We start from the raw sequence: 246644 nt of genomic DNA, 5'->3' as shown, positions 1-246644 counted from the left end.
AAAGACAAGGCTACACAATTTGAAACCATCTTTAGTCAAATATGCCAAGTGGATGATCCATCTCCGCCTCCTGCTGAGGACCCCAGCATCACAGAAGACTGTCTACAGCCAGTTCAATTAATTCCATGTGATATTAAGAAACAGCTGAAGGCACTGGATACAGCAAATGCTACTGGCCCTGTCAGCATCCTGGCTGTAGTGATGAAGACTTGTGGTCCAGACTAGCTGCGTCCCTAACAATGTTGAAAATTGCCCAGGTATGTCCTGTCCACAAAAGCAGGAAAAATCCAATCTGGCCAATTACCACCCCCTAAGTCTAATCTCAATCATCAGCAAAGTGATAGAAGGTGTCATTGACAGTGTTATCAACCAGCACTTGCTCAACAATAACCTGCTCACCAATGCTCAGTTTGGATTCCACAGGGTCACTCGGTTCTAGATCTCATTACAGCCTTGTTCCACACATGGACAAAAGAGCTGAATTCCAGGGGATTGACTTCCCTTGACTTTAGTGTAGCATCAAGGAGCTCTAGGAAAATTGGAGTCAATGGGAATTGGGGAAAACTGATTGTGGTTGTTGGAGGCCAATCATCTCAGCCCCAGGATATTGCTGCAGGAGTTCCTCAGGGCTGTTTCCTAGGTGCAACCATCTTTAGTTGCTTCATCAATGACCTTCCCGCCATTATAAGGTCAGAAGGGGAAATGTTCACAGATGATTGGAAAGTGTTCAGTCCCATTCGTAACTTCTGAGATAATATAGCAGTCTGTGCCTGTTTGCAGCATGACCTGGACAACATTCAGGCTTGGAATGATAGCGGCAAGTAACATTTGCGCTGCACAAGTGCCAGGCAATGACCATCTCCAACAAGAGTCTAACTACCTCCCTTTGACATTCAACAGCATTACCATCACGGATAACAATCAGAGACACCAGCAGCAGCGGCAGAGGATAAAAGAGAGAGAGAAGTGCAGGGGAACACTGCAGATCTAATCAGAGATGCCAGCAGTGGTGACAGAGGATACAAGAGGTAGAGAGAGAGAGTGGGGAAACAGTGCAAACCTGATCAGAGACATCAGCAGCAGCGGTGGGAAATAAAAGAGAGAGCAGGGGAACAGCGCAAACCTGATTGGTATATTTCCAAAAAAGCAAAGAGTGATGTCAGAGGACAGCAGGTAGATAATTGGTTGATGTATATTAAATATTGCTTCAAACTAGGGCAGTGGTTTAGACTAGGACCAGGAAACTATAAAGTACTGTATTAAATGTATAGCTTAAATAGTTAAATTAATGTTACGCCCGACTGGTCCAGTCAAAACCCCCAATCAAAATATACGATTCTGATTGTGGTGGGAGAAACGCACTGATAATTCAATCCCGTCGCTCCACAGATCGCCTAACATATCATTTTAAACTTTCCAAATTAAAGATCCAACCAAATTGTACCATCGAATGAGGGTAACCAAACCAGGTGACTTTAAATCAACAAATTAACTGTTTAATTAGAAAAACTTCACAAGTTGCACCTCACAGGACTGGGACCAATGTCCTGATAGGGAGGTTCATTAGTTTGGTTGGGGAGGGTTTAAACTAAATTGGCAGGGGGATGGGCACCAGTATATAGAAGTAGAAAAGAGGAATAAGGTGCATTAAGAAGTGAGACTGTTAGATAATACTAGAGACAAAAGTAGTACATTTAAGACAGAGGCAGACTAAGAAGGACTGCTGGAATACAAAGACATGTATGTAAGTGTGCAAAGCATGGTGAATAAGGTTGGTGAGCTACAAGCACAAATTGCCGAGTGGAAATATGATGTAGTAGCAATAATGGAAAGGTGGCTTAAAAATGGTGATGACTGGACACTTAATATTCAAAGATACAAAAAGTGTTCAGAAAAGATAGGGAAGGAAAAAAGATAGGTGGGGTGGCAGTACTGTTTAGGGAAGACATTGTATTGTTGGAAAGGGAGGGCGTCCTTGAGGGGTCAAAGACGGAATCTTTTTGGTGAGAGTTGAGAAGCAAAACGGGTATGAACATGCTACTGGGGGTATTCTATAGGCCTGCAAATAGTGAGACAGAGATAGAGGAGCAAATCTACATGGAAGTGACAGAGATACGCAAGAACTATAGAGCGGTAATATTGGGGGACTTTAATTACCCAAATATCGATTGGGATAATTTTAGAGTAAAGGGAAAGGAGGGGAGGAATTTCTGAATTGTGTTCAGAAGAACTAACTTGACCAGTACGTTCTCAGCCCAGCTAGAAAGGAGGCATTGCTGGATTTGGTGCTGGGGAATGAGGTGGGCCAAGTGTCTGTGGGAGAACACTTGGATAAGAGTGATCAGGTTTAGATTAGAAATGAAGAAGAGCAAGGCAAAATCTAAAGCAGAACTAAATTGGAAGAGGGCTATCTTCAATGAGATGAAAGGGGATATAGCCAGTGTAAAATGGAACCAAAGATTGACAGAAAAAACTGTAACGGAACAATGGGTGATCTTTAAGGAGGAGATGTTTCAGGTCTCGGCTAGGTACATTCTAACAAGGTGAAAGGTAAGGGAACCAAAGCCAGTGCTCCTTGGATGACGAAGGAGATAGAGAAAATGATGAAACAAAAAAAGGGAATATGATACATGTCAGTAAAAGCCTGCTCAGGTTGGGAAAAAGAACCTGACCCGAACCCAACCTATTCACAGCAGACCCGAGACAGACCCGGCCCGAACCCCTCCAATTTCGCCCTGAGCCCGACCTGACCATCCCTTGATTTACCTTCCGACTGCTGGGAAGCTCCATGAAGCTGCAGCGCATGTGACGTCACTCACTCACTGCACAGACTCAGTTTTGTCCCAGACTCCCAGCTTAGGTAAGTTTTTTATTTTTAATACTTACCGGCAGAGCACATACTGTGTGTGTCCGGCCCGACCCGACCTGAACCTGGACCAACCCGAGCTCAGAAGCCGGACCTGGAAGACCGTCAGGTCCCATCGGGTTCAGGTTGGGTAGCAGGACTTTGCATGTCAGGTGGATTCTTCAAGTGAGAATCAGGCCAGATACAATAAGTTGAGAGGGGAAGTGAAGAGGAAAATAAGACTGGCAGAGAAAGAGAATATGAGAAAAGAATGGCTGTTAACATACAAGGGAACCCAAAAATCTTCTACCGGCATGTAAATAGTGGGTTTTAAGAGGCCGGATGGGGCCTATTAGGGACAAATATATACTTAGAGGCATGGGGCAAGGCTAGAATACTTAAATAGTACTTTGTATTGGTGTTTACCTGTACCTGTAGAAGTGGAGATGTTAGAGGTAATGGATGGGGTGAAAATTGATAGGCAGTATGAAATGGAAAGGCTGGCTATGCTTAGAATGGATAAGTTGCCTGGTCCAGATGGCTTGCATCCCAGGTTGCTACGGGAAGTGGAGTGGAGATGGTGGAAGAGCTTGCCATAATCTTCCAATCTTCCCTAGATATGGGGGAGATGCCAGAGGATTGGAGAGCAGCAAATGTGGCACCCTTAATCAAGCAAGGGTGCAAGGACATTCTTAGTAATTACAGGCTGATCAGTTTAAGATCAGTGTTGGGTAAGGTTTTGGGCCGCACAGTGGCGCAGTGGTTAGCACCGCAGCCTCACAGCTCCAGAGACCCGGGTTCAATTATGGGTACTGCCTGTGTGGAGTTTGCAAGTTCTCCCTGTGTCTGCGTGGGTTTCCTCCGGGTGCTCCGGTTTCCTCCCACATGCCAAAGACTTGCAGGTTGATAGGTTAATTGGCCATTATAAATTGCCCCTAGTATAGGTAGGTGGTAGGGAAATGTGGGGATGTGGTAGGGATGTAGGATTAGTATAAATGGGTGGTTGATGGTCGGCACAGACTCATTGGGCCGAAGGGCCTGTTTCAGTGCTGTATCTCTAAACTAAACTAAGCTAATCAGAAAAAAAAAAACAACAGGCACTTGGAGAGGTTTGAGTTAATTAAGGAGAGCCAGCACAGATTTGTAAGAGGCAGATTGTGCTTGATTAATCTAATTGAATTTTTTGATGAAGTAACAGAGAAGGTTGATGAAGGGAAAGCAATGGATGTTCTCTGTATGGATTTTAAGAAAGGGTTTGACAAAGTACCATATAAAAGCTAGTTAACAAAATTGAGGCTCATGGAACAGGACGGTCAGTGTCAGTTTGGATAAAACATTGGCTTAAGGACAGAAAACAGCGAGTTGTGGTAAATGGTTGTTTTTCAGACTGGAGGATGGTAGACAGTGGTGTTCCCCAAGGGTCAGTGCTAGGACCACTGCTTTTCTTGATATACATAAATGAATTGGATATTGGAATACAGAGTAAAATTTCAAAATTTGCCAAGATACCAAACTTGGAGGTGTGGCAGTGAGGAGGGTACTAATCAATTGCAATAGGACATTGATAGGCTAGCTGAAAGGACAGACAAGTGACAGATGGAATTTAATACAGAGAAGTGTGAGGTAATGTATTTTGGCAGAAAGGATAGGGAGAGGCAATATAGACTTAATGGGACAATTCTAAAGAGTGTGTAGGAAGAGAGGGACCTGGGGGTTATGTGCATAGATCTTTGAAGGTGGCAGGACATATTGAGAGAGTAGTTAGCAAAGCATATGGGATTTTGGGCTTCATAAATAGAGGTATCAAGTACAAAAGCAAGAAAGTTATGCTGAACCTTTATAAAACTCTGGTTAGGCCACAACTGGAGTATTGCATCCAGTTCTTGTCACCACACTTTAGGAAAGATGTGAGGGTCCTTGAGAGGGTACAGAGGAGATTTACCTGAATGGTTCCAGGGATGAGGGATTTTAGCTCCAAGGTTAGGTTGGAGAAGCTGAGGTTGTTCTCCTTGGTAGATTGAGGGGAGATTTAATAAAGGTGTACAAGATTATGGCAGGTTTAGATAAGGTAAACAAAGAAAAGCTGTTCCCATTAGCTGATGGTACAAGAACTAGGAGACACAGATGTAAGGTTTTGGACAAGAAATGCGGTGGGGATGTGAGGAAGAACTTTTTACAGAGTGAGTGGTAATGACCTGGAACTTACTGCCTATGAGGGTGGTGGAAGTGGAGATGATGAATGATTTCAAAAGGAATTTGGATGGGCATTTGAGGAAATAAACTTGCGGGGATGGAGCAGGGGAATGGGACTAATTGGATTGCTCGACAGAGAGTCAGCATGGCCTCGATAAGCCAAATGGCCTCCTTCTGTGCCATAATAACTCTATGAATCTCTGAGGCTATGAAGTCCCCATCATCAATACCCTGGGGTTACCAATGAACAGAAACATAACTGGACCAGCCACAGAAATACAACAACTACAACAGGTCAAAGGTTTGAAATTCTACAGTGAGTAACTCACCTCCTAACTCCCCAAAGCCTGTCCACCATCTACGAGGCACAAGTCAGGAGTGTGATGGAATACTCCCCACTTACCTGGCTGAGTGCTGCTCCAACAACACTCAAGAAGCTTGACAGTATCCAGGACAAATCTGCCCACTTGATCGACATCCCATCCACCACCTTAAATGTTCACTTCCTTATGACCAGCACACAGTGGCAGCAATGTATGCCATCTATAAGATGCACCACAGCAACTCGCCAAGGCTCATTCGACAGCACCTTTCAAACCTGTGACCTCTACCAGCTAGAAGAACAAGGGCAGCAGGCACATGGGAACACCACCATCCTGACTTAGAAATATATTTCCATTTTTTTTCACTGTCGCTGGATCAAAATCCTGGAACTCCCTTCCTAACAGCACTGTGGGTGTACCTACCCCACATGGACTGCAGCGGTTGAAGAAGACAACTCACCACCATCTTCTTAAGGATAATTAGGGATGGGCAATAAATGCTGGCCTGGCCAGCGATGCCCACATCCCACAAACAAGTAAATAAATTGTTAAATATTAAGGACTAAATAAGTGAAATAACTTTTATGAACTAAAAGAAAACTTCCAACATTTTGTGTTTCCACTGCCTCCAGTATTCTTTCCTCTCCTGAAGGATACAGTTCCACTAGCATTGACAACCACCGACAGGTCACCTAAGTGGTTAGTCTTCCTGTGCAAGCCTGGACAAACTATTCAATCACAATCCGGAAGGGAGGTTATCGCAATTGAGTTCAATTTTGACAAACACCAGCACCCAAGCAGGGTACCTTGTCACATCCTTAGGAAGTCTCAAAGCATTTCACAACCAGTGAATTACTTTAGATATAGTCTCTTGTCACATAGGTGAACAATGACAGCCAATTTAGTACACAGCAAGATCACACAAACAGCAATGAGATGAATAACCAGTTAATTTGTTTTGGTGGTGGTAATTAAAAGATAAATGTTTTCTAGGACACAGAAAGAGCCCCTATTGTACTTAAAATGCCATGGGGTCTCTTACAACCACCTCAATCGGCATATGGGACATAGTTTAAAGTCTCATCCAAAAGATGGCACCTCAGACAATGCAGCACTCCATCATTACTACAATGGAGTATCAGAATAGATTATGCAATTGTTGGAGGTGTATTGAAGCTGCAGTACCACATAATTACACTTTCTTCATTTATGGGTAGGCAACAAATAGTTTAAACAATTAATATTTTTGTTCTCCACACTACTACTCTGTTGGAAGAACAAACAGTATAAGCAATGCATGGTTTGTACACATCTTCTGCCTGCCATTAAACCTTCTTGCTTACTGCCATTTAAAGTCAGAACAAAGCCAAATGTATAAGCATATGAATTATATGCTCGTGATTTTGATTTCCCACTGCAAAAACATAAATATGTATTTTTTCTCCAAGTAAGCTACTTAACCTTTAAGTGATACATAAAAAACATTTAAACTATGGGGGACTATAGGTTGAAAACACTATAAAACTACTTTTTATCAAAGAGTAACTTTATTTTCCACTTGTACTACATTTCATTCCCTGCCCTCTTCTGTTATGTACCATCTGCTATTCCCTACCCTCCACTATTCTTTATCCTCCCTTCCACTGCCCAAATTTATAGTCCTGATGTTGTGAAACTCTGGCAGTGGAATGGATGCCTTGTCGGCAGCAGGTTTGAAAATTTGGTTCGATACCTTCCTCAAGCAGTGCTCACCACACCTAATTTTTCAATGGGCGAGTTTGGAAGGTGAGAGGAGGCTGTGGTCCTGCCATGTAAGGGCTTGCTTTAACTGACTAATATATTCAAGACAATTCCAATGCCAAATTTCACGAGTTCAGACGAGGTTCTGCCCACAGTGTTAGCCCCATCCATAGAAGCTGAGTCCATGCGTGCTGAGTAAGAAGGCTGCTTAATACTGCTTCTAAAAGGCAGATTGCTTTCATTTAACGTACAATTTTTCTTTGTTGCCTGCAAGCATTTTGCAACTTGTGCATTGAATGTTTGGAAAGATTGTTTTGCTTCCTTAATGGTACCTTTTTACACAGTCATTAAAGTGACAAATAGCTGAAGCAACATAGGTCACCGAAGAAGGTTCTGAGAATGAGGCTCACTCTGTGAACTCCCATACTATTGCATGATCTGAATGAGGAGGAGCACTTCATGATGGAAAATCATCTATGGTTGCAAAGACACAGGCAGTATGGATGTTTCCCATTTTCTATGTTTACAGGACATACCTGTCCTATCACCATATGTCCAAGGAGACCTGTGGTTATCACCTCTGCTTCAGGGCAGGTGCAGTGACAAAGCTAAGCAATCGACTGCAGCCTGACTTACAGATGACATTAAGGACTGGAGCAGCTCTTCCTGCTCCAGTTAAAGTTTCTATAGCATTATGCTTTTATATCAGGCCATTAGAGGGGACATGCGAAAGTTAAGCTGCTCTGCAGTCCAATCCTGCATAAAGAAAATACCAGATGCCATGGTAAACACCTCTATAGGTTGCCCAGTGGAAAGGACACAGTAAATGAAGGTAAGATTGCCAACTCTAGTTTGACGTATTCCTGGAGGTCTGATCAGGAGACATCTTGCCGCAGTTTTTAAATGTTATTGCATTATTGTCCCACAGTTCTTAAAGCAAACTATACAAGTAGATGATGCATATAATTTATTAAACTTGGATTGTAGATTAATCCTTGCTTCTGATTTCAAAACTTAGACATTGATTGCACACGAGAGAAAATACTTGGAGTCTAGCAACTGAGATAATAAAATTGCTTTTCAAAATCAGACAAACAATTTTGTCAGTTAACCATGCTATGCAATTTCAATACTATGTATAATTTATTTCCTGAAATAAAAGCAGGATTAACATTCTTGGACATTACTTTAATAGTTATGTGAACCATCAGACCAAATACATGTGAGTCCTGATTTGCTAGATATCTGGTGCTAAGACTGCTAGGAGACATGAGTAAGAAAGGATTACTAACTTCAGCAAGTTAAGATAGACAGAAAAGCTCCCTCTGTGCCGAAACTAGAGAGAAGGAGAAAGACTGTATTCATTAAAAGTAAGGCTCTGAAACCTCATTTACACTGAGAAAGAACACAGCTTGGCAGTAGAGATATAGCGAAGTTGAGAACAGAATAATGGAAATTAAGTCATCTTCATCCATGTCAATTAATAGTATAACTTTACCCAATGGTTTTACAAACATCTTGTAATTCAAAGCAGTAGTTGCGTAGCTTATAAGAACATTTAGATTAGTAATTTGTCGATCACAAAGGTATAAAAAGTGACAAATTGTAATGGGACTTTCAATTTGACCTGCAGCCGCAGGCCAGTTTCCTTTAAAATGAATAGAGCTTATTCCAGTCTCCAGTACATTGTGGGTAGGGACATCTGCCATTAACCCCCAGAATTACAAAATAGACCAACTTGCATTTACATAGCTCCTTTAATGTTGTAAAATGTTCCATGGTGCTTCACAGGAGTGTTAACAGACAACATTTGACACTGAGCCACATAAGGAAATTGAACAGGTAACCAAAAGCTTGGCCAAAGACATAGGTTTTAAGGAGTGTCTTAAAGGAGGAGAGAGGTGGTAAAGTATAGGGAGGGAATTCCAGGCCTTAGGGCCTAGACAGCTGAAGGCATGACCACAAGTGGTGGTGTGAAGGAATCAGGGTGCACAAGAGGCCAGAATTGGAGAATGTAAAGTTTTCAGAGGGTCGCAAGGCCTGAGGAAGTTACAGAGGGAGAGTGTGGCGGAAAGGTGAGGGGGAGATTGGAAATGCCAAGAGAGGAGATTGGAAAGGGCGGACAGAGGGGTGATCGAAAAGGTGGGGGAGGAGATTGTAAAGCCCAGAGTGAGGAGAGGGCTAGAAAGGCTGGGGGTTTGGTGGGGTGGATATCGGAAAGGCCAGGGGTAGATCAGAAAGGCAGGATGAGGGGGAGACTAGAAGGGTCAGGGAGACATTGTAGTTCAGGATCCAATCATGTTTGGGGGGGGGGGGGTGGTGATGTCAGCAGATCAAGGGCGTGGTTTACGGGTAAACTTGGGGGGCCATGGGGAAGCACTGCTGCTCCTCCTGGAGTGCTGGAAAGGTACTTAGCTGCTGGTTCCAACAGTTTTCGACTACCTTTAGCTGCCAGTTTACCGAAACTCGGGAAACCCGGCCAGTTAGGGTTAAATATAAAGTAGAGAAAAAACATGAGGCACGCAGCCTCATTAAAATATTTAAAATAGCCACCCGAATGAGGAGGAATAATACACCATGGTCACAGTCACATAGCATGTAATTTGTGACTTTGATAAGGACTGTTTCAGTGCTGTGGCAGGGATGGAAACCCGATTGGAGAAGTTCAAACATGGAGTTGTAGGAAAACTGGGTAGGGATTTCAGAGGCAATAACACATTCAAGGATTCATTTAATTGACAACAGGAGCAGGGTTAAGGCCTGCAAAAGGAAAGCATCAGGTATGCATCATCTTTTTAATGGAGTATCAGGAGATTGACTAGTTCCAAATGATACAGAATCAAAGACAGAGTTAAGATTAATGGATTCATTTGGGGGAACAGCAGTTATATGTAACAGAAGTGAAACTATTGATACATTAACAATGTATGGTAGTTACAACCATTCTTATTAACCCAACAGAAAAACAGCTCAATAATAAGTAAACTATTTTATTAAATAACATTTTTGATAAGTGAGTTCAATTAAATTATCTTTGTGTAACTTTTGTATAATCATGTAATGTAGAAACATATGGATTGTCACATATAAAAGGAGCGACAGAAATGCATAAAATGTGGCAGTTTATACAGATATCTTGGATTCGAGAAAGGTCTGATCAGCCTGCATGCTAAGCTCAGATCTGTAATGCCTTTAAGTCCTCAACCTATCCATGCCCTCCTATGGTTGTAAGTATTACCTGTGAAGTGTATGTTAAGGGTTATTGCATGTACTGTATGCTTAATAAACCATAAAATGCTGGTGTAAAACAGCAAAGAAACCTTATTGATTTAAGAGTAGATTGAACAACTAATCATAAATAAAAATCTTCCACTACCAGTAGTGTAAAAGTCATGGTTGTCATCATCAAACTGGTCAGATTTTACCCAGAATACTGTTACCAAAGCAAAATACTGTGGATCTGGAAATCTGAAATAGAAACAGAAAATACTTAACAGGTCTGGCAGCATCTGTGGAGAAAGAAACAGTTAATGTTTTAGGTCAATGACCTTTCATTAGAACTGGAAAAGGTTAGAGATGTAACACGTTTTAAGCAAGTATAGAGGCAGGGAAAGTGGGGGTAGGGGAAGAACAGAAGGGAAAGTCTATGATAGAGTCGAAGGCAGGGGCAGTTAAATAGCAAAAGAGATGATCTTGCAAGGCAACAGGGGATTGTAATGGGACAAGTAAAGAAACAAAAGATGGGTCTAGAGGAGATGTAAATGTAAGAGCATTACCAACAGCTGCTGTGTGAAAAAATGGGGAATGGTGATTATGATCTGAAATTTGTTGAACACAATATTGAGTCCAGAAGGCTGTAAAGTGCCTAATCAAAAGATGAAATGCTAGTCCTCAAGCTTCCGTTGAGCTTTATTAGAACAGTGTAGGAGACTAAGGGCAGAGAGATCAGAGTGGGAGTGGGACGAAGATTTAAAACTACAAGACCAGAAGCTCAGGTTCACACTTGCGAACTGAACAGTGGTTTCCACAAATGCTGACCCAATCTGAGTTTGGTCTTCCCAGTGTAGAGGAGACTGCATATTGTGAGTAGTGAATACAGTATGCTAAATTGAAAGAAGTATACATAAGTTGCTGTTTCATTTCACCAAAACACTGTGTCCAGTTCTGGTCACTGAGACACAACAGAGATATTCAAGTGTTGGAAGTAGTACAGAGGACAGCCACAAGGCTGCTCCTTGGTGTGAAAGGTCTGAGTTAGAAGAAAGGCTGGTCAGCTGAGATTTTCAGCCATGAAAGGAAGTGATTGTATAGTGATACTTAAAATAGTTATTATAATAAAGATAAAACTGGAAAAATATTTTAAATTAAACTGCAATAGGATCAAGGGCCACAGGTTCATGCTACTAAATAGCAAATTTAAGATGGGCATAATGAAGCACATTCTCACACAGAGTGATTCATACACAGAATAAACTCCTAGATAGAGTGGTGAAAGCAAAACTGCACATTCATTTAAGCAATAATTGGATGCTGCAATGGGGAATTTGTTTTTTTTTTGCTGGATGGATACACTAATATGAGTTGAATGGCCTTCCAAATTATAATTACAATTGCACTCTCACCTCAGACTTGCTGTATGCTATAGCACAGGAGATTAAAAAATATTCAAAGTCTGTATTAGCATATCTATCGCACAAGTAAATTCTAGGTTAGACTTTCACCTGTCTGGCTCAAACGTCATTCATTAAAAAAATCAACAAATCATGATTGAACAGATGAGGAGCCCACTAATGAACAAGTGGTATCTTTAAAAAAAAAAGCCAGTAACCTCCTGCTGCTTATCTTCAAAGGATAGAACTGGGGATTTACAAGAAACTTCTAATCTAGACTAACATCTTTTAGCAACAACAATTAGCCTCTGCCTCAGGATGTGCCTATTTACAGCAGACAACTTTCATTATGGCAGTCTCTTTATGCCTACAAGGAAGAGGTTAGCCAGATGTAAATCACTTCCCTGATCACTATAGAATAATGAGTTAATCTTCCTTGGCATTGTAGACAAGGAGTCAATATTAAGTGTAGCATTCAGGTCAAGCAAGATTAGAAGGCAAGGTGAATAATTGGACCAATTTAAGCAGATGAGTGAGGGAGTATATAAAGGGAAAAATAAGTGAAGCCAGGGGGAGAAAGGGAGTAAAGAAATAAGGGTAGTGATAAGGGGAAGGGGAAAGGAAAGTGAGGAGAGCAGAAACAGAAAAGGAAGGTGAAAGGGAGAGGGGAAATAAAATGCGAAAGGAGAGGAATACAGAGAAGCAGAAGGGGGCGGGGCGGGGGGGGGCGGGGTTGAGAGAGAGAGAGAGAGGAAGAAATCCTACATTAATCTCTCCCACCATTTAAACTCCTCAACCAATATTCACGGCCACCCTCTCAACCTTGCCATCTCACGTCGCCTCTCAACCCCTTCATGTCAATCACAGATAAGACCATCCCTGATCACTTCCATGTATCACTCTTTGCCCACATGCCCCTTCCCCCTCCCAACCCCGCTTCTTTCTGTGTCTTGGGAAAAAAAACTCTCCCCCAAGGCATTTACAACTGCACGTGCAAATTCTCATTTGTCTAGCCTTTGGCCCTCCAATTACCACAACATTCTGCAAATAGCAACTGATCAATTACTTCACTTCACCTTTGATGCCCTTGTCCCCATTATTATTACTTTCTCTTATTCTGGTCATTCTTCCAGTACGGCCCTCATATACTCGCTTAAATCCAAGAGACGCAGACTTGATCATTTCTGGCAGGCAACTGGTTTAGCCAGATCTGACTTGATCACAAAAAGCACTATCGGGTCCTGCTATCCTCTGCCAAAACTGAACACAATTCCAGGATCACTCTGGAATACAAAGTTAAACCCTGTCTTCTTAAACTCCTCATTCCTCAGCTGTAACAACTGTAAGGAGTTCATGGATTTTTTTGTCACTAAGATTGTGACCAACCATTAATTTGTTACGATTGACCCCCGAATGAGGCTAACCAAACCAGGTGTCTTTAAATTAACAAATTAACTATTTAATTAGAAAACCTAAATTATTAAACACTACTAAGAGATAAACAACATTTAAAATAGCAAAAATTAGAGTCCTTGCAGATTTATGCTCCTGCCGGATGTGGAACAGTGCAAGGTTGTTTGAAGTCCTCACAGCCGTCCAATGGGGGAAAAATGGTTCTTCAACAGTAGAACAGTCCATAGTCTAATCCAGAAGTCGAAATTGTTGCTTTCCTTCTCCAGCAATGAATTTCAACAATTAACAACTTGCAAAGACTTTTTAATGAATCAATTTGGCTTTAGAATTTTTGAGGGACAACAGATTGTCACAGTCTAACTTCCCTTCCTTCTGTTTAAATTATCAGAGATCTCTGTTTTGCCTTGACTTTTTAGAATTTTGAAAGAGAATAATAAACAGACTAAATTCTCTTCCTTCAGTTTAAATGGTCTGAGAGGTCTCGTTTCAGGTGCTAACACACAGCTGTCTGTCTGTTTCCTCTGTTAGAACAGGCTGTTTTCCACTATAAGTCAGTTCAAATTAAATTGTAACAAATGTATCTCTCGATGCTCAGTCTGAGTGGCTGTATCCAGGGTAACAAGAATGCACCCTTTGAATCGCAGTCTCCAAATGGCTGTATCCTGGGGCAAAGAAAATGCATTCTTTGACTCAGCTTCTGGAGCCTGCTGCCTTAAAGCAGTATGGTTCCTTTTCCCAGCCTTAAAGGCACACCGCATTCTTCCCGAAAAAAAAACTACAGGGTCATAACAGCATCCAATCAACTGCCTCTGTCTTCCTTTCTTCAACCCAAATGGGCCAAATTTCCACTTAACGTTCCCCTACCCTAGCCTTGAACTTTCATCATTCTCTGACTTCTCTCCTGTCTCTCCATATGCCCTCTCTGAGCTCATCTTGTCCACGTGACCCATTTCCTGCTTCCCTTGACCCTATTCCCACTAAACTGCTGACCACCCAACATCCCTTCCTTGCTCTCATGTTTGTTAACAATTCCCTCTGCTCAGGTAGTGTCCGCCTCCAGTTCAAATCTGCCGTTATCGCCCCTCTCTTCAAAAAAAACCCTTGACCCCTCTATCCTTGCAAACTACCACCCATCTCCAATCCCCCTTTTCACTCCAAGGACCTTGAACATGTTGCCTCCCAAATCCATTTCCAACTTTCCTAGAACTCCATGTTTGAATCCTTCCAATCAGGCTTCAGCCCCTGCCACAGTCCTGAAACAGCCTTTATCAAAGTCAGAAATGACATCCTATGTGGCTGTGACCCTGGTAAACTATCCCTCATCCTTCTTGACCTGTGTGCAGCCTTTGACATGGTTGACTACACCATCCTCCTCCAATGTCTCTCCTCTGTCCTCCAGCTGGATAGGTCTGCACTCCCCCTTGCACCCATTTCTATTCTTATCTTCCCATTTGTAGCTAGAGAATCACCTGCAATGGCTTCTCTTCCCGCACTGTTACCTTGAGTCCCACAAGGATTGATCCTTGGCTCCTTATTTCTCATCTACATGCTGCACCTTGGACGCATCATCTGTAAACACACCAGGTTCCACATGTACGTTCACGGCACCCAGCTCTACCTCACCACCACCTCTCTTGACCCCGACGTCATTTTGATTTGTCACATTGCTTATCTGACATCCAGCACTGGAGGAGCAGAAATTTGCTCTAACTAAATATCGAGATAAAAGATATTGTCTTCAATCCCTGCCATAAAAACCATTCCCTAATCACCGACTCCATCCCTCTCCCTGGCCACTGCCTGAGGCTGAACCAGATTGTTTGCAACCTTGGTGTCATAGTTGATCCCGAGATGAGCTTTCAACCACATATCCACTCCAGCACCAAAAACACCTACTTCCACCTCCATAACATTGCTCTACTCCACTCTTGCCTCAGCTCATCTGTTGCTGAAACACTCATGGATGAATTTGTTACCTCTGGATTTGACTATTCCAATGATTTCCTGGTCAGCCTCCCATCTTCCACTCTCCACAAACCTGAGCTCATCCAAAACTCTGCTGCATGTATCCTAACTTGCACCAAGTCTCATTCACCTGTCACCCCTATGTTTGCTAACCTACTCCTGGTCCAGCAATTCCTAAATTTTAAAATCATCATCCTTGTTTTCAAATCTCTTCTCTCTTTGTAACTTCCTGCAACTCTGCAACCTCAAAGATATTTGCACTCCTTCAATTCTGGCCTCTTACATAGTCTCGATTTAATCATTTCTCCATTGGTGGTTATGCTTTCAGATGCCTCGGCCCTAAGCTCTGAAATTCCCTGCCGAAACCTCTCCACCTCCTTCACAATGCTCCTTAAGACCCACGTCTTTGACTAAGCTTTTGGTCACCTGTCCAAACATCTCATGTGGCTTAGTGTTAAATTTTGATATTGCTCCTCCGAAAAGCTTGGAATGTTTCACTACGTTAAAGGCACTTAAGCTGTTGTTGTTGAAAGGGAAAAATGAGGAGCACAGAAAAGGGCTTAGTTATAAAGATAAAATGACTTTAAATAGTTCCACCAAGGCCCACAAAAATTATGCCTGCAATTGGTTTGGCTGCTTATTTCCTTTTTAGATACTTACTGGACCTGTTCTGTTATAAAAATGGGACTGTATTAGATCTAGTGTTTGGGAGCCTATCGTGTAACATTAAGAAGCAATGTGTCGGCAGAAAACCATAGTACACTGGAATTCTTTATCACACCACCATCTACAGGCATAACAGGTACTGCAGGTAGATGTTGATTCTTTGAAATGCACTTTTCCATAAACAGAACTTGACTTAATATTCAATGCATTTCAAAATGGAATCTTGCAACTCACTCAGCAATTTAAATATATAATCAATATTAAGCATTACAAAACAGCATATCCTACAACTTCCCTGTTTTGTTTTTTTCTCTTTTTCCCTTTCTTATTTCCTTTGCTTGGACATCAGTGATTCAGCATCCTGCCATTCACACCGCCTCCAGACACACCGTTTGCTTCTTGTCCCATTACCTTCCCATCCTCATCTTCCCTTTGGCCTTGCACCATGAAAACCTTTTGTTATTTCATCTCTCCTGCCCTCCATCCTATCACAGACCGATCCTTTTATTCTTTTTCTCACCCTTCCCCTGCTCAAGATCGATTACATTTCTAACTTTTCCTAGTTCTGATGATAGGTCATTTTCTGTTTCTATTTCAGATTTCCAATATCCGCAGTATTTTGATTTTGTATCCTACAACTAACTGTGACCAATACAATGAGAGACTCACCAATGAATTACTTTTTTCAGAGACAACAATTAACATCTGCAGATAGTAAACCTGGTAACATTATATAAACACAAATACTAAAAAAATGCAGAAAATGCTGGAAATATTCAGCAGGTCGGAGAGCATCTGTAAAGAGAGAAATAGAGTTAATGTTTCAGGTTGATGATCGTCCATCAGAACAGGGAAAAGTTAGAAATGTAATAGGTTTTAAAGCAGGTGAAATGGGGTGCCAGTGGCACTGCCGATACTGCTGAGCTGCCGGCCCTATGGTTGGCCGGCAGCTCTTGGGGCTGGAATCCCCTTCCCTATTAGGTCTTTACAGGGATGGGATCCCGCCTTCTTAAACTTTGACAGCAAAAGACTGGAGGATCACTCGTGGGGTGGGGTGGGGGGGGGAGGGGGTGCTGAAAAAATGCTGAGGCGGGGTTCTCCCCGCCTTTTTGGCCCAGTGCTGGGAGTCCTGCCTCCTGCACAAAATCCAGCCCGGTGTGTGTAAATTTTGGTGCAGAAATTAAATCTCTATAAGATTGTAATGATACTGTTAATAAAACAAAACATACAGATGAAGGTTCTTGAACTAATTTATTGTAAAACACACAAGCAGTTTTTCACTGTTTAAAGAATTTTGTTGTATGAAATATTTTGTTTCCTGCACCCACTTTAACAGAACACACACCTAAATTAATTTAAAATTCAATTTAACTGCACAGAAAGGAATCAAACCATGTAAAAATCAAAACAAAGCGTTATATTCAGAGGAAGAGCACACTAGGAAGGGGGCATCTCATTTCTTTACACAAAGCAGATATATGAATAACAATAATTAACAGTCACAGATGTATAGAATATAGTTTGCAACAATTAAGACTGTATTCTTTTCCTAGACCAGCTAGAATATTTTACTAAAATAATCCAAAATGAGCTTATAACAACAGTTTAAAGCTATTTTCAAATAAATAGTTTCAACAGTTCTGAAGTCTTGTCTGTGATTGATTATAAAAACCTGCCAGTTTTCGCATAACTGGTACATGGTCAGAGTAATGGAAGCAGATTTCCTCTACTGGATATGAAATGAAATTTATTTTAAGAAAATAAGTATTTATTACACAGTGGAGTTTTAAAATAATTGTCATACAGTATTCATAGTGCATATTTACAAAATATACATTATTGCTTTATTTTAATAGCTTATACTGAAAAAACTACTTTTACCCAGTTTACTTAAATAGATTTCAACATCTATATAATTAAATCCTTGCATCTAGCGCATGTCCTTAGCAGTAACCCTTTCAAAGGTGTCACATCTGAAAATGTAGCCTTTGAAGCGTTAGACCTCAAAGCGTCACACATCTGTTAATTTTGTAATTGGCTCAGATAACCACTTATCTGATTAAATTACCAATAAAGTAAATGTGATTAAATTGAAAGTAGGACAAAGGAATGAGTAAACAGGAAAAAATGAGCAATGAGGTCCTTCAAATTTTCATCAAAACTACCATTCATAAACAAAGTATTACAAAAACAGACCAATAAAATTACTGAAACAATTCTTTGCATTCCTTTAACAGCTACATTATTGCCTGAGCCACCAACAGAATAACCCTAAAAAATACAATTTATAACTAAAGACATAAAAACTGAAACACACAAAAAAGAAATTTTCACCTGCTCCATAAAGTCACCCATATTCTGTTGGAAATCTGTTCAGTATGTTTTGCTCCATGAGGTCTATCCACTTTCAGCTGTCTTCAGTTCTATCCCCTTTTCACAGTAACTATATTTTCTGTGGGCTGTCTATCCTGAATTTCTTCGGCTTTGAACATTTGGAAAGTCTACACACTAATTCTCAGCATTGCTTCCCTACAAAGAACACCACAAAAGATTCATTCATATAATTGGTTTATAATATCCATGTCATCACACAGACTATTCTGAAGCCAATTATATTCTCATCCAACACTACAATGTATGCACAGCTCCATCTCAGCCCATCAATCTCAGCCCATGCCTTATTTTCTCAAATTCAAGAACAGGTTTGACACACAGAAGACTTTTTCCAGTCATGACTGCATGACTCAATCCATTTGCTTTCTGATATGGTTAAACCAGCTCCTCACCCCTCAACGTTTCCAGGCCTGGGGCAACTCACTTGCTTCCTGCCAGACCCATCTGCTTTACAGCAACATTATAGTGAAGCCTGGCGCAAGCCAAAAACATCAGAAATTAAACTGCCATTTGGTGTGTGGCCTCTTCCAGGGAATCGGTTTGCAAAATGCGACATCATTGTGCACCTACAAGCTGCCCTTTTTCATGGTTGCTACTTTTCCTCCATTCTGGAAACCCCATCCATGGTACCATCATGGTCCTATAAAGTCATGGTTTGGCAGGTATCAGGTAATTTATTTTTTCGTGATTGGGCTGTAATATTTTCAACAATTCTACACTCTAAAGTAACAGCCTTTGAAACATCATATTGATGATGTTAATTTGAAAAATTGTTAAAAACATATCAGGCACACTCAGATACTCATATTTCATAAATAACTCACCCTGTTCCTCCACAACTACCAAGTGGTGCCCATCTGCTCACCTCAACCCTCCTCTAATTATCTCTTAGTCCCAACCCTCAAATTTGCTTACCCTCCCATACCTCACCGAACAGGAAGTCTTCAAGTTGGGATATGATTATGCCACCGAAGATGTTTATAGGAAAAATGTTCTATTCTATGTCTTTAGTCCATCTCTTCAATAGGTCAGACATCCAAACTCCCTACCAATGTCAAATTGTGAGATAGATATTGCACCCAGGCAAAACAGGAATCAGTTACACATAATACAAGCTTGAAATGATTCACCTACACAAGAGAAACACACCACAGAATCCGCCACCTCTTCACCATTAGGCTCTTTACTTCTTGACTGAGCTACTCGTCGTCATTCAAATTTACATAATAAAGCTGTTCTTTTTGCATCAAAAAACATACTTTATCCTTTAGGTAATGTATGAAAATGCTTTATCATGCTTTCAAACTAAATTGAAGAGTGAAATTTTTGTTAATTTCTTAAACCCTTTTTAAAAGTCATTAAAAAGACTAGATACAATCAACAGCTTGCATTTATAGTGCTTTTGATGTCGAAAAATGTCCCAAGTGCTTCACAGAGGTGCAAGGGAAAACAGACTCTGACCAAAAGGAGGAAAGACTAAAGAGGGGAGACTGAAAGCTTGGTGGAAGAGGTGGGTTTAAAGGAGGCCCTTAATGGAGGAAAGGAGGGGTTGACTGGATGAGAGAGGTGACAGGGAGGTGCAAGTGGAGAGGGTGAGGGAGAGGGGAAGGTGGAGGATCAGAGGGGTTCAGGGAGGGAATTCCACAGTGTGGGGCCTAGGTGGACTAAGGTACAGCTGCCAATCAATCTTGAAAAGGAATAAATACTTAAAGATTTTTATTACATAAGCTAGACTGAAGTATCATTGAAACTGCTATTCAAGGTTTCAGAAAACTGGAAGACACACACTGGTTTTTTGCCGGTAAAGGAACTTGGACGATGCATATAGGAGATGTTCTTCCATGAGACTGGGATGAGGAAGAAACTGAGCTTTCACTAGAGCTGCTCCGAGTCTCTGTACTTGTGCTACTTTTCTTCATCTTTCGCCTTTTTGCCAAAGGAGCGTTTTCAACACTTTGGAGGAAAAATCCTTCTCTCTTGCACTTATGAAAGGCCTAAATAAGAAAGTAACATTTTTCAAAAATGCTATCAATACAAGAAGCATAACATAGTATAAGTTAATTTGTAAAGGCTTCCTAGCTAAATGCATTTGAGAACTGTTGGGTGATGGCATTAAGTTAATTTATTTCATTAATAGCACTAACTGTTCACAATACGGAAAACGTTATCTTGTCCAACTTTGATAATATTTTCAAGGACTAACATGGTTAGGTCAATCAATACAGTTCTGCTATTACATGGTTGGTTGGAAACAGGTTCCAACTACAGCTTCATTCCAGGTGTCAATTTTTCCAAAGATACTCCCATCTCTAAAAAAAAAGAAACACAGAAAGCAAGCTAATTAAAATGTCTCAAACATTTATTTTTGCCTTGCCGATTTCCTCCCCTTTCCTCCTGAAGGTCTTCAACTTTATCCTGGAGTACAGTCTGAAAGGTGCCAATCACCCTAGTCATGGAACTGTTTTATTTCTCCTCAGTTTAAAAACAGTGTGCCTGTAAAATCTAAAGGGCACAGTGTGCCAGCAGCTGCACTCATTTCCTCGGCAACAGCAGAAGAGAGAGGAGATCACATGTTGTATCACAACTTTTGACTGTGTGTAAAGACTGGCTTTAACCGGTTTGAACTGGAAACAGCAAAGCATGCTTACTGAAGGAAGGAAACCTCTCTCCTAGCAGAAAAATCGACTTTGGTCTACGGCTGTGTATTGTCTAAGGAAGGAAAAAAACTCTGGAAAAGAACATTGCATTGTTGGAGGCAGTAAATACGTTTTTTACTTCCAAACTCTAAGAAGTCTCTGCTTCAGGAGTGACTCTCTGTTGTCTGTTTGTCTTTGCTGGATTCCTCAGTAAAGTTTCTACTGAAAGACTACCAATTTCAAAATCCAAATAGACTTGTTGCTATATTCCTCATTGAAAGGACTGTGTGACACCTGCTGCAACCGAAGTGCTTTGAATGCCTATCGCTTAAAGTCTGTTCGTTGAATTCGCTGGTGACTTCAAGTAGCATCTGATTATTCTACTCTGGGACCTCTCACCAAACCAGGAACATAACCCACAAAGACTTACAATCCAGTGATTTATTTATTCCTAAGAAGCAACTCTAATTTTATTGAAATAAAAACAAGAAATGCTGGAAATACTCAGCAGGTCTGGCAGCATCTGTGGAGAGAGAAGCAGAGTTAACATTTCAGGTCAGTGACCCTTCTTCAGAACTAACAGATATTAGAAATGTGAAAGGTTTTAAGCAAGTAAAGCAGGGGTGGGGAAAGAGATAACAAAGGAGAAGGTGTAGATAGGACAAGGTCACAGAGAATAACCGACCAGAAGGTCATGGAGCAAAGGCAAACAATATGTTAATGGTGTGTTGAAAGACAAAGGGTGTTAACAGACTGAAAACTGAACAGCCACAAGTACAAACATGAAAAGAGTGAGTAGGCAAACTGAACAAACTAAGATAAAATAAAATAAACACAAAAAAAAAAGAAAAAAAGTAAAAAGAAAAATAACTAAAAATAAAAGTAAAATGGGGGGCCCGTCATGCTCTGAAATTATTGAATTCGATGTTCAGTCCAGCAGGCTGTAGTGTGCCTATTCGGTAAATGAGATGCTGTTCCTCGAGCTTGTGTAGATGTTCACTGGAACACTGCAGCAATCCCAGGACAGAGATGTGAGCATGAGAGCAGGGGGAAGTGTTGAAATGGTAAGCAACCGGAAGCTCGGGGTCAAGCTTTCGGACTGAGTGGAGGTGTTCCGCAAAGCGGTCACTCAGTCTGCGTTTGGTCTCCCCAATGTAGAGGAGACCACATTGTGAGCAGCGAATACAGTATACTACATTGAAAGAAGTACAAGTAAATCGCTGCTTCACCTGAAAGGAGTGTTTGGGGCCTGGGATAGTGAGGACAGAGGTGGTAAATGGGCAGGTATTACACCTCCTGCGATTGCAGGGAAAGGTGCCATGGGAAGGGGACGAGGTGGTGGGGGTAATGGAGGAGTGGATTAGGGGGTCGCAGAGGGAACGATCCCTTTGGAATGCTGACAGGGGAAGGGAGGGGAAGATGCGTTTGGTAGTGGCATCACGCTGGAGGTGGCGGAAATGGCGGAGGACGATCCTTTGGATATGGAGGCTGATGGGGTGGAAAGTGAGGACAAGGGGAACCCTGTTGCAGTTCTAGGAGGGAGGGGAAGGGGTGAGGGTAGAGGTGGGGGAAATGGGCCGGACACGGTTGAGGGCCCTGTCTACCACAGTGGGGGGAAATCCTCGGTTGAGGAAAAAGGAAGACATATCAGGAGCACGGTCATGGAAGGTACCATCATCAGAGCAGATGTGTTGGAGACGGAGAAACTGGGAGAATGGAATAGTAATGGAATGGAATAATTTTATTGAAGCTGGTTAATGGTTGTTTTTTTTTAAATGTATGTGTGTGTGCATGAAGGTTAGGAAATAAGAAGTTATAAGGTCTTTAGACATAGATTTATCTCAATAGTGTTTAAGATTTAGTTTATTAATAACTGTGTAACAGCCCTGACAAACAAATCTTTCTGCAGCACCTGTGGAAGAGCCTGTCACTCTAGAATTGGCCTTTATAGCCACTCCAGGCACTGCTCCACACACCACTGACCACCTCCAGGCGCTTACCCATTGTCTCTCGAGATAAGGAGGACAAAGAATAAGAATTTATTAATAAATAGTTAATTTGTTGTTGTTTAAAAGATACCTGGTTTGGTCTGTTCTGGGGGATTAATAAAGTGTTTAGGCTAATTTCCAGTAGGTGGGAAAACTTTAATAATATGCTATGACCTGTGGAATAGTGGGACTGAATTGACAGTGCATTACTCCCGCCTCGGTCGTAACACCCTCCAGTTCCTCATCCAAGTAGCTATTATTCATGAACAAATCTAGTTTATCCACAGCCAAATCCAATTGACTCCTTACCCGGTATTTATACATACACTTCTAGCAGGTCAATCTTCCCGACTCTAATCCAGGGCACCTACACCATAAATTTTCCACACGGAGGCGGGAAACAGGAGACAACTTTTTTTTCGGGTTCTGAAACTTCCTCCGGTGGGAAACTGATTAACGACACGATTTTCACGTGGGTGGGCCCTTAATTGATAGGGAGACAGGTTCCCTGTATAATTTATGCTGGTGTAAGCGGGAACAGAGGCGAGACAGATGAAGTGCAGGCCTGATTTAGACTCCCCACGGCAGCCATTACTGAGGCTGCTGGTTGTCTTAAAGGAGAAATCTACCAATTGTGCCAAAGCCTTCCATAGCACCAGAGGAAGCAAAATATCACAGGAGAGTTGGAGGCCTGGCACCCGGGAAGGGCTGCCCCTCGCTTCATCGATGCCAACCTGAATGTAATGTTGGAGGCCGTAAGAGAGAGGTCCTTTTTCAGGAGGAGGCCACCAGCCCAAACTAACGAGGCCTGGGTGCAGATAGCTGCAGCCGTCAGCAGCAGAAGCGAGACTAGAACAACCTGGATTCAGTGCCATAAAATATTCAACGACCTCATATGTTCTGGCAAGGTAAGTGCAACCCCCAACCCTCCGGACAGATCTCAGGGCTTGCACCCTCCAGCAGACACACCAGTTGAGGAGTCTCAGGGTGCATGCTGCTCCTGAACATGGGAAATGTGTGGTCCAGGGCAGTTACTGACCCCTCAGAATGGCTCAGAACACAATGCTGCCGAGGACCTATCACCACTGAGACATACAGCTCCTAATGGATAGGGGCATATGACAGTGGACACTGGGACAGCAGTGCCTTATAGAGTCATAGAGTTATACAGCACAGAAACAGGCCCTTTGGCCCATCATGTCTGTGCCGGCCATCAAGCACCTAACGATTCTAATCCCATTTTCCAGCACTTGGCCCATAGCCTTATATGCTACGGCATTTCAAGTGCTCATCTAAATACTTCTTAAATGTTGTGATCTCGCTATCTTTTGTCCTTGCAGGAGAAATGGTCATACAATGTCCGGGAGAGGGCCCAGATGGGAGGAGGGTGACGTTCTTCTACCCCATCACCCAATGGAGCAGGAAGTGATGTAAATAGTGAAAGAGGAGGCAGTCTGCCCTGGCAAACAGGAGCTCATGGTGCATCTGGTGATTACAGAGGGCAATGTGGTCCGATAGCATGTCACACACTGAGTAGCATTGGGTAGCCTCAGCGCTGTGGCGACTTCTACTCTCCTAGGATAGCTCTCAAAATCTCTTCATGTCTCCAACAGTTGCAGGTGTACAACCCACAGCACATTCACTCCTCCCTCTGCAGGTCCAGCGATGCAAGGAGGTGATGAAGAAACAGTCATACCTTACGAGTGTACCGCCCACCAGCGCAGATACACTCACCTCTGTGGGTCCACAGGATGCATGAGACACTCTGGCAAAGAGGGCATCAGTGACCTGTGAGATGCAGCGTTGTGAGATGCCACTAAGGTAATCCTTGGAAGGAGCCAGAATAAGTTCAAGACCACAGTGACTTTGACAGCTATTGGTGGGGCATGATGACCATTCCTGTGAGGTCTTCAGCGATGAGGTCACTGATGTCTGTAACCATCTGCCTGGAGAGTTGCAGTCTCTTGTGGCACTGGATCTCAGTCAATGCCAGGTAGCTCCGTCTTTGATGGTAGATCCTGTGTTGGGAGAATAGTCACCGTTGCCTTCGTGCCCCTCTTTCCTCTCCCATGTTCTCCTGCTGCTCGGGATTCCGCCCAGCTGCGGAGGGTGTTGCCCCTCTTTGCCACAGGGCCCAAAATCTGAGAGTTATGCCCTCATTGCCAGCTGCAGCCTTCTTTGTGGACAGGTGGCCAACCTGTTGTGACTGGCAGCCTTGCCCCTGGTCTTCTGCCCACAAGATGCCAGGGTGGTGACCCCGTTTAATGCCCAAGCGCTAAGTGCCCACTCTCCCAGCCCCTGCGCAGCACCGAGCACAGCCTTTCCATAAGCTGAGACCCCTCTGCCACTCTTATGGAACCGGGATAATTCCCTGGGGCAGCCATGACTGGCTCCCCACTCTATACCAGCTTCCCTTCAGCTGGTCAGAAATACACAGCGTGTGCAACCCATACACCCATGAAAATTTCAACCTCCCCTTTTAATGAGCTCATAATGAGCTCTTTAATAACTTCAATTGGCCTTAATTGAGAGGTGGATAGGAATGCCTTCCCGCCTTCCCCTGCCCTGGTGAACATTGCCGGTGCCGGGAATGGCATCTCAAAACTGACACGCCGGCTGACACGATTATTTTTGGGCCCTGCTAGCCTCTGTTTCTGCCCATGGCGGGTTCTGAAAATTCAGCCGGATATTTAGAACCCCTATTGCTGTTCTAGCTAACAGCTACATCAGTATGGACTGAGGATAAAACCTCAGACTTTCCTGATCTGCCGGAACCATGGGCAATTTTACCAGCGTCGGCTAATTATGAGGCTGCCGCCAGGACTGCCGTCCAATTAATGGCAGCTACCTGCCTCTCAGACAGAGGTAGCTACTGCTGAGGCAGCAGGGAGGAGAGGGTGCCTCCATATTGAGGTGCCCTTGAAGGATAGGTAAGCAATTTTTTTAATGTGCCCGGGCAGGCAAGCAGTCAGGCCTCGGTGATCAGAGGGGCGAACCCTGCAGTGGCGGCATCATTGGAGCGGTGGGGGGGGGGGGTGGGGTGTGCCCCCTGTGGGCCATGAAGTGGCCAGAAAGGAAGGTCCCCTCCCCTAGCCCCAGGAAGCTGCCTTGATGTATCTGGCGGCCTCCCCACGTGGTAGGGGCTGTTCCGACGCCTCTAAAATGTTGGCAGGGGCGTAAAGTAGCCGTTAACTGGATTAATTGGCTGCCCACCTCTGGTTGGCAGGTGGCCGAGCCACTGCTGTTCCCGTTTCTGGGAATATCCCATGGCAGCGAGAAGACATCGAGCTTCCCTCCTTACGCCTTCCACCGCCATTTAACAAGCCCTCCCACCTCCCAGCCCATCTCCAGAGGGCTGGTAAAATTCTGACTAAAGTTTCAAGTTAATGTTGACATTTGGGTAGCTTTATTACTGTGATATTGGTGTTTACTTCGTTATCAACAGTAGATGACATTTGAAAACCTTCAAAAGTGCTTTGATTAAAAAAAACTTTGGTTTGGAGTAAATTGACAATCTAATACCAACACATTACTGTAAAATTGTAACGTCAGTTTAAATTGGCCAGCGTTTCTGATTTCAGATGCAAGTTCTTACCATAAAAGTAGCCTTGAAGTAGCTGTTGGCAGAAGATTCAAGAATGTTTGGAGATGTCAGTGGATTAGAGGACAAGCAGTGGCTTTTTAGAAACCAGTTGTTGAATCTTGAGCTGGATAACTTCAGACGAGAGTTTGGGTCCACAGTAAGCAAACCTTTAGAGTTGGGGAGTTATATATAGCGTCATTCTAATATTACTTTGAAGCTTCCAAATAAACACATTTTAAAAAAAAACTGTTCCCTAGTTTATGTTTGTATATAAATAATACATGAGCTATATATTATTAACTTACATAAATGTGGTTTGTTACAGCACTACCTGAGCAATTTATTTGCCTTGAATAGTAAAAGTTGATAAGCACGTTACCTTGTACAAGTTCCTTAGCTTCTTGTGAAACACTTTTCCAGGCTTCCCCAGCGAGCGAAAAGTTTCCCTCCTTTATTGTTCTTGTTATTTCATCAGTAGTTGATATCACAGTTCTCTGCATACTTTGGAAAGGAATCTTGCCTGACAACATTGTATACTAGAATACAGCAAAATACACATGCATTATAAAGGGCTACATTTTAAGCAGAAGAGCATGCAGTAAAATATTTGGGTGATTAGGAGGAAGACACAAGCCAGTGTTAAACACAAGTTTTGCCAATTCTTGGTCAGACGACTCTATCCTGTAAACATTTAACAGAACATTAAATCTGCCACTTCTTATCCCTTCTCCATTTGTAAACCTTGCAGTGACAAATTCATCCTAGGGTGTTAAAAAAAAAAGTGGCTAGTGAGATAGTTGATGCATTAGTTTTAATTTTCCACAGCAAATCTAACTCCTTAATTCAAAAAGGGAGGGAGAGAGAAAGCAGGAAACTACAGGCCAGCTTAACATCTGTCTGAGGGAAAATGTTGGAAGCTATTATTAAAAACGGTATAGCAGGGCATTTGGAAAAATTCAAGGTAATCAGGCAGAGTCAACATGGGTTTGTGAAAGGGAAATCATGTTTAACCAATTTATTGGAGTTCTTTGAGGGAGTTACATGTGCTGCGGATAAAGGGGAACCGGCGGATGTATTGTACTTAGATTTCCAGAAGGCATTTGATAAGTTGCCACATCAAAGGTTATTGCAGAAAATAAAAGCTCATGGTGTAGGGGTAACATATTAGCATGGATAGAAGATTGGCTAGCTAACAGGAAACAGAGAGTAGGCATAAATGGGTCATTTTCTGGTTGGCTAGATGTAACAAGTGGTGTGCCACAGGGATCTGTGCTGGGGCCTCAACTTTTTACAATTTATATAAATGACTTGGATGAAGGGACCGAAGGTATGGTTGCTAAATTTGCTGATGACACAAAGATAGGTAGGAAAGTAACTTGTGAAGAGGACATAAGGGGACCGCAAAGGGATATAGGTAGGTTAAGTGAGTGGGCAAAGACCTGGCAAATGGAGTTTACTGTGAGAAAGTGTGAAACATAAGAATAAAAAAGCCTATTATCTAAATGGTGAGAGATTGTAGAGCTCTGAGATGCAGAGGGATGTGGGTGTCCTAGTGCATGAATCGCAAAAGGTTAGTATGCATGTACAACACGTAATTAGGAAAGCTATAGAATGTTATCATTTATCGCGAGGGGAATTGAATACAAAAGTAGGGAGGTTATGCTTCAGCTATACAGGTCATCAGTGAGACCACATCTGGAGTACTATGTACAGTACTGGTCTCCTTATTTAAGGAAGGATGTAAATGCGTAGGAGGCAGTACAGAGAAGGTTTACTAGACTAATACCTGGAATGGGCAGGCTGTCTTACGAGGAAAGATTGGACAGGCTAGGCTTGTATCTGCTGGAATTTAGAAGAGTAAGAGGCGACTTGACAGAAATATACAAGATATTGAGGGGTCTTGACAGGGTGGATGTGGAAAGGATGTTTCCCCTTCTGGGAGAACCTAGAACCAGGGGTCACTGTTTAAAAATAAGGAGTCGCCCATTTAAGACAGAGATGAGGAGAAATTTTTTTCTCTGAGGGTAATGAGTCTTTGGAATTCTCTTCCTCAAAAGGCAGTTGAAGCAGAGTCTTTGAATATTTTTAAGACAGAGGTAGATAGATTCTTGATAAGCAATGGGGTGGAAGGTTATCAGGGGTAGGTGGAAATGTGGAGTAATGAGTTCAGCCATGAACTTATTGACTGGTGGAGCAGAATCGAAGGGCTGAGTGGCCTACTCCTGCTCCTAATTCGTATGTTCGTACGTTTGTAAATTAGTCTGGATGGCCAAGGGTTGGAATGTAACTAATGTTGTCTACATAATCAAAACTCAAACCATTCAAGCTGTTGCCTAACTAATCTGTTACAGTGGAGCACCTCCCTTTTGTAAGGGGCTAAATTTCTAAGAATGAGAATGGAAAAATGGATCAGGACAGGTGAAGAAAAGAGCTGAGGTTGTTTTTCCCCCATCATTTTCCAAATGCATTTATCAAGAGCCAATCATTAACACTAGCAGTGATCTTGGAGCAACTTGTAACTCAGACCACTTTAGCCTCATGTCTAAAATTTGGGTACATTAAGTAGTAGTAATGTTACTGAACTAGTAATCCATAGGCATGGACTAATAATCCAAAGAATATAAGTTCAAATCCCACCATGGTAGTTTGAGAATTTGAATTCAGTTTTAAAAGTCTGGAAATAAAAATTTAGTATCAGTAAAAGTGACTGTGAAACTGTTGGATTGTTGTAAAAACCCAACTGGTTCACTAATGTTCTGTAGAGAAGAAAACTTACTGTCCTTACCCACTCCCGCCTATATAATGACTCCAGTCCCACACCAACATGGCTGACTCTTAACTGCATTCTGTAGCGGCCTTGCAATCCACTCAGTTGCATCAAACCACAACAAAGAATTCACTGTAACAGTTCAAGACACAGGCCTACTACCTTCTCAGGGCAACTAGGGATGGGCAATAAATGTTGTCAGTGACATCCACATTGTAAGGATTAATTTTAAAAATGGCTAAAGCAGTCAGTTAATGAACAGTAATTTCTGCAAGAAAATACAAAGGAATGAATCAGGACAACATTAGTATATCAGGATGAGGTATATATTAGTCTCTGGACCAGCCTACTCTAAAACTTCCACTCCAATGCTCTACAAAAGCTGCAGCAGCAAGCCAGTACTGCAGTAAATACAATAGAATAAATTAATTAATCTGATGCTGCTAGGAGGAAGTCACACTCAAAATGAGTGTGTGAATCAGAGATGGGGTACACAAATATACAAATTATTTTTTGAATTCTCTGACACACTTTTTGAGCTTGGGTTCCGACTGGGAGCATGGGTTTGATGAATTTACCCATATATCTGCTGGAATGCAAATTTTTAATAAGATGCAAGATAAAAATAATATACTGGAATCACATACACAATTTACATTACATTTCTTCACTGATCATATCAAAGCACCTTTCAGAGGACAAATTTGATGAAGCATCTTGCATAACTCTTTTGTAGGGTATTGTGCCCCACTAAACAAATGATCAAATTTTCTTTAAGGTAAATTTTCTGCTCACCAAGGTGAGGGCTCTTAGTCCTGGGAAATTAACACCTTTTCCCATATTCACCTTTAGGAGTTATATTGGGCTAAATTTTGTAAATTATCTATTCTTCACGGCCTCTCCAGGCATAATTACAACCCTGTGTTAATTTCTGATGTAGAATTACATTTAAGATGATGGATTTAGAATCCCCTAAAGTATTTTAGGACTTGGATTTCAATTCTACCTAGATTGATGTGAAAGGACAATCACATTACACACTGCAATACCAATTCTCCCTTCAAAAATGGAGCACAGTGTGATTGGGGAACAGAGTGCTTCATTTAACTGAGTGCTAAAGTCAGGAATTTGGTGCAAGTGGGAATTCGGTGCAGAGGGCAAAGAAAGTGCTGCTTTTTATTTATTTTGTTTTACTTCCAGTCGCTGGTGAGTGTTCTTCATTTGTCTCCAAGATAGGAGACTGTAACTTGCTATTACTTTACTAAATTCTGTTAATTAATCAAATAAATAGATAAGGTTACATCGACATGGCAGGGCAGGCGGTGTGCAGTAACTGTAACATGTGGGAGTTTGTGAAAGCACTGCATTCATGGACAACCAAATCTGTATCTGCAGCTTGAACAACTTTGGCTCAGAATTGCTGAGCTGGAGTCAGAGCTGGAGACATTGTCGGGCATCAGGGTGGAGGTGAGTGACCTAGACACTTTGTTCCAGAAGCCAGTCACACCCCTTTGGTTAAGCAGAACTTTACAGTTGGTCAATGGTCAGGGACAGGAGGTTGTGACTGTGTCAGGCAGGTATGGGGATCCTGCATGCAGTGATGGAGTTTGGCCCTTGACTTTGACCGACGGGTACGAGATACTTGTTACCTGTGTGGATGAGAACAAGGACTGCAGGGTGGATGGGCAAACTGACTGTATCACCATGATGCAGGATGCCATTCAAGTGGGGGGAGTGAAAAGGAATGTGGTGTGATAGGGGACAGTACAGTCAGGGGGGATAGATACTGTTCTCTGCAGCCACGGCTGGCAGTTCCGAAGGTTGTGTTGCCTGCCCAGTGCCGGATTAAAGACATCTCTTTGCGGCTAGTGACGGACTTGGAGTGGGAGAGGGAGGATCCAGTTTTCATGGTCCATGTAGGAATCAACGACATAGACAGAACTAGGAATGATGTTCTGCTGCTGAGAGAATTTGAGGAGTTTGGGTACAAATTAAAACAGAAGGGGGTTTCAATTCATAGGGCACTGGCAACAGTACTGGGGTAAGAGGGAGCTGTTCCATTGGGATAGGCTCCACTTAAACTGAGCTTGTATCAGTGCTCTGGTGAATTGTTTAACTAGGGCTGTGGATCAGACTTTAAACTAAAAGGGTGGGGGGGTGGGTGGGGAAGGGCTCAGGTGAAGGGAGATTTAGAAATCTAAAGACAAACATCGAGGCAATACAGAAGTTTTGTGACTTGAGTAAAGACAAGCAGAGTGGGACAGAAAGGGACTGAGTTTAACGGTATTGTGAATAAGGTCCATGTAAAGAATTCTTTTGGGCCTCCTTATCTCGAGAGACAATGGATACGCGCCTGGAGGTGGTCAGTGGTTTGTGAAGCAGCGCCTGGAGTGGCTATAAAGGCCAATTCTGGAGTGACAGGCTCTTCCACAGGTGCTGCAGAGAAATTTGTTTGTTGGGGCTGTTGCACAGTTGGCTCTCCCCTTGCGCCTCTGTCTTTTTTCCTGCCAACTACTAAGTCTCTTCGACTCGCCACAATTTAGCCCTGTCTTTATGGCTGCCCGCCAGCTCTGGCGAATGCTGGCAACTGACTCCCACGACTTGTGATCAATGTCACACGATTTCATGTCGCGTTTGCAGACGTCTTTATAACGGAGACATGGACGGCCGGTGGGTCTGATACCAGTGGCGAGCTCGCTGTACAATGTGTCTTTGGGGATCCTGCAAAGAATAGTGGTTAAAAAAAGGCTCTTTATCTGAATGTGTGAAGCATTTGCAATAAGACAGATGAACTAGTGGTACAAATAGAGATAAATAGTTTAGATTTAATTGCCATTATAGAGACACGGTTGCGAGATGACCGAGGTTGAGAAATAAATATTGCAGGTGCACAACATTTCAAAAAGACAGAATGGAAAAGGAACAGTAATCCTGATAGTAAAGGATGACATAAGGGCAATAGTGAGAAAGGATCTTGGCTCAGATCAGGCTCTTGATCAGGAAGTAGAATCAGTACGAGTGCAGATTAAGAATAAAAAAGATCAGAGAAAGCTGGTGGGAGTAGTTTATAGGCCCCCTAAAAGTAGTTATACTGCTGGACAGAGCATTAAGCAAGAAATAATTGGAGCTTGTAGCGAAGGCAATGTAATAATTGTGGGGGAATTTAATCTTCAGATAGACTGGACAAATCAAATTGGCAAAGGTAGTCTGGAAGGTGAATTTGTAGAATGCTTTCGTGATAGTTTCCTGGAACAATACATTGTGGAACCAATTAGGGATAAAGTTATTTGAGATCTAGTATTGTGCAATGAGGAAGGTTTAATTAGTAATCTCATAGTAAAAGATGCTCTGGAAAAAGTGATCATAAGACAACTAAATTCTATATTAGTTTGAAAGCGATATACTCCTGTCCAAACAAAACTCTTAAACTTAACAAAGTCAATTACATAGGTATGAGGGGAGATTGGGTAAATAGACTAAATGGTATGGCAGTAAATAAACACGGTCAGAAACATTTAAAGAAACAATTCAAAACGTTCAACAAAAATACATTCCATTAAAAAACAAAAAAAACTCAGCAAGAAACATCTATCTGTGTCTTACTAGGGAAGTTAAGGATATTATTAGATTAAAAGAAGAGACTTATAATGTTGCAAAGAATAGTAGTTAGTAAGCCTGAGGATTGGGAGTGTTTTAGAAACCAGCAAAGGGTGACCAAAAAGTTGATTAAAAAGGGGAAAAAAATAGATTGAGAGAAAACTAACCAGGAATATAAAAACAGACTGTAAGTGCTTTTACAAGTATCTAAAAAAGCTTTTGTTGAAATCTGAAACAAAAACAAAAAATGCTGGAAATACTCAGTAGGTCAGGCAGCATCTGTGGAAAGTAAAGCAGTTTACATTTCAGATTAGTTCTACTGAAGCTACCTGACCTGCTGAGTATTTCCAGCATTTTCTGTTTTTGTTTCAGATTTCAACAAAAGCTTTTTTAGATACTTGTAAAAGCACTTACAGTCTGTTTTTATATTCCTGGTTAGTTTTCTCTCAATCTAGTTTTCCCCCCTTTTTAATCAACTTTTTGGTCACCCTTTGCTGGTTTCTAAAACACTCCCAATCCTCAGGCTTACTAACTACTATTCTTTGCAACATTATAAGTCTCTTCTCAGTAGGTCAGGCAGTATCTGTGGAAAGTAAAGCAGTTTACATTTCAGATTAGTTCTACTGAAGCTACCTGACCTGCTGAGTATTTCCAGCATTTTCTGTTTTTGTAACTAAAATAAACGTTGGTCCCTTAGAGACAGAGATAGGAGATATTATCATGGGGAACAAGGAAATGGCAGAGATGTTGAACAAATATTTTGTGTCAGCCTTCACAGTAGACAACACAAATTACATACCAGAAATAGAGTATAACCTAGGGGCTAATAAGACTGAGGAACTTAAGGTAATTAACATCAGCAGAGATGTATTAAGGGATTCAAAGCCAACAAATCCCCAGGATGCTAGGGTTCTAAAAGAGGTAGCTGCAGGGATAGTGGACGCACTGGTTCTGATTTTCCAAAATTTACTAGATTCAAACAGTCCCAGTGGATTAGAAGTAAACAAATGTAACACCGATCAGACAAATGATCAGACAGAGTCAACATAGTTTTTAAAAAAAGGAAATCACGTTTGATAAATTTATTAGAGTATTTTTGCAGATGTAACAAGTAGGGTAGATAAAGGGGAACCAATACATGTAGTATACTTGGAATTCCAAAAGAAATTTGATAAGGTGCCACACAAAAGGCTAATACGCAAGGTATGTGGATTTGGGAGTAATATATTAGCGTGGATAGAGGGTTGGTTAATGGACAGGAAGCAGACAGTCAGGATTAGCAGGGCATTTTCAAGTTGGCAAGCTGTAACTAGTAAAGTGCTGCAAGGATCAGTGCTGGGGCTTCAGCTGTTTACAATCTATATTGATAACTTAGATGAAGAGCCCGTGAGTAATGTATCTAAGTTTGCTGATGATAAAAAGCTAGGCGGGAACGTAAGCTTTGAGGAGGACACAGACAGGCTACAAAGAGATATAGACAAGTTAAGTGAATAGGCAACAAGGTGGCAGATGGAGTATAATGTGCAGAAGTGTGAGGTTATTGGCTTAGGTACTAACAACAGAAAGGCAGAATATTTTTTAAAAGGTGTGAAACTTGTAAATGTTGATGTTCAGAGACTTGGGTATACTCGTACAAGGACCACAGAAAGTTAGCATGCAGCTACAGCAAGCAATTAAGAAGGCAAATTGCATGTTGGCCTTTCTTGCAAGGGGATTGGAGTACAAGAATAAGGAAGTCTTGCAATAATTGTGCAGGGATTTGATGAGACCACACCTGGAGTACTGTACACATTTTAGGTCTCCAGAGATTGGTTCCTGGGATGGGAAGGTTGTCCTATGATGACAGGCTGAGTAAATTGGGCCTATACTCTCTGGAGTTTAGAAGAATGAAAGGTGATCTCATAGAAACATATCAAATTCTGAAGGGGCTTGACAGGGTAGACACTGAGAAGTTGTTTCCCCTGGCTCTAAAATATAGAATACAGGGGCACAGTCTCAGGATAACGGGTCGATCATTTAGGACTGAGATGAGGAGAAACTTCTGGGATGGCGGGACTGACGTCTGAGGAGGGATTGAGTCGGTTCGGATTATTTTCGCTGGAGTTCAGAAGAGTGAGGAGGGATCTCATAGAAACCTATAAAATTCTAACAGGACTTGACAGGGTAGATGCAGGAAGGATGTTCCTGATGGTGGGGGAGTCCAGAACCAGGGGGTCATTGTCTAAGGATACGGAGTAAACCTTTCAGGACTGAGATGAGGAGAAATTACTTCACCCAGAGAGTGGTGAGCCTGTGGAATTCGCTACCACAGAAAGCAGTTGAGGCCAAAACATTGTATGTTTTCAAGAAGGAGTTAGATATAGCTCTTGGGGCAAAAGGGATCAAAGGATATGGGGGGAAAGCAGGAACAGGTTACTGAGTTGGATGATTAGCCATGATCATAATGAATGGCGGAGCAGGCCCGAAGGGCCGAATGGCCTACTCCTGCTCCTATTTTCTATGTTTCTACACTCAAAGTGTTGTGGATCTTTGGAATTCTCTATCTCAGATGGTTGTAGATGCTCCGTCGTTGAGTATATTTAAGTCTGAGATAGATTTTTGGGCTCTCAGGGAATCAAGGGATATGAGGAGTGGGCGGGAAAGTGAAGTTGAGGCATTAAATCAGCCATGATCATATTGGATAGTGAAGCAGGCTTGACCCGCCTTATGGTCTACTCCTGCTCCTATTGCTTATGTTTTTAATTTACAGGCATTTTATGTACTCACTAATATTACTCCAAGACTCCAGAGGTCACAAGACTCGTCATAACCATTTTGTTTGAAAATCTCAGGAGCTGCATATTGTAAAGTGAAGCATGGAGTCTTCAATGGCTGGTTGTCAGAAGGCTTCACTCTTGCAAACCCAAAATCTACTATTTTGATTGTTGCACCATCATTCTGGCCAGCAAATAAAATATTCTGTTTATAAAAAAAAAAGTAAACATATTTTCTTGCATCAGGTAATCCTTTAAACATTTGACCACAATCTATGAAAATCAAATTGTTAATGTGAAGATTTATTAATTAAAGTTCTGAAGCATTTCTGGCATAGACTATGTACAATTGTTTAACTGTGTCAGTGCTGACCTTTAGTTTCCTTACAGTACATTCAAAATATAGTGAAAACTAGTCATACACATATCGTATGCATTTCATTATGACAAAACACCATATTTTAAAGTATTTAGCAATTGAATCATAATTTTTTTTAATTAGCTGGGATGTACTGTACAAAACTAAATAAAACTGTTGAACCCTTTTAAGAATTTTAAATATGGGAATTGGTTAATTATAGTGATAGTACGTTGGCCTCTCAATTCAGGTTCAACTAGATTTCTCTTGGTAGGCAATTTGGATGAGTGCTTAGCTGTGCTTACAGACATCAAGCACTATGTGAGTGCAGAAACTAGCAGAACTACTCTCAACTGATACAAAATGCACACTAATTATGTTACTTGCTCATCTAAAAATCTATTAGTGGTCAAAGAAAACGAACTTTTTAATTATTTGATGTCATGCTAATGTGATTATTAAAGTGTTGAGATGCACTATAAACATAGGGACATTGCACGTAATAGGCTGAATTTTATTAGTGCGCCGCAAATTGCGGCGGTGCGCTTTGAAGTTGGCAGCCTTCAGGCACGGAAGCACCGCTGCTGAGCCCCTGCGATATTTTGCGCGGGGACTCATTTAAATGGAGGGGGTGGAGTGGCCCAATGACGTAGAGGGGGCAGCTGCTCCGTCCCACAACGGCATTTGGTGCCACCATTTTCAAACAGCTTCAAGCCCTTAGCAAAGATTTGACTTTTTAATGTTATATCATTGTTGATTTTCGTTAAACAAATAATTAAAAGCAGGCGGCCCTTTCCCAACACCCCGCCAATGGTTTTACTAATGGCCTATATGTCGAAAAATTATTTTAGTCCCAACCCGAACTTTCCGCCCCAACCTCTTCACATTTGCCCTTCAACACCTTCACACCATCCCCACAGTCAATAAAAAAGTGTTTCCCTACTCCTCCCCGCCCTGATAATTTCACTCCTCCCCCCTCCCCACCAGTGTTTCGCCTCGGAACTCCGAAGGGAGTTCTGAAGGCACGCAAGTTGCCAGACGGCCTCCAGGACAGGTAAGTTGATTTGCATGTTTAATTAATTGTAAAAGTTAAATGAAGGCCCCGCCGGCAAGCGGTAGGGTGCCGCAGCGAGACCTCGCCACTATTGGTAAAATGCGGCGGGACCTTCTTGGCATCGGGGGTTGTGGCGGGCCATTCTGCAAATATTTTACAAGCCCCCACCATGACCACTGACGTCGAGAGGCTGGTAAAATTCAGCCCAATTGGCATTAACGTTCCGGTCCTGCAGGAGCAGGCTTGAAGGTGGGACTGGGAGGAAAGTCACAAAATTTGGCATCAGATGCAGTCCCAGCTCCAGGCGATCTACCTGGAGGCAGGCCATCACTGGCAGTGACTACCCACCTGGCAGCAGCGGGTGGCCAATCTGCACAACTGATGGTGCATTTGGCACAGTGGGCCAAACTTCCACTAAAGCTCCCTCCTGCTCGAGACTTGAACTTGCATCTTTCTCTAGTTTCTCTCCTATCTCCCCTCATGCCCTCTGCGAGCTCATCTTGTCCATGAGACCCACTTCATGCTCCCTTGACTCACCCAACCTCCCCTCCTGGTCCCCACATTAGTTGATATTGTAAACAGTTCTCTCTCTTCAGGTGTTGTCCCTCTCTCTTCAGGTGTTGTCCCTCTCTCCTTTAAATCTGCCGTCATCACCCCCTCCTCAAAAAAACAACCCTTGACCCCACCATCCATGGAAATTACCATCCTGTCTCCAACCTCCCTTTCCTCTCCAAAGTCCTTGAACATGCTAACACCTCCCAAATCCATGTCCATCTTTCCCAGAACTCCATATTTGAATCCCTTCAATCTGCTTTCCGCCCCTGCCATAATATCGAAATAGCTCTTACTAAAGTCACAAATGACATCCTACATGACTGTGACAAAGGTAAACGTTCCCTCCTTGCCCTTCCCACCCTCTTTGTAGCCTTTGACACGGGTGACCACACCATCCTTCTCCAATGCCTATCCACGAACATCCCACTGGGTGGGGCTGCTCTCATCTGGTTCCATTCTTATCTTATATCACTTGCAATGGCTTCTCTTCCTGCTCCCACATCAGTACTTCTGGCGTCCCCCAAGGATCTATCCTTGGCCTCCTCCTTTTACTCATCTACTATTGCCACTTGGGGGATTCATCCGAAAGCACAGTGTTAATTTTCACATGTACGTTGATAACACCCAGTTCTACCCACCATCACGCCTCTTGACTGCTCCGCTTTTGTTAAATCATCAGGCTACTTATGACATTTTGTACTGGGAGAGCAAAAATTTCCTCCAATTAAATATAGGGAAGACTGAAGCCATTGTTTTCAGTGCCTGCTCCAACTCATTTCCCCAGCTACCAACTCCATTCCTCTCCCTGGCAACTATCTGAAATTAAGCCAGTCTGTTCACAACCTCGATGTCATTCTTGACCCCGAGATGAGCTTCTGACCAGATATTCGCATCTTCACTAAGACCGCCTGTTTCCATCTTTGTAACGTCGCCCGACTTCACCCGTCTCAGTTCATCTGCTGCTGAAACCCTCATTCATGCGCTTCTTACCTCTCGACTTGACTAGTCCAACACGCTCCTGGCTGGTCATCCACATTCTACTCTCCGTAAACTGGACATCATCCAAAACTCTGCTGCCCATGTCTTAACATAGAAAATCCTGTTCATCTATCACCCCTGTGCTCGTTGATCTGGCTCCTGGCCAAGCAATGTCTTGATTTGAAAATTCTCAACCTTGTTTTCAAATCCCTCCATGGCCTCATGCCTCCCGATCTCTGTAATCTTTTCCAGTCCCACAACCCTTTGAGACATCTGCGTTCATATAATTCTGGCCTCTTGAGCATCCCTGATTTTAATAGTGCTCCAAGTGTAATCTAACCAAGGTTCTGGGTAACTTTAGCATAACTTTTCTGCTTTCGCATTTTATCACTTAGAAATGAACCCAGTGATTTGTTTGCATTTTTTATGGTCTTGCTAACCTGTGTGGCTACATTTAATGATTTTTGAATCTGTATCTTAGATCTCTTTGTTCCTCTACCCCATTTAGACTCTTATTTTCCAAGGAATATGTGGCCTTCCTAGTCCTCCTATCTTCTGTCCTATAAGATTCTATGATCTGTGCTCAACTAGAAGGGGAATGTGTTATTTGGGGTGTTCCAGAAACTGCTCATGCTGTGGAAAATTAACTTGTATTGAATGTTTTAATCATGAGTAAATTAACATTTATTTGATGGTGTAAGTTTTCCACCGATGTCACTATTGGGCTCATTGGGAAGTATATCCATTGGCAAATGTGAAATTCTGCACAGCTTTTACTTCTACATGTCATTTAGGAATCATTTAATTTCATAGATTAGTACCAGCTGATAAAAGTATTGGGTTGGTACTAGTTTCCAAAATTACAACGAGATAACAGGACTATTTGAAATAGTGTTCATGAATATACCTCTGGTTTTAAATCTCGATGCACAATTCCACAATCATGCATATAACGAACTGCAGATACAATCACGCTCATAATTCTGCTGGTTTCAGATTCACTAAAGTGCTTCCTTTTTTTAATGTGTTCCAGCAGTTCACCTCCTTTCAACAACTCCATAACCAAGTACGTATGCAACTGGGGAAAGAACAAAACTGAATCATTATTGAAGCAGAAATCGATAATGACATCATCACACGTATCAGACAAAGTTTTGGTTTTTAATTTTTACTGGTTTTATCACTGAGGTATAAGAATTTAAACTGGAATTTACAAATGCAGGAAGTTAAGAATCTGTACTAATTCATACAGGAAAATTTTTAATATTCAAATATTAATTGCATATAGTGGAATATGTAATAATCACAAATCAGTTGATGCAACAGTTGACCAATTCATATACCACCTGATGTACATGTTAACAGTATACTCGGCAACAATTTTGTGACCTTTACCTAACTTTAAAAAGTATAGCTTTGGGAATTTGTGGCTTGTAAACCAGATACTCCAGCTCAAACGGCTGCAAATTCCCAACCTCAAATAAGGCAATTTAAACAATAGATTTTATATGACAATGCATCTTTAAAACTGATCAAAAGATTATTATTGTCACCACAGCTGGGAGGATGCATGGTGGTTATCTTTGATAATATCAAAGTCAACTGTTTCTAGGGATTTGTTTCTGGCAGACCAGAAATTTGAAAGATAATATTGTTTTAAGACAGAAATTGTCAGAGGGAACAAATGCCAAACCCAAAAAGATACATAAAAAAAAATCAAATCAGATTAAGCTTGTAATGGTTAACAAATTAGTTAATTGTTACTCTTCGCACCGTTGAGGTTTTAGATTTACTTGCATCTGTCGCGTTTTTAATGTACCTGATCGTGGTAAACTTCATATAATTTAACAATGTTGGGATGGGCCCCCAAGAGCTTCAGTGCTGTCATCTCCCTCTGTGTACAGGCTTCCATTCTAAAAAAAAACATGAAATGTTCGAAGGATTCATATTTGACAACTGCATGGAAGACACATCATAAGAGAGTTTATTATTCAGAAATAGAAACAGTTCCAAGCATCCACTATCACCTTGTTCAAGTTACCAGTATTCACTTATGATCCTCAATATTGAATGTCAGGCCTTATAAGGAGTATCACAGCCAAGCTGGAGCCCAAGTTTGTCCTCACTGGATATCCACTACACATACAAACTTTCAGCAGGAGTGTCACTTGATAGCGAATAACAGCAAGTTTCCTATCTGATTTCTCCTCACTAACCCAGCCCTCTGAGACCATTTGGTAGATTGCACCCTCATCACTAGCCTGGATGAGAGTGGGTAATTCTGTGAAGATTAAATCTGGGATTGTCCTCACCTATTTTCTGTTTCTATAATGAGTCATCGGAGGAGCTTGGCCTGTCTATTTACATCAGTTGTTTGGAAAATTAAAATATAAAAATAAGCAATAAAATAATAAATTTTAATTAATTTTAAATCAATCTTAATTAGTTGCCTGATGAAATGATATTTTCAGTTTGATAAACCTATTAGTTATTACCGTCTACTGACGATTTTGACACAGTATTCCTCCCCAGTCCTTTTATGTCGGCACTTCCTACAAACAGAAAAACTTCCTTCACCAAGTGGCTTCTCTTCCATGTTCAATTCATAGTTCTGGTAAAAGAGGGAATCCTAGAGATACACAAATTAAAATTCAAGTTTGTCCATGTGGCAAAATAGCTACAAAATGAAAGTATGAACTACTTAAGTATGGTTAGTGCCCACTCCTAAAAGCATTCCATTTTACTGGTATAAATATATACTGTTTAAAAATTTGTTCATGGGATGTGGGCGTCGCTGGCTACAACAGCATTAATAGCTCATCCCTAATTGCCCTTCAGAAGGTGGTGGTGAGCTGCCTTCTTGAACTGCTGCAGTCCATGTGGGGTAGGTACACCCACAGTGCTGTTAGGAAGGGAGTTCCAGCATGTTGACCCAGCGACAGTGAAGGAACAGCGATATAGTTCCAAGTCAAGATGGTGTGTGGCTTGGAGAGGAACTTGCAGGTGGTGGTATTCCCATGCATCTGCTGCCCTTGTCCTTCTAGGTGGTAGAGGTCGCGGGTTTGGAAGATGCTGTCAAAGGAGCCTTGGTGCGTTGCTGCAGTGAATCGTGTAGATAGTACACACTATTGCTACTGTACGTCGGTGGTGGAGGGAGTAAATGTTTGTGGATGGGGTGCCAATCAAGCGGGCTGCTTTGTCCTGGATGGTGTCGAGCTTCTTGAGTGTTGTTGGAGCTGCACCCATCCAGGCAAGTGGAGAGTATTCCATCACACCCCTGACTGGTGCGTTGTAGATGGTGGACAGGCTTTGGGGAGTCGGGAGGTGAGTTACTCGCCACAGGATTCCTAGCCTCTGACCTGCTCTTGTAGCCCTGGTATTTATATAGCTAAAAGCAAAATACTGCGGATGCTGGAAATCTGAAACAAAAACAAGAAATGCTGGATTCACTCAGCAGGTCTGGCAGCATCTGTGGAAAGAGAAGCAGAGTTAACGTTTCGGGTCAGTGACCCTTCTTCGGAACAGGGTCACTGACCCGAAACGTTAACTCTGCTTCTCTTTCCACAGATGCTGCCAGACCTGCTGAGTGAATCCAGCATTTCTTGTTTTTATTTATATAGCTACTCCAGTTCAGTTTCTGGTCAATGGTAACCCCCAGAATGTTGATAGGGGGGAGGGATTCAGCAATCGCAATGCCATTGAATGTCAAGGGGAGATGGTTAGATTCTCTCTTTTTGAGACAGTCATTGTCTGGCGCAAATGTTACTTGCCACTAAAGCCTGGCTACCCGACCAGAACCCGACCAAACCCAACTACATGTATTGGGTTCGGGTCGGGTCTGTATTTGGCATCCAGCATTCGGGCTTGGGTCAGGTCGGGCTGGACTGTACGGTTTTGTTTTGTATTGTTTTTGTTTTAGTCTATGACCTTTTCTGTTTCAAAAATATGTTAGTTATTTTCAGGTCAGGTCGGGCATTTAAAAAAATTAAAGGACTCGGGCCCGGGTGGGTTCAGGTTGGCTGTTGTCGGGTTGGGCCCGCGTCGGGTTTTAATTTTATACCCGAGCCGGGCTTTACTTGCCACTTATCAGCCCAAGCCTGGATGTTGTCCAAGTCTTGCTGCATTTCTACACGGACTGCTTCAGTAACTGAGGAGTCACGAATGGTGAACATTGTGCAATCATCAGCAAACATCCCCACTTCCGACCTTATGATTGAAGGAAGGTGAGGCAGTTGAAGATGGTTGGGCCTCGGACATTACCCTTAGGAACTCCTGCAGCGATGTCCTGGAGCTGAGATGATTGACCTCCAACAACACAACCATCTTCCTTTGTGCTAGGTATGACTCCAACCAGTGGAGAGATTTCCCCCGATTCCCATTGACTCCAGTTTTGCTCCTTGATGCCATACTTGGTCAAATGCTTGATTTCAAGGGCAGTCACTCTCACCTCACCTCTTGACTTCAGCTCTTTTGTCTATGTTTGAATGAAGGCTGTCATATATACTGTAGGGCTTTTCAATATTTTAGCAATGATTTAATACCTTTTAACTCATTTGTTCACATATATAAATCTGTAATGATTACCAAAGGAATGTGCTGTTGTGCGAAATTAAATGGAATATCCTACAGAAATTGTAAGCACTCCAACCTTTGTCATAGCACTGCGTGCAACTGTACTGTTGTCTGGTCGTTCAATGGTCATCTGCAGATCATAGTTGCATGCACGATTCATTATGGCATTTCGATTAAAGAGTATAGAAGGTGCCACAAATGAGTAACCCTGTGGGCAAGAGGAGTAGCAGCAACATCAATATAATATTAACAAATTGGATTCTTTATTAGTTAATTCAGGCACCAAGCTCAATTCATAATCATTTTAGAACCCTTAACTTATACTTAATGTGCTATTTCCCATCCCCCTCAAATATAAATTCTTCAGTCTTTCCTCCCTAAGCTATGGAACATAACAGCAGTAACTGGTGAATGTGGCAACTTAATCCTAGGTCTCTGCTAATACAATCGAATCTGCCTAATGTTATTCTCGTCAGGCCAAACAAAATTATAGCATTACACGTACTATAACAATAGGAGAACATTTCTTACAAACACTTGCAAATACAGACCATTTTGAAGGCCGTTAAAATTTCAAGGATGCAAAAAAAGTATAAGCAATATTTTACTTTAATTTGGTTGTAATATTATTTAATAAAATCAGTTATTTTAGACTGTTTTATCTTCAAAACTGAATCACAAGTAATTATTTCTTCAAATTCAAGAAATCACTAGATGACCTTTGCACATATGTTACAGACAGAATTGAGGGAGAACTGAAACCCCAGTTCTTTTCCCTTTACTGTTCGTAATCAGTGTTTTTTGGACAAGGAAGATGTGTGTGTTTATTAAAACCCGAGTGTCTGGCCAATTTGAATAACCAGCAGCATGCTTTTCGTGGGTTTAAATAAAGAGGATTATTTTTATTCACACGTTCAACCCAAAAGTGTCTCACACACGCACACTCGAGAAAGAAAGTTTTAAGGATCGTGCACTTTTACAAATTGCAAACAAAGGAATAGTTCTTAAGTCATGTGATTTGGTTTGTCTTGGGGAAAATGCATGCGTTGCAGGCCCGCTGAAGAAGGCGTTTTCACTCCTAAAATGTAGCTAGGTGGATTCGATAGCTGGAGTCACGTACTGAAGCCGTTGCAGATTCTCTCGAAGAGGTGGATTTTCAGCAGGTCATGCTTGTAGTCTCATTACTAGGAGGTTGGTTTTCTGTACTGGTGGGCTTGAAAAGGAACAGGCTTGGAAACCTTAAGATATTACAGCCTCCAGTTCTTTTAAGGCATGATGGTACTGCCTTGTCTGCTTGCTGATTTTTCCTGCAGTCTGTATTTTAAAAGATTTTTTAAAAGGAGACCAACATGGCTGCCCCACCATTTGACTTCTCACAGTTCCTTTTCCAAATATGGTGGCGGGGGGGGGGGGGTGTCTAGGTTGATTAGTCCCATCTTGGTTTATTGTTGATTATTGTTTTAGGAGAAACCCGTTCAATTCAGGAATGTCTCCTGATGGTTTTAGGATGGGTGTTGATGACACCTCTTAGTCTGGAAGGTATCCCTTTGTCCTCTCGACACAAGTCAGTTTGTCAATACACAGATCAGGTCAGCTGACCTTTGGTGGCCATCTTTGCAGCCCATGTCCACTTTTAGTGTCCACTGTGGTTCATTTAAAACAAAAGGAAAATACAGTTCCAGAAGATTCTATGCTGGATACAGTCCATGTTAAAATTATGAATGGGACATGTCTTTACTGTGGCAGTCCTCTCAAAGGCAGTGCTCCCAAGTGTATTAGCACTAATCAAGCAAAGGCAGCTTTGGTGGATTGGACACGTCCGCAGGATGGAAGACAGTCACATACCCAAGGATCTTCCGTATGGTGAAGTAGCAAGGGTCAGATGAGCAGTGGGATGCCCAAAGCTCCGCTTCAAGGATGCTTGCAAGCGTGACATGAAGGCCCTAAATGTCGACTATCACACCTGGGAGTCACTAGCTGGCGAAAGAGGGAAATGGCCACACATCCTGTGGACTGGTGTGCACTACCATGACGACCAGTTGCTACAGCAGCTTGGCAACAGGCACCAACATGAAAAACAACAACTTACAGCGTCACTTGGCAGCTTCATATGCAGCACTTGTGGCAGAACTTGCCTCTCAAGGATTGGCCTTCACAGCCATCAACAAAGGTGCGCCAAGAGAAGACACCTCACCTAAATGGATTGTTTGCTGCATGTCCACCATCTTTCGTAGATGGAAGAATGCCAACCACTGGACATGACAACATAATATTAAATAAGTATTCTTCAGTATTCTCCCTCCACCTGACCCCAACCCCCCGATCTCTTACCCTCTGGATCTTTTCATTGAGAACTGCCGGTGTGACATCGGCTGTCTCCGATTTCGCTGCTCCCTTCACTCTAACCTGTCTCCCTCTGGATTTGCTGCACTCTGTTCTCTCAGGTCCAATCCTAACATTGTCATCAAACCTGCTGACAAGGGTGGTGCTGATTTTGTCCAGTGAACTGACTTCTACCTAGCAGAGGCCAACACTCCTACCTCCCCCTGGACCATGACCCCAGAACCAAACATCAAGCCATTGTTTCCAGGACTGTCACTGAGTTCATCTCCTCTGGAGATCTTCCCTCCACGGCCTCCAACCTCATGGTTCCCCAAACCCGAACAGCCTACTGCTTGCTACCTTCTTCCCAAGATCTACAACAGGACTCCCCTGGTAGACCTATTGTTTCAGCCTGCTTACGCCCCACTGAACTAATTTCTCCCTACCTTGATTCTATTTTTTCTCCCCTTGTCCAGTCTCTTCCCAACTACATCAGTGACTCTTCCAGCGCCCTCCATCACTTTAACAGTTTCCGATTTCCTGGTCCTAACCATCTCCTCATCACTATGGTCATCCAATCTCTCTACACCTCCATGTCTCACCAGGATGGTCTTAGGGTTCTCCGTTGCTTCCTTGAAAGGAGGCCCAACCAGTCTCCATTCAGCACCACCCTCCCCTGCCTGGCTGAACCAGTTCTCATTTTGAACAACTTTTCCTTTAACTCAACTCACTTCCTCCAAATCAAAGGTGTTGCTATGGGTACCCGCATGGGTTGTGGCTATGCCTGCCCTTTTTGAGGGATATGTGAAACATTCCTTGTTCCAGTCCTACTCAGAGCCCCCTTCCCTCACTTCTTTTCCCAGTACATTGATGACTGTATTGGTGCTGTTTCCTGCTTGCACCCTGAACTGGAAAACTTAATCAACTTTGCTTCTAATTTCCACAATTCTCTCACCTTAACATGGTCCATCGCTGACTCTTCCCTTCCCTTTCCTTCCTCGACTTCTCGGTCTCCATTTCTGGTGATTGGCTATCAACAAATATTCACGAATAGCCCACTGACTCCCACAGCTACATCCACTACACTTCCTCACACCCATAAAGACTCCATTGCATTCTCCCAGATTCTCCGTCACATCTGCTCTCATGATGCAATCTTCCATACCAGCGCTTTGGAATTGTCTTCCTTTTTCCTCAATGGAGGACCCCCCACCCCCACCATGTTTTACAGGGCTCGCGACCATGTTAACCACATTTCCTACACTTCTGCTCCTCCCCCTTCCCAAAACCAAGTTAGGGTTCCCCTCGTCCTCACCTACCACCCCACCAGCCCTGTATTCAACGGATCATCCTCCACCATATCCGCCACCTTCAGCGTGATGCCACTACCAAACACATCCTCCCCTCCCTCCCCTTGCTGCGTTCTGAAGGGACCGTTCCCTCCTTAACACCCTGGTCCACACTTCAATCACCCCCGACTCCCCCGACTCCCCCTCCCCTTCCCATGGCATGTTTCCATGCAAATGCAGGAGATGCAACATCTGCCCTTTTACCTCCTCTCTCCTCACCATCCAAGGCCCCAAACATTCCTTCCAAATGAAAGTGATTTATGTGCAAATCTTTCAATTTAGTATACTGTATTCGCTGCTCACAACGTAGTCTTCTTTACACTGGGGAGACCAAACGCAGATTGGGTGACCGCTTTGTGGAACACCTCCGTTCAGTCCACAAGCATGACCCCAACTTCCAATTGCCTGTCATTTTAATTCTGCACTTTGCTCTCACGCTGGTCTCTCTGTCCTTGACCTGTTGTAGTGTTCCAATGAAGCTCAACATAAGCCTGAGGAACAGTACCTCATTTTCTGATTAGACACTTTACAGTCTTCTGGACTGAACACAGAGTTCAACAATTTCAGACCGTAATCTCTGCTCCCATTTTGTTTCCTTTTCTTTGCACAGTCTTACTCATTTTTCCTCTTGTTTTTGTTTTGGACGGCAACTGTTCATCATTCTGCCATTCACATCTCCTCTAGACATGTCTTTTGTTTCTTTACTTGTCCCATTATCACTCCCTTTGGCCCTGCACCACCAACTCTTTTGTCTTTCAATCTGTCCTGTCTTCCATCCTATCACAGACCTTCCCTTTTGTTCTTTTCCCACCCTTCCTCATTTCACCTGCGTAAAACCTATTACATTTCTAACTTTTCCCAGTTCTGATGAAAGGTAATTGACCTGAAACATTAAAGCTGTTTCTCTGTCCACCAAAGCTGCCTGACCTGCTGAGTATTTCCAGCATTTTCTGTTTTTATAGCAAATAAGAGAGCACGCATCTTGAAACAGGCAACTGGAGCCAAAAGATCTATCCTCATTAATTTCATTATTTAATTCTGGCGGGGTCAGCTTATAGCTTCAATGGAATTCAGATGATCAGAGAGTCACAAACTGTGATGTAGTGAAACTGAGAACATCAGCAGAGATCAGTTGCTGAAGTTGCTCCCAAACTCTAATTCAGCTTCAATTTCTTCAAGCTCCCAATTCTCTTCTGTATTGACCACACTTACATGGTGAAAGCAGTTTACAACGTTACTCTGAGTCACAAAATGCTAACTTTTAACAATGAAATTCATGGTATCCAGCAAACTGATCAAGAATTTACTCTTGGCCAAGCATCCACAACTGAAGCTTAGAAGTGATATCCTTTGGAATATGGCCCAGGGTAACTTTCATTAGGTTAGAAAGTTCAGGATGTGCAGGGCTGTTAACCATAATGGCAAACACGCTTCTCTCCATAGCTTAAAATTTTCTGCACAGGGATTGAATGTACTCCTCAAAAATTGTAGACGCTATCCAAGATTGCTTAATGAAATAGTAAATAATGCTTCCAGGGAAGCGCAGAACACCTTTGAAACATCTTGGCCACTCACATTTATATGACAAAGCTGTTCAGATCTGGGCAAACAGGCGCTCAGAAGAGGAGTCACATGCACCTTGCTCCATTTCCCACCAACAAGCTTTCTGTCACAGAATTTGAGAAGCTCCCAGCAGAAGCTTCACTGAGGTTGAACATCACATCCAGCACATAAAGTTATGCAGACAAATCTGATGAAAGTCAACCCTGTTGTCATTTCCGGGATCTCGTCATTGGCAATTCCAACAGTTTTATGAGGAATGGCAAGGTATTTTTTTTCCATCTCTTGATCCATCCCAAATTAATTTTAGAGAGATAGTTAAACCGGATTGCTTCTGCAATTTTTTAATGGATTTTCCTAATAACATTTGTTCTGAAATTCTGGGGAGGTTGCATGATGCCTTGAAACTTCTTGATCAGTTCTGAAATCTCTGCTTCTGACCCATTTCAAGACAGAATCCCATGGTATGTAAATTTTGCTGACAGTTGTCTGAGGGATACCATGTTATTTAGTCTTTTGTGGCTAAATTGGACAGCCCCCCAAAACAGGCACAGAGCTTTCAATGCTCAATTATTCTGCACCGACTCAATGCGGGCAGCATGCCAACTTAGTGCTGCCTGTTCACTACAATGATTGTAACATGCTGTCAACGCTAATCACGCTGTTGAATGGCTGCATGGCTCAGCAGGGGGCCCAAAATCATGAGAGGCTAGCACAAGTTAAAGCTAGCCTGCACTACTTAAAGGGGAAGTGCATTGTGCCGGAGCAGGTGCTGAAAGTCCTTGTACAAGACACACTGATGTGAAAAACTGAATAATGGCACCACATGGGAGAGAGTATGCTCCAAGGTCCTCGGATGTTGCACTGGAGACTTTGGTGGAAGAGGCACAAAGAAGGCGAGAAGTATTGTATCCACAGGGCCAAGGAGGCCCTCCAGACAAACGATCAGAAGACAGTGGGACCATTTAGCCACGGGGTCAATACCATGAGTCAAGCCCCGAGGACATGGATGCAGTGCTACAAAAGTTCAATAACCTCACAAGAGTGGTCAAAGTCAGTGAATTCATTTTCAAATGTGTATCCCACCAAATGCACCACAAGCCTCAGACACCGCTCAATGTAACACACCCTCATCACTCAACTATGAACAATCTTGATCAATCAGGACTTTGCTTAACATTCATAGCCGCAACTCACTCTCACTTAGCACTGCTGCAAGCCTCACATCCACATCTCGCAGCTTGCACATGCTGTCGGCGATTCAACCATAAAAGCTACATCATCCAAACAGATTGTGCCACACTCACTGACACACTTCCCTCTCTCTTGCAGGACAAGGAGGCGCACAACCGGAGGCAGCAGGAGCTAATCAAAGGGAGACAGACATGCCTGTATGTCCTCACCCCCCCTGTAGGAAAGGGTGCTCACCATCATTGGAGTGACCATTGCTGAGACCATGGCCAGTGGCAGGGCTGAAACCACAGAAGGCATTGATATCTTCATACCTTCTCACATCCCAGTTCTTCCTCATCCCAAAATTTATTTTCATTTACAAGTGGCAGATGGCATAAGCATGAACCTCATGCTTCTCCACCCTCCTCTCACCACAATCTCATCCGTGTGTCTTTTTCCTTTCAGATACCAAAGAACTGCCAACTGGCCAGACAGTGGTGGGAGAGCATCAGGTGGAAGAGCAACAAGTCACTGATGAAGAAACACCATTACTTGATTTAACACTCAAAGCTACCAGTTCAGATCGTGATACTGTACATTATTTAGTACACAGGTTCTCAACTGGGAAGCTGTGGTCTCCTTTTACAGGGGTCCGTGGGTTGGTCTGTCAACAGTCTCCCGTGAGTTAGTTGTCTCATCAGCAGTCTCCCCTGTATATTGAGTGGAATAGTCTGAGCTATAAAAAAAAGACTGTGCATTGTCACAGACTTGTATCTTATTTCTCCTCAGATTAAAACAGTGTGTGCCTTTAAGACTCTGTTAAAAACAGTGCACCTTTAAGGGTGAGAAAGATCTTAAATTTCTAAGGCAGTGTGCCAGCAGCTGCACTTGTTACCCTAGGTGACAGCAAGTGAGAGAGGTCACATGGTTCAATGTTTCAATACGGCAAAAAAACAGTCTGAACCAGTTAGTTTTGAGAGTCTCTCCAATGAGGCGTGCTACTGAAGAGAAGAAAGCAGTCATTTTTCTCTCAGCAAAAATTCTACAGGGAGCTATGGGCCAAGTTAATTGCCTGAAGAAAAAAATCCTTTTTTTGAACAGTTTGTATTGCTGAAGGAACTGTTGATGCCTACTACAGCTGAAGAGTTTGAATGCCTATTAGGAACAGACTACTGTATCAAATCCACGTGAAGACTTCGAGTGGCCTTTGGCTATTTCCACATTAGAATACCTCATTCATCAGGAATGTAACCCACAAAAACTTATTTATTTATTCTTAAGAAGCAGCTAATTTTTTAAAAAACCACTTTTAAAACAGGTTACCTACTGTTATTTTTGAATATATGTGTGTAAATGGGGGAGTTAGATTAAAATAAGATATAAAGTCTTTAGACATAGGTTTATCTTAATAGTGTTTAAGATTTAGTTTTTAATAAATAGTTAATTTGTTGTTGTCTAAAGATACTGGTTTGGTCTGTTTTATTCCAAGGTTACTAGACTGTTTGATTTGGCTGTTTTCTGGTTGGGTGGAAAGCTTTAAATAATATGCTGCGACCTGTGGAGTGATGGGTGGTCCTAAAAGCATGCACAAGTCCTTACAGTTGGGCACTATTTGCACAATGGTTGGATATGTTCCTTTGTTTATTATGGGGCTGAATTTTCTGAGCGCGCCACAAATCACGGCAGCGCGCTCTGATCTCGGCGGTCTGCCGTAGCGGATCCGCTGTCGTAAAGCCCCCGCGATATTTTGCGTGGGGGCTCATTTAAATGGAGTGGGTGGAACGACCGCCGCCAATGCCGTAGAGGGGGTGGCTGCTCCATTCCCGGCAATGGCGCCAGCACCATTGCACAGGCATCGGCGCTATTTTTAAAGTGCTTCAAGCCCTTTTGTTGTTGTCTAAAGATATCTGGTTGGGTCTGTTTTATTCCAGGGTTACTAGAGTGTTTGATTTGGCTCGTTTCCGGTTGCTCCCACCCCTAACTCACCACCCCCCCATCCCTAACTTCGTCACCTTTGCCCTTCAACCACTTCCCACCATCCCCTCAGCCAATGCAATACATTTTCTCCGCTCACCCCCACCCCAAACTGAAAATTAAACTCCTCCCCCCCTCCCCACCAGTGCCTCGCCTCAGATTGCCAAACGGACTGCCGGCCACTGGCCAGAATATTGACGTGGAATAGCCGCCTGGTCCAGTTAAGTTAATTTACATTTATTACAATTAATTTGACTACATAATTGAAGGCTCCGCCGCCAATCGGCGGGGGGGGGGGGGGCTCCCGCACCAGTAAAATGCGGCGGGGATCGTGGCGGGCCTCTCCCAGAAAAATTTTCCAAACCTTCCTCTGAATCCTTTTCTTTCTTCGCATGCGTGTGAAAAGGGATTGAATTGTCCTAGTATAATTGCCCTGATTTAACTATTGTTTGAGATGTGGAGGAATCTGGTGTTTTGAGTTGGCATGGGAGCTCTTGTTTGCTTTGGGAGTGAGAGCTGGTGTTCTGGGGGGGGGGGTGGGGGGGGGGAGGGAGGCGACAGCTGGTGTTTTGGGGGGGGGGGAGGCGACAGCTGGTGTTTTGGGGGGGGGCACGACAGCTGGTGTTTTGGGATGGGGGGGGCGACAGCTGGTGTTTTGGGATGGGGGGGGCGACGGCTAGTGTTTTGGGATGGGGGGGGCGACAGCTAGTGTTTTGGGGGGGGGGCGACAGCTAGTGTTTTGGGGGGGGGGCGACAGCTAGTGTTTTGGGGGGGGGGGCGACAGCTAGTGTTTTGGGGGGGGGGCGACAGCTAGTGTTTTGGGGGGGGGGGGCGACAGCTAGTGTTTGGGACAAGGCAGCTGATGTTTGCAGGGGGCAAGAGCTGTTTGGGGGGTGAGAGCTGATGTTTGGGAGGGGGTGAGAGCTGGTGCTTGTGGGAGGGTAGCTGATGTTTGCAGGGGGCACGAGCTGGTGTTTGGGAGGGGGAAACAGCTGTGTTTGGCGGGTGGAGGTGAAAGAGCTGTTTGGGGTGGGGCAAGAGCTGGTGTTTGGGGTTGGGGAGAGAGCTGGTGTTTTGAGAGGGAGAAGCTGATGTTTGGGGCAGGACAAAACTAGTGTTTGGAAGAGGGAGCAGCTGGTGTTTGAAAAGGGAAAGGGGCACCATCTATGGAGAAAGCGTACCCGCCATGTGGACCTGGAGTGGGAGAAGGGGGTGGTAGAAAGAGATTTTCCAGTCTCTGGACCTGCAGCAAGGCCATAGCCTGCATTGGGATTTGGTATTGAGCTAAGAGGAAACAGGGACATGCTCACTCATACCTGGTAACAGCACAGGCCAGCGATCAAACCCAAGTAACTTTCTTGCTCTTTATGGTTCAGAACCACATTGAAAGGTACATCTACCAACTGGGTCAATGGAGAGAGTGCACACACCATGTGGTCTTGTGGTGGGGTGGGGTGGGGTTGGAGGGAGGGAGGCAGAGATGGTGTGGTCAGGTGGAAAGAAGGAGACGCCAATCTCTGGGCCTAGGACAAGACCTTAATAATCGGGATCTGGTGTGATTCTCTCCTTTAATGCTCAGCCTGAGTTAATAAAATAGCTGAAGGCATCATCATGATTTTCCTCCAACCTCAGACTCAGAGCTCTACATTTATGGTCATATATTTTTCTAATGGACGGACAGGCCTATTTTAGATTCTTGTGTCCTTAGAGTCAATACCGCCAGCTATTTATTAAGGGGCGAGGAGAAGGATGAAAGAGGCTGGGACTGCCTTTGTCACTAAAGTATTTATGGCGATGGGGTCACTTCCATTTCTCTCATGTGCCATCCGCCATTACTGCTGTGATTAATTTGAGTCACTTGCTTTCACCACCATGTTTGGTTTGGTTTTGAAATAGTCATTATGTTGCATGGGGTCCCCAGACTTTTTTTTTTAACAACACTTGAGGAAGGCCTTGGAAGCAAAAAGGTTGTGAACCTCTGATTTAGAGGAAAGCATGGAGGCGGGATCTGCTCGTGGTAAAACAGCAGGCACTGGTGGTCTGCAACCTGGGCAGGGGGCAAGGATTGTGCAGGTGCCAGCTTGGCAGAGGGTGAGGTCACATGAGGTCTGCTGCAGAGGACTCAGATGAGCACTTTTATGCGATGGGCTACAAAAGAAGGCGGATGGGCAAGCACAATGAAATGCATGGTGCATTGGAACCCATAATTTCAGTGTGGAAGTGGTGGACAACTCCATTAGCGCACTTGTGGACCCAAACATGGTGCAGCTTCTGATGAGTGGTGTCTCAACTTCTATTGCAGCACAAACAGAAGCCACCAATGTCAGGGTGTTGCATTGGAATGTCAGACTTCTGTCATGCAAGGTCAGCTTACTGCCATCATGGCTGTGAATACTCAAACTCAAAGGGGCTTGCAGGATGTCACAGAGGACATATTTTTGAACTACTAACAGATCATCAGGATTGGTGAGGGGTCACCCAGGGGAATGACAGTGGCTCAGTTGAGCACAAACTTGCTGTTTTCTCTCAGGGTGACAATTGTCCTCTCTCCACTGCCAGTTCACCAGTGCTCTTGTTGTTGCCTGTTGGCCACCAATACCAACATGGTACTTCTAGGCCCAGAGTTTCTCCATGTTGTTCTGCGAGACCATCTGCACTCTCCCCCACTGAATGTCAGCAGCCTTCCATAGTAGGTAGCATTGTGTAGGAGAATAAGGACAGGCAAGGGCACACGTAAGACAGGAACTAAGGAAATGCCAAGGGTGATTAGTTGATGTTTGCATGCAACATAGCATAGTTGATGATCCTTTTAAATAGCGCTGGTGCAGATGGGTGGGGAAGCAGTACTTCCTGCTGCTGAACATGTGTTCGGCAATTGCGATTGAAAGATCTGGAGTACTGACCTCCAAACATACGAACATATGAATTAGGAGCAGGAGTAGGCCACTCGGCCCCTCGAGCCTGCTCCGCCATTCAACAAGATCATGGCTGATCTGATTGTAACCTCAACTCCACATTCCTGCCTACCCCCGATAACCTTTCACCCCCCTTGCTTATCAAGAATCTATTTACCTCTGCCTTAAAAATATTCAAAGACTCTGCTTCCACTGCCTTTCCAGGATGAGAGTTCCAAAGACTCATGACCTTCTGAGAGAAATAATTTCTCCTCATCTTCAGCTCCAAAATAGCAGCACTAGCATCAAATCAACATTACATGCTGACTGACATCAGGATCTACCTACACTGCGCACTTGTGACAGATGATCACTGCGTGTGTGCTAATGCTCTTATTGATGTGGCATCTGGCGCAACTCACACCAGAAGTGTGCTCGAGCACTACAGACACCATTTTGGACCTCTAAAGGCAAACGTAGCATGGGTGCTAACAATCTGAATTTTGTGCCATTTGCCTTCTTGTCCACAGCAGTGATAATTTTGCATTTGTGACTCAGCTTCAGATCTGTTTGCTTTTTTAAAATTTGATCTCATTTTCACAAAAATAACATCTACCATAGCATCTAAAATACTTTAAGTCTCTACTAAATATTATACCTCAAAGGAAGCCTGCCCTTGTAAAAAGATACAGCAATTATGAGCAAACAATCCTTTTAGCTCAATGTATGGTCATCAAAATTTACAAAAGCAATTAAAACTTCAGAGGGTTAGATACCGATAGAGAGATACACATTGACTTGACAGCCTGAGCTACACACCAACAGACAGAAAGACAGAGGGCTCCACTTGACCGAGAGAACTATACACTGAATGAGAGGTAAGCACCAAGGCGCCTTTACTCAATAAACCTTCAGGGAACAAAAACAACCCAGGGGATTAATGTCTTTGCCAACTGAACCTGCAGAAGGAGGCACCAAAAAAAAGGGCAACTTGTGTTATGTTTGTGCGCCTTGCCTCGAGGACTGCATTAATATTTTGATTGTTGTTCCAGTGAAGCTCTGCTCTGTGGACTGACAGTTAATTAAATAGTGTAACATTTGGGTACTAAGTGAAACAATTTTTGATCCACCTGCTACGAGGCACTGATTGTAATGGGGAAGGTCCTCTGTTTTCATTGCATCTCTTGCAACTTCCATCATATATGTAGTCATTATTGGCTGAAGTACAGTACATTATTCAATCTTTTATTAACCAGGACTGCAAATTTGCATAACATCATACTTTTATAACACTTTAATGCTTAGTGATACAAATGTAGAATATTTTGACATACCTTAAATAGATCTCCATGTTGAGGAAGAGCAGCAGGAGAATAGGCCGGATCCATTCTTGTAAACTCTTCTGCAAAGTTGCTGACGTCTAGTTCATTTCGTATGACTGGTTTGATTGGAGGTTTGATTGCCTTGGTTGCTAAATCTGTCCAGTTTAGGCCCTGAAGATACATTTGAAAACATATATACAAAGAAAGCCTATAAGGAAACATTCCAAATAATATGAGGGTGAGTTTACAGTACAAGGTTGAAAAATGAACAACTGGCATTTAGCAAGTAATCTTAACAAATATGTCGTTACTGTGCTCACTTGTAAACTGTGAGGTGGTATTAGCTCATTCTCCAAGCGGTTTTGGTAATTTCTCCATTACCTCACTATAACTATCTACGAACCTCTTTAATAGCAAATGAGAGGGGCAACAATGTAACATTACACAACAAAATGTTCTCCATTACATATTTTGATGTTTTTGTGTTGCTTTATGGCCAATAACTGGTGCCAATATGGAAGACAGCTGTGAAGTTACAATTTAGATTAGCGCTTATGTTTCCACATTATTTTAGAGATTGCTGGTAAATAAACAGACACAACAGTTTAACTGTACATGGCCAGTTACACAATTTGTTCTATGAGCAAGACATACCACATAAAAAGATGAGAAACTCGTGAGTTACTACTGTCTTTCTCAAAAGAGTAAATTCAGCATTGCTGTGTTTGTGGCATAAAGCCTTGCTGGACAGCAGCATAGGTCACAAAACCAGACCTATAACATTAATGGAGCTATGTGAGCATGAGAGAGTTGAGCGCCCATTGATCTTGGCTCCATGCCAGGAACACTGATTATGATTTATATTCCATAATTCTTCAATGAATATTTTGTCCATAACAGTATTGTCCAATATGTTAACCACTAGCCACTAATTAGAAAACCAAATTTAGGCAGGTCCCGGTGAGGGGGAGTGGGGTTCATGAGGTTAGAGGGGTGTCTCTTCCCAGGGAGGACAGCAATTGCCTCCGTGGGGGGGCCCTCCGGGGACCCTGGATTGCCCCAAAGGACCCCCCCAAACCCTCTAGGAGGCTGCCAGGTTTTGCCTGGTGGCATCTTCCCCCAGGTGGCAGGTCCCTCCGCCTTCTATTAGAGGGGGAGGCGAGGAGAGGTTGGCCTGGGGTCAGAAGGCTGTCTTTGGCCTTCCCCACCCCAGACTAAATTGACAGGTGTAATATTACTTGTTCCTTTGGAGTGTGAACTATTGTAAGATGCACAGGACTACAAGTAATATCCAAAGAAAAAGTGAGCTTTTATTATAAGTTAACTAGAACATATATACACACACAAACAATTACTGCATGAGCCACATCTAAACACATCTCACTCTGTCAGGTTACACCCACAACTAACTGGTCATGTGTGATGTGACATCACTTCCTCTGGTGATCTTCACCTACAGCTCAAGGTGATCCGCTCTTAAAGTAGTCCCACAACAGGCACTCCAACCCCGCCTTCTGAAGCAATTTTATGAGGTCCCCCGCCTCTGTTCCCGTCCCATGGGGCCCATAAAATTCAACTCACTATTTCCTACAATATGGCTATTTATGATGAAACAGCTGTTTCTGTTATAATCTCCAAAGGAAACTTTTACTCAAGAGGGTTTACATGAAGCAAATGATGACAGAAGTGCTCTGTGGTGTTAGTCTTCTGCATTAGTGTCATCCTTGCCTCAGTGGAAGTTGAAGTCCCATAATTTATTCAATTCTATCAAAAAGGCTTGTGTAACCTAATGAATTGTTAGATTATGTCTATTTTCCTTGGTTAGTTAACTACAAGGTAACATTTCTATTAATGACTAGAGTAATTTCTGACTGAGACAGCACCTGGAAAAAGGCATGAGATTTGATCTCTCCAGCTCCCGTTGGCCCTGAACCAAGCCTTTGTTTAGGATCTTTCATCAACAGTTTCTGTATTAAATTCTTGGCAGTGGACTCAATCTCTACAGAGAACGGAGGGTCATTTTTTAAGATTCGCCTAAGAAAGAATACAATTATTATTTCAAGACTTGTATTGAACAGATACATTTTCAACAATGAACAAAAATGCAATATTTAGAATTGAAATTTAGTTGGATTAAGCTAATTAAAATTACAATTGAGAAAAACAACCCAATATTTTAATGGTAAATTTGCCATTGCTGATAATGAATGCTAATAGTTCCTCCAAATTTGCTTGCAATAATACATAGCTTTGCATTTCACAATAGCAATTTTTAGATTCATGTTCTGTTACTATATATCTATGCACCACAGTGCTTTAAAAATAAACTACAACTTCTTAAAAAAAAGTCTATTCAATATGGAAAATGAATGCAAATCTCAATTAAAAATAAAATAAATCACTAACTTTTTTTCTGATCCTCAGTTATTCATTTTTTTTTACAGCAATATGGAAAAGGTTTGTTAATACTTTGTGTTAGAACTCAAATATTAGCCTAATGCAAAATGCTATAGATGCAGTACTTGTGACCAAATTCCAGAAATACTATCAGATAAATGGGGAAACTTTTGAGTTTAAATAAAAACAGACATGAGGAAAAACATTTCGACGCAGCATGTGGTTAGAATCTGGAATGCATTGCCTAACAGTATGATGGAGGCAGATTCAATCGAGGCCTTCAAAAAAAGAGAACTGGATAATTATCTGAAGAGAAATATTTTTCAGGGCTACAGGGAAAAGGCAGGGGAGTGGGACTAGGTAAGTTACTCTTGCAGAGAGCCGGGACAGACACGATTGGCCTCCTTCTGAGCTGTAACCATTCTACGATTTTATGATTACTAGAAATTAATTTTAAATGGAGCAAATTTGTATGCAGTTACATATAGTGAATAAAGAACCAAAGCTGTTACTAGAAACTTGATCAATTTATGAACAGTGCTGAAGGTTCAGTGGTTTCCTTGTGCAAAGTTCATGTCACCTTGTGTTTTTTTTACATACAGTTCAGATTTAAATGGTAAAATATTTTTGATATGAATGCTTGATCTGAGCCACTGGGTTCTTTTCCAGATCTGTGTAATCCTGCATAGTCTTTTGATAGGTGCACTGTCAAGGTGGCTTGTGGCAAATTGTGCCTGTTAGTAGATTAGATATTGCAGCAGGAAGGGCTGTGGTGTGCTATTGCCGCTGCAACCTCATGCCCGGTGGAAATAAGCACATCCTGCTGTACTCTGTTTGCAGCAATTTCACATCCTGTGTGAACAGAACAACTTGCAGCAAGCCTCTCCTCCTGAAACCTCACATTTTACAGGAACAGCTGTTGGTACAGAGTACAAATGGAATTGACACTGTTTATGGGATATTAGGCTTCAGTTATGGTTGTTGACAGGGAAGAGTTGGTCCCCTGAACTGGTTAATCCTACCCTAAAGACAATTACCACTGTGAGAATTTAATAAAATTGGGGTACCTAAAATAGCCTGACTGTAAGTAACATAGACAGTATATTTCATAGGTCATAACAGATTGCTCTATTAAGGATTTCAGTGGCATATTTTTGAAGCTCACCCTAAATAACAAACAAAAATTCTTTGCTTTTCTAAAGGCATTCTACAGTTTGAGCATTGGAGCTGTGGATTCAAACACAAAAGTAGCACGAATTACAACCTCAATAATCCAACTTGATCATGCCTGATTTTGGGCTCTTTTGAAAGCAGGGTTTGCACAAATGTTGCTTTTTAAGTGTTGTTGCTGGTATTTGCCTTGACCCACAAAAAGAGCACTCGTCACTGAGCACTTAAAGCGGCCATGCAACATTATGCAGCACAGGTTGCCCTTCCTTCTCAACTGAATAAAACATAAATGTGGAAATGCTGAAAAATTGGATTGTAACATTAGACAAAGGGATTAAATGCAAAAAAAGTTTTATTCAATAAATTGTACATCTTAGCCGCTTTCTCATTGTGTTCAACATTGCAATTTTTATAGAATAAGAAAAAACTTATTGATGCCACCTTGAGATTTCCGACTGAGAATTTTTTGCACCATCAACGGTGAAAGGCGAAGCTCCCGTCAATAGCTCGTACACAAGGACCCCAAGACTCCACCAATCAACGGCCTGTTGAGAAACAATGACATAATGTGTATCAGTCGTGGCTCAGTCGTCACATTCTCATCTGAATTAGAAAGTTGTGGGTTCAAGTTCTACTCCAGAGATTTCAGCATATAAACAAAGCTGACACTCAAGTGCAGTACTGAGGGACAGCTGCACTGTTGGAGGTGCTGTCTTTCAGATGAGATGTTAAACCAAGGCTCCATCTGTCCTCTCAGGTGGATATAAAATATTGCATGTTGCAATGCAGGGGAGTTCTCGATGGTGTCCTGGCCAATACTTGTCCCTTAACAAATATCAAAAAAAATTATCTAGTCATTATTACATTGCTGCATGTGGGAGCTTGCTGTGCACAAGTTGGTTGCTGCATCTCCTAGATTGCAACAGTGACTACACATTATCTGTAAAGTGTTTTGGGACATCTTAAGGTCGTGAAAGATGCTAATATAAATGCAAGTTCTTTTCCAACAACAGTAAATCAAGATTTCTCAAGTTAGTAGAGATTATTTTAATGCAGGTATATATTTACTTTATGAACACATTACAATTACATGACTAAAATGAAGTATTACTTCTAAAAATGTAATGTGATAATCTAGATGTGTTAAATAAAATGTGTTGTTTTTCTTTTGCTTAAAACCCAGAATGCACCAGTTTCAAAGAGAGAAAGAGCTCATGGATCCATAACACTGGGGACTGAATTTTACGGGCCCCCAAGATGGGTTTGGGGGGGGTAGTGGTGGGGAGCATCATAGAAATGCGACAGAGGCGGGGGGTAGGGGGGAGAATAGAGGGCCTGTCACCTGCCTGTCGCAATGCAATTTGGTCAGGGGCAGGATAGGCTGACAATGGCCTTCCTGCCCAGAGGCCAACTGAGGCCCTTAAGTGCCCTAATAATGGCCAATTAAGGGGCTCTTCCTGTCGTCGCTGCGATTTAACCTGCAGCGGGTGGGGGGTCTCTGCCAAGTGGGGAGGTTGCCCAGAAAAACGGGGCGACCTTCCTGTGGGCTTGGAGGGGGTGGGGGGCTCCTCCTTGGGCAATCTGTAGCCCACGGAAGGTCCCCGCCAAGAAAAGGTCTGCCCCTGTAAGCTCCCCTCCCCCTGGACTAAATGTGCCCCCCTCAGACCACCCCTCCTCCCCCACCCACCCTAGGGCCTGCCAATCTGGCCCCTGTAACCCCACCTCACCTACCTTGGGTCTGGGCTCCAGCCCTGGGCCTGGGTCCCAGGCCTCTTGCAGTACCGGCAGTGGCCACCACTCCCGATGGATGTGCGATCACCATCTTTAAAGGGACTGGGATACCGGTGCCACAGAATTCCCCCGCCATTTCGGCCCAGTGCCAGGAGCTCGCCATGGGCACAAAATTCAGCCCTGGGTCTCTGTTCCATTTGAGCCTGACATGCATTTCCTCTAACAATCCCAGGTGTGGGCAGAGCATTTCAATTGTATGTAATTTTTTTTATTCTTTCATGGGATGTGGGCGTCGCTGGCAAGGCTGGCAATTTGTTGCCCATCCCGAATTGCCATTGACAACTGAGTGGCTTGCTAGGCCATTTCAGAGGGCAGTTAAGAGTCAACCATATTGCTGTGGGTCTGGACTCACAGGTAAGGCCGTTAGTGAACCAGATGGGTTTTTATGACAATTGATGATAGGTGCCATGAAGCCATTACTAAGAATATCTTTCAGTTCTAGATTTTTATTAATTAATTGAATTTAAATTCCACCAGCTGCTGTGGTGGGATTTGAACCCATATCCCCAATAGCCTGGACTTCTGGTTCAGTGACATTACCACTACGCCACCATCTCCCACCTATGACATACAAGTGATGTTGTCATTAAAACCTGCCATGGCATTTTCCTGGAATTCCATTGAGCAGACAACTGCCCTAAAGACCAGCCAAGAAAATCAGGCATTCGAAGTTGTGGGACTGTGCCTTCAGATTGAAGATACATAATGAGGCAGCCAAGAACTTGACTCCGTTAAGCAAGTTTTAAAAAAATGCCTTGTAGGGCCGCACCATAGACATAGATATCTTATGGCTAGCACAACAAAAAAACAGAATAATTCTGATGCTGGAAATCTGAAACAACCCAAAAGAATGCTGGAAATAGAGAGCAGGTCAAGCAGCATCTATGCAGAGAAAAACAGAGTTAACAACAGACCTGAAATGTTAACTGTTTTTCTCTCCACAAATGTTGCCTGACCCAAGCATTTCCAGCATTTTCTGTTGTTAATGTCATATGGCTGCCGTTTCTGGTAGAAGCCAGCATGCCAAAAATGACAGGGATTAACGCTGCTACAGCCCTTTAAGACACACATTAAAATGCAACTTCCCTGTCCCATATGAAGTTATTACTGAATCCCAGTTGGTAATCCTGTTTCGCACTCACTCAAATCAGTTAAATGAAAACATTGCTAGGTTCAGCTGAGGTTAAGTCAAAATGGTTCCAGGAAGGAAGAATTATAGCTATAAGGTTAGGTTGGAGAAGCTGGGGTTGTTACCCTTGAAGCAAAGGATATTCCGGGAGATTTGATTGAGGTGTACAAGATTATAACAGGTTTGGATTATGAAGACAAAGGAAAAACTGTTCCTATCAGCTGATGGTACAAGGACTATAGGACACAGGTTTATGATTTTGGGCAAGAGATGCAGGGGGGATGTGAGGAAGAAATGTTTTAATGCAGCAAGTTGGAATGATCTGGAACTCGCTGCCTACAAGGGTGATGGAGGCAAATGATTTCAAAAGGAAACTGGATGGATAGCTAAATTAAATAAATTTGCAGGGCTACAGGGATAGAGCGGGGGAATGCAATTGACTGGATTGCTCTATGGAGAGCCGGCATGGACTTGGGCCGAATGGCCTCCTTCTGTGACATAAATGACTATATGACTCTGTGAGATGCTGGCACAAACGATACTAATAACTTACACTAGGGCAAGACCAGAGGGAGGTATGGCGGCGAGTGAGGCGGGTATGGGGATCCAGAATTTAGCTTTGGAGGAGCCTCAGCCAGTGCCCTTATCCAATAGGTACGAGGTTCTGGCTCCCGGTGTGGACAAGGGCACAGACTGCAGGGAGGGTGAGCAAACTGACCACAGCACCGTGGTTCAGAGTGCCATTCAAGTGGGGGTGAAAAGAGAAATGTAGTAGTAATAGGGGATAGCATAGTTAGGGGAATAGATACTGTTCTGTGCAACAAAGACAGGGAGTCCGGAAGGCTGTGTTGCCTACCTGGTGCCAAGGTTAAGGACATATCTTTAGGGCTGGAGAGGAACTTGCAGTGGGACGGGAAGGATCCAGCTGTCGTGGTCCACGTAGGTACCAACAACATAGGTAGGGCTAAGGAAGAGGTTCTGCTGAGGGACTATGAGCAGCTCGGGGCTAAATTAAAAAGCAGAACCTCAAAGGTAATAATCTCCAGATTACTACCTGAGCCACCTGCAAATTGGTGTAGGGTAAATAAGATTAGAGAAGTAAATGCGTGGCTCAAAGATTGTTGTGGGAGAAATGGGTTCAGATTCATGGGGCACTGGCACAAGTACTAGGGTAGGAGAGAGCTGTTCCTTTGGGACGGGCTTCATTTAAACCTTGCTGGGACCTGTGTCCTGGCAAATTGTACAACTAGGATTGCAGATAGGACTTTAAATGAATTAGTGGGGAGGGGGGGGGAGGGGGTTCAATTGAAGTTTAAAAAATCGAAAAGAAACAAGAGAGCACAGGTGCAGGGTAGTGAAGAGGCGAACGGTAATCAAATTGTGATAGGAAGGAACAGAAAATATAAGCAGAAGAGTGCAGCAGAAATTAGAACCAGAATGAGTAATAATGGCAAAAAGTCAAAGCTTAAGGCTCTTTATCTGAATGCACGCAGCATTTGTAACGAGACAGATGAGTGGACGGCACAAATAGAAATAAATGAATATGACTCGATAGCTATTACAGAGACATGGTTGCAGGGTGACCAAGACTGGGAACTCAATATTCAAGGGTATTCGACGATCCAGGAAAAATAGGCAATAAGGAAAAGGAGGTGGGGGAGCTTTGTTAATAAGGGAAGAAATCAGTGCGGTGGTGAATAGTGATATCGGTGCAATAGATAGTGATGTGAAATCAGTTTGGGTGGAAAAAAGGAATAGCAAGGAGAACTCATGGGTGGGAGTCGTCTTTAGGCCCCCGAAGAGTTGCCTCACTGTAGGACAAAGTATAAATCGGGAAATAATGGAGGCGTGTAAGAAGGGTGATACAATTGTCATGGGTGATTTTAATCTGCATATTGACTGGAAAAATCAGATTGGCAGAGGTAACATGGAAGACGAATTTGCAGAGTGTATCAGGGATTGCTACTTAGAGCAACACGTTGCAGAACCTACCCAGGAACAGGCTATTTTAGATCTAGTAATGTGTAATGAGGTAGGATTAATAAGAGATATTGTAGTTAAAGATCCTCTAGGGGGTAGCAATCACAAATAGGTAGAATTTCAAATTCAGTTGGAGGGTGAGCAGCTCAGGTCTCAAACCAGTGTCCTTAATTTAAACAAGGGCAATTACAGAAGTATGAAGAAAGAGTTGTCTAAAGTGGGCTGGGAAAATAGACTAAGGGGCAGGTCAGTGGATGAGCAGTGGCAGATATTTAAGCAGATACTTCATAACACTCAGCAAAAATTTATCCCGGTCAAAAAGAAGGACTCGATGAGAAGGATGGACCACCCATGGTTAACAAAGGCGGTCAAGGAGCGTATCCAATCAAAAACTAAGGCATACAAAGTGGCGAAAACTAGTGGTAGGTCAGAGGATTGGGAATTTTTTAGGACTCAGAAAAAGCTAATAAAGAGGGAGAAAATTGATTACGAAAGTAAATTGGCAAGAAATTTAAAAACAAACAGCGAGAGCTTCTACGGGTATATAAAGACAGAGTAGCTAAAGTGAGCATGGGACCCCTGGAGGATGCGACTGGAGAATTGATAACGGGGAACAGGGAGATGGCAGATAATTTAAACCAATCTATTGCATCGGTCTTCATAGTGGAGGACACTATAAACATCCCACAGATATCAGATAAGCAAGGAGCTAATGGGAGGAAAGATCTTGCAACAGTCTCTATCACGAGGGACAAAGTATTTGACAAACTAATGGGACTAAAGGCAGACAAGTCTCCAGGACCTGATGGCCTGCATCCAAGGGTTTTAAAGGAAGTGGCTGCAGAGATAGTGGAGGCATTGGTCGAAATATTCCAGAACTCACTGGATTCCAGGAGGGTCCCAGTGGACTGGAAAACCACTAATGTGACGCTCCTGTTCAAGAAGGGAGGGAGAAAAAAAGCAGGAAACTGTAGGCCAGTTAGCCTAATATCGGTCTTTGGGAAAATGCTAGAGTCCATTATTAAGGAAGAAATAGCAGGACATTTAGAAAAGCTTAACGCAGTCAAACAGAGTTCAACATGATTTTGTAAAAGGGAAATCATGTTTGACAAATTTGTTAGAGTTCTTTGAGGATATAACAAGCAGAGTTGATAATGGGGAACCGGTAGATGTAATATATTTGGATTTCCAGAAGGCATTTGATAAGGTGCCACATAAAAGATAGGAGCTAACGGTATTGGGGGTAATGTATTAGCATGGACTGAGGATTGGTTAACTCACAGAAGAGAGAGAGTCTGGATTAATGGGTCTTTTTCAGGTTTGAAAGACGTAACTAGTGGAGTGCCACAAGGATCAGTCCTAGGGCCTCAATTATTTACTATCTATATTAATGCCTTGGAGGATGGGGCAGAATATAATATATCCATATTTGCTGATGATATAAAAATAGGTGGGAGGGCATGTTATCATGAGGACATAAGGAATCTGCAAGGGGATATAGATAGGTTGGGTGAGTGGGCAAAAACTTGGCAGATGGAGTTTAATGTGGGATAGTGTGAGGTCATGCACTTTGGTAGGAAGAATCAAAAGGCAGACTATTATTTAAATTAAGAGAGACTCCAAAAAAGTGCAGCACAGAGGGATGTGAGTGTTCTTGTGCATGAAACACAAAAAGTTAGCATGCAGGTGCAGCAAGTAATTAAGAAGGCAAATGGAATTTTGGCCTTTATTGCTAGGGGGTTGGAGTTTAAAAATAGAGAAGTCTTGTTATAACTGTACAGGGTGTTGGTTAAGCTGCACCTGGAGTACTGTGTACAGTTTTGGTCCCCGTATTTAAGAAAGGACATACTGGCATTGCAGGCAGTTCAAAAGAGATTCACTAGGCTGATTCCTGGGATGAAGGGGTTGACTTATCAAGAATGGATAAACAGGTTAGGCCTTTATCCATTAGAGTTTAGAAGAATGAGGGGTGATCTTATTGAAACGTACAAGATTCTGAGGGGACTTGACAGGGTAGACGTTGAGAAGATGTTTCCATTAGTGGTGGAATCTCCAACTAGGGGACATAGTTACAGAATAAGAATAAAACTGAGATGTGAAGGAATTTCTTCTCTCAGAGGGTAGTGAATGTCTGGAATTCTCTACCCCAGAGAGTTGTGGAGGCTAGATGACTGGAAGTACTTAAAGAGGAGGTAGATAGATTTTTGAAATATCAGGGAGTTGAGGGCTATGAGGAGCTGGCACGAAAGAGGAGTTGAGGTCTAGGACTTATTGAATGGCAGGGCAGGCTTGAGGGGCCAAATGACCTATTCCTGCTCCTGTTTCTTATGTTCTTATGTTCTCCCACTCTAATTATATGTTCTCACCTTTCTGTCATATCCTTCTATTCCCTTTTCCTGCATATATGCATCAAGCTTCCCCTTAAATGAATCAACGATCTATGATTCAACCACTTCACGTAGCAAGTCCACATTCTTACTACTCTGTGTAAAGAAATTCCTCCTAAATTCTTCATTAGATCTGTTAGTGACAATTTTATTTTTATACCCCTTGTTCTGGACTCACCCACAAGCGGAAACAGTTTCCCAACATCCACCATTTTAAACCCATTCATAATGTGAAAGACCTCTATCAGATTTCTCTCTTCTGAGGAAAGAGCTCCAGCCTGCTTAATCTTTCCTGATAATTATATACTCTCAATTCTGGTAATATTCTTGTAACTATTTCTGCATTTTTTTTGCAGTGCTTCAATATCCTTTTTGTATTATGGACACCAGAACTGAACACAGCACTCCAAGTGTGATCTAATTAAGGTAGCATGTAAATTTAATATTACCTCTCTAATTTTGTATTCTATTCCCCTGTAAATGAACCACAGTATTTTGTTTACACTCTTTATGGTATTATCAACTTGTGTTGCTAGGTTTAGTGTTTGTATTCTCAGATCTTTCTGCTCCTCGAACCAATTTAATTTCTTACCTTTCAAGGAATAAGTAGCCTCCTTATTCTTCTACCAAAATAAATCAGTTCACTATGTAGAATTTCATTTGCCATATATATGCGCACTGTGAAAACCTGTTTATGTCTTCCTCTATTTTGGCACCATACATTATTAGCTATGCCCCCAATTTAGTATCAGATATTATTAGCTATACTACCCAGTCTGGTATCAATAGATCAAAATTTAAAAGTCAATAATTCACTCCCGTTTTCTCAGCTTCACATCTGATAAAACTTGAAGATGTAGAAATTGGCCAATATAAATAAGCTAGTATTTTACAGTGGTGCATTGAGTACTGTGATATTTTGGCTATCCATCTCCTGATTACTCCAAACCTCCAATAACCACCTTGTCCTGCCTCAGTGTTTTTTCTCCAACTTAATTTGCTTATAGCCTTTTTTCTTGGCGCCTAAAATTTATATCAAACTTAAAAGCAACTTTTTTCTTAATATATACGCACGCTTTCTCACCTTGATAACTCTGTGGCCAAACACACCACATAGTTGGTCTCTATGTCATACAGATGTGGAAGTTCAGATTGGTTAATTTACCACAGACCAGGGATACAATATCACCAGGGCTCTGAGGATTCTACAATAAGCCTGAACAATCTTGAGTGAGTTCCTGATCATCATAATCATCATCACTTTTGCTGTAAATTTGAGAATGTGGATCAGACTCAAATTCAATGGTAATTCTCTCCACAGTTGTAGAGATTTTTGATGAGTCTACTAAGAACTAGCTTCATTAAAGACATTTGTGGATATTGGAAGTAGGAAAAGATTAAAGTTAGAGACAGTAAAAAGCAGTTCAATACATTGTCAATTCCAATTTTGTGTGTTATATCAAGAATGACAAAATCTGGTAATTTAAATTTCCTTTTGTACTAAACAATAATGTTACTATTTATTAACCTTATCGTGGCCACTGCTTCCTCCTTGAATAATCTCTGGTGCCATATATTCAATGGTACCACAGAATGAATACGTTCTTTCATTCTAAACAAGAGGAAATATGTAAAATTAATGCACAAACCAATAAATATGTACACATAAGTTTAATAAGGTTTCAAAGCTCACAATCAATTCTGGCTCTAACAGTCAGAAAATAATAACCAATACCATAATCAATAAAAAAAACATCCTCAACCAGCAAAAAACAAGAATTACCTCAAAAGTGACAAACTCCTTGCTGAGTCCAAAGTCTGTCAAAACGACATGACCATCACCATCCAATAAAATATTTTCAAGCTTGATATCTCGATATATGATTCCAAGCTACCAATGAAAGGTATTAGTAAATAGTTTAATTTATATGCAAAAAGTTGCTGTTCTAAGAAAATTAATGAATTTGTTAATGATGTCCAAAACGGATATCTACAATCCTCAACGAAAACATATCATGGCACTGTGGATACAATAATTACATTGGCATTTCTGTTTTGCCTTGTGCAGACTGGAATCTTTATCACCCTTACCTTATGGAGATGTTCCAGTGCTAGCACAATCTCTCCTGCATAGATTTGAACTTCCACTTCTGTGAAGTGCTCCCTTTGGTATAGATGTGTAAACAACTCGCCACCATTTACATAGTCTACAGAAGGAATTCAGACAACATTTATAATGTATCAAGACTTTAAATAAATTATGATGTAATATAACTTTTTCAAGATTTCAATCTGCAATCGGACTCATTCCAAAAATAACGGGCTTGCCACAAATGCTCTTAAGATGGACATCAATTTTCACCATGACCTCATAATTGTGGAACATATAAAATATTAACCACTACACAATGGGCTGAAATTGTGAAGAGAAGTTGAGAAATTGGAAGAAAAACATCACTCCAAATACCACAGATCGATACACACATCATATTTGTGGAACAGTCCACTACCACACCATGTACAGGAGCCAAGAAGTCAGTAATTCTACCAAAAGGGCTCAGATAATACCTTAGACATGATCCCCAGCAAACATTCACGTGAATTCATTTCTCTTTACTGTAATGTATACCATTTGGAGTTTTAAATTATTTTTTGCCTTCTTGGATAATAACTTTTTTTTACTTGCTCATGGGATGCGGACGTCACTGGCTAAGCCAGCATTTATTTCCCATCTCTAATTGTCCTCGAGAAGTTGGTGATGACCTGCCTTCTTGAACCACTGCAGTCCTTGGGCTGTAGGAAGGACGTTCCAGCATTTTGACCCAGCGACAGTGAAGGAATGGCGATATAGTTCCAAGTCAGGATGGTGTGTGGCTTGGAAGGGAACTTGCAGGTGATGGTGTTCCTATGCAACTGCTGCCCTTGTCCTTCTAGGTAGTAAAGGTCACAGGTTAGGAAAGTGTTGATGAAGAAGACTTGGTGAGTTGCTGCAGTGCAACTTGTAGATGGTACACACTGCTGTCACTGTGTGTTCATGGTGAAGGGAGTGAACGTTGAAGGAGTTGGATTGGGTGCCAATCAAGCGGGCTGCTTTGTCCTGGATGATGTCGAGCTTCTTGAGTGTTGTTGGAGATGCATCCATCCAAGCAAGTGGAGACTATTCCATCACACTCCTAACTTGTGCCTTGTAGATGGTGAATAGGCTTTGGGGAGTCAGGAGGTGAGTTACTCGCCACAGAATTCCCAGCCTCTGACCTGCTTTTGTAGCCACAGTATTTACGTGGCTGCTCCAGTTCAGTTTCTGGTCAATGGTAACCCCCAGTTGACAGTGGGGGATTCAGTGATGGTAATGCCATTGAACATCAAGGGGAGATGGTTGGATTCTCTCTTGTTTGAGATGGACATTGCCTGGCACTGGTGTGGCACGAATATTTCTTGCCACTTATCAGCCCTAGCCTGGATGTTGCTCAGGTCTTGCTGCATCTGGACATGGGCTGCTTCAATATCTGAGCAGTTGCGAATGGTGAACATTGTGCAATCATCAGCGAACATCCCCCTTCTGACCTTATGATGGAGGGAAGATCATTGATGAAGCAGCTGAAGATGGGTGGGCCTAGGACACTAACCTGAGGAACTCCTGCAGTGATGTCCTGGAAATGAGATGATCGACCTCCAACAACCACAACCATCTTCCTTTGTGCTAGGTATGTCTCCAACCAACACTGACTCCAGTTTTGCAAGGGCTGCTTGATGCCATACTCGGGGTCAAATGCTGCCTTGATGTCAAGGGCAGTCACTCTCACCTCACCTCTGGAGTTCAGCTCTTTTGTCCATGTTGGGCTGGGATTTTATTGGCACACCACGATATCGGGGCCAAATGTGGGTCCTGAGCTACACAGATGAACAGCGGGACCATGGCAGCAATTTTACTGGTGGGGCCAATTGACAGGCCTCAGCAGGGACCTCTGTCCCAATAAGGTCAGCACCTGGCAGCTCTGCAGCCTTGGCAGTGCTACCAATAGACGTGGCTGAGGCTGCAAGTGGAAAGAAAGGGCGCCTCTATATTGAGGCGCCCTCGAAGGATCGGTAAGAAAATTATGGATGGGCTGAGGCTAGGCAGGCAAGCCCCAGCGATCGGAGGAGTGAACCCTTCAGCGATGACATTGGGGCCATGGGGGTGTCCATTGCCCCTCAGGTGAGGACCCCTCTGTGGGCCGTGGAGCCTGAGAAAAGGACGGGAACTTCTGGGAAGCTGCTTGGAGGCCTCCTCGATGCAGCTGGTGGACTCACCATGCTCCGGGGAGTTGTTCTGACTCTTAGAAAATCCTGGTGGCCTGGTAAAATGGCCGTCAATAGGCCAATTAGTTGGAATAACTGGCTGCCTGCCTCCGGTTGGCGGGCCACAGAGCCGCTGCCATTCCTGTCGCGGCGAATATCCCCTGGAGGCAGGAACAAGTCAGGCTTCCCCTACGATGCCATTTTATTACCCTCTGCCTGACAGCCAGTCTCCAATGGGCTGGTACAATTTCAGCCTCAGTCTTGAATCAACTTGTGCAATGCCATGGGAGACTGATTAACATGTAATTAATGAAATCCCTTTCATTATCTGACAGCACTCCAACTTAGATGACACTTTGGATTGCCACTATGAATGCTATTTCTGGATTGATGTTTGTAGCTTCTGTGCTGGTACAGGAAAGTTCTTTCCATTGTATTTTCACTTATTACCAAACATTTGCTTGTATTATGCTGATAACCCTAACAGGTTAACTCTCAAGTCTTCTTTTTTCTGGAGTAAAGAGCCCCAGCCTGTTCAATCTGTCCTGATAGTTATACCCTCTTAGTTCTTGGATCATCCTTGAAAATCTTTCTTGCACCTCTGTAGTACTTCTATATTCTTTTTGTAATTTGGCAACCAGAACTGTGCAAAATATTCTAAATGTGGTCTAACCAAGGTTCTCTACAAGTTTAACATTAACTTCTCTGCTTTTGAATTCTAATCCTCCAGGAATGAACCCAGTGTTTTGTTTGCACTTTTTATGGCTTTGTTAACCTGGTTGCAACTTTTAATGATTTGTGAATTTGCACCTCTAGATCTCTTTCCACCTTTATCCCATTGAAACTCTTACTTTCCAAGGAGCCTTCTTACTCCTCCTATCAAAATGCACCACCTTACACTTATCTGTATTGAAATTAATTTGCCATTTACATGTGCATTCCACAAGTTCATTATTGTGTTATTGTATTTTGTTAGTGTTCCTCGGTATTAACTATAAACACCATCACCCCATCCCATCCCCAACCAATTTTGTTCTCATCTGCAAATTTTAATATTGTACTTTCAATTTCTGAGTCCAAATCATTTATATAAATAGTGAACAATGGTGGTTCCAGCACCAATCCCTGTTTAACACCATCTCTCACCTTCTGTCAATCTGAGTAACTATCTTTAACCCTAACACTCTGTTTTCTGTTTTAGAGCTAGTTTGTTTGAGCTGACCAGTGGTCAATGATGGGGACAAATGTAAAGACAACACATGCACAAATCTTTGAAGGTAGCAGGACAAGTCTTTAAGGCTGTTAAAAAGCATACAGAATTCTGAGCTTCATAAATAGATCCATACAGTACAAAAGCAAGGAAGTTATGGTAAACATTTATAAAAGTTACTGGTTAGGCCTCAAATTTGTCAAATTCTGGGCACCACACTTTAGGAAGGATGTTAAGGGATTAGAGAGGGTGCAGAGCAGATTTACTTATTGATATGGAGAGATCAGGGAAGTTGACTTAAAATAATTGGAAAAAGAACCAAGGGAAGATGAGGAGAATGTTTTTATTTTAAACACAGCAAGTTGTTCGATTGGGAATGCATTACCAGAAAGGGTGGAGGAAGCAGATTCAATAGTAACTTCCACAAGGAAATTGGATATATATGCTTGAAAAGGAAAATGTTGTGGAATTGTGAAGAAAGAGCAACGGTGTGGGACTAATTGGCTAGCTCTTTCAAAGGACTGGCAGAGACACAATGGGAGAATGGTCTCTTTCTGTGCTATACATTTCTAATATTCCATGAGTAATTTGTGGCAGAGAATTACCCATTCTAACCAGCTTCCGTAGAAGTAATTTTTTTCTAATTTTGCTTTTAATTTTTTTGGATTATTTTAAGGTTTTGTGCTGTCATTACTGTCTCACTGACCAGCTGAAATGACTTATTTTTACCCTAAAATATTCTTTCATAATCTTAAATTCCCACATCAGATTACCCCTTAATATTCTTAGTTTAAGTGAAAAGCCCCAACTTTTCAAGAGTCTTAGTTCAATATTTAAAGTCTAGTTTAGTTTGGTTCTGTTTCTGGAACTGATACTTGGATAACTTATGGCGGACAAGATCATCTCCTGAACCTTGTACAAACATCACATAAGGAAGTTTACAAAATACAGTTTTCTCCAAAGGCCTTGCAGATTATTGAACTATGTAAAAATGCCCCAAAGATAATAGTTTGGCCCTACATGGACCAAATTCAGTCTTTGTTGTGCTCCAAGTAATTGCACCATAAATATATTGTTGTGGTTCTCTGCTTTGGTACAGATATTTTACCTGTAAGTAACTATCTGTTTTATGGAAATAAAAACCACAGTTCCACTGTAGTATCATTGTAATGAAGCTGCAATGTTTGAAGACAGTACACTCTAATTTCCTAGCATAAATTCTTAAGTTTAAGTAATATACATTTTCATATGCACAGTTTGGTTACCACCTCACCCCAGTATCATTCTTCAGCTGAGAAAACAACTCAATGACCTATTCTTAAACTGTAGCAATAGCAATGCTGCCCTTGATCAATTTACTTAAAGGTATGCAAAGGTCAATTGAAGAGGACTTATATTTTTCCCTATCTTTATTAAGCAAAACATCTCTTACTGAGGACATAGTACAGTGTTACGATCAGGTGAGGAGGGGTCGAAAGGCTCCCCTCGTCCCTCTCCTTGTTTGACTGCAACTTGGTTTATTTCTTTTAAACAGTGGATATGCTTACCAATTCAGTGAGTGTTTAACCCTTTTATGTGCTATGATCATGAAAGAATCAAATCGGTTTTCTTGAGTTCAAACAAGAGGTTAGTTTATTGTACTTTCTATGGCGTCTGCTAATTCAGTTCTCTTCCAGCTGAACTCGTAGTCCTGAAGTTTCTGGGTGGTAGAGGTGGCCACCTGGTTCAGGGTTTTCTTGGAGACAGTGATGTAAATAGTTTTCTCCCGAGTCGCTGTCTACAGCAATGATTGACTTGCCTGGACAGAGAGAGTGAGAACAGACCCCCCCACTTGGGTCCTGCACTGGTCAAAAGCAGGTGCTTGTCTCCTGTAGAAAGAAGAAACTGCAAGTTTTCACACAGATGGAGAGACAGTCACATGATTGTCCAGTGTGCTCTCTCTTTTGCATCTTAATTAGTTCAAGTCTTAAGAATTCCAATCTCTCTCGGGTCCCATTGTTTCAGTGTTTACCCTTTGAGTTTCGTCTCCACCAGGGTTACTGTTCCAAGATGGCTTTTAATGTCTTGTTAATGGAGGTGAGGAAGGTGGCTTGTTTAAAATTCGTAAGCCATTGTTCTGATGGGTGATTAACCAGACATTCATCTCCACCTAGATACCTTTATATGTGAGGTATTTCAATGCAAATTGTGGTGGCCATTTTAGCTGCTTTCTTTTTGAAAGTTAAATTCAAGTTCTTTGTCTCATGCTTTCTTTTTAAAGTTTAATTCAGGATTCCAACTGATGGATTTTAAAAAATGATTTGGCATAGTATATGTTCATGACGCCTCTACACCAGGAGGAATGAAATGTGACGACAGGAGCATTTCATTATAAGGTCGTAGATTAAAAAAAAGAAACTATACACACACATTCATTCTCAAACACTCACTTCTCAATCTCACACTACCATAGGAATGCTCTGGTTTAATTGTCAACTGGGATGATTCTGCATTGAGTTAGACTCTGGACAATGCACCAGCTATCACATTGTTTTTCCTGCAATGTGGGTAATTTTTAACTGGTAGGGTTGCAAAAGCAGGCTCCATCGAAATAGCCTTGCATTTTGATTTTTGAATTTCTCCACAAAGGTTAAAGGATTATGGTCGGTATGGACTATAATCTCCCTATAACCATTTTGGACATGGACCTCAAAGGTGCTGGAGGACTAACAACATTCCCAGTGCTTCCTTTTCCACAGTGGAATACCACTTTTGATGTTGGTTTAATTTTTTTTTAAGAGAAGTACCCAACTGGATTCTCAATGCCTGACTCATCATCTTGGAGCAGGACAACACCTATCCCTAGGTCACTAGCATCAACTGCCATTTTAAATGGTTTATTAAAATTTGGAGCTGTGAGCTCATTAGTTAAGATGGCTTTTAGCTTCTCAAAAGCTGTTTGGCACCTCTCTGACCACAATACCTTTGCTCTTTTCTGCAGTAAGTCTGTCAGTGGGACAGTTATAGTGCTAAATTTGGGACAAGCTTGCGGTAAAACCCACACATCCCCAAAAATCGCATTATTTCCTGTTCGGTCGTTGGGATGGGAAAATCCATTAGCGCCTATACTTTTGCTACTCTGGGCAGCACTCACCCCTGAACTACAACATGCCCTAAGTAGGTTACTTGAACTTTAGTAAACTTGCTTTTTGCAAGGTTTACCACTAGGTCAGCTGACCTTTGGAAGAGGGATTCTAATTGGTCTAGGTGGTCCCCCCAGGTCTCACTGTACACTAACAAATCATCCAGGTACACTACACAGTTGGGTAGGCCAGCCACTATCTGGTTCATCAGCCTTTGAAAGGTAGCTGGGCATTCCTTAATCCAAAGGGCATTACTTGGCACTGGAATAGGCAGGCTGGGGTGGCAAAAGCTGAAATCTCTTTGGTTCGGGGTGCTGAGAACCTGCTAGTATCCATTTAGCATGTATATCTTGATTATGTAGGTGATATTTCCTACTCCATCAATACAGTCTTACAGGCGAGGAACTGGGTGGGAGTCAGCTCTGGTCGCTGCATTTACCTTCCTGTAATCAATGCAGAGCCTTGTTGAGCCATTGAGCTTGGGCACCAGCACAACTGGCAAACTCCAGCAGCTCTGGCTGGGCTCAATCAGCTTGTTTTCTAGCATATACCGAATTTCCTCCCGAACCTGGGTCAGTTTTCTGGGACCTAGACAATAGGGGTTTTGTTTGATGGGAGGAGTCTCTCCTACATCCACATCATGTAGGGTTAGGGTTGTGCACCTTGGTTTGTCCCTGCAGATTTCTTTAAATGCTGTGAGCAGCCTTATTTGGGCTCCTCTCTGTTCTGCATTCAAATAGAAGAGTACAGTGTCTAGATTTCTTAACATTTTGGTGATGGGGGTTCGATTTGGGAATCCTCCAGGCTCTCCTCTAACTCATCCTCACTGTCCTTTTCATCCTCCTCTTTCCGGACTGCCTGACAGACCTGGGCTTGCTTGTCCCCTTCACAGCTGTGATACTGCTTTAACATATTAATGTGGCACAGCCATTGTTTTTTCCTATGGTCTGGGGTGTCAATTAAATAGTTCACCCTGCTAATTCTCTTTATTACTCTATAGCGGCCACTGAATCGGGCTTTCAGGGGTTCACCCTGTATTGGGAGTAGCACTAATACATGGTCTCTGGGCTGAAATGTTCTGACCTTGGCATGGTTATCTGCCAGCCTTTTCATCATTGTCTGGGAGGTTTTTTAAGGGGCTTCTGCGCCACTGCACAGGCTCTCGTGAGCCGTTCGCGGAACATGGAGATGTAGTTTAACATGGAAGGCTCATCCCTGTGTCCCAAAAACCTCTCACCTTGCGTCCATAAACTAATTCAAAGGCGCTAAAGCTAGTGGACACATTGTGTGAGTCCCTGGTGGCGAACAGGAGAAATCCCAGCCCTTTGCCCCAGTCATGGGGGTACTCATAGCAGTATGCCCTGATCATTGTCTTTAGGGTCTGGTGGTACTGTTCCAAAGCCCTTTGTGACTGTGGATGCTAGGCTGAGGACTTTAGCTAGGTTATGCCCAGACTACCCATGACTTTTTGAAAAATACCAGACATGAAATTCGTGCCCTGATCCAACTGGATCTTGGCAAGCTGCCCAAATTGGGTAAAGAATTGGGTTAGTCCCTCCATCACTACCATGGCAGAGATAGTTCTTAGGGGAATGGCCTCTGGGAATCAGGTAGCCACATCCACAAAGGTGAGAAGATACTGGTAGCTCCCTTTTGTTTTCGGCAGGTGTCCCACACAATCCACCAGCACTCTGCTGAAGGGTTCCCCAAAAGTTGGTTTGGGAATTCGGGGTGCAGGTTTTATTGCAGTTTGGGGCTAGCCCACAACCTGGCACACGTGACACGTTTTACAGAACTCCACCACACCTTTGCGGAGTTGTGGCTAGTCAAAGTGCTGTCTTATGCGGGCTTGGGCTTTTTGTATACCGACATGTCCGGCCATTGAAAGGTCGTGGGCTATTCTTAGTATTTCCTTACAGTACCTTGGCTGTTGGTGTCTAATAAGATCTGTTGAGATGTTAAATACATAGTAGTTGAAGGTAATAGGGGAACAGGTGTTGATCAGTTAATTGTATTCAGATGTATATATAAAGAGCCAGCCAGCACTGGTTGGAGATTGTTAGGAGTGGAGTAGTAAGCTCAGTGGCAAGCAATAAGCAAACAGTCTCCACCAAAGCATCCTAGTCTTAGTGTCTTCTTCACAAACAGGCTTAGAAGTTTCTCTAACATCGGCGGTACCACTATTTGCTGAACCACTGTCCATTCTTCGTCCGCAGGTCTGTGAGGAGGTCTTCACTTCCTCATCAGCACAGCATCTTTTAAATAGTAGCACTCTGGGACTCCCTGCTTCAGTTTCAGTTTGGGCAGTCTGTGCTAACCTTTTTAACACTGGGTTGTCTTGTTCAGCCTCAACCAAGGAACACCCGTTTAACACATCCTTTGGAGGTTTCAGATAACCAGACAGTAGGGTCATCTGTCTGCATTGCCAGTTCAGCCTCCTCTGACTGAGCTTGCTTGACCATGGACCAGGTCACCACAGAGTCAGGGAAAATGCCAGGGACCTTTTCAGACAACTGCTCTGTCTCCCGGACCTCTTTGGTCTCTCTAAAACCACTGGGGAAGCTACCATCTTTGCCCCCACCAGATCATTACCCAGGAGCAGGTTGACCCTGTTCACAGGTAAACTGGCGATAATCCCCATGGTTACAGGTCCTGAAACAAGGTTGCACTCCAGGTGCACCCGATATAAAGGTTTGGGCATATACTGTCCTCCGATATTGTTTACTAATGCTCTAGCATTCAAAATGCCTTTTCCCAGCAGAAGGGATTGGGTGGACTCTGTATCCCTAAGTATGACTATGGGCTTGCTTGCCTTACTGACTTTTCCTTGGGACACAAAATCTTGGTAACTATCAGGGATTTTGTTACATTTTGCTGCACTCACAGCAGTATGCTTACTGGGTCATACTGCTGCAGTCAAAGCCACAGACTGGTCTGCTGTGCTTTCCATCAGGGCCCCTTTTCCTGCACTGGTCTGGTGTGCCTTGATTAATCATACCAGTTTTCCCCGTAACTTCCAGCAGTCAGCTCAAAGGTGACCTGCCTTGTTACAATGGAAACAAACAGGCTTTCAGGCGTCACTCCTGCTCTCAGCACCGTCCTTCCTGGGCCTGAGGAGGGTCCCCTTTGTGCTCAGCTTTCCCTTCTCACCCATAGTTGTCCAGGCTCCTATCACCCTCACACCTTTTATTCTTTTCCGGTTTTTGGAGGTGACTAGGGAAGAGTTTCCCTTGGGGTAAGGGCTTGTGGACAAGCATAAATTCATCAGCTAGAGTTGCTGCCTGCCTGGCTCTTAGAACCTTTTGTTCCTCCATGTGGGTTTTAACGGAAAGGGGAAGTGAGTTTTTGAACTCGAGAAGGATCACCTCTCGGAGGTCTTCATATGTGAGCTATATCTTGAGTGCTCACATCCATTGGTCAAAAGTGAGCTGCTTAACTCTTTCAAACTCGAGGTAAGTTTGTTCAGGCTGCTTTTGGAGGGTTCGGAATTTTTTGTGGTACACCTCTGGTAGCAATCGAATGCATACAGGATAGCATTTTGTTCCCTATTCGTTTGTGTGATGTGGGTGTCGCTGGCTAGGCCAGCATTTATTGCCCATTCCCTAATTGCCCCTGAACTGAGTGGCTTGTTAGGCTATTTCAGAGGACATCTCATAGTCTGATGAACTCTCATCAGGCAACAGTGAATAAATCTCATGTTATTTTGCTTTGCAATTGCAGTGACTCTCTCTCTGCTGGCCACTTCAGCTGTTTTGCAAGCTTTTCAAAAGAGACAAAAACGCTTCCACATCCCCCTCATTAAACTTTGGTATCAACTGGGAGAACTAAGAGCTCAGCACTCGGTCCTGAGCTAGGGGTAGTTCCCTCACTAGCGGTGGCTTCGTTGGGTGCACTGAGTCTTCCCCTAGTTAGTTTGAGCTGCCTTAATGCCCTTTGAAAGGCTCTTTCTTTTTCCCTTGCCCGATGCTCTCTCTCCTCCTTCTCTCTCTGGAATTCTAATTCTAGTCTGCTCTGTTCTAGCTGTACCTTAGCTAATGTTACTCTGTCTGTTTCCGACTCTAAGCCTGTCTCCAAGTTTTCAGTTTCAAGTGCAAGATGGTTGGCCACAAATTTTAAGATTTTGGGTTTCCTAGCTTTTGGACGGATAGTCAGCTCTAACTGCCCAGTCACATTCTTCAACTCTTTAACAGATACAGCTTTTAACTTGTCCCAGGTTACTTCACTCTGGCCTTGGAAGGTACTGGCCTCGAATATTGGACATATAAGTACTCTAGCACTGAAAACTACAAGAAAACCTGTATACAAGTTTTAAAATTTTTTTGCTGGGGATCAATTCGGTTTCCCACTTCCAATTTCTCGTTTGTCTGGACACAAGCCCCCAAATTTCTGTTACGATCAGGCAAGGAGGGGTCGAAAGGCCTCTCCTTGTTTGACCACAACAGGGTTTATATCATAAAAGAACCAATAGAACAGGTTTGTTTGAGTTTAAACAAGAGGTTAGTTTATTGTACTTAAAATCAAAAACCCGATCTAAGTAAAATAATAAACTATGCTCCAACTTTCACACACACACACGCACACACATTTCAGAGTGAAGAATAGATTGGTTGGATTAGAATCCAGAACAAATAAAAGAATATACAGTCTGTGGAGTGTGCTAATTCAGTTGTTTTCCAGCTGAACTCGTGGTCCTGAAGTTTCTGGCTGGTAGAGGTGGCCACCTAGTTCAGGGTTTTCTAGGAGACAGTGATGTAAATGGTTTTCTCCCCAGTGTCTCTGTCTGCAGCAATGAATGACTTGGATGTTAGTAGCTCACAGGCAGGGTTTGAACTTACAGCGTTACCTGGAGAGAGAGCGAGAGAGAGAAGAAACTGCAAGTTTTCATGCAGATGGAGAGACGGTCACGTGATTGTCCAGTTTGTTCTCTCTTTTGCATCTTAATTAGTTCAGGTCTTAAGAATTCAAATCTCGCTCTCAGGTTCCATTGTTTGAATGTTTACCCTTTGAGGTTCGTCTCCACCAGTGTTAATGTTCCAAGATGGTTTTGAATGTCTTGTTAATGGAAGTGAGGCAGGTAGCTTGTTCAAAATTTGTAAGCCATTGTTCTGATGGGAGATTAACCAGAATTCGTCTCCACCTCAATACCTTCGTATGTGAGGTATTTCAATGCAAATTGCTGTGGTCTTTTTAGCTGCTCTATTTTTGAAAGTTTAATTCAAGTTCTTTGTCTCCTGCTTTTAGTAAAGTTTAATTCAGGTTTTCAACCGATGGCACGTGTTCATGACAACAGACTGAAAAATTACAATATGACGAATTGTGGGAAAAACAATTCACATTTGTGGCAATATACTGGAATATTAAGGTATCACTTCACTGTTATCAATGTACACCACAGTACTGCCTTAAAGCGAAAGGATGGGGAGAAATTAAATACATAATAGCATTCAAAATGTTATTTTGTAATTTTTTTTTAAAAAAGCAACGACTGCAAAAACTATTACCTAGAATAAGATGAAGCTTGGTGTCTGTCTGGAAGGCATAGTGCAACGTGACCAGAAAAGGAGACTGCCGAATGTGTTCCAACACCTGCCGTTCTGTCTTGATGTGCTCAGTTGTTTTTGCTTTTTGTACAATGGAAGCCTTCTTAAGCACTTTCATTGCATAGAGTTTGTTTGCATCATGGCCACTGATTTTCCTGACCAGGAAAACTTTCCCATATGCTGCAAAGATATAGCAAAAGACAAGAATAATAATTTGTTAATAATAAAATATCTTCTACTAGGCATTAAAAAACAATAACCATCTATTATTCTATAACAGAGTAATAGATATGTAAGATTATCTTATGGGTCACAAAGTGGCATGGCATGTTAGTTCTTCAATATGCTACACCATCAAACTAACCTGGTCACTGTCATTCTTGAATGTGTTTTCGCTCTTTGCTCCTTACCCATTTTTGAAAAGCATTCAGCCTCCATTTGTGTCAACACCACTGCTGGAATCAGGAACACAGAGTAGATTTGGATGTCGATTCTTGGTAGCAGTTCCCCATACTCTGTGACACAGTGCATTTAAAGCAGCGATATGTGCTATTAGGATGCCAATATTCATTTTGTCACAGATATTCAATGTTGACTTTTTGTGCAAAAAGCTTGCTGTACCTAATTAACATGGACTACTAAATTCAATGTAATCTGTACTGCTTGTACCCAGTTTACACTCCTAATTTGTGTGGAAGAAAGTACAGCATGAAACCCACCCTGTAACAAACTCATTCCTCTATTTCATCAAAATGTGCCAAAAGCTGTGATCCTATGTATTACTGTACAGCTAATTGCAGGAGAGCTCTTGATTCCTCATAATTTTATCCAATGAATAGCTCACCCGCTCAGACCACAAAGATTTCAAAATCAATCTGCCATCTGTGTTGAGCTAGCTATTCTCAGCAGAGGAATTGAGGGAGGTGGGAATTCGACAGGGGGTGGGGGGAGCGGAGTGAGGTGCAACAATTGGCCTTGGTGCTCTGAATAGGATTGGAAACTCAAACAGGGTTCCTGCTCCTGATTGCTATCCAGAAACCCTTGCTCGAAATGCACGTATTGGGGCATATTATGGCTATTATGTCCCCTTGAGGTCAAACAGCCTGCTAACATTCTCAATGAATAATGGCCACATGGGTAAAAGCACTTAGTGCCTACTGAACTGTTCCACAGGAAGAGGTCATACTTTCAGTAAAGGAGAACACTATGGAAATTTTTGGAGACTTTTTTATTCTGAAATTCTTTGTTAAACGCTTTGTTAGACACATGCTTTATTAGCTGGTTAAACATCTGAATCAGCTAGTCTTTTGGAAGAAAATTATGACACTGAATGCATGTTGTGTGTTTTTTTTATTATTATGGAAGCTGTCCAAACAACTTGTTTAGCAAGGGTGTGTTTGTACTGAGTTAAGCATCCACACCTGCAAACCATTGTGGTGGACAGGATATATATGTCTGAAGAAAGTAATTATTACTTTTAACATGTTCTTCTCCACTCCCTTTTTGTAAGTAGTTTCTCCCTTTTTGTTATCATTGCCTTCTGTCACGTACTATTTATCTGATACAAGAAAATGTTTGCTCCCAGGCCTCTGACTCACCTTTAAACCAGATCATAATTGCATGGGTGGTGAAGCAGGTGCACTGGATCCTTCTGGATCCAGTAGTCCTCAGCGCCCTTCAGTCACCAGGTGTCCCGAGGCTCAGAAAACTTGGTTGGTGAGGGTTAAATTTAAAATGGCGATTAAATATAAGGCACAGAGCCTAATTATAAAATATTTAACTCGTCAACCTGCCTCCTGGGAGTGTGTTGGTTGTCTGACCCACCTGTCCTGCAATGTTAAAACCAGAAGTAGGGGGGTTGGAGTTGGAATTCAGATTAATATCCCATTTGACCCAAACCCGCCTGATTTTGGGAGTTAAATTTCTCAATGTTTCACTAACGTATGCCGATAAAAAAAAAAATCACCGTTCAAGGGTACAACTCTTTTTTTTACTTCACTGATTTTCTTCCTACACCTCCTGTCCCAAAGATCTTCTATAGAACAGGAGTTCAACAGGCACTGTTTGCAACTTCACTCAAGTCGCATTAATTTTCACTTGTGAGATTCAGCTACAAATATTGGCCACATCACTGTCAAGCCAGATCCTATCCTCACCTAATATGAACAGGTGAACAGTTCCCGCAGAGATCATGGTAATGATTAGCAGCATAACTCTGGCTGATTTTTCCTTGTCTAACCCAGTGGCACAAAGGCCAATTATACTGTTCCCAACTGAGATCAGCTAACTCAGTATAAAACATAGGTTGACTGTGAAAGTTTTTGGTTGTGTGGCTTAGCTAGCTAGACATATTGAACCATCTGCATTTTTAAAAATCCTGGTCCCTATCAAAAATGTCTCATCAATACAACATCAAGAGATACAAAAATAGCTTCATCCAAAACTCACCTCCTGTTCCCAGAACTTTCAGTAGCTCAAAGTTTTCTAATCCAACTCTTTCTCTGTGTCCAGTGAGGTTAGCTGCCAATTAAATTAAAAATACAGGATGAAGATGGCAATATAGTGCATAACAATTAGTCATTTACTTTAAAAAAAACCAGAAACTCAGCTCTATGGTTATTAAGCCATTTTTCACAGGGATGATGAGATGTAAAACTCCCATATGCTGGTGTTGTATGGGCAGAGAGAGGTAGTGACACACACCATCCTCAGGATACTTTTTCTTTATGACCCACGTTTTGGTGTTTGTTTTTAAAAAAAAGAATTGCATTTAGAAACTTTTATGGTGTCTGCTGTGTGGAGATATGAATGCTGGGATATTCAGACCAAAGAAGAGGACATCAACTCAATGAAATCAGAGCAGAGAGTAGAGAGATGGTAGAATTGTCTGGAAAGGGACAGAGGAAATTAAAAATGACTCAAATGAGCAGAGTAAACAAACAACTATGAAGGACAAGTGACAGATACACAGTAAATAACATTACTAAATTGGAGGCACAATAACAGCAGGAATAACTTACAGTTTCCTCTTTGGGTGCAATCGCCGATCCAGGTGCAGATTAAGTCAAAATTGCACTAATTTTGAAAAGTGCTTTCTCATATTTCCGCTCAAACTTATTTGCATATAACTGAACACAAAATCTGTTACGAGCCAGTGCAATAAGGCATTGTTCTCAAACGTAATTTAAAAAGATAATTAGCTTTGAAAATTATTTCTTGATATATTTAAGAGTGATGACTTAGTGCAGTTTGATTATTACAGCTAAAAATGGGTTTACATAAGGACATAAGAAATAGGAGCAGCAGTAGGCCATTCAGCCCCTCAAGCCTGCCCCGCTATTCAATATGATCATGGCTGATCTGTCCCAGGCCTCAACTCCTCTTTCATGCCTGCTCCGCATAACCCTCGACTCCCCGAGATTTCAAAAATCTATCTACCTCCTCCTTAAATACATTTAGTGACCCAGCTTCCACAACTCTGAGGTAGAGAATTCCAGAGATTCACCACCCTCAGAGAAGAAATTCCTTCACATCTCAGTTTTAAATGTGTGACCCCTTATTCTGTAACTCTGTCCCCTAGTTCGAGATTCCCCCACCAGTAGAAACATATTCTCAACATCTACCCTGTCAAGCCCCCTTAAAATCAGACATGTTTCAATAAGATCACCTCTCATTCTTCTAAACTCCAATGAATAAAGGCCTAACCTGTTTAGCCGTTCTTGATAAGACAACCCCTTCATCCCAGGATTCAGCCTAGTGAACCTTTTCTGAACAGCCTCCAGTGCTAGCATATCCTTCCTTAAAGACGAGGACCAAAACTGTATGCAGTACTCCAGGTGTGGCCTCACCAACACCCTGTACAGTTGTAACAAGACTTCCCTATTCTTAAAGTCTAACCCCCTAGCAAAAAAGGCCAAAATTCCATTTGCCTTCCTAATTATTTGTTGCACCTGCATGCTAACTATGTGTGTTTCATGTACAAGAACACCCAGATTTCACACAAAACTAAGCATTTTTAATCAGTGTCAGTTCTCAACTGTGAATAAGGTGATCTCAAAATTACTGAAAATTATTTTTTTTTAAATATACAGAAACATTTGCTAGTTATAGTGACATACTGAAGTCAGTTTCTTAGTAAATTAAAAAAAATTAAACTAAAAAAAGTTTTTAAAACATGCCTAGTAGTTGTTGCACCCAACAGAAACAGATTATTTTTAGCGCCTCCTCAAGGCATGCAAACAAATGCTATTAAAGAAAACTCCCAATGGTGATTAATTCATCCTGGGGATGTGGGATCAGTTTTTAGGCGGGGTCAGCTTCTAGTACAATTTTTTTTTAAACTAGGACGAGAGATTGCGAAAACAAAAGATGAAGGGGTTGTCTCATCAAGAACGGCTAAACAGGTTAGGCCTTTATTCATTAGAGTTTGTGCTGGACATAATTTACAATTAAATTCTGCGATCTTCTGTGCTAGGTTCAGGCCAATTACACCAAAAAGAAAAGCACAATTGAGTGAAAACTCTATCCCAGTGTCTTTAATATAAAAAAAATCCCATGGTGTTACACAAAGAAGCATAAAGAAAAGCAAATGCTTAGCCTGGATGTAAGAATTTAGGACAGTTAACCAAAAGCTAGGTTGAAGAGATGGTTTTTCAGGAGATTTTTAAAAAGTGCAGAAACAGATGGAGAGCAATGGCCCCTGTAAACCGTGCGTCGGCGCAGCAACCCAGAAGTCCCTGTGCAAGTCGCGCACAAGTTGGTCTGTTTCTGCGCCTGTGCGTTTGTGCAAAAAAAAAAAAATTCAAAGGGACTGTGCACTTAAAATAAATCACCCCCACACTCCAAAAAAATTGGAGGGAATGTTGGTGAGAGGCAGAAAGGTTCAGTCAGAGTTTCATAGAGTAGCACCTCTTCTTCTTCTTTGGCCTCCTTATCTCGAGAGACAATGGGTAAGCGCCTGGAGGTGGTCAGTGGTGTGTGCAGCAGCGCCTGGAGTGGCTATAAAGGCCAATTCTAGAGTGACAGGCTCTTCCACAGATGCTGCAGAAAAATTTGTTTGTTGGGGCTGTTACACAGTTGGCTCTCCCCTTGCACCTCTTTTTTTTCCTGCCAACTGCGAAGTCTCTTCGACTTGCCACACTTTAGCCCCGCCTTTATGGCTGCCCGCCAGCTCTCGCGAACGCTGGCAACCGACTCCCACGACTTGTGATCAATGTCACAGGACTTCATGTTGCGTTTGCAGACGTCTTTAAAGCGGAGACATGGACGGCCAGTGGGTCTGATACCAGTGGCAAGCTCGTTGTACAATGTGTCTTTGGGGATCCTGCCATCTTCCATGCGGCTCACACATAGTGTAGCACCATGGGTCAAAGAAGACACTAAAAGTGCATGGCCAGAGAGTGGAATGGAGTCAGTAGAGGAGGCCAAAAACTAAGGTTTCAGTCTTCCTGATACTTGATGTTGGGCAAGCAAGTGAACAACACAGAGGCCGTCACTGGTAGAGAGGTAGAGCTCTGCATCAAGAAACAAAAGATATGTATAGAGCGGGTGCGAATGGCAGAATCATGAACAGCTGCTGTGCAAAAACAAGAGAGGAAAACAAGAGAGAAAAATCAAAACCAGCAAAGAAAAGGGAAACAAAATGAGGGAAAATGATACAATCTGAAATTGTTGAACTCAATGTTGAGTCCAGAAGGCTGTAAAGTGCACTGTTCATGACTCTGCCATTAACACTTCCTCTAGACATATTTTTTGTGTCTTTACTTGTCCCAGCACCATTCCTTTATGTCTTGCACCATCAAATCTTTTGAAATTTAATCTCTACCACCTTCCACCCTATGGCAGGCCTTCTCTTTTGTTCATCTTCCCACCCTCCCACTATTCACAGACCCGAGTACTTGTTTAAAACCTATTACATTTCTAACTTTTCCAGTTCTGATGAAAGGTCATTGACCTGAAATATTAACTGTTTCTCTCTCCACAGAAGCTGCCAGACCTGCTGAGTACTTCCATCATTTTCTGGTTTTAGCACAGAGAAATGCCAACTATTTCCTTAGCAATTGTTCAGAATTGGAAACCATGACAGTGGAGCAAAGTTAGTTTTTTAACCTTCATCTGCTTGCTGGATCCTCTCATTCTCATTCCCACTAGGAGAAGCATCCTCCTCTAGAGCATCAATAATTTCAAAGGCTGTGAGCGATGCGGATCTCAGGATTTCCTCATTAACACTTTCAATGGCTTCAAAATTTGGGCTGGATTTTATGGGCCCCCCTGAGATGGGGGTCGGAGGTGGGGGGGGCCCATAGAATCGCGATGGGAGGCGGGGGGTGGGGTGGAGGTGGAGGGCCCATCGTCTCCCTGTCTCCAAGTGATTTTGTCTGACGACGGAATTCCGCCCAAAGGCTAATTGAGGCCCTTAGGTGGCCTGTTAATGGCCACAAGAGCTTCTTTCTCCCACCCCCCACCGTCGCTGCGATTTAACCAACAGCGAGGATGTCTCCCCCTCACTGGGAGGCTGCCTCGGTTTGGGGGAGGGGGTCCTCCTCTGTGGACAATCGGTGGCCCATGGAGGACCCCTGCCGGCAAAAACTGCACCTCCCTGGAAGCCCTCCCCCTGCACTTCATGACCACCCTCCCAACCTCCTTCGCTGGAGCTTTCCAGACTGGTCCCAGTGACCTCGCCTCACTTACCTTGGGTATGGGGTTCCAGTGCTGGGCCTGGCTCCAAGGTTTCTGAAGTACGAGCAGCGGTCACTACTCCTGGTGGCGCTGCTGATACTGTTGGGTTGCTGGCCCTGTGATTGGCTGGCAGCTCCTGGAGGTGGAACCCCTGTCTTTAAAGAGCCGGTAATCCCAGCGCCGGGCACTTAGCTTCCTGAACGAGGTAGGATCGTGCTGGGGGAGGGAGCTTGAAAAGGCAGAAGTGGAGCTCCCCCCGCCTTTTCAGCCCGGAGTCGGGAGCCACATCGGCACCATAAAATTCAGCCCCTTGTGTCTGACAACGTGCAAAAGAGAACAGGTCCTCCGTTTCAGAGTTGGATCTTGGTGCCCAGGTCGGATGGTCGACTGTGTCAGAGGCAGCTGCTTCATCTGCTAGTGCAATTAATTTAGAGGGCTAGAAATTGGCTGATTCTCCTTTCTATGCGCAAGGGCCATGATTTGTGGCCTGCCCACGCTAATTCTGATGGAGGTGGGGAGCACGTAAATCTGGTGCTTTCACCTCAATAAGATGATTGTAGTGTGGGTCCAAGTGAATCCCGAACTGCTATCCTCCTTGTAGCTCTGTTGGCGGCCTCTGCGCTCAGCAGAGGGCCAAGTAGTATTGGGCCGATAGCATGTGGAGCAGGCAGCCTTCACTTCTGAAAGGTGAACTCCCTATAAAAGGAAAGCTGCTTTAAATGAACTGAAGGCTGCTGGTAAATGATTTTGAAAGACTCAAGCTGCAGGAAAATGGCAAAGCAGGCAAGGGAGAGAGCTCCCAGACTCAGTACGGCTGTCTTGGAAGCACTTGTCACCCAGGAGAGAGGCCATGTTTCCTTAGGGGTGTGCAGGAGGTCCTCAAGGAACATCCTTACAAAAGGGAGTGGCAGCGTGCAAGGTGAATACACAGAAGTTTAATGATCTCACATGGGAGGTCAAGGTGAGTGAATGCATCTGAACATCACATCTCAAAAACCACACCACCAATCTCTCATGCTGCACAATGCAGCATGTCCCCATCACTCATCCAGCCGCGCTCCCTGGCACTCAGGACTCATGCCTCATGCTTTCCAATAATGTTTGTTTCACACATACACCTCTCGCTGTCTACACAAACCTCCAGCTATTCAGATATAGCAGGTATATCACCCAAGCACAGTGCCACACAATCACTGAAATTCTGCCCTCACTTGCTGGCGAAGGTTGCCCATATCACCAGGGAGGGCCAGCATAACTGCATCTGCTGAGCCCCTTGATAAGATAGTGCTCTGCATCATCAGGCCAGAAGCAACAGAGCCCATGGACCTCCTGCTTTCCTCCCCAGCCCCCTTACCTCACCCCAACCCTCCCCTTATGCTTTCAGATATCCAAGGACTGCCACGTGGACAGTCAGAATGAAGATGAAGAACAACCTCACACCGGTGCTGAGGAGGCACCATCCCTTAATCTGACACTCGTAGCCACTGGCTCAGATACTAGCACTGCATGAACCTTAGAGACTAGTATCAAGTGAGGATCAGGACATGGTGAGTCACTGGGCATGAATGGGCTGCAGTCAGACCAGGGGGAAAAGGGGGACTTGTGCGCTAGACCCCCCAGAGGGTGAGGTCGCAGACAAATTCCGCTGTAGGGGACTCAGATGAGTACTTCAATGCAGCAGCGTACAGGAGAATGTAGATGACGATGCACATCAAGATGCTTGGTGCATTGACAGGTCTGGCAGGGAGCCTCCAGTTACTGTCAAAGTGTATGGTGGAGTCCGGCTCCAATGTGGCAGATCAAGGATTTATCCTTTCCAGTGTGGAAGGGGTGGCCAACTCCATGGCAGCTCCGGTGGACCGACCCATGATGGAGTATCTGGTGAGAGCTGTCCCAGCTTCCATTGCAGCACAGGCAGAAGCCTCCCATTAACTCAGTGATGCAGTGGAAGCTCAGAGTGGGGTCATAAAATCCATACTTGCTGCCGTGCAGGTTCAGACTGTTGCCATCATGGGTGCAGATCTCAGTGCTCAAAGGGGTATGCAGGCTTTCAGAGCAGTCCAACAATCTGTCCTCCAGAAAATTACTAGGATTGGTGAGGTGCTGCACTGTGGGAGTGGCAATGGCAGCGTGATCTCAACATGACAGCATTCGTGCTCCCAACACTGCCACTCCAGCAATGCCCTTGTTGTTGCCTCTCAGTCAGCCAGCCCAGACTGCTGCCACCCATTCTGAGGTTTTGCAGTCTGAAGCTGGCCCTTCAAGGCCCAAAGCTGCTCAAGGGCATCCTAAAAGACCATATGCAGTCCCCCACGCCTATGAAAGTCAGCAGCCTTCCACCAGACATGTCACAATCACTGGGATAGCGCTGCAAAGGAGCACTAACACAAGCAAGGGCACCTTCAAGACATGCACTAGGGTGAACAGTTCATTGTTGTTCATGTAATTGCATGTGTTGTTGGATAAAGATGTTTTGTGCAGGTTTTTGTTGGTGTCTTTTATTGCTGTATCTTGGCCACAGGGACGTGCGATGGGGAGTCTGAAGTGGATGTGATGGTGGGGAATGGTGCATCCTTGTTGTGATAGGGAAGTTGTTTCAGTAGAAGCAGAGCCTCACAATCCACTCACTCACAGTGTGTCCAGTTACATGGGGTCCAGAATGTCTCCTCTGGTACCTCCTCCTTCTCCCAAGTGGCCTCCAGATCCCTGGAGATAACGTCTGTGCCTTAATAACAGCCGCACAGTCATAGAATCATAGGAAGTTTACGGCACAGAAAGAGGCCACTTGGCCCATCATTTCTGCATCAGCCAAATTGTGGAGGACGTAGCAAATCACCACAAACTTTTAGCCCCTTTCTGGCACATATTGCAGCAATTCCTCCAAGCAGTCAAGGTAGTTTTTGAGTTACCTCAAGAGGCCGTTGACCTGCTCCACTGTGTTATGAACGGCTCCCTAGCTTTCATTATAGACCAGCTCCACTCGTATTGTAGAATGGCAGGAAGGGATCATAAGACATGTGCAGTGGGAGTAGTGTTGTCCCCGAGGAGCAAGCCTCTGGGTGTTCTGGGAGGCCCAAAGATGTTGGGTACGGAAGACTGGTGCAGGATGACAGCTCATGGCTGTTGGCATGACAGTGCGCATTCACTAATATGAAGGTTTTGGTGTGGTTGCACACCAACTGCACATTGATGAAATGGTAGCCCTTCCAATTTCTGTACCTCTCCATGTTGACATGGGTGGCCCACAGAGCCAAATGAGTGCAGCTGATGGTGCTCTGCACCATCAGAAATCCCACTGTCCTGATGAAGCTACATGCCCTTGCATGCTGCTCTTGTCTCAAGAACAGAAAGTGGACGAAGTTCCCTTGCTTTGTGTAAATCATCTCCATGATCTTCTGGGTGCTTTGATGTACTGCATACTGCAATATGTTTGCAATATCTCCTGCTCCCACCTGGAATGACCCTGAGGCATAAACAGTGAGTGTTACAGCAAGCTAATCACTGGCAGAGCCATCCTCACGCTGCTGTGAGGCTCCAGGTTGAGCTGAAGGAGGTGACATAGCTCCATCACTGCCTCCTTGGTGAATGTCAGCTGCCTCAGGCATTTCTCCTGGCTCATTTAAATGTCCGAGAACTGCTCCAGGAAAACCTGTGATGGGTAGGCCCTTTGATAGAGAGCCCTCTGTCTCCTCGCTCCTTGCAGAGCTATCCCTCTCTGCGTCTTCCGATCCAATTCCTGTTCATGTTGCAGACCAAGAGGTGCTGCAAGAACTGTCCCCATAACTGGGTCCCTTCTCCCAGAATGTAACCAGCAAGTTTCTAAAAATATCTTCAGCATCCCAGCACAGTGCTTCCACCAACTCTGCCTAAGCAAAAGTTAGTAAAAATATCTCACCTGTAACTTAATGAGTGGCCCTTTAACTAGCCCTGGTACAGGGTCTAGCTTGCTTCTCTGCGCTTGTTGTCTGCAGCGTGACATGTGAATTCGTTGCAAGGACTAGTGTTGCCCAAATCTGGGATGCTGGCTTCGCATTAGCTGGTCAGGCTGTGAAACATCAGGAGAGTACTGTCTCACATGATTGGAGTACAGGAAGAAAGAAGTCTTGCTACAATTGTACAGGGTTTTGCTGAGACCATATCTGCAGTACTGTATGCCGTTTTGGTCTCCACATTTAAGAAAGGATATACTTGCATTGGAGGCGGTACAGCGAAGGTTCACTAAATTGGTCCCTGGAATGAGGGGGTTGTCCTATGATGACAGGCTGAGTAAACTGGGCCTAGATTCTCTGGAGTTTAGAAAAATGAGAGGCAATCTCATTGAAACATACAAGACTCTGAAGGGCCGGATAGTGTAAACATTGAGAGATTGTTTCTGCTAGTCAGGGAATCTAAAACACAGGGCCACAGTCTCAGGATAAGGGGCCGATCATTTAGGACTGAGATGAGGAGAAATTACCTCACTCAAAGGGTTGTGAATCTTTGGAATTCTCTACCACAGAGGGTTGTGGATGCTCCATCGTTGAATACATTTATGGCTGGGATAGACAGATCTTTGGTCTCTCAGGGAATCAACGGATATGGCCAGAGGATGGGAAAGTGGAATTGAAGCCCAAGATCAGCCATGATTGTATTGAATGGCAAAACAGGCTCGATGGACCATATGGTCTATTCCTGCTCCAATTTCTTGTGTTCTTGTGTTCTGAGGCACAGAGGAGATGCAGTTTTGAGTCGGCCTTGCTGCCTGGGCCGTGCCGGAAGCTGCTGGTGGTGCTGAGATCCCCCAGAAAGCAGCGCTAGGCCGTCAGTGGCATTCTGCAACTGAATTTCGCACCCAAAGTGATGAGCCCCATAGTTGTCAACTATCAAAGTGACATTTTTTGCCTTACAATGCCATGGTTCAGTCAACATGATGCAGCCACTCCTCAAAAAGAGCACCAATCACCCAAGCCTTTTTTCTGGTCTGTAGTTTACAACAGCTTAAAAACACATTGGAGGTTTTCCCAATCATCTGCAGCTTTCTATTCCCCATCAATCATGCTTGTATAAACCAGGACAGTAATTTGTTGTTTAGCTTTATTCCTACCTGATCATTTTTGTTGATGGAAGTTCACACACTGCTTTGGTACAGTTCATAAAACAAAAAGCTAGCTTCATCAACACCAAAGGTATCTTTGGACTTGCGAAATAAATTATGAGATTGGAATTTTTATTATGCACCCAGTGAACAACACATTCTATGGGTTTGTTGATTGCATGATGGCTTTTGAAGCAGAGATCCATGCTGCAGAAGCAGGATTGGTTTTAAATTCTTTGACAAATCCAGTGGCATTTCCAGCAGGACAAGTCATACAATCCAGGAACATGAGCTGCTTGAGCCAGGTTGAATTTGAATTAAGCAGCAGATTTCACTGGTCAGAACCCATAAGGCATGGGAATTTGAATTTAAAATTATTGGTTAACTTGAATCAAGAGGCTCAAATTAAGCAATAAATTTCCAATGGAAGGTGGTTTTATTTAAATTGATAATTTGAATAAAGCAATTTAAGTTGAGAAATAGACAGTAATTGAAATTATACTTTATTATTGCACTAATATCCTGTCTTACATTTTTATTTTATACTATGTAATCAATATTGTTCAAATTTATAGGTTATCTGTATGTGTGGATACAAATTCCATATATTTACTGTCAACAGGTTATCTGTGCACAAAGCGTAAATTTCCTGGCAATAGGATCGCATTACTATTGATGAACACAATAGAACAATTAAGTAAACTGCTTCGATATGAATGTTTACAGTACACGAATACTTTTTAAAATATTACACACCCATTACCAGATGCAATGAAGTGATAAAGTGAAGCATCGCAAGGAACTAAATTATTGTACTAGTATGTTCAAAGTAAACAGAGCTGCATCAAGAATTCTTGGGGCCCATGCCACCCTTTCCTCCTCCATCCCCATTCAATAAAACACAAAATATCCAACCTAACCTTGAAAAGCGCTGCCAATCATAAGTAAACAGTTTTTCTCATGCTGTTCAAGATGCTTCTTTGAATGAATTGTCCCAACTTGCTTTGAGACTCCAACTATGTCTTCTCACCGCTTGGACCACGTTATGGCTGGACAATGCAGGTGCGACCAGTCTCCAGGATGCCCACTCAGACAGCTAAACCACCACCCCCATTCAGTATTCCAACTCCAGTGAATGTTCATCATGCACTACAGTTAATGCAACCGGCAGACAAAAGCTATGCTCACATGGCTCCCTTAGGCCCATGTACTGATGTGTCTCTGGAAGTAAATTTCCATAGGTCTACTATACTTTATCAATGGATACATGATCAAGTAATATTATTTAACCTGATATTTTCTCCACAATACACGGACTCTGGCTGTGACATGATTTTATGGTTGGCAGTAGCCCTCTAGTAGCTTCCACTTATTTCACAGAATCATAGAATTGTTACAGTGCAGAAGGAGGCCATTCGACCCATCATGTCTGCACCGGCTCTCTGGAAGGACAATTCATTCAGTTCCATTCCCCCGCCTTCTCCCTATAACCCTGCACATTCTTCCTTTTCATATAACAGTCTAATTCCCTTTTGAATGCTTCAGTTGACACTATTCTCCATGTTTCAGCAGTCTATTTGACAATGGGAGAAACCACAGTTTATGTCCATTTATATAAAAACATACTAACCAACGGCAAATCGGAAACAGGAATCCTAGCAATTTTTATTCTTCCCTACCCACAAATGCTGAAGTCAGTTGTAGCACTGTTCTGATCAGTTAGCTCAGCCCAGACCAAGGATCAGCCTGGGACCTTTCTGATGTACAGTGTTAGACTGGATGTTGTATTTATCTTAATCATTCTCCAAATCCCTTTCTTTTCACTTATATGTAAGGATTCTCTCAATGTTCAATGCAAGAGACTTTAACCCAGAAGCATTCAATACCTTCTTCTTCTTCTTTGGCCTCCTTGACTCGAGAGACAATGGGTAAGCACCTGGAGGTGGTCAGTGGTTTGTGAAGCAGCGCCTGGAGTGACTATAAAGGCTAATTCTACAGTGACAGACTCTTCCACAGGCGCTGCAGATAAAATTGGTTGTCAGGGCTGTTACACAGTTGGCTCTCCCCTTGTGCTTCTGTCTTTTTTCCTGCTAACTGCTAAGTCTCTTCGACTCGCCACTCTTTAGCCCTGCCTGTGTGGCTGTCCGCCAGCTCTGGCGATCACTGGCAACTGACTCCCACGAATTGTGGTCAATGTCACAGGACCTCATGTCGTGTTTGCAGATGTCTTTAAAGCGGAGATATGGATGGCCGGTGGGTCTGATACCAGTGACGAGCTTGCTGTACAAGGTGTCCTTGAGGATCCTGCCATCTTCCATGCGGCTCACTTGGCCAAGCCATCTCAGGCGCCTCTGGCTCAGTAGGGTGTATAAGCTGGGGATGTTGGCTGCCTCGAGGACTTCTGCATTGGAGATACAGTCCTGCCACCTGATGCAAAGGATTCTCCGGAGGCAGCGAAGATGTAATGAATTGAGATGTCGCTCTTGGCTGACAAACGTTGTCCAGGCCTTGCTGCCGTAGAGCAAGGTACTGAGGACACAGGCTTGAAACACTCGGACTTTTGTGTTCTTTGTCAGTGCACCATTTTCCCACACTCTCTTGGCCAGTCTGGACGTAGCAGCAGACGCCTTTCCCATGCGCTTGTTGATTTCTGCATCGAGAGACAGGTTACTGGTGATAGTTGAGCCTAGGTAGGTGAACTCTTGAACCACTTCCAGAGCGTGGTCGCCGATATTGATGGATGGAGCATTTCTGACGTCCTGTCCCATGAGGTTTGTTTTCTTGAGGCTGATGGTTAGGCCAAATTCATTGCAGGCAGCCGCAATCCTGTCGATGAGTCTCTGCAGACACTCTTCAGTGTGAGAAGTTAATGCAGCATCGTCAGCAAAGAGGAGTTCCCTGATGAGGACCTTCCGTACTTTGGTCTTCGCTCTTAGACGGGCAAGGTTGAACAGCCTGCCATCTGATCTTGTGTGGAGGAAAATTCCTTCTTCTGAAGACTTGAACACATGTGAGAGCAGCAGGGAGAAGAAGATCCCAAACAGTGTAGCTGCGAGAACACAGCCCTGTTTCACGCCACTCACGATAGGAAAGGGGTCTGCTGAGACACCGCTATGCTGAATTGTGCTTTCATATGGTCATGGAATGAGGTGATGATACTTAGTAGCTTTGGTGGACATCCGATCTTTTCTAGTAGTCTGAAGAGACCACGTCTGCTGACGAGGTCAAAGGCTTTGGCGAGATCTATGAAAGCAATGTAAAGGGGCATCTGTTGTTCGTGGCATTTCTCCTGTAGCTGGCAAAGGGAGAACAGCATGCCAATGGTGGATCTCTCTGCTCGAAAGCCACTGTGCCTCAGGGTAGACATGCTCAGCCAGCTTCTGGAGCCTGTTTAAAACGACTCGAACAAAGACTTTCCCCATTATACTGAGCAGGGAGATTCCACGGTAGCTGTTGCAGTCACCGCGGTCACCCTTGTTCTTATAGAGGGTGATGATATTGGCATCATGCATGTCCTGTGGTACTGCTCCCTCATCCCAGCACAAGCAAAGCAGTTCATGGAGTGCTGAGAGTATAGCAGGCTTGGCACTCTTGATTATTTCAGGGGTAATGCCGTCCTTCCCAGAAGCTTTTCCACTGGCTAGAGAATCAATGGCATCACTGAGTTCCGATTTTGTTGGCTGTTCGTCCAGCTCAATATACATGGGAAAAACGGAAATTATTTTGCAGTTAGACTTAATACAAGAAAAATAAGAAATAGGAGCAGGAGTAGTCCATACAGCTCCTCGAGCCTGGTCCACCATTTAAAAAGATCATGGCTGATCCTTTACGTCCACTGGGGTAGCGCTGCATAAGAGCACTCGGACAAGGAAGGGCACCTGTAATACAGACACAAGGGTGAATAGTTCAGTGTTGTTCATGTAGTTGGATGTGTTGTTTGATAAAGATATTTTGCGTAGGTTTTTGTTGGTGACTTTTATTGCCGGATGTTGGCCAAAGCAGCGTTGTGATAAGGAGTCTGAAATGGATGCAACGGTGTGGAATGGTGGGTCCATTTTGGGTTGGGAAAGTTGTTTCAGTGGAAGCAGAGCCTCATAATCCACTCTCAGTCCAGTTATATGGGGTCCATAATGCCTCCTCTGGTTCTTCCTCCTCTTTCCGAGCTGGACTCCAGATCCCTGGAGGTAATGGCTGTGCCTTAATAATGGCTGCACCCTCATAATGACCAGGTTATGGAGGACACAGCACAAACTTGGACACCCTCTGGTGCATACTGTAGGAATCCCCCGAACAGTCAAGCAGTGAAAGCATTACTTCAGGAGGCAAGATGCAAAAAATATACCATTGCATTAACATAACGTGCTCACTGCTCAATAAGAAAAACGTTTTTTTCCATCACGTTCAACAGCTCTATGTTACAGGTGCTGCATTAATCTGAACGATTTTAAGAAACTTTTCAAGACAAATTTCAACCCCAGCAATACAAAATGACACACGCATAACTCTTTAAATGCATCTTTAAGCCACAGATCTTTTACAATCACAGGTTTAAGTGTGCATTTTTGCTATTTAACTTTAAATTAATACCTCAACATGTTAGAAAAGTATTAATTGAATACATAAAAAATACACTAAATTTGACTTACACAGATTTAAAAACTCAACTTTCATTTTTTTTAAAAAGGTAATCAAACATTATGTTAAAATGCCAATTACCTCCTTTGATTAACAATCCAGTTTGCAATTGGCATTATACATTTAGTACATCTTACAGTATTGCAATATATACTGGAAGTTTGAAGAGCATGCAAGTATTTCAGGGTTCTTCAATTCTGAACAGGCTTGAGGTTACGAAACTCCTTCATTATATTCCTTCATTGCCGGCACAAACACAATGAGTCAAGTGGCCTCTTTCTGTGCCGTAAACTTTCTATGATTATCTTTCTCGTGCTGCAGTGACTCATTCTTATTGTTAATGTGATCACTTCAGCTGCAGTCTTATTTAGAAAACTTTCTGGTTTGAATATTATTTCACCCTTTTGGTTACATCCCCCAAAAAGGCAAAACAAGACAGTTCTAAAATATACTCTTAAGCAACCTTTAACGATCAGCAGAAAGTTGTTTTTGAGCCATTATATGAATTATTGGCAAAAACCACTAAAACAAAATAAGTTATTGAACACTTAACAGAGATCCTCACAGAGGCATTTTCAGAATCTCAACCTATTTTGCTCTCTTCCACCATCCAATTTCAAGAACAGTCATCCCTTGTCTGCAGAGCCCTTGCACAGCTGTAAGAGAGGCATGATCTCAAGAATTCAAGACCTGATTAACATGTTTTGTCTGTTTCCCTGCCATAGCCAGCCAGAATGAGAGGTTGGATGGCTTTTGGGCAGTTAAGCCTTTGGCATCAGGCTGCAGCTGGGGAATGGAAAGATGAGAGGGGACTGAAAAGGCCATAGTGGGAGAGGAGTGGGTGATAGGAGGCTAGAGTGGAGATCAATGGGGTGTGTGGGGTGGGGTGGAGCGGGGGTGCGGAGAGGATTGGAAGTCACAGCTAGGGAGCACAGAGGAGAGAGGGAGCGATTGGAAAGACTGGGTTTGGGGGGGACTGTGACATGGGAGAAGGAAGTGTACGATTGGTGTGGGGGAGGGGATGCGGGGTGGAAGCAGATAAGTTGGAATCAGCTTTACATGCTGGATCGAGCAAACCTTGCCTCCCTTTAGCTTCTGGATTTTCCGAGACCCGGGAACCCCAGCCAGCCAGGGTTAAGGTTAAAATGAAGATTAAATCTGAGGCACACTCCCTCATTATAATATTTAAATGACCAACCCTGGTTGGTTGGCTTTTAAAATCAAGGCGGGGTGGGAACGGGTTACAGATTTTTTTTAGCATTCTAACAGTTCACCTGATCCAACCCAAATCCACCCTTTTTGGGGATTAAAATTTCCCTCTTAATTCATTGGGTGACCAAAAACGGGTTAGTAAATCGCATTGCTGAAAAATCTCTGCCACCACAAGTTCGGCCCTGACCTACCTCTCCATAGCTTGCCACTGTAACTCTTCCTTTTCTTACTCTGATCTTTCCAACTTTCGTCTGCTATACTGGTCTGGCAAAGCTAATGCTTCAGGAATAATGTCTTATTTTTATGTTGGACACTCTGCAGTCCTCTGGTCTGAACATGGACATCAGATTTTAACTAGATCCTCCATTATCTTCATAGAATGGAATGTTTGTGATGTGGAGTATCTCTGTTGGTATTGAGGGAAGGTCCTTTAAATCACGTATGCCCTACTCTGTGATTGGTGTATCAGTTGATTCTCTCCCTCTTCCCTTCCTCTCAATCTTTTCCAACCATACTAAAATGTTTATCTTTAGGTTTTGTGGCTCTGATGAAAGATTACACACCCATCTACTCAAACCTAACCTTTCTCTTTATAATTATTGACTGATCTACTGAGCATTTCCAGTGGTTTCTTTGTTTATTTTAATTTCTAATTTTATTTTTATGCCACTATTTAAATAGCCTACGTTGCTTAAAAATGCAAGCCAATTTTGGAGTCATTAATATAATTCACAAATAACAAAAGGCGCTAACAAAATGTTAACATAGTTATGGAAAAAGTTACCAAGGAAAGCTAAGCAAGGAAATAGGTTTAACAGAGAACTAGATACATTACTTAGAACAAATTGAGATAATGGGTTGAACATTTTCAATGTTAAATCACAAATCCAATCTTTATGAACATATATGATTTACACTTCGCACACCACAGGAAATATTCACCCACCAACATCTGACAACTGGTGCCAAAATTGAGGGCGATATGCTGCAGATCAAGCCTGACAGTCATACTCACAGATCATACCCATCAGCCAACGTTCCAGACTCCTCCATCACCATCCTTTAGTATGTCCCTGAAACATCAGCAGCACAGACCCACCAGAGGTTGCGGCACAGAGGTATACAGTAGGGAAAGGGTGGCTCTGGAAACCCTCAACATTGGCTCTGGACTCCGTGAAGTCTCAGCTCAACTCTTGATCACTATCTACTGCTCTCCCTCAGCTGATGAATTAGTGCACCTCCACGTTGACCACCACTTGGAAGAAATACTGAGGGTGGCAAGGGCACAGAATGTACTCTGGGTGGGGAACTTCTATGGTCACCACCAAGAGTGGCTCGGTAGCATCACTAATGACCGTGCTGGCTATGTCATGAAGGACGTCACTGCCAGACTGGGCGTGAGGCAGGTGGTGAGAGAACCGATACAAGAGGAAAAACCTGCTTGACCTCATCCTCACCAATCTGCCTGGCACAGACAGACGCATCTGTCCATAACAGTATTGGTAAAAGTAACCATCGCATAGTCCTTATGGAAACAAAGCTCTGTCTTCACACTGAGGACACCCTCCCAACAGCATTACCATGCTAAATGGGACAGATTCAGAACAGATCTAGCAGCTCAAAACTGGACATCCATAAGGTGCTGTGGGTCATCAGCTGTAACAGAACTGTATTCCGTCACAATCTGTAACCTCATGACTCAGCACTCTACCATTACCATTATGACCAACCGGTTTAATGAGAATGCCAGGAGAAGCACCAGCCATACCTGAAAACAAGGTGCCAACCTGAAAAGTTATAACACCAGACTACATGCATGTTGAACAGTGGAAGCCACCTGCTATAGACTGAGCTAGGCAGTCCAACAACCAACAGATCAGATCAGATTAAAACTCTGCAGTCCTGCCACATCTAGTCATGAATGGTGGTGGACAATTAAACAACTTAACAGGAGGAGGAGGCACCATGAACATCCCATCCTCAACAATGGCGGAGCCCAGCAAGTGAGTGTAAAGGACAAGACTGAAGCGTTTGTAACCATCTCCAGCCAGAAGTGGCAAGTGGATGATCCACTTCAGCATCCTCCTGAGGTTCCCAACGTAACAGATGCTAGTCTTCAGCCAATTTGATTAATTCCATGTTATAGCAACAAGCCTTAGTAAAATTAAAGTCAATGTGGGGGCGGGGGGTGGAAGTCAGGTGGAAAACTTTCTACTGGATAGAGTCACACCTAGGTCAAAGGAAAATGTTTGTCATTGTTGGAGGCCAATCATCTCACCCTCAGACCATTGCTGCAGGAGTTCATCAGAGAAATGTCTTACAGTGGGTCAAAGGCTGGGTACTCTGACTCCCCAAAGCCTTTCCACCACAACTCGACTGTGATGGAAAACTCTCCACTTGCCTGATGCGTGCAGCACCAACAATACTTATGAAACTCAACACTATCCAGGCCAAAGCAGCCCACTTGTTTGGCACTCTATCCACCAACATAAACATTCACTCCCTCTACCACTGGTGCAATGTGGTTTCAGTACGTACCATCTAAAAGATGCACTGCAGCAACTCACCAAGGATTCTTCAACAGCCCCTCCCAAACTTGCGAACTAGAAGGACAAGGGCAGTGGGTGCATGGAAACACCACCTGCAAGTTCCCCTCCAAGTCACACACCATCCTGACTTAAATTTATCACAGTTTCTTCTTCATTACAGGGTCAAAATCCTGGAACTCCCAACCTAACGGCATTGTGGGAGTACTTTCAATACACAACCTGCAGCGACTCCAGAAGGCAGCTCACCACTACCTTCTCAAGGGCAATTAGAGATGGGCAATGAATGCTAGCCTTGCCACCTACACCCATATCCCTTGAATGAATAAATAAGTGAGAAGGCATGAAGTTAGATCATAGAATCATAGAAAGTATACGGCACAAAAAGAGCCTACTCGGCTCATTGTGTCTGCGCCAGCCAGAAATAAAAGCCACCCAGCAGAATCCCACTTTCCAGCATTTGGTCCGTAGCCTTGCAGGTTATGGCACCTCAGGTACACATCCAGGCACCTTTTAAATGAGGTGAGGTTTTCTGCCTCTACCATCCTTTCAAGCAGCGAGTTCCAGACCCTCACCACCCTCTGGGTGAAGAAACTTTTCCTCACCTCCCCTCTAATCCTTCTAACAATCACTTTAAATCTATGCCCCCTAGTCACTGACCTGTCTGCTAAGATAAATAGGCCCTTCCTATCCACTCTATCCAGGGCCCTCACAATTTTGTACATCTCAATCAGATTTCTCCTCAGCCTCCTCTGTTCCAAGGAGAACAACTTCAGGCTATCCAATCTTTCCTCATAGCTGCAATTTTCCAGTCCTGGCAACATCCTCGTGAATCTCCTCTGTACCCTCTCTAATGCAATTACATCCTTTCTGTAATGAGGTGACCAGAACTGCACACAGTACTCAAATTGTGGCCTAACTAATGATTTATATAGTTCCAGCATAACCTCCCTGTTCTTATATTCTATGCCTTGGCTAATAAAATGAAAGAATTCCATGTGCCTTCTTAACCACCTTAAATCGACCTGTCCTGCTCCCTTCAGGGATCTGTGGACACACACTCCAAGGTCCGTCACTTCTTCTATGCCTCTCAGTATCCTCCCATTTATTGTGCATTCCTTTGCCTTGTTTGACCTCCCCAAATACATCATCTCACACTTCTGTTGGTTAAATTCCATTTGCCACTTTTCAGACCACCTGACCAGTCCATTGATATCTTCCTGCAGCGTACAGCTATCTTCCTCGCTATCAACCACACGGCCAATATTTGAGTCAAATGCAAACTTCTTGATCATTCCTTCTACATTTAAGTTCAAATTGTTAATATATACCACAAAAAGCAGTGGACCTAGTACTGAGCCCTGCTGGGAACAGCCTTCCAGTCACAAAAACACCTGTCAACAATTACCCTTTGTTTCCTACCACTGAGTCAATTTTGTATCCAGCTTGCTGCATTCCCCTGGATCCCATGGGATTTTTTTTAAAATCAGTCTGCTATGTGGGGCCTTGTCAAAAGCTAAAATCTATGTAGACCACATCAACTGCACTACCCTCATCCTTGTTGCTTCCTCAAAAAATTAAATCAAGTTGGTCAGACACGACCTTCCATTAACAAACCCATGCTGACTATCCTTGATTAATCCGTGCCTTTCTGAGTGACAGTTTATCCTGTCTCTCAGAATTGATTCCAATAATTTGTCCACTACACAGGTTAGACTGAGTGGCCTGTAATTATTCAGTATATCTCTCACTCCCTTTTTAAACAAAGCTACAACGTTAGCAGACCTCCAATCCTCCGGCACCACACCTGTATCCAGTGAGGATTGGAAAATGATGGTCAGACCTTCTGCTATTTCCTCCCTGGCTTCTTTTAACAGCCTGGGGTACATTACATCTGGCACTGTACTGATGCCCAAGTTTAAGCGAGAAGAACATCTTTATGTGGTAAGCTTCATCGGTGATCAATCCTTTACTTGCTCAACAACTAAATATTAGCATTTACATGATAGGTCACTGGATAATAACGAGGTGTGGGAACATTGCCCAAAGTATATATTGTGAACAGTTCACTAGAAAATGAATTAAGATTGCTCAAACTCTTGATTTGCCTTCACCTGGTCTTACCGTAACAAGGTTTAAATTTTAAACACACTGTGTTTAGCTCCCCCTTGTTGAATCCTTGTTCACCCCTTTCCAATTATAAGGCAAAGAAACCAGCACAAACTGGTTTCCTTAGGTTTAAAGAAAAGAACGTTGAAATTTATTAAACTTAAACTCTAATTTGGTTAACGCCTGCGGATACACGACGCGCCCACGCTAGCATGCATACACAATATACACATGCAGGTAGAGACAGAAAAGAGAAGAAAAATAAAGTGGAAAAGTTTGAGGCAATATCTGAAGAGTTTTTGTTATGGTTCTTCGAGCTCATTGTAGAGTCCTTGATTGTAGGTAGATCTTGCTTTTCATTTGGGGCCCAGTATTCTTCTTAAACCTTGTTCGCTGCAGGAGACTTTTCTCTCTTGGGGTTCATGTGTCTTCATTGGATTCAGAGGTTTGTGAGAAAGAGATGTGAGCAGATAGGTGAGATCTTATCAGTCCTGGAGCAAACAGTCTTTCTCCGTTCAAACTCTCTGTGGCTAGTTCAAAAAACACTGGAACAGCCAGTTAGTCATGTGACCAGCTGGTCTAACCAGTCCTGGATTGTATCACCTTAGCAGTCTCTGGAATGCTCCTCTTACACACAATATCTGGTGATCAAGGTCCATTTTGGGTTGAATGTGTCAGGGAATGGTCCTTTGTCCTTCCGAGCAATGTCTGTTAATACGCAAATGTCTTTTCCAACCATGGCTGATCTGTTTAACCAAGTCATTTCCTCGCTTCAGCAACAGTTTAAAATCAAATGTTCATGAAAAATTAATGTGCCTCATTCTTGGTAGGTGGGGACCTAGCATTACACTGGTCAACATAGATGTGCACTGTGACTAAACTAGATTTGTACCTAGATATACAACAGCTTAAAATGACTGCATAACTAACCCACAAACAGAAAAGTTTTTTTTTAAACGCACGTAGAGAATAATCAAACATATAATACATTCAATATGAATTCACACAATTCAGCCTTAAAGAAATAATTTCACTTCTTAGCTCACTGTGTCCAAGTGTGAGATAGTAATAAACAAAGCACATAAGTTGCAGTTATACTGATTAATTGAGCTCAAGTCCATAGTCGTGCTGAAGCTGTACAGCATCCTTTCAGGCTAGACTGCACATGAACACCGCTTACAGTTATTGTTTCAGTGACATAAAAGGTGGGCAATGAAGTTAGAGAGTTAGTGCAGGACAGCATCAATACTGATGCCCAAGTTTAAGCGAGAAGAACATCTTTATGTGGTAAGCTTCATCGGTGTCAAAAAGAGATGGGCCTGTTTCTTCTTCTTCTTAGGCAGTCCCTCAGGAACCAGGATGACTTTCTTCCACTCCAGGATTGTGGTCCTTAGGTGACTGAATAGTCCAGTTCTGGATCTGCACACTCTGCCACAGGTGGCGTTTGGTGAGACGAGTGAATGGGTTCTCGAACTTCCAAATGCTCTTTCTGCTGTTTGCACTTGGTCTGGGTATGACTATGTTGTTCAAACGAGCTGGCACCTTCGTGGATGCTTCTTCTCCATTTTGGGCAGTCTCGAGCAAGAGATTGCCATGAATCAGTGGAGGTGCCACATTTTTTCAGGGAGGCTTTAAGGACATCCTTGTAGTGTTTCCTCTGCCCTCCTGGTAGCCTCTTGCCGTGACGGAGCTCGGAGTAGAAAGCTTGTTTTGGGAGTCTTGTGTTAGGCATGCGGACAATGTGGCCTGCCCAACATAACTGACTAGCCATGACCAGTGTCTCGATACTGGGGATGTTGGCCTAAGAGAGGACCCTGATATTGGAGCACCTGTCCTGTCACTGAATTTGCAGAGGCACTGTTGGTGATATCTCTCCAGGGCTTTGAGATGTCTGCTGTACAGTTTCCATGTTTCCGACGCATACAGAAGGGCAGTTAATACTGCAGCCCTGTAGACCATGAGCTTGATGCCAGGTTTGAGGTCTTGATCGTCAAACACTCTTTTCCTCAGAAGGTCAAAGGCTGCACTGGCACACTAGAGGCGATGCTGAGTTTTATCATTGGTGTCTGCCCTTGCTGAGAGGAGGCTCCCAAGGTATGAGAAGTGATCCAGATGGTCCAGTGGTTCACCATGGGTCTTGATAGTTGGGGGGCAGTGTTGCGCTGCAGGAGCAGGCTGGTAGAGGACCTTTGTCTTCCAGATGTTTAGCTTAAGGCCCATTCTTTCACATGCCTCCGTGAATGCATCAACGGGGGTTTGAAGCTCGGCCTCTGAGTGTGCGCATACCCAAGCGTCGTCAGCATATTCCAGCTTAATGACAGAGATTAGGGTGACCTTGGTTCTGGACCGGGGGCAACGTAGGTTAAATAGTTTCCCGCTCATCCTGTAGAGTAGATCTACTCCCACAGGGAGCTTCATGGAGATGAGGTGGAGTGTTGCAGCGAGGAAGATGGAAAAGAGCGTTGGTGTGGTGACACAGCCTTGCTTGACCCCAGTTCACACTCTGATTGTGTCAGTGGCAGATCCGTTGGCAAGGACTGCAGCTTGCATGTTGTCGTGCAGCAGGCGGTGACGAATTTCTCTGGACAGTCCCTTTTACACTATCCCACTAGATATAAAAGCCAGCATTCCATTAGCCTGTGATTATTTCCTGCACCTGTTCATGACATTTTAATGATCTCTGTACCTGGACCCCCAAGCCTCTTTGGACCTCTACCGTTTCTAGCTTTACACCATTATCCATTTAACAGAATTCACACAAACAGCCATGAGGGAATCCTGTGACAGTTCCAAAGGCAATCACAGAAATTTAGTAAAATCTCTCAAATAATGCGCGAGAGAGAAATTTTACAAGCTGAATTCCAAGCAGCCTTAAATTGATCATCCTCAAGAGGTCATTTTTTTCCCCCATCTTAATTTCAGTAGTGTTTTCAGGATATAGTTCAAAGACAGGACTGCAGATAAGGGACAGAAATCTCTTTTCTATTTTCTGGAAGATGGAGTTTTTGATGAAAGAACATAAGAAATAGGGGCAGGAATAATCCATACGACTCCTCGAACCTGCTCTGCCATTCAATAAGATCATGGCTGATTTAATCTTGGCCTCAACTCCACTTTCCTGCCTGCTCCCCATAAACCTCGACTCTGCTATAGTTTAAGAATCTGCCCATCTCAGCCTTGATTATATTCAATGACTCAGCCTCCACTGCTCCCTGGGGTAGAGAATTCCACAGATTCATGAACCTCAGAGAAGAAATTCCTCCTCATCATTAAATTGAGAGACATGCAAGGAACATCAGGGAGAACCTAATTTATGTACGTGACATCCCTCCCCCCCCCGTCCTTACTCCCTTCACCATCCAACTGCCGACTCTCACCCTTGAACCTTCAAGAATCCATTTTGATATAGTTACAGATTCCCAATCCCCTCCTTATGGTTGACCTTCCCCCCCCCACCACAATTGCTCCCTGTGACTGTACAATCTACCAGCCAGTACACAGGACTCCAACGACGACAGCGGTCCTCTCTAGGTCTCTCATGACCATCAGTTTTCTGCCAGGAACATATCAACCCATCATCCCCTGCAACCACACACAGCCAACCTTACTGTCAAATTCAGCCACGACACACCCTGGACACTGCCCACCCCCCCTCCCCTATTCCTCCATGCACCCGACACCCCATCCTGTCCTGCCCAATTACCCTCCTTGCTCCTCCATGCACCCAAGACCCCACCCTTTCCACCCCGCACCCCCACGACTACCCTCCCCTGCTCCTCCATGTACCCAATCAACCCCACGCTTCCCTCCCCTGCTCCTTCGTGTAGCCCTTGCCCATGCCGTCGCCGCCATTTCTGAGATGATTCACCCTTGCTGGTGCCGAGCCTGGAGGCAAACATCCATTCCAATGCTGGCATTAGTTTAGCTGCTGAGTTAGAGAGAGAAGAGCACAGACCTGAGACCCAACTGCATAAATCCGACTGTTGCATGCATGTTGAAACATTCATCAATCGGTTGCACTGGAATATCGCTCGCCATTCACTTAATCGGGCAGGTAAGACTAAATTGTAACTATGCGTGGAGTAATGAGTATTCATGTTATTTAAATAAATGCAAAGCTGCAACACGCCACCGTGCTGGGGGACCCCCGGAATGGCGCAAATCCACCACCGACTTAATTCCTCTGAAATATCTCGCCATCGGGAATCCGAAAAACCACCTCCCGCCTAATTATATCACCCCGCACGCCACCAATTCCCTTCTTTGCGTCCTCCTCACAACTTGCTTTCTCACACAGCTCAGCAAATCTGGCTACAATACATTCGGTCTTTCATCCAAGTCATTAACATAGATTGCAAATAGCTAAGGCCCCAGCAATGATCCCAGTGGCACTCCATTAGTTACAGTTTGCCAACCTGAAAATGACCCATTTATCCTGACTCTGTTTCCTGCTAGTTAGCCAATCCTCTATCCATCTATCCCAAAACCATGTGCTCTTATCTAGTGTAGCAAACATTTATGTGGGATGTTATCGAATGCCTTTTGGAAAGCCAAATACACTACATCTACTGGTTCCCCTAGATCCACGCTGCTTGTTACATCCTCAAAGAGCTCGAATAAATTTGTCAAACACAATTACCCTTTCAGAAATAAAAGCAAAATACTGCAGATGCTGGAAATCTGAAATAAAAACAGAACATGCTGGAAATACTCAGCAGGTCAAGCAGCATCTGTGGAGGGAGAAGCAGAGTTAACATTTCAGCTCTGTGACCTTTCATAAAACCACAGAACTCTGCTTGAATGCATTATGATTTTCTGAACATCCTGCTATTACTTCCATAATAATGGATTCCAGCAATTTCCTAATCACAGATGTTAGGCGAACTGGCCTATAGTTTCCTGCTATCTGTCTCTGTCCTTTCTTGAATAGGGGCATTAAATTGTGGTTTTCTAATTCACAATTTGGGTCAGAAGGCACACTAGGATATTAATGACTGATCCTAGTAAATGTATTCATAAGTACTGGTTCATAACTTAGATGACAACTTGCTACAGTAAATGTTTTTCACTAGTACTCCACTTCAGGGATTGTTAGGCACCGCAAAGTTGTGTCCTTAACACTTATGAATGTATAAAAGCACTTTTGGAAGGGTTACGCAGAATGGAAGAGGGTGGTTTAAATAACAAAGGATGAGATAAAGATGAGAGGCATCTTCCGGGAGTGGAATGGAGAGGAGCGGACCTGTGGGGAGAACGCCGAGCGAGAGAAGATAAATTGAGCCCGAGGATCGAGGCCCAGTCACTTACCTTCTGGAAGTGGAGCGGAGAACAGTCCAGGCGCGCCGGAGTTTGGAAAAAAAAGTCAACATTGACATCACAGGAAAGCTGCAAAGTGATTGGTTAGTGAGTAACAGCGGTTAGTGCCTGGAAATAGCTTTAAAAAAAATCAGGGGAAAGTTATTTTTTAAACCTACCGTATAAGTGATAAGGTCAGTACTACTAAAGTGTTTTTTTTTAATTAGTGTAATTTATTAAGGACTTTAGATTGTAGTGGGTAGTGTTTGGAGTAGGACAAGGCCCCGAGCGTAATTAGTATTTTTTAATTAAAGGGAGTAACTAAGTAGTCTAAAGCTAAGTCATGGCAGGAGAGCTCGCATCCGTGATATGTTCCTCCTGCGCTATGTGGGAAATCAGGGATGCTTCCAATGTCCCTGACGAACATGTGTGCAAGAAGTGTATCCATCTGCAGTTACATGCTACCAGCATTACGGAGCTGGAGCTGCGGGTGGATTCACTGTAGGGCATCCATGATGCTGAGAACGTCGTGGATAGCACGTTTAGCAAGGTGGTCACACTGCAGGTAACGGCTACACAGGCAGAAAAGGGATGGGTGATCACGAGGCAGAGTAGTAGGTGCAGGCAGGTAGTGCAGGAGTGCCCTGTGGCCATCCCCCTCTCAAACAGATATATCACTTTGAATACTGTTGGCAGGTGGGGGGGGAGGGGCGGGGGGGATGGCCTCTCAGGGGAAAGCAGCGACAGCCAAGTTCGTGGCACTACAGATGGCTCAGCTGCACAGCGGGGGGTGGGGGGGGGGGGGGGGTGGGGGAGACAGGGAGAGCCATAGTGATAGGAGAGTCAATCGTAAGGAGAACAGACAGACGTTTCTGTGGCCGCAAACAAGACTCCAGGATGTTATGTTACCTCGCTGTTGGTAGGGTCAAGGATGTCTCGGAGTGGCTGCAGGACATTCTGAAGGGGGGAGGGTGAACAGCCAGTGGTCGTGGTACATGTCGGTACCAACAACATAGGCAGAAAAAGGGATGAGGTCCCGCAAGATGAATTTAAGGAGTTAGGAGCTAAATTAAAAAGCAGGACCTCAAAGGTAGTAATCTCAGGATTACTTCCTGTGCCACGTGTTAGTGAGTCTAGGAACAGGAGAACAAACCAGATGAATGCGTGGCTGGAGAAGTGGTGCAGGAGGGAGGGATTTAGATTCCTGGGACATCGGGACCGGTTCTGGGGAACGTGGGACCTGTACAAGTGGGACGGGTTACACTCAGGCAGGACCGGAATCGATGTCCTCGCAGGGGTGTTTGCTAGTGCTGTTGGGGAGGATTTAAACTAGAATGGCAGGGGGATGGGAACCTGAGCGGGGAGACTGAGGAGGAGGAAACAAGGATAGAAATGAAAGACAGGAAACAAAAAGGCAAAAGTGGAAGGTATAGAAATCAAGGGCAAGAAACAAATAGGGCCACAGAGCGAAATAATGCTAAGATGAATAAGAATGTTAAAAAGACAAGCCGAAAGACATTGGCCGGAATTTTACGGTGGATGGATGGGAGCCAGACTCCAACGTGAAAGTCAATGGCAAACCCGCTTCCGTCTAGCCTGGGGATTCGTCCCGTATTTTACGGATCCCCAGGCTTTAATTGTCCCGAGGTGAGACTTGAAGGAGGAGGTCCTGCCTCAGTGAGCCGCTGGCCAATCAGCAGGCCGGCAACTCTTAGTCTCAGCAGCGCCATTGGGAGCGGTGGCCACTGGTGGGACTGCAGCCAAGCCGACGCCATGGATCGAGGAGGGAAGGTAAGTAGGGGCATGCCTCACCAGGGGGATCGGTCCTTCCCTGGTGAGGCTGGAGTGGTCGTTTGGAGGGAGGGGGGTGTCTTGGGTCCAGGGGGAGTTGGGAGCAGCCCTCAATCCAGCATCCTGTGCCCATCTGCCATACCCACCACCCCCCACCCCGGGCGTGGAAAGGCTAGCAGCGATCGCTGGGCAGCCTTTCACGTCTCCAGCACACCCACTTGCCACAGGTAAAATACGAGTTGGCAATGATAGATTGGGGAACGTTACTTAAAGGGTTGACAGTGGATAAGCAATGGCTAGCATTTAAAGAGTGCATGGATGAATTACAACAATTGTTCATTCCTGTCTGGCGAAAAATAAAACCGGAAGGGTGGCTCAACCGTGGCTGACAAAAGAAATTAGGAATAGTATTAGATCCAAGGAGGAGAAATATAAAATGGCCAGAACAAGCAGCAAACCTGAGGATTGGGAGCAGTTTAGAATTCAGCAATGGAGGACAAAGGAATTGATTAAGAAGGGGTAAAGAGAGTATGAGAGTAAGCTTGCAGAGAACATAAAAACTGACTGTAAAAGCTTCTATAGATATGTGAAGAGAAAAAGATTAGTGAAGACAAATGTGGGTCCCTTAGAGTCAGAAACGGGGGAATTTATAATGGGGAGCAAAGAAATAGCAGACCAATTAAATACATACTTTGGTTCAGTCTTCACAAAGGAGGACACAAAGAACAAAGAACAGTACAGCACAGGAACAGGCCATTCGGCCCTCCAAGCCTGCGCCAATCATGATGCCTGTCTAAACTAAAACCTTCTGCACTTCCAGGGTCCGTATCCCTCTATCGTCATCCTATTCATGTATTTGTCAAAATGCCTCTTAAACGTCGCTATCGTACCTGCTTCCACCACCTCTGCCGGCAGCAAGTTCGAGGCACTCACCACCCTCTGTGTAAAAAAACTTGCCTCGCACATCCCCTCTAAACTTTGCCCCTCGCACCTTAAACCTATGCCCCCCAGTAACTGACTCTTCCACCCTGGGAAAAAGCTTCTGACTATCCATTCTGTCCATGCCAGTCATAACTTTGTAAACCTCTATCACGTCGCCCCTCCACCTCCGTCGTTCCATTGAAAACAATCCAAGTTTATCCAACCTTTCCTCGTAGCTAATACCCTCCAGATCAGGCAACATCCCGGTAAACCTCTTTTGTACCCTCTCCAAAGCCTCCACATCCTTCTGGTAGTGTGGCGACCAGAATTGTATGCAATATTCCAAGTGTGACCTAACTAAGGTTCTGTACAGCTGCAGCATGACTTGCCAATTTTTATACTCTATGCCCCGACCAATGAAGGCAAGCATGACGTATGCCTTCTTGACTACCTTATCCACCTGCGTTGCCACTTTCAGTGACCTGTGGACCTGTACGGCCAGATCTCTCTGCCTGTCAATACTCCTAAAGGTTCTGCCATTTACTGTATACTTCCCACCTGCATTAGACCTTCCAAAATGCATTACCTCACATTTGTCCGGATTAAACTCCATCTGCCATTTCTCCGCCCAAGTCTCCAACTGATCTATATCCTGCTGTATCCTCTGACAATCCTCATCACTATCCGCAACTCCACCAACCTTTGTGTCATCCGCAAACTTACTGATCAGACCAGCTACATTTTCCTCCAAATCATTTATATATACTACGAACAGCAAAGGCCCCAGCACTGATCCCTGCGGAACACCACTAGTCACAGCCCTCCATTCAGAAAAGCACCCTTCCACTGCTACCCTCTGTCTTCTGTGACCAAGCCAGTTCTGTATCCATCTTGCCAGCTTGCCCCTGATCCCATGTGACTTCACCTTTTGTACCAGTCTGCCATGAGGGGCCTTGTCAAAAGCTTTACTGAAGTCCATGTAGATAACATCCACTGCCCTTCCTTCATCAATCATCTTCGTCACTTCCTCAAAAACTCAATCAAGTTAGTAAGACACGACCTCCCCTTCACAAAACCATGCTGCCTCTTGCTAATAAGTCCATTTGTTTCCAAATGCGAGTAAATCCTGTCCCGAAGAATCCTCTTCAATAATTTCCCTACCACTGACATAAGGCTCACCGGCCTGTCATTTCCTGTATTATCCTTGCTCCCCTTCTTAAACAAAGGAACAACATTGGCTATTCTCCAATCCTCTGGGACCTCATCTGTAGCCAATGAGGATACAAAGATTTCTGTCAAGGCCCCAGCAATTTCCTCCCTTGCCTCCCTCAGTATTCTAGGGTAGATCCCATCAGGCCCTAGGGACTTATCTACATAATGTTTATTCAAGAAGGCCAACACCTCCTTTTTGATATCGACATGACCCACACTATCTACACACCCTTCCCTAGGCTCATCATCCACCAAGTCCTTCTCTTTGGTGAATACTGATGCAAAGTACTCATTTAGTACCTCGCCCATTTCCTCTGGCTCCACGCATAGATTCCCTCCTCTGTCCTTGAGTGGGCCAACCTTTTCCCTGGCTACCCTCTTGCTCTTTATATACGTATAAAAAGCCTTGGGATTCTCCTTAATCCTGTTTGCCAATGACTTTTCATGACCCCTTTTAGCCCTCCTGAATCCTTGCTTAATTTCCTTCCTACTTTCTTTATATTCCTCAAGGGCTTCGTCTATTCCCAGCCTTCTAGCCCTTACGAATGCTTCCTTTTTCTTTTTGACGAGGCTCACAATATCCCTCGTTATCCAAGGTTCCCGAAACTTGCTAAACTTATCCTTCTTCCTCACAGGAACATGCTGGTCCTGGATTCTAATCAGCTGACGTTTTAAAGACTCCCACGTCAGTTGTTGATTTACCCTCAAACAGCCGCCCCCAATCTAAATTCTTCAGTTCCTGCCTAATATTGTTATAATTAGCCTTCCCCCAACGTAGCACCTTCACCCGAGGACTACTCTTATCCTTATCCACAAGTACCTTAAAACTTACGGAATTATGGTCACTGTTCCCGAAATGCTCTCCTACTGAAACATCGACCACCTGGCCGGGCTCATTCCCCAATACCAGGTCCAGTACGGCCCCTTCCCCAGTTGGACTATCTACATATTGTTTCAAGACGACCTCTTGGATGCTCCATACAAATTTTTTAAATATTCATTCATGGGAAGTGGGCGTCACTAGCTATGCCAGCATTTATTGCCCATCCCTAATTGCCCTTGAGAAGGTGGTGGTGAGCTGCCTTCTTGAACCGCTGCAGTCCAGGTGAGGTAGGTACACCTGTTAGGGAGGGACTTCCAGGATTTTGACCCAGCGACAGTGAAGAAACGACGATATACTTCCAAGTCAGGATGGTGTGTGACTTGGACGGGAACTTGCAGGTGATGTTCCCATGCATCTGCTGCTCTGGTCCTTCGAGGTGGTAGAGGTCACGGGTTTGGAAGGTGCTGTCTAAGGAGCCTTGGTGCGTTGCTGCAGTGCATCTTGGAGATGGTACACACTGCTGACACTGTGCGTCGGTGGTGGAGGGAGTGAATGTTTGTAGGTGGTGTGCCAATCAAGCGTGCTGCTTTGTCCTGGATGGTGTAGAGCTTCTTAAGTGCTGTTGGAGTTGCACCCATCCAGGTAAGTGGAGAGTATTCCATCACACTCCTGACTTGTGCCTTGTAGATGGTGGACAGGCTTTGGGGAGTCAGGAGGTGAGTTACTCGCCGCAGGATTCCTAGCCTCTGACTTGCTCTTGTATCCACGGTATTTATATGGCTACTCCAGTTCAGTTTCTGGTCAATTGTAGCCCCTAGGATGTTGATAGTGGGGGATTCAGCGATGGTAATGCCATTGAATGTCAAGGGGAGATGATTAGATTTTCTCTAGTTGGAGATGGTCATTGCCTGGCACTTGTGTGGCATGAATGTTACTTGCCACTTAACAGCCCAAGCCTGGATATTGTCCAGATCTTGCTGCATTTCTACACGGACTGCTTCAGTATCTGAGGAGTCGCGAATGGTGCTGAACATTATGCAATCATCAGCGAACATCCCCACTTCTGACCTTATGATTGAAGGAAGGTCATTGATGAAGCAGCTGAAGATGGTTGGGCCTAGGACACTACCCTGAGGAACTCATGCAGTGATGTCCTGCAGCTGAGATGATTGACCTCCAACAACCACAGCCATCTTCCTTTGCGCTTGGTATGACTCCAACCAGCAGAGAGTTTTCCCCCTGATTCCCATTGACTCCAGTTTTGCTAGGGCTCCTTGATGCCATACTTGGTCAAATGCTGCCTTGATGTCAAGGGCAGTCACTCTCACCTCACCTCTGGAGTTCAGCTCTTTTGTCCATGCTTGAACCAAGGCTGTAATGAGGTCAGGAGCTGAGTGGCCCTGACGGAACCCAAACTGAGCAGGTTATTGCTAAGCAAGTGCTGCTTGATGGCACTGTTGATGACACCTTCCATCACTTTACTGATGATTGAGAGTAGACTGATGGGGCGGTAATTGGCCGGGTTGGACTTGTCCTACTTTTTGTGTACAGGACATACCTGGGCAATTTTCCACATTGCCGGGCAGATACCAGTGTTGTAGCTACACTGGAACAGCTTGGCTAGGGGCGCGGCAAGTTCTGGAGCACAGGTCTTCAGTACTATTGCCGGAATGTTGTCAGGACCCATAGCCTTTGCAGTATCCAGTGCCTTCAGTCGTTTCTTGATATCACGCGGAGTGAATCGAATTGGCTGAAGTCTGGCATCTGTAATGCTGGGGACTTCAGGACGGGGCCGAGATGGATCATCAACTCGGCACTTCTGGCTGAAGATTGTTGCAAATGCTTGAGCCTTATCTTTCGCACTGATGTGCTGGGCTCCCCCATCATTGAGGATGGGGATATTTGTGGAGCCACCTCCTCCAGTTAGTTGTTTAATTGTCCACCACCATTCACGACTGGATATGGCAGGACTGCAGAGCTTAGATCTGATCCGTTGGTTATGCGATCGCTTCGCTCTGTCTATTGCACGCTGCTTATGCAGTTTGGCATGCAAGTAGTCCTGGGTTGTAGCATCACCAGATTGATACCTCATTTTGAGGTATGCCTGGTACTGCCCCTGGCATGCCCTCCTCCACAATCACTGATCCAGGGTTTGTCTCCTAGCTTGATGGTAATGGTGGAGTGGGGGATATACCGGGCCATGAGGTTACAGATTGTGGTTGAGTACAATTCTGCTACTGCTGATGGCCCACAGCGCCTCATGGATGCCCAGTTTTGCATTGCGAGATCTGTTCGAAATCTATACCATGTAGCACGGTGATAGCGCCACACAACACGATGGATGGTATCCTCAATGTGAAGGCGGGACTTCGTAGTCTCTGTAGTAGCAACATCATCATAGTTCCAAGTACTAATCCAAGCTCTAAATTCATCTGCTTTACCTGTTATACTTCTCGCATTGAAACAAATGCACTTCAGACCACTAGTCCCGCTGTGCTCAGCAACATCTCCCTGCCTGCTCTTCCTCTCAGTCTCACTGGCCTTATTCACTAGTTCCCCCTCAGTTATTTCACCTGCTGACCTACTGCTCTGGTTCCCACCCCCCTGCCACACTAGTTTAAACCCTCCTGAGTGACGCTAGCAAACCTCGCAGCCAGGATATTTGTGCCCCTCCAGTTTAGATGCAACCCGTCCTTCTTGTACAGGTCCCACCTGACCCGGAAGAGATCCCAATGATCCAGATATCTGAAACCCTCCCTCCTACAGCAGCTGTTCAGCCACGTGTTTAGATGCACTATCTTCCTATTTCTAGTCTCACTGGCACGTGGCACAGGGCGTAATCCCAAGATTACAACCCTAGAGTTCCTGGTTTTTTTAAACTTACTACCTAACTCCCTGAACTCCCCCTGCAGGACCTCGTCACTCTTCCTGCCTATGTCATTAGTACCAATGTGTACCACAACCTCTGGCTGTTCACCCTCCCCCTTCAGAATGCCCCCTGCCCGTTCAGGAGACATCTCTGACCCTAGCACCAGGGAGGCAACATATCATCCTGGAGTCTCTTTCACGTCCACAGAAGCATCTATCTGTGGCCCTGACTATAGAGTCCCCTATAACTATTGCTCTTCTGTGCTTTGTCCCTCCCTGCTGAAGAACAGAGCCAGCCGTGGTGCCACTGCTCTGGCTGCTGCTGTTGTTTTCCCCTGATAGGCCATCCCCCCCCCCAACAGTATCCAAAATGGTATACTCGTTAGAGAGGGGGACAGCCACAGGGTATTCCTGCACTGACTGCCTGCCCTTTCTAGCGGTCACCCATCTATCTCTGCCTGCACCTTGGGTGTAACCACATCTCTAAAACTCCTGTCTATGATGCTTTCCGCCACCTGCATGCTCCTAAGTACATCCAATTGCTGCTCCAACCGATCCATGCGGTCTGTGAGGAGCTGCAATTAGATACACTTCCTGCAGATGTAGTTGTCTGGAACGCTGGAAGCGCCACGGACCTCCCACATCTCACAGGTGAAGCACTTGACCCCTCTAACTGACATTTCTAGCACTAATTAATAAATTAATTTAAAATACTTATTAAATTCTTACTAAATTAAGTTACAATTAACTATATGGTCCCTAGCACTAGATTTCCACTATAAATATTAAATGCTAAATACAGTAATCTCCTCCCTCCAGTTTAGTTACTCCTCTACTTATTAATTAGTTAATTAGGGTTAATTAGTTTATCAATGCTTTATTTTCTAATTCAGTGCAGATTCCCTACCAGCCAATCAGGTCACAGCTTTCCTGTGACGTCACTTTTTCAGTTTTTTTTTCCACCCGAGGTAAGTTACTCTATATACTCACTGCTCTGGTACTCTGCCCTCCGAGGCTTCTCCTTGGAACTAGGCCGCGAATCCCCGAGGTATGGTTTTTATACAGATTACCTCCCAGAAATGTTGGGGAACATAGGGTCTCGTGAGAAGGAGGAACTGTATGAAATCAGTATTAGTTGGGAAATGGTGTTAGGGAAATTGATGGGATTGAAGGCCGATAAATCCCCAGGACCTGATAATCTACATCCCAGAGTACTTAAGGAAGTGGCCCTAGAAATAGTAGATGTATTGCTGGTCATTTTTCAAACTTCTATAGACTCTGGAACAGTTCCAATGGATTGGAGGGTAGCTCATGTAACCCCGCTATTTAAAAAAGGAGGTAGAGAAAAAACAGGGACCGGTCAGCCGGACATCAGTCGTGGGGAAAATGCTAGAGTCCATTATAAAAGATGTAATAGCAGAGCATTTGGAAAACAATGACAGGATCAGACAAAGTCAACATGGATTTACGAAAGGGAAATCATGCTTGAGAAATCTACTGGAATTTTTTGAGGATGTAACTAGTAGAATAGATAAGGGAAAACCAGTGGATGTGGTATATTTGGACTTTCAGAAGGCTTTCGATAAAGGTCCCACATAACAGATTAGCATACAAAATTAAAGCACATGGGATGGGGGGGGGGGGTGGAAAGATACTGACATGGATAGTGAACTGATTGGCAGACAGGAAATAAAGAGTAGGAATAAATGTGTCTTTTTCCGAGTGGCAGGCAGTGACTAGTGGGGTACCGCAGGGATCAGTGCTGGGACTATTTACAATATATAGTAATGATATAGATGAGGGAATTAAATGTAATATATCCAAGTTTGCAGAAGACACAAAGCTGGGTGGGAGTGTGAGCAGTGAGGAGGATGCAGAGAAGCTCCAGTGTGATTTGGACAGGTTGGGTGACTGGGCAAATATATGGCTGATGCAGTATAATGTGGATAAATGAGAGGTTATCCACTTTGGTGGCAAAAACATGTAGGTGCAGCAGGCAGTTAAGAAGGCAAACGGTATGTAGGCCTTCATAGCAAGAGGATTCAAGTACAGGAGCAAGGATGTCTTGCTGCAATTATACAAGGCCTTGGTGAGACCACATCTGGAGCATTGTGTGCAGTTTTGGTCTCCTTACCTGAGGAAGGATGTTCTTGCTATGGAGGGAGTGCAGCGAAGGTTCACCAGACTGATTCCTGGGATGGCAGGACTGACGTATGGAGAGAGATTGGGTCGATTAGGCTTATATTCGCTAGAGTTTAGAAGAATTAGAGGGGATCTCATAGAAACCTACAACATTCTAACAGGACTGGACAGACTAGATGCAGGAAGGATGTTCCCAATGGTGGGGGAGTCCAAGACCAGGGGTCACAGTCTAAGGATAAGAGTAAGACATTTAGGACGGAGATGAGGAGAGATTTCTTCACCCAGGAGAGTGGTGAACCTGTGGAATTCTCTACCACAGAAAGCAGTTGAGGCCAAATCATTAAATATATTCAAGAGTTAGATATAGTTCTTAGGGCTAATGGGATCAAGGGATACGAGGAGAAAGCGGGAACAGGTTACTGAGTTTGGATGATCAGCCATGATCATATTGAATGGCGGAGCAGGCTCGAAGGGCCAAATAGCCTACTCCTGCTCCTATTTTTCGATGTTTCTAATAGAAAGGATCTTACCTCGTAAAATCAAGATGTAGATTCAGTTTGGGTGAAGCTAAGAAGTGACAAGCGGCAGAAAATACTGGTGGAAGTAGTTTATGGGTCCACGAACAATAGTTGTAATGTCAGGCAGTGTATAAAATCAGGAAATTAGGAGGTCCGTGTAACAAGGGTAATACAGTAATCAGGGATAATTTTAATCTTCATATAGACTGGGCAAGCCAAATTTGCAGAAGTAGCGTGGAGGACAAGTTCATGGAATGCATTCAAGATAGTTTTCGAAATCAATAGGTCGAGGATCCTACTCAGCAACAAAGCTATTTTTGTAACTTTTCAAAGAAAATATTTACATTAGATGATAAATGCTTTATGTATCTGGTAGATTTATTAAAATACAAAAGTTGTGGCACAATACAATTTAGAATGGAAGCATGATTAAAAACTGTAATCTCAGCAAAACAATATTCAATTAACTGAATATTTCAGCTGCTTAGTCCCAAGAGGAATGAATATAATATTCCCATAAATATAAAATGAATACAAAATATACAATAGTTTAAGATTTTCAACATCAACTTACTACCAGTTATTTGTTAACATGGAGTTGCCTGATAATTGCATTAAACAGTTGTGTTGTTGTTGACCTCAGCCAAATCCCACTAACTTCAGTGCTGAAAAATGCACTTGAATCATAGAACGTATAGCTGACAAAATAAAACACACTATCTGATGCATTTCTGCTAACATACAAGATAAAATGAAAGAGCTGTGGTGAATAATTGAAGTAGGAATGAACAGAATAGGATTTGTGAGCTGAATAGGAAAAGAACTAGAGCAATCCAAAACTAATCCCACCATCTTCTCTCTCCCCATATCCCTGTATGTTCCTCTGCCTCAAATGTTTTTCTATTCTTCCCTTAGAAGGTGCAATGGTCTCCTCCTCAACTCTGTGGTAAAGCATTTGATGATCTAAAAACTCTACATATTCTTCCTAACTTCTCACTCTGAAGCAAATTTAAATTGAAAGCTCCTCCTTGACGACACTCCAACCAAAAGGGAACAAATCATCCCTATTCTGCCTAGAATAATATAGTTTTTAAAACCTCCACTAAATTACTGCTTAGTCTTCTCCACTCCAATGGAAATAGTTCCAGTATCTCAAGACCCTTTGGTATGATCTACACTATAGACTCTGTTGTTTTAATGTCTTCTATACCAGGGTGTTCAAATTTACACACAGTCCCCTGATTGTCAGCTAATCACTCTCTTTTACAATTTTATTATCTCTTTGTTCTTGTACTTTATGTCTTTATTTATAAACTCAAAATGCTATTGATCAGTTTTATAAGTTTATCAACATGCACTCACATTTTCAAGGAATTGTATATTTGCAATAGGTATTTCTGCTCCTCCACACCCTTTAGAATCTTTCCATTGAGTTTATACTCCCATTCCTTATTTTCCTTCCCAAAAAGTATTACAATTACAGGTTAAAATTTTGGGCTTATACTAGATATTCTATGCAGGCTAAGCTTCAACAACTACTCCTGCAGGTGGACCACATGTCCCCTACATTCCAAAATGTGCCTTCATTTGCCCAATATCTAGATACATGATAGATCTAGATAACATTATATGCTTATACAGTCAACCCTTCCTACTGTATGCTGTGGTATGTAGTGCATCACCTATGGTCCTGTGGTTTTACTCTTTTTGATGCAGTCCATCAAACGGAGGTTCGGGCTATAAATCAACACACGCTTTATTCAAATAAACAGAAATCAATGCAAAATAGTGCATGGATTATGTTTCCAAATCTTCCCATTTTTTCACAAAGGATTTGTAAAAAGTTACTTTAAAAACGTTGTGTTTTAAAGCATGGTGCATTCATGCAATGAAAAATATCAACAAAACTTGCATTTATACAGCACCTATAACATAATAAGACATCCAAAAGGGCTTCACAGATGCACATACAAAAATTGACACCGAGCCAAGGAAGGAGATATTGGGATAGATGACCAAAATGCTTCAAAGAGGCAGGTTTTAACCTGCATTGTTAAGGAGGAGGAGAGGGAGGTGGAGATGAAATTTGAGGTCTTAGGGCCTAGACAATGGAGGGGTGAAGGAAATGGGAGATGCTCAAGAGGCCAGAGTTGGGGCAAATGTAGAGTTTTCAGAGGGTTGTACAGCTGAAGGATAGGGAGGAGTGAGGTCAGAGGTTTGAACAAGGGGATAAGAATTTTAAAATTGAAATGTTGCTGGACTGGGAGCCAATCTAGGTCAGTGAGCACAGCGTTGATTGGAGAATGAGGCTTGATACAAGTTAGGATATGGGCAGCAGAGTTTTGGATCAGCTCAAGCTTATGAAGGATGAAAGACGGGAGGTTGGCTATAACAGCATTCGATTAGTCTAGTGTGGCGGTAACTAAAGCATGGATGAGGGTTTCATCAGCAGATGGGCTGAGGCAGGGGCGGAAACGAGCAATATTATGGAAGTGGAAGTAGGCTTTGTGATGGAGAAGATATGGGGTCAGAAACTCAGTTCCAGATCAAATAGGGTGTCGAGGTTACAAACAGTCTGGTTCAGCCTGAGACTGCAGCCAGAGGGGGGTATGAAATCACTGGGTAGCAAACAGAGTTTATGGCGGAAGCTGAAGAAAATGACTTTGGTTTTCCTGATGATTAATTGAAGGATATTTCGGCTCATCTGAGACTAGATGTTGGACAAGCAGTGTGACAACACAGAGGCAGTGGAGAGTTTGAGAGAGGTGATGGTGAGATAGAACTGGGTATCATCAACGTATGTTTGAAAACTAGCGTTGGGTCTGAGATATAAAGTTAAGATGCTGATGAGTTGGCTTGAATGCTGCTTCCCCATAGACAAAGTAATTTACTAGCCTGTCTGGCCAATCAAAAAATACTTAATATTCTTTATTAGAAACACTTTGATTCCATTTTCTGGCTGTGAACAGCAACAGGTAAAACAGAGACAGACACAAGCAGGAGGCTTTTTGAAACAGGATGCTGTGCAGGCAGGCAGGTCTTTGAAACAGAAAACTTTGAAGCAAATCAGGTCCATCAAAGATTGCGTGAAGGGTTGCATTCACCTTCCTGTGAAATAAAGCGGCTTATCAATTTGTATTGAGCCATGTCTCACCCACTGTTTAATAGGTCAGCTTTCGGGGATATTGAAGAACACATGCAAAGAAACTTGAAAATCCAGTCCAGAACACATGGGGATGATACTATTTCACCCCGGATCATATGATCACAAAAAAAACTTGCATTTATGTAGCACCTATAGCACCTCACGACATCCCAGAGTGCTTTATAACCTTTGAAGTTTGTCGCCATTGTAATGTAGGGAAATGTGGCAGTCAGCTATCATACGAGTAGATATAGGGCTATGTGAATCAACCCCAATAAAGACCACGTCCAGCAGCAAATAAAGTCACTGAACCAGAGAAGTTATCTGCAGCAAATCTGAATTTATAACATTACACAACTTATAAAATTTACTTTTCTCCTAGATTCATATTTAAAACAATAAAGATGCCTAACCTAAGCTGTGTTTCAACACAACCAAATCCCTAAAAATGACTAATCACTTCTTATGTGCTATAACACTACCACTGATTTTGCAGGTCACCTGTTGGCTGCAAACTTCACAGACACATGTGCCCATAGAAACGGCCTTCAAATTTCTTTGAAGTGGCAACAGACAAAGCCCATTCAAAAGTGAGATTCTACAGGCAGCGTAGGCATGTCCCCACAAAGATAAAGGGTGGTACTGCCAAATCTAGAGCCCCCTGGTTATCTAAAAGCTTACAGGGCAAGTTAAAGCAGAAAAAGAAGCTTATGACGATCATAACAATCTTAATACTTTAGAAAGCCTAGAGCAGTACAGAAAGTGCTGGGGTGAAGTGAAAAAGGAAATTAGAAAAGCAAAGAGAGGACATGAAAAATTGGCAGGTAAAATCAGGGAAAACCCAAAGATGTTTTATCAGTACATTAAGAGCAAGAGGATAACTTAGGAAAGGGTAGGGCCTATCAGAGATGTACAAGAGAACTTATGCGTTGATGCAGAAGATGTGGGCAGGGTTCTTAATGAGTTTTTTGTCTCTGTCTTCACAAAGGAGAGGGTTGATGTAGACATTGTAGTTAAAGAGGAGGAGTGTGAAATATTAGATATGCTAAGCATAATGAAAAAAGTACTAGAGGGTCTGACATTCTTCAAAGTGGATAAATCACCAGGACTGGATGGATTGCATCCCAGGTCATTAAAGGAATCCAGGGAGGAAATAGCAGATGTGCTGAGGATCATCTTCAAATCTTCACTAGATACAGCAGAGGTACCAGACGATTGGAGGTCTGCGAACGTTGTACCATTGTTTAAAAAGGGTGCGAGGGATAGGGCAAATAATTATAAGTCTAACCTCAGTCTAACCTCAGTGGTGAGTAAATTGTTAGAATCTATTCTGAGGAACAGGATAAACTGCCACTTAGAAAGGCACGGACTAATCAGGGATAGTCAGCATAGATTTGTTAAGGGAAGGTCATGTCTTCCTAACTTAATTGAGTTTTTTGAGGAAGTAACAAGAAGGATTGATGAGGGTAATGCAGTGGATGTGGTCTACATGGATTTTAGTAAGGCATTTGATAAAGGTCACACATGGCAGACTGGTCAATAAAATGAAAGCCCATGGGATCCAGGGGAATGTGGCAGGTTGGATCCAGAATTAGCTCAGGGACAGGAAACAAAGGGTAGCAGTCGATGGATGTTTTTGTGAATGGAAAGCTGTTTCCAGTGGCGTGTGGGAGGCTTGGACCTAAATGTGGGAGGCATGATTGGGAAATTTGCTGATGACACAAAAATTGGCCGTGTAGTGAAGAGGACAGTCGTAGACTGCAGAAAGTTATCAATGGTTTGGTTGAGTGGGCATAAAAGTGGCAAATAGAATTCATTGTGAGGCAATGCATTTGGGAAGGGCAAATAAAGCGAGGGAATACACAATAAACGGGAAGATATTGAGAGGGATAGAAAAAGTGAGACACCTTGCAGTGCATGTCCACAGGTCTCTGAAGGTGGCAGGACAGGCAGATAGAAGGCGGCATATGGAATGCTTTTCTTTATTGGCCGAGGTATAGAATTCAAAAGCAGGGATGTAATGCTGGAACTGTATAAAACACTGGTTAGGCCACAGTTGGAGTATTGCGTACAGTTCTGGTCACCACATCACAGAAAGGACATAATTGTTCTGGAGAGAGTACAGAGGAGATTTACAAGAATGTTGCCAGTGCTCAAAAGTTGCAGCTATGAGGAAAGATTGAATAGGCTAGGGTTGTTTCCCTTAGAACAGAGGAGGCTGAGGGGCGACTTAATAGCAGTGTACAAAATTATGAGAGGCCTAGATAGAGTAGACAGGAAGGACCTGTTTTCCCTAGCGGAGAGGTCAATTACCAGGGGGCACAGATTTAAGGTGATTGGTAGAGGGATTAGAGGGGACATGAGGAAAAACCTTTTCACCCAGAGGGTGGTGGGAGTCTGGAATTCACTGTCAGGAACGGTGGTTGAGGCAGATTCTTGTAGGAAAGTCTACATCAGACCAGTGGGAGTCAAAGAGGAAATAGTGAGAGTTCAGAGCCAACATGTACCCGTTAAGGTGAAGGGTAGGACCAACAAGTCCAGGAACCCTGGATGTCAAGGGATATAGAGGATTGGATCAGAAAAAAAAAGGAGGCTTATGGCAGATTCAGAGTGCTGAAAACAGCGGAGGCCCTAGAGGAGTATGGAAAGTGTAGGGGGGTACTTAAAAAAAAGTAATTAGGTGAGCGAAGAGGGGACATGAAAAAACACTGGTGGGCAAGATAAAGGAAAATCCTAAGTATATTAAGGGCAAGAGGATAACCAGGAAAAGAGGAGAGCCCATTAGGGACCAAAGTGGCAATCTGTGTGTGGAGCCGGAGGACATAGGTGAGGTTTTAAATGATTACTTTTCAGCTGTGTTCATGATGGAGAAGGACAGGGAGGGGGATTGTGATATACTTGAACAAATTAGCATTGAAAGGGAGGACGTATTCGCTGTTTTAGCGGGCTTAAAAGTGGATAAATCCCCAGGCCCAGATGAGATGTATCCCAGGCTGTTTTGTGAGGCAAGGGAGGAGATAGCAGGGGCTCGGACACAAATTTTCAAATTCTCTCTGGCCACAGGAGGGGTACCAGAGAACTGGAGGACAGTGAATGTGGTACCATTATTCAAGAAGGGTATCAGGGATAAACCAGGTAATTACAGGCCGGTGAGTCTAACATCAGTAGTGGGGAAACGACTGGAAACAATTCTGAGGGACAGGATTAATCACCACTTGGAGAGGCAGGGATTAATCAGGGATAGTCAGCATGGCTTTGTCAGGGGGAGATCGTGTCTAACTAACCTGATTGAATTTTTTGAGGCTGTGACTAGATGTGTAGATGAGGGTAAAGCAGTTGATGTAGTCTACATGGACTTCAGTAAGGCTTTTGATAAGGTCCCGCATGGGAGATTGGTTAAGAATGTAAGAGCCCATGGGGTCCAGGGCAATTTGGCAAATTGGATCCAAAATTGGCTTAGTGGCAGGAGGCAGAGGGTAATGGTTGAGGGTTGTTTTTGCAAGTGGAAGCCTGTGACCAGTAGTGTACCACAGGGATTGGTGCTGGGTCCCTTGCTGCTTGTAGTGTACATTAATGATTTAGACGTGAATAGGAGGTATGATCAGTAAGTTCGCAGATGACACGAAAATTGGTGGTGTCGTAAATAGTGAGGAGGAAAGCCTTAGATTACAGGACGATATAGATGGGCTGGTAAGATGGGTGGAGATGTGGCAAATGGAATTTAATCCCGAGAAGTGTGAGGTGATGCATTTTGGGTGGACTAACAAGGCAAGCGAGTATACAATGGATGGTAGGACCCTAAGAAGTACAAAGGGTCAGAGGGACCTTGGTGTACTTTTGTAGATCACTGAAGGCAGCAGCACAAGTAGATAAAGGTGATTAGGAAGGCATATGGGATACTTGCCTTTACTAGTCGAGGCATAGGATATAAGAGCAGGGAGGTTATGATGGAGCTGTATAAAACGCTAGTTAGGCCACAGCTGGAGTGCTGTGTACAGTTCTGGTCACTGCACTATAGAAAGGATGTGATTGCACTGGAGAGGGTACAGAGGAGATTCACCAGGATGTTGCCTGGGCTGGAGCATTTCAGCTATGAAGAGAGACTGAAAAGGCTCGGGTTGTTTTCCTTAGAGCAGAGAAGGCTGAGGGGAGATATGATTGAGGTATACAAGATTATGAGGGGCATTGATAGGTTAGATAGGAAGAAATTTTTTCCCTTAGCGGAAGGGTCAATAACCAGGGGGTATAGATTTAAGGCAAGGGGCAGGAAGTTTAGAGGGGATTTGAGGAAAATTGTTTTCACCCAGAGGGTGGTTGGAATCTGGAATGCACTGTCTGAAGAGGTGGTAGAGGCAGGAACCCTCACAACATTTAAGTAGTATTTAGATGAGCACTTGAAATGCCATACAAGGCTACGGGCCAAGTGCTGGAAAATGGGATTAGAATAGTTAGGTGCTTGATGGCCGGCACAGACACGATGGGCCGAAGGGCCTGTTTCTGTGCTGTATAACTCTATTGCCACTCACTTCTGAGCTTCTTAACGGTTTTTCTTATGCCCCATGGTTTTAAATTGTCTGCCACATTACAACTCTCTCCACTTCATTTCCCCTTTCTATCCCACACCTTCTATAATGATGGTTTTCATATTTTGTTTCACGACCTCTCATTTATACTCTAGAATTGTATTAGTTTTCGCTGATTACTTCAGTCTATGCAGTCCTAGGCCCAAACATCTTCAGCTGCTTCATTAATGACCTTCCCTCCATCATAAGGTCAGAAGTGGGGATGCTCGCTGATTGCACAATGGTCAGCACCATTCATGACTCCTTAGATACTGAAGCAGCCCATATTCAGATGCAGCAAGACCTGGACAACATCCAGGCTTGGGCTGATAAGTGGCAAGTAACATTCGCGCCACACAAGTACCAGGCAATGACCATCTCAAACAAGTGAGAATCTAACCATCTCCCCTAATGTTCAATGGCATTACAATCACTGAATCTCCCCCTATCAACATCCTGGGGGTTATCATTGTCCAGAAAGTGAACTGGACCAACTATATAAGTACTGTGGCTACAAGAGCATGTCAGAGGCTGGGAATTCTGCGGCAAGTAACTCACTTCCTGTCTCACTAATGCCTGTCCACCATCTACAAGGCGGGGTGTGATGGAATACTCTCCACTTGACTGGATGAGTGCAGCTCCAACAACACTCAAAAAGCTCGACACCATCCAGGACAAAGCAGCCCGTGTGACTGGCACCCCATCCACCACCTTAAACATTCACACCCGCCACCACTGACGCACTGTGGGAGCAGTGTGCACTATCTGCAAGATGCACTGCAGCAACTCACCAAGACTCCTTCAGCAGCACCTTCCAAACCCGCAACCTCTACCACCTAGAAGGACAATGGCAGCAGATACACTGGAACACCACCAACTGCAAGTTCTTCTCCAAGCCACACACCATCCTGACTTGGAACTATATCACCGTTCCTTCACGGTCACTGGGTCAAAATCCTGGAACTCCCTTCCTAACAGCACTGTTGGTGTACCTACACCCCAGCGATTGCAGCGGTTCAAGAAGGCAACTCAATACCACCTTCTCAAGGGCAATTAGGAATGGGCACCCACACCCCATGAACGAATAAAAAAATAATAATTTCATTGTGCTGAATGGTATAACAAATTTTGGGTCTGCCTTATATACCCTGTTAGGTATAGAGGTGCCCATACAGTCCAATATCTCCATATACTCAAATATATTCCATCTGCCAACCTGTCTAGGCTGCAAAGAGATATAGACAGGTTAAGGGAGTGGGCAACAAGTTGGCAGATGGAGTATGATGTCGGGAAAGTGTGAGGTTAAGAACAAAAGAAATAGGAGCAAGAGTAGACCATACAGCCCCTTGAGCCTGCTCCACCATTCAATACGATTATGACTCCAGGAGGGAGTCACACCCCTTGGGTTAGGTAGTGGTGCAGATCTTGTCAGTGGTCAGGTGCAGGAGGGCGAGATTGTGAGTCAAGCAGGTAAGGGGACCCCATGTGCTGTGCTGGGAGAGCCTCGGCCTTTGCCCTTATCCAACAGATACGAGGTTCTTGCTGTCTGTGTGGATGAGGGCAAAGTCCGCAGGGTGGATGAGCAAACTATCCATGGCATCAAGTAGGGTAAGTGCAAAGGTATATGGCAGTAGTAGGAGACAGTATAGTCGGAGGTGGGGTGGAATAGATACTGTTCTCTGCAGCTGCAACCAGGAGTTCTGAAGGTTGTGTTGCCTGCCTGGTGTCAGGGTTCAGGACACCTCTTTACATCTAGAGAAGAACTTGGTGTGTGAGGGGATAAGCAGATTAGGGAGATGAACATTTGGTTGAAGGAATGTTTTGGGATGTTTTGGGAATGAGGGGTTCCATTTCATGGCTCACTGGCATCAGTATTGGGACAGGAAGGAACTGTACAGTTCGGACAGGCTCCATCTGAAACGGGCTGGAACCACAGTCCTAGCAGAAAGGATAACTAGGATTGTCACAAGAACTTTAAGCTAGTAAATAACAATGAGGGCTCAGGTGGAAAAGGTAGTATAGATAATAGTTTGAAAACAAATGAAATGGAAGACAGTAGAGCAACAATCAGTAATTGTGCTTTAGGCACGTACCACAGGTAAAAGGAAAACTAAAAGATGTAAATAAATTAAACTAGGAGAAAGAAATAAGAAATATTTGAGTAAAACATTAGAACAGAAGGACAGGGTAGGGCCTGTGGCCCAAATAAGCATTCTTTATATAAAAGCATGGAGCAGAAGTGGCATGTACAGAAGGAACTATGACGAAATAAACAATGAAATGGAAGAATGATGAAGTAAAAAGTCAACTGCTCAACAAAAATCACAAGACCATGGACACTTGCACACAATAAAAATGGAGTAGTGACCATATCACCCCTCCTGTACTGGAAATCCACAAACTTGTCTGCAAGGACGAAGCTCGTTAACGTCGTCTGAAATAGCTCTGGGGAGAACCCTTTTGTTATTGAAAGGAGCTATTGCATATTAATGACTGATCGACATGAATGGATTAACAGAGGATGCTGGAGACAGCTGGCTCATAGGCAAACCAAGATGAATAGGGTGCGAAGCAGCAACATCATAACAGAATGATTCCCATTCAAACATCAAACTATAGCCATGGTTGTCATATCTTGGCCTATTGTGTGATCACCACAGGGGAGAGGGCCTTGCATCGCCTAATTAAAGCTAATGTAAGAGATTTTTTTACTTTAAAAGGTAGCGTTCTGGAGAAAGAAGAGATCAAAGCAACATCACAGAAAGTCTGTGAGAAGGATCCAGCAGACAAGAACCCTGCTGACCAAGAACAGCCATCACAGCAGAGACATCACAAAAAGTGACTTTGAGACCAACCATCTGTGAAGGTAACAAATTACACACCACCAGCTTTGGGCTGTATTACAACCACTAGAGCACTACAATACCTCCGCAAGTTCAAGACTGCGAATAATCAGGTCTGCAACTTTTAAACAAAAGACATTTCCTCCCGAGAGACTCAATAATCTTCTGTAAATCACAAACACTCGGGATTTGAAACTATTTATTACCCTTTACCTTCTATCTATCTTCCCTTGACTCCAGAAGCTGCCTGAGCGGGTCTATCCTGAGACACACTGTGTCTTTCGAGCAGAGATCCACCATTGACATGGTGTTCTCCCTTAGCCAGCTACAGGAGAAATGCCGTGAACAACAGATGCCCCTCTATGTTGCTTTCATTGATCTCACCAAAGCCTTTGACGTGGTCAGAAGTGGTCTCTTCAGACTACTAGAAAAGATTGGATGCCCACCAAAGCTACTAATTATCATCACCTCATTCCATAACAATATGAAAGGCACAATTCAGCATAGCGGTGCCTCATCAGACCCCTTTCCTATCCTGAGCGGCGTGAAACAGGGTTGTGTTCTCGCACCCACACTGTTTGGGATCTTCTTCTCCCTGCTGCTCTCACATGCGTTCAAGTCTTCAGAAGAAGGAATTTTCCTCCACACAAGATCAGGTGGCAGGTTGTTCAACCTTGCCAGTCTAAAAGCGAAGACCAAAGTACGGAAAGTCCTCATCAGGGAACTCCTCTTTGCTGACGATGCTGCATTAACATCTCACACTGAGGAGTGTCTGCAGAGACTCATCGACAGGTTTGCAGCTGCCTGCAATGAATTTGGCCTAACCATCAGCCGCAAGGAAACGAACATCATGGGACAGGATATCAGAAATGCCCCATCTATCAATATCGGCGACAACACTCTCGAAGTGGTTCAAGAGTTCACCTACCTAGACTCAACTATCACCAGTAACCTGTCTCTCGATGCAGAATTAAACAAGCGCATGGGAAAGGCTTCCTCTGCTATATCCAGACTGGCCAAGAGAGTGTGGGAAAATGGCGCACTGACACAGAACACAAAAGTCCAAGTGTATCAAGCCTGTGTCCTCAGTACCTTGCTCTACGGCAGCGAGGCCTGGACAACATACGTCAGCCAAGAGCGACATCTCAATTCATTCCATCTTCGCTGCCTCCGGAGAATACTTGGCATCAGGTGGCAGGACCGTACTACCAACACAGAAGTCCTCGCGGCGGCCAACATCCCCAGCATATACACCCTACTAAGCCAGCGGCACCTGAGATGGCTTGGCCATGTGAGCCGCATGGAAGATGGCAGGATCCCCAAGGACACATTGTACTGCGAGCACGTCACTGGTACCAGACCCACTGGCCGTCCATGGCTCCGCTTTAAAGACGTCTGCAAACACGACATGAAGTCCTGTGACATTGATCACAAGTCGTGGGAGTCAGTTGCCAGCGATCGCCAGAGCTGGTGGGCAACCATAAAGGCGGGGCTAAAGCGTGGTGAGTCGGCAGGAAAAAAGACAGAAGCACAAGCAGAGAACCAACTGTGTAACAACTGACAACCAATTTTATCTGCAGCACCTGTGGAAGAGTCTGTCACTATAGAATTGGCCTTTATAGCCACTCCAGGCACTGTGGCACAAACCACTGACCACCTCCAGGCGCTTACCCATTGTCTCTCGAGACAAGGAGGCCAAAGAAGAAGATCTTCCCTTGAGAGTGCATTTGAGAGTGATAGCGTGCATGAGTGGTGTTGCAATCATTTCAGGATCTGTTTAAAAATAGTTTTTTTTACCTACGAGAAAACCCTAAAGACTCTCAGGGGCTAAAGCATCATTTTAACAAAAACATGATTGCGATCAATTGGGAGGTGAACAGTGGGAACCACCCACACTCCTTACCACCTGTCCGTAGCAATAAGGAACAAACTGAATGAACAGTAGGTGCAAATTAGGATACAACATGGTAGCCAATTCTAATACACGGCTGCAAGATGGTCAGGACTGGAGCTAAATATACCAGGCTATAAGGCCTACAGGAAAGATGAGGAGTAACCTTAGCAATTAAGGATGAAATCACATCAAGGGTGAGAGAGGATATAATGAGAAGTAAGCAGGCAGTGGAGACTTTATGGGCTGAATTAAGAAACAGAAAAGGATTTAAGACTGTGGTGGAAGTAATGTATAGGCCCCCTGATAGTAACTGTGAAGTGATAGATTTTTTAAAAATTATTCTTTCATGGGATGTGGGTGTCACTGGCTAGGCAACTCCTGACTCCCCCAAAGTTTATCTAACACGTACAAGGCACAAGTCAGGTCCTTGATGTGTTACAAAAGTGCTTCCATTTTTTAATATTTTATTTTCTTGAAGACTTATGTTAAAACTGAAAAGATTCCATGGGTGTGTTTTTTTTAAACCAAGTTCACCAAAAGGACCCTAAATGTTGTTTGAAAACCAACTGTGCTAGAAGTCATGTGCTTTGGGCTCAGTAAACAGAGCCCTTGGTGACCTGGGGAAAAATGGTTACAGAGAAGCCACATGCCAAGGTTTATGGAGGTCAGGAGGTCGACGCTCTGTTTGAGGTTTGGACATGGTTTTCAGTTTTAGCTGGGCGTGAACTGTTTGAAGACAGTTGATGTTTTTCCTGCCCAGGAAAAAGAAACCACCCAGCTCACGTATTCCTCTCCTCTGAAGAAATCCGGCAAAGATCCAGTGTGGGAGAACTAAAATCCCTGGTGCTGCATAGCTCTCGAGAAGCTGGGAAAAACTCCTGCGATTCAAGTGTGTGCTGGTGGAAAACCCTAATGCCACATTTCTCCTAGAAAGCCTACTAGAATAATTCTTGACATCTCCAGAACGGACTGCTTCTGAAACGATGCCAGTGACCTGTTTCTATACACCCGGACATCAGACCAAAAAAGGGTCCCATAGCTTCCCTTTTTTTCCAACAAGAATTAGCAAGTATTTGGCCAAAGTAGTCTTTTTTGTAACAGACCTCTGCAGACAGAATTTCTGTATTTTTTCCAGTGTGTGTGTGAGTACGTGTAATTGGCGAATTTAAAAAGGGAACTTTCATATTTCAACTGTATGTTAATGCTTTGCTTTGTTACTGGTTAAGTCTTGTTTTATAATAAACTGATAATTTTGTTGTTTATTAAAGAAACCTGGTTGGTGTATTTTATTATGGGATCTAAAAAATAGGGTATATGATTGGCTGTATCGGTAACTGGGTAAACATTTAAATATATGTTGTGACCTGTGGAGAAGTGGAACTCGAAAAGACAGTGCACTCCTCCCACCTCAGTCAGAACAGATGGGATACTCTCCACTTGCCTGATGAGTGCGCCTCCAACAACACTCAGAAAGCTCGACACTATCCAGGACAAAGCAGCCTACTTGATCGGCACCCCATCCACCAACTTAATTTTCACTCCCTCCACCGCCGATGCACAATGGCAGAAGTGTGTACCATATATAAGATGTACTGCAACAACTCACCATGCCTCCTTCGACAGCACATTCCAAACCCACAAACTCTTCCACCTAGAAGGGGAAGGACAGCTGACACGTGGGAACATCACCAGCTGCAAGTTCCCTTCCAAGCCACACACTATCCTGACTTAGAAATATATCACCATTCCTTTACTGTCGCTGGATCAAAATCTTGCAACTCGCTCCTTAACAGCACTGTGGATGGACCACACCAGATGGACTGCAGCTCACCACCACCTTCTCCAGGGCAATTAGGGATGGGCAATAAATGCTGTCCTTGCCAGCGATGCCCACATCCCGTGAAATGAATAAGAAATGACCCAAACTGTATGCAGTACAGTAGATGTGGTCTCACCAACGCCCTGTACATTTGTTACAAGACTTCCCTACTTTTATACTCCATTCCCCTTGCAATAAAGGCCAACATTCCACGTGCCTTCCTAATTACTTGCTGCACCTGCATGCTAACATTTTGCAATTCATGTACGACAACACTAGATCCCTCTGTACTTAAGCATTTTCTCTTCATTTAAAGAATATTCTGCTTTTCTATTCTTCCCACCAAAGTGGACAAACTCACATTTTCCCACATTATAATCCATCTGCCAAATTTTTGTCCATTCACTTAAAACTTATCTATATCCCTTTGCAGACACTTTGTCCTCTCCTTACAACTTGCTTTCCTACCTATTTTTGTATCATTCACAAATTTGGCTACAATATACTCGGTCCCTTTATCCAAGTCATTAATATAAATGGTAAATAGCTGAGGCCCCAGCACTGATCCCTGTGGCACCCTACTGGTTGCAGTTTGCCAATCTGAAGATGACCCATTTATCCCAACTCTGTTTCCTGTCAGTTAGCCAATTCTCTATCCATGCTAATATATTACCCCAATTCCAAGAGCTCTTATCTTATGCAGTAACTTTTTATGTGGCACCTTATCGAATGCCTTTTGAAATCCAAATACACTACATCTCCTGGTTCCCCTTTATCCAGCCTACTCGTTACATCCTCAAACAACTCTAATAAATTCGGCAAACAGAATTTCCCTTTCATAAAGCCATGCTGACTCTGCCTGATTACATTATAATTTTATAAATGTCCTGCTACTACTTCCTTCATAATGGATTCTTGCATTTTCCCAAGGACAAATGTTAGTCTAACCAGCCTATAGTTTTCTGCTACAGGTCTTTCTTGAATAGAGGTCTTACATTTGCAGTTTTCCAATCCGCTGGGGCCTTTCCAGAATCTAGGGAATTTTGGAAGTTTACAACTTTGCATCCACTCTCGCTGCAGCCACTTCTTTTAAGACCCTAGCATGCAAGCCTTCAGGTCCAGGTGACTTTAGTCCCATTATTTTTCCAAGTACTTTTTCTCTAGTGATAGTGATTCTTTTAAGTTCCTCCCTTTTGTCTCTTGATTTTCTACTATTCTCGGGATGCTTTTTGTGGCTTCCACAGTGAAGACAGATACAAAATACTTGCTCAAAGTCTCTGCCTTTTCCTTGTTTTCCATTATCAATTCCCCAGGTTCATCCTCTAAAGGACCAACACTTACTTTTGCTACTCACTTCCTTTTTAGATACTTGTAGAAGCTCTTAATATCGATTTTTATATTTTTTGCTATTTTACTCTCGTACTCTATTTTCTCCCTTTCTTTAGTCATTCTTTGCTGGTTTCTAAAGCTTTCCCAATCTTCTGGCCTACCACTAATCTTTGCAGCATTGTATACCTTTTCTTCCAAGTTACCCATAGATGGTGCATCCTTCTCATAGAGTCTTTCTTTCTCAATGGAATACATCTTTGTTGAGAATTATGAAATATCTCCTTCAAATGACTACCACTGCTTCTCCACCATCTTATCTTTTAACCTACTTTTCTAGTCTGCTTTAGCTAACTTTGTCTTCATATCCTTGTAATTGCCTTACTTTAAGTTTAAGACACTAGTTTCAAACCCAAATTTCTCACCCTCAAACTGAATGTAAAATTCTATCATGCTACGATCAGTCTTGCCTAGATGATCCTTTACTATAAAGGTAATTAATTAATCCTGTCTCATTACATGTTACCAGATCTAAAATAGCCTGCTCCCTGGTTGCTTCCAGTACATACTGTTCTAAGAAACTGTCCTGAATACACTCTATGAACTCATCCTCCACACTACGTTTGCCAATTTGATTCATCCAATCAATACAAAGATTAAAATCACCCATGATTATTGCAGTACATTTCTTACAAGTCCCTATTATTTCTTGATTTATACTCTGTCCTTCAATGTAGCTACTGTTGGGGGCCTATAAACTACTTATCACCTAAAAGAGAGGGACTGACATAAGTAAAAGAGCAGAAACAGAAAAAGAACAGCAACATGAAGGCAACAGAAACAGCTAAGAGAGATACCAGATTCTCCAAATTACTGTGTATTTTATAACATTTATAACATTTTATAAAACTATGATCTGGATTTTGCAGTAAAAATAATGGTGAAGCTATCAGCACTCACTGCTATTAAACAGTAAATTGGACAGTAACTTCCAGTGACTGCACGTGCACACAGAAAGCAGGAAGTTGCTATCCGAGTCACTCTGCTCGTCCAGCAGCTGCGCGATACCGGTTTCTTTCCAACTGATTCAGTAATTAAATATATGGAAGGGTGTGATATTGCAGTACTTAATATATACCCGCTAAACTCGCCAAATAAAGTTAAGGCTTGTCCATGCCAGAATAAGCACATTTTTTCAACTGCATTTTATACTTGTGTTGCAGTCAATACAGTGAAGGTTCATTAGGTTGGTCCCTGGGATGAGAGGGTTGTCCTGTGATGAGAGGCTGAGTAAATTGGGTCTATATTCTCTGGAGTTTAAAAGAATGCAAGGTTATTTCATTGTAACATTCAAGATTATTAAGAGGATTGATAGGGTAGATACTGAGACATTCCCCTGGCTGGGGAATCTAGAACAAGGGGGCACAGTTTCAGGATAAGGGGCTGATCATTTAGGACTGAGATAAGGATAAAGTTCTACACTCAAAGGATTGTGAATTTTTGGAATTCTCTACCCCAGAGGGTTGTGGGTGCTCCAACATTCAATATATTTAAGGCCGAGATAAAAAGATTTTTGGTCTCTCAGGGAATCAAAGGATATAGGGAGCAGGTAGGAAAGTGGAGTTGAACCCCAAGATCAGCCATGATCATACTGAATGGCAGAGCAGGCTCCACAGGCCATATGGTCTACTCCTGCTCCTATTTCTTATGTTCCTATGATAAGTCTTAACCGCTCCCAATAACCTCTCTGGCACTTCTACAAGTGCGGAACCTCACTCCTTCAGATTTTAATAACTGTTGGGAGATTTTTAAAAAATGTATAAACATTTTTTAAAACTTTGTCTCTTACCTCTCTCTCAATCACATCTTTCTTTCCCTCTATTTCACTTTCTGTACATGATTTGCCATTGAATTAACTATTCTTACTCACACTTCCTAGTTTAGACTCTGCGTGGCTCATTAAGAATTCTTCAGTCTGATTAGTTAAGGAGGTACACAGTTGCTTGCCCTGTTCACACAGGACACAGATCCCTTTAGAGGGCACAGCACTGAAATGGATTTCTAACCACCACAACTTCCAGTGGAAAAGCCCATAGAATGCCTGTGGGCAAGTGTTAAATGTACTGAACAGTTGGTGCGTTCATTCGCTGCTGACCGCAAAATCTAGACCATTGTCTACTATCACTCTTTGTAACTCCCCATATATGTGGAAAATGCAATATGTAACTTATTTTTGGCGACAATTTTTTCCTTCATCACGCCTCTCCTGAAAGTAAGGATGCTTGCTAGGGCATAGATCCATAGGTAGTTATTGTACTTTTCCACAAGGCCAGTCTTTTATTCAAAACGAGGATAGGAATTGCAAACAGAATATTTGTTTGTAGAACCAATTATAGTTGAGCTTGACCCTATTCCCACAGAAGCAATTTCAGAAGGTATCATTAGACAGCAATCAAGAGTGGCAACATTGACAAGTTTTTCCCCTTTCTAAGGACATTTGCAGTAGCCTTGCCGCTATCCCAATCGAGTAAAATTGTGTAACTCAGAATTTAAAAAATCAATTCTGAAATGTTCCTCGTCTGTAGAGCTTTGCACTCTGCCACATAGTACACTTCTCCACTGAGTGCATGAAAGAAAAGCTACATGTATTGTTTTAAATATATGAAATAGTGGGTACATACAGCTTGACTACAAATCTTCATTTTAACATCTCTGACATGACGCTGTTGCACCAAGTATCTATGGACCTTCTCTCGTACAAAGAGAATGAAAGCTCAGAAACGCTGTACAATAAATATGTACCAAGTGGAAGGGAGAAAGAGACGACAGGGGTTAAAGCACAGTTGAAGAGTAGAGTCTTTGAGGCTTGTGGAAGAAGACAAGATGGAGATGTTGAGGAAGGGAACTTCAGAAGGTTCTATAGGCCGGAACAGCTGCTGACAAAAAAAGAGCAGAATGAAAAGTAGGCTATGTATCAGAGGAATAAAAGGAATGTACAAGGATGTACAGCTGGAGGAGATTACAGATAAAGAACTGTATGAGGCTATGGAAGGATGTGAAGGTGAGAATAAGTCAATGATCTGAGGTCCAGGGAGCCAATAAAGCTTTGCCAGGACAGAGGTCATGGGAATACAGGTTTCAGTGTGGATGACATCGCACACCACTGAGTTCTGGATGATTTTTGGCTCATGGAATTGGGGAAGCTGACAAGGAGAACATTGGAGAAATCCAGCTTTGAAGTTTTCAAAGCATGGATTTGAGTTTCCATGGTACGAGGGAGAATAAAAGCCAATGTCAGAGGTGGATGCCATTTCAGAGGTCGAAGAAAGCTGTCTTGGTAATGAATCGGATTTGGGGTAGAAAGCAGAATTTAGTTTTGAGCAGGAAACCAAAATTCATTCTGTGGGGGTAGCTGGAGAGATTGATGGGAATTGAGGCTGGAGGCACATTGATTTTGAGGGAGCCAGAATGGATGACTTTGGTTTTGCCAGCATTTAGCAGGAAGAAATTTTGCCACTTCGAGATATTAATGTTAGATAGACAACTGGAGGGAATGGCAACAGGTAAGTAAATTTAAAAATGTTCCTGCATGCAAAATGCATTCTCTTGCTGCACAGGAAGTCATCCTACTTTGTTGGAATTAGAAACTAATGACTTCACTGTGCTTCACTATACTTGAAATTAACCACCCCCCCCCCCCCCCCCTTTTTTAGAGTGTAAAAAATTGCAATTCTCTGCTGTCCATTTTGCACTACCCACCACTGCCCCTCCCCCAGGTGGATTTCACACCAATTTATTTTGCTGATTTGTGTGAACAGTAACCTATAGGAACATTAATATGACTGACATTTTTAATCCATGATAATTGAAAACAGGAAGTACACAGTCATTACATGGTACAGAAAAAGGTTAAAAATCTTGTTTTCAAACATTCCTAATGACAGTGCTATTCAGATGTGGGAGGAAGAGAAAATGAGCAGCTGGGCCTAAGCCACAGAATGTTAAAGCAATAAGACAAGCAACTGCAGCTAGCCAAACCTAAAGTAATTGCTGGTTTGTTACAAAATTGTATGATACTAACCTGGAGGAGGGTGAAATGAGCCAGAGGAAAAAAAAAGGGAGTTAGATAAAATCAAAGCGAGGCTCAAATGATTGCAGGTGGAATTCAATCTAAATGAGTGTAAGGTACTGTGCAAAAGAAGAAAAATGGATGTTTTGCATATATTATGAAAGGTACAGACATAGCTAAAGGAGGAATTAAAATGGATCTGGTGGAGTCCTACATGTGTCACATAACATAAAATCACTGTGGAGCAACAATAAACAAACAAAATAGTGAACTTTACTGCTAGATCAGTAAAGTAAAAGTGAGAGAATGCCGTACTAAAAATATACAGTTCTCTGGTTAGACTGTACCCTAATTATGTTCAGCTTTGGCTATAAAGATATAACAGCAGCATTTAAGCCATAGAAGTTGTGCAAAGAATGCCATTCCCTGGAATAATGAGAAGTGGAGAAAGAAATCAGTGGGAAATTATTTTCCTTTTTTACTCTCAAGATTCTTCAGATGTGATTTGTTATCGGTTTATGATTTATGACATTTGAGCCAAGTAGGTGCAAGTGTGACACATATTTCACATCTGACAAAGCACACCACTTTAAAGGGTGCAACCATGCCGGACATACCTATTTCATCTTCTATCTGCATATTAAAGTTTTGCATATAACGTGCACTTCTTGTAAGTATAACGATTACTTCCTTAGACATTTTCCTATCACTCTTTAGTGGCTGACTCAAAGTAAAATGGCAGCAAATCGGAATTAAAGTGTGAAGGAATATTTGGATAAAAGCAAAGAAAACCAAGGAGTAAGTATTAAAGACGTATAATTACTCAAAAAATCATATTTCACAGTAACCATTAGCTTTTGTATCTTTCAATATCTGTATTAAAATCTTTACTTTAAAGGCCTTAGCCTGTCTCATAAGTTTGGGTTTTAAAAATTTTTCCTCCCAAAGAGCTGTAGGAAGTTACTTGTGCAATTTTGGCACGTGCAGGTTGTAGAATTTGCCAGCATGCATCAGAAGGTTTCTGTCTAGGCATTCCAAATATGAACTTTATCTCCCCTTCCTGTGACTACACTTACTTTTTTTGCATTTGAAAATCCTTGAAAACTATCTGGAAGTTAAGTTAATTTAATTAACTTCAACAACAACTTGTATTTATCTAACACTTTTAATGTAAAATATGTCCTGAGGTGTTTCACAGGGTTGCTAGTGGACAAAAATTGGCACTGAGCCACAAAAAGAGATATCTTTTGCATTTAAGCTGTTACCAAATATTTAATAGTTAAACGAGAGGCTGTAAAAAACATTACAAATGATGAGAGGGCAAGGGAAGTGCACAGCAGAAAACAGAAACAGGAGCAGAAGAGGAGGAAGGGACGTGGGAGAGGAGGAAGGGGAGAAGCAGCTGTAGTTATTAGCCATGTGTGACTTTCACAGATTTAAGACATGCGAGTGTGAATTACATATTTTGTGTGCTTATTAGGCAAGATAGTATTTGATGGTATCTTCCTTAAAAGCTTAATAGAATTTTGCATTTCAATCTTTGTTTTTCAAAATGTAATTACATTACTTGTCTGATAACGAACACTAATTATATTAGTTATCGAATTAAGAGTACAGTTTGAAACTACAGGATGAAAATCACATTTGTTCCTTAAAACGGACTTCAAGTTGGCTACTGGAGTTACAATCTAGCAAAATGATTCAGGTGCCTGATGGCCCAACCCATTTCCTATTGCAACACCCCAACTACTGCCAGACATAATCCCACCCTTTTCTCCATGTTTCTGGATCGCAGCAACCCATTCGCAGAGCTGCCAAACTCTGGGAACCATCTCCCAATGATGACAGACCCCACAACTTCTTCCTAGTGCTCCCAAACAGCAAATCCCCTGATCAGGACTCCTGGATCCCTCCTTCCCAATTCTCTTAGAACATTTGCAAATGGAAACTAGGATGCCTTGTCCAGTATTCCAGAGGCTACCATAGCCCAACAGCCCCATAGCGACTCCAAAACACCACAACCTGAAGCTCCAGTACTGCTAAATGCCATATACCTACCTGCAATTTGTTACAAGTTGCCCATCATCTTCCTGTGTATTCTGGGTTTTAAAAAAGGTAAGAGCTAAAAATTAAATCTACAACTAAATTTACAGTTCTCACAAAACAATCATGGAATTGAATTCACAAAAGCACTGGCCCTGATGTTACAATGTGCATAATATGAAATAAAGCTTCTATTAATAGAAAACAGATTATGCTCAAATTCATCCATGAACAATGGCTTGGCATATTTACTATAACAAAAACAAACTTTACTTCTGCACACAATTCTTGTTCATCATGTTCTATTTAATGTGTTACATAGAATTAAATATAAAATTACAACATGGACTGGGTGGACTGAACATCCTGTTCGGCTCAACCAGTCCGTGTTGGTATTGCTGCTTCACGCAAGCAGTAGTCCTTATCTTATGTTCTGTCCTGTTCTTAAATCTCCTTTCCCTTCAACCTAACCTATTTTTAAATGTTGACATGGAGCAGGATTTTCCCTGCGGGCTTCTGAACCCCACCGTTATGCTCAGAAGTCCACACCATGTGGAAAACAGTCATTCAATGTGATTTTCCTCAGAGCAGCCAATTAATGGCCAGATGGCAGGCTCGCTGTCCAATTAAGGATGGTGGGTGGGCTCTCTAAGTTGGAGCGCCAGAGGCCTTCCAGCTTGGAAGCAACAGCAGGATGCAATGGAAGGTAAGGGAGAGGCGCCATCTCTCTATTTTGTCAAAGCGTAACTAAAAATTAGGTTTTGCAACCAGGCTGCTGCTGCACCAGGCAGGCAGGGAGGGCCTCTAAGCCTGCCTGGATCGCTGGCTCCCTGGCCAAGCCTGTTGCTGGGGGGCCACCTCCAGGCCACTAACCTGGCCCTTGCCATCTGTGTGAACCAGGAGGCCGACTGGAAAATCCCAGTTCAACTCCTCTAATTGACCTAAAAAGTCCTTAATAGCGTGTGCGGATGGGTAGCTCTCACGCCCCTCCCTATCCCGCCCCCGTGAAAATGGCCCAGGGCAGGATGGAGCCGGGAAACTGGCACACAGGCTGGTGGTGCTATTTTTAAGCGCCCAACTGCCTCCACTCCCAGCCCCGGCAGTCTCTGCTTTAATCACCAACCCTGATAGTACATTCTACTACCTCACACTCGTGTTAATCAAAAAAGGGTCTCCCAATCTCGGTTCTAAATCTCTTACATTTAATCTTATATCTATGCCTTCTTGTTCTAGGCCAGAAGAAGTTTTTATCTACCCTGTCCCTACTTAACTGCCATCTGAAATGGCCTAGAAGGCCATTCAATCATATCAAACTGCTGCAGAAAAGTCGAAAAAGAATAAAACTGGACCATCCAGCATCGACCGAGGCACCAGAAACGAGAAAGACACACCCAGTCCAGTCAACCCTGTAAAGTCCTCCTCACAAACATCTGAGAACTTGTGTCAAAATTGGGAGACCTGTACCTCATCTAGTCAAGCAACGGCCTGACAGTCATACTCACTGAATCATACCTTACAATAAAGCCCCAGACTCCTCCATCACCATCCAAGGGTATGCCCTGTCCCATTGACGGGACAGACCCACTAGAGGTAGCAACACAGTGGTATACAGTCCAAAGGGAGTGGCCCTGGGAGTCCTCAACACGGACTCTGGACCCCACGAGGTCTCATGGGATCAGGTCAAACATAGGGAAAGAAATCTCTTGCCCTCCCTCAACTGATGAATCAATGCTCCTCCATGTTGAAAACCACTTGGAAGGAACACTTAGGGTAGCAAGGACAAAGAACGTACTCTGGGTTTGAGACTTCAACATTCATCATCAAAAGTGACTCAGTAGCACCACTACTGACCAAGCTGGCTGAGTCCTGAAGGACATATCTGCCAGACTGGGTCTATGGCAGCTGCAGAGAACACCAACATAAGGGAAAAACCTACTTGCCCTCATCCTCACCAATCTACCTGTCACAGATGCGTCTGTACATGACCGTATTGGTAGGAGTGACTACTACACAGTTCTTGTGAAGACACAGTCCTGTCTTCACACTCTGGACACTCTCCATTGTGTTGTGTGGCACTACCACTGTGCTAAGTGGGATAGATTCATAACAGGTCTAGCAATTCCAAATAGGGCATCCATGAGGTGCTGTGGGCCATCAGCAGCTACAGAATTGTATTCAACCACAATGTGTAACCTCATGGCCTGGCAAATCCCTCACTCCACCAATAATATCAAGTCAGAGAACCAACTCTGGTTCAATAAGGAGTGTAGGACAGCATGCTAGAAGCAGCATCAGACATACCTAAAAATGATGTGCCAACCTGGTGAAGTTACAGCACTACATGTATGTGAAACAGTGGAAGCAGCATGATATAGACAGAGCTAAGCAATCTCACAACCAATGGATCAGATCAAAGTTCTTCAGTCTTGCCATATCCAGTCATGAATGATGGTGGACAATTAAACAACTAACTGGAGGAGGCGGCTCCACAAACATCCCCCTTCCTCAAATGAAGTGCAAGCCCAGCACATCACTGCAAAAGACAAGGCTGAAGCATTTGCAACCATCTTCAGCCAGAAGTGCCGAGTGGATGTTCTATCTTGGCCTCCTCTGAAGTTCCCAGCTTCATAGATGCCAGTCTTCAACCAATTCGATTCACTCCAGAAACGGCAGAATGCACTGGATTCAGCAAAGGTAATGGACCCTGTCAACATCCCAGCTGTAGAACTGAAGACTTGTGCTAAACCATGCTCCTAGCCAAGCTGTTCCAGTACAACTACAATACTGGCATCTAGCTGTCAAAATGGAATATTGCCCAGGTACATCCTGTCCACAAAAAGCAGGACCAATCCAATCTGGCCAATTTCTGCCCCATCAGTCTACTCTCAATAATCAGCGAAGGGATGGAAAGTGCTATCAACACTGTTATCAAACAGCACTTACTCAGCAATAACCCGCTCACCAATGCTCAGTTTGGGTTCCACCAGGGTGGAACTCGGCTCCAGACCACAATGCAGCCGTGATCCAAACATTGACAAAGAAGCTGATTTCAAGAGGTGAGGCAAAAGTGACTGTTCTTGACATCAAGGCAGCATTTGGCTGAGTGTGACATAAAGATACCCTAGCAAAACTGAAGTTAATGGGAATCGGGGAAAAAATCCTCCACTGGTTGGAGTCATACCTAGGACAAAGGAAGATGGTTGTGGTTGTTGGAGGCCAATCATATCAGCCCCAGGACATCACTGAAGGAGTTCCTCAACCATCTTCAACTGCTTCCCTAGCTTCGGGCTTAACTAAATTACATTCAAACTCGATATAAAATTCTATCATATTATGGTCACTCTTCCCTACTCATGTCTGTGGATCATTAGTGCAGGCTCTGGATTACTAGTCCATTAACATAACCACCATGTTATCATACCCCTAAACAGAATAACTAATACATTGACTCTTATGGTTAAAAAAGATTATTTTTGCGCTCATAATCTTTACCAAATATTCCAATACAAAATGTATTCGCTTGGAAGGGAGACCATTTAGCTCTGTTTATAGCTTGCTGCTTTTTCATTTAGCATGTAAAAAGCCCTATGCAGTACCTTCACTAGGTTGGTTTTAAGGCATTCATGGCGTTGCTTCTGGCTTCTACACTTCTCATCAAGGGTTGAATGTTATGGAGAACTGAGTGATGTGCCAATCACTTTGCTGGTATAGAAGTCTGCTCTTGATGATAGGGTAGTGTCCTAGGCCCAACCATCTTCAGCTGCTTAAATTATAAGATCAGAAGTGGGGATGTTCGCTGATGATTGCACAATGTTCAGCACCTCAGATACTGAAGCAGTCTGTGTTGAAATGTAGCAAGATCTGGACAATATCCAGGCTTGGGCTGATAAGTGGCAAGTAACATTCGCGCCACACAAGTGCCAGGCAATGACCACCTCCAACAAGAGAGAATCTAACCATCTCCCCTTAACATTCAGTGGCATTACCATCGCTGAATCCCCCACTACCAACATCCAGGGGGATTACCATTGACCAGAAACTGAACTGGAGTAGCCATATAAATACCACGGCTACAAGAGCAGGTCAGAGGCTAGGAATCCTGCGGCGAGTAATTCAACTCCTGACTCCCAAAGCCTGTCCACCATCTACAAGGCACAAGTCAGGAGTGTTTTGGAATACTCTCCACTTGCCTGGATGGGTGCAGCTTCTCTCAGTTCTTATTCCAAGGTGGTAACCAGCAGGAGGTTTTCTTGGCCTTGTTTAACCTGACGCTATGAGACTTGATGGGATCCAGATGCCACACTTAGCATTCCCAGAACAATGCCCACCTGACTGCATACCACTGTTCCTCCACCTCTGGTTACTCTATCTTGCCAGTGGGACAGGACATACCCAGGGATAATGATGGAGAAGTCTGTGATATTGGCAGATAGATATGATCGGTAAGTACGACTGCATCAGGCAGTTGCTTGACTCATCTGTGGTGCAGCTCTCCCAAATGGGCTCCAGACTCCAGAATTAATGAGGAGAATTTTTCAGGTGATGGCTGGGATTGTCCTAGTCTCATTCTGGTCAGATGTCTCGGTTGTTGTTGATTTTCTTTGCAGTGACTGTTTACTTGAGTGCTTGCTCGGCCACTTCAGAGGGCATGAGAGCATTCAGAGCCACAGGTAGGCCAGATTGGGTCGGGGTAAGGGATTTCCTTTCATTAAAGGACATTAATGAACTCATTCGGTTTTTAAGTACAATTCAGCTTTGTGGTCATTTTTCCTCGTGCTGGCTGATAACTTACCAGATTTATTGAATTTGGTTTTACAATTTGCAATGCAAAGGTTTGAACCTTGAGGTCGCTAGCCCGGTACCATACCCACTACACTAAAGTATCTTGATAAAGCTGGTCTTTTTTCCTTTAAATAGATAAACTTACTACATAAACAGCTATTACAATTTTAACTTTAGGTGACAGGTTCATAGTGGCAAAATTAGACAACAGTATAAACACAGAAAACACAATAGGTGTTATTTGAAGCTTCAAGCAGATAAAATATTACATCAGCTTGTTTTCCAAAGAACTTGTCATCAACATCATTCTTCACATAAACATCTATAAACATCTGGTGACTGAAAATTTCCAAGTTAGGTACCAGTCTATAGTTGGGGAACATTTGTTAGCCATTTACTCATTGACAAATTTTAGGTCAGTACATGTAGTTTGGAAAACATATTGCACTTTTACTGACTAGACCACTCATCAACAAACTAGGCAGCTTCATACATAAAAGCGTCCTTGTGGCTCATCAAGCTAGGTCATTGTTGATGTAATTATTTTTCTGGTTAATTAACCTGAGAATAAATTTTCCAATTAATATAATTTGCAGCTTACATGGATGAAACAATATTATTGGCAAACTGAGCAAACAAACCAAATATAAAATGTACATTGTAAACCTAGAACAATGCAGAGGTTGAAGCGCAGAAAACAAGCTGTGCTGGTAAATATTTTCAAGAAAGAAAGAGTGTGTTTGCTGTTCTCACTATCACTAGTTGATACTACAGGCTATTGTTATTGTAGCACGATATTATAAACCTTTCCTGCTCATGTTCTTGACTGTGACCTTTTAAGTACGGAACAAACCATGAAATATCACAACCTTTGTCCCATATGAAATTATCAAGATTTGTGCATCGTAACAAATCTTATGAACATGAAACTTGATGCAATGTAACCATTGTTTCAAAATCATAGTTAATTTATTATAACATGTGTTTCACGAAAGGCAGAACAAAATGTGTTTACATTCATTAAAAATATTGAATAAAAACATTATACCACTTCTTTTGTGAAAAACACTGAACTGCAGAAGCTACATTGTAGTTCATTCTATAAAATGTTTCCCTTGATGTGAGCTCATTGCAATGCGCTGGCTTTTAGCCCAAGATGTTACATGTTGTAATATTATGTGCTGATGACCATAGCATTGCATTAACTATTTTCTCTCATCAAGACAACCAGATGGTTAAAGATACAATGTCATTACTTGTCAATAATTCAGGTTGTATATGATGCAAAGAATTTAAAAGTACTTCAGTCCTACCAAAATGATCATTGTCTTTCCTAATTAAAAAATGACATCTACAAAAATAAATAATGAACAGAAAATTCTGAAATAAGACAGCAGGACCATCAACGTCCATGGAGAAAGAATGGGTTATTATTTTCAGATATAGACCCTTTTGCAGAACTGATACGGGCTTTACACCCAAAGCATTAACACCAAACTTTTATCTTTACTTTTCTCTTTTTTATTTAGTATCTTTTATTTATAGAAAATGGAAGAACAAACCATTTTGATTGTACTTCTTTAAGAGTTATTCAAATTAATTCAGGCAGATGCATTCAATTTTATTAAAAGACGGGAGCTAGGAAAAATAATTATATATAATTTAATACTGAGTAAGTCTGGGCTGGTAGCACTCTCCTTTAAATTGCATCAAAACAGTTTAAATAACATACAATGTCCGCTACAGAAATCTTAAACTTTACCCAGATGCAACCGATAGACAGAAACATCAGATTATGAGAATTGCAACACTTTTAAAAGGTTACATTATTAAATCATCACAATGTGCTCTTCAGGAGTTGCAAGTTCAGGACAGCAACTGTGAAAACTATCAAGACAAGAACAATTAATTTTACTGGTTATCACCTATTCACTCAATAATTTTTTTTAAACTGTCAGTTTCAATTAACAGCATAACCATTGAGCTCCATATACATTTTACGTTCAGCTCAATAAAATGCATGCAAAAGCAATTAAGAACTCATTATGACTGATATGAACTTGCATATGGTATGTTCATGTGGAAGTCGAATGAAGCTTGAATATTTTCAGTGCAGAAAATAGTGTCCTTTTTTTAAAGACACAATGTATAACTATGCCTTGTTTAGGCACAGTATGCACAATTAATGAATATATTTAATATTTATTTCTGCAGTCATTGCAATTGCAACAGAAATCCAAAAATTAAAGGCACCTGCTGCTCATGTTTTTTTTTAAAAAACACAATATACAAAATATTGCAGTCCAGCCTGGCATAGCTTCCATTCCTAGCTTCCTCACCACATTTGTCAAATTATTACTTTTAATATGTGTTAAGATTAAAGATAAATAATTTTGTACCACATCCATGAGTCCTCATTAACAATATTAAATAAAGTAGGATCTTTATATAAAAAATGCAACTAAATAATGGGCAGGGCAACTGACTGCGATTGAGTCCAATATAACTCTCTGGGCTTAATTTCTGTGATTCACTGTCTACTGATATACATCATTTAGATACAAGGACCGAACCAATAAAAACACTTACTGTTAAAGAATGTTGCTGCCAATACTCCTAAAGCTCTGTTCTATTTTGTCGGGGATCATAAAGCATAAATCGTTTTGACAAGCACTTACATGCTTTTTTAAAAAAAAAAGTCCCTTCGTTCGAGTCTGCCATCATCTCACTCTGGAATGCGCCACATTACACCTGCTGCCAAAAGTCTGATTGGCAAAGATCTCCTTTTCTCTCTCTCTTACTGCTGCTTGCAACAACGTAAGTAGAGATGCAAATCTTTCCAGCTTACTACAACATGCCGTCAAATTGTGCAACGAATGATTTACGAGACTCACCGATCCAGGCAAGTCCTGTTGTTTACAGACAGACTCGCCGGCTGACAGGTCACTACAGGAACAGCAGGTTAAACGTCTAAGTGTGTATTTGAAAAGCAAACACACTACACACCTTCGAGTCCGTACATTGACTTATTAAGTATAAATTTTAATCCAAACGATTTTCTTCCGCAACTTAAATGACTTGAATTTACTGCAAAGATTATTCAACATCATCGTCAAAATTAAGGAGATTATACCTCGAGAAACATAGCAATATTTTTTTCTAAAATTCTTACCATGTGTCAGCTCATGTTTTACAGTACAACCCCCCTCCTCGGCGTCGCCTCCCATGCTGAGCGTAAACCCGGTCTGAATTCAGTCTTAAAACACGAATTTGTCAAAGAAACAAAAGAAGTGAAAACAAGCCTGTGCTGGATGATCAGCAGCTGCTGTCTGCCTCCCGACAGCTGGTGTCGCTCGCCACGGCCGGCCTGCTGCATCATGGGGGTTGTAGTTTCCACCGGCGGTATCTGCATTTTGTTGCTTCGAGAATAGCGAGCAGTGAACTATGACTCCCAGCAAGCATTGTCCAAGTTACGCAGGCTCAAATGCGTCAGAACGCTAACCCCATCCCCTCTCCCCCAACAGAATTTGTTCTCTCGTTTTCCTAACTGGGATCGTCCAACAAATCCGGGGGAGGTGGTGGATTTAAAAACGCCTATTGTAAGCTAATGCATCCATTTACAAATTTAAATTGAACATGAAGTATATTAATAATATATTTCAATATCTGTATAAAACCGATGATGTACAGTTCTAACACTTTCATCAAAGAATGTCATAACAAGGAGTCCTGACCCTGGTCAGAATGTGGTCCAGCGAACATCTGGAGCGAGTAAACAGCCGCGCGAGCGGTTCCCGTAAAGCGATTCTGAGCGCGAGCGGGAATCGCAACAAGGTGGCGTTGCTGCAGCGATCAAAACAACCGCACTTCCAGGAACCTCAGTGATATGAGTTTAAACCACAGAAATACCGCCACCTTTCCTGCTGATTGAATGTGTTGTCTACGTTACCAGTTGTTGGACCCCAGAATCAGTATTTTGATTGCGGTTGTTTTTGATTCACCTCATCACACAAGAGTTTGCCATTGTATTACAACTTATTGTAGAAGTTGATTTTTTTTTATTTAAAGGGATACTCCAGAATAAAACGTCTTTATGGCCCGACAATAACATGCTCAATAACCACTTGAGAAGACGTAACTTTATTAGGACAGAGATAAGTGGAACTTGAACAGAGCTACCGAGATGGACTGAAAAGAAAAGAACAAAGTCGTCAACAGCGTTGAATGCACCAGAGGTCAGGCAAGATAGGGAGCAAGCCACATATAGAGCAATTCACAAAATGTACCTATATAACAGTCAGTGCACTTCAAAAGTAATTCACTGTCTGAAGTGCTTCTTTTGATCTGATAATGCATTGTATTCATGCAAGGATTGGTCCAGAATTTGTTGGAATCACAGAATCCTTTAATGGCTCTTAGGTAGAGCTATCTAATTTGTCCCACTTCCTTGTTCTTTTCCTAGAGCCTGCAAATTTTACTTCTCAAGTATTTCTCCAATTCCATTACGAAAGTTATTACTGAATCAGCTTCCTCCACCCTTTCAGGCACAGCATTCCAGATCAGGAAAAAAATCCTCAGCTGGAATTTTATGCCCCCCGTGGGAGCAGGCTAGAGGCGGGGTGGGCGTAAAATTGTGTTTGCTGTTCCCATCACCTTCCCACCCCTGCTGTAATTTTATGAGCGGTGGGAGAGGTGACAAATGGCCCATCCACCGCAAGCCAATTGGGGCCCTTAAGTGACCAATTAATTGCAATTTGAGGACCTTCTCCCACCGCTGCAGGTATTTTATCAGCGGCGGACAGTCACTTGTCAGCTGTGGAGGCTGCCCAGTAATACCAGGTAGCCTCCTTGCGGGCCGGGGGGGCCCTCCTGAGCGGGCACCCCCCAGCAGTTCCTGCTGCCCAAGCTTTTGCATCTCCCACTGCCCTTCTGATTGACCTCTACTGCCCTCGCCAGAGCCCAGTCGATTGCCCTTGACGAGGCCCAAAACTTCACTTAGCATTTTTGGCACCGGCGCCCAAGATTCTCCTGAAGTTTGGTGCAGTCCCAGCAGTGGCCATCACTCCCGGTGGAGCTGCTGGGACTGAGGAGCTTCGCCCTCTGATTGGCTGGCAGCTCCTGGAGGCAGGACTTTCTGCCTCAGAGGGGGCGGATGCCCGCCCGAGGCCAATTAAGGGCCTGGGCCACATAAAATCTCTGCGTGGCTCCAAGGCCTGGTGGAGGTGGGCTCAACCCTGACTTTTAAGCTGGCGGGGCCTCCACCCCCCCCCCCCCCCATGTAAAATTTCTGGCCCTCATGTCACCTCTGCTCCTTTTGCCAGTGTTCTCTGATTACTGAGCTTCTTCCATTGGACACAGTTTCTTCTTATATACTCTATTAAAACTTTTCTTGATTTTGAACACCTCTATGAAATCTCCCTTAACATTCTCTGCTCTAAGGAGAACAACCACAGCTTCTCTAATATAAAAACAGAAAGTGCTGGAAATGCTCAGCAGGTCAGGCAGCATCGGTGTAGAGAAGCAGAGCTAACGTTTCAGGTCTGTGACCTTTCATCAGAACTGGCAAAGGTAAGAAAAGTATTAGGTTTTAAGCAAGTGAAGGGGGGTGGTGGTGGGGAAGAGAACAAAAGGCAAGGTGTGTGATGGGCAGAGGGCAGGAGAGATTAAATAACAAAGGTGTCATGGGACAAAGGCAAAGAGCGTGTTAATGGTTGTGGTGAAAGACAAAGCATTAGTCCAGAGAGAGTGATAAAGGCAGAATAATGAGCAGCTCTGTCCAAAAGCACATGAAAAACAGGCATATAAATAGAAGCAAAATACTGCAGATGCTGCAAATCTGAAATAAAAACAAGAAATGCTGGAAATACTCAGCAGGTCTGGCAGCATCTGTGGAGACAGAAGCAGCGTTAACGTTTCAGGTCATGACCCTTCATCAGGCTGCTGCCATCCTGGCTGCAAATACCAGTGTTCAAAGGGGCTTGCAAGGTGTCACAACTGTCCTCCAACAGATTACTAGAATTGCCAACCGCTGCCCTGGGGCTGGGTGGCAGTGATTCCGTGGAACACGAACCTGCTGTCCTCTCACAGGATAAGCAGCATTTATGTTCCCGCTATTGCTACTGTGCCAGTGCCCTTGCTGTTGCCTGTTAACCTGCAAGCCCAGACTGCTGGCAGCTACGCCGAGGTGGTGCAATCTGAAGTCGGCCCTTCTAAGCCCAGAGCTGCTCGGGATCATCCTGCAAGTCCATCTGCAGTCTCCCCCACTGAAAATCAGCAGCCTTCCACATGCCATGTTGCAATTACTGGTGTAGCACTGCATCGAAGCACTAGGCCAGGCAAAGACACCCACAAGGGAATGCACAAGTGTGATTAGTTGACTTATGGAATATTGGATGGTTTGTTGGATGAAGTTAATGGAAAGATGAGGTGCTGCTCCTCGAGCACAGGTTGATGTTCACTGGAACACGGCAGTAGGCCAAGATCAGAATGTGGGCATGAGAGCAGGCAGGTGTGTTGAAATGGCAAGCAATCGGAAGCTTGAGGTCATGCTTTCAGACTGAGTGGAGGTGTTCCGCAAAGCGGTCACCCAATCTGCATTTGCTCTCCCCAATGTAGAGGACACCGCATTGTGAGCAGCGAATACAGCATACTAAACTGAAGGAAGTACAAATAAATCGCTGCTTCACCTGGAAAGATTGTTTGGGGCCTTGGATGGTTAGGAGAGAGGAGGTAAAAAGGCAGGTATTACACCTCTTGCGATTGCATGGGTAAGTGCCATGGGAAGGGGACGAGGTGTCGGGGGTGATGGAGGAGTGGAGCAGGGTGCCGCAGAGGGAACGATCCCTTTGGAATGCTCACGGGAGGGGAAGGGAAGGTGTGTTTGGTGGTAACATCACGTTGGACTTGGTGGAAATGGCAATGATCCTTTGGATGTGGAGGCTGGTGGGTTGGAAAGCGAGGACAAGGAGAACTCCGTCGTGGTTTTGGGAGGGAGGGGAAGGGGTGAGGGCAGGAGTGTGGGAAATGGGTTGAGGGCGCTGTCAACTACAGTGGAGGGGAATCTTCGGTTGAGGATAAAGGAAGACAGAAGGAAGACATGTCAGAAACGCTGTTGTGGAAGGTTGCCACATCAGAACAGATGCATCAGAGACGGAGAAATTGAGAGAATGGGTTGGAGTCCTTACAGGAAACAAGGTGTGAGGAAGTGTAGTCAAGGTAGCCGTGGGAGTCGGTGGGCTTATAATGAATATTAGTGGACAGCTTATTGCTAGAGATGGAGACAGAAGTCGAGGAAGGGAAGGGAAGTGTCAGAGATGGACCATGTGAAGGTGAGAGAAGGATGGAAATTGGAAGCAAAGTTGATGAAGTTTTCCAGTTTGGGGCAAGAGCAGGAAGTGACACTGATACTATCATCAATGTACTGGAAAAAAGAAGGGGGCCTGAGAAGGACTGGAACAAGGAATGTTCGACATACCCCACAAAAAGACAGGCATAACCAGGACCCATGCGGGTACCCATAGCAACACCTTTTATTTGAAGGAAGTGAGTGGAGTTGAAGGAGAAGTTGTTCAATGTAAGAACAAGTTCAGCCAGGCGGAGGATGGTGGTGGTGGATGGGGACTGGTTGAGCCTCTGTTCAAGGAAGAAGCGGAGAGCCCTCAAACCATCCTGGTGGGGGATAGATGTGTAGAGACATTGGATGTCCATAGTGAAGAGGAGGCGGTTAGGGTCAGGAAACTGGAAATTGTCAAAATGACGCAGGGTGTCAGAACAGTCACGGAGATAGGTGGGAAGAGACTGGACCAGGGGAGAAAAGATAGAGTTAAGATAGGAAGGAACGGCTGAAATGATGAGTCTCCCAGGACAGTCCTGTTTGTTGATTTTGGGAAGCAGGTAGAAGTGGGCTGTCCAGGGTTGCGGGACTATGAGGTTAGAAGCTGTAGAGGGAAGATCTCCAGAGGAGGAGAGGTCAGTAACAGTCCTGTGGACGTGTAGCTTGATGTTCGGTGGTGGAGTCATGGTCCAGGGGCAGGTAGGAAGAAGTGTCTGAGAGTTGGCGCTCAGCTTCTGCAAGATAGAGGGTGGTACTACAGACAACAACAGCACCACCCTTGTCAGCAGGTTTGATCACAATGTCGGGGTTAGACCTGAGAGAACGGAGTGTAGCAAGTTCGGAGGGAGGCAGGTTAGAGTGAGCAAGTGGAGCGGAGAAATTGAGACGGCCAATGTCATGCCAACAATTCTCAATGAAAAAATCAAGAGTGGGTAACAGGCCAGAGGGAGGGGTCCAGGTGGAGGGAGAATACTGGAGGCAGGTGAAAGGGTCCTCTGGTCGGGGGGAGGACTCCTGGTCAAAGAAGTGAGCCCGGAGGCGAAGACAACAGAAGAAGAGCTCAACATCATGCCGAGTGCGAAATTCATTGAGGTGGGGGCATAACGGGATAAAACGGAGTCCTTTGTTAAGTACAGATTATTCAGCATCAGAGAGCACAGCTTCTCTAGCCTCTCCACATAATTGAAGTCCTGCATCCCTGGTACCATTCTAGTAAATCTCGTCTCCATGGTCTGCAAGGCATTGACAACATTTCTAAATGTCCAGAATTGAACACAGTACTCAAGCTGAGGCCTTACCAATTTTTTATATATAAAGGTTTAGCATAACTTATTTGCTTTTGTACTCTTTGCCTCTCTTCACTGCTTTTTTAACAGCCTGCTCAATTTGTCCTGCCGCCTTAAAAGATTTGTGTACATCCAGCCCCAGATATCTCTGTTCCTGCCCACCTTCTAAAATGTTACCCTTTAGTTTAGATTGCCTCTCCTCATTCTACCAAAGTTAAATCACTTCATACTGCTCTGTCTTAAATTTCATCTGTCAATTTATGTGCTCCTGAAGTCTGTTGCTATCCTCCTTAATGTTTACTACGTTACCTAGATTTTGTATGATTTGAAAACTTTGAAATTATGTCCTGTCTATCCAAATCGAGGTAATTAAAATATACCAAAAAGAGCAATGGTCCTAATACTGACCTCTGGGGACATCAATGTACATTTCCCTCCAGTCTGAAAACCACTACCCTGCTTTCTGTCCCTGAGCCAATTTCATATCCACTCAGCCAATGTTCCTAATCCCACGGGCTTCAATTTTGCTTACAAATTTATTATGTGGTACTTTAGCAAATACCTTTTGGAGAGTCTGTATACACATCAATCACAATACCCTCATCAACTCTCTTTATTACTTCAGCAAAGAACTCAATCAAGTTGGTCAAAAAACATTTGCCTTTAACAAATCTGTGCTGACTTTCATTATTAATCCATATTTTTCCAAGTGCCAATTAATTTGTCCCAGATTATTGTCCCCAGAAGTTTCCCCACCATCATCAGGTTGACTTGCCTGTCACTGCCGAGTTTATCCCTTTCCCCTTTTGTGAACAGGGTTGTAACATTTGCAATCCTCCAGTCCTCTGGTGTCACTCCCATATCTAAAGAGACTTAGAAGTTTGGAATGGGTCTTCTTGTGACATGCCCCATTTGTTAGATATTTTTCCTCACCTTCCAGCTCAAAAATCTTTGCACCACAAATTGCTGGAACTGCAAGCTGATAATGGTGTAGCGAAGTCAAGGGACCTCTGGGACCCTAGTGAATGATGGGACCAAAAGTTTCCTTTAACCAATAAGATTTAATGATTGAGAAAGAAACAGAGGAATGATGTAGAAGGAAATCGAGCGAATTAGAGTTAAATCAGAAACAGAAATTAAAAAGTGTATAAAGAAGAATGGATTAAGAGAGTTAAAAAAAAGACAGAAAGGAAAAGTAAGATTTTAAAAAAAATTTTAAAATCTCTAGGAACAATTTGCTAATTGCAATAATGAGGCTCCATACTTCCAGTTGTTCCTTTTCTGGTCCAGAGAAGTTAAGTGACATTGCAGGAATATATATCTCACCATTAAAGGTGTCCTTAGATTTTCAAGTACCAGCTCTAAAAATAGCAAGAGCATAGTAATAAAAAAGAAAATGGCACTGAAGATGGACAATTTCCCACAAAAATAATCAAAAAGGCTAATGGAACGTAATCCTTTATAACTAGAGAGCTAGAATAAAAAGGTGATGAGGTTATGCTACAGCTATACAAAACTCTTGTTAGACCTCATCTGGAGTACTGGGTACAGTTCTGAGCACCACACCTTAGAAAGGATATATTAGTCTTAGATGGAGTGCAGTGCAGAATCAGCAGAATGTTACCAGGGCTCCAAGGGTGAGATTATGAGGAAAGATTTCATAAACCTGTTTTATATTCCCTGGAATATAACAGTCCAAACAAAATTTGTGTGCATTTGGTTACTGAATTTTATACTAAATTTAGTTACCAAGTAAACCCAATTAAATTCCATAGTCGAAATTGGGATTGTGTATTCATTTTTAATAAAATAAACAAAAAGGGAACTACTCTTCATGTTTGCAGCTAGGTTTATCACTTTACTAAGTAGTTTGTTAAAACAAAGCCTCACAGGGTAACGTCCTCCCGTCGGACTCCCAAAAACCCTGCTGCTCCCCCACAACTGGCAAGCAGCTTCTAAGCCCTCAAGTAGCGTCCAGAGCTCTCCAGTAATAAGCTAACGAGACCAGTGAACCAATTTGGCATGTTCCTAGTGTTACAATCATCTGGTTTATATTTATATTAATATTCTAGCGGTATTAACTTTTAATTTGGGAATTTCTTTTTAATGCAAGACAAATGAAAACACCTGGTTTGAGAAGATGGCAAACAAACCTAGGGTGGTTACAAATCAAAGGGTAGCCCATGTTTATTTAATAAGGTCATATTGAGAAGTATAAAGACCCTACACAATGGGAATCACTCCTAACTTGTTGATAAAGGCAGTGGGCTGGATTTTAAGGAGCTCTCAATGTCAGGATCCGTGGTGTGTGGTGGGCCTGAAGATGGCCTCGATGAGGCCTGTCACAGACCACGACGCCGGCAGGGCCTGGCCCGTTCCTCCCAACGGCGGCAAGGTACTGTGGTGGCCTCCCCGCTGCTGGGCGATGGGATCATAATTTTAATATTTAAATCAATTAAAATAATTAATTTAAATAAACGTACAGCGCCTCCTGATGCCCCGCTGCAATCTCCAGCCCAGTGGCCAGCACTCACGCGCCTTCGGATCCCCATCCGGGGAAATGAGGTGCAAAACCGGTGGGGAGGAGGTAAGTTTCTTAGTGCAGGGGGCGGTGGGATGGGGTCATGGGTTTAGGGGATGGTGGGAAGGGTTGTAGTTTAAAGTTTGTGCAGTTTGGGGGCGAAGGTCAGACGGTAAAGGTAAGTGTTTTGGGGGAAGGGCAAATAATTAATTTAATTGTTATTGGCGGGGTGGGAGAGGGGCAAAAGAAATGTATTTATTTAATTTCATTAAATCTTTCTTTAAATATTTAAATATCTTGGTAGGGCTAACTGCCTTTTAAAAATGGCGTCAGCCCCTATTCACAGGCGACTCCTTAGCATGAGCGAGGGCTTATAGCATTCAGCCCAGTGTGTCTTCAGTTTCGGTCATCAGGGGTTTAAATTATTAACCTACAGTCTCAAGGGGCTCTGGAACGATATCATCAAACCCTGAAAACCACGATCAGGGCATATTGCTGTGATTACCCCCATGACTGGGATAAAGGAGTAGCTTTCTTACTGTTCACTATCAAAGATTCACCAGTGAATCCACAGGCTTCAACCATTTGAATTGGTTTTTGGACATGAAGTGAGAGAGCCCTCTGAAATTGATCAAGGAAAAATTCCAGGATCAGAGAGAGGAATCCTCTTAGCTAAATTATGTATCCACCTTTTGTGAGAGACTTATTAAAGCCTGTGCTGTAGCAAACAAACACCTAAAAGCAGCTCAGAAAAACGTGAAAAGGCAAGCAGACAAAAAAGCTGCAGCCCGAGAATTTAAACCTGGGGACCATGTTCTGGTACTGTTACCATTGCAAGGCGAACCTCTAAAAGCCAGATTTAATGGCCCATACAGTATAGAGGAAAAGGTAAATGACATGAATTACTTGATTAATTCCAAGACTGGAGGAAAAAGCAAAGATTGTGCCACATCAATATACTAAAACAATACCACAGCCGGCAACCAGATAGACCAGTAAGTGTATGTCAGGCAGTGTATGACGCACAGTGACAGCAGTGTGTACCATCTACAAGATGCACTGGAGCAACGCACCAAGGTTCCTTAGACAGCATCTTCCAAACTCGTGACCTCTACCACCTAGAAGGACAAAGGCAGCAGATGTATGGGAACACCACCACCTGCAAGTTCCCCTCCAAGCCACACACCATCCTTACTTGGAACTATATCACCGTTCCTTCACTGTCGCCTGGTCAAAATTCTGGAACTCCCTTCCTAACAGCACTATTGGTGTACCTACCCCACATGGACTGCAGCAGTTCAAGGAGGCATCTCACCACCATCTTCTCATGGGCAATTAGGGATAGGCAATAAATGCTGGCCTGGCCAGTGATGCCCACATCCCCATAAATGAATTTTAAAAAGAGCATTAGAGGAAGACGGCCCTAGTGAAGACGAACTAGGCAAGGAAGAGAACCCAGAAAATTCTCAAATTGAACATCCCACCATAAAATTGGAAAATACGGAAATATTAAGGAGACTAGACACCATATTCAACTATCTGATCAGCAAAGATAGGACGTAGCAACACTGCTCAGGGAGTTTGAGGAAATTTGCAGGGACAAACTGTTGTGTATTTACGGTATGCAGATTGCAAGCTGAGTGTGGAGATTCGAGTTTTGTAAGTGGGGGATTTTAAGTGTTATCTTTTTAAAAGTCTGGTCTGTAGTTAGCATTTAACTGGGATTTACCCTCTAGATAAAGTAGGATTAAGAAAGTAAAGTAGGGTTAAGAAAGTAAAGTAAGTTTCTTATTGTCTTAGGCAGGTATTAACAGGCTCTACTGCAGAATAGCTGATTAGTTAAGTAGTATGTAGTATTAATTAAGGGCAGGACTGGGTGTTAAATATTCTTGGATACAAGGTGTTCAGGAAAGATAGGAAAGGGAAAAAAGGGGGAGGGGTGGCAGTATTGATTAAGGAGAGCATTGCAGTGCTGGAGAAAAAGGATGTCCCAGAGGGGTCAAGGACAGAATCAATTAGACTAGAGCTAAGGAATAAAAAAGGTGCGGTTACATTGCTCGGTGTTGTCTATAGGCCATCAGCTAGTGGAAAAGACGTGGAGGAACAAATTTGCAAGGAAATTATAGAGAGGTGCAAAAATTATAATGGGAGACTTTAATTATCCAAGCATAAACTGGGATAATAGTAGTGTAAAGGGCAGTGAGGGGCAAGAGTTCCTAGAGTGTGTTCAGGAAAATTTTCTACAACAGTATGTTGCTAGTCCAATGAGAAAGGAGGCACTGCTAAACCTGGTTCTTGGGAATGAGGTGGACCACGTGGATCAAGTAAAGGGTAGGAGAGCATTTAGGGGATGGTGATCATTGTATCATAAGATTTAGGCTGACTATGGAAAAGAGCAAAGAACAATCCAGGGTAAGAATAATTAACTGGGGGAAGGCCAACTTCAATGGGGTAAGAATGGAGCTGGGGCGAATAAATTGGAGTTAAAAGCTGGCAGGAAAGCCTGTAGATGAACAATGGGCTACCTTCAAAGAAGAGATAGTTCGGGCACAGTCAAGGTATATTCCCTCGAAGGGGAAAAGTAGAGCAAACAAATCCAGAGCTCCCTGGATGACAAAAGAGGTAGAGATTAAGACAAAGAAAAAAAAGTGTGCTTATGACAGATGCCAGGTAGAAAATGCTATTGAGAACCAGGCTGAATATAGAAGGTCCAGAAGGGGAGTGAAAAATAAATAAGAGAAGCAAACAGAGAGCATGAAAAGGGACTGGCAGCTAGCATTAAAGAAAATCCCAAAGTTTTCTATAGGCATATAAATAGTAAAAGGGTGGTAAAAGGAGGAATGGGACCGATTAGGGACCAGAAAGGGGATTTACATATGGAGGCAGAGGGCATCGATGAGGTATTAAATTAATACTTTGCATCAGTCTTTATCAAGGAAGAAGATGCAACCCAGGCAATGTTGAAAGATGAGGTAAGTCAGACACTAGAGGGGTTTAAAATTGATAAAGAGGAAGTACTAGATAGGCTGTCTGTACTTAAAGTGGATAAAGCATTAGGACCGGATGAGATGCATCCAAGGATACTGAGGGAAGTGAGGGTGGAAATCACAGAGGCACTGGCCATAATTTTTCAGTCTTCCTTAGACTCGGGGATAATGCCAGAGGACTGGAGAATTGCAAACATTACACCCTTGTTAAAAAAGGGTGTAAAGATAAGCCCAGCAACTACAGGCCAGTCAGTTTAACTTTGGTGGACTCTATATCGTGGAAGCATAAAGAACCAAATATATAACATGGTGAACAGTGCTGGGATTAAAGTCCTACAACCAGAAGAGAAAATTTGAAGTAATAATCATCCTTCAGCCAGAGGAGAAGAAACTTTAAAACAAGTAGCTGAAGAGAAAAAATAAACTACATACCATAGAAAGCAGAGAAAAGCTCCATAGAATGGTAACGTGGCTGAAAAGCAAGCGATTGGGTGAGTCATTGTGCTGACGACCGAGAAATCCTGGTTAAAAAAAGCCTTTGAAGAGCTTAAAAAAATTAATCTTCTAAAGGCTTCATGTGAGTGAGAGAGCAAAAAAGTGGAAAACCCTGAAAAGCACGCAAACTGAAAGAAGTCCGAGAGTGAAGAGAAAAAAGTGTGGGAAATCCCTGAACACAGCAGAGTCTCCATTACCACAGCTAAGCAGAAGAAAAAAAAATAATTAAAGCAGTCAAACATAAAGAAAATAAATAAACTCTAACTCTCAAAAAGCAGCTCTGTCAATTCCAATAGGCAGCTGTGTAAACATTTCTCTTACTATGCTATTGATATCAGGCTTAAGCAATCTAAATCTTGTCCTAGGAGCATGTTTAAACACTAACTCGTAAGTTGAGCAATCTGTTGTAGACGGTGGGGTTATTCTGTAAGAGAACAGAATATTGTCTAGCCTGTGTCGAAGAGAAACATGGAAATTACTGTCTAGCTTGTTACCCAGCAAATACTTCCACAAATACCTCTTCACTATTTGTACAATTTTTTCTGCAACACCATTTGATGCTGGGTGATACGGAGGTGCTGCAATTTCTTGCAATTCTTACTCAGAAATATTTCAAACTCTTCTGACGTAAACTGTGGAGCATTGTCTGGCACCAACGCTTCTGGCAATCCATAAATTGTAAATCAACTTCTCAAAGTATTGGGCATATTCTCAACATTTATCCACTTGCTTTCGCTATCGACCAAAACAAAATACTCTTTACCTTCCACTTCAAAGAAATTGACATGGATTTGTTCCCATGGTTTTCTTGTGTTTGACCATGGAATAAAAGGAACTTTGTTTGGATCATTTCTTATTTTAACATACACCACAACTTTTCACCAACTCTTCAATATCTCTATCTACCTCTGGATACCAAAAATAGCTCCTTGCTATTCCTTTCATACAGACTATCCCTGTGTGCTCTTGATGAAGTTCCTCTAACAATGTCTCTCTCTAAACATTGGCAGAATAATGACTCTTAAACCCCACAGGAGACAACCTTGATCTACACTTAGTTCATTTCTACGTGTAAAATACTCTTGCAATATCTCATCATCGCACTCTTTAGGCCAGCCATTCATAACATAATTGAGTACTTTACTGAGCACCACATCCTTGTGAGCTTCTTCAAAAACTTCTCTGGCAGACACTGGCATGTCATTTGTGTATGTGAAGTAATTTGTAGTAACTCTTGGGCTAAAAATTGAATCAGTCTTCAGTCCCTCAATGTCAGACGTACTCATACTGATCCCTACTGTAAATAACTTGGCCCAGTTTAGACGCATATTCATAAGCCAATTTCTTCCCATCAGGGAAATTTTGTTCCCTCACACTGCTACCAATGGCGAATAATAGGATGCGTCATTGTATTCCACCTCAACACTCATGTCACCTATTATTGGAATACTGTTATTGGAATGACTAGTCAGTCACACTAGTTTTGCATAAGGGAATGAGACCTAAGGACTTCTTGTACTCTCCTTCCCAGACAACAGACCACTGCTGCAGCTATAACAGCTATGAAAGTAAGTTGTGAATCTCCAATTTTCATTTTTCCTGTGGGTGTTGGAATTATATGTTCAACTCTTTTCTCTCAACGTCCATGTGCTGTTTCCCTTGCTCCCTGATTGAGTACAACTCTTGATATTCCTGCTCAATAACATCAACTTCTGTTTCCATATCTATCATATGCACATACAAGGACTTCCAGGAGCCTGAACTAACTTTAAGTCTCCCACGACCTCGACCTGGTGCATTGCTGTGACCTGCTGCAGTACTGCAATCTGGAGCATTATTGTTTCCTTCAATCTTGCAAGCCGTCTGGATATGAAAGACTTTTCCACAGGCATATCACTTTGACTGGAAATGGGAGCACTTAGGTGGTTGGTGGCTACCATGGTAACAAAATTCTGACTCTGAGTCTGTGAACTTGGCTGCCTAATTCCTGCTGAAATTCGGTGGACCTCCCTTGCTGGCTCAGGAAAAGAAATTCCTTTCAATCTGCAGCTATCTCTTCCTGCCATTTCCATGACTGTGGCCTCATCACAGGCCTCCTTCCATGTCAGCTTATTGCCTTTACATAAAAGCTTGACCTGGATTTTACTGTTCTTTAGACCGCCAAGGAATGTGTCTCTAAGGTTGACACTAAGTTGGTGCCAAAACCACAGTGACGAGACAATTTCTTTAATTCAAGAGTATAATATGCAATAGACTCACTTGCCAACTGCTTCCTTTCACGAAATGCAACTCAGTGCAATTTCATTCTTAGCCACAATATGAGTCCAGAATATCATTAATTTCTGAATAGTCCGAAGTACTGGGGTTTCATGGGCAACATTGATTAAACACCATCTCAAAAGCATCTGGCACCCATCATGGTGAGGAAAACATTCACTTCATCCTGATCTCCAATTTTGTTAGCTTTAAGCCAAATGTATAATTTTTGTTCATAACTACACCAGTCTTCTTTGTTAGGGTTGAATTCTCCCATTGTCCCAAAATATGTCTTCAGTGCCATAGTTTTAAAATTACATACTCACTGAGTTGCAGCTGAACATGTATTGCAGACACACGAAGCAAACTTTCAAATCACTCAAACTTCCTCAAAATCGACTTTGGGAGTTCCAAAAAGTGTGTCAAAATGTTCTTCAAACTGTAATCTCCTGAATGAAATGCAAAAAAAAAAATCAATCCCATCCTTTCGCCTTCATGTTTCTGTTGTGTATTTACCAAGTAAAACTATCAGATCTTAACTGGGAGTAGCCATGTTAGAAAACTTTTATTTACACCTCCCAACAGAGAGACAGTATACAAAAGATATTACAATATCCCACACAAAGCAGGTCGCACATCCTTAACAATACATGATGTAGACCCTACCTATAAAACAGAACCCATATGGACTGAGCACCGATAAATTGGCTCAGGTCTGCAAAGAAGTCCAATAGATGCTGGACAATTATTTAAATAAACCCAGTGAAAGCAGTTGGAACTCCCCGATTGTACTAGAACCGACAGATCAACTAGACTTTGCATTATCCACTGCAAAGTCAATGCAGTAACAAGGACAGATTCGATCAATCCCCCATATTGAGGCATGCATCAACCGAGTAGGAAACTCCACCTACATTAGTAAAATCAATTTACTGAAGGGATACTGGCAAGTCCCCATAACCACCCAAGCAAAAGAAATTTTAAGCATTTGTCACCCCCAATGGCTTATTTCAATGTAAAGTAATGCTATTTGGTTTAAAGAACACCCTAACAACTTTACAAAGACTCATGAACCAGGTGGTAGCTAGTTTAAACAACTGTGTTGTCTGTCTGGATGACCTGTTAGTTTACAGTGATACTGGGAAGACCACTTGAACCATCTAAGAGAATTCTTTAAGGGTTTACAGAAAGATCACCTCGTAGCCAATTTAGCAAAGAGCAAATTTGCCAAGGCTAAAATAACCTATTCAGGCCACATTGTAGGCCACGGTCAGGTGTTGCCAAGGGCAGCCAAAGTGCAAGCCCCGGTAGATTTCCCCATTCCCAAAACAAACAGGGAAATAATGCATTTCCTGGGAATATGTTGGTAACTGACTCGTTGAAAAAAAGTTTAAAATGTTGTTGTTACGGGAAATGTCCCTCCAGGTTTCCCTTTAAATGATCACATTGAGTGTCGGATGTCAATACAAGTGGTTCATTTTATTCCAGCATATACAGGGGGAGTCACCCTCACAAAAACAAGCTACGACTCTGCTGATACGACATCGAACAAACAATTTATACTGTTATAAAGCTTGAGCGGGCATGTCACATTTCCACTTCCCCAATCTCATCTTCTCTTAACTATTTCATTTCACATGACTCTGTTTCTTCCCTTACATCAGTCCCCCTTTTGGCCCCTGGTCATATACCGTCTGGCCCAGGGGGCCATCGCCCCTGAATCCTCTGCCTGTTGAATAATCCGGGGATCCGACTGGCCTCAACAAGCTTTGGATTCTTACTTAACGTCCTCTTACAGCTTTACCTAAGTCCTAATGATCTAGGCGCGACCTGGGATCAATCCCCGATAAGATTATTACCCTTCTGACACTGCCCTCCTGAGCATCCTCCCCTTTTGTCCCCCTCCTTTAGAAATTCCTCTTGCGCATTCCTCAGGTTTTGGCCAATGCTGGGGCTTTTTGCTGCCTCATCAGGCTTCTCAGAAGACATGTCATGTACTACAGCAATACCAACTGGGCAACAACTAAAACATGAGAGATAATTCTGATCCACGGGTGAATCTGCACATTGAGGCCCCAGTTCCAGAGGTCCTCCCACCGGGGGTATCGTCTATCTGCTCTATGTCCTTATCTATATCCTTACTCTTCTGCTGCAAGGTATAGTAGGTTTTGTACACCTTCTCAAGTCCTTTCCGTATTGCACTGAGGTGCTCAGGTAGAGGGGGTACTGAGTAGGAGAACTGATTAATATGTTGTTATCCCGATACCTTCCTTAACCTGTGTGTAAACCGTTTCCTGTCTATGAATGTCCACCAGTTGCACCCTCCCCACCCGGGCTGGCACCTGTGGGTGCAAACACACTGTATCAATGAACATTTCCTGGACCCTTAGAGGTATTCCTATTGTGATGAGTATACAGTATCTCCCTTTTCCCAGATATGCTACACGTGTTGGTTCCATTGTGGCCCATATGACTTCCATCGTACAAGTTCAAGCAGTTCAAGGCTGCTGCCTTAAACCCACACCTGGTCTCTTCTGTCTCGTATACTGGATGGGGGCACACTAGGGAGGACCCTACACTACACCCATCTAAAATGGTACATGTCATGTTCCCCTCTTTCTCTGCTGCATATGATGACACATGACGGTGTCTCACATAATAATCTCTTCTAATTACTCCTAGATTCTCTTCTCATTACGAGGTTCTCCCTGGTGTTAATTCTGTCACGCGAGGGATTGCCAAGACCATGCCGGGCAACATTCCATTTCTCATAATACATTATTTGTTGAATACACACGTATTAGACCCTGAGCTGGCAACCAGTTATGTTTGACCCTGCCTTTCTAGACAGGTTGGTCAACTGTTCATTTGTAATCCACATGGGTACTTCTCTCTCCTGTATTTGCCTCAGGTTTTCCTGTGTCTGTTCAAGCACCCATGACCCATAAGTACTGCAGACATCATTTTGGGCTGCCTTCCATGAGCATTGTGGCCTTCATTGATTAATTCATTAATGGTTCGTGCGAACCTCTCATACAGTTACCAAGGCCTGCACTGTCTGGGTCAGGTTCTGGTCCGTATGGAGTTGTCCAGCCTGAATTCCTTGCTCCTTTTTTAATATGTCTTTAAGTTGGGCAATCAATTTGCAGACCTTATGGTCCGCTGAGGCTAAATCGATTGAATTTACGACAGAGGTTCCAGTATTAAACGCTGTAGCAGCATCGTTTCCCAGGCTGCGCTTTCTCCGCCCCTTTCCTAGGGGACGGGGATCTCAACAGCTTCCGCCACTGACCTGGGCTTTGTTCCAATAATCGCTTCAGCAGTGCTGTGTACAGTGTCCGAGTTTTAGTCGAGCACTGAAGGGGTAAGCCTACACCTAATATGTTCAATACTACGGGTACCAGCTCATGGTGTACATCGTCATATAATACCTCCTTATCTTCCTTTATTAACACCAGTCCATTTCCTGGACCCGGGTTCAGCTCCAGGCAGGGCTATACAGGTTGTGCAGTTCCCACAGTTTTGTTGATTATTGTAGTAGCGTGTGTAGTCATCATCCATTGTCAGTGTTCCTTGTCGTGAGTAAGCCCGTGCTGCAATTCAAGGCTACTTGTTTCCCAACGGTCACGTTCAGCATTCCTCGCTCCTGGTCGCACGTAGCGTCACTTGTGTTTTTGTACCATAATCCTGTCTGCTGCTGCTGTTGAGTGATAGTCTTGGTTCCTTTAATGATGAGGGTGACGACCCCCACCCACGTGAGCAACACTACGACCTTCATGATCCTGCAGAGAGAAGACACATGATGGACGTCGGTCGTCACTGGTCAGCCTCAGTTATTCTTAGTGCCGTTGTAAGGCTGTAATTGGGACCAATGTTTCGATTGGCCCTTTCCTTGCATATCTGCACATGCACTGGTCATAAGGACCTCGTAGGGTCCCAGCCAGCGTGGTGCCCAACCCTGTTTTCCGGGCAGTGCCTTTACCATGATCAGATCTCCTACACTAGGCACCTTTGCCTTCTCTCTTGCTGCCTCAACTTCCATATCCTTAATAATCTGTTGGTCTCATGCTTCCTGTCTCAGGCTGTGTGACTGTTTACAGAGTTCCCTAACAAATCTCTTCACTCGGTCTTTTGCTGGTCCTAAATCCTCGCTACCTGCACAAATTTCCTCTGGTAGTCTCAAAGCTCTCCCAGTCATAAGTATGAATGGGGTCAGTCCTGTTGTCCGGTTAAGGGTGGCTCGCAACCTCATCAGAATGCTGGGCAATATGATTTGATTTAGATATAGATCTGCCCATCCACCTGGTCTCGGTGATAGCCACTGACAGAGATATTTTAAGGATCCTATTCATTCTTTCTACCATTCCTGAACTTTGTGGACAGTATGGGATGTGGAAACTTTTATCCCCAACAAGGCGCAAGCCCATTTAATCACTTTCCCTGTAAAATGTGTCCCTTGGTCAGAATTGAGTTGTATTGGTACATCCCACCTGGATGGGTGCAGCTCCAACAACACTCAAGAAGCTCGACACCATCCAGGACAAAGCAGCCCGCTTGATTGGCACCCCATCCACAAACATCCACTCCCTCCACCACCGATGCACAGTGGCAGAAGTGTGTACCATCTATAAGATACACTGCAGCAACGCACCATGGTTCCTCAGACAGCATCTTCCAAACCCGCGACCTCTACCACCTCGAAGGAAAAGGGCAGCAAATGCATGGGAACACCACCACCTGCAAGTTCCCCTCCAAACCACACACTATCCTGACGGAACTATATCGCAATTCCTTCACTGTCGCTGGGTCAAACTCCTGGAACTCCCTTCCAAACAGCACTGTGAGTGTACCTACCCCACATGGACTGCAGCGGTTCAAGAAGGCAGCTCACTACCACCTTCTCAAGGGTAATTAGGGATGGGCAATAAATGCTGGCCTAGCCAGCGATGCCCACATCCCATGAATGAATTTAAAAAAACATTGTATGACCAAAAAGCCTGTACAGAAATCATGACTGAAAGCCTGAGGAGTGCATGGGATGAATATACAAATGTGTGCTATCCCATATCTTATTTTTCTTCTTTCTGAAAGACAAGGAACAACAAAAAATGAAATACCACGGAATTTCATATTTTCACTTTTGTGGTGAGGTGTCATGCTCGGAAGGAACCATGGTGAAATAAACAATGAACTGGAGAAATTATAAAATTTTTAAAAATCAACTGTTAAACTGACCCACAAGAAAATGGGCACATTTGTACCACAGACAAAATGGAATAGAGGTCAGGTGACCCCTCCTGTACTATCAATAAAAAGCCTGTCCTCAAAGACAAAATACATTAACTGTGTCTGAATTAGCCCTGGGGAAAATCCATTGAAATTGAAAGGAGCCTATTACATGTTAATGACTCCTACCTACAGGAATGGGACTAACAAAGGTTTCATAGACAAACTGACACCACAGCCCAAACCAAGATGAATAGGTGTGAAGTAGCACCATTGCAACAGAATCATCCCTATCCATACGCCAACAGATGGCAATGGTTTCCGTATCCTGGACCAGGGGAATGGGAACCTAAATTGTAGTTCCAGTGTACAGGCTGTTGAGAGTAGTGAGGTAGAGGATAAGGTTACAGGGACGCAAGAGGGCACTGGCAAGCAAGAACTTGGTTTAAAGTGTGTCTACTTCAACGCCAGGAGCATCCGGAATAAGGTGGGTGAGCTTGCAGCATGGGTTGGTACCTGGGATCCTGATGTTGTGGCCATTTCAGAGACATGGGTAGAGCAGGAGCAGGAATGGATGTTGCAGGTTCCGGGATTTAGATGTTTCAGTAAGAACAGAGAAGAGGGTAAAAGAGGGGGGGGGTGTGGCATTGTTAATCAAGGAAAGTATTACAGCGGCAGAAAGGACGTTTGAGGACTCGTCTACTGAGGTAGTATGGGCCGAGGTTAGAAACAGGAGAGGAGAGGTCACCCTGTTGGGAGTTTTCTATAGACCTCCGAATAGTTCCAGAGATGTAGAGGAAAGGATAGCGAAGATGATTCTCGACAGGAGCGAGAGTAACAGGGTAGTGGTTATGGGGGACTTTAACTTTCCAAATATTGACTGGAAATACTATAGTTCGAGTACTTTAGATGGGTCTGTTTTTGTCCAGTGTGTGCAGGAGGGTTTTCTGACAGAGTATGTGGACAGGCCAACCAGGGGTGATGCCACATTGGATTTAGTACTGGGTAATGAACCCGGCCAGGTGTTCGATTTAGATGTAGGTGAGCACTTTGGCGATAGTGATCACAATTCGGTTAGGTTTACCTTAGCGATGGGCAGGGACATGTATATACCGCAGGGCAAGAATTATAGCTGGGGGAAAGGAAATTATGACGCGATTAGGCAAGATTTAGGATGTGTAGGATGGGAAAGGAAACTGCAGGGGATGGGCACAAACGAAATGTGGAGCTTATTCAAGGAGCAGCTAATGCGTGTCCTTGATAAGTATGTACCTGTCAGGCAGGGAGGAAGTTGTCGAGCGAGGGAGCCGTGGTTTACTCAAGAAGTTGAAGCGCTTGTCAAGAGGAAGAGGGCGGCTTATGTTAGGATGAGACGTGAAGGCTCAGTTAGGGCGCTTGAGAGTTACAAGCTAGCCAGGAAGGATCTAAAGGGAGGGCTAAGAAGAGCAAGGAGAGGACACGAGAAGTCATTGGCGGATAGGATCAAAGAAAACCCTAAGGCTTTCTATAGGTATATCAGGAATAAAAGAATGATAAGAGTTAGAACAGGGCCAATCAAGGATAGTAGTGGGAAGTTGTGTGCGGAATCAGAGGAGATAGGGGAAGCGTTAAATGAATATTTTTCGTCAGTATTTACAGTAGAGAAAGAAAATGTTGTCGAGGAGAATACTGAGATTCAGGCTACTAGGCTAGATGGGATTGAGGTTCACAAGGAGGAGGTGTTATCAATTTTGGAAAGAGTGAAAATAGATAAGTCCCCTGGGCCAGATGGGATTTATCCTAGGATTCTCTGAGAAGCCAGGGAGGAGATTGCAGAGCCGTTGTTGTTGATCTTTATGTCGTCATTGTCGACAGGAGTAGTGCCGGAAGACTGGAGGATAGCAAATGTTGTCCCCTTGTTCAAGAAGGGGAGTAGAGACAGCCCTGGTAATTATAGATCTGTGAGCCTTACTTCGGTTGTGGGTAAAATGTTGGAAAAGGTTATAAGAGATAGGATTTATAATCATCTTGAAAAGAATAAGTTCATTTGCGATAGTCAGCACGGTTTTGTGAAAGGTAGGTCGTGCCTCACAAACCTTATTGAGTTTTTCGAGAAGGTGACCAAACAGGTGGATGAGGATAAAGCCGTGGATGTGGTGTATATGGATTTCAGTAAGGCGTTTGATAAGGTTCCCCACGGTAGGCTATTGCAGAAAATACGGAAGTATGGGGTTGAAGGTGATTTAGAGCTTTGGATCAGAAATTGGCTAGCTGAAAGAAGACAGAGGGTGGTGGTTGATGGCAAATGTTCATCTTGGAGTTTAGTTACTAGTGGTGTACCGCAAGGTTCTGTTTTGGGGCCACTGCTGTTTGTCATTTTTATAAATGACCTGGATGAGGGTGTAGAAGGGTGGGTTAGTAAATTTGCGGATGACACGAAGGTCGGTGGAGTTGTGGATAGTGTCGAAGGGTGTTGTAGGGTACAGAGGGACATAGATAGGCTGCAGAGCTGGGCTGAGAGATGGCAAATGGAGTTTAATGCGGAGAAGTGTGAGGTGATTCACTTTGGAAGGAGTAACAGCAATGCAGAGTACTGGGCTAATGGGAAGATTCTTGGTAGTGTAGATGAGCAGAGAGATCTTGGTGTCCAGGTACATAAATCCCTGAAAGTTGCTACCCAGGTTAATAGGGCTGTTAAGAAGGCATATGGTGTGTTAGCTTTTATTAGTAGGGGGATCGAGTTTCGGAGCCACGAGGTCATGATGCAGCTGTACAAAACTCTGGTGAGGCCGCACCTTGAGTATTGCGTGCAGTTCTGGTCACCGCATTATAGGAAGGATGTGGAAGCTTTGGAAAGGGTGCAGAGGAGATTTACTAGGATGTTGCCTGGTATGGAGGGAAGGTCTTACGAGGAAAGGCTGAGGGACTTGGGGTTGTTGTCGTTAGAGAGAAGGAGGAGGAGAGGTGACTTAATAGAGACATACAAGATAATCAGAGGGTTAGATAGGGTGGATAGTGAGAGTCTTTTTCCTCGGATGATGATGGCAAACACGAGGGGACATAGCTTTAAGTTGAGGGGTGAAAGATATAGGACAGATGTCAGAGGTAGTTTCTTTACGCAGAGAGTAGTAGGGGCGTGGAACGCCCTGCCTGCAACAGTAGTAGACTCGCCAACTTTAAGGGCATTTAAGTGGTCATTGGATAGACATATGGATGAAAATGGAATAGTGTAGGTCAGATGGTCGGCGCAACATCGAGGGCCGAAGGGCCTGTACTGCGTTGTAATGTTCTAATTCTAATTCTAATTCTAATTGTGTGGTCACACCATGGGAGAGGGCTCTGTGTCACCTGACAGAGAATCGAATGTGATGGCTCATTACCTCAAGACGTAACCCTCTGGAAAGAAAGAGGAGATCAAGAAAAGATCACAGAAAGCCAGTTCTAGCGAAAGGCTGTGAGATCAAGGAAGAAGCCCTACTGCCGATACAATACTTCAACATGCTGCAGCAGAGAACTTAAAAAGTGACCATCACCTCTGGACTGAAGTTTTAACCACCAGAAATCCACAAGACCTCAGCAAGTTCATGATTACAAACAGCCAGGCCTGCACCTTTGAAAATACTTTCCTCCCGAGAAGATTCGACAGGTTTCTGTGAACCACGAACTCTTACATCACTTGGGACTTTAATTGCATCTTCCCGCTTACCTTTGATCTATCTATTTGTATGTGTGCATGTGTGTGAATGTGTGAGTGGGTGATGGTTGCAAACAACTCAGATTTTGCTGCTTAAATAAAAATTTAACCTTTTTTCAAACTATGAGAAAATCTGTTGTTTGTTTATTTGACCCTAAAAAAACACTCGGGGTGACACACCATTTTTAACAAACACTATCTGCAGTCAGTTGGGAGATGAAAAGTGGAAACCACCCACATCACTTAGCACCTGTCCATAATAGCTTGCTGACAGACAAGTAGTTGGCTTTTGGGAAGCCATTGGATTCAGACAGGCAGTTGGTCAAAGAGAAAGCTGTTGGCTTTGAAAGCATCTGGGCTCAGGAGTAAAAAGGCCTTCAGGAACCAGGGGTGTTTCTGTTTTGAGGCAGGCCTGTGCTCAAGCTGGGAAGTGCAGATTCAGGACATGTTGGAAGAGAACTGGAAGATTTGCTTAGCCGAAGCTAGAGGGAGAATCCCCAGGAACTCTCAAACCTCAGAAGACAGCTGAGAGATTAAGGAAAATCTAAGTGAATTCTTAAGAGCCGTGGCATACTTTGGATTGGTCCCAGGAGAAGTGAACAAACCTCCAAGTTCCTGTAACATATATAGGGGAACTCTTGGGGTGTAAATAAAAGTTAAACGAGAGTGTGCTGTTAAGATTTTAAGTTTAAAGTAGAAGTGTTTCCACGCTGTAGTGTTAAGTTAGTAGTGTTTTGCTTTGTTTAACTTTTGTACAGTGAAGTTTTTGTTTAAAACGTGAAATCTTGTGTCGTAATTCTTTCAGTAATAATTGGGAAATCGACTTTTTCTTTTTAAAAGATAATGCTCCCTAATAGGATTGTAAATTTGGGGCTGTTGGCGGGATTTCAAATCCACAGACTGAGACAGTCACGCTGGCATTTGCTGAAGTTTGAGCGATCAAGATTGCATGGTGACTTTTACTGTACTTATTGAGAAGCAGGATGGCTTTTTCAATTGCTAACACTTTTATGAGACAGGAAAATTTATCCCTGAATGTTTTGCAACAATAACCAAAGGTTAAGTTGATGGCATTAGCAGAAGAGTTGAAGTTAGAGTTAAAAGCAGGGGCTAAAAAAAAAGCTGAAATAGTGGAGACTTTAGCATAGCATTTGGAATTTGAAGAAGAAAAGGTTGACCCTGATAAAATGCAGATTGAGTTAGCAAGGATTCAGTTGCAATGAAGCAGCTTGAATTGGAAAAAGAAAAACAAAAATTTGAACTCAGAAGAGCAAAAGAAATGGAAATGAGAAAACGTGAACATGAATTCCAGAGAGACAAGTTAGCATGAGAGGAAAGGGATAAGGAAAGAGACAGAGCTTCAAACAGAGAAAGAACTAGGCAATATGAACTGGCTAAAGAAAAACTTAGGTTACAGGGTAAAGGAGGAGCTAATAGTTTGGATGATGAGTCAAGTCCCACTCTGGGTTTTGATTTAACAAGGAATATTCACCTCGTGCCTATATTCAGTGAGGAAGGGGTTGAAAGATATTTTGTCTCATTTGAGAAAATTGCTACAAGTTTAGTTTGGCCACGAGAAACATGGGCCAATCTTTTGCCAAGTATCTTAATGGAAAAAGCATTGGATGTTTATTCAACTCTTTTGCAGGAACACTCTGAAGATTATGAAACAGTTAAAAATGCAGTACTTAATGTGTATGAGTTGGTTCCAGAAGCTTATCGATTAAAATTTCAAAACTTGAGGAAGAGAATCAAACTTCTGTAGAATTTGCCAGAGAAAAATAAATTATTTTTGACGTTGGTATCATTCAATGAATCTTGAACAGAATTTTGAAAATGTGAGAGATATGTTGTTAACAGAGTAATTTAAAAATAGTGTTCCAGCAGGTATTAGGACACACTTAGAACTTAGTAAAGTTTCTAATATAAGAGAAGCTGCTGTTTTAGCTGATGGTTATGATTTATCCCATAAACAGATACAGGGCAGTAAATCTCAGTTTGCAAACTCACACCGGAGCTGGAGAGATGGACAATGGGATAGTAAAATTAACAAGACAGATGCCTCGACAAGTGGTAAAAAAGACATAAAAACAAGAAATGCTGGAACCACTCAGCAGGTCTGGCAGCATCTGTGAAAAGAGAAGCAGAGTTAATGTTTCGGGTCAGTAACCCTTCATCCGCAGTATTTTGCTTTTATGGTAAAAAAGACAGTTTAGAGGACTGCAGCGAGTCTAAAACATAGAAAATAGGTGCAGGAGTAGGCCATTCGGCCCTTCAAGCCTGCTCCACCATTCATGGCTGATCATCCAACTCAGTAGCCTGTTCCGGCTTTCGCCCCATACCCTTTGATCCCTTTAGACCCAAGAGCTATATCTAACTCCTTTTTGAAAACATACAGTGTTTTGGCCTCAACTGCTTTCTGTGGTAGCGAATTCCACAGGTTCACCACTCTCTGGGTGAAGAAATTTCTCCGCATCTCAGTCCTGAAAGGTTTACCCCGTATCCTTAGACTATGACCCCTGGTTCTGGACTCCCCCACCATCGGCAACATCCTTCCTGCATCTACCCTGTCAAGTCCTGTTAGAATTTTATAGGTTTCTATGAGATCCCCCTCACTCTTCTGAACTCCAGTGAATATAATCCTAACCAACTCAATCTCTCCTCATACGTCAGTCCCGCCATCCCAGGAATCAGTCTGGTAGACCTTCACTGCACTCCCTCTATGGCAAGGACATCCTTCCTCAGATAAGGAGACCAAAACTGCACACAATATTCCAGTGTGGCCTCACCAAAGCCCTGTATAATTGCAGCAAGACATCCCTGCTTCTGCACTCAAATCCTCTCGCTATGAAGGCCAACATACCATTTGCCTTTTTTACCGCCTGTTGCACCTGCAGCGACTTGTGTACGAGAACACCCAGGTCTCGCTGCATATTCCCCTCTCTCAGTTTATAGCCGTTCAGATAATAATCTCCCTTCCTGTTTTTGCTACCAAAGTGGATAACCTCACATTTATCCACATTATACTGCATCTGCCATGCATTAGCCCACTCACTCAACTTGTCCAAATCACCCTGAAGCCTCTCTGCATCCTCCTCACAACTCACCCTCCCACCCAGTTTTGTGTCATCTGCAAATTTGGAGAGACCAACATGCTTTCATTGTCATAAGGTCGGACATGTAAAAGCAGAATGTTGCAAGTTAAAACTGAAAGCCATAGCTTTAGTGAGCATGGGTACTGTTTCTCCAATGAATACTCCACCAAAGAGTGGGGCTGGTGAAAAATCAGTACCGTTTAATGTATTTATGATGGGTGTAAATAGGAGCATGAAAGAATATGAGGGCTTTATATTTGAAGGGGAAGTCACTCCATTTTTATCTAAGGAAAAACCCAGAAAGATTGTTATCCTAAGAAATACTGGTTCAGTTCAGAGCTTAATGTTAGAAGTAGATTTAGACTTTTCTTCAAAGAGTTTACTGAATAAAAATGTATTGATACAGGGTATGGATGGGGTTTGTGTACCCATCCCATTGTATAGAGTGAATTTAAACTGCGATTTTGTAAAGGGATCTGTTACTGTTGGTGTTGTGTCTAAACTAGCCATTAATCAGGTTGATTTTATATTACGAAATGATGCCACAGAAGATATAGTTTTTGCCATTTTCTGGAATGGTGGGCAAGAGGACAAGAACTCTTCCTTGTAGTTAAAGATCCCTCACCTATTTGTAATCCTCATGGGTCAGAGAGTAAACTAAACAAAGACACGGATGTATCCACACCATTAATGGACTTAACAGAGGCAGCAGAAGTCCCTAAAGAATATCAAATGATAAGTTCTCCCCAAGAAGGACTGAAACTTCAGACTAACCCTGAAGCGTTAAGAAGACCTGACACTAAATTAATGCCAATGAGGATACAGCAGCAGGACAAACTGACTGGTTACAAAAGACCATTTGATACTCCAAAGTGATTGGGATGATATTATTCAGGAGTTGCATGAAAGAATCACAGTGTAATAACAGGAAGTGGAAATCCAAAATGAAGAAATTATCGACCGCACTTGTAGAGTTTTGAACAAGGCTCGTTGTGACTGGGATCAGGAAAAACTGAAAGATTACAAACTGTTTGAAAACCAGACGAAACAAAAATATCAAACATTTCTACTCAAACATAAAAATCCTTTCAACAACCTTCTTAAAGGGACTAAAGAAAATTTTGACCAACAAAAAAATGAGTTACTTGCACAGAAAGAAGCAATTTTAAACTTGTTATCTCAGAAGGAGAATCCAAACTGTTTGAATTTGTGAAATGGATTTAAAAATAAAGATATGCCTGCAGTTAAGCAGAAGGAAGATGGTTTAACTGTGGAATTAATTGGGACATTCTTTTCAAACTTAAACAATGAAGAACCTGGAAATATGCAGAAAATAAATTTCAGAAGGTGAAGTCTGAGCAGACTGATTCAAAGACTCAGTTTGAAAATTTACATGTGGATCATCATGAGGAATCTCCACTTACAGAGTTCATGTATGTAAAAGCTGGAGGAACTATCAGAATCATCGGTTACCCAGGGACCTGCTAAAAATTTGGATTTTCATATACAGAAGAAGACAACTTCCAGAAAATATCATTAAAAAAAACATTAAGGCCTGGATTTTATGGGCCCCTGTGATGGGATTGGAATCAGGGGAGGCCCACAGAATCGCAATGGGAGGTGGGGGCAGTGGGCCTGTTGCCTTCCTGTCTCCAAACAATTTTGTCAGGGCGGTATAGGCAGATGATGGCCTTCCCGCCCAGAGGCCAATTGAGGCCCTTAAGTGGCCTATTATTGGCCACTTAATGGCCTCTTCCTCCCGCTACTGGGATTTAACCAGTGAATGAGGGAATGCCTCCATCACATGGGGAGGTCGCATCTAAGTACGGGGCGTCCTCCCTGCGGGCTGCTGGGAAGGGGTCCCTCCTCTGTGGATAATCTGTGGCTGACGGAGGACCCCCGCTGGCAAGTACTGCACCTCCCAGGACCCCCCTCCCCTGCATTTCATGACCACCCTCCCTCTCGATGGAACCTTCCCGACTGGTCTCGGTGACCATCTCGTTTACCTGAAGTCGGGGGTTCAAGTGCTGGACCTGGGTCCAAGGCCTCTACAGTACTGGCAGTAGCCACCGCTCCTGGTGGCGCTGCCAATACTGCTGAGCTTTTGGCCCTGTGATTGGCCAGGAGCTCTTGCAGGCAGGATTCCCAGCTTTAAAGGGTCGGGGATCCCGGCGCAACGTAGGATTGCACAGGGAGGGCTCGAAAAGGTTGAGGCAGGGATCCACATGCCTTTTTGACCCAGCGCAGGGAGCCCCACTGGTGCCATAAAATCCAGCCCTAAGACCTAGTTGGATCATGGTTTCTGGTTATGGTTTCAGCAAAGGGATATTGTCAAGATGGACTACCTGGTGGACAATGGGGGAGACTGTTATGTATATTGCATGCGATAAGGTAGTTGTTTAAGTGTATAGCATGTTATAAGTTATTTCATTCTTGTTGGTGTAAATGAAAACACATCACTATGGTGACGGATTTTCATTTTTTCCTACGAGGAAGGTGTTACAATCACCTGGTTTATGGTTTGCATTAATATTTTAGAGGTTACTTTTAGTTTTGGGGAATTAAATGTGTAGCTGTAACAATTTCAAAAGGTTGCAGACCACCCAAGATTTTAAAGTTCAAAGAGTTAGAAAGTGAGAGCCATAAACAGCAGGTAGGCTCATTTAGTTGGTGGTTGGAACCAGAAGAGATTGCTCTGATATTGTTAGCAATATCAATCATTCATGCGGGTGTCAGAAATCAAAGAGATGTTATAGGAGTTCGAGGTAATTCGCTTAAATTGCTATCTGGGGCATCCAATATGAACCACAATGCTATGTAGATAGATGATGCAGGGAGATGTCTTTTGGTCAGGTGTTTTGATCTGTGTGCTTGCTGACAGACAAGCAGTTCACTTTTGGAAAGCTGTTGGCTTCAGACAGGCAGTTGGTCAAAGAGAAAGCTGTCGGCTTTGAAAGCAACTGGGCTCAGGAGTAAAGAGGCCATCAGGAACCAGGGGTGTTTCTGTTTTGAGGCAGGCCCTTGCTCGAGCTGGGAAGTCCAGATTCGGGATGTGTTGGAATGAACTGGAGGATTAGCCTAGCCGAAGCTAAAGGGAGAATCCCCAGGAAATCTCAAAGCTTAGAAGGCCAGCTGAGAGATTAAGGAAAATCGAAGTGAATTACTAAGATCTGTAGTACACTTTTTGATTGGTCCCAGGAGAAGTGAACAAACCAACAAGATCCTGTAACGTATAGGGGAACCCTTGGGATGGAAGTAAAAGTCAAACAGGAGCGTGCTATGAAGATTTTAAGTTTAAAGTAAAAGTGTTTTCAAATTGTAGTGTTAAGTTAGTAGTGTTTTGCTTTACCTCTTGTACAGTAAAGTTTTGGTTTAAAATGTGAAATCTTACTGTGTGACTCAGTAATAACTGGGAATTCGACTCTTTTTAAAAATAATGTTCCCTAATGGGATTGTGACAAGATATGGACACACAAGTGGAATGGGCATAAACATGGCAGATGAAATTTACTGAAGAGTATGAAGTAACACATTTGGTTGGAATAATGACAAAAGGCTATCTAAACTAAATGGTACAATTTTAAAGACAGTGCAGGAAAAGAGAGACCTGGGGTTTATGTACACAAATCTTTTAAGGTGGCAGGACAGTTTGAAAAGCATATGGGATTATTGGCTTTCTTATAAAAGGTATAGAGCACAAAAGCAAGGAAATTATACTAAGCCTTTATAAAACACTGATTAGAGTTCAGCTGCAGTATTGTGTTCACTTCTGGGCACCACACATCAGGAAGGATGTCAAGGCCTTGGAGAGAGTGCAGTCAAGATTTGCTAGAATGGTACCGGGTTGAGGAACTTCAGTTATGTGGAGAGACTAGGGAATTTGGGGTTGTTCTCCTTACAGCAGAGAAGATTAAATGAGATTTGATAGAGACATTCAAAATTATACAGAGCTTTGATCAAATAAATAAAGGAAACTGTTTCCAATGGCAGAAGGGTCGGTAACCAGGGGACAAACATTTTAGGTTATTGGGAAAAGAACTAATTTAATTGAATTTTTTGATGAAGTAACAGAGAAGGTTGATGAAGGGAAGTGGTGGATGTTGTACATATGGATTTTAAGAAAACCTTTGACAAAGTACCACATAAAAGGCTGGTTAACAAAATTGAGGCTCATGTAATAGGAGAGTCAGTGAACAATTGGATAAAAAAATTGGCTTAAGGACAGAGAACAGCGAGGCGTGGTAAGTGGTTATTGTTCAAACTGGAGGATGGTAGAGAGTGATGTTTCCCCAAGGGTCAGTGCTAGGACCACTGCTTTTTTCACTATATATAAATGACTTGGATCTTGGAATACAGAGTAGAATTTCAAAATTTGCCATGATACCAAACTTGGAGGAGTGGCAAACAGTGAAGATGATACAAATTGCCTGCTTCAGGACATAGTTAAGCTAGCAGAATGGGCAGACAAGAGGCAGATGGAATTTAATACAGAGAAGTATGAGGTGATGCATTTTAGAGTCATAGAGAGATACAGCACTGAAACAGGCCCTTTGGCCCACCGAGTCTGTGCCGACCATCAACCACCCATTTATACTAATCCTACATTAATCCCATATTCCCTACCACATCCCCACCTTCCCTCAATTCTCCTACCACCTACCTACACTAGGGGCAATTTACAATGGCCAATTTACCTATCAACCTGCAAGTCTTTGGCTGTGGGAGGAAACCAGAGCACCCAGCAGAAACCCACTAGGTCACAGGGACAACTTGCAAACTCCGCACAGGCAGTACCCAGAACTGAACCCAGGTCGCTGGAGCTGTGAGGCTGCGGTGCTAACCACTGCACCACTGTGCCGCCCAAGGCACAGTGTGGTAGAAGGCATAGGGTGGGGCAATGTAGACTTAATGACACAGTTCTAAAGAGTGTGCAGAAACAGAGGGATCTGGGAGTGCATGTGCATCAATCTTTGAAGGTAGCAGGACATATTGAGAGACTGGTTAGCAAAGCATATGTGATCTTGGGATTCATAAATAGAGGCATTGAGAACAAAAGCAGGGAAGTTATGCTGAAACTTTATAAAGCTCTTGTTAGGCCACCACATTTTAGGAAGAATGTGAGGGTCCTTGACAGGATGCAGAGATGGCGGATTTTAGTTACGAGGTTAGGTTGGAAAAGCTAGGGTTTTTCTCCTTGGAGAAAAGGATATTGAGGGGAGATTTGATAGAGAAGAACAAGATTGTGACTGACTTAGGTAAGGTAGACAAGGAAAAACTGTTCCCATTAACTGATGGTACAAGGGCATGGGGACACAGATTGAAAGTTTTGGGCAAGAGATCCAAGAGGAATGTGAGGAAGAACCTTTTTACACAGTGAGTGGTATTGACCTGGAACTCGCTTCCCACGAAGGTGGTGACAGTGGAAACAATGATTCCAAAAGGAAATCCGATAGGCATTTAAAGGAAATAAACTTGCAGGGCTATGGGGAACAAGCAGGAGAGTGCGACTGACTGGATTCCTTCGCGGAGAGCCGGCATGGACTCAATGAGCCTGACCTCCTTCTGTGCCGTACTCTATGACTCTAGTTGCCATGAGGACACTTTTTTTAGACAGTGGACTGAAATTTATACTCCTGCCACCAAAATCGGTGGCGGGCGAAAATAATAATAGCCCACCTGTGCGGGCCGCCTGTCGCAGAGCCACCGCGATATTAAATGCAGTGGCTCATTTAAATAGGCAGCCGGCCCGTGCCCTATCACGTGGAAGGAGCGGGCTGGCCATCCCTGGCAATGGCATCTGCTGCCTGTGCGCAGGTGCTGACGCCATTTTTAAACGGCTTCAAGCCCTACCGGTCAATTTAAATATATAAAGAAACAGTTAACACAGAAAATAAAATACATTTATTTTGCCCCTCTCCGCATAATAACAATAACATCAATTACTTGCCGTCTCCCCCCCCAAAACACTTACCTTGACTACCTGATCTCCCCCTTGCAAGTGCATAAACTTTAACCTAAAGCCCTTCCCACCATCCCCTACACCAATGATATTACTTTGACCCCGTCCCCGTCTCCTGCATTGAAAAACTTATTTCCTCCCCCCTCCCCACCAGTGTTCCGCCTTGTTTCCCTGGATGGGGATCCAAAGTCACAGGAGTGCTGGCCAGCAGCACGAAGTTTGCACTAGAACAGATGGTGAGAATGTAAATATAATTAATTCATTGATTTTAATTTATTTAAATATTTAAATAGCAGTGCGGTCGTCGAGCGGCGGGGGGCTGCCACGAGGCCTCGCTGCCGCCGCAATATCAGGCCAGGCCCTCCTGGCATCAGGGTGTGTGGCAGCCCTCTCCCAGAGGCATTTTCCAGCAACCACCCCCCCCCCCCCCACCACGACACCCGATGTCGGGGGGTTCTGTAAAATTGAGCCCAGTGAGTGTGATCTGGAATGCACCGCTTGAAAAATTCAAAAGAAAATTGGATAAATACTTGAAGGGAAAATGTTGGCAGAACTATGGGGAAAGAGCAGGGGATTAGGATTAATTGGATAGTTCTACCAAAGAGCTAGCACAGACATGATGGGCTAAATGGCCTCCTTTTCTGCTGTATCATTGTATGATTCTAAGAGGGATTAAATACTTTTGCTGTATCTACCCTATCAAAACCCTATATTATTTTAAACACCTCGATTTGATCACCCATCAACTTTCTAAACTCAAGGGAATATAAGCCAACTTCATGCAATGTCATCATAATTGAGCCCTTTAAGCCTTGGTATAATCATGGTGAACTTGCACCGTACCCCTTCTAAGCTTTCTATGTCTTTCCTAAGATGTGCTTCCCAAAACTGAAAGATGTACTCCAAATGGGGTCTGACCAAGGCTCTGTACAACTGAAGCAACACTTCTCACTTCTGAATTACAATCCCCTTGAAGCAAAGACCAAGAGGGGAATTTTAATCTGAGGGTTTGTTGGTTTGTGCAGGATTGTTAAAGAATCAGCTTCTTTGGAGGTGTGTGGGAAACACCCATTCCCCATGGGACATTTGGGGCAGCGATTAGAATAATTGAAGATTTATTAACCCTACATTTGGGTTATGACTGCCAGCACATTGGTTTCCTGGGCTGTCTGAAAATTGCCAGGGTCAACAAGGTCGGAGTGCTGCAGAGATTGACAGGATTGTGAAATTGATAGGCTGGACAGCCTTAAATCACTGATCCAGAATAGATGCTTCTTTGCCTAAGTGAATGGCTTTTGCTCCAAGGACTTATTCTGAGAGTCTGCTTTCAGTACTTTGCAGATGATTTCTGCTACTTTAGACTTTTTTCACTTTGATCTGCATTTCCTAGCTGCTGCCTTCACAGCAGCGTGGGAGCAGTTTTGCAGTTCTACCTTGGACTGGTTGCAGGGGCAACACCAGCAGGAGTGGCAGGTGCCTTCTCATCATACACCTGTCACTCCACAGGATTGAGTGGATGAACACAGACCTCCAGCGTGCAGGAGCCGACAAACCCAACATAGAGTATATCGACAGTGGATCAGCTTTCTGATCAACATGACTGAGCAACATGAGGCTAAGACTTTCCTGGCAGGTCATTGCTGATATCTGCAGCCTCCTGGAACAAGACCTCCTGCCAAATGGACCAGGTGGACATGCATTGCCAGTAGCCATCAAGGTCACCACAGCTCTGAATTTCATTGCTTCTGGCTCCTTCCAGGGATCTCCCGGTGATATCTGCAGGATTTCACAATTTGCTGTGCACAAGTGCATATCAGTGACTGATGCAATGTTTGCCAAGGCTGCCACCTCCATCCATTCGCTATTGATGAAACCTGACAGATGAAAGGGCCCTCGGATTTGCTGCAATGGATGGATTTCCCCAAGTTTAGGGAGTCATAGATTGCATGCAAGTGACAAATAAGGTGCCCTCAGATAAACCAGGAGTATTTATCATTCGAAAGGGATTCCATTCCATTAATATTGAGCTGATATGTGCTCTGGATAAAGGGGAACCAGTGGATGACATAGAGTCGTAGAGAGATATAGCACCGAAACAGGCCCTTCGGCCCATCGAGTCCGTGCTGACCATCAACCACCCATTTATACTAATCCTACATTAATCCTATTTTCTCCCTCACATCCCCACCTTCCCTCAATTCTCCTACCGCCTACCTACATTCGGGGCAATTATTTACAATGGCCAATTTACCTATCAACCCGCAAGTCTTTGGCATGTGGGAGGAAACCAGAGCACCAGGAGGAAACCCACGTGGTCACAGGGAGAACTTGCAAACTCCGCACAGACAGTATTGTACTTAGATTTCTAGAAGGCATTTGATAAGGTGTCACATAAAGGTTATTGCAGAAAATAAAAGCACATGGTGTAGGGGGTAACATATTGGCGTGGATAGAAGATTGGTTATCTAACAGGAAACAGAGAGTAGGCATAAATGGGTCATTTTCTGGTTGGCAAGATGTAACGAGTGGTGTGCCACAGGGATCTGTGCTGGGACCTCAACTTTTTACAATTTATATAAATGACTTGGATGAAGAGACCAACGGTTTGATTGCTAAATTTGCTGATGACACAAAGATAGGTCGGAAAGTAACTTGTGAAGAAGACATAAGGAGGCTACAAAGGGATATGAATGGGTTACGTGAGTGGGCAAATACCTGGCAAATGGTGTATAATGTGGGAAAGTGTGAAATTGTCCACATCGGCAGGAAGAATAAAAAAAAGCATATTCTCCAAATGGTGAGAGATTGCAGAGCTCTGAGATGCAGAGGGATCTGGGTGTCCTGGTGCATGAATCGCAAAAGGTTAGTATGCAGGTACAGCACATAATTAGGAAAACTAATAGAATGTTACCGTTTATCGCGAGGGGAATTGAATACAAAAGTAGCGAGGTTATGCTTCAGCTACACAGGGCATTGGTGAGACCACATCTGGAGTACTGTGTACAGTACTGGTCTCCTTATTTAAGGAAGGATGTAAATGCGTTGGAGGCAGTACAGAGAAGGTTTACTAGACTAATACTTGGAATGGGTGGCCTGTCTTACAAGGAAAGACTGAACAGGTTAGGCTTGTATCTGCTGGAATTTAGAAGAGTAAGAGGTGACTTGATTGAAACATATAAGATCCTGAGGGGTCTCGACAGGGTGGATGTGGAAAGGATGTTTCCCCTTGTGGGAGAATCCCGAACTAGGGGGTTACTGTTTAAAAACAAGGGGTTGCCCATTTAAGATAGAGATGAGGAGAATTTCCTTTCTCTCAGAGGGTTGTGAGTCTTAGGAATTCTCTTCCTCAGGTGGTGGAAGCAGAGTTTTTGAATATTTTTAAGGCAGAGGTAAATAGATTCTTGATAAGCAAGGGGGTGGAAGGTTATCGGGGGTAGGTGGAAGTGTGGAGTAATCAGTTCAGCCATGAACTTATTGAATGGCGGAGCAGGCTTGAGAGGTCGAGTGGCCTACTCCTGCTCCTAATTCGTATGATATGTAATTACAGGAAGATATTCTTGCATGTCTATGCAAGATATCCAGGAAGCTGCTGTGATGCCTTTATTCTGTGCCAGTCAAGTATCTCACATTTTCCGAGCTCCAAGCAGACTCAGCAGATGGCTCCTTGGAAACAAGGGATATCCTTTAAGGACAGACTGATGACACCTGTGAAGAGCCCTACCACTGACACCCAGGAATAGTATAAGAGAAACCATATGAGCACAAAAGTGGTCATTAAGAAACTCATTGGGCTGCTGAAGATGTGATATGACAGATCTGGTGCCACCCTTCAGCATGCATCAGAAAGGGTGTCCTGAATGATAGTTGTCTGTTGTGCCTTGCACAACATAGTTCAGCAGAGAGTTGCAGGGGCTGAAGCTGGTGACTGTGCTGCATCTTTGAAGGAGGGGGAAGAGGAGGAGCAACAGGAGGCGCAGGAGGAGGATGAGCCTCATGCGGCAAGGGTCCCTTCAGCTGCACATCTAGCTGTCAGGGATAACCGGAATGCCTCCTAATAGCACGATTTAGCTAGCCTGAGGTTGTGCAGCCATGTGGCTCTTGAATAATGACCCCACTGTCCCCCCAGCTCAAAGCATTCCCACAATCAGGAGGACCTCGAGTAGCCTGCTCTCAACTTTGTTCTTGCAGTGCTTCAAGTACAGTATTTAAGTCTAAAACCCCCTTGCAAAGAGTGGAGATAAGAGGTCGAGAGAGTAAGGTTCAGGATTACAAATCTGCTCTCCTGCTGAAAGCAAGGCATTCCTGTGTCCCACTGTTTAACAAACAAGTCTGCAGCACTGCTGATTCAAAACAGTTAAACTCTCAATGGTTCTACTGTTTTGGTGGGGGTGGGGAGGGGAGGGGTAGCGAGCAATGGTTGTCCACTGTAATGTTTGTTTCTTTATGATAAGTTTCTGATCTTGATGAGTGTACCTTCACGTTTGGTGCCAGTGGAATAAAGAGACACTGAGCTGGAACCCTCACGCATTCAGTGTGCTTTTTCCTGTGCTTACCCATGGAAGTGGACATGTATGCAAATGCCTGAGACATCATGGCACTCCTGCTAAGATGAACTCCTCCAATTTCTCTCCAATGGTGCGCAGTGCCTCTGAGAATGTTGACAGACCCTCACAAATTTTCTGCTGCTGGGCAAGAAGGCAAAAGAGGCCATACTCTCAGCAAAGGGTGTTACCGCTAAAGTTGGAGCTACCTGGACATGTTGCAGAACCAGTGTTGCAGGCGACTGCGCCTTTCCAGGCAGATAGTTACAGAGATTTGTGCCCTTGTGGCAGAGGACATCACACCTCGCAGCACTGTTTGCTATACCCTACCAGTAGCTGTCAAAGTCACTGTGGCCTTGAACTTCTTTGCCTCTGGCTCCTTCCAAGGATCAGCTGTGGACCTTGGTGTTGTCTCGCAAATGGCTAGACACCACTGCATCTCACAGGTCACTGATACCCTATTTGTGAAAGCTGGACATTACATCCAATTTCAAATAGTTTGGGTCTTGCAGGCACAAAGGGCAGTGGTATTCACCTCAATCACTGGATTCCCCCAGATGCTGGGCATCATCGATTGCACCCATGGTGGCCATCAAGGCACCCAGTGACCAGCCAGCGCTACTACTCCCTCAATGTCCAACCAGTCTGTGACCACATCAAGAGCTTCTTGCATGTGTGTGCTTGATTTCCTGGAAGCTGCTGTGACTCTTCATCCTCTGCCAGTCCAGGGTGTCACAGCTCTTCATTCCACCGCCCCCCCCCCCCCCCAAATTCCATGGATGGATTTTAGGGGACAAGGGTTATTCTTGAAGAGATGGCTACTCACCACTTTATACTACCCGAGTAAGAGCCAGAGAAGCGCTACAACCCAAGCCATTTGCTCACACGGACCAGCATCGAGCAGGCAATTGGGCTTCTAAAGATGCAGTTCCAGTGCCAAGACTAGTTTGGTGGTACCCTACGGTACACTCCTGCAAGGATCTTGTGCATTGTGGTGGTCTGCTTCGCACTCCATAACAAGGCCCTCTAGAGAGGTGCGGACCTTGAAGTGCGAGAGGCACAGGAATAGCACAGCTCATCGGAGGAAGAGGAGGATCGTGAGGAGGAGGAGGAAGATACAGAAAGCAGAAGTGCCCTGGCTGCACAGGGAGGTGACTGGGCCCAGTATAGGACTCGAGGATCCTGTCAGGATGCCGTCAATGTAAAGGATCATCTGATCCAGGCATGTTTCAGCTGAGCCCTTCTAACCCAGGAGGACAGCATGCTCTGGAACTCACTTTGAACTGCCCTTGAGAGCACTTCCATTGAAGAGCAGTCTTGAATAGATCCACTTTTACTGCCAATGAATGATGCAAATCTGTCCAGAGGATTCACAGTCCCCATTCAATGACCCTTGCTTCCCTTCACCACCTCTTCCCTCTTTTCCAGTCTCGCCATTAAAGAATGGACGCTGACACATCTGGTGTCATGTGTCAACATTTACATTGTCTTCAAAAAGTAAAAAAGTGCATATTTACAGGTAAGGCAAACTCCTGAGAACCACTCAGTGCTCTGTGCAATGCGGGCTAAAAGCCTGCTACCCGACCCGAACCCGACGGGACCCAACGACATGTGTCAGGTTTGGGTCGGGTCGGGTCGGGTTGCACTTCTGGGTCCATTCGGGGCTCAGATCGGGCCGGGGTCGGACACGCTCTATCATAGGTAAGTGGCTCCAATGTTAATTTAATTTTTGGACTAGAAATGTGTTTTGTTACAGTTATTTTAAGCTTGTGCAGATCAGCGACAAAGTGAAAAATGGAAGGTAAGTTAACTGATGGTCGGGTCTGGAAAAAATGGAAGGACTCGGGCCGGGTCGGGCTCAGGTCGGATGTGGTTCTGTCGGGCTTGGGTCAGGTTTTTTTTTGTATACCCCAGCAGGCCTTTAATGTGGGCCTCCTCTTTCGGCCACTTCTACTGTTACAAAAGTGTTTTGTTAAATATATTCTTTGAGGATTTGTTTTTGAAAGATTGAAGAAATGTTAAACTTTGGGGTTTTCAAAGGGGGTCATATAAAGGCCACTTGACTTTGAAGAACAATCCCTGGAAATATTTCTTAAAAGGGACGCTGAGAGATCTTGTGATGAATACAAGCCTTTCTGGAAAACCACCTGACTTTCATCTCAATAAACAATGGAGTATTTTGGACTAAAACAAGAAATGCTGGAATCACTCAGCAGGTCTGGCAGCATCTGTGGAAAGAGAAGCAGAGTTAACGTTTCGGGTCAGTGACCCTTCTTCGGAACTGACAAATATTAGAAAAGTCACAGATTATAAACAAGTGAGGTGGGGGTTGGGCAAGAGATAACAAAGGAGAAGGTGCAGATTGGACCAGGCCACATAGCTGACCAAAAGGTCACGGAGCAAAGGCAAACAATATGTTAATGGTGTGTTGAAAGACAAAGCATTAGTACAGATTAGGTGTGAATATACTGAATATTGAACAGCAGCAAGTGCAAACCTGAAGAAAAACAACCTGAAAAAAACAGTGGGTAAGCAAACTGAACAAACTAAGATGAAATGAAATAAATGCAAAAAAAGATTGTAAAAAATGTAAAAAGGAATGTAAAAAAGGAAGAAAAAATAACTAAAAATGAAAGTAAAGTGGGGGGCTGTCATGCTCTGAAATTATTGAACTCAATGTTCAGTCCGGCAGGCTGTAGTGTGCCTAATCGGTAGATGAGATGCTGTTCCTCGAGCTTGCGTTGATGCTGGTGATGTTGTTTACAAAGAAGTGACAGGTCAAGATTGATGGAGGTCAAAAGGCTGACCTCCTGTTGTCAGTTTCGCTTTTGAATTGTTTTGAGTTGAGGTTGAACTGTATAAAAAGAGAACTTGCAAGCAGAGAAGAAAGTTCCCAAGGAAGGAGAGAAGACCACAATCCAGCTCAGCTTTTCATCACCTCTCTAAAAGACCCTGAGAAGTCCACTGTGTCAACTCATCTCATCTCCTGTCTTTGAAGAAAAGCCTGCTAAATTAATTTTCAACACTGCCTGAACAGAACTTTTCTAAAAGATTCCAGTGGCCCATCTATGTGTACTTGGAGGCCAGACTGTATGCCAGTTTGGTGTTTGCTGTTTCTTCAAGAATGAGCAAGTATTCAGCCCATGTTCTTTTGTCTGTAATAGAGATCTAAAAACAAAAATCCCTTTAATTTTCCGGTTAACCAGTGTATCGGTGTGTGTGTGATGGGCTAAGGTGAAAAGGAAACTTTAATATTTCAATCTGTGTGCTTATGCTTTACCTCATTGTTGGTTAAGACTTGTTTTATAATAAACTGATAATTTTGTTGTTTATTAAAGAAACCTGGTTAGTGTGTTTTATTCTGAGAAAAATAAGAGTATATAATTGACTGTATTGGTCAGTGGGAAAATTTAAATATATGTTGTGACCTGTGGAGAAGTGTGACTAGAATGAACAGTGCACTCCTCCCGCCTCAGTCACAGACTACATAGTGGTCCGCTTATGACCATGGAGGAGATGACAGCAGACTGCTCTCTTGTCTCTGCTTGCGGCTCAAACTTTATATGGGTGAAATTGATCTATGCCAGCAGCACCAAATATCAGCCAATTTTTCACCGTGCCTGATCTTCTTTCCACTGAAGCTCACAGAACAGTATTTCAAACTTTTTTTGGGGGTCTCAATTCCTAATCTCACTACTGCTTTTAATTAGGTTGAAATTAAAAATCTTGGAAATATTTTCCTAGTCAATGGAAAATTAAAACTAGTGTGATGAAAAATCAGATGCTGGTTTACTACAATCTTGTTTTTGGACTGCTGGCGTAGACCAACATTACCCTCCATATCGCTCATTACTTAATTTACTCAGAATGGCAAGTCATTAATATTGGCTGAAAACAATTTTTGTTGATGGAAAGATGTTGGTCAATGACTGCTAATTGATCGCTGCATGTTTTCTATTATTGACAGTGTCACAAGAGTTTTGTTTTTCTTATTAAAAGTGTAGAATTCTGTGTGTTTTTAAAAGACAGAAAAAGGATTTTCTGGGAACATTGAATGCTGAAACTTGGTGTTTGAACTGAGTGGGACAGACTGCAAGACACCTGTTTCAAACAGCAGCAGTGGGAATAACAGGTCACATGACCTGTTAAGAGTTTTGGTTTCACTTTTGCATTGTGGAGACTGGTAAGCTGGACAGGCAGGAGTCAGAATAAATTGGCTGAGACCTGTTTTTTGCAGACTAGAAAAAGATACCTCTCCCTGAAAAAGAAGGCTTACCTCTCTTGTAAAAAGAAATTCTACATTTGAGGTGGTGGCTATGGTCTGCCTGGAGAGAGAAAAACAATTCTGGAGAGGAAAAGACTCAGGAAAAGAGGAGTTGCTGCTCTCTGTGGAGAAAGGCTCCTTTGCTGAGAGGAAGTCCTGCATTTTAGTCTCCTATTGCCTCCAGTCTCTGAAAAATCTCTGCCTCAGGAGTGATTCCTGTTGCCTCTTATATTTTGGGGAATCCTGAAAGCTCAAGAAAGCATCTATTGCTAGACTGCTATTTCAAAACCCAAGTAGACCTGTTGCTACACCCATTGCTGAAAGATCTGTGTGGTGCAAGCTGCAGACAAAGTGCTGTGAACACCTACCCATCGCAGACTATTCATCAACCTCGCCTGGAGACACTTTGAAAGGCATTCGACTATTCGGCTCTGGGACATCGCACCGTCTGTGTGATGCCTGCTGCATATGGAGTGCTGTGAATGCTTACCCAGACTGTTCATCAACCTCGCCTGGAGAGACATCGAGTGGCATCTGACTATTCGACCCAGAAATATCCTACCAGAACGTTACAACCCAGTTATTTTAATATTCCTAAGAAACAGTTGTAAACCAAAGCCTGCACAAGACCACGGTTTGACTGGCCAAAACTCCACAAAGATGTAGTGGAGTACTGTTGGAGTTGTCACATGGGCCAGGTTGAGGGGAAGCCCCAACCTGCAGTGAAATCTGCACCCAGAATTCTTGTATCAGCTTTTGAAAAATCCTCCAGCAGAGGGCTGGTGAATTGTAAGGGACCACTGCCGAGGACAAAAGGGGACAGACAGGCACAGGGCTGGAAAAAAGTTAACGAGGAAAGGGGAAAAAGGGACAAAGAGGACAGGTTAAAGGAAGTCTGGGAGGATTCCCAAATAAAAACTCCTATTATCTGGTCAGCCAACCTCAAAATGTTGGAAAAAGTAGACCCCACATTCTCCTATGTAAATGCAGACACCAGAAGCACACCACCAGAGTTGCTAACAGCATTTACAGAAACCTGCAGGGACAAAGAAAGTCCTCAAGAGGGCAGAGCAACAGTGAAGGTGATGCCTCACCTAACCGTAGTGCCGCAGGGGAGTGCAGTAGAATCTGGACAAATACATGTAAGCAGAATGTCCCAGAGGACCAAGGGAAGATTAGCAAAGAAGCCACCCCCAAAGACAGGAGATAAGGGAACCATACATACACTAAAGTGAAAAGCACTTGCATGACTCATCAGATCACTGAAAGAGGGATGAGTGTAGATCCACCCACTGCTGACTCCCATAATCAGAGCTTCAAGCCTGAGCTAATTAAACCTAACCACCCCCTTGCAGATCTCAACAGGAACAAAGGCACCCGAGAAAATCATGGAAATGTGCAAACTGCAAACCTCCCAAAAAATCACATGTTTATTGGGATGACCATTCCCAATGTATTGCAGGCTGATAGTGAAGAAACATTAAACACCCTGGGCAACACATAACTATCTCAGACCCACCTCAAGAAAAGGGGCAGTTTAAAGCAGCACTGCTACAAAGGAAAGACAGGCTGCAACAATTTTTAGATTTCTGAATGAATGAGAATAAATGAGAGAAATGCACGTGTGTTTTCCTGTATTTTCTCTTCTTTCTAATTTATAATGAAATGCTCCCCCTAATGTCGCATTTCATTCGGCCGGAGATGGAGGTGTGACGGAAACTACATGGAAACACATTAATTTCATCATATGGAACACTATTTGAACTGTTACTTGATCTTGAACATAACTTGTTTAAAAAAGACCACAGAGAAGTGGCTGAAAATATGGCTGCACATTTGCATTCTGAGAGACAGTTGCCTGGAGAGACAATAGGAGTGCTCCCTGATTCAATTAGCCAGATGGTTTTTGTCAATAGTGATGATCAAAAGACATTGAGAGTCATTGTCTGTAACAGCCAGCATTCCACCCCCACCCCCCACTGAATGTGTCTTGTAAGCTTTGAAGAACCAACAAACCTCACAGGTAATGCTGTCTCAAAGAACTAGTCACATGACTAAGCTGCTGGCTGGCCAACCTAGGAATTGATTGAATTGTGCTCACAGAAAGATTTTGAGGCAGACTACAATTTGAAGACCAAAGAGAAGCAAGGTCTCTCTCTCTTTGTCTCCCTCTCACACAAAATTCCAGGGATCCACGGAAGTAACTTAAGCCTCAAGACAGAAGAACCCTTCAGCCTTCTGGTACCACCACAATAAGTTTGAAAGTGTGCACTGGCCCCAACGAGAACTGCAAGACTTAGTTTCAATCAAAGACTTCAAAGCAAACCTAAAAAAAAGTAACTGAATTCCATCTACTACTTTAAACCTTCCCCCTTTAATTCTTACTCCTCCTCTGTATCTATTTGTGTGTGTGTTTATTGCATATGCATGCTAGCGTGTTTGCTTCACGTATTTTTAGTAGTTTTAACTGAGTTAAAGTTTGAAGGTTAATAAACTTACACCTTTCTTGTTTAAACCTGAGAAAACCTGTCTGGTTGATTCCTTTACAATTACAATTAGAGAGCAGTGAGCAAGGACTCACTGAGGGGAAGCTAAAAAACACTGTGTTTTAAAAGTTAAACCCTGTTATGGCCAAACCAGGAAAGGGCCGAGTAGGAAGCCTGAGACCCCTTCCTCACCTGGGGCGGCACAGTGGCGCAGTGGTTAGCACCGCAGCCTCACAGCTCCAGGGACCCGGGTTCAATTCTGGGTGCTGCCTGTGTGGAGTTTGCAAGTTTTCCCTGTGTCTGCGTGGGTTTCCTCCGGGTGCTCCGGTTTCCTCCCACATGCCAAAGACTTGCAGGTTGATAGGTTAATTGGCCATTATAAATTGCCCCTAGTATAGGTAGGTGGTAGGGAAATATAGGGACAGGTGGGGATGTGGTAGGAATATGGGATTAGTGTAGGGTTAGTATAAATGGGTGGTTGATGGTCGGCACAGACTCGGTGGGCCGAAGGGCCTGTTTCAGTGCTGTATCTCTAAACTAAAATAACACTCCATATCCCTCAAGTAAGGCCGACAAACCTATTGCTTTACTTAGGGATACAGGACAACCCAAAGACTTTGCTGGGGAAAGGTATCACATTTCTACCAGAGACCGCACTGAATGCCAAAGTTTTAGTTAATGATATTGGCGGGAAGTACATACCCGTACCTTTCTATCGAGTACACCTAGACTGTGACCTAATGTCTGGGATGGCAACCAAGGAGTTGTCCATAGTTTGCCGGTAGAGGGAATTGACCTACTCCTAGGGAATTATTTGGCTGGAGCAAAAGTATCAGTTGCTCCTGTAGTCACAGAGGAACCCAAGTGAAGTTAAAGAAATGGAACAAGTTCCAGGAATATTTCGTGCGTGTGTAGTAACCCGAGCAATGGCTAAACAAGTTCCATTGTTGGAGATAAAAGTGGCACCACAAACAGATAGCCAAGTATCTGAAACTTTCCTTGGGGATTTAGATAATCCAAATGAGATGTTTAACAAGTCTTCTTTAATCACAGCACAACAAGCTGATCCAGAGTTACATAGAATAGCACAGTAGGCTCTGACAGAAGCTGAGGCGAAAAGAGTTCCAGAAGGCTATTATGTTGAAGACGGGGTTTTGAGGAGGAAATGGAGACCGCCTCATAAACCAGCGGACAAAGACTGGATGGTTGTTTAACAGGTAGTGGTACGACCTAAATATCGCCAGGAATTATTAAGGTTAGCACTTGACATTCCTCTAGCAGGACACATGGGGATCCGGAAGACCAAATCATGTATAAGTCAACATTACTACTGGCCAAGCCTTACAAAGGACATGAGGCAGTTTTATAGGACATGCCATATGTGCCAAATGGTGGGAAAACTACAACCTACCATAAGATCAGCACCTCTAATTTCCATACCAGTTAATGAGGAACCATTTAATAGGGTATTGTAGACCATGTAGAATCCTTGCCAAAAACAAAAGCAGGACATCAATATATACTCACTATCATGGTTATGGCTCCTCGATTTCTAGAAGCCATTCCTTTGAGGACAATTACTGCTATAGTAGGAGTAGAGAAGGTAACCCAATTCTTTGCAAGATATGGATTACCACTTGAAGTTCAATCGGATCAAGCTTCTAATTTCATGTCTAAGATATTTCAAGAAGTCATGGGCATTTTGGGTATCAAACAGTTAAAATTTTCAACATATCACCCACAGACACAGGGAGCTTTGGAAAGGTACCATCAAACTCTCAAAACAATCATTCAAGCAGACTGTCACAAATTCCCCATGATTGGGATAAAGGGCTAGACTTTCTTTTATTTGCTACTAGAGATTCACTGAATGAGTCTATAGGTTTTAGTCCTGTCGAATTGATTTACGGACATGAATTAAGAGGTCCTCTAAAACTCATCAAAGACAGGTTCTTAGAACAAAGGAATGAATCTTCGATACTAGACTATGTATCTGTGTTCTGGGACAGGCTCACGAAAGCTTGCAATGTGGCTCAGGAACACCTTAAAGCATCCCAAGCCAATATGAAAAATTGACAGACAAGCATGCAAAGACCCAAAATTTTCAACCAGGGATGAAGTATTAGGATTGTTACCTTTACAGGATGAACCTTAAATGCACAATTCAGTGGTCCGTATAAAGTGGTCAAAAGAGTTGGTAAGGTAAATTACTTCATTGACATCCCTGATCTCCGGAAAAGGAATCAGCTGAGTCATATCAATATGTTAAAGCAATATTATCGCAGGGAGGAGCATAAGCCAGTACAGATATGTCAGGTAATACGGACAGGTAAGAGTGAAAAGGATAGTGAGGATGAGGCAGAAGGAGGCCTAGACAATTCTCAGATTGAGAACAACTGTCCGGTTAGCTATTACAGAATGGCTAGGAAAATTGGACAACATGCTTTTTTATTTAAATGCAGAACAAGAAGAAGAGCTAACACAGCTTCTTACAGCATTTAACAGAGTCTGTAAGGATAAGCTAGGTTATACAACCTTAGCCACACATGATGTGGATATAGGGGAATCCGTTCCTTTAAAACAGCATCCTTACCGCTTAAGTCCAGACAAACAGGCTCAAGTAAAAGCAGAAATCCAATACATGCTGGAAAACAACTTAATTGAACCGAGTCAAAGCAGCTAGAGTTCACCAATAGTATTAGTGCCTAAACCTGATGTGTCAACCTGACTTTGCATAGACTACAGAAAAGTTAAAGCTGTAACAAAGGCAGACTCCTACCCAATTCCTTGCTTAGAAGACTGTATTGAGTGGGCAGTGCCATGTGTCTTAGGGATAAATTTGTTAAAGGGATACTGTCAAATTCCTTTGATACCCCAAGCTAAGGAAGAATCAGTTTTTGCCACACTGGATGGGGTTTTCCAGTGTCAAGTGACACCACACAGGTTAATGGATACTCAAAAAACTTCTCAGAGACAGGTGAACCCAATAGTGGCCAGTGTTCCAACTGTGCAGTTCACTTTGCTGAGGTGCTGGCCTATAGGGACAATTGGAAGGAACACATGAAACAATTGAGAGACTCTGTTTGGAAAGTTGCAGTTGGCTGAGTGGGAAAAATTTTGTGGAAAATTTTAAAAACAAAAATGCCAAGATATTCAGGTGGAGTTTATTGTTACAGCCTTATCACTTGAAGATTGTACAAATTTCAGGAAAAAAACAATATTATCACTGATGCTTTGTCACAAATTTAACCTTATTGAGTTACATGAGTAACAACGGTACAAAGCAAAATTGTGTTAATTACCAGTGAATTGAATGATGGGCATGAATGCGAAAATATGTTTCAAATGTTTTTTCAATTGCTGGTTTACATTGTAGAAATGCATTCAAAAATGACGTTTCATTTCACCAAGGGTGGAGGTGTCACAAGAGTTTTGTTTTTCTTATTGAAAGCTTAGAATTCTGTGTGTTTTTAAAAGACTGAGAAAAAGGATTTTCTGGGAACATTGAATGCTGAAACTTGGTGTTTGAACTGAGTGGGACAGACTGCAAGACACCTGTTTCAAACAGGCGCAGAGGGAATGACAAGTCACATAACTTATTGTCAAGAGTTTTGGTTCCACTTTTGTATTGTGGAGACCAGTAAGCTGGACAGGCAGGAGGCAGAACAAACTGGCTGAGACCTGTTTTTTGCAGACTAGAAAAAAGATCTCTCCCTGTAAAAGACGGCTTGCCTCTCTTGTAAAAAGGAATTTTACATTTGAGGTGGTGGCTGTGTTCTGCCTGGAGAGAGAAAGATACCCTTGGAAAGGAAAAGACCCAGGAAAACAGGAGTTGCAGCTTTCTGTGGAGAAAGGCTCCTTTGCTGAGAGGAAGCTCTGCACTTTAAAAGGTAGCAGACTCCTATTGCCTCCAGTCTCTGAAAAATCTCTGCCTCAGGAATAATTCCTGTTGCCTCTTACGTTATGGTAAATCCTGAAAGCTCAAGATAGCCTCTATTGCTAGACTGCTATTTCAAAACCCAAGTAGACCTGTTGCTACACCCATTACTGAAAGATCTGTGTGGTGCAAGCTGCAGACAAAGTGCTGTGAACACCTACCCGTCGCAGACTATTCATCAACCTCGCCTGGAGACACTTTGAAAGGCATCCGACTATTCGGCTCTGGGACATCTCACCGCCATGGAAATATCCTACCAGAACATTACAACCCAGTTATTTTATTATTCCTTTTAAAACTAGTTAACTGTTTTTTTGAATGTGTGTGTGCATGAGGGTTAGGAAGAATAAGAAATTTTAAAAGAATCTTTTTCACATATAGAGTTATCTCATTATTGTTGAAGACTTAGTTCATTAATAAATAGTTAATTTTGTTATTGTTTAAAGAAATCTGGTTTGGTGTGCTTTATTCTGGGGGACAAATAGAGTGTTTAATTTGGTTATTTTTCTATAGTGGGAAACTTTACTAATATGCTGTGACCTGTGGAGTCGTGGGACTGAATTAACAGTGCATTACTCCTGCCTTGGTCATAACAGCAGCTTCAACAATACACATCAAAAGTGACAATGATGTTGGCACAGCAAACCAATTAGCACTTCAAATTTCCATTGACTTTAAGCAAACTTTCAAACTTCTGGCCCATTCAGGAAACAACATTCTGCCAGTGTCTCGGGCATTAACCTCTGGCGCAGTGGTTAGCACCGCAGCCTCACAGCTCCAGTGACCCGGGTTCAATTCTGGGTACTGCCTGTGTGGAGTTTGCAAGTTCTCCCTGTGTCTGCGTGGGTTTCCTCCGGGTGCTCCGGTTTCCTCCCACATGCCAAAAACTTGCAGGTTGATAGGTAAATTGGCCATTATAAATTGCCCCTAGTATAGGTAGGTGGTAGGGAAATATAGGGACAGGTGGGGATGTGGTAGGAATATGGAATTAGTGTAGGATTAGTATAAATGGGTGGTTGATGGTTGGCACAGACTCGGTGGGCAGAAGGGCCTGTTTCAGTGCTGTATCTCTAAATTAAAAAAAACTGAAACTGGTATTACAGAAATGTCGGGTGGAATCTTATAAGTACCGTGGAGTTCCCAATGGCAGGACCAGAAGTTGTCCTAACTTCTGCTCCCACCGCAAATCCCGTTTCCCACACGATTTTGTATTTAAATTAGCCATGTGGCGACGGGCAGGGGGAACACCTGGAATCACATGGTGGGGGTGGTCTTTCATTGGTGGAACCCGACATCACTGCCCCAAGCACCATGATCGCCACAGACGTAAAACGTTCTGTGCTTGCGGCCTCAAGGATCAGCAGTCTTCCTTTGAAGTATCTTCAAATTAACTTAAATCAAATGTTTTTGTCTCCTTTATTTTATGAAAGTCACCACCAACTTCATATCATTTTTGTCCTCTACAGCCAAAGTGAATGACATGGCAGCCAACATGCAGCATCCTGCCCCATGGTTCAGTGATGCCACCCTGCAGGTTCTCTTCCAGGACATCAGGAAAAGGCAGGAGGTACTTTTCCCTGAGGATGTAATACAAAGACCTTCCCGTCTCACCAAGGCGGCCTGGATGGAGGTGGCGGAGGAGGTCTCAAACTGTGGGGTAACTCTTAGAACATGGGCGCAGTGTCGCAAGCGAATCAATGACTTGCTCAGATCAGCGAGGGTAAGTGGTCCTGGCAAAGCTGCTCTATTGATTCTTCCATGATTTTGTTTCTTTAAGGCAGAGGGTACACAAGAAATGCAGTGGAATGTGTGAGGAGCCTTGGTGCCATTTACTAAATGATGAAGATTGGCATTGCTTATTTGATTGGATGTGTCATGCGAAAGCCAATGCAGTATGAGTGATGTTGATGCATGTATGAAATGGTTGTAATGCATCATCTGCCATGTCATTAAATCTGCATTGTCTGTGGCAAGATAAGCAAAACTACAACCAACGCGTGCGTGTGAAGATGGGAGGAGGGGTTCCTGACATCAGGCAGCTGACCCTGGTGAGGAGGAAGCTTTGGATATCGCAAGAGAGGAGGGAGGCAGGGTGAGCGGAGATGGAAAAGCAGGGGCCACAAGGTGTAATGATAACGTGTCATCTCTGCTCTTGCAACCATATGTGCAAACTGAAGGAAATTGGTTGAACTCATGTGAAGCACATGTTTAAAGTGCCTCTGTGTCTCCACTGCAGGTGCCTGCACTTGAGTTGCCGAATGCGCGTGGCCCAAGAATCCTTCTCTGGGGAGGAAGAAGAAGCCAATGCCCCAGAGGGATGCATCATCACCTGCCTCTTCTTCCACCTCTGCCAGCACAGATACATCCTGCAGGGGGTGGGGGCGCGGGTTGGTGTTTAAGGTTAGAATCTGGGTCACAAGCTGGTGTGCATGACACAGACATATTCCAGCAACTGAGGGAGCATGTGCCAGCCGGGTCCCCTGACCATCAGAGGACTGCTGGGGACCAGGCCCCTGCTCAACCCCACGCTGATGATGATGCTCTGTTTGTTGCTACAAGAAGTCTGCTTGATGTGCAGAAAAGCCATGTGAAAAATGTCGGAGATGCCTGAGGTCATGCATGGCTTTGCGCATGCCATGGAGCAGTCCATGCAAGCTATGACGTCCACCATGTCCCAGGCCTTTGACCATATGGCTTCCTCAGTTGAGCATCTTACAAGCTCTGTGGCAAGTCTGGTTGACTTGAGCCATATTTGATCTGTCCTACACTCCATCACTGTCACCCTGGGCTCCATGTAGCAGCCTCTAAGCGAGAGGGGGAAGACGAACGTGAACCTCCCTTCAGGTGCTCCTTCCTCTCAGGGAGACAGGCAGGTGCCATAATGCACCCAGATGAAGGAAGAGCATGTGCCAGCTGCCCCGGGGTCTTCCTCTCAGGACACCCCAGGGTAAGCGGCATCTCGTCCTCCCCCCCGACACTGACCCTCCCCTTACCTCCAGCAGGCGAGCACACAGGGAATACTCAGGCACCATTGCAGCAGATCCCCAGTAGGATGGTGCCATCAAGGCCCTGTTCCTCCAGAGGATGCCCACCACTGTCATCCACAGCAATGGGGCAGCACACTGAGCAGACTGCCTCCACCTCAGCTGCTAATGTCGGTAGCAGCAGGAAAAGAAATTCGAAACAGTTTTGATCATGAAGGTAGCACGGGTAATGTAAAAATGTTCACGATTGCAAAGATGTATTAAACATTTTTATTTCTTGCAAAATTTGATCCACGCTCAGTAATGTTTTGCTTGGTTACAGATGGATACAAAGAAGTTTTTTGGAGGCCTGTGGCAGGAACGCAATGATATTTGCAAAGCATCTCAGAAAATGTCCAGTGTCCATATCTCATCGGAATTTGAGCCTTCACTCTTCAATGATGGCTGTTTTCTTATTGATGATTATTAACTTTTTCCAATACTGTCATACCTTACTTTTGTTTTCTACTGTCATAACTTAATGCTGCTTGCAGTGGTGTGTAGTTACGTTCATTGTAGCCCATGGATGATTTCAAATGCCAATCATATGAAAATGCAGGAACACACCATTAAGATTGCAGAGGCTGAATAAGACTTCATGGAAAATTTCTGTGGGGAATTGTTATGTTTCTCCTCCCAATATTCCTTGATGATGTGGCTTATTGTTAGCTGAAAATTCCATAAATTAGGTTCTCTCTGATGTCCCTTGCATGTCTCTCCATGGCCCTCATATTGATGATGGCATTGTTGTCATCCTCCTCACCTTCATACCATCCTCCTGATCGTCCCCAGCAGAATGTTGCCGCGTCTAATTGCAAGGTTGTGCAAGGCACAGCTGACAACGATTATTCATGACAACCTCTGGTGCGTACTGAAGAGCCCGTCCAAACTGGTCAAGGCAACAGAATCGCATTTTCAGCATGCCAATGGCGTGTTCAGTGATGGCTGTAGTGGATGCGTGAGCGACACTGTTCCTCTCTTCAGCAGCGCTTTGGGGATGACATACTGGTGTCATCAACCATGTACAAAGTGGGTAAGCCTGGTCACCCAGGATCCATTCATCCACTTTGGCTGGTTCCTCGAAAACTGCTGGCAGCTGGGAATTCCTCAAAATGTTGGAGTTATGACAGCTCATTGGGAAACATGTGCGAACATGCATGATTCTTCTCTTGTGATCACAAACCAGCTGTATGTTTAAATTGTGGAAGCCTTTGCAATTGACAAAGATAGCAGGTTGATCCCAGGGAGCTCTAATGGCCACATGATTACAGTCGATCACCCCTTGCACTCTAGGGAAGCCAGCAATGGTGCCGAAGGCCGCAGACCTTGCTGCCTGGCTGTCCTCATCTTCAGGTAAGTAGATGAAACAATCGGCACGTCGAAAAAGGATATTGGTCACCTCTTTGATGCACATATGGGTCGCAGACTGTGAGATATCACATATGTTTCCTGTGGATCCCTGGAAGGAGTTGCTGGAGAAAAAATTAAGTGCAGCAGTCACCTTGAGGGCAACTGGCATGGAATTCCCACTGAAGCCGAGCGTCTGCAGGTCAAATTTCTGTGACATCCTTAGGCGCTCTGGCATTGCCTCTCTGATATTTGAAGGTAATTTGTCCTTGCCCTGAGGATGTGATGACATGCCAGTGCCCGTCTTCAATAAGGACGTTTGTGCACATCCTCATCTTCCTGTTCTGCCTGTTGCTGGCACTCAGTCATTATGAGTTGAGGGAAAAGAGCCCTCCTTTGTCTCTCTCTTTGTTCTTCTCCCTGTGATATTCGACAAAATGGGTCTATGAGAGCGAGAGAAGCACAGCCGGAGCGGATGATTAAAAAGCGCGCCAAAAGCCCAGAGACAGAGTGAGAGGGAGGAGCACGGTGGGAGCAGCAGGACCAGTGCAGGGAAAAATCACAATCAACAGAGAGAGCAGGGAAACAGAGAGCCGCTGGGATGAGTATACAGGTAAGCTTTTAATTTAATTTAATTTGCATCAAACATCACAAGCAAGCAGGTAGATGATTGGTTTGCGAAGAAGCTACCTGTTTAGTGAGCATCTGGTAAGTGATTAAGGTCCATTCTAATCCTAATGTTTAAAATAGTAAAAGGAACTAGTGGTAAGCTTAATAAAATATATAAAAAAGGGAAATAAAATAATTGAATAAAATAATTAAGTAGTTAATTGAAACACATTAAGGATAGCAAGACAGGTGATGTGTCATGGCTGCAGCATATGGGAGCTCCTGGATGTCAATGTGATCCAGGGCAAACACGTCTGCAGTAAGTGTTTGCGGCTCAAAGAGCTTCGGCTCAGAGTCATTGAACTGCAGTCCGAGCTGCAGACACTGCGACACATCAGGGAGGGGGAAAGTTACCTGGACATTTTGTACCAGGAGGCGATCACACCCCTTAGGATAGGGGCTTCTGATTTGGTCAGTGGTCAGGGACAGGAGAGTGTGGCTGCAGCTGAGGCAGGTAAGGGGACCCGGAGGACAGGAGCCTCAGCCTTTGCGATTGTCCAACAGGTTTGAGGTTCTTTCAGCTTGTTTAGATGAGAGTGGGGGCTACAGGGTAGATGAGCAAACTGACCATGGCACAATGGTACAGGAAGCCATTCAAGTGGAGGGAGAAAAAAGGAATGTAGTGATAGTATGGGGACAGTATAGTTAGGGGGATTAACACTGTTCTCTGCAGCAAAGAGCGAGAGTCCAGACGGCTGTGTTGCCTGCCTGGTGCCAGGGTTCAGGACATCTTCTCAGCTCTGGAGAGGAACTTACAATGGGAGGGGGAGGATCCAGTCGTTGTGGTCCATGTAGGTACCAATGACATAGGCAGGACAAAGAAAGAGGTTCTGCATAGTTAGTATGAGGAACTAGGCGCCAAATTAAGAAGCAAAACCTCAAAGGTAATAACCTCTGATTACCTGAGCTACGTGCAAATTGGCAAAGGGCAAATAAGATTAGAAAAATTAATGTGTGGCTCAAAGACTGGTGTGGTAGAAGTGGGTTCCGGTTTGTGGAGCACTGGCACCAACCAGTACTGGGGAAAGTGGTGGCTGTACCTTTGGGACGGTCTACATCTGAACCGTGCTGGGGTCGGTGTTCTAGCCAGCTGCATAACTAGAGACAGAGAGAGGGTTTTAAGCTGAATAGTGGGGCAAGGGATCAAATTTGGGAAGATATGGTAAATTAACGAGTAGAGACAAGGCAAGAGAGGAAGGCATTAATATGGGAAATGATAAACAGACTGTGACAGGAAGGGACAGAGGGTACAAATCTAAGAGTAAATCAACAGATAAGGCTAGAGGTTACAAAAATAATAAAAGGACAAAACTAAAGGCTCTGTATCTGAAGGCATGTAGCATTCAAAACAAAACAGATGAACTGAGAGGGCAAACAAATAAATAAGTATGATCTGATAGCTATTACAGAGATATGGCTGCAGGATGACATAGATTTTGACCTGAATATTGAAGGGTACATGGCATTTAGGAAGGACATGAAGCTAGGAAAAGGTGGCAGGGTAGCTCTGTTAATTAATGATGGTATTAGCGCAATAGAGAGGGATGACCTAAATTCAGGAGACCAGGATGTAGAAGCAGTTTGGGTAGAGATGAGAAATCATAAAGGCAAGAAGGCACCTGTGGGAGTGGTGTACAGACCACCTAACATTAAACACACTGTAGGACGGGGTGTAAAGAAAGAAATAATGGCAGCTTGTCAGAAAGGTACAGCGATAATTATGGGGGATTTTAACCTACATATAGACTGGAAAAATCAGATGGGCAGAAGTAGCCTAGATGAGGAGTACATAGAATGTTTTTGGGATAATTTCTTGGAAAAATATGTTCTGGAGCCAACCAGAGAGCAGGCTATACTAGACCTGGTATTGTGCAACAAGATAGGATTAATGAATAACCTCATAATTAAGGCGCCCCTAGGTAGCAGCGATCATAATATGATTGAATTTTAAATTCCGTTTGAGGGAGAGAAGAGTGGGTCCAATACTAGTATTTTAAATTTAAATAAGGGCAATTATGAGGGCATGAAAGCAGAGCTAGCTAAAGTGAACTGGCAAATCAGGTTAAAGGATTGGTCAATAGAGATACAGTGGCAGACATTTAAGGGGATATTTCAGAATACACAGAATAGATACATTTCAACGTGAAAGAAAAATTCCAAGGTTGGGACCCGCCATCTGTGGTTAACTAAAACAGTTAAAGATAATATCAAACTTAAAGAAAAAACCTATAATTGCGCAAAGATGGGAGGCAGGTCAGAAGATTGGACAGAATATAAAAAACAGCAAAGAATGACTGAAAGGTTGATAAGGAAGGTAAAATTAGAGTACGAGAGAAAGCTAGCTAGAAATATCAAGACAGATAGTAAGGGTTTCTACAGATATTTTTAAAAAAAGTTCACAAAGTGAGCATTGGTCCTATGGAAACGGAGTCTGGGGAATTAATAATGGATAATAAGGAGATGGCAAATGAACTGAACAGGTATTTTGCATCAGTCTTCACTATTGAGGATACAAGTAACATCCTGTTATTAGCTGTAAGTCAGGAAATGGAAGGCAGGGAGGAACTCAAGAAAATTACAATCACCAGGGAAGTGGTACTGAACAAATTGTTGGAGCTGCAAGCAGAAAAGTCCCCAGGTCCTGAAGGACTTCATCCTAGGGTGCTAAAAGAAGTGGCTAGTGCGATAGTTGATGCGTTAGCTCTAATTTTCCAAAATTCCCTATACTCAGGGATTGGAAAATAGCAAATGTAACTCCTTTATTCAAAAAGGGAGACAGAAAGCAGGAAATTACAGGCCAGTTAGCTTAACATCGGTCTTAGGGAAAATGTTAGAAGCTATTAAAGACATTATAGCATGACATTTAGAAAAATTCAAGGTAATCAGGCAGAGTCAACATGGTTTTGTGAAAGGGAAAACATGTTTAACCAATTTATTGGAGTTCTTTGAGGGAGTTACATGTGCTGTAGATAAAGGGGAACCGGTGGATGTATTGTACTTAGATTTCCAGAGGGCATTTGATAAGGTGCCACATCAAAGGTTATTGCATAAAATAAAAGATTATGGTGTAGGTGGTAACACTGGCATGGATAGAAGATTGGCTAGCTAACAAGAAACAGAGAGCAGGCCTAAATGGGTCATTTTATGGTTGGCAAGATGTAACGAGTGGTGTGCCACAGGGATCAGTGCTGGGGCCTCAAACTTTTACAATTTATATAAATGACTTAAATGAAGGGACCAAAGGTATGACTGCTAAATTTGCTGATGACACAAAGATAGGTAGGAAAGTAATTTGTGAAGAGGCCATAATGGAATACAAAGGGATATAGATAGGTTAAGTGAGTGGGCAAAGACCTGGCAAATGGAATATAATGTGGGGAATTGGGAAATTGTCCACTTTGACAGGAAGAATAAAAAAAAGCATATTCTCTAAATGGTGAGAGATTGCAGAGCTCTGAGATGCAGAGGGATCTGGGTGTCCTAGTGCACGAATTGCAAAAGGTTAGTATGCAGGTACAGCACGTAATTAGGAATTATAATAGAATGTTATCGTTTATCACGAGGAGAATTGAATACAAAAGTAGGGAGGTTATGCTTCAGCTACACAGGGCATTGGTGAGACCACATCTGGAGTACTGTGTACAGTACTGGTCTCCTTATTTAAGGAAAGATGTAAATATGTTGGAGGCAGTACAGAGAAGGTTTACGGAACTAATACTTGGAATGGGCGGGCTGTCTTACGAGGAAAGATTGGACAGGCTAGGCTTGTATCTGCTGGAATTTAGAAGAGTAAGAGGTGACTTGATTGAAACATAAGATCCTGAGGTGTCTTGACGGGGTGGATGTGGAAAGGATGTTTCCCCTTGTGCGAGAATCTCGAACTAGGGGTCACTGTTTAAAAATAAGGGGTCGCCCATTTAAGACAGAGTTGAGGAGAAATTCTTTCTCTCAGAGGGTCGTGACTCTTTGGAATTTTCTTCCTCAAAAGGTGGTGGAAGCACAGTCTGAATATTTTTAAGGCAGAGGTAGATGGATTCTGGATAAGCAAGGGGGTGGAAGGTTATCGGGGGTAGGTGGAAATGTGGAGTAATCAGTTCAGCCAGGAACTTATTGAATGGCAGAGCAGACTCGAAGGGCCGAGTGGACTAATCCTGCTCCTAATTTGTATGTTCATATGTCACTGTAGCTTTTCTGAATAATATATAAGCACAGCATAGAGATTCAGCCGTCTGTTACCAGTGAGCTGAATCACAGAGGCAATGAACAGCTCTATTGTATCTGCCTTCAAATTGCAGCCAGGTAGAAGACACACCCACTGTCATTTGCCTCCTCCCACTCTCCTTGTAATCCTTGAGGGTCCACGTACTTCCCATTATCGTTGGAGAAGATGGGGGCGCACAAAATTAAGGGCAAGACTCCCCACCCTCCAGCTTGAATCCATCACCCTTGACTCACCCAATGTTACCATTACCTTTCCCTCCATTATCATTGAACCTCCCCTCATTATCATGCACAGTGCAATCATCAATGCATTCATGCCATCCCTCCATCTGTTCCTACTCCCGTTACTATCGACATGCCTTGAACCTCCCCACACTGAACTGACCATTGTTGCTGAGTCCCGTTCCCCTCCATATGAAGCCTTCAAATACCCAACCATTAGGATTGACCGTCCCCCCCTACAGAATCCATTTGCCCCCATTGGCTGTGACCATTCTCTCAATTTGCCCACAGCTCCCTGATGTCAACAGCACTCATCCTTCCCTTTAGGCCCTTGCCAAATATCTTCAAACAGTACTGATCTAATCCACCCAACACCCCCGCAGCTGACAAACTGCATCTTCACCAGCAACAATTCAATAACCTGGACACTCCACCTGCCCTGCTCCTCGATGCACCTGATCAGCTCCACCCTTCCCTCCCCAACTACCCTGCCCTGCTTCTCCATGCACCCCATCGCACCATCCTTCCCTCCCCGACTACCCTACCCCTCCATGCAACCGATCAGCCCCACCCTCCCTCCCCGACTACCCTGCCCTGCTCCTCTTTGTTGCCCCTGCCCATGCCGTTGCCACCATTCCCTGAGATAATTCACTGTTGCTCGTGCTGAGCCTGGAGGCTAACATCCATTCCAATGCTGGTATTAGTTTAGCAGCTGAATGAGAGAGAGAAGAGCACTGTCCTGAGACTCAACTGCATAAATCCGACTGCTGCATGCCAAGTTGAAACATTCGTGAACTGGGTGGCATGGGAATATCGCTCACCATTCACTTAATCTGCTAGGTAGGACTAAATTGTAACTGTGCGTAGGGTAATGAGTATTTATGTTATTTAAATGAATCCAAGCTGCAATCTGACACCAGGCTGGGGGACTCCCGGAACGCCGCAAACCCACCGCCAACTAAATTCCTCTAAAATATCCCGCCATTGGGAAGCTGAAAAAACACCTCCCACCTAATTATATCACCCCGCATGCCAGCAAATCCGCTGCGGTGGACTGCATAAAATTCCTCCCATTATAAATTAAGAACTGCAGTTCGGCTAACACAGGCAAAACCCAACTTATCAATGATTTAGCTGGATTGTCACCCCTAAAACCTCCCAGCAGTTTCCAATATTGATGCTACAGACCTTAGAATAACCAGCCTTGGGTGGTTTTTTTTTGGTTGGCATCCTTCCATCTACAAAAGATGGGACACGCAGCACTCTATTTAGTGGGGGGTGGGGGGGTGGTGTCTTCTCTTGCTGCACCTTTGCTGATGGCTGTGAAGGCCAATCCTTGAGAGGCAGGTTCTGCCACAAGTGCTGCACGTGAAGCTGCCAGGTGATGCCACGAGTTGTTGTTTTTGTTGTTGGTACATGTTGCCAAGCTGCTGTAGCAACTGGTTGTCGTGGTAGTGCACAACAGTCCACAGAATGAGTCACCATTTCGCTCTTTCTCCAGCTAGTGACTCCCAAGTGCAACAGTCGACATTTAGGGCCTTCATGTCACGCTTGCAAGCATCCTTGAAGCGGAGTTTGGGCGCCCCACTGGTTGTCTGGCCCCAGCTACCTCACCATGGGCATGCAACCATCTCTCAGCCTGCGGATGTGTCCGATCCACCAAAACCACCTCTATTTGATTAGTGTCAACATACTTGGGAGCTCTGCCTTTGAGAGGACTGCCACATTTGTGATTTTGTCCTGTCAGGATATATCTATAATGCACCGCAGACAGCAAAGATTAAACTTATTGAGCCTCATTTCCTTGTAGCTGTAAGTCGCCCATGTTTCACAGCCATACAGCAAGGTGCTGAGACAACAGGCCTTATAAACCATCAGCTTGGTCCTAAGGGTCAGCTTGGTGTTATCCCATGCATATTTTGCAAGTCAAGCAAAGGTGGTCGCTGCTTTCCCTAGGCGTGTATCGAGCTCTATATCAAGAGACAGTGGAGTGTTATTTAGTGCGATCAGGGGCAGAGATGCAACACCTTGTCCCATGACCACAGTTTTTTGGATGCTTATAGTCAAGGAGAACATGTTACAGGCATGGGAGAAAACAGTCTATGAGTCTTTGTAGCTGAGTTTCCGTGTGAGCGACTAGCACAGCATCATCAGCGTATAGGAGTTCTCTGATCAGAGTGCAATGTGCTTTTGTCTTCACTTTCAGCCTTGACAGATTGTACAGCCTGCTGTCTGACCTAGTGGTGCAAGTAGATTACTTCCATTTCTGCAGGGAAAGCGAAGGTCAGCAGCACGGAAAAGAAGATGCCAAATAGAGTGGGAACTACGACACAACCCTGTTTCACCCCATTCTCCACTCTGAAGCTGTCAGAAGTGGAGCCATCAATCTGTACAGTTCAGTGCATATCGTCATGGAAGGAGATGTGACCGAGGCGCTTCAGTCGACAGCCAATTTTTCCCTAAATCTGGTGAAATTTGTTATCTAATCTTTCTATTTTATGCCTTTGGTTGATATTTTATGAATGTCATGAAGAGCATCAATTGGTTTTGAAGAAGACCCAGAACAGTTTCCAATCTGTTTTCCATAATTTTATTAGAGTCAGGGCTTGAACAGATTCCAGAGCAAGGGATTGTGTAACTCCCTAGAGAAGAAAGTCTTTTTCTGCTTTAGTTTGTCACTGCTGGGAGCGTAACCCCAGTGCAATGTGAAATCTGGACACTGACTGTTCTTGACAATGGGCGGCACAGTGGTTAGCACCGCAGCCTCACAGCTCCAGGGACCCGGGTTCGATTCTGGGTACTGCCTGTGCGGAGTTTGCAAGTTCTCCCTGTGTCTGCATGGGTTTTCGCCGGGTGCTCCGGTTTCCTCCCACATCCAAAAGACTTGCAGGTGATAGGTAAATTGGCCGTTGTAAATTGCCCCTAGCGTAGGGAGGTGATAGGGAATATGGGATTACTGTAGGGTTAGTATAAATGGGTGGTTGTTGGTCGGCACAGACTCGGTGGGCCTGTTTCAGTGCTGTATCTCTAAATAAAAAAATAAAAATAAATTAATTAAAATCTTTATTGAGCAGGGATTCTCTCCTTCGCACCCTCTAAGTATTTACCTTTCTAGCTCTGTACATGCTTGTGCAGAGCTCTCTTCTAAACAGTACATTTAAGGTGCAGCCAGGCAGAAGCCAAGAAATGTAAATAGGTTCTCGGAGCTGCTAGTGTAAATGTACCATTAAGTGAGTGAATTATGGCAGGTTGTAATAGTTGCCCACTGATTCTAAATATTTCATGAGGCAATCACTAATTCTTACATTAGAAAGTGTATTGATGAGGTTGATGGATGCTAGCATTGACTGGACATACTGCTGACGTAACAGATAGGATGATTCTTTTGAACATTTTCTAGTTAACAGCATTTATGTTATATATTGTTATACTATCTGTAAAGAGCTAGGAACTAATTGTTATGTATGTGCGTTCCAGAGGCCACATTCACGACTGCACTGGAGAGATGTCAAGTGTAACACTACACCGCTTTAGGGTAGTCCTTACCAAGCAGCATGGAAGCTGAATGAAATTAACAAACAGCTCCAGCATTTCCAAGTCTAAAGTGTGATTATTTCTAGGGGGAACCTGAAGACATAATTTATGTTTCAAAAGAGAAGTTTGGAACCTCTTGTCAGGTGTGAGCTTGGCTCCCAACTATGGTACACTCAATCTTTAAGTCTAAAGGTTGTGGGTTTAATTCCCACTCCAGAACATGATCAGATTATCAAGCCAGATCCTTCAGCTGAGTTGTGAGGGAATGCAGCATCATTTGAGGTGCTGTCCTGTGAATGAGAAGCTACATATAAATTCTGTGGGACGTCAACAATCTCATGCACTAATTGAAGGAAAGAGAATTCTACAGCATCCTGGCCAAAACCCTTTCTTCAACCAGCACCACTTAAAAAGAGTGCTGTGTGTAAAATGGCTGCTACATTTACTCGTACAAATCATTGCACTTGAAAGTAATTCATTACATGTGCAGCGCTTTGATAGGTGGCATAATGAACCACGTTGTAACAGCCTGTCTTTCTATCTTTTGAAATCTGCAAGGGAACACAAATTGATCATGTTTTTCTCTTTGAACTTGAAGGATCTTTTGATATTGCTGTAAAAACATGTTGTCGAAGCTTTTTGTTTTGCGCTCATCGGGACAGCTGCTAGAATGCCAATTTTTTTTAAAAGGAGCAACAATTTATACTGCATGAGAAAAAGGTGCTGATTGGTTGGCAAGTCAACTCGGATTGGTCGAGGCATTGCCATGGGGAATGCACCAGGGAACTATTCTCCTCCGCGGTTTTGTTTAATTCAAAAATGCGCAATGCCTGGACATGTTCCTTTTGCCTGCAGAGGACAGGTCTCTGTGTATGAATATATGTAGCTTCTAGCAAGCATAAGTGAGCCACATTGCGAGCCCTACTGATAACCTTAAATTGGATGATCGTGTAATTCTGACTCAACCAGCCCGTACTTGCAAAATTCAGAACACAATGTTTAAACTTAGATGTGATTCCGCGATTGGACAGCACTTACTGAACAATACCGAGTGTGCCAAAGAATTAAACTAACAACCAATTTAAGATTATCAGTTGGGCTAACAATGTGGCTCACTTACGTTCACTAGAAACTACATATATTCAAATGCAGAGACCTGTCTTCTGTAGGCAAAAGGAACATTTCCAGGTGTGGAGGACAATAGTTCCCTGGTGCATTCTCCATGGCAACATCTTGACCAGTCGACTTGCCAACCAATCAGCATCTTTTTCTCATGCAGTATAAATTGTTGCTCCCTTTAAAAATTTGGCATTCTTGCATCTGCCCTGATGAGTGCAAGACGAAAAGCTTTGACAACATGTCTCTTTTCTCAGCAATACTCAGGTTCTGTACTAACAAGCAATGATCTTTTGATCACATGAAATGGTAGGAAATATCTATTATGATTTTGAAACAGTACTCAAACATTTATTCTTTCAGTTGTATGATGGTCATGAAGTAATTTGTCTCTGCATACCATCAGACATTCCTATTACTTGATGGCAAACATCTGTGTTTTAGAACAGTTAGGAAACTGCAGTTAGTACTTGTTTTATTAAGCTGTACATAAACCAAAAGTATGAATTTACTTTGGACATTTCTTGAGATGAAAATCTAATCTGGATATCACATGCAATAATGTTATCTAAACAGACATCTCTTCATTACAGTATCTAAAAATGGTTGTTTGTGATTCAGTAATATAAATGAAATTGTGAAAATGACATTTTTAAATACTGTTAAATTCAAATCTTCCAGAAGATAAACAATTTAGGGTACTGTTATGAGGGCACATTTTGTACAAAAATAACTCATTAAAAATACTGAACACTAAGGATTTGAAACTAAACTCAGTGCATGAAGACTGTGCACAGATATGAAAATATTTTTGAATATGTCAACTGATTTCAGGATGTAAAACAGAAACTCCTGCCCGTTAGCCAACAAAGTACAATCTGCCAAAAACATGTGATTATCTGTTTTAAACAAAATCTAATATAACAAAATAAATATTGATTGCAACTATCCTACTGAACGAATTACAGCTGTAGCTCTCAATTCAGTCAGTGTGTAAATACTCAATTTGTACATGGTTATTTTCTAGGCAGTAATATGTACAAAGTTTAATGGAGTAACAAAATTTACTAATGCTTTAGGATTATAAAACAAACACATCCACATCAAACAGCTATGAAAACTGAAAAAAGCAAGCCACTTTTCCTAAAATTAGCACTGTAAGTGACTATCTATGCAATGTCAGATGTTATCGTTAGAAATTCAGCATGACAGAATCCTTACCAGCAGTCAAAAAAATGCACACACTTTCTGTACTATCTTATAGTTAACTTAAAAAAGCTGTTACAAAAATACAGTTTGCACATACATAGCAATTAATATTTAAACATACAGCGTTTCAATTCAGTTGTGAAGAGGCATTTTACATTATATATGTTAGGTTTGGATTACATGCCAAAAATAAATGTTATGGTATAAACCTTAACATAACCATTATATTGCTACTGGAGTATATCATGCAGCATCTGATAACCCAAAGGTAGTTAATGCAAAATACCATAAGCCAATTTGTCCGCATATCTGATTTAAACGGGACACAGTGCAGCTCCCCAACAATGCTGCTGTCTCTGCATGGTCTTGCAAATAATAAAACTACCACAAAATTTGTTTTTAAAGTTTTAATGAAAAATTAAAACTGAAACTAAAATATGCTGTGACTGGTTCTTAAATGTCAGATGAAAAAACAGTTTGTACAACTGTTCATGGTATCTAGATTGTATTCAATTTTCTTGTAGGACTTAAATGACCTCTGGTGTAAGATCTGTGAAACTTCACAAAAATTGTTACTCCGACTGAAAGTATTATTTCATTACAACATTGGAGTCCAACTGTGCTCCTTGATTCAAGGAAGAGTAAATGTCTCATTACAGTTCTACTGAAGGGAGGTCACTCAATAGGCTTCATCACTTAAAGCTTTAGTAATATTTCTTTATGTAGACAGTCTTGGTGCTTCAAAACTATAGGTTTCAAATTGACAGTTTGAAGGACACTTTTCTTTCTGTTTTGCAGGTCAAAGGAAAGATGAAAGAAGAAAGAATTTAGAAACATTTTAGATAATGCTAATGTTTGAAATGATTACAAACAAGAAACAGTACCAAATATCATAAATGCGATCGTGCACAAGAAAAGTTTCCATCAAATGGAAGAAAGGATAGAACAGGGCACAAACATTCCTTGAGTAGTAATGCTTAAACATTTCATGCCAGCTATCATCTCCATAGAAAGTCAACATTTAATACATTAGGAATACTAGAGGAATGATTTTAACTCAGGGCAGAAATTGAAGTGACTAGCAAACTGTCCAGTTTTTAACTCCTGGACCTCATTTACACACTCTGATACTGACCTCCGCCCAAAGTCAGCACGGATAGAGTGTAAGATAGCTGTCAGGAACCTACAAATTCGTCCCTTGAAAGGTAAGTACAGTTGGTGGGGGAGGAGTGGCGGGATGGAGATTAAAAAGCCTGCTATTAGGTGAGGGAAGCCGAGGCAGGGGAGGCCCTAGGATCCTTGTGGGCCCAGGAGGAGCACTCCTGGTTCTTCTGGCCTACAAAGAACCTTTAAAAAATTTATAACAAACATCACTTACCTGGGCCTCCTGTGAACAGGATCCTTGTTGCCACCAGCTTTTGCTAGTGAGTTGGAAATTGTGCGGACCTTAGTCAGGCCTATGCTTCAAATGAGTTTGCCATTTAAATTAGGCCCTTGCACCTCTGGGGGGGGGGGGGGGGTGGCTTTCCCATATCTGAATCCAGCCAAGTAAATATGAAGAAGAATGTGTTGGCAGCATGGCGGGAACCTACCCTACCCATACCATTCCTGCCAGCAGGAAGGGGAAAACAGTTTAGAATTGGATCTTAGATCTCTTCTTTATCAGCGTGCCTTGTAAATGCTTTCTTTAAAGGGAAACTGTATTCCTCTTAAATGCCATTTCATCCAAAATTATACTTAGATATCTATACTATATTTATTAGTCTCCCTTATTTTAATTTTAAAAAATATTAGCAGTCTGAAAACAGATGTTTTGTGGAGATTTTGCTTTGCAGTGACAACACAAATAAGGAGAATGGAACTTTGCATCACTGTAATGCAATATCTATGCAAAATATTTGTTCCCAGATTGCCATGGACAAACTGTTTTGAAACACACAACATGGAAACAAAGGAAGGCACAGAAACTAAGTGTACAGTATTTCTCTTACTGTTAAAATTGAGTGGCAATTTAGATGACTATATTTTCCCATTGAAATACTTAAGAGATTTGTTAAACTTTGTCGCAAGATAGAAAGAATTTTGCAAAACAACCTCAGTACAGAAGGGACAAAGGCGATAAATCATGAAAGCTTGGAATTAACAAGCCAAGGTAGTGCACTGCATGGATGCAAAATAAATAATGTTTAAATACTCATTTGCATTTGTATTAAGCAATATTTTGAAGCTCCCTGTCCAGGCATGCAGAATGAAAAATTATCAGTTAATATTGCTCAACACATATTAATGCACTACAAAAAGCCAATTTAATAGAATTAGCAAGCACATTTTTAGATCTGTTAAGCCAGCTGCAGAAGAATGTGTCTGCAATAAAGTGCTACAGGATGACGTTAGTTTGTAAACATGTAAATGGTACAATCCTCCCATTTACACTCTGGGCAGGAAACTCACCACTATACCCCACAGCACAAGATGATGGGCATTTACATCTAGGAGCTCTGTTGCTCCTCAGTTTTGCCTTGTGCACTTCTGAGTTCCTGCACAGATCCCATATCTGCAGAAAATAATCAAAGCACTTTATATGGATCAGTTACCTTCCAAACATCTTTCAGTACTTTGTGGGCTTTTGTTTAACATTTCTGTCTTAGGGTGCATGCACACTATATTAATGTTACTGTGAAATAGTTTGGCTTCTGAGGAGTGTACATCACATGTTCAGGCCCAAACTACTGTGGAGCAGGAGGGAGTCTCAGTCTGTTTTGCTTCAGTGTCAAGATCAGACCCTGCCTCCAGAATCAGGCTGGATTTACACTACAATTATAGCATCAGTGAAAAACAAAATGGCTGCAATTTTAGTGTAAAATCCCTGTTATGTAAATTTATTATTATACAGTGTGTGAAAACACCAAAACTCAAGTAACTCCAAAGACACTGGATTGTACAGTATAGGAGTCATCAGAATTTCATAATTATGCTTAGGATTTTTTAAACAAACATTAATGGCACAGAAACCTATTTAAATTAGGCATTTTAAGATAAACTTTAAAATATCCCTTTAAATTTAAATGATAATAAAATGCATGTTAATTTGTCCAGCTTTCCAAAATTTATTTTTGACATTTATCAAAGAGACACCTAAAGTTAAAGCTCTAATTTAAATAATGTGAAACGATGGTAGCAGAACTCAGGCGGTCCATGAATGTCTTTTGGAATTAGTTAAATACATTACAGATAAGTTGTTTTAAATCACTATCTATTAATATTACTATCACTATAGCTAATTAACAATTTAAAATTTTATATTCTTTTAAAATTGTGAAGACATGCAATCCATCTACTTTTAACAAAACTGTCTCAGTCCTTACTTATGCCACTTATGTTTTATGATGCCATTACAACACTCAATTCTTTTACTATCTTGTCAAACTCTTTAAACCAGGATATTTGGACTATGAGTATCCTATATGTAACATCTTTATTTTACCTGTCTTCAACAGTGGTTATTTGTATTAAATTTCACCACGTGCTATTTCCAAAGATACTGACAGAACTTAATGATCCAGTACAAAGAACAAAGAACAGTACAGCACAGGAACAGGCCATTTGGCCCTCCAAGCCTGCGCCGATCTTGATGCCTGCCTAAACTAAAACCTTCTGCACTTCCGGGGTCCGTATCCCTCTATTCCCATCCTATTCATGTATTTGTCAAGATGCCCCTTAAACGTCTCTATCGTACTTGCTTCCACCACCTCCCCCGGCAACAAGTTCCAGGCACTCACCACCATCTGTGTAAAGAACTTGCCTCGCACATCCCCTCTAAACTTTGCCCCGCGCACCTTAAACCTATGTCCCCTAGTAACTGACTCTTCCACCCTGGGAAAAAGCTTCTGACTATCCACTCTGTCCATGCCACTCATAACTTTGTAAATCTCTATCATGTCGCCCCTCCACCTCCGTCGTTCCAGTGAAAACAATCCGAGTTTATCCAACCTCTCCTCATAGCTAATGCCCTCCAGACCAGGCAACATCCTGGTAAATCTCTTCTGTACCCTCTCCAAAGCCTTCACGTCTTTCTGGTAGTGTGGCGACCAGAATTGCACACAATATTCTAAGTGTGGCCTAACTAAAATTCTGTACAGCTGCAACATGACTTGCCAATTTTTATACTCTATGACCCGACCGATGAAGGCAAGCATGCCGTATGCCTTCTTGACTACCTTATCCACCTGCGTTGCCACTTTCAGTGACCTGTGGACCTGTACGCCCAGATCTCTCTGCCTGTCAATACTCCTAAGGGTTCTGCCATTTACTGTATACTTCCCACCTGCATTAGATCTTCCAAAATGCATTACCTCACATTTGTCCGAATTAAACTCCATCTGCCATTTCTCCGCCCAAGTCTCCAACCGATCTATATCCTGCTGTATCCTCTGACGATCCTCATCACTGTCCGCAACTCCACCAACCTTTGTGTCGTCCGCAAACTTACTAATCAGACCAGCTACATTTTCCTCCAAATCATTTATATATACTACAAACAGCAAAGGTCCCAGCACTGATCCCTGCGGAACACCACTAGTCACATCCCTCCATTCAGAAAAGCACCCTTCCACTGCTACCCTCTGTCTTCCATGACCGAGCCAGTTCTGTATCCATCTTGCCAGCTCACCCCTGATCCCATGTGACTTCACCTTTTGTATCAGTCTGCCATGAGGGACCTTGTCAAAGGCTTTACTAAAGTCCATATAGATAACATCCACTGCCCTTCCCTCATCAATCATCTTCGTCACTTCCTCAAAAAACTCAATCAAATTACTGAGACACGACCTCCCCTTCACAAAACCATGCTGCCTCTTGCTAATAAGTCCATTTGTTTCCAAATGGGAGTAAATCCTGTCCCGAAGAATCCTCTCTAATAATTTCCCTACCACTGACGTAAGGCTCACCGGGCCTATAATTTCCTGGATTATCTTTGCTACCCTTCTTAAACAAAGGAACAACATTGGCTATTCTCCAGTCCTCTGGGACCTCACCTGTAGCCAATGAGGATGCAAAGATTTCTGTCAAGGCCCCAGCAATTTCTTCCCTTGCCTCCCTCAGTATTCTGGGGTAGATCCCATCAGGCCCTGGGGACTTATCTACCTTAATGCTTTGCAAGACACCCAACACCTCCTTTTTGATAATGAGATGACTGAGACTATCTACACTCCCTTCCCTAGGCTCATCATCCACCAAGTCCTTCTCCTTGGTGAATACTGATGCAAAGTACTCATTTAGTACCTCGCCCATTTCCTCTGGCTCCACACATAGATTCCCTTCTCTGTCCTTGAGTGGGCCAACCCTTTCCCTGGTTACCCTCTTGCACTTTATATACGTATAAAAAGCCTTGGGATTTTCCTTAATCCTGTTTGCCAATGACTTCTCATAACCCCTTTTAGCCCTCCTGACTCCTTGCTTAAGTTCCTTCCTACTGTCTTTATATTCCTCAAGGGATTCGTCTGTTCCTAGCCTTCCAGCCCTTACAAATGCTTCCTTTTTCTTTTTGACTAGGCTCACAATATCCCTCGTTATCCAAGGTTCCCGAAACTTGCCAAACTTATCCTTCTTCCTCACAGGAACATGCTGGTCCTGGATTCTAATCAACTGAAAGACTCCGACATGTCAGATGTTGATTTACCCTCAAACAGCCACCCCCAATCTAAATTCTTCAGTTCCTGCCTAATATTGTTATAATTAGCCTTCCCCCAATTTAGCACCTTCACCCGAGGACTACTCTTATCCTTATCCACAGGTACCTTAAAACGTATGGAATTATGGTCACATAGTAGCTCGGCTGTTGGTTAGGATAACCTACTTTCAAATCGTGGCATCTAAAAAGCTGGCTAACCTCCATGAGAAAGATTCAGGGAATCGTATTCAGATTGCTATGTCCAACACCTTGTGGTCGTTGCAACTGCAGTGCAATTGTCAGATATACCTCACCCACCCCACGAAACATTGCTCCTGTTGGCCGGCATGGATTGGAAAGTCAAAGCACATGAAAAAAAATGAAAGGGAATACAGCAGACAAAACACGATATACAAAGAGAACACCTCATTTAAATATATATAACGGACAACCTTCCAACATTGTGCTCCATTTCTTATAATTACAAAAACATGCAAAAGCAACAAGATATTTGAATATTTGAGATTGTTAGCTGGTACTACATATGCATATATATTTTGATTAAAGATCAAAACAGTCAGTCAGTTACCAATTACAGATAGAGAAAAGGCACAGCAAGAAGAGAACCAGCCATGCACAGGGTGAAACATGCATGATAACATTACACCATCAGTTTGCATAGTTTTAAACAAGCAAGGTTTTTTTTTTATTAAATCGACATTACAAATACATAGATTATATGCAACCTTCAACACTAATTTATTTTTTCTTCTCTACACAAATGATAACCACATAACTCTATTATCAAATTTATTAAAACAAAATAAAAAGACAATAGCAATGATCTTCTAAAAGCAGCTCCACCTTAAACTAGAAGTCCTCTGATGGATACAATACTAGGATTTCAAATAGGACAACAATTTTCATCAGGATCTTCATATTGGGTGGATTAACACTAGTATCTGTGTGGATATGCTAAAACATTTGAAACTTGGGAAAATGCCAATTTTTCTTTGATAAATTTAGAAACTACATATTTAGAACTAAATCACTGAGTTTTTTTTAACCAGCTTAGTTTTACTGTAATATTTCAGTGGACATTAGGTAGTCTTATTTTAGTTTGTTAACAAACCCTATGATAGCCCATGATGTGACTCTTATGCATTACATTAGGTTGTCTTAACGAAGTAAACATGCACATTCCATATTTTAGTTACCAGGGTAATTTGCTGCTATTTAGATCCTGACAACAGTCAAACATTTAAAAATATAAACTAGGTTATATATGATAAATTGCTCTCGATTGTCTATAAGAAATAAATCAAACTTTCCAAAAATGGATAGTTCTACACATCTGATTTTCTGCGGATTTAAAAAAAAATTATTTAACATTTTTAATTTATAATTTTCTTGACAGGAACTCTTCAAGCATTTTAGCGACTAGAACACAACATTAAGTACTGACAATTAAACTTCCTGTTATCATATCCATTGAGTCTAAGTAATACATGAAGCCAATACCTATTAAATTTCATAAGGCTGTTATTTTTAATTCATCAGTGGAGGGAAGGGCAGTAGATTGCTATTGATTCTTACTCCTCTAACATTTAATCGTCTAATGTCATACTGAGTGTTTTTACATAGTGTAATATACAGTAATCCAAGCACTGGCCACTTAATACCACATACTATTACGTCCCATGTTATTATCTTAACTGCTCTTGCATCTATATTATGGTGTCTTTATCTAACTTAGCTTGCTTACTACAAAAATAATAGGACCAAATTACAGAAATCTAAAGTAGACTTACGACTATGATTTTAGGACATTGATGGCACCCTGTGATTACATCAGTAATGTTCTAATAGAGCAGATTCTAAAGATTACAGAAAATTGCTGTAATACTCAATAATTGCTTAGTGATAATGCCATAGCTATCGGATTTGTGAAAAGTTTGCTTTTAATTAGAAATTAGATTCAAACAGCATAACTGGAATGAACCAATTGCAGGTAATTTGGCAAATAACTGAATTTGGGCCAATGCAAAGAGTTTGTTTTATTTTGGGCTGATCTGTCCTTTTAAAATGTATCAAAGCGTGTGATGTTGGAGCTAAGATTGGAGCTACTGGTCATCTCAAGTAACATCATGCACTTCTTGATCAAGTGCAACATGAAGAAACATTAGGCAAATTTTGTCTGCTCTGTCTTAAGGTGCCTTACCTCAGAAAAGTACCCCTTCAAGACCACAGGCATCTTTTCATTTCCGCATACCAGTCAAACTTCTAGTACTAAATTGCCAATCTCGTGTAACTTGTGGTGAATTGGTGGTTGTGTTATGGTACAAAGCTCAGTCGTAACTTGACAAACTCATTTCAGGTAGGACCTTTACATATGAGATTTTCATGCCATCAGTTTGGGAACCATTCAAATGTAAATCACAGAGGTAAAAGGTCAGTGTACTAACATTACATCACCAGTTTCCTTTCTATCCCTCAACCAAAATAAAACTGAAAATTAATTCCATGTAAAGGGGAACTTAATACCCAGCAAAGTATGCATACCACTATTTTTACCTCCTGTTGCAAATTTCTCTGGTAGTGTGCAATTACTTGCTTAGTGGCGATCAAAGTTAAATGAAACAAAAAGCCTTAGGCCTACAAATCGCATGGTTTGCAAGACTCTCAAGATATAGATATATTGATGATTAAAGAGATTATAGAAGAAAAAATATGTTCTGAAATTTTAGTAAGAGTTAAACACTTCTTTGAATTAAAACGTCAATGTCCAGCAATAATGTTTTTTGTTGTCATAAAGTTTTTTTAAATAAAGAAATATTTTTCCATGTTCACTGGAAAAATACAACGGACAACTGTGTAGTATTTGAAAGTGTTGTTAGCATCTTAATGTCTGAAACCTAGTTACGGTTTAGAACAGCATATAAAGGCTAAACTGTATTTTAGTCACGTAAGCCTTGCAGGTTTCTTTTTCATTAGCTTCAGTTAATATTTTGCATAAGTCAGTATAAAGAAATGTTGCAGTTTCATTATCAGACATTACTTAATCCATTGTTGTTGAATCAGATGGTATAATATGAAATTCAAAGTAAAACTAAAAACTGTTTGCTTACTTAAGTAAAAGATATATGTTTTTAAACAGTTATTTTTGTTCCATTCTCCTCTCTTATGGTTCCTTTAGGGTTTCTTTGCCTCTCCAACTAATTCCCACAATTTGCCTCCCTCTTTGTAAGAAAGCACTTTGCACCTCCCGATGATGACCCAGTTGAAATTAATAACTCATCATGTGGGGAATCATAAATGCAGACCCAAACCATATCCCGCATGGACATATTGGCACTTTGATTTGTGAAATTAGGTGTGTTTTTACTTAATTACGATAGTATCTTTCTGCAAGGCTGCAAAGTCAGCAAAATAGAAGTAAACGATGCAAATATGCACTATCTACCAACTTCCACTATCAATACAAAAAAAGAGAATGGGCCAGTATATTTTACAAAATGAATAAAGTCGTTAGGCACAGGACTGACAACTTTTATATTTTAAAAAGATATAGCTGTGCAAAAATCTTTGCAGTAGTTAAGAACCTTTTGATAGAGGGCTACAGAACCACTCCAGATTAAAAATAGCCAATTTCTCCACTTGTGAATGTATTTTCCTTCTCCTTAAAATACATCTAACTTTGTACTTAGGACCTCTTATATATTTAAGAAATATTCAAGAAAATGCTGATCACTAGATGCAAGCACTCTGTTAAGTCTATCCTGTGTTCAAAAGTCAGATGAACTTCTATCAAAAAAAATTGTGAAACTTGTAAATCTAAAGTCGATTCAGACAAAAATAAAAAGGATCAAATCCAAAAGCCACAGCAGTTAAGTTTTGCAACAAAACAAAATGTATAGATATATTATGTTGTTAATGAAAATAAGATTAGTTTGATGCATGCTAAGGTTCCAATACAAATGTTATGAATGCAAGCCTGCGGGGTTTAAGTTATGAATGTGCCAGCATCAGCAAAGGAAGGCTGTGTGTATATACACACACACATACATAACTACATGAAAGATTAATTTGATTTCAGTATTGCTGACATAATACCTTACCCAATACCCTATTTCCTACTGATATTAGGTATATTGATTGTTGCCATTTGGGTTATTTGGTTAAGATATTTGCTGCTCATGTTTTAATTTTACTGGACCCGATTTTAAAATTGCAAATTGGTAATCATTTGGCAGCACCACAAATAATGGCAAGTCATTTAGACACATCCATATTCATACCACACAGTCTGCTTGTCTTCTGACATTACTGAAGGAGACACAGAAACATTCATGCTTTCTTCTGTACATTCACCAGTGGGGGATTTACCACTGATAAGAGGGGAATTTAACTCACTATTATCTTGATTCTCAAACTTAAATAGTTCATTAGTGGATTTCAAAACTGTGACACTCTGATCCTCCTCTGGATACTGAATAGTTTTAATTGGTGACACCATAGCAATATCAGTTGGCCGTGCTATGGGTCTTTGAGGCAGCCTACTGACACTACTGATGGGATTTGTGGATAAATTTGAAGAGGAAAGATAAACATTGGTAAAGGAACCCATTCCAATTGGATCGGGTACAGCAATCATGGAATCAGATACAATACTTAGCCCAAGGGATGAGGCAGATTTTGAAATGGTTCGGCCTTTTTCATCATTTTCAGCAACACAAAAAACCCTCTTGGCGTTTGTAGGATTGTAGTCAAAATCTATTGATTGATCATGGCCATAAGGCCTGATTAATTGAGATTTCTGCAAATTAGATGCTGCTTGAATCTGGTAAGATACATGGTGAGGAAAAGGAGGATGGTGGTAATGATCTGCTTGGTACTCACTGGGTAAAGCCTGAGTGCTTGTTACCACCTTGCCTGGAGAAGGATCTATCGACACAGGTGCTCTACTATCTCTCGACATGAATTCATGAATGCTTGTTCTTCGATTCGACCCTTCTGCTGTAGAGATCACATGACTTGCACGGGGTAGAGTAGGAGAAGTGGTGCAGTCTATTTGGGACAGTCGCTGTGGCACAGTTGGCAGTTCGCAGGCAGACACAGTCTTTCCTCGGCTTAGAATGGTCGGTTCTACTACGGTGCTTGTAACACAGATATAGTCTGGTTTTGGCAGACTTGGCCATACATACTGCCCAGGCTTTTGCAGTTTGCCACTGCAGCAGTCCACAATCTCTCTTCCTCTAGGTGATCTGACAGTAGCACCATTACTGATAAGGTCCTGACTCAATTTCTCAGTTCCAACTAATTCAGGCTGATCTGTGATTTTTGTGAAAACATCATCTAAAAAATTCGCATGGCCTGCAGATTGTATCTGTGCAAAAAAAGTTTGAATAAATAAACCAATTATTAAACATATTTATAGATTTTTATCTCATGTTACTTTGATTCTCTCATCAGCTAAAGTGCAGCGCACTCTGGATAGCAACCTTTTCCACAGCTGCTGTCAATGCCATTTGTGATTCTTCATCTGAAACCTCAATTTGAATATTAGGAATCTCAACTATCCTTCCTCATGTTGGGTGATAAATGTGGTTCCATTCCATATGGCACCTTATTTACTAATCTGACTCAGAGCTGATCAAACATTCTGGTACATACTTGCCAACAATCAATATTTTAAGCTGATAGTCATTACTTCAACTTACTTAACAGCTTATTAATTTTATTAAAAAAAAGGACGGGAATTTCCTTGGAATTGCTTCCACTTCGACGCTTAACTGCACTTCTGGTGTAGCAGGTGCAGCTCTGAGGAAATTCCTGGTCTGTGCTTTTCTCCCCTCACCATGATTGGAAGTTGTCAGTATTAACAAATTAGATCTGTTGAATGCCAGGATGGGGGCTGTTAATGCTGTCAAAAGACAACATTCTCCTACTACTAGTTGTGCACGAAGCAAAGCAGAAAAATTTTCAGATGAGTTGCTTGAGAGTTACAATTAAATATGTGCATATTTACTGGTTGCCTCCGAAGAAGTTGCACATGAAAAGTAAGCTGTTAAAATAAAGATATTTTTTTAAAATTACTTTTTCAGCATCAGTGGCAGCCGATTTTGTGACATAAGGAGGAAGTTCTTGTGAATTCAATAACAGGCGTATTTGAACACACTGCATTTGCAAATAAAATTAAAAGTGATGAGTTTTGCTACATTTAAAAATTACACTTAGACATTTGGGCACCAAACCTCAGGAACCACATATTGGCTTTGAAAGGAATACAACACAGAATACCAGGGTTTAAACAGTTAAATTTTGAGGACAGATTAGATAAACTTGGCCTGTATTCCCTCAAGTTTTGACAGTTGAGGGGTGATCCAATTGAGGTGTTTAAAATGATAAAGGGATTTGTTAGAGTAGTTGGAGAAAAGCTACTTCCTCCAGAGAGGAAACTCCAAACAAGCAAAATTAGAGCCAGAACATTTAGGAATGAAATCAAGAAACATTTTTGCACACAAAGGGTATAGTTGGAAATTGGAGCTCTCTCCCCAGTAAGGCTATGGATATTGGGCCAACTGAAATTTTCAAGACTGAGATCAATAGATTTTTGTTAGGTAAGGATATCAGGGGATATGGAACAAAGGTGGGTAAATGGAATTAAGGTACACAGCAGCCATGATCTAACTGAATGGCAAAACAGGCTCGAAGGATTGAATGCAATGTTCCCTCTAAGCTGTGCAGCCACTCAGCAACCTGGAAGTTCCCTTACAGGCAGAGCACAAGCCGACCCTTTAAGTTAACGCATATGCATGGTCGTGCAAAAAATTTAAAGGTCCCACGCACTTAAATGAATTGGTTGCGCACAACAAAATTTTTTTTTTAAAAGAGGGGATGTTAATTGAATGGCCTGTTCCTGTTCCTATATTCCACCTAACAGCACACAATTCAGTTCCATAATGCCTTTTCCTGCAAACCATGTTTGTGTGCCATTTAGATTAAAAAAAAAATTGCAATGTGCATTTTTTGATTTGTCCTTCAAAAATGAACATGTTTAAAAGAGCAACGTAGGCTAGAAATTTCCATTGGTGATAACAGCGGATGTATGCTTCCACTGTCTACTGTGTCAATGGCAGTTTTAATCTAGTAATCTTAATGGATGGTTTCCCTCCTGCAATTTCTGCTTATAATGCACTGGACTGCATCTGCAGTAGGCGTGTACCAGTGTTTGAATTTAAATGAGGTGGGGGATAAAACCCCCATCTCCTGCCTAAGGTTGCTTGTGGTGGGTGTGCCTTAAGAAAGCAGATGCAACGGTTTGCTTTGGGACCCCTGTGAACTGAAGGATCTCTGGAGCTTCCAGGAACAGACTAAAGAAAGTTGTGGTAAGGCAAAAGATTTTCTTTAAGATCCCACTCAGAAAATCTGAGCATTTGGGACCTGTAGCTGTGCTCCAATTTCTTCAGCATGTTGTGGCACAAGGCCAGTGGCTCAAGTGGCCCTTGGCCATGCAAATGGCCCAGGGAATGAAAATCAGATCCTTGGTACTAATGGATGCAATGCACCTACCTCAGGTGGTCATAGAGAAAAGTGGCCCTTTTTATATCAGAGAGTGAGAGAAATTAAGAGAAAGGGAGAGACAGAATTTGAACAACAATATCTAAAACATTTGGTGGAAGGAAAAGGAGAGAGAATATATTATGTGGTTCCATCTTAAGATAACCTGAATACGATATGTGTCTCTAGTGAGGTTTTGTTCATACTGGTATAGTGCATGGGAAGCAATTGATGAAGAAATAACATAAATGACATGGACTAAATGAATTTTCTGTATAACTAACCTGTGGGGATTGGTTTACGTTGCTCTCCTCCAGAAACTGTTGTAAAGTAACTATTTCACTTCCAGGTGATGCGGCTTTATTTCTTTGCTGAGAACGAGTTTGGGTGTCATCAGTTCTAAGTTCTTTGTTTTGGACGGATGGATGGTCTTTTTCCAAATTTTGTGGTTGATGACTACATAGAAGGCTGCTGCTCAACAATACGCGACTGTCATAAACTGGACCATATTCTCCACTGCTGTGACTTTGCGACCTACGATGGCTGCCATTAGCTGCACCTGCTTAGAGGTAAAAGACATCAGTGCGTAAAACCTAGCCTTATCTACCATATCAGCCATGAAACTGCTAAGCATAGGAAAACATCTGATATTTCTGTGTAAACAGAATAAAATCCATCAAATCATTGGCAGATTAGACCACTTTACTTGGTAAAATATCTGCAAACAGAAAGCAGATCTAAAATTGTATATGAAGCCAGAAGATGAGAGTGGTAGGCACACTTTACCAACAATTTCAAGCCTATTATGTTAAAAGAATATAATTGCAAAAAGCAATATAATGCTATCATAAAAGGGTTTTGGTGTTGTTTTTATCTTTTGGTAAGAAAAGTCATTATCTCAAAAAATTGTTGTAGCTTAATACTGAATGCAACAGAAAACAGAGAGAATATTAACACCTCTCCTCGTCAGTTTGCAGATTCAACCTACAAACGATAGTACTAACAAAACAGGCATAAAATCAAGCAGAAGATGTGAGTACTATTTTTCTGTCTATTCCAACTTTTTAAATTCCAGTGTGCATGAAAATATTCTGAATCATGCAATAAAAAGTTCATCCCAGGAAATGCTCATTACATTTCAGCACACAGCCTGAACAAAACACAAGAAACGTGAAAATACCAGCATTAAAATGGAAATGGTTGAAAAAAAAAATCAGCCATGGCATACCTTTTACATCGTGAGCTGAAGCATTATTATTGTTATTGCTACTGGATGTCCTGCTACTATCAAGGCTGGCTGGTCTGGAAGCTAAATGGAAATTGGGAGATAGCATGAGATAAAAATGAGCAGAGGACACTTTACCTTTGACCAGAGTAACAGCTGAAGCAGGGATGCATGCAGTGTGCCAAAGGCTGAGCATGCCCAAGGTCAGAAAAGAGTTGTGTCTTACAGATCAGAAAGCCAAGAATTTTTGAGGCAGTCCAATTGGACACTTTGGAACACAGCACTACAGGAAAAGCAGATAAACAGAAACATAAGGGAATGGACAGGACAGAAATAAAACAGTCCTCCTTTCAGGGCAATAGTGGAAAGTGAGGCTATTTCATGCTGAATACATATACAGAATACAACATGCAGGAAAATGAGTGTGACAGCATGACTTACAACAAATGTGACAAGGTACTCTGCACAGTGTAGAGCTGCCAAGAGCAGAAGGAGTTGGAATGTATCCACAATAATTATTCGGTAACCCTTATTGCCCAAAATAGAAACAAGTACTTATGTTAGTATCTTAAGAAAAAAGGTTCATCATTGCAACTACCATCAGTGTTTAGTGTTAAATGTATTTACAGTCAGGCTTTCTTACTTTTTAATTTAAAAGGTTTGTTGACTCTTAAGTATAATACATATTGAACGAATATAAGCATGTTATACTCGTATGTATATGCAATGTGAGAGCATGTTTTGTCATTTAACCATATTTTCTCTTCCATCTCTTCCCATTCCTCCCACCTTGTGACTAGATCCAAGTTATTGTCCTAGTCAAAATGATAAAGCCATCCAGCCAGAGAATGTCTCCAATGTTGCCCTTCATTGACCTGCCAAAAGGTAAGCTTAAATACTGCAGGAAGGGTTCCTGCAGTGTCAGGGGCTACAGCCCTGGGGAATTTGCAGTTAGAGTCAGAGTGACCGAGCTGCCTTACATGTCCTGCGTACCGATCTCCAATGGATTGAAATATTAGTGGACTCATTCGGTAATGTTTGTACATACCTTAAAGAGTTTTTGCTTCTTAAACAACTTACTTAATGAAAACTTGAAAGTAAATGTTAGCTGAGATCGGAATTTGTACTGTGGTATCTTCGCTACAGAAGAAGCACATGCCTGCCAGAAAAGCAAGAGTGGCATCAGCTAAATCTATCTAGAGTATCATAGATTACAAAGCTTTTGCTAAACCACTTCTATTACACTCTTGCCTGTTTTTTCAATATTCTCTATTTATTTCTGAAACTAGAAAAGGAATAAGGAATGTGTTTATTATATGCAGTGAAACAACAGGAAGAATTACATTTTGTTAGTTATCAGAATATATGAAGGAGTCAACTGCAGAATATATGAGTGAAGGTAAACAGAAGTTGTATTAATATTGGGTTAAAAACTTTGCTTGTCCCACTGGCTTCTGATATATACTTCCTGTACAGGTAATGACAACTCTGAAGTGTACTGTAACGGACAGGGGAGAAGTGGTGTGGGTGACTTCCACTTTTCCCTTCTAAACTGACCGCAGATAGTGTTTTAAAGAGTGTTTTGGTCCCTGAGTGATTTTAAGGGTCAAATGCATAGACAAATGACAGGTTTTCTTGTAGTTTTAAAAAAAAAGGATAAATGTTTATTTTTACACAATAACCGAAAATGTTCGCAACCTCTCCCACTCACGAAATCACACACACAAGAAAAGATAGAGAGTTGAGTGGTAGCATGCAGTTAAAGTTCAATTGCGGTAAAAGAGTTCATTGTGTCAAGAAAACCTTTATAAGCTTTTTGGGAGGAAATCTTTCATCGCGCAGGCCTGAACGTCCGTTGTCTTGAAAGGGATGAATTTTTGTAGGCTCTTTGTGGTTAAGCCTCTATCCGACGTTGATGGGGAAATTCCTTGTTCCCTTTTGCAGATGGGGAGTCCAAAAGTCCCCTTGCAATTTCTCTGCTGCACTCATTAGATGGAACAGTTTCACAGCTGTTCTGCTGGAAAAAACTTTCTCTGGCTGTTCTCCCCCATCTCTCCAGGGAGATACCTTTTAAGGTAGAAACCTGTCAGGTTGGGGTGTTGGTCAGGTGACTAATGGCTGTCTCCCCTGGGATAATTCATGCAATGTTCGAGGATATGGGAACCATTGTTCCATGTTGGCAGCTGAATGTGGTCCATTCTGATGAATAGGTGCTACTTTACACCTCTTATTTTAGTCTTGGCTGCGGAGTCAGTCTGTCTACAACAGTCTTTCTTGGCTTCATTCCTGTAGATAGGAGTTGTTTGCATGGAATGGACTGTTTTAAATTTCAATGTGTTTTCCCCAAAGCTAATTCAGATGTGGATAATAGGTTTCATCTTCAACAGACAGATATGTTTATTGACAGTACAGGAGGAGTCACCTGACCTCTATTTTGTCTGTGGCACAAACATGTCCATTTGTAGTTCAGTTCACTTCTACATAATTCCTCCAGTTCATTTCATATTTGATCACTGTTCCCTTTGTGAGCATGACAGTACTCTCTAAAGTTCGTAGCTGGAAATACCTGGCTTTTACCTCACTAAGTTTACACTGGAGATACCATTAGTCGTACAAGATCTGTGCATCCGGAGCTGGTGGCATCAGCAGGCATCTTAGGCAATATAAAAAGCATAAAATCAACATAGTGACTTGGCAGCTAAATAAGGGACCCAGTTGGCTCTTGGAGCTGACAGACAATTGACAGGAATGCGATTTGTTGTCTGAAATGCAACCTAGGAACCTAGGCCAAATGAGCTGTAGATCTGGAAACACAAAACGATTGAGCTTGTTCAATAAATAGCACAGGGAAAAGGAGAGCTGGTGAGGAGGAATCTTTGATCTGCATAACAGCAAGGAAAGTAAGATGTGTGTGCAGATCATATGATTTTTATAAAGAATGAGGATCTCAATCAAGTGCTGAATAAATTCCAAATTTTTCAAAAAACCTCAACTATATAAATTATTCTGTAGCAAAAACTAACAGAACTTTAACTCACCTAAAAAAAAACTTGAATACGGCAAAATATATCTTTGGTATTTGTGAGGAGCTATTTGGGTTGGTAGAGAAGAGAAGCAATAACTTACAAAGCTTCAGAAACATCAAGAAGGTAGAACAATGAGGGATCAGAAATGGAAGCATAGGGCTGGATTTTACCTTAGGTGGACGGGAATTTGCCACCAACTTTCACGTTGGTGGCAAACCTGCTTCTGCCTAACCCGGGGATCCGTCCCACATTTTACGGGTCCCTGGCTTCAATTAAGAACAAAGAACAGTACAGCACAGGAACAGGCCATTCGGCCCTCCAAGCCGTCGCCGATCTTGACGCCTGTCTAAACTAAAACATTCTGCACTTCCGGGGACCGTATCCCTCTATTCCCATCCTATTCATGTATTTGTCAAGATGCCTCTTAAACGTTGCTATCGTACCTGCTTCCACCACCACCCCAGGCAGCAAGTTCTAGGCACTCACCACCCTCTGTGTAAAGAACTTGCCTCGCACATCCCCTCTAAACTTTGCCCCTCGCACCTTAAACCTATGTCCCCTAGTAACTGACTCTTCCACCCTGGGAAAAAGCTTCTGACTATCCACTCTGTCCATGCCACTCATAACTTTGTAAACCTCTATCATGTCGCCCCTCCACCTCCGTCGTTCCAGTGAAAACAATCCGAGTTTATCCAACCTCTCCTCATAGCTAATGCCCTCCAGACAAGGCAACATCCTGGTAAACCTCTTCTGTACCATCTCCAAAGCCTCCACATCCTTCTGGTAGTGTGGCGACCAGAATTGCACACAATATTCTAAGTGTAGCCTAACAAAGGTTCTGTACAGCTGCAGCATGACTTGCCTATTTTTATACTCTATGCCCCGACCGATGAAGGCAAGCATGCCATATGCCTTCTTGACTACCTTATCCACCTGCGTTGCCACTTTCAGTGACCTGTGGACCTGTACGCCCAGATCTCTCTGCCTGTCAATACTCCTAAGGGCTTTGCCATTTACTGTATGTTTCCCACCTGTATTAGATCTTCCAAAATGCATTACCTCACATTTGTCCGGATTAAACTCCATCTGCCATTTCACCGCCCAAGTCTCCAACCGATCTATATCCTGCTGTATCCTCTGACAATCCTCATCACTATCTGCAACTCCACCAACCTTTGTGTCATCCGCAAACTTACTAATCAGACCAACTACATTTCCCTCCAAATCATTTATATATAATACAAACAGCAAAGGTCCCAGCACTGATCCCTGCGGAACACCACTTGTCACAGCCCTCCATTCAGAAAAGCACCCTTCCACTGCTACCCTCTGCCTATAATTTCCTGGATTATCCTTGCCACCCTTCTTAAACAAAGGCACAACATTGGCTATTCTCCAGTCCTCTGGGATCTCACCTATAGCCAATGAGGATGCAAAGATTTCTGTCAAGACCCCAGCAATTTCTTCCCTTGCCGCCCTCAGTATTCTGGGGTAGATCCCATCAGGGCCTGGGGACTTATCTACCTTAATGCTTTGCAAGAAGCCCAACACCTCCTCCTTTTTGATAATGACATGACCCAGACTATCTACACTCCCTTCCCTAGGCTCATCATCCACCAAGTCCTTCTCTTTGGTGAATACTGATGCAAAGTACTCATTTAGTACCTCGCCCATTTCCTCTGGCTCCACGCATAGATTCCCTCCTCTGTCCTTGAGTGGGCCAACCCTTTCCCTGGTTACCCTCTTGCTCTTTATATACGTATAAAAAGCCTTGGGATTCTCCTTAATCCTGTTTGCCAATGACTTTTCATGACCCCTTTTTAGCCCTCCTGACTCCTTGCTTAATTTCCTTCCTACTTTCTTTATATTCCTCAAGGGCTTAGTCTGTTCCCAGCCTTCTAGCCCTTACAAATGCTTCCTTTTTCTTTTTTACTAGGCTCATAATATCCCTCGTTATCCTAGGTTCCCGAAACTTGCCAAACTTATCCTTCTTCCTCACAGGAACATGCTGGTCCTGGATTCTAATCAGCTGACGTTTGAAAGACTCCCACATGTCAGATGTTGATTTACCCTCAAACAGCCACCCCCAATCTAAATTCTTCAGTTCCTGCCTAATATTGTTATAATTAGCCTTCCCCCAATTTAGCACCTTCATCCGAGGACTACTCTTATCCTTATCCACAAGTACCTTAAAACTTACGGAATTATGGTCATTGTTCCCGAAATGCTCCCCTACTGAGATTCGACCACTTGGCCGGGCTCATTTCCCAATACCAGGTCCAGTACGGCCCCTTCCCTAGTTGGACTATTTACATATTGTTTCAAGAAGCTCTCCTGGATGCTCCTTACAAATTCTGCCCCATCCAAGCCCCTAGCACTAAGTGAGTCCCAGTCAACATCGGGGAAGTTAAAATCACCCACCAGTACAACCCTGTTACCTTTACATCTTTCCAAAAATCTGTCTACATATTTGCTCCTCTACCTCCCGCTGGCTGTTGGGAGGCCTGTAGTAAACCCTCAACATCGTGACTGCACCCTTCCTATTCCTGAGCTCCACCCATATTGCCTCGCTGCATGACCCCTCCGAGGTGTCCTCCCGCAGTACAGCTGTGATATTCTCCTTAACCAGTAATGCAACTCCCCCACCCCTTTTACATCCCCCTCTATCCCGCCTGAAGCTTCTAAATCCCTTAACATTTAGCTGCCAATCCTGTCCTTCCCTCAACCAAATCTCTGTAATAGCAACAACATCATAGTTCCAAGTACTAATCCAAGCTCTAAGTTCATCTGCCTTACCCGTTATACTTCTCGCATTGAAACAAATGCACTTCAGACCACCAGTCCCGCTGTGCTCTCCCTGCCTGCTCTTCCTCTTAGTCTTACTGGCCCTATTTACTTGTTCCTCCTCAGTTATTTCACCTGCTGTCCTACTGCTCTGGTTCCCATCCCCTGCCACACTAGTTTAAACCCTCCCGAGTGACGCTAGCAAACCTCGCAGCCAGGATATTTGTGCCCCTCCAGTTTAGATGCAACCCGTCCTTCTTGTACAGGTCCCACCTGTCCTTGAAGAGATCCCAATGATCTAGATATCTGAAACCCTCCCTCCTACACCAGCTGTTCAGCCACGTGTTTAGCTGCACTATCTTCCTATTTCTAGCCTCATTGGCACGTGGCACAGGGAATAATCCTGAGATTACAACCCTCGAGGTCCTGTCTTTTAACTTTCTATCTAACTCCCAGCCGACGCCATGGATCCAGAAGGGACGGTAAGTAGGGGTTGCCTCACCAGGGGGATCGGTCCTTCCCTAATGAGGCTGGAGTGGTCGTTTGGTGGGAGGGGGCGTCTTGGGTCCGGGTGTGGGTTGGGGGGCAGGGGCGGCCCTCAATCGGGCACTCTGTGCCTGACTGCCATGCGCCACCCCCCCTCCCCCCGGGGGCGCGGAAAGGCCAGCTGCTATCGCTGGGCGGCCTTTAACGTCCCCAACACACCTGCTTGCCACGGGTAAAATACCTGTGGAGGCGGGCAAGGGGCCTTAAGTGGCCACTTAAGGGCTCTGATTGGCCTCGGGCCGGTGGGCCGTTTCCCACCTCCAGCCTGATGCCGTAAACTTGGCCGGATGCGGAAGCAGGGCGGTAGGCCTCCTGGAGCTTCCCGCTCAATTTTATGCCGCCCCCACGCCACCATCCGACCTGCTGGCACGGCGTAAAATTCAGCCCATCGTTTTACGTTCAAGTTGGTAAGTGGGTTCGTCTATTAACTTAAAAGTTCAAAAGTAATTTATCACTGCTTGTGGAATTTAACAGGGCTTGATCTTAGTTTTGGACAGTTCATGGATTAGAAGTGGGCAGAGAGAGACTGGGATTTTGTGGAGATGGCAGACGTCCCACTGCCAGAGACTAAAGTGGGAGGAGACTATCCAGCTTTGGCCAACAGCAGGACTCGGGAAGGCATATTGCCAACGTCAGCCAATTAAGTGGCTGCTGCTGGGCCAATCAGTGGGCCGGCAGTGCTGCATTGCCACCGCAAGCGCTGGACACTGGTGAACCTGCAACACCAGGGAGAGGGCACCACAATGGCTGGGCTCCCTTAAAGAAAGTTAAGTGGGGTAGGGGGACGCTGGGGCCAAGCAGTCAGGCCCCGACGATCGGAGTTTTGTGCGTTGTGGGGTGCGGCCACTGAGAGCCGGTGGTGCCGTTGGTGCAAGGGTGGCCAATGCCGCTTGGGGGCCCCTCCGTGGGCCATGGAGTGCCTATAAAGAAGGTTTCCGCTCTCTCACCCGGAACCTATGGAGACAGGAAGTGGCCCTTATTTGGCCATTTAAGTGGCTCAATTGGGCTCCCAGTGGGTGGCCAATCTGCCAACATTCCCGTCACTGGCAAAATGTTATGACGGTGAGAAAACATTGGGTACCCTCCCCACGATGCCTTCCCGCCTCCCAGCCTGTTGCCACCAGGCCGGATGCTGAGGGTTGCTAATGTTTGAGGCAAATTAGGTTTAGGGGATGGGTGGAGGACTAAGTTTGGCATTTATGGGCGTAACCTTATATCTTTGAAAATACTCTTCCTTCTTCCAATTAGAGGCCCTGTAGCTTTGGAAGGCCGGCAACCCCACTGGAAGAGGTAGGCACTGCTCAGGCTGCAAGGAGAGTGCCAGGGCACCTGAAGATGGAGGTGCCCTTGGAGGTGTGCACAAAATGCAAAAATGGGGATTGAAGCTGGTAGGCCCCTTGAAGCAGAAGGAGAAATCCCTCTGGAGGTATCATTTGGGCTGCAAATGCAGCCCTTCCTGCCCATACTCTGTCTTTGGGGCATGGAGTCTCCAGCTCTGATGGCCCCCCACACTGGCCTGCCTTGAGTAGCTGTTTCTGTTCTTCAACCACCTCCAGCGAAATCATCCAAAGGTGGGAATGCATTAGCCCGCCAATCTGATGTTCTAATCTGCAAGCTTGCTCCCAGTTCCACCTTCAAAGCTGCCTCTGTGAGACTGGGAAGATTCTGTCCTAAATCCTACTAGTGAGGCATTTGGCTAAAACATTGGCAAAATCTAAACATAAAAATTCAAATAAAGAAATCATAACTTCTCTATCCATGCGGAGCACCTGTATAAAACGGCATGTGCAGAATATCCGAATTATTTTCTAAATATACTGTCACTTCAACCATAAATAAGTCCTATCTAAATGTGGATGTATTGTACTTAGGTTTCCAGAAGGCATTTGATAAGGTGCCACATCAAAGTTTATTGCATAAAATAAAATCTCATGGTATAGAAGATTGGCTGGCTAACAGGAAATAGAGAGTAGGCATAAATGGGTCATTTTCTGGTTGGCAAGATGAAACAAGTGGTGTGTCACAGGGATCTGTGCTGGGGCCTCGACTTTTTACAATTTATAAAAATTACTTAGATGAAGGGATCAAGGTACAGTTGCTAAATTTGCTGATGACACAAAGATAGGTAGGAAAGTAGGTTGTGAAGAGGACATAAGGGGGCTACAAAGGGATATAGATAGGTTAAGTGAGTGGGCAAAGACCTGGCAAATAGAATATAATGTGGGAAAGTGGGAACTTGTCCACTTTGGCAGGAAGAATATAAAAACATATTATCTAAATGGTGGGAGATTGCAGAGCTCTGAGATGCAGAGGGATCTGGGTATCCCACTGCACGAATCACAAAAGGTTAGTATGCAGGTACAGCACGTAATTAGGAAAGCTAATAGAATGTTATCATTTATCGCGAGGGGAATTGAATACAAAAGTAGGGAGGTTATGCTTCAGCTGTACAGGGCATTGGTGAGACCACATCTGGAGTACTGTGCACAGTACTGGTCTCCTTATTTAAGGAAGGATGTAAATGCGTTGGAGGCAGTACAGAGAAGGTTTACTAGACTAATACCTGGAATGGGCAGGCTGTCTTACGAGGAAAGATTGGACAGGCTAGGCTTGTATCCGCTGGAAATTAGAAGAGTAAGAGGCGACTTGATTGAAACATATAGGATCCTGAGGGTTCTTGACAGGGTGGATGTGGAAAGGCTGTTTCCTCTTGTGGGAGAATCTCAAACTTGGGGTCACTGTTTAAAAATAAGGGATCGCCCATTTAAGACAGAAATAAGGAGAATTTTTTTCTTTCAGAGGGTCGTGAGTCTTAGGAATTCTCTTCCTCAAAAGGCGGTGGAAGCAGAGTCTGAATATTTTTAAGGCAGAGGTAGATAGATTCTTGATAAGCAAGGGAGTGAAAGGTTATCGGGGGTAGGTGGAAATGTGGAGTAATCAGTTCAACCATGAACTTATTGAGTGGCGGAGCAGGCTCCTAATTTGTACGTATGTTCATAAATTATTTCTAGCATCTATGCAGTTTATATAATTAAACAGCTATGACTGATGTAGCTTTCTGGTTACAAAATAAATGGAAAATTGAATGGTAATAAGGATATTACATAATGTATTAAGATACATTAATTTAAATTGAGTATTTTGTTTTAAAATTATCAATCTTTCCTTGATTTCATTTACTGTCATAGCTAGCACCTGCTACAAGAAATCAGAAGTACCCAGCTCTGTTGACCATTTTTGAATCTGAACTGACATGTTAAATGGTTGATGTTTAATAGAAATAGATGTCACAACAAAATACAGAGGTTGGCAAATGCTTAGCAAAGCAATGTAGCAGGCAAGAACAGTGATGATACAAAAGCAAAAAAAATGCAGCAGCAGAAAAGGTCATGAAAAAATTTCAATATGTTCATGTCAAATGCAAAACAAGCATAACACTATAAAGACAAATGTCACACAATGCAGTTAATGTTTGAACATCATGTATAACATTTACCTCGACTTCTTGATCCAGTGCTGGAATTGTCAAAGTTAGGTCCATGAGATAGCAAATTTTCATTTGAAGTAACACCTGGGAAGTACATTTTAGTGAGACCAATGAAAATGCAATTGTTTATTATTAAAATATAAAGGCATCTTATCTAAACTGTTTTCATGCACATTTTTATTATACTATATATATTATAATAAAAGAGGGAAGTGCAGACTTGCCACTGTGACTTTTGCTGACTATAAGCTCTTCATTTTATTTAGTCCTATTGGGAAGAGGCAGAGAAAATAATGACAAGATATTTCACTGCATGTCTGTGTGTGCTGTGGGAGGTGCAGGGAGGATGAGAGGATTGAAAACCCAGACAAAGTCTATTCATGATGCTTTTGCGTATCTATCAGTGGTTGGAAGGAATATAGCATTGCGAACCTCGCTAAAAATGTATAGCCAATCTACCTTATCTGTATTGCCAGAGACCAAAATAATAGGCAGAAACTAACCCTCCAAATTAAATGGAAAATGAAAAACAATGTGCATTATTTTATGTTGCTTCAGAAGAACAAAGAGCTCTATTAAACTTTTGAAAATATACTTTATAATACCTTTTTCTAATACTTCATAACAAATATTAAGGGAACAAGGAAATCATTTCTAAAATGAATTCAACCGTAAATTCCCAGATTATTTGGGTTTTGGACCAATAAAAAACTATTCCCCTCTTGATCATCTTGCAACTTCACCACAGATCAGTAAAGACTATAGGGCTGATTTTACAATACTGGCTACAAAAAACAGCAGAAATGCATTTTGTAGGCTTGAACAATGGGAAGCTAGATCACTGGATGTCTTGTAATTCCAGCTTGTGTATAGCATTTAAATAAACTCTCTGCATCGCTGGCGCCTTGTGATGGGAGCATTACTACATTCTGGGGAGAATTGTGTATATCTGTAGCCCTGATGGGGATGGTGTTCACAATTAAAAGAATGGATCCATTTTTTAAATGTGTTTTTGGGATGTAGGACAGTGGCAAGGCAGTATTTGTTATCTATCCCCTAGTTGCCCTGAGTGCATTGAATCAACCATGTTATGTGGTGCTGAAGTTGCATGTAAGCCAAACAGGGGAAGGGGTGACAGGTCTCTCCCTGAAGGACCTCAAAGAGCCAGTTGGGTTTTTACAACAATCAAAAAGCTTTCATGGTCATTTTTATGGTGAAAATTACAAGATATACTGAATTAAAAGTCACAATTTGACATGACCTATAATTTAATAGTCCAGTACTATCACCACTAAGCTATTTAAAAGGAGGTGCTGCATATGGTAATCAAATATGCACCCTGCTCCTCCTAGCTCCACAAAATAAAAACAGAGGTTTGGGACCTTTAAGTGGAATGACCACCAAGAATTCCTTTCAGGTTTAGGCATTCACCAGCTGGTATGCATGCCTATTTGTATTTCAAAATTGCAACTGTGCACCCACATGCCTGAAAATTGCAGCTTCTCTCAGACTAGGGGCTGGATTTTCCCTCCAGGGGTGCGAAACAGAGGTCAGGACTGTTTCCAGGTCCCAATCCCACAAACAGGAGGTAACAGTCACTCACCTGTGATTTACCCCAGTTGGCCAATTAATGGCCATAGGGCAGGTTCTCTGTCCAATTAAGGACAACAGGGGGGCTCTCAAAGCTGGAGGGCCAATCAAGAGCAGGAGCAGCAGGCTGCAAAAGAAGGTAAAAGAGAGAGAGCGCTTCAAAATGGAGGCACCTTCTCACCAACTTTTTCAAATCTTTAATTAAAAAATAGATTCAGTCGGGGGCGGGGTGGGGAAAAGAACTCCTCTACAGGCCCGCCTGTGGCTGCTCCTGCACACAGGCAGACAGGGAGTGCTAGTCCCACCCACCCTGGCCTGCCACAGGGTGCCTGCCTCCAGGCATCTAAACTGTATTCCACCTCCTTCAGGAACCTGGAGGCCGACTGGAAAATTCCAGTTGGCCTCCTTTAATTAGACTCAATTAAGTTCTTAATGAGTCTGATTGGTTACCTGCCAAGTAGCCTTGCCAGCTTCCGATCCTGCCTATGCAAAAATAGCCTGGAGGCAGGATGGAGTCGGGGAACGGCAAGCTAGCCAGTGGGGCTAAAATTAGCTCTTGTCTGCCTCCAATTCCCATGGAGGCCAAAATTCCAGCCCTAGATGTCAGACAAGCAGTTTGACAGTATAGAGGCAGAGGAGAGGAGTTGGACAGGTAAAGCTGGAATTGATCAGCACACATGTAAAAGCTTATTCCATGTCTGCACATGGTGTCACTAAGGGGCCGCATGTAGAGGAGGAAGGTGGGTGGACCAAGCATGGGATCCTTGGGGATTGTCAAGGTGAGAGGTGTTGTGAGAGTGAGAAAAGAAACTATTAGTAAAAGTGCTGAGGCAACAAAGGACTAAGAACAGAATCAAAAGGAGGGCAGTCCCACCAAGCTGCACAGTTGTGAAGAAGCATTGGAGGAGGATGGCTATGAACAATTGTGTTAAAGCGATTGCAGTGAGTTCAAGGACAACGAGGAGGGATAAATACACTACAAACAGAATGCCTTTCATGACTTTGGTGAGGGCAATTTTGGTGCTGTGGGAGGCATGAAAATCTAACTGGAGCAATTCAAACAGGAAATTCTTGAACAGGAAAAAGAGGTTGGAGATGAGACAGTTTTTTTCAAAGAGAAGGGTCAGGATATTTTGTTTTGAAGAAGTGATGACAAAGACTGGCCGGCAGCTCAATGAGGCAGGACCTCCTCCCTTAAAGGGTGGAAGTCCCGCCTCGGGACAATTAAAGTCTGGGGACCTGTAAAATGCGGGATGGATCCCTGGGTTAGGCTGAAGCAGGTTCGCCACTGACATATAAGTCGGTGGCGAATTCTTGTCCGCCTAAGGCAAAATCCAGCCACAGGTGTTCTTTTTCATACAAAGCGTGATCAACACATAGAATGGACTCTCAGAGTCATGGATGCAAAAAGACTGGAATCATTTGAGAAGCAGATGAATGCTATAATGTGGGGAGTTTAGGATCATACAGGATGAATGACCTTCGATGGATGGCCTTGCTCATCATTATTTTATGAACTTGTAGCTCCAGCAGTGCAGGTGGAAAGCAGTGCTTCTCCCACCTGCATCCACTTTCAAATGTAGGATTCATTCACCAATACCTCTTGTTACAGATAAAAGCAAAATACTGCAGATGCTGGAAATCTGAAATAACAAAGTGCTGGAACTACTCAACAGGTCAGGCAGCATCTGTAGAGAGAGAAGCAGAGTTAACGTTTCAGGCCTGTGAGCTTTTATCAGAACTGGAAAAGGTTAGAAAGGAATTAGGTTTTAAGCAAGTGAAGGGGGTGGGGGTTGGAGGTTTGGTGGGAAGGTAACAAAAGGGAAGGTGTGTGATAGGGCAGAGGGCAGGTGTGATTAAATAACAAAGTACAAGCATTACACCACAAGCATCAACATTCTCTTTGCCTTTGTCCCATGACAATTTTGTTATTTAATCACTCCTGCCCTCTGCCCTATCACACACCTTGCCTTTTGTTCTCTCTCCACCACCCCCCCACACCCCCCCCCCCCCGCCCACTTCACTTGCTTAAAATCTAATTCTTTTCTAACCTTTGCCAGTTCTGATGAAAGGTCACAGACCTGAAACATAAATTCTGCTTCTCTCTCCACAGATGCTGCCTGACCTGCTGAGTATTTCCAGCAGTTTCTCTTCAAAACCACCGAAGGAAGACAAGGAGGTGTTGGTAATTTTGACTTAACAGTGTAAAACGAGTGATATTGATTCAGCCACATTGTACACCTCTCACGATTTTCATTTCCATTGACTTCAAAGTCAAAATTATCTCCACCCTGTGTTATAGCAAGTCTTTCCAGATTTCCCCAGCATGGTGAGACCTGATTAAACAGACGACTGTAGACTGGAAATCAAGATATTCATTGCAACATTCAAAGCACTCCAGAAAAAGTGCTGAAAGCGCTGGGCCTGAGCTTATGAGACCAGACTGTGCACAGTATTCTAAATGTGGTCTAACCAAAGTTCTACGTAAGTTTAACATAACTTTGCTGCTGTTCAATTCCTCTAGAAATGAACCCCGGTGATTTGTTTGGATTTTTATGGCCTTGTTAACCTCTGCTGTTATTTCTAATGATTTCGAAATCTGTACTTCGGGTTCCTTTGCTTCTTTACCCCAATTAGACTCTTAGGCCGCAAAATTGGACAGGGTCAGAAAATGTGCAGGGGTATCACAATGCAGTATTAAGCTATGCCCATTGGTTTCGATGCAGGTAGCACCCACACTTCATTCTGCCTGCTGCTTGGCATAATAGCTGCAAACAGTTAATGCTAAATGCTCTGAACAGCTGCACGCCTCAACATGGGGCATCCCTTAAAGCTAGCCTGTGCTAATTAAAGCCAGCCTGTACCTCTTAAATAGGATGTGCATTCTGACTTGAGCAAGTGCTGGAACTGGTTGTAAATGAATACTGGCCTTGCCAGCAATGCTCACATCCCATGAATGAATAAAAAAAAGATAGCTTGAGCAAGAAGAACACTGCAAAGGACAGATAGCAGGCTCCAAAGTTCTCTGATGCTGCACTGGACACCTTACTGGAGGAGTGGAAAGAGGGGAGAGGTCCTCTGTCCACTGGGGGCCAGGAGGCTCACCAGACAAACACTAAGAAGGCAGTGGGACCAGATAGCCACGGCAGTCAGTGCTACAAGTAGTTCAAAGACCTCACACGAATGGTCAAGGTCAGTGAATTCATCGTAATATGCTACATCCCACCAATTTCACATCAGTCTTACACACGGCTCAATGCGCCATACCCCATTGCTCACACACCAATAATCCCTATCAATCATGTCTCATACCCCATATTCAGAGCTTCACCTCATCCTCACACACCTAGCACTGCTGCAAGCCATGCACTCAAATCACATACAGACAGCCAACTTTTAAACCCTGACAGATTGCACAACACCCACTGACACATTTGCCTCTTTCTTGCAGGACAAGGTAGCAAGCACATAACCGGAGGCAGCAGGACCTAACCGGTGGGGGACAGGAACGACTGCATGCCATAACTCTGATGGAGGAAACAATGGTCGTCATCATTGGAGCGTCCATTTCTGAGAGTGTGGCCAACAGTGGGGCTAAAACAATCAAATATGAAGGTATTCTGGTACCTTATCCTCCTTCTACAGTCCCACTTACTCCCCAAGCAAGAACTGAAAGAGCAGGACGACAGTGATGTCAGGCAAACCCCCCCACCTGCCAAGACTGAGGCACACATGATATCGCCACATGAACAGTAAAACCTAAAATTGCAAGCACCTGACTGGCAAGTTATTTGCATAGTAACTCGCAGAGTTGGAATAAAGGACAAAGGACCATGCCCTGACCCATTCAACCAACAATGGACTTTTGATTACCAGACGTTGAAGGTGGGGGGAGCTAGCATTCCAGGTTGATTTGCTAAGATAGCAGAATCCACAAACACAGAAGTGGTCAGACCAGTTTTAGTCACATGACTAGCTGGCTGTTGAGATTTGAACTTCCAACAAGGGATTTGAACTCAGCTCCTGGTTTGAGAAGACCTCTCTCCTGTCTGCTCTCATCTCATTTCTCACCAGCTTTGGAATCAATTGAAAACACGTGAACCTCAAAGAGAGAAAAGTCTCCTACGTGAACAAGGTTCAAGAAGAACACTGGGCCCTGACGAACAGAAAGACTACCTACAATTAAGTGAGCTCGAAGCACAGTAAACAAGAAACTCTTCTGATATTGCCTCAAACTCCTCTCTACTATATTTTTCTTCTCTTTTCTGTCCCTATTTGCTTGCTAGCACATATATCCGTAGGCATGAACTGTATTAGAGTTTAAGGTTTAATAAATTTCATTTTCTTTCTTTAAACCTAAGGAAGCCTGTTAATGCTCATTTCTCTGTCTTATAATTGGAAAGCTGTGAACAAGGATTCACAAAGGGGGAGTTCAAAACACAGTGTGTTTAAAATTAAACCCTGTTACAATAAGACCAAGAGAAGACAGTAACAGACCCCTAGACACATTTCTCACCTGGTCGTAACAGAAATTTGGGTGCTAGCATCCGGAATTTTACCCACAGACGAACAAGTGAAATTGGAAGTGGGAAGCCAAATTGTTCCCAATCAAAAAGTGCAAAGATTGATACAGGTTTTCTTGTGCTTGTGTGTGACTGAATACTAACACGTCTGCAACTGAAGCGAGTAGCTCTCCAAGCCAGGGTGAAGTATAAATGGGATAAGTTAAAAGCACTGTCTATGAAAGAGTTGAGAAAAATGGCTGAGCAGTGTGGGATCACTCTATGTGGCAAAGCTAAGAAGTCTGAACTCCTCAGGCTAGTAGCCAACCATTTTTCCCTTGAATTTGAAGCAGCAGAACCAGATTTAGAAGCAGACCCAGAGAGGGTACTGCCAGCAACGATACAATTGGAATAAAGGAAACTTGAATTAGAAGAGAGGGGGAGAGAGCCTTCGAAAGGGAACGTGAAGAAAATGAAAGATAGGAGAAGGAAAGAGAGAGAGAGAGAGAAAAAGAATATTCCGGAAAGAATCCAAAGAGAGAGAGCTGAAGCGGCTTGAGTTAGCGAAGGGGCGACAGAGTAGCGCTAGTGAAAGCATGGACAATATGGAGGAGCACAATTCAGGGCTGGGTACAAGATTGCTAAAACTCGCTCAATTGATTCCAAAATTTAATGAGTAAGATGTGGAAGCATTTTTCGTGTCTTTTGAGAAATTGGCAAGGCAGCTAAAATGACCATTTGAGACCTGGTCTCTCTTACTGCAAACTAACTGGAAAAGCCGATGAGGTTTATTCCTTGCTGCCAGATGAGAGTTCATCCAATTATGAACTCGGGGCATATGAATTAGTACCCAAAGCCTATCGCCAAAAGTTTAGAACCCTCAAAAAGCAAGCCAATCAAACTTATCTGGAGTTTGAAAGCAAGCAAGCAGCTGGCTTTTGATCATTGGCTGAGGGCTTTAAAAATACAACTCAGCTATAAGACTCTTAGAGAAGTAATCCTGTTAGAGAAATTTATAAACTTTCTCCCATTCTCAATAAAGACCCATGTAGAGGAGCAGCGGGTCCAGAGTGTCTGGCAAGTGGCCATTCTGGCCAATGAGTTTGCTTTAATTTATAAGTTGGTTTCTCAGGGGAGAACCTTTCCTAATCACCCCCACAAATCCAAAAAGTGATGAAGAAGAAGCAACATCACTCGCTCTCACACTTGTAGCCACCAGCTCAGATAGACATTGCGCACGTTTTAGAGGATAACTTAGCGGGAGGATCTGCATGTGGTTCGACACTAGGCACAAGTGGCCTGTAGCCACGAGAGGGGACTAGGGAAGCAGAAATGGCAGCTCACTGGACAGCAAGGTCGCACATGAGTTTTGCTGCAGAGGACTGGTGGAGCTGCCTGCTCGCTGTGCCTGCTTTTCTCTGGAAAGAGAGAATGAAATGCATTCATCACCTCCCTTGGAATACAGAGCCACAGTGAGTTCCCTTATGCAACAGCAGACAACAAACTGAGAGATGTAGCAAGTATTACCTGCTCCAGTCTGGAAGGAGCCAACACATAAATGTTCATGGCCACAGTCACAAAGAACAGTACAGCACAGGAACAGGCCATTCGGCCCTCCAAGCCTGCGCCGATCTTGATGCCAGCCGAAGCTAACACCTTCTGCACTTCCGGGGCCCATATCCCTCTATTCCCTTCCGATTCATATATTTGTCAAGATGTCTCTTAAACGTCGCTATCGTATCTGCGTCCACCACCTCTCCTGGCAGCAAGTTCCAGGCACTCACCACCTTCTGTGTAAAAAAGACTTGCCTCGCACAACCCCTCTAAACTTTGCCCCTCTCACCTTAAACCTATGTCCCCATGTAACTGACTCTACCACCCTGGGAAAAAGCTTCTGACTATCCACTCTGTCCATGCCACTCATAACTTTGTAAATCTTTATCATGTCGCCCCTCCACCTCTGTTGTTCCAGTGAAAACAATCCGGGTTTTTCCAATCTCTCCTCATATCTAATGCCCTCCAGAACAGGCAACATCCTGGTAAACCTCCTCTGTACCCTCTCCAAAGCCTCCACGTCCTTCTGGTAGTGTGGCGACCAGAATTGCAAGCAATATTCTAAGTGTGGCCTAACTAAGGTTCTGTACAGCTGCAACATGACTTGCCAATTTTTATACTCTATGCCCCGACCGATGAAGGCAAGCATGCCGTATGCCTTCTTGACTACCTTATCCACCTGCGTTGCCACTTTCAGTGACCTGTGGACCTGTACGCCCAGATCTCTCTGCCTGTCAATACTCCTAAGGGTTCTGCCATTTACTGTATACCTCCCACCTGCATTAGACCTTCCAAAATGCATTACCTCACATTTGTCCGGATTAAACTCCATCTGCCATTTCTCCGCCCAAGTTTCCAACCGATCTATATCCTGCTGTATCCTCTGACAATCCTCATCATTTTCCGCAACTCCACCAACCTTTGTGTCGTCCGCAAACTTACTAATCAGACCAGCTACATTTTCCTCCAAATCATTTATATATACTACAAACAGCAAAGGTCCCAGCACTGATCCCTGCGGAACACCACTAGTCACATCCCTCCATTCAGAAAAACACCCATCCACTGATATCCACTGTCTTCTATGACCAAGTCAGTTCTGTATCCATCTTGCCAGCTCACCTTTGATCCCGTGTGACTTCACCTTTTGTACCAGTCTGCCATGCGGGACCTTGTCAAAGGCTTTACTAAAGTCCATATAGACAACATCCACCGCCCTTCCCTCATCAATCATCTTCGTCACTTCCTCAAAAAACTCAATCAAATTAGTAAGGCACGACCTCCCCTTCACAAAACCATGCTGTCTCTCGCCAATAAGTCCATTTGTTTCCAAATGGGAGTAAATCCTGTCCCGAATAATCCTCTCTAATAGTTTCCCTACCACTGACGTAAGGCTCACCGGCCTATAATTTCCTGGATTATCCTTGCCACCCTTCTTAAACAAAGGCACAACATTGGCTATTCTCCAGTCCTCTGGGATCTCACCTGTAGCCAATGAGGATGCAAAGATTTCTGTCAAGACCCCAGCAATTTCTTTCCTTGCCTCCCTCAGTATTCTGGGGTAGATCCCATCAGGCCCTGGGGACTTATCTACCTTAATGCTTTGCAAGACACCCAACACCTTCTCCTTTTTGATAATGAGATGACTGAGACTATCTGCACTCCCTTCTCTAGGCTCATCATCCACCAAGTCCTTCTCTTTGGTGAATACTGATGCAAAGTACTCATTTAGCACATCGCCCATTTCCTCTGGCTCCACGCATAGATTCCCATCTCTGTCCTTGAGTGGGCCAACCCTTTCCCTGGTTACCCTCTTGCTCTTTATATATGTATAAAAAGCCTTGGGATTTTCCTTAATCCTGTTTGCCAACGACTTTTCATGACCCTTTTTAGCCCTCCTAACTCCTTGCTTAAGTTCCTTCCTACTGTCTTTATATTCCTCAAGTGCTTCATCTGTTCCTAGCCTTCCAGCCCTTACAAATGCTTCCTTTTTCTTTTTGACTAGGCTCACAATATCCCGTGGTATCCAAGCTTCCCGAAATTTGCCAAACTTGTCTTTCTTTGTCTTTTCCCTGCTCTGAGGCTGCAGGAGGTGGCAGGTTTCAGTGAGGATGCCCTTTGTGATGTGCTATTATTGCTATCACAGAGACATGATTGAGGGAAGGGCAGGACTGGAAGCTCAATATTCCAGGGTATAAAATCTTCAGGCGTGAAGTTTGGGGGGTTGGGGGTTGTAAAAGAGGAGGTGGCATTGCACTGTTGATCAAGGAGTCAATTACTACAGTAAGGAGGGAATGATAGCTTAGAAGGTTCCTCAAATGAGGCCATATGGGTAGAACTTAAAAACAAAAAGGGGGCAATCACTTGGCTGGGAGTGTACTGCAGGCCTCCAAACAGTCAGGGAGAGGTAGAGGAGCAGATATGTTGGCAAATCTCAGAGAGGCGTAAAAATAATAGGGTAATAATAGCAGGGGATTTCAACTTCCCCAATATCAACTGGGATAGACTTAGTGCAAAAGGCTTAAAGGGGGCAGAATTCTTAAAGTGCATACAGGAGAGCTTTTTGAGCTAGCACGTAGAAAGTCCTACAAGAGAAGGGGCAGTACTGGACCTAATCCTTGGAAATGAAGCCGGACAAGTGGTAGAAGTGTCAGTGGGAAGCATTTCGGGGATAGTGACCATAACTCTGTAAGATTTAAAATAGTTATGGAAAAGGACAAAGGGGGACCAGAAATAAAAGTACTGAATAGAGGGAAGGCCAATTTCAATATGATAAAACAGGATCTGGCCAAAGTGGACAGGGAGCAGCTACTTGTAGGAAAGTCTACATCAGACCAGTGGGAGACATTCAAAAAGGAAACAGTGAGAGTTCAGGGCCAAACTGTTCCTGTAAAGGTGAAGGGTAGGACATACATGTCCAGGGAACCCTGGATGTCAAGGGATATAGAGGATTGGATAAGATAAAAAAAAAAGGAGGCTTATGGCAGATTCAGAGCGCTGAAAACAGCAGAGGCCCTAGAGGAGTGTAGAAAGTGTAGGGGGGTACTTAAAAAAGTAATTAGGAGAGCTAAGAGGGAACATGAAAAAACACTGGTGGGCAAGATAAAGGAAAATCCCAAGGCGTTTTACAAGTATAGTAAGGGCAAGAGGATAACCCGGGAAAGAGTAAGGCCCATTAAGGACCAAAGTGGCAATCTGTGTGTGGAGCCAGAGGACATAGGTGAAGTTTTAAATGATTACTTTTCATCTGTGTTCACTATGGAGAAGGATGATGTAGGTGTAGAGATCAGGGACGGGGACTATGATATACTTGAACAAATTAGCATTGAAAGGGAGGAAGAATTAGCTGTTTTAGCAGGCTTAAAAGTGGATAAATCCCCAGACCCAGATGAGATGTATCCCAGGCTGTTATGTGAGACAAGGGAGGAGATTGCAGGGGCTCGGACACAAATTTTCAAATCCTCTCTGGTACAGGAGAGGTACCAGAGGACTGGAGGACAGTGAATGTGGTATCATTATTCAAGAAGGGTAGCAGGGATAAAGCAGGTAATTACAGGCCGGTGAGTCGAACATCAGTGGTAAGGAAACTATTGGAGAAAATTTTGAGGGACACGATTAATCTCCACTTGGAGAGGCAGGGATTAATCAGGGATAGTCAGCATGGCTTTGTCAGGGGGAGATTGTGTCTAACAAACGAAGAATTTTTTGAGGCGGTGACGAGGTGTGTAGATGAGGGTAAAGCAGTTGATGTAGTCTACATGGACTTCAGTAAGCCTTTTGATAAGGTCCCGCATGGGAGATTGGTTAAGAAGGTAAGAGCCCATGGGATCCAGGGCAATTTGGCAAATAGGATCCAAAATTCACTTAGTGGCAGGAGGCAGAGGGTGATGGTCAAGGGTTGTTTTTGCGAGTGGAAGCCTGTGACCAGTGGTGTACCACAGGGATCGGTGCTGGAACCCTTGCTGTTTGTAGTGTATATTAATGATTTAGATGTGAATATAGGAGGTATGATCCGTAAGTTCGCAGCTTACACAAAAATTGGTGGTGTCGTAAATAGCGAGGAGGAAAGCCTTAGATTACAGGAAGATATAGATGGGCTGGTAAGATGGGCGGAGCAGTGGCAAATAGAATCCTGAGAAGTGTGAGGTGATGCATTTTGGGAGGACTAACAAGGCAAGGGAATATACAATGGACGGTAGGACCCTAGGAAGTACAGAGGGACCTTGGTGTACTTTTGTAGATCACTGAAGGCAGCAGCATAGGTAGATAAGGCGGTTAGGAAGGCATATGGGATACATGCCTTCATTAGCCGAGGCATAGAATATGAGCAGGGAGGTTATGATGGAGTTGTATAAAACGCTAGGTCGACCACAGCTGGAGTACTGTGTACATTTCTGGTCACCACAC

The 246644-nt window shown here is 43.1% G+C and overlaps 2 protein-coding genes across 10 annotated transcripts in view; both read right to left on the bottom strand.

Moving 5' to 3' along the window:
- Window positions 1-16997: 16997 nt before the first annotated feature.
- Window positions 16998-148258, bottom strand: LOC137376406 (ribosomal protein S6 kinase alpha-5-like). Its single transcript, XM_068044915.1, is given in 18 exon segments — window positions 16998-19948; window positions 19951-20143; window positions 26369-26523; window positions 26736-26892; window positions 35487-35678; window positions 39326-39496; window positions 40238-40331; window positions 40914-41047; window positions 43067-43198; window positions 55597-55755; window positions 57468-57618; window positions 59593-59696; window positions 67967-68050; window positions 68222-68329; window positions 68530-68645; window positions 80550-80768; window positions 83037-83108; window positions 148068-148258. Coding segments are annotated over 18 exon segments (2367 nt in total). The 5' UTR covers window positions 148123-148258; the 3' UTR covers window positions 16998-19877.
- Window positions 148259-210131: 61873 nt separating this feature from the next.
- LOC137376405 (girdin-like) overlaps window positions 210132-246644 on the bottom strand; it is a 413979-nt gene continuing 377466 nt past the window's right edge. For 3 of the 9 annotated variants that reach the window (XM_068044907.1, XM_068044909.1, XM_068044914.1), the window contains 6 exons: window positions 234601-234675; window positions 224752-224832; window positions 223808-224085; window positions 220863-221349; window positions 212747-212849; window positions 210132-211082 (listed from right to left, as the gene is read on the bottom strand). In XM_068044907.1, coding sequence (XP_067901008.1) covers window positions 212785-212849; window positions 220863-221349; window positions 223808-224085; window positions 224752-224832; window positions 234601-234675 — 986 coding nt within the window. In that variant the 3' untranslated portion in view covers window positions 210132-211082; window positions 212747-212784. Of the gene's footprint in view, window positions 211083-212746; window positions 212850-220862; window positions 221350-223807; window positions 224086-224751; window positions 224833-226551; window positions 227402-234600; window positions 234676-246644 lie in introns of those variants that run through there. The other 6 variants (XM_068044908.1, XM_068044910.1, XM_068044911.1 and 3 more) reach the window with 6 other exon arrangements.

Source organism: Heterodontus francisci, chromosome 13 (genome assembly GCF_036365525.1).
Source record: "Heterodontus francisci isolate sHetFra1 chromosome 13, sHetFra1.hap1, whole genome shotgun sequence".
Classification (NCBI taxonomy): Eukaryota; Metazoa; Chordata; class Chondrichthyes; order Heterodontiformes; family Heterodontidae; genus Heterodontus; species Heterodontus francisci.
Note: the sequence above shows the minus strand (reverse complement) of the source record. Positions and strands in the feature narration are given on the sequence as shown.